General features: G+C 62.0%; 24 protein-coding genes and 2 long non-coding RNA genes across 78 annotated transcripts; 14 read left to right on the forward strand and 12 right to left on the reverse strand.

The window, feature by feature from the left end:
- Window positions 1-3,788: 3,788 nt before the first annotated feature.
- On the reverse strand, window positions 3,789-9,754 carry LCN8 (lipocalin 8). Its single transcript, XM_006177833.2, has 7 exons — window positions 8,554-9,754; window positions 7,349-7,479; window positions 6,819-6,889; window positions 6,417-6,521; window positions 6,245-6,334; window positions 6,121-6,146; window positions 3,789-5,676 (listed from the first exon to the last, which is right to left on the reverse strand). Exons 1-7 carry the CDS (start codon window positions 8,635-8,637, stop codon window positions 5,665-5,667), a joined length of 519 nt encoding a protein of 172 aa, XP_006177895.2. The 5' UTR covers window positions 8,638-9,754; the 3' UTR covers window positions 3,789-5,664.
- A 239-nt stretch (window positions 9,755-9,993) lies between these two features.
- Window positions 9,994-33,267, reverse strand: LCN15 (lipocalin 15). Of its 5 annotated transcripts, XM_032478937.1 has the most exons (9): window positions 32,808-33,267; window positions 16,828-16,896; window positions 15,926-15,988; window positions 14,073-14,263; window positions 13,922-13,992; window positions 13,491-13,740; window positions 12,815-12,916; window positions 12,355-12,421; window positions 9,994-10,887 (listed from the first exon to the last, which is right to left on the reverse strand). In XM_032478937.1, exons 1-9 carry the CDS (start codon window positions 32,949-32,951, stop codon window positions 10,777-10,779), a joined length of 1,068 nt encoding a protein of 355 aa, XP_032334828.1. In that variant the 5' UTR covers window positions 32,952-33,267; the 3' UTR covers window positions 9,994-10,776. The 5 variants fall into 5 exon arrangements, with proteins under 5 accessions (XP_032334828.1, XP_032334830.1, XP_032334829.1 ...); XM_032478939.1 differs by lacking the exons at window positions 15,926-15,988; window positions 16,828-16,896 and having other exon boundaries at window positions 14,073-14,212; XM_032478938.1 differs by lacking the exons at window positions 15,926-15,988; window positions 16,828-16,896; window positions 32,808-33,267 and adding an exon at window positions 14,580-15,914 and having other exon boundaries at window positions 10,430-10,887.
- LOC102510421 (transmembrane protein 141) lies at window positions 19,187-31,965 on the forward strand. 12 transcript variants are annotated; one of them, XM_032478926.1, is made up of 17 exons: window positions 20,073-20,146; window positions 20,375-20,441; window positions 21,002-21,109; window positions 21,519-22,559; window positions 24,793-24,914; window positions 25,343-25,420; window positions 25,621-25,788; window positions 25,969-26,073; window positions 27,752-27,874; window positions 28,576-28,701; window positions 28,818-28,872; window positions 29,405-29,505; window positions 30,100-30,260; window positions 30,485-30,653; window positions 30,736-30,846; window positions 30,918-31,014; window positions 31,709-31,910. In XM_032478926.1, exons 4-17 carry the CDS (start codon window positions 22,121-22,123, stop codon window positions 31,825-31,827), a joined length of 1,974 nt encoding a protein of 657 aa, XP_032334817.1. In that variant the 5' UTR covers window positions 20,073-20,146; window positions 20,375-20,441; window positions 21,002-21,109; window positions 21,519-22,120; the 3' UTR covers window positions 31,828-31,910. The 12 variants fall into 12 exon arrangements, 11 of the variants coding, with proteins under 11 accessions (XP_032334814.1, XP_032334816.1, XP_032334822.1 ...); XM_032478924.1 differs by having other exon boundaries at window positions 25,219-25,788; XM_032478923.1 differs by lacking the exons at window positions 21,002-21,109; window positions 21,519-22,559 and adding an exon at window positions 20,641-20,724 and having other exon boundaries at window positions 19,187-20,146; window positions 25,343-25,788.
- RABL6 (RAB, member RAS oncogene family like 6) lies at window positions 32,271-54,070 on the forward strand. 3 transcript variants are annotated; one of them, XM_032478921.1, is made up of 15 exons: window positions 32,272-32,628; window positions 40,778-40,912; window positions 42,393-42,440; window positions 43,008-43,060; window positions 43,832-43,923; window positions 45,808-45,948; window positions 46,464-46,569; window positions 47,996-48,099; window positions 49,809-50,128; window positions 50,352-50,502; window positions 51,469-51,684; window positions 51,757-51,994; window positions 52,320-52,491; window positions 53,232-53,290; window positions 53,402-53,751. In XM_032478921.1, exons 1-15 carry the CDS (start codon window positions 32,499-32,501, stop codon window positions 53,594-53,596), a joined length of 2,160 nt encoding a protein of 719 aa, XP_032334812.1. In that variant the 5' UTR covers window positions 32,272-32,498; the 3' UTR covers window positions 53,597-53,751. The 3 variants fall into 3 exon arrangements, with proteins under 3 accessions (XP_032334811.1, XP_032334813.1, XP_032334812.1); XM_032478920.1 differs by lacking the exon at window positions 52,320-52,491 and having other exon boundaries at window positions 32,271-32,628; window positions 53,402-54,070; XM_032478922.1 differs by lacking the exons at window positions 53,232-53,290; window positions 53,402-53,751 and adding an exon at window positions 52,820-53,209 and having other exon boundaries at window positions 32,271-32,628.
- Window positions 54,071-54,089: 19 nt separating this feature from the next.
- On the forward strand, window positions 54,090-62,041 carry AJM1 (apical junction component 1 homolog). Of its 4 annotated transcripts, none has more exons than XM_032478915.1 (3): window positions 54,090-55,512; window positions 57,115-57,275; window positions 57,351-62,041. In XM_032478915.1, exon 3 carries the CDS (start codon window positions 57,403-57,405, stop codon window positions 60,328-60,330), a length of 2,928 nt encoding a protein of 975 aa, XP_032334806.1. In that variant the 5' UTR covers window positions 54,090-55,512; window positions 57,115-57,275; window positions 57,351-57,402; the 3' UTR covers window positions 60,331-62,041. The 4 variants fall into 4 exon arrangements, with proteins under 4 accessions (XP_032334806.1, XP_032334808.1, XP_032334809.1 ...); XM_032478917.1 differs by having other exon boundaries at window positions 57,118-57,275; XM_032478918.1 differs by having other exon boundaries at window positions 57,192-57,275.
- Window positions 62,042-62,613: 572 nt separating this feature from the next.
- Window positions 62,614-64,086, forward strand: PHPT1 (phosphohistidine phosphatase 1). Its single transcript, XM_032478941.1, has 3 exons — window positions 62,614-62,830; window positions 63,139-63,263; window positions 63,821-64,086. Exons 1-3 carry the CDS (start codon window positions 62,671-62,673, stop codon window positions 63,911-63,913), a joined length of 378 nt encoding a protein of 125 aa, XP_032334832.1. The 5' UTR covers window positions 62,614-62,670; the 3' UTR covers window positions 63,914-64,086.
- Window positions 64,087-65,007: 921 nt separating this feature from the next.
- On the forward strand, window positions 65,008-73,692 carry MAMDC4 (MAM domain containing 4). Its single transcript, XM_032478914.1, has 28 exons — window positions 65,008-66,303; window positions 66,378-66,551; window positions 66,633-66,758; window positions 66,916-67,046; window positions 67,130-67,214; window positions 67,371-67,496; window positions 67,700-67,837; window positions 67,931-68,019; window positions 68,108-68,281; window positions 68,531-68,615; window positions 68,691-68,870; window positions 68,991-69,119; window positions 69,272-69,403; window positions 69,495-69,619; window positions 69,702-69,813; window positions 69,963-70,079; window positions 70,208-70,342; window positions 70,484-70,620; window positions 70,693-70,915; window positions 71,004-71,138; window positions 71,277-71,395; window positions 71,479-71,569; window positions 71,737-71,883; window positions 72,064-72,198; window positions 72,285-72,412; window positions 72,510-72,618; window positions 73,177-73,352; window positions 73,500-73,692. Exons 1-28 carry the CDS (start codon window positions 65,847-65,849, stop codon window positions 73,539-73,541), a joined length of 3,957 nt encoding a protein of 1,318 aa, XP_032334805.1. The 5' UTR covers window positions 65,008-65,846; the 3' UTR covers window positions 73,542-73,692.
- A 1,123-nt stretch (window positions 73,693-74,815) lies between these two features.
- Window positions 74,816-78,464, reverse strand: EDF1 (endothelial differentiation related factor 1). The gene is made up of 5 exons (XM_032478940.1): window positions 78,286-78,464; window positions 76,744-76,795; window positions 76,179-76,339; window positions 75,784-75,877; window positions 74,816-75,268 (listed from the first exon to the last, which is right to left on the reverse strand). The coding sequence occupies exons 1-5, from the start codon at window positions 78,361-78,363 to the stop codon at window positions 75,207-75,209; spliced, it is 447 nt and encodes a 148-aa protein (XP_032334831.1). The 5' UTR covers window positions 78,364-78,464; the 3' UTR covers window positions 74,816-75,206.
- A 3,239-nt stretch (window positions 78,465-81,703) lies between these two features.
- On the reverse strand, window positions 81,704-90,445 carry LOC116663329. Of its 2 annotated transcripts, XR_004319597.1 has the most exons (4): window positions 86,686-90,445; window positions 86,198-86,265; window positions 85,522-85,845; window positions 81,704-82,173 (listed from the first exon to the last, which is right to left on the reverse strand). It is a non-coding gene; the product is annotated as an uncharacterized LOC116663329 (long non-coding RNA). The 2 variants fall into 2 exon arrangements; XR_004319598.1 differs by lacking the exon at window positions 86,198-86,265.
- A 219-nt stretch (window positions 90,446-90,664) lies between these two features.
- TRAF2 (TNF receptor associated factor 2) lies at window positions 90,665-110,577 on the forward strand. 3 transcript variants are annotated; one of them, XM_032478934.1, is made up of 11 exons: window positions 90,665-90,742; window positions 97,600-97,816; window positions 98,341-98,419; window positions 98,629-98,727; window positions 102,184-102,345; window positions 103,229-103,303; window positions 104,929-105,003; window positions 106,359-106,706; window positions 107,200-107,377; window positions 108,479-108,627; window positions 109,240-110,577. In XM_032478934.1, the coding sequence occupies exons 2-11, from the start codon at window positions 97,629-97,631 to the stop codon at window positions 109,456-109,458; spliced, it is 1,572 nt and encodes a 523-aa protein (XP_032334825.1). In that variant the 5' UTR covers window positions 90,665-90,742; window positions 97,600-97,628; the 3' UTR covers window positions 109,459-110,577. The 3 variants fall into 3 exon arrangements, with proteins under 3 accessions (XP_032334825.1, XP_032334826.1, XP_032334827.1); XM_032478936.1 differs by lacking the exon at window positions 90,665-90,742 and adding an exon at window positions 95,739-95,820; XM_032478935.1 differs by lacking the exons at window positions 102,184-102,345; window positions 103,229-103,303.
- Window positions 110,578-118,733: 8,156 nt separating this feature from the next.
- Window positions 118,734-122,984, reverse strand: FBXW5 (F-box and WD repeat domain containing 5). Of its 3 annotated transcripts, none has more exons than XM_032478942.1 (9): window positions 122,852-122,984; window positions 121,625-121,840; window positions 121,313-121,470; window positions 120,983-121,157; window positions 120,683-120,831; window positions 120,176-120,593; window positions 119,860-120,007; window positions 119,580-119,792; window positions 118,734-119,505 (listed from the first exon to the last, which is right to left on the reverse strand). In XM_032478942.1, exons 2-9 carry the CDS (start codon window positions 121,815-121,817, stop codon window positions 119,262-119,264), a joined length of 1,698 nt encoding a protein of 565 aa, XP_032334833.1. In that variant the 5' UTR covers window positions 121,818-121,840; window positions 122,852-122,984; the 3' UTR covers window positions 118,734-119,261. The 3 variants fall into 3 exon arrangements, with proteins under 3 accessions (XP_032334833.1, XP_032334834.1, XP_032334835.1); XM_032478943.1 differs by lacking the exon at window positions 122,852-122,984 and adding an exon at window positions 122,386-122,773; XM_032478944.1 differs by lacking the exons at window positions 121,313-121,470; window positions 122,852-122,984 and having other exon boundaries at window positions 121,625-121,755.
- Window positions 122,985-123,141: 157 nt separating this feature from the next.
- On the forward strand, window positions 123,142-125,176 carry C8G (complement C8 gamma chain). Of its 3 annotated transcripts, none has more exons than XR_004319599.1 (8): window positions 123,142-123,485; window positions 123,648-123,820; window positions 123,896-124,032; window positions 124,210-124,280; window positions 124,359-124,466; window positions 124,658-124,791; window positions 124,874-124,912; window positions 124,999-125,176. XR_004319599.1 is itself a non-coding variant. In XM_032478946.1 (8 exons), exons 1-8 carry the CDS (start codon window positions 123,368-123,370, stop codon window positions 125,010-125,012), a joined length of 708 nt encoding a protein of 235 aa, XP_032334837.1. In that variant the 5' UTR covers window positions 123,142-123,367; the 3' UTR covers window positions 125,013-125,176. The 3 variants fall into 3 exon arrangements, 2 of the variants coding, with proteins under 2 accessions (XP_032334837.1, XP_032334836.1); XM_032478946.1 differs by having other exon boundaries at window positions 123,950-124,032; window positions 124,690-124,791; XM_032478945.1 differs by having other exon boundaries at window positions 123,174-123,485; window positions 124,690-124,791.
- Window positions 125,177-129,446: 4,270 nt separating this feature from the next.
- LCN12 (lipocalin 12) lies at window positions 129,447-133,459 on the forward strand. Its single transcript, XM_032479146.1, has 6 exons — window positions 129,447-129,560; window positions 129,950-130,086; window positions 131,549-131,628; window positions 131,708-131,824; window positions 131,955-132,056; window positions 132,805-133,459. Exons 1-6 carry the CDS (start codon window positions 129,447-129,449, stop codon window positions 132,831-132,833), a joined length of 579 nt encoding a protein of 192 aa, XP_032335037.1. The 3' UTR covers window positions 132,834-133,459.
- A 2,472-nt stretch (window positions 133,460-135,931) lies between these two features.
- LOC116663331 lies at window positions 135,932-143,557 on the forward strand. Its single transcript, XR_004319601.1, has 6 exons — window positions 135,932-137,299; window positions 137,883-138,063; window positions 139,961-140,171; window positions 140,705-140,858; window positions 141,033-142,182; window positions 142,439-143,557. It is a non-coding gene; the product is annotated as an uncharacterized LOC116663331 (long non-coding RNA).
- Window positions 143,558-148,828: 5,271 nt separating this feature from the next.
- PTGDS (prostaglandin D2 synthase) lies at window positions 148,829-152,188 on the forward strand. Its single transcript, XM_014551298.2, has 7 exons — window positions 148,829-149,037; window positions 149,788-149,927; window positions 150,013-150,089; window positions 150,711-150,827; window positions 150,968-151,069; window positions 151,657-151,682; window positions 152,046-152,188. The coding sequence occupies exons 1-6, from the start codon at window positions 148,924-148,926 to the stop codon at window positions 151,680-151,682; spliced, it is 576 nt and encodes a 191-aa protein (XP_014406784.1). The 5' UTR covers window positions 148,829-148,923; the 3' UTR covers window positions 152,046-152,188.
- Window positions 152,189-152,321: 133 nt separating this feature from the next.
- Window positions 152,322-155,750, forward strand: LCNL1 (lipocalin like 1). Of its 4 annotated transcripts, none has more exons than XM_032478948.1 (5): window positions 152,322-153,020; window positions 153,742-153,881; window positions 154,394-154,467; window positions 154,599-154,709; window positions 154,972-155,265. In XM_032478948.1, exons 2-5 carry the CDS (start codon window positions 153,811-153,813, stop codon window positions 155,163-155,165), a joined length of 450 nt encoding a protein of 149 aa, XP_032334839.1. In that variant the 5' UTR covers window positions 152,322-153,020; window positions 153,742-153,810; the 3' UTR covers window positions 155,166-155,265. The 4 variants fall into 4 exon arrangements, with proteins under 4 accessions (XP_032334839.1, XP_032334840.1, XP_014406775.1 ...); XM_014551289.2 differs by lacking the exons at window positions 152,322-153,020; window positions 153,742-153,881 and adding exons at window positions 155,331-155,353; window positions 155,597-155,750 and having other exon boundaries at window positions 154,100-154,467; window positions 154,972-155,073; XM_032478949.1 differs by lacking the exon at window positions 152,322-153,020 and having other exon boundaries at window positions 153,577-153,881; window positions 154,972-155,266.
- Window positions 155,751-161,386: 5,636 nt separating this feature from the next.
- Window positions 161,387-162,975, forward strand: PAXX (PAXX non-homologous end joining factor). Of its 2 annotated transcripts, XM_032478957.1 has the most exons (7): window positions 161,388-161,575; window positions 161,661-161,721; window positions 161,963-162,012; window positions 162,093-162,283; window positions 162,360-162,431; window positions 162,604-162,688; window positions 162,787-162,975. In XM_032478957.1, the coding sequence occupies exons 1-7, from the start codon at window positions 161,448-161,450 to the stop codon at window positions 162,824-162,826; spliced, it is 627 nt and encodes a 208-aa protein (XP_032334848.1). In that variant the 5' UTR covers window positions 161,388-161,447; the 3' UTR covers window positions 162,827-162,975. The 2 variants fall into 2 exon arrangements, with proteins under 2 accessions (XP_032334849.1, XP_032334848.1); XM_032478958.1 differs by lacking the exon at window positions 161,963-162,012 and having other exon boundaries at window positions 161,387-161,575; window positions 162,133-162,283.
- Window positions 162,976-163,609: 634 nt separating this feature from the next.
- On the reverse strand, window positions 163,610-165,665 carry CLIC3 (chloride intracellular channel 3). Of its 2 annotated transcripts, none has more exons than XM_032478956.1 (6): window positions 165,522-165,665; window positions 164,612-164,721; window positions 164,410-164,535; window positions 164,170-164,276; window positions 163,912-164,087; window positions 163,610-163,809 (listed from the first exon to the last, which is right to left on the reverse strand). In XM_032478956.1, exons 1-6 carry the CDS (start codon window positions 165,555-165,557, stop codon window positions 163,675-163,677), a joined length of 690 nt encoding a protein of 229 aa, XP_032334847.1. In that variant the 5' UTR covers window positions 165,558-165,665; the 3' UTR covers window positions 163,610-163,674. The 2 variants fall into 2 exon arrangements, with proteins under 2 accessions (XP_032334847.1, XP_006172780.1); XM_006172718.3 differs by having other exon boundaries at window positions 163,610-163,833.
- A 2,611-nt stretch (window positions 165,666-168,276) lies between these two features.
- On the reverse strand, window positions 168,277-188,086 carry ABCA2 (ATP binding cassette subfamily A member 2). Of its 6 annotated transcripts, none has more exons than XM_032478952.1 (49): window positions 187,925-188,086; window positions 184,132-184,225; window positions 183,771-183,773; window positions 182,949-183,060; window positions 182,702-182,865; window positions 182,280-182,407; window positions 182,010-182,120; window positions 181,494-181,712; window positions 180,792-181,159; window positions 180,441-180,600; window positions 179,461-179,589; window positions 179,195-179,362; window positions 179,028-179,124; window positions 178,703-178,876; window positions 178,532-178,634; window positions 178,336-178,450; window positions 177,842-178,032; window positions 177,592-177,742; window positions 177,315-177,519; window positions 177,036-177,200; window positions 176,765-176,945; window positions 176,448-176,660; window positions 176,162-176,358; window positions 175,895-176,077; window positions 175,546-175,730; window positions 175,034-175,154; window positions 174,524-174,760; window positions 174,236-174,442; window positions 173,892-173,994; window positions 173,470-173,789; window positions 173,186-173,399; window positions 172,989-173,094; window positions 172,780-172,891; window positions 172,644-172,704; window positions 172,389-172,563; window positions 172,130-172,245; window positions 171,903-172,050; window positions 171,696-171,819; window positions 171,428-171,560; window positions 171,170-171,287; window positions 170,915-171,093; window positions 170,702-170,837; window positions 170,491-170,625; window positions 170,265-170,368; window positions 170,089-170,181; window positions 169,887-169,989; window positions 169,673-169,810; window positions 169,394-169,600; window positions 168,277-169,007 (listed from the first exon to the last, which is right to left on the reverse strand). In XM_032478952.1, the coding sequence occupies exons 1-49, from the start codon at window positions 187,988-187,990 to the stop codon at window positions 168,972-168,974; spliced, it is 7,308 nt and encodes a 2,435-aa protein (XP_032334843.1). In that variant the 5' UTR covers window positions 187,991-188,086; the 3' UTR covers window positions 168,277-168,971. The 6 variants fall into 6 exon arrangements, with proteins under 6 accessions (XP_032334843.1, XP_032334841.1, XP_032334844.1 ...); XM_032478950.1 differs by having other exon boundaries at window positions 170,696-170,837; window positions 187,925-188,085; XM_032478953.1 differs by lacking the exon at window positions 172,389-172,563 and having other exon boundaries at window positions 170,696-170,837; window positions 172,780-172,841.
- A 1,914-nt stretch (window positions 188,087-190,000) lies between these two features.
- Window positions 190,001-192,769, reverse strand: FUT7 (fucosyltransferase 7). Of its 4 annotated transcripts, none has more exons than XM_032478961.1 (3): window positions 192,340-192,769; window positions 191,644-191,727; window positions 190,001-191,552 (listed from the first exon to the last, which is right to left on the reverse strand). In XM_032478961.1, the coding sequence occupies exons 2-3, from the start codon at window positions 191,654-191,656 to the stop codon at window positions 190,537-190,539; spliced, it is 1,029 nt and encodes a 342-aa protein (XP_032334852.1). In that variant the 5' UTR covers window positions 191,657-191,727; window positions 192,340-192,769; the 3' UTR covers window positions 190,001-190,536. The 4 variants fall into 4 exon arrangements, with proteins under 4 accessions (XP_032334852.1, XP_006183525.2, XP_032334851.1 ...); XM_006183463.3 differs by lacking the exon at window positions 192,340-192,769 and adding an exon at window positions 192,203-192,332; XM_032478960.1 differs by lacking the exon at window positions 192,340-192,769 and adding an exon at window positions 192,190-192,305.
- Window positions 192,770-197,097: 4,328 nt separating this feature from the next.
- NPDC1 (neural proliferation, differentiation and control 1) lies at window positions 197,098-202,870 on the reverse strand. 4 transcript variants are annotated; one of them, XM_032478963.1, is made up of 9 exons: window positions 202,527-202,868; window positions 199,600-199,749; window positions 198,321-198,449; window positions 198,065-198,232; window positions 197,928-197,994; window positions 197,759-197,843; window positions 197,599-197,681; window positions 197,348-197,444; window positions 197,098-197,262 (listed from the first exon to the last, which is right to left on the reverse strand). In XM_032478963.1, exons 1-9 carry the CDS (start codon window positions 202,636-202,638, stop codon window positions 197,194-197,196), a joined length of 960 nt encoding a protein of 319 aa, XP_032334854.1. In that variant the 5' UTR covers window positions 202,639-202,868; the 3' UTR covers window positions 197,098-197,193. The 4 variants fall into 4 exon arrangements, with proteins under 4 accessions (XP_032334854.1, XP_032334855.1, XP_032334857.1 ...); XM_032478964.1 differs by having other exon boundaries at window positions 197,599-197,678; window positions 202,527-202,867; XM_032478966.1 differs by lacking the exon at window positions 198,321-198,449 and having other exon boundaries at window positions 202,527-202,870.
- A 1,540-nt stretch (window positions 202,871-204,410) lies between these two features.
- On the reverse strand, window positions 204,411-210,695 carry ENTPD2 (ectonucleoside triphosphate diphosphohydrolase 2). Its single transcript, XM_032478962.1, has 9 exons — window positions 210,026-210,695; window positions 208,516-208,633; window positions 207,759-207,909; window positions 207,423-207,582; window positions 207,116-207,343; window positions 206,430-206,684; window positions 206,227-206,346; window positions 205,193-205,327; window positions 204,411-205,057 (listed from the first exon to the last, which is right to left on the reverse strand). The coding sequence occupies exons 1-9, from the start codon at window positions 210,140-210,142 to the stop codon at window positions 204,854-204,856; spliced, it is 1,488 nt and encodes a 495-aa protein (XP_032334853.1). The 5' UTR covers window positions 210,143-210,695; the 3' UTR covers window positions 204,411-204,853.
- Window positions 210,696-219,849: 9,154 nt separating this feature from the next.
- SAPCD2 (suppressor APC domain containing 2) lies at window positions 219,850-228,028 on the reverse strand. Of its 5 annotated transcripts, XM_032478967.1 has the most exons (6): window positions 227,061-228,021; window positions 224,322-224,434; window positions 223,623-223,769; window positions 223,195-223,302; window positions 222,950-223,087; window positions 219,850-222,827 (listed from the first exon to the last, which is right to left on the reverse strand). In XM_032478967.1, exons 1-6 carry the CDS (start codon window positions 227,827-227,829, stop codon window positions 222,699-222,701), a joined length of 1,404 nt encoding a protein of 467 aa, XP_032334858.1. In that variant the 5' UTR covers window positions 227,830-228,021; the 3' UTR covers window positions 219,850-222,698. The 5 variants fall into 5 exon arrangements, with proteins under 5 accessions (XP_032334858.1, XP_032334861.1, XP_032334859.1 ...); XM_032478970.1 differs by lacking the exon at window positions 222,950-223,087 and having other exon boundaries at window positions 227,061-228,027; XM_032478968.1 differs by lacking the exon at window positions 223,195-223,302 and having other exon boundaries at window positions 222,950-223,135; window positions 227,061-228,025.
- A 3,940-nt stretch (window positions 228,029-231,968) lies between these two features.
- UAP1L1 (UDP-N-acetylglucosamine pyrophosphorylase 1 like 1) lies at window positions 231,969-243,418 on the forward strand. 3 transcript variants are annotated; one of them, XM_032478978.1, is made up of 9 exons: window positions 231,971-232,331; window positions 233,007-233,211; window positions 233,434-233,609; window positions 233,923-234,095; window positions 234,236-234,429; window positions 234,821-234,961; window positions 235,511-235,696; window positions 236,306-236,372; window positions 236,848-239,631. In XM_032478978.1, the coding sequence occupies exons 1-9, from the start codon at window positions 232,043-232,045 to the stop codon at window positions 236,929-236,931; spliced, it is 1,515 nt and encodes a 504-aa protein (XP_032334869.1). In that variant the 5' UTR covers window positions 231,971-232,042; the 3' UTR covers window positions 236,932-239,631. The 3 variants fall into 3 exon arrangements, with proteins under 3 accessions (XP_032334868.1, XP_032334867.1, XP_032334869.1); XM_032478977.1 differs by lacking the exons at window positions 236,306-236,372; window positions 236,848-239,631 and adding an exon at window positions 243,080-243,418 and having other exon boundaries at window positions 231,969-232,331; XM_032478976.1 differs by having other exon boundaries at window positions 231,970-232,331; window positions 236,306-239,631.
- A 183-nt stretch (window positions 243,419-243,601) lies between these two features.
- On the forward strand, window positions 243,602-254,715 carry MAN1B1 (mannosidase alpha class 1B member 1). 3 transcript variants are annotated; one of them, XM_032478973.1, is made up of 13 exons: window positions 243,602-243,868; window positions 244,324-244,432; window positions 245,097-245,209; window positions 246,843-246,979; window positions 247,241-247,350; window positions 247,925-248,110; window positions 248,812-248,960; window positions 249,315-249,503; window positions 251,481-251,671; window positions 252,105-252,225; window positions 252,748-252,945; window positions 253,027-253,158; window positions 253,835-254,715. In XM_032478973.1, exons 1-13 carry the CDS (start codon window positions 243,755-243,757, stop codon window positions 254,036-254,038), a joined length of 1,953 nt encoding a protein of 650 aa, XP_032334864.1. In that variant the 5' UTR covers window positions 243,602-243,754; the 3' UTR covers window positions 254,039-254,715. The 3 variants fall into 3 exon arrangements, with proteins under 3 accessions (XP_032334864.1, XP_032334866.1, XP_032334865.1); XM_032478975.1 differs by having other exon boundaries at window positions 249,351-249,503; XM_032478974.1 differs by having other exon boundaries at window positions 246,846-246,979.
- Window positions 254,716-255,472: 757 nt separating this feature from the next.
- Window positions 255,473-259,223, reverse strand: DPP7 (dipeptidyl peptidase 7). Of its 2 annotated transcripts, none has more exons than XM_032478980.1 (13): window positions 259,069-259,223; window positions 258,885-258,998; window positions 258,658-258,797; window positions 258,405-258,568; window positions 258,025-258,160; window positions 257,873-257,954; window positions 257,608-257,774; window positions 257,351-257,411; window positions 256,822-256,940; window positions 256,569-256,693; window positions 256,349-256,413; window positions 255,961-256,031; window positions 255,473-255,853 (listed from the first exon to the last, which is right to left on the reverse strand). In XM_032478980.1, the coding sequence occupies exons 1-13, from the start codon at window positions 259,154-259,156 to the stop codon at window positions 255,731-255,733; spliced, it is 1,455 nt and encodes a 484-aa protein (XP_032334871.1). In that variant the 5' UTR covers window positions 259,157-259,223; the 3' UTR covers window positions 255,473-255,730. The 2 variants fall into 2 exon arrangements, with proteins under 2 accessions (XP_032334871.1, XP_032334870.1); XM_032478979.1 differs by having other exon boundaries at window positions 256,569-256,725.
- Between the last annotated feature and the right edge of the window lie 471 nt (window positions 259,224-259,694).

Here is a 259,694-nt window from a genome sequence, read left to right on the forward strand (position 1 = left end):
GGGGGCGGGCCCTGGGGAGGGGGTGCCGAGCCCCTTCTACGTTCCTACTCCATGCCTTCCCTGATGCTCCACCCTTCCCTCCACCTGGAAGATTCCAGAACAAGCATCCTGCTCGGAGCCGCACCATCTCCTCTCCTCCCCTCCCCGGCGGGGAGCCAACACCCCCTCGCTCAGGCTGGGGGTGCCAGAGACCCTGCTCCCCATGGGCGGCAGCCGGCCAAGGTCAAGTCTGAGGAGAGGCAGAGAACAAAGAGTTCTTCCAGAAGCCACAGTTCTGCGTATCTTTTGTTTTAATCATTAAAAATACCAAAAGTGCCCCCCACAAATTTTCTGAGCACTCCCACCCCCTCCCACCCACTCTTCTGCTCGGCTGGCCGTGGCCTCCGGCCCCCACCGCAGCCGGCACCGGGCCCGGAATGCCCTGTTCTTTCCGCCCCTAGACCCGCTCACTCTCCGGGCAGCCTCACCCTGCTGCCCCCACCTCAGCTGGCAGGGCCCTGGCCACGTCCCCAGGGCCGCCTGGAGCGGAGGACAGAGGGCTGGGCAGGATCTGTCCGAGGCCCCGAAACCCAAAGGGAAGCAGCTGGCAGGGTCCTCCTGGGGGTGGGCGACCCTGCAAACCACACCTCCCAGCCCCCTCTGCTGGTCGGCCCCCCGGAGCTCTGGCAGGGCTTGGAAGGCGAGGAAAAGGGCAGACACCGGTCCCGCCAGGCCTTGCTCCCCAGGAGGGGCCTCCGACAAGCCAGCACCCCGCCCTGCTGAGGAGGTGAGCCACGCGGGAAAGGTGACAAAGGTGGGCTCGCAGGCCACAGACTTGCCGCGAAGCCTTCCGCTGCCTCGCGCCCGAGAGCCGCAGCCTGAGCTCGGGCTGGGACAGTCCCTGGTGCGAAGGGACAGTGAAAGGAAAGCATGGCCCAGAAGTCACATGAGCCTTTCCCACTGTTTTTGTGAGTTCAGTTTCCTGAGGAAGAACACTTGGGAGACAAAGACAAGGCGCGCGAGAAGCAGCAGAAAGGACGGATGCTGGAAGCGGACCCGCCGAGGCTTCCTGCGCTGCAGCCAGGCAGGCTGCCGGCCCGCGGGAATCGTGCAGCAAAAACCCACAGACTGTGGCGTATACACAACGGACATTTACTTCTCACAGTCCTGGACGCTGGACGCGCAAGAGCAGGGAGCCAGCCTGGCCACGTGAGGTCTTCTGGGTCGAGACTCCTTGCTGTGTCCTCGCGTGGGGGAGGGGGAGGGGGAGGGAGCTCCGGGGTTGCTTTTGTAAGGGGCCTCGGGACTGCATCTCCTGCCCGAGGCCCCACCTCCCAACCCATCGCATCAGGGGTTGGGATGTCAGCTCCTGACGTTGGCGGGGGCGCGGGGGGGGGGGGGGACACAGACGTTCAGACCACAGGATAGACTGAGCACAGCTAGGACCGCTCTGCTTAACCAGGTGAGACCCACGTCTGAAATTGTACTGTAGTTTTGTAACACTCTAAACTATAAAAACTATAAAAAGCAGCGTAGGGGAGGGTCTAGCTCAGTGGTGGAGTGCGTGCCTCGCCTGCCGAAGGTCCTGGGTTTAACCCCAGTACCTCTGTTTTAAAAAATAGACGAATAAATGAAGCTAAAAGTACCCCCCCTTCATTAACAAACAAAAAAGGAAAAAATAAAGTTAAAAAGGAAACAAACAACAAGGTGGTGTAGATAAAGGACATCTGCGTGACCTAAGGTAGTGACCATTATTAAAGCAAATTCTCTGCACAATCTTCCAAAAAGGGAAAAAGCGACCACACAAACCATGAATAGAAACCTCACACTTTCTGTAAAAACACGAAAGGCCACCAGAGGTCGCTCTCAAGCCCCCGTCTCGAGACTCCACGGACAATTGCGAAGGGAGATGGAACCCGCAGGGGCGAGGGGAGGCAGGCGAGCCCCAAAGTCTGAGCTGAAACAGACCCCGGAGGAAATTTGCTCTGACCGCAGAATTGCCACAAGGACACGGATGGACGGGGTGCGGCCGGCAGGACGGGGCGCTGGCGCAGGACGGGGCGCGGGCGGCAGGACGGGGTGCGGGCGGCAGGACGGGGCGCGGGGCGGCCAGGACGGGGCGCGGGCGGCAGGACGGGGCGGGGCGGCAGGACGGGGCGCGGGGCGGCAGGACGGGGCGCGGGCGCAGGACGGGGCGCGGGCGGCCGGACGGGGCGCGGGCCGGCAGGAGGGGGCGCGGGCCGGCCGGACGGGGCGCGGGCGGCAGGACGGGGCGCGGGCCGGCAGGAGGGGGCGCGGGCCGGCAGGAGGGGGCGCAGCCGGCCGGACGGGGCGCGGGCCGCAGGGGGCGCGGGCGGCAGGACGGGCGCGGGCGGCAGCCTGGGGAAGGCAGCACTTCCGGGAGAGGGGAGACTTGGCAAGCGCCCGGGGGCCTTTCCAGCCTGCGGATAGGGAGTTTAAAACCGCCTATGAACGTGGGGTCCGTCAAGGCAGAGCGGAGCAAACTTCACACACACACCAGCGGCTAAAACTGCCACCCACTGAAGGGCATTTTCTGCACTCCCTTTAGTGGATGCACAAGGACTGGGATCTTGTTAGGAGCCAGAAGTGCCAGCCCCGTCTGGGACACGAACACACTTAAGCAGTCTTACACTTGGCTGCTAGAAGAAGAAACCAAAACAAGAGTAAAAACAGGCCATCGGTGGGAAATCCCACCATGGGGAGGGCGGGGAGGCGTGGAAAACAAGAAAACTGAATTAAATAGGCTACAGGTTTGAAAGGCATTAAAAGAACGTCTTGAAAGTTTTTTTTTTAAGTAACTAAGCAGAAATGAGCAAAAAGAGGGAAAAATTGAATAAGAGCTGATTGGGCTCAGGAAACAAATTGAATTTTGGAATTCACTGAAAAAGAAAAATTCTTCCGAGTTTCCAGGCAAAATGATCAGGTTTCCAGACGCTCACTGCTAGATGTGAAGCAGATAAACAACGAGAGCCTCCAGAGAGCATAGAGAACTACACTCTATATCTCATAATAAACTGTAGTGAAAAAGAATATGGAAAAGTATGCATGTGTGTAACTGAATCACGTTGCTGTACACCAGAAATTAACACAACATTGTCAGTCAACTATACTTCAGTTTAAAAATTTACAAAAAGAAAAAAAAATCAAGTTTCTTTCAAGGGTGAGAGAAATTAACTGAGTCAAACTTTCAAGAGCAAAATACGAGGCAAAGCCAGCAGAGATCGCTAATAGCAGCAGAAGTGCGCCCGCCGCTCTCAGCAAGGCCGGGCTAACGCCCCCTGCAGGCGAGGACGAAGAAGGCCTGAGAAACCAGAAGGCGGGGGAGGGTACAGCTCAGCGGCAGAGCCTGCGCTTAGCCTGCCCAAGGTCCTCGGTTCGATTCCCAGTACCTCCATAAAAAATAAAATAAAAATTAATTTTAAAATACATAAGAGAAACCTAATTACTCCCCCCACCAAAAAAGAAAAAAAAAACCACGAGGCGGATCTTGAGGGTTTACATTTGATTGTACACCTTGACAGCAGGCAGTGACACGTGCACAAAATGGATTGGCCACAAAGAAGTGTCAGTAAACTCCATGAAGTAGAAGGTACAACAAACAGCCTCCTTTGACCCCAATACAGCAAAGTTCGGGGGTTTTTTTAATGTCTATTTTATTTTTTAAAAAATACTCTTGGATGAAAGGAAAAATACAAACTGAAATGACAGAATCCCTTTAAAATAAACACAGCAGAGGGGAGAGTGTATAGCTCAGGGGTAGAGTGGGTGCCCAAGGTCCTGGGTTCAATCCCTGGTACCTCCATCAAAATAAATAAGTAAGTAAAAACCTAATTACCTCCCCCCAAAACAAAATTAAAAATAAATAAAAGAAAAGAAACATAATAAAAACGCCATACACAACGGGGCCAGGGACCGTCACCGCCTTAAACGCTCCCACCACTAGAAATGGAAGAATGAACATAAATGCCTTAAATTCCCCACTCAAGCAGCCAGACAGGGAGCAACGAAGTAAAGCACAGGAAATCAGGAGGGAGGCCGTAAAAGTGGGAAGTAACAGAGAACGGAGGACAGCAGGCGTCATCAGCGAACCAAGGGCCTCGCCCGTGGGAAAACTGACGGAATTTTTCTGTTAATTTACAGAATTATTAACAGAACTGTTACTGTTATTTTAAAGAATAAAAGAATTTACTAACAAATAAGGAAACACTGAGGAGACCACAGATCCGTGAAGTAAGAAATGACAAAAGGGAGGGAAATGATCTCTGGGACAGAAGGAAAAAAAAGTTTCATCAACAGAAGGTACCTGGCTGACCTCTGAGCAGATAACTTTGAAGTCCTGGATGAACTGGGTAATTTTACAGGGAAATTCAGTTTGCCAGAATTTACCCTATTAGACCGATAGGTAGGAAGGGGGAGAGAGAGAGTGGATGCACAAATAAGTAGTTGGGTGAATTGGTTATCTGGAGTCAGGGCCTAAAAGAGGAGCCACGCTTAGGCGAGGTCAGGAGGCCAGGTCTGGGCCGGGGACGCTGGCGCCCGCGGACGAGGAAGGACATCTGTGCGCAGAGGAGACGCGGCAGGGGGGCCACCATCCACAAGCTGGGAGGAGAAACCCTGCCGGAAACCCTGACCTGCAGCCTCCAGAAACATGGCAACATTAACTGGCTTGGGTTTATTTTGCAGGCTGTGTTGCAGCCCCCTGAGCAGGATTCCCAGGGCCTTCCCTCGGGAAGCCCAGCTGAGGGAGGTGGCCTTGGCAGGACGGACCTGGGGGAAGTTCCAGGTGTCCCCCAAACACCTCTGATGTGTCAGAAGGCACCCTCCAAACATCTCTTCTGTGGGTCTTTGGGGACTCGGTTCAGGATTTGCTCAGGCGAGTCCTGGGCAGGCGCTCCCCTCGGGGCTGGTCCTTCCTCCTGCAGGCCTTTCTGACGGCTGGCAGGGTGCCTGAGGGTCCCAGTCCCCCAGCTTGCACACGGGTAGGGGGCTGTGCTCAGAACCTCAGTGCTGACCCCCCAGGTTGTCTGCCCTGACCCAGACACCCTTTCTGCCCTCCAGTCCCAGCCGATGGAAGAAAACGGAGTGAGCACACAGCCACAGTGCAGGTCGGGGGTGAGAGAGTGCAGGGTGGGCCTGGACGCTCAGTAGGGCTGGGCTGACCAGCAGGGGGCGGGAGGGGCGGCCACGGCCCAGGGCCTTGGGCCCAGTGCCCGTGGGTTTGAGTTTGGGGCAACAGGAAGCCACGGGAGAAGGTAGACAGGCGCCAATGTGGCCACTTTCACTGGCAGGACCTCTGCTCAAGGCACCCTGGCCTGGGGCTGCCTGGAAAGAGACTAGGGTGAGGATGATGGTGGGGTCCCCGCGTGGGGCAGCCTGGCCCACAGGCTTTCAGAAGGGCAGGGCCAGGTGGAAAGGGAAGGGAGCCAGCCTGGATTGGGACCCACACCACCCAAGAGTCAGGTTTGGTGCCATTTCTAGGGCGGTCACAGAAAACACGCCCCAACCACCCCCACCCGGCACTCTTTGCGCCCCAGGAAAGACGCGGGGCCATGGGGTCGGCAGTCGGCTTTATTCGGAGCAGGTGCAGGCGGCCCCCCAGGGCAGGGTGGCCAGGGGAGGCTGGGTGGGCGGGGCTCCGAGCATCCTGGCTGGGGCGGGGCTTCTCTAGATCAGCTCCTGGACACAGAAGGGCGGAGCCTCAGGGCACTACCTGGCCCCCAAGCCCCCCACCACCGAGAGGCAGCGGTTGGGGCCACAGCCAGGAGTGGGTGTCCCGGCTGCACGGCCTGGGCCTGTCTCTCTACCTGCAAAGCAGGATAACAGCCCCAACCCCTCGGGACCATTGAGACAGAGGGGGCCCTCCAGCTGGTGGGCTAGGCTAGCACAGTGAGGGGCCCGGGGAGCCCGAGACAGGGCCCACAGTGCCCTGCTGGACGGAAGCGGAGGACAAGGGCCAGCCTCCTCCCTCCCCGCCCAGCCCTGCCCTCACGCCCCAGCTGCCAGTGTCCCCTCCTGGCCGCCTGTCACCAGCCTGGAGGCCCAGGATCTAGAGCGAGCCAGGGCCCCCATCAGGCGGGGACTCAGGCCGAGGGCTCAGCACAGACCTGGGCGCAGGCTCACCTCCTTCAGGAGCTTGGCACACCTCCCTGTGGGACAGGACAGCGTGAGGGGCTGTGGGGTGGGTGCCCGGGCCCCACCAGTGGGGTCCCTAGCCCAGTGCCCACCCCAAAGGCCCGGGACTTACCGTACCGGGCCACCAGGTACAGCCCCGTGTCTGCTGTCAGCTCCCGGAACCTCCAGAAGCCTGGCTCATACTCGCCCTCAAGGCTCCGAGCTGTGGGGGGCACAGGGGCCTGAGCCAGGTGGTCCCCAGGAGGGCAGCAGCAGCCCAGCCCCCCACCCCAGGGGGAACTTACTGAAATACTTCAGCACGTGGAATTCTTTGCCCTGCCAGTGAAGGGACACCCTCAGGATGGCGTACTGCTCGTAGTCTGTGTCTATGACGTGGATCTCCCTGTGGCCTGGGGGAGGAAGCAGGAGGGACAGACATGGGCAGACAGGCCCCTTCTCGGGCTTGGCAGACCTCGGCGGCCAGGGTCTGCAGGGCCTGACCCCACGCTCTCGCCACCCCGTGCCCAGCCCCTCCTGTGATGCCAGGGTGGAGAAAGGAGGACTAGAGCGACCCCAGAAGGCTGCCCCGGGGGCTGGGGGAGATGGGTGTCTGGGGCACGAGGAGGCGCGCAGGGGGCAGCGCAGGGAGCGGCGAGGCCGTGTGCAGGGCCAGAGGGTGGTAACCACAACCAGGAAACGGCTCTTACCAGGGAAAACAAATTTCCCCGAAACGTCTATTTCTGAGCTCACTATTTCTTCAGTCTCACAGCTGCCTGAGCTGGAAGGCAGTAGAAGGGCTCATTATGAAAACGCCAGCCTGCGTTCCTTCTGCCGGGCGCACTCCCGGCGGTGGCGGGAGGGGGACCGTGTCTTTGGGAAGGGCTCTGGCAGCGTGTCTGTCCCCAGGAGAGCCTGGAGCAGGATGAGGAGGGCAAAGGTACAGGCTGGGACCATGCCAGCCTCTCACCCAAGGGCTCCGTGACCTCCAGAGAACCAGCTACCACTAAGTCCACTTTCCTTTCTTGTAAACTGACGGGGTTTCATCAAGACTGTCCTTTCTTTTGGAGAAGATGGAGGTGGAGGAGCAGATCTACAGCTGGCAGCTCTGGGAGCCTGGGGGTCTGGAGCACCAAGTGACAACAATGACCACATTCACGGCTGCTCCGGGAACCGGCCACATGTGCCTGCCCCCACCACTCCACCCCCACGGAGCCCCCAGGAGCCTCCGGCTGCTTACCTGTTATATGCGACCTTTACAGTCAGCTCCTCCCCACTCAAGGTCAGGAACAAGGCCTCCAGCCTCTTAGGGGTCTTCAGTGCCAGGTTTTGGCTGGAGGCCACACCAACTTCCCTCCAGAATCCTGCAATCTAAAGAAAGAAGCCGGAGCCAAGCCCGTCTCGGGCAGCCAGACAGAGACCCCATCCCTGGGCCTCAAAGAGGCAGACCCTCCCCTGGCCCTGGACCCCCCAGGCCAGGAGCTGGCAGGCTCTGAAAGGTCAGCGGACGGCCGCAAGGCTCGGTAGCAAACAGCACGTTGTCGGCCTTCGGAGGGGCCTCTTCCGGCCGTCAGACAGCCGGGCCGACAGGGCGCGCCCCTCCCTGAGCAGCCCTGTCTGCAGCTGCCACGGGGCCGGCCCCAGTCCCCAAGCAGACCCAGTCCCTGCTGCTGCCGGGCCTTGGGGACAGGACTGCAGCGGCAGTGGTGGTGGGAGCCTGAGAGAGGGCAGCAGGAGAGGGCCAGCCGAACGCGAAACGCGCCCGGGAGCAGCGGCCAGCAGCCCCGCCCCCAGGGAGGAGGCCCCGCTCTGCCCGGTCACGTGCGGATGGGGCTCCTGCCTCCAAAAACTGACCCCCCACAGAGCCCAGCACGTCCATCCAAATTTTTTGGAAACTGATCATTTTTGCAAAAGAAATGAACCTGTGTCCCAACACCCGTCGCCTCTGAGGCTGCCGACGTGTCCGGGCCCCGTAGCCGGCAGGCCCGGCAAAGAAGCAACTGGGTGGAAACCAAAGCCCCCAGCCAAGGGCTCCACACCTGGAAAGCCTCCAGTTCCCACGGCGTGCGGGGTCGGAGGGCGCAGGAGGCTCCCACCCGCCCAGGAGCAGGAGGTGGCCGTGCTGAGCCCCACGCCCTGGAGACCCTGCAGGGCCTGCTGGCTTGGCCGAGGATGTAAGCCTGCCCCCAGGAGGCCCTGAAGAGGGTGCTGCCCCTGCCCGTCCGTGGGCACTCGCCTCACACCCACTCACCAGGAGAGGAGACCCCCGGCAGGGCTGAACTCAGAGCCTCAGCCACCTGCCCTTGCAGGGCCGCCCTGGGTGGGGCCTGGGGCCCCAGCGTAGCTACCCCGGCATCCCTGGGAGTGGAGGGACAGGGCACCAGAGCAGCTGGACGCTTGGGCCCCTCCCTGCCCATCCTCCCCAAGCCAAGAAAGACAAGCCACCTTCTGCAGGTCCAGGTCCTGCGTGGTCATCTCCACCTGCACCAGGGTGATGGCCAGGATGGCGCTCAGCAGCCCGGCCTCCATGGAGGGTCTGTGCTCCAGGCTCCTGTGCCCTCCCAGGTCTCTGGGTTTATATTGAGAGGGAGAGTTGGCGTGTTGCACAATGCCCTGAGAGTGTCCTCAGCAAACTTGGCCTCCGACCACACAGGGGGCGAGCATCCTGGCCCCGGATACCCACAGCCTCGGAGTGGGGGGTGTGGTCTGGACCAGAGCAGCCGGCATCACCACCTTCCTGGCCTGGAGACAATGGTGGACAGTGCAGCCTAAGAGCAGGACCAGGCCGCCCACACCCACACGGCAGCACAGGACCACATCTCCAACCCGAGGAGGGGCTGCAGAACTTGGGTGAGAAGGATGTTCCTTGCAGAGGGAGCAGCGTGTGAAAGGCACAGCGGCCTGGTGGGAGCGCAGGGCCCACAGGAGGCAGCGGTGGGGTCGAGCCAGTCCTCTGCAGGCACCAGGGGACTGCCAGCTGTTCCGTCTCCTTCCTGCACCTGCGTCCTCTCCCACTGTGATGGTAGCCACCCTCCCCGTGCCAAGCCCCACAGTGCACAGTGAGATGAGGCCCACAGCCCAGAAGGCCCTGCCTTGCTCGCGCTCCAGGGGCGGGGGGCCACCAGCATCCCCTCTTCCCATCCGGGCTCCGGACCCCCACCCCTACCGAGCTTTTGATCCCAGACTCAGAACCAGAGGATGAGCAGGTCGAGGTGAAGCTGGAGTCAGTTTTCCTGGGCACAAGCCCCGGCGCTTCTACAGCGTAGCCCAGGCGAGCTGCCCTGCCTCAGCTTCCCTGTCGCTAACGGTCATGAGGCAGACTGGCAGGTGCCAGGTGGCCAAGAGGGGCCCAAGGCAACTCCTACCCAGATCAGCATCCCTGGTCCTTGGCCGGCAGGGGGAAGCCTTCCACCTTCAAGGCCAGAAAAGCCCACCCTGCGATGGCTCCATGCTTGGTCAGCTAAAGGGGACCGGCCACCTTGATCTGGATGTAAGACTGCCTTCCAACAAAGGCCGTCAGGTTGGGGTCAAGCGAGGATAGGGCAGCCCAGAGACCAAGGGGACCATTCAAAGGGCAGGAGCAGTAGGGAGCCCCAGGGAGGCTGAGCACTGGCTGACCCCAGCCCCAGTCTGACCCCAGCCCCAGTCTGACCCCAGAACCAGTCTGACCCCAGCCCCTGTCTGACCCCAGCCCCCGTAAGACCCCAGCCCCCATCTGACCCCAGCCCCTGTCTGACCCCAGCCCCCATCTGACCCTGGAACCAGTCTGACCCCAGCCCTGGGCTGATGGGCCAGGGCTCCCCAGGGACAGGAGAGGGAGGGCAGGAAGCGTGGGGGGACACCCCGTGTCTGGGGTGACCAGGGCCAGGATGAGGACACACGAACTCAGGGCTAGTGGCTCCTGGCTCCGGCCCTGCCAGGGCTGCAGGACATCCATGAGTGATGAAGCAGGACCTCCAGCACCTTCCTGCCCCGCCCCACCCCACGCTTGGCCCTTTGAAGTATGTATGCTGGACAGAACCTGGATGCTCAGAGGTCTACCAGGCGTGGCGCCAGGGACCAGAGGAGCCACCAGAGCAGTGGGCCCCAGGGGAGGGCTCTTCCGGCCCACACCTCATCAAGGGTCCGCACAGAGCCCAGACCCTGGAGTCTGACTCCCAGGCCTGAACCCCAGCCCAGCCCCTCACTGGGCAAGTTCAAGGTCAAGGCGACACTGGTAGTAACAGGGAAACCTCAAGAAGCCCTACCCAGCAGGGCCCCTGCCGCTCTGCCTCCGGCCCCCATGGCCGGGCTCTGTGCACCCAGCAGCCCCCCTGCCGCTCTGCCTCCGGCCCCCATGGCCAGGCTCTGTGCACCCAGCAGAGCACCAGCAGGGGGCAGGTCTCCACGGGGCACCTCGGTATCCTCACAGGTGCTGTGAACCCCTGGGGGCGGGGCTGATGGGCACCCGACAGTCTGTGGGTACAGCCCTCACAGACGGCACACTTGGTGGAGGCCTCCTGCCCCCCGAGAAGCCAGAGTCCTGTCCTCAGCTCCTGAGCCTCTCACCTCAGTGTCTCCCCAGGAGCCCGGGTCAAGGCGGGGCCCACTGTGCCCCCCGAGGGCCACTCCAAAGAGGCGGGGAGTCTCGAAACTGCAGATTCTGTTTATTGGGTAGAAGGGGGAGCCCTAAGGAGATGTCCCATGGAGAATGGGGGTCGGGGAGGTACAGGGCCAGGAGGGTCGTGAGTCTGGACAACTCGGGAGTTGGGGCGCCAAGGCCTGCTGCTCCAGCTCAACCTGCACAGACAGGAAAGGTGTGTTCACTTCTCAGACACACTTGCTGCAGCAGGGTGTCCCACCCCACTTACTCATCGCCCAGAAGGCCAGTCCCAGCACCAGCGCTGCCCTTTCCCTGGGGTCCTGGGACCCCAAACACACTTCCCAGGGCCTCGTTCACCCCCAGCTGGTGGTGAGGGGGCTGGCGTGGAGGGAAAGCCCCAGCAGAGCCACTAAACCACGACAAAACCCACAGACTCAGCACCTGACGGGGGGCACCTGTCTCCCAAAGTTGCTTTTTCTTTTTTAAGCTAAGCCTGAGGGGTGGGGCCCAGAGCAGGAAGACAGGGCTCCCACTCTCCACAGTTAGAACCTTCCTGGGGACGACGGGACACGATCCCCGAGCCCCTCCCCTCCCACCCGTGAGGTCTCTAAAACAAGCACACAATTGGCAGGAGACAGTGCCGGGGTCCGGGCACCATCGCGGACGCCCATGAGCAGCTGCGGCAGCCCCCGGGTCCCAGCACAGCGCGGGGCACACCCAGGCCAGCCAGGGAAGGCTGAGGGACGCCACCTGCCGGCCACGCGGGAAGCCCCACGGAGCAAACACCCAACCAGACACACGTGACCATCACATGGTGTCTGTTATTTATCCATTTATGTAGGTTCCCAAGTTCTTCACGATGAACTTGGGTGATGGTTTTCTGGTGTCTACTTTGGGTAAATGTGTCCCACCCAAGAGCCCACCTGCATCCGTGTCCCAAGGGCTCCCGGGGACCCAGCCCTGTGACAGCAGCAAACAAGAAGAAGGCGGTTCCCACCTCATGGGACCCTGAGGGAGAGGATGAGCACCCAGGGATCCCCAGGCCAGGCCTCGTGCCCAGGGACACAGAATGTACAGGATTGGATGTGTCCCCAAAATTCAAGTCCACTTGGAACTCTGAATATGACCTTATTTGGAAACAGGGGTTTTTGCAAAGATGTAATTAGTTAAGGATCTCGAGATGAGGTACCCCTGGATTTAGGGTGGGCCCCACACCCAAAGACTGGTGTCCTTATAAGAGGGAAACCCGGCTGTGTGGCAGTGGAGGTGGAGATAGGGGGCGCCCACAGGCCTAGGATCACCAGCACCAGAAGCTGGAGGAGGCATGGATGCTCCCCTGCGGACTCCAGAAGGAACCAGGCTGCCCACCCTTGACTTTGGACCTCTGGCCTCCAGACTGTGAGAGTAAACTTCTGCTGTGTTAAGACCCCAGTTTGTGATCATTTGTTATGCAGCCTTAGGTAATCAGGAGAGGCTCCCTGGAAGAGGTGATGTGCGAGGTGAGGCCTGAAGCACAAAAGTGAGTGTCCAAGCAGAACCATGGATGCTAGGGGGTGGGGATCTGCACCTGCAGACCTCGGGAGGTGAGAGGGCAGGGGACGTGGTGAGAAGCAGGCCAAGAGGCGCCCTGGAGAACCAGAGGGAGGAATGACCCTGTCCCTCACCTGGGAAGAGCCAAGGTGGGTCTCCAGCAATGTCATGGTGCATCCTTGCCCCCGGGGGAGCACGCATCTGTAGAAAGATAGGTGGTCCGTGAGAGGCTGAGCTTGCTGGGACTGCCCACCGCTTCCTACCATCCCCAGCCCCCCAGAGGGTGGGGCTGAAAAATTCTCCCGCCCTGGCTGCCCAAAACCTGTCCCTTTTGTGTGATGAGGGGAAGAGAGGGGTGTGAAGAAAAGTAGCTGGGGGGACCGCCAACCCACCCTCAGAAGAGAAAACCATCTGGTGCCTCCCCTTCCCAGAACTAGGGGGGGGGAGCTGAGGCGGGGCTTGGCAGAGGGCGGGGGAGGTGGGCGTGGCTTTGGGCAGAGGGCGGGGTGGTGGGCGTGGTGTGGCAGAGGGGTGTGGCTGGATGGGCGGGCCTTGACTGAGGTGTGGGTGGGTGGGCGGGGCTTGGCAGGGTACCTGACTTGGGCAGCGTGACCCTCATGGCATCGGGGAGCCCCACGGTCAGGTAGAAGTCCTGGAAGGCCTTCATGGCCTGGGGACTCGCTTCCTGGGTCCGGCCTGGGGCGGTGCAGGGGCCCCTGTGAATCCCCGTGGCTCACAGAGGTGAGAGAGAAAAGGGGCTGGGGGTCTCCCGGCCTCACTACACTTTCTTAAAGGCTGACAACAGGTCTGCCACCCGCAGTTGGGCAGGTTGAGGACTGCATGAAAGTGTCCGCCGGGCTGAGGCACCAGTGGGGGCTGGAAGCTGCCCAGTGGGGCCCCTTTTGTAATTCATGCAAGGGCATCTGGGAGGTTGGGGTGGCCCAGATGGCCTCTGGGACCATGTTTCCCGGGGCCCCACCCCCTTCAGGCATCATTACCTGCAGCTCCTAAAGCCAGCCTCCAGCTTTCACCCCAGCCTCTCCCCTTGCGGACCACTTTCCAGCTCACCTGGCCAAGCCCCCCAGAAATTAAAGCAAAACAGGACCTCAGCCCCAGCTCAGGGTGTCAGACAGTAAGTCGGGCAGGGGAGGGTGGGTTCCCAGCCAGAGAGGGGTATGAGCTTTGGCCTGAGTGCCCAGCCTTCAGAGGCACCTCCCGTCAACCCCTACCCACCCAAAGCACTTTGGGGTCCCGCCACCCTGTCCCAGACCTGGTCTCTGCGGGGCCCAGACTTGGGAGTGTGTGATGAGGCGGGGCAGGGGAGGAGGTGGGGGCAGGTCCTGAAGGTGAGGCCCTGGTAGGGGGTGATGGGGGCTCCATGGGGATGGTGGGCAGCTGGGGATCCTCACTGTAGAGCTGCACCATGGTGCTGAAGGCCCCCTCCAGCTCCTTGTAGATGTAGACCACAGCGAAGGAGCTGTAGTCCATCTCCACGATGCGCACATCCAGGTAGCCCAAAGCTGCAGAGGAGGTGCTGGTCATGGAGAAGGGCAAGGGGCCAACCCTGACCCACACCAGCCTCTGCTTCAGGGAGGGAATGAGGAAGGGGAGGGGCAGGAGATGGAGGGGTTTTGTGGGAGGGTCCCGGGCAAAAGGACAGTCCTGTGTCGCCCCCAGGAGAAGGGGATGCAGGGAACATACCCGGGACTCGGAAGTGCCCTTGGGAGCCTGTCCTCAGGTACTCAGCATCCACCTGGTTACAGCCATCAGCCCTGGGGGCGCACAGCCCATGCTCACTCTCGGCCCCGCCCACCCCACCCACCCTGGCTGCGGCCGCACCCAGAGGGCTCACCCGGGGAACTCCATGTGGACGCTGAGGTTGCCCTCCTCTGTGGCGTTGATCTCCCTGGTGGACATCAGCAGGTGGTCCTTCTTGCCCCAGAAGACCTTGCAGTCAGAGACCATGGAGACCACATACCAGAGGCCTGAGAACTGCAGGACAGCTCGGTGACAGGCAGGCTGGACCCTCCTGGCCCCGGGACCCTGGGGCACAATGCCAGGTGGCCGGGGGTCTCCAGAGTGTCCATCTCTTGGGTCTGAGCCCCTGTTCTACCACTCGCCTGGGACAGGTCCCATGGCCATTGTGAGCTTCAGTTGTGCCAACTGGGAAGTGGGTCAGTAATCACAGACCAGGTTGTTTCAGGATTAAGTGGAGAGGGAATCTAAAGGGCTTCCTGGCCCCAGGCACAGAGCAAGTGCTCCGAGGAGGCAGCAGCTACTATCGCCATGTGGTCACTGTTGTCTCCAGCAGAGACTTAGCCCACACCCCACCCACGGCACAGCACGGGGCCTCCAGTACCTTTTTGGCATCAAAATCTGGCTGCAGCAGGACCTCGGCCTGAGCAGCAGACACCTGGAGCAGCGCCAGGACACAACTCAGCAGAGCAGCCCTCATCCACATGCCCATCCTCTGGCCCATGGTCCCGAGTCCACGCGAACCCCGCCGACCTGGCTTTATAGCACCGCCCTCCAGCTGGGCTCAGCCACGAGCAGGCTGGGGCGCGGAAGGCACCTTGGCTCCACCAACCCCAGCGCCTCTTTGTCCATTGTTTGGCACAATCGCTCAAGTGTCTCCACAGGCCCCAGGGGTCACTTCCTGGAGGGCTCTCACCTGACTCACACTGTGCGCACCTCCGTCCACCTGCAGCCTGGCTGAGGCGGGGCCCCGGGGCCCTCGGGGTGCTGCTGGGAAGCAGTCCCCCAGAGCCCCGCCCCTCACCTCCCTACACAGGAGTGGACCCACCATTGGCCAGGCCTCTGGACCTTGTCTCAGGGCAGAGCCTGGGCCAATTCAGTTGTGACAGAGGTGATGTCAGAGACCTGGGCATCCTACACTGCAGACCCCCGGCTGGGCCTCCCACAAGCCCACATGGAGGGTGGGGCCAGGCTGCCACTCAGGGCAGATTATGGTCTCGTGGCCACCTTATCACTGGTTGCATAAGCGTGTGGGCCAGAGTGTTGCCAGGGAGGCGCCAAGGGCTGGTGGAGGCTCAGGCTGGCAAGACCTCTCCAGGTGACCTCTCCTGTCCACTCCAACAGGGCACCACAGGGACACTATCTGTGGAGCAGTGTGTGACCTCGGGGCACACTCCAGGCAGAGGTGGGGGTCCCCAGCCCCAAGGCCAGCTCTGGGCTCTGGTGTGGAAGTGGGCACAGGGTCAGAGGAAGACTCCAACCCCAGAGGGCGGGGCAGAGCTGAGGGCGCCCGCCTGCCGCCTCCACTCGGTCTTGGGAGGCGCCAGCTCTCAACCAGGTCCCCGAGTCATTGGATAGAATGCCACGAAAGCCTTTTGATGAGAACATTTACAAACTGCACATTTGATAAAGGACTTAAGCCCTCAATCTATAGAGAACTCTCATGACACAATAAAAAAAAAAACACTAAAAAAAAAACAGGCTAAAGATTTGAAAAGATTTGCAGGTGGAAAATAAACTCATGCAGAGAGAGAGGCTCGCAGGCATTGCGGGGAAACGCAGACTGAAACTGCGCCGAGATGTCACTGCACACCAGCAGGACGGGGACTCCATTTCTAACCCGAGACTGTCCCTGCCAGGGTGGGGAGAACCCCGCCAAATGGTCCGACAGGTTCCTATGAAGGCAAACACTTACCACATGGCTGGACTGTCACACACCCAGGAACTTACCCGGGAGAAATGAAACATACACTGACCCGCCTGTGGCTGGTCCGGGGACCTTCCTGACAATCCCTGAGAAACGGAAATGACCAAATGCCGTTCAGGAGGGGACGGATGAACCACTCAGTGCTCCCCGTGTGATGAGACCTTCTGAAAGGCGAAAACACCGACTCGCACGTCACAACTCGGATGGCACCCCAAATGCGTTACACTGAGTGAGAGAAGCCGGTCTGTAAGGCCTGCAGACTTGGTTCCTTTCCTTGGGTGTTCCAGAACAGGCAAACCCGCGGGGACGGAGAGCTGTCCCACATTGCCTGGGACGTGGAGGGAGGGGCTGAGGACAAATTGGCCCGTGGAGACTTCTGGGGTGATGGACTGTGCCAGTTACAGGACTGTCTGTGCTCATCTAAACTTTGATGTGCGGATCCGCACATCAAAGAGGGTGAATGCTACTGTATGTAAACTATGCCCCAATTTTTTAAAAGTGTATGTATAGCTACAATATATGTGTTTACATACACTATATAAACTCTTTCCCCATGTGCCACCTCTTGGGATGAGGGACAGGGAGGCCAAAAGGACCACCAAGTCCACAGGCGACACACCCAAGGCTCCCAGGGAAGAGTGGGGCAGAGTGCGGTGCAGGACAGAGACTGGACCTCCAACCACAGGATTACTGGGAGAGAGCAAGCAAAGGCCAAGGGATGGGTCACCGTGGCCTGCAGATCCCCTGAGGATCCTCAGAGGTGCGGGGCAGCACCTACCTTGCAGAGAACACACCCAACACCAGAATTTGCCCAGCCTTGGTCAGGGGACTCTCCACCAGAAGTCTGGGGTGTCTGACCATCTCCTGGCCTCCCACTCCCCCCTCATCCCCCAAATCCACTCTCCACGCAGTGACCCACACAAACCTTGTACAGCATAAATCTTCCACGCCCCGATTGAAATCCTCCTGTGTCATCGTGGCACCCAGCGCAAACCTGCACCAGACCACCACGTGCATCAGCCAGGCCTCCGGCCTGCACCCTCCGGCCCAGCAGCCCTCCAGGTCCCTCCCAGCACCCCCACTGGAGCTGCCTGCTCCCTGGGCTCCGTCTCGCCTCGGCCTCCCCCAAGCAACGTCCCCCAAACCCCCGTCTTCTGTCTCCTGGCCGCTTTAGCGTAATCCAAACGCTCTCCCGTGTCTGTTGTCTGCTCTGCCCGCATGCACTGCACACTCCGTGACAGCAGGAGCTGGACCAGCCTGTTGCTGGCCTATTGGCATCTGTTCCCCTGGCCCAGAGAGGGGGCCTGGCATTGGAGGGGCTCGTTAATATCTGGGAATGAAGTCGCTTTAACCAGCAGGTCTACTAAACTGGGACCTTCCCAGCACATCACCACATTTGCTTCAAAGAAGAGGCTTCCCTCTTCCATAGGGGTTTGGGGAACGTCTTCCCATGAAAGAGAGAAGCAACAGTGACAAAAGGGCGTTCAGGCCTGGTCCAGACACCTCAGGAGGGAAAGCGGTCTGGCCAGATGTCCTCTGCTCCAGTTCCGGGAAATCTTAAGCTGATAAACAGCGGTCTGTAGATGGTTTACATGAGAAGCCAAATACTATTATTATCTAAGCATCAGCCAAAGGTGGGAAGTTACAGCCAGTCAGTCCCAATGCTCCCGCACTCAGACAGCACGGGGCCCCAGTAGGTGTCTCAGCCGGTTTCTCCCAGTGACGTCAGCAGTAAACAGCTCCTTAAGCCACTTGGTGGTGATACTTTGAAAGACACCCACTCCAACAAGTAGCGCCCCTCTTTCACTTCGGGTTCAAGGGAACCAGTCGCACCACGCCGCAGCACCAACAGTGACTTCTGATCGCACTGCCCCTGGTGAGGTTGCCCCGCGCCTCCGGCCCACCCAGAGGGGCCCGGGATCTCTTCTCCAGCGCTCTGGGAAGGAGCAGGTGCTGGGAACGGCTGTTCCATCACCCCACGTCTCCACCCATCGCGCTGTGCCTCCCCCATCACCCCACACCTCCCCGTCAGCCCCTTGCTCCGGGAATGAACGTCCCAGCCAGCGCCCCCATTGACGGGGGGGCGTGCGTTTTACTTTAGGAGCACCTGCACCACTTTAATTTCTGTGTGGAACATATGTTATTTTCATTAACAAGCAATAAGCAATTTTTCTTTCAGGAAAGCAATTTTAACTGCCATCCTGACCTCCCCATTGGGCTCCAGATTCACACATCCCACTCTCCTGTCTCCAGACATCTCAGATCCAACAGAGTCCAAAGCACCTCCTGGTGCCACCCGCCAGCACCAGCTGCCCTCCGCGCCCACTGCTGTGCCCACCTGTGCTCAGGGCGAGCACCTGTGTTGCTGGTGGATGCAACCGGTGTTCCAGGTTCTTGTTCCATCCCAGAAAGAATTCAGAGACAAGAAGTAGTGGTTAAAAAAGTAAAGTGAGAATTTATTAAAGGATGGACGGTACACTCTCAAGGGGAGAGGGGGCAGGCTCAGGTGAGCAGCTGCCTTGTGTTTCTCTGGCAAGTTGGTTACCCAGGGTGTAAAAATGAATGGGTGGAATATTCATTGGGGAGGGAAGGGCTTGGGGTCATATTCCCTGATTATCATCCCAACTCCACCTTCCCAAAGAGAGAAGTGATCTTTGTCCTTATTTAGTCTGGATCAGAAGCGTCCTGGTGTCAGTGCTTGATGGGGACTTCTAATCTGCAAGGCTAACATTTTTGAAATGAGGGCATAATGAGCAAAAGGTTACATTTGGATACTGGAAGCTGCTGCCTTTTCTCACCTTTCTTTTTCGGTCTCCAGGCCACTTATCACCCGAAAAGGTGTGACCACTTATCAGCCCAGAGGTTCCTGCTTTTCTTTCTCTGCCCAGGGACCCCGGTGCTTGCATGATGTGTGGTTCCCTGCACTTGGCCTGTGCCCCTCCTTTCTGCCCATTCCTGCCATTTGGCCTACATCCCCCTTTCTCTATCACATCCAGCTCTCTGCCTGCTCTAACACCTGGCGGCCAGCCTGGGGCCCCTTCCTTTCTCACCGGCACCTCTAACCCAATGCCAAGGCCTGTAAGTGCAGCCTCCACACACACGCCAACAGCACCCCTGCACCATGACAGCACCCTGAACCCCAGCAATATCTCTGCCTGATCCATGGCTGAAACACAATTTTTCCGTAACAGAGGCACGGGCGATTGAACCCAGGACCTTGTGCACATCAAGCACACACTCTACCACTGAGCTGTAGCCTGCCCCCGAAACACTTTCTAAACCTCAGCAGATGCATTCCTGGAAGGCCGGACCCCTACCAGGCAGGACAGCCAGAGGTCCGTGGAGCTGAGACTCCTGCGTGGATCCACCAGTGCCTTCCCACCGCAATCAGAGCAACTGGAGGTCCCACCAGGGTACAGGACACAGCAGGCTGTGGCTCGTGACCTGATCTTGTAGCCCGCCCCTTGCCTGCTGCCCTCAGATCCAGCCACCACGGCCTCCTGAAGTTCATGCAAATAGGCCACTGAGTCCCACACAGCAGCTCACGTTTGAGGGTTCTCCCTGAGGGCCTCCCGAGGGGCGCGGGGGCGCGCGTGCACACGCACACGGTGCCGGGCCCCTCTGTATCCCCCTCCCCGTTCCGTTTCCCGATCTCCTCCCAGGTCTGTCTTCCTCTCTGCTTTACGAGGGCTAGGCCTCTGACTCCTCCGTGGGACCGCCAGCTCCTAGCGCAGAACTGGCACCAAGTATGCACTTACACTATTTTGGAATGAACTTGCTAAATCACCTGTGGCTGCACCACTATCCCGTGGTCGTTTCCCACAGACGTAATTCCTTAAGCAAAGCCCCTCCCCGACAAATACTAACATACTCATTATGCCTCTCAGAGCTCGGAAATGAGGCGGGTAACCCAAGCCGGGCCCGCGGGGAGGAGCGCGCGCCCGCAGCCTCGCCCGCCCGCGCCTGGCGCCCGCTTTCTCGCCGCCGCCTCCTCGCCTATCGTCACAGAGTCGGGGCGGGGAGGGCGCGGCCAGCCCCGCCCCTCTCCACCCGGCCCCGCCCCTCTCCGTCCGGCCCCGCCTCCCGTCCTGCGCAGGCCCGCCCGCCAGGCCCCGCCCCTCTCCATCCGGCCCCGCCCCGCCCCCGGTCCTGCGCAGGCCCGCCAGCAGGCTCCCGGCGCCCCGCCAGCAATGGTGAACCTAGGCCTGTCCCGGGTGGACGACGCCGTGGCCAACAAGCACCCGGTGAGAAGGCCAGCCTGGGACGCGGGCCCCGGAATACAGAAGCTGACTTGAGCGGGGCGGGGGCCTCGGTGGGAGTGCTGTCATTAGGGCAGGGGGCATAGAGTGGGGATCCTCTTGTGATGGAGATGGCCTCACGATGAGTGTGGTCCCCTCCCCCACGGCCAAGTGTGCCCAGAGGAGGGACAGGAGGGGCGGGTAACTGAGCCTTCAACCCTTCCCCCATCCCAGGGCCTGGGGGAGTATGCCGCGTGCCAGTCGAACGCCTTCATGAAGGGCATTTTCACCTTTGTCACAGGTAGGCTGGGTCAGGTGTCCTGGGCGGTGAAGAGACCTCACCCTCCTGTCTCACCCTGACTTCCCAGCAGGTGGCGCCAGGTCGCCAGCCTGCAGGTGCCGGGAGCCTGGCAGGTGCTGCGGGCACTCAGGCTGCGCCCAGGGGTCCTCTGGCCAGCCCCGATGAGGGGCTGGCTGATGGGGACCATGGCTCTTGGCAGGCACCGGCGCGACCTTCGGCCTGCAGCTGCTCGTTCAGAGGAAGTGTGCATACCCCTTTCAGTGGAACGTGCTGGTAGCCGTGGGTGGGTACTCCAGGGCTGGTGCTGGGAGCCCTGAAATGCACTCCAGTTGCTGCTGGCTCTTCAGCAGAAGTGGGTTCCCACTAGGGTCAGGGGTGGGGGCTGTGGTTCTGGGAGTCTCTGCCTCTTGGGATGGGGCTCCAGTTGTCAGTAGGAGCCCTGCTGGACCCCCCCACCACCACCACCTCCGCCCAGAAGCCTATGCCCAGGGTCCCTTTCCCTGAGAAGTACGGAGGCCCAGGCGCCCCCCGCCCACTGGCCCCTGCCCTCCCCCCACCAGTCGCAGGCTCAGTGGCCAGCTACTGGGTAACCAGAGTGGAGACACAAAAATGCAGCAACCTCTGGCTCTTCCTGGAGACCGGGCAGCTCCCCAAAGACATGGGTACAGGTGAGAGTCCTGGGGATAGTGGGAAGTGGAACTGAAGCTGCAGTGCCCAGAGTTTTAGGCAGGCAAGCCTGGGCCCGAGGCCTGTCATGACATGGGGATGGAGGTGGGGTGGGAGGGAGAGGGCCCGTAGCAGACAGACTTTCCAGAGCCCTGCGTGCAGGAGGAAGACTCAGGTGGGGTTGGGTGGCCCTGGAATGAGGAGTGCAGGGTGAGGAATGAGGGTACCCCAAGAAGAGTGGCCAGATTAAGAGGCCCTGCATCAGACACCAAGCTGATTGATCTCAGGCCGGACCTCCACTGCCTGCATCCTTCTTGTTCCAGGCCTCAGTTTTTTCCCCAGTAAAATGGGCATAGGAACCGGGAGCAGATTTGGGGTGTGGTTCTAGCTGTCTCCCTTTGCCTCTTACAGGTCAGCACAGATAGGAGTGCTCCATCCGGGGCACAGAAGGCCTGGGGCTGGAGAGTTCTAGAACACAGCCCTCAGGGCGTCTGCACCCCAGGCGGGCCCTCCCCCCACCAAGTGTCCCCTGCACACGTGCATGGCCAGGTCTGTCAAAGCTGGGCCGGCTGCTTCTGCCCAGCCTGAGCAGCCCAGGAGGTCAGACCAGGAGGCACTGTCCAGCGAGAAACATGGCGGGCACAGAGCGGTAGAGGATCAGGCCTGGCTCATGCAGACTTGGCGGCAGCAGCTCTGGGGCGTGTGTTGGAGGGGACTTCTGCACCCACTGCTGCCCACACTCCCTTTCTGGCCCCTGTGTGCCCCTCAGTCCAATGTGACAGCTGCTGCTGGGGTCTGTGGGGCTAATAAATGCCTTGCGCTTTTCCCTACCTGAGTTCTGAAGCATTTGGGAAATGAGTCAGAGCTTTAAGATAAGAGATAAATGTCAGCTCAGTACCATATTGCTGACTGGAGGAGGTGCCAGGGCAGTTCCTCACTGGGAACCCCAGAATTAGACACCCCTATAGGACCACCGAGGCCTCTCCATAGGGGGGTCTGCGGCACAACTTGGCATGGAGGAGCAGAGCAGACGGTGCGCAGCCAGTCAGCGCCTGGCTCTTGGGGGACAAGGGACAGGAAGTGGCTGTGCCCACCTGCCTATCATTCTAAACACATCTCTCGGACTAAATCTCTTCTCTCCAGGGAAGGAGAAAGTGAGGGCTGTAGGGGGCCAGAGCCAGCTTACTGGAGCTCTGTCCTCATGGAGAAAGGCTCCTGAGTGGGCAAGGCCGCCCAGCTCACCCACCCCCACCAGAGGAAAAGGCGGAGATGATATAAAACCTGGGCGAAACTTCGTCCTTTACAGTGGGCTTCCAGTAGCACTGAAGGCACACAACCCAGGGCCACACCGCTCCAGCCCCGGCTCAGCCCCTGCTCTTCTCAGCCTAGCCGGTCATCAAGTGAACGTTTACTGGGCATCTGCTGTGCGCCAGGGAATCTGTTCATGGGGAGGTAAAATGACAGGGTGCCCAAGGTAACCGTGGCATAAGCAAGCTAGAGCCTTAGTTTTCTTTCATGTAAAAGTCCAAGTGGGTGGTCTAGGGCTAATAGGGGTCAGGGACCTGGGCTCCTTTTAGTCTGTCCCATGCTGTAACGGCCTCCATTCCAAACCCACCTCGTGGTCCCAGGGCAGCTTTGCCGGCTCCAAACATTGCGTCTCCATCCCTGTCCACGGGAAGGAGGAAGGGAGTGGAGGAGAGCAGTTAACTCACCGCTTCCACTTCCACACCACTGGCTAGAACTCAGCCCACCTAGAAGAGCAGCCTTGCTCTGGGCAGCCATGCGCCCCACTAGAATTCAGGGGTTCTATATCTGAGGAAAGGAGAACCAGTATTAGACAGCTCGGCCTCACGCCCCGGGAGAACGGAGCTGGGGGCAGCAAGGGAGCAGACCACGCCCACGGCAGGCCCTCTGACCCCTGCTAAGACCCGGGCTCCAAGGGAGGGCAGAGGGTGAGCTTGGAATTTCAGACGGGACTGGTTCTTTTTAAAGACGGACAGTGGCCAGAAAGGTAAAGGGCCAGGAATGCACACGGGTGAAGACCATGATTACGGATGAACTGGGTTCCCCCCTCCCATATTCAGTCTGCAGCCCTAACCCCCCCCCCGGTTCTCAGAATATGACTGTATTTGGGGACTGGGCCTTTAAAGCGGTGACTGAGTTAGAATGACGGTGGCCCTGACCAGTCTGACCGGTGTGCTTACGAGAGGAGGAGATCAGGACAGACGTACCGAGGAAAGACCCATGAGGACGCAGGGAGCAGCGGCCGTCTACAAGCCCAGGGAGAGGCCCCTGGACAAACCAGCCTGCTGACCCTTGACCTCAGACTCCCAGCCTCCAGGGTCGAGCGAGCGCACAGCTCTGCTGTTGAAGCTGCCAGTCTGTGGTGCTTTGTTATGCGAGTTGGAAAAAGTAACCCATCCAGGGTGCACCCCCAGAATGCAAGCTGGCCAAGGCTTGGGCCACAGGGCTGTAAGGGAAGCCTGAGCTGGAGTTGCAGAGGGAGGGGACTGACCCCTCCCGGAGTAAGTGACATCTAAAGCTAGGCCCAGGAATTCCCCAGGGAAGTGGAGATGGAGCAGGTATGGTCAGGAGGAGATGGGGGAGTGAGGGCTGAGGCTGGGGGGGTCTCGTGACCCCTAGGTCACCAGGGTGTGGAGTTTGAAGTTAGGCTGTGGCAGGGCGATGGAGACCCCACAGGCAGTGAGAGGTCAGAGGTCTTAGGCAGCTCAGTGGAGGACAGCCTGGGAGTATGGAGGAGGGGAGGGTGCAGGGGGGCTGGTGTGGGGTGCAGTGTCAAACCACCACAAATCACCTCCCTTGACCAAGGCAGTGCTCCTGAGCAGAGAGCAGCCACAAGGCTCAAGCTTCCAGGGGATGACCCCAAGGCTGGCTGGGGCCAGAGGGTGGGGTTGTCAGCATGGGCTGGGAATTCTTGGGTTCCCTGGGCATGCGGAACCTTGGCCCCCATCACAATGGGCCGAGATTCCGGGGACAATCTGAACTGCGGTTCTGCTGAGCAGGCCCAGCATAGAGGGCGGGAGGCGCAGAGGGCCCCTGGAGGACCCTGAGGGCCACCATGAAGGTTCCCAGTGAGGCAGATACGGAGGAGCAGATCCAGGAGCTGAAGACCATCACTCGGCTCCAGGGTGAGGCTGTCGCTGGGATGGCCCAGGGGGCTCAGGGGCTCCTGAGTGCAGGACTTTCAGTCTTAACACAGGGACAGTCCAGGGCATCTGGGCTAGTGGCCACTCTACTGCTCAAACCCAAACATAGCTGGGGAAGGAATCAAAGAGCCCGGGCACGCATTGGGCAGGGAGAGAGGAGAAGCTGGGGGCTTCCAGATTTGTGAGCTTAGTGGGCCCAAAGCCAGGGGGACAGGAGGGGAGCCACCTGCTTCCGCGGCAGGAGGGTCTGGAAGGGGTTGCTGGACTGCCTGTCCCTGGCCTCTGCCCCGCCCTCCCACTGCCCAGCACTGCCGTCCACTGAGAGCCGTCCAGATGTGCACTGCTGGGCAGTGAAGCCTCGTGGGGATACAGGGTAGGAGGAAGGAGCATGGCCCTGGAGGCAGCAAGTTCATGCCCCCACCTCAGGCCTCCTGGATGCCCAGCCTCCTCCCACCGGGGAACTGCGGCCAGGACCCCGGCCCACATCCTGGGTGTCCTGGCCCTCCACCCACCCACAGAGCAATGTCGGGCACTGCAGATCCAGGCGGTGAAGGAGAAGACGGTCAAGAACAAGGCGATGCTGGCTCTCCTGCGCGGCAACATCCGCCGCGGGGCCCAAGACTGGGCTTTGGCCAAGAAGGTGAACAACGGCGCCCCCTGCCTGCTGCCTCTTGGGGCCGGGCGCGCCCGGGCGCGCGCACACACGTAGACAGCGGGCACCTCCTCTCCTTTCTCCACTTTCTGAAGCCGCGGGGTGGGAGAGACAGTCTCCCCACCCCCACGTCAGAGGGCAGGGCCAGGTGCCTGACTGGGGCCCCTTTCCTGGGGTACCCCTGCAGCAGCCATGCAGGGGACACCGGGACCCTCTTCTCCGGACCCCCATCACATCCAAGCAGGGGTGGCCCAGATGCAGTCCTGTAGCGCTTTGCCTCTTGTGGCCCCAGGAGCTGGGGTCTTGCTGCTGGGCTAGCACAGGGCAGAAGAAGCCCGAGGAGAATGCCTGGAGGGGCTGGCAGCCTGGGGGAGGCAGAGGGGCCGGGCCCCCAGCTCAGCAGCTGCGCTCCGCAGTACGACCAGCGGACCATCTCCCAGGCCTGCGGGAAGGACGTGCCCATGAGGCTGGGGCACAGCCGCTGCACCATGGAGGTAAGGGAGCAGGAGGGACCCCTCAGCTCCGCTTGGCCAGTGCACCCCCAACTGCGTTGTGGAGCCGGTGGGGAGCAGAGCGAGTTCCCAGCGCCAGGGTCCCTGTGGGGTCGCCACAGTTCCCTCCCCGTCCACCTGGCTCCAGAAGGGGTCCATGGCCCCCGCGCACCCACGCGTGGACCGTGCCCTCCGCGACCCAGGTGGCACGGGAGAAACTGCGCAAGTACGTCTTCGACCGCGTGAATGTGCACAACGTGCTGATCCACCTGGTGCGGAGGCGCGGAGAGAAGCTGGAGAGCATGCAGCTGGAGCTGGCCAGCCTGCAGAGCCAGCCCGACGCCACTAAGGAGGAGCTGCGCATGCTGCAGGTGCCGGCGGGGAGCGGGGCGGGGCCCTGGAGAGGCAGGGCTCGGGGGTGGGGCCCTGGTGGGCGGGGTTCCGCGGGAGGGGCAGGGCCCCCCCAAGAAAACCCAGCCCCGTCCCCGCCGGCCTCGCCTCCAGGTGGCCTGTCTCCAAGCACTCTCAGTGTGCCCTCCCGCCACCCCCAGGTCATCCGCCAGCTGGAGAACAACATAGAAAAGACAATGGTCAAGATCACCACGAGCCAGAACGTCCAGCTGCTGTACGTGGACCTGCTGGATCACCTGAAAAGAGTGAGCCCCCGCATCCCGCCGCCGAGAGCTGCACGCCGGCCCCAGGGAGATCGGCTGGCCGGGAGGGCTGGGACTTTCAGGCCCCCGCCTGAGCGCAAAGCTGGGCTCTCACCGGCGGCGGGGCCCTGCGGGGCATGCCGACCCCGTGCGTCTCTCCTCCAGGCCAGGTGACCCCTAGAGAGACAGATCCCTACTCTGGGCGCCAGCTCAGCAGCGGCATCTTGTAGGTGGAAAGCATTCTCTCAAGAACTTGTTATTTGCTGCTCCAACAAGGCATATCATGTGCTACATCAGAATTGTCTGGGTTTTCTTGCATGTATTTGAAGGTTTAGTGTTGTTCTTACTCTGCCCCATCCTTTTTCACTGGCTGGCTTCTAGGGGCAGGAGCTGGGTCCTGCACCCTCAAAAAGTCCCTAACATCTTCCAGAGCAAGCCGCCTCTGAGCAGGCCAGTAACCATGGATTGCTGCCCACTTCTTCCAAGCCAGCCAGCCTGCTCCCTGCAGAAGGGGCCAGGGGAGGCCCCCAGGGGCTGTGAGCCCTGGTGTGGGGGGAGACCCCTTCACCGGAGGCCCCCCCCCCGGGCCCCCACACAGCAGAGCATAGGCACCTGCCACAGGCCAGGTGCCAGTGGATAGAGAGGACAGGCGGACAGGAGGGCTGGAGGGCGGGTGCCAGGGTGCTGAGAGGGGCAATTTGGCGGGGGGGGGGTGTGCAAGGAGAGTGAGGGAAGCCCCCCAGACTCCTTCCCGAGGCTCGGGGAGGGGGAGCCCTGGAGAGGCGAATGGGCACACAGCTCTTCCCGGCTGGGGTCACGTCCCCCAAATCCTGCCTGCAGCCCCATGAGCCCAGCAGCACACAGCCTCCTCCTCCAGGCTGCCCCTCTTGCCTTGAAGCCCTGGTCCTGAAGGCTCACCCAGCAGCCCTGCCCACCTCTCCTTCCTGGGCCCACTCCTCCTCAGAACTTTCCCACTCCAACTGCACTCTGGGCTCCAGCCCATCTCTCACGTGGATGCATTATGTTCCCCCCGTGGTACCTTTTTATCTTTTCAAAACATATGCTTAAAAAAAAAACTCCTGTGGTCATCTGCATTTAAAAAAACAGTGAAGATTCTAGTTGTAGATATTAACAACAAAGTGCCAACAGCCAAGATACCGTGGATATTTGTGAACCTGACCATATGCTAAATGCATGATTATACCTTCTAAATCCACGTTGAGAGCAACCTTCTGAAAGAGTCATTATTACCGTCTTACACTTGGGGAAACTCAGAGAGGTTAAGTGGCTTTCCCAAGGTCCCACAGCTAGCTGGTCAGGTCAGCCTTGGTCTTGAGCCCTGAGTCTCTGACCCCTCTGCTTCACTTCAGATAGCAGCCAGCCTCCTTGGGTTTCAGTGTCACCTCTGACACAGTGGGACATCCTATCACCACTTCTTCAGAAGTGTCTCTGGGCTCTGACCCTGGGCAGTGAGAGTCCACCAGGAAGATGCTGTCTTCCCTCCCAAAACACTTCCTTTCATCTGTTCTGTGCCCGGCTGGGGCCAGAGGCCATACTTGTCCCCTGGGCTTGCACAGTTTAGTCTAGGGTGAGGGGTAGGGAGCAGGTGTGGTCTACTCTGCAGGGGTGAGAACTGGGGAGTGGCGAGGGAAGCCCACCAGCCCTTGCCCCTCTGACACAGAAGCTGGCAGGATACCCCACAGAGCTGGACAAGCTGCAGAATCTCGTGGGTGACTACTGCTCGGAACTGTCAGATATGACAGTCATGTCCCAAGATGCCATGATGATTACAGATGAGGTCAAGGTGAGCTCAGGTCCCAGGACTGGGGGGCCCTGCAAGGGCTATCTCTCAAACCTGTCTGGCCCAGTGTCCATTGGGACACCCCCATCCCCACACCACCTGAACTTACTGGAGGAATCCAGCCACTGCCAGGCCAGTCTGCTCTGCTCACACCATAAACCTGGACAGAGGGGGTCCTGCCAGGCACAGAAGCCGTGAGGTAGACGTAGGAGGCAGAGAATTAGCCTGGTCCAAGCAGGCTCTGGAGGTTGGAGGTTGGACAGCACAGTCTTGGAAGGTAACAGAGCCAGATGGAGGTGTGAGGGGCTGGAGCCTGTGAGCCCGTGTGGGCCCACAGGTGGTGGGGCTGAGATGTAGCTCCCTAACCTGGAGCCCTGGGAGGAGATGGAGGGGAGGTGGAATCAGATTCGTGCTCCCAAATGGGTGCACTCTGGCTGCAAGACACCTCTGTGGGGCATGTCCCAGATGGTCCCTGACCTGTGGCTGCCACCCGAGTGACCCCAGGTGGAGGAGTGTAACAGAAGGGAAGGCACCACGGCGGAAAGCAAGGGGGATGGTGAAGGCGGCAGGCGGTGCGGTTTCGGAAGAAGGGCATGGCCAGCAGTGCTCTTCCCAAACCCAGGAAGATGAGGATGAAAGTGACACTGGATTAGCACCCCGGGGGGGCCTTCGTGGGACAGCCCCCTCCTTTCCTGTGTCCCCAGATGAACATGAGGCAAGGGGAGGCCACCTTCATTGAAGAGCGCCGGGCGCGGGAGAACCGCCTGAACCAGCAGAAGAAGCTGATCGACAAGATTCACACCAAGGAGACCAGCGAGAAGTACCGCTGGGTGAGTCGGGCTGGGAGGCGCAGCCCTCCACGACCCCAGCCCAGCCCCGCCCCGAGGGAAACGGGGTGCGCCCCCAGCAGGGGGCGCTGCTCACCACCTCTTCCCCCTTCCATCAGGGCCAGCGGGACTTGGACTTCCCCTCCAATCTGATGGGTCCGGAAACTCCGAAAGGTAAGCCCTCCACTCCTGCCGCCCCAGCCAGGGTCCCGAGAGGTCAGATCACCACGAGGCTAGGTGTAGCCTGCAGTGGCCAGGGTGAGGGACACAGGAGAGTGCCAGCAGCCACAGCGCACACTTCAAGGACTGCTACCAGCTTTGGGCTCTCAGCCGCGCGTGGCTGAGTCCCCAGCTTCTCAGCTGCAAAACGCACTTCACAGTGTCCCTGGCACCCCAGGGCCTGCTATACAGTGGCTCCTCAGAAAAGATGAGTTGTGTCCCCTGGTCCCCTGAGCCACCTCTGAGAAGTGCCACTAAGCCCCCCTGAGCCAGGCTGCTCCTGGCCGTCTCTGGACGGAGCTACCCTGGGGCATCCTTCAAGGGCTGGGTGAGGAGGGAGCCAGTTAAGGTTCAGGCAACTCTGATGGGATGGGTACCCAGCTCTTGGGTGGCCTCCCCTGACAACACATGGGGGCATGCAACGGCCTCGCACAAAGCCCCACACCACTCCTTTGTGCTGGCCGTTCTTCCCCTCGGCTCTGCCCAGTGAAGAGAAGAGAGACTTCCAAGGCTGATATCGAATACCAGACGGATGTGTCCGCTTTGGTGGAGAAAGTCAAGACTGCTGTGCGGTGCTCCCACCTCTGGGTACTGCTCTCTGGCACTCCCAGGGTATGGGCGGAAGAGCTGGGCCAGGGTCTGCAGGCCCCTTTTGCATGAAACTGACACACAAAGTAGCGGCCCCCACAGCTCAGAGTAGAGGGCACTCCCGGGACACGGCTGGCAAACCCAAGCCACGTCCCAGGAGCTGCACAGAGCCTGTCGGAACTTGAGGATCAAACACTGAGAACATGGCCTCCACCTACCCAAACCAACAGCATCATAATGATCAGCTGTCTCTCCACCTGCCCCCCTTTTATTTTAATCCGACCTGGGTTTATTATTAGTAAGCCTTGAGCTTCTGTCCATGGTCCTGACATAAGCTTGTCCACCTTAGACAAGTGACTTAAAGCCACACAGTGTCTCAGCGGTGGTCTCTGTCTCTTCCTTGGGGTAACTGCCCCCTCTGCCTGTCATGAGGGTTACATGCAATGCCACACACACGGAGGGCTTCACCCGATGGCTGTCCTCACAGGCCCTCAGCGCCCGGCCACAGTCAAAATTACCGACCACTAGGAGGGACCCAGAAGAACCAGCTCCCTCCTGGCTCACATCTGCTCCTCTCCCCACTGGCCCCACCAGGACATTGCCGGCCGGTTCCTGGCTCAGCAGAACATGGAGGAGAACCTGGAACTGCAGATGGAGGACTGTGAGGAGAGACGGGCACAGCTGGAGGCCTTGATGAAGAAGCTGGAGGTGGAGGAGGCAATGCTGAAGTTCCACCAGATGCCCAGCTCCGTCAGGTACCCAGCAGGCCCCTGCTTCCCACTGGGCTGGCACCAGGCTGGGAGCTGAGCATCCCCACTGCATGGGGCCTGAGAGTGCTCTGCAGATGGGCTGTGGAGGTGCAGCAAGGGGCCCTATGTGCCCGCATCTCAGCTCTTGAGCCCAGATTTAGCACAGCACCCAGCTCAGGACCCCGCTGTCCTGCCCTCGGCCCAGCACCTCCTTCCCTCGTCCTCAACAGCTTCAAGTCTGTTGAGAAGAAAGTGAAGGACATGCTGAAGGAGGAGGAAAACAGGCTGCAGCAGGCCCGCGCCAACATGACCAGGAGCCAGAAGCTGCTGCTGATCATCCAGACCGGCATCGACAACCTCTACATCCGCCTGATCGGCATCCCCGTGCCCACGGCCCCGGTAGCAGCCAAATGGGGAGGAGCCGCGGCACACAGGGTCCCTGGGAAGGGTCAGAGGGAGACGGTTGCTCTCTCGGCTACAGAAGGAAGCAGAGGTCTCCAACACCCTGGATGTGTACAGCAAGCTGGCGTATTGTGAGGGGAAGCTCCTGGACCTGGCTGACAGAGTGCAGATGCTATCCCGGACTGAGGAGGTAGCCCTGGGCTGGGGGCTGCCCACACATCCCACATGCCCTTGGAGCTGACTGTCCCCCGTGCCCTGCAGGTCAACACGAAGGTGAGGGACGCCCTGGAGTCCTCAACTCTGAAAGAGAAGCAGAACACCAGGATCAGCTTTGAGGACCTGGAGGAGGATGTCATAGGTACCGGCCAGGGAGAGCTGGGGACCAGGCTGCCCAGCAGCCAGAAGGGGTTGGGGGGTGAGGTGGCAGGTCTGAGCTGTGCGGTGGGGCGGGGGGAGCGAGGGATGGCACTCACTCCGTCTGACCAGGGCAGCCAGGAGGGACAGTGGGGGCTAAAGGGATGGAGAGGGTGTGTCAGTTGTACCCACAGGATTTTAATTTATGGAAGTGACTTAGTGAGACTATTGCTGTTGAAATAATTTACCACCTTTCCTGACACAGTGGGGCACCAGTGCCAGTCCACAGGCAGGGGGAGGCATAGGTCAGGGCCCTTACTGGGGCCTCTGTGGGAAGGGCCAGGCAGGGCAGGGTACACAGCTTAAGTGCCAGCCGTTCAAATAATTCTGGCAGGTTTGGGGGCATCGGGGCTGTCCCCCGTTGTGTGGTACCTTTCCCCGGGTGACTTGGGCTTGGTGTGTGGGTTAGAGGTGGTCGGAGGTGGACACTGGATGGGTTGGGTGAGTCCTGGGCTGTGACTCTCCCGGGTGTACGAGACCCCAAAGGCCAGAGAGTCAGGGACACGGAAAGTACGAAATACACATCGTTAGTACAATGGCCGCGTGATGAAGGGACGCCGGTGCAGCCCAGGCTCTGGGAACCCAGACGGAGCAGAGGGGCTACGGGCGTGGCTACCCTCCCCCGCCCTCCCTTGCAGAGACCTTCCAGTTCGCCGACGTGGACCACAGCTACGTGCCCTCGCGGGCCGAGATCAAGAGGCAGGCCCGGCGGCTGATCGAAGGGAGGCTCAAGGTGGCCAAGAAGAAGAAAAAGTGACAGGAAGAGGAGGAACTCGCCCCGCCCCCACACCCCGCCCCCCAGCTGGCATTGGTTACACAAATAAACATTTTTTTCAGGACTGCGGGGCACCTGGGGGAACGCAGATGTGGGGGATCACGTTGGGAACTCGTGGGTTGTTCGATGTGGATGGGCCCGGGGGTTGAGCGGTGAGGATGAGTAGGGTCTGGGGAGGGATGCGGATGGGGCTCTGGGCTGAGCTGAAACCCGGGAGGCAGCTCGGAAGGCGGGACAGCAGAGTCCGCGGCCCCGCGCCGCACCGCGCCGCATATGGGCTCACCTTGGCGAGCGCCGCCCTCCCGTGGCCCTCGCGACGCCCCGTATCCACACGCCCCGAGCCTGCTTCCGACCACGCTGTCCTGCGCATGCGCACCTCCCGGCGCGCGCAGCACCACTGTGGTCCTCGCGGCGCCCCGTAGGTGCGCGCCCGCCGAGTCGGCGCTAAGATGGCGGCGCTGACGGAGGGAGAGTGGCCGCGCCAGGAGCCGCGGGAGCCGGAGAAGAGCCGCCGCGGCTGAGCCCCCGAGCCGCCCCCAGGCAGGCTCCCGGTCGCCGGACCCGGGACATGGTGCGGTCCGCGCCGTGCCGCCGCCGCCGCCGCTACCGCTGAGCTCGCGGGCCGCGCCGGGCTCGGACGTGGGAGCGGGAAGATGTTTTCCGCGCTCAAGAAGCTTGTGGGGTCGGAGCAGGCTCCGGGCCGCGACAAGAACATCCCCGCAGGGCTGCAGTCTATGAACCAGGCGCTGCAGAGGCGCTTCGCCAAGGGGGTGCAGTACAACAGTGAGTGGCACGGGACAGTGGGGCGGGGGCGGGAGGGCGCCGTCCCGCGGGGTCCGCGGGCCGGGGCCGCGTCGCCTGGGACTGGCGGAAACCGGGTCGCGCCCAGCCCGGGAAGCGCTGGGGGCCTCGTCGCGCCCCGAGGGCCTCGCGGTCTGTGTTCAGATGTGCTGAGCGCTTACCTGTGCCGGGCAGGTTGCGGGCGCCCCAGGGGCGTTCATCTGGGGTCGGGAGGTGATGCTGGCCGGAGACGAGGTCCTAGAGGACTCCAGGGCCGGAGGGTGGGCGCCTTGGCCCGCAGCGCTCCCCTCTGACCTGTGGGTCATCCCGGAGGAATGCTGGCACGATAGGAAATTCGTGCGATCACTCTGCACAGTCAGATTTCGTCCAGGAGGTTTGTGTTGCGTCTGCGGTACCCCGATTGGCCTCGGTGACCTCGTCTAAGAGGGATTCTTACATAATGTGGGGAGAGCTGTGTGGTCTGTGACACCTCTTGAGTGGGTGGTGGGGCTCTCCGTCCGTGAACTGGGTGGTCACGCGCAGGAGCGGAGGACTCCGCCGACTCCGGTGGTTTGAGGTGTGGGATTTTTCTCTGTGGACTTCATGTTCAGTTTGGAGAGGGAATGTCGGCGACGCCACACGTTCTTGTCCCCTCCCCCCCCTTAAAGAAGCATTTGTAGGGTCTATATTTAGGAAAGCTCCAGAACGCACGGGGATCCTTACTTCTTGTTGTAGAGACTTTTCTTCTGCGTGAGGGAGGAGTCATTACCAGATGCCCAGAGAGCCCGGGGACGTTTCCAGTCCCCTGTTATAAATTATGTAAATTGTGTAGTTCCTAGACGCTGACTGTCCTCTTGACCTCTTTGAAGTTTTTGCATCTTGCTGGCTCTTTGCTAGCAGTATATAAAGATTTTATGTTGTTCTTGGCTTTTAAATTATTTTTCTCTTAAGTATTTCCATACATTGCTACAAGATATTGGACATTCCCCCACTCTTTGCCACTTCAGTGGTGGGAGGCTTCCAGTCTCTGTGATGTTGTATTTCGGTTAACAGTGTAGCATATTAAGAAACTGACTGGAAAGACTTTGGGTTTAAAAGAAAGATTGTTTTACATGTATTCTACCCAATTTTGTATGTATTTGTCTCAGATTCAAAGAAGGGAATAATAACTCAAAATACTCATTTACACAAATCTTTAGAATCTACATTTGGTTCTTTTATTTAGTTTTATTACTTATGGTATTATTTTAAAATTTCAATTCTAGTCCTTTGGAAATTAGATCTGGAAAATGTTCACCTTCTGAAAAACACTCCCTGGTGAGCACACTCACTAGTCCTGAGTTGGGGGAGTAAAAAGTAGAGACAGCATGGGAGTCATTCTGGAGAAGAAATCCGCCTCAGGCAGCTGACGGGCAGGTTCTGATCTTGGGGAACAAAGTGAGTGGAAGGTGGTGCAGGTGAGCGGACCTGAGAGCTGGACCTGCATTCCATTTTAGGGCGATGTTGGCCCTGTACTTGGCTAATACGCAACTCTGAAACTTTTTTATTTCTTCTATTAGTCAGTAAAATAAAACTTTTCTAGTATTTGATTTCCAAGATATCTTCCTTAGGGGACCACAGTAGCAATATGACCATTGTAGATTGAGGATTTTTACGGGTACAAGTTGATGATTACCAGGTGTGTTATTTGTCCCTGAGCAGATGAGTCATTCTCTCTTCTGCTGCTGTGATGAGAAGTGATGCCTGTGACACGCAGAGTCCCAGCGTTCACTTCAAACTGATAATCAAAACCTGCATGGAACGTTGGACCACATTCTTGATATGGAAGTCCTCCGCACGTGGAGCGCAAGAATGCTGTCTGAGCTGGTCAGCTCCTGCTGTTTGACCCACTTGTGTTTGGTGCAGAGACGGAGCACCGGTCAGTCTTGTGGATTTCATCCAGACTGCCCTTGCTCACGACTGCATCCTTATCAAGAAAGCCTCCAGGCATTGGGACAGCTGAGTCCTGGCTAGTCAGATTTCAGTGCTAGAACTTAAAATGGGGTTAGACACTTCCTTACCGAGAAACCTTTGAAAGGTTGGTTTCAGGGTAAGAGCTTTTTCTTTGGAAATAAACAGTTTGGCAGATTACTTGACCTGCCCAGCAAGGCCGATTTGCAAATTCCCGAGCCTTTGCTGCCCATGATCTGCCACATTTTCCTTTATAGGTTTTCCTTCCCTAGTGTTCATTTATTTAGCAAATATTTATTGAGTGTCCATCAGTGATGAGTGTTCATCTGTGAGAAAGCAGGCAGTCTCCGCCTTGTGAAGCTTGCATTCCGGGAAGGCGGACAGGAGGCACTAAACATGACGTGTATGGAACCAGATAACCTGTCTGAGGGCCGAGAAGTAGCGCCGGGTTGGGGTTGGGTTGGGGCCCACCTTGCCGTCCTGGGGACTTTGTGAACCAGAACCTTAGAGGGCCCTGAGCAACTGCCGTGTTGCAGGGAGGTGGGGTGGGGTGGGGTGGGGTGGGGTGGGGGGAGACGCACTGGAGTGGGCCCTCTGGGAGTCGAGCGACCCCTGCTGGTGGCCCGATGAAAGGGCACCTTTGGGATTTATATTGTGTCTCCTGCAGCGTGATTGCATCATTTGTATCCAAGATAAAACAAATGTGGGGGGGTGGTATGAAAATATTTTTTAAAGATTCCCTATTTTATTGGAAACGTGTGGGAATGTGAGTGAATTACTATCGGGTCAGGGGGCAGGAAAGATGGTGAGGTTTTGTAGTAGATCCTGGTGTCTTCTGCACTGTGGCTTCACTTTGAAAGAAAAGACATAGGATAGAGGCAGAGAGTTAATCTGTTCAGTAAAACAGCTAGTTTGCCACTTGTTTCTTAAGTAAAGGTCGTCTTATCACTTCGTGGGTGAATCTGGTTTTCCACTGCATCACTTATTTAGTTAATTTGAGCCGGTGTCTAAGGTTCTGAGATTGATTTGACTTTTTAACTTAAAAGTAGAGTCTGATTACTTTTTTAATGGGTGAAATCAGATTATTTTATTTATTTCTGGCATTTTAGCATTTCTTCTGATTAACTTTATTGAGTTATAGTCAGTTTACAATGTTGTGTCAACTTTTGGTGTACAGCACAATGCTCCAGTCATACATGAATATACATATATTCATTTTCATATTCTTTTTCACCCTGATTGTCTTTTTTGAAGAATAAATTTCAAATTTTAAAAGGATTTCAGGTGAAGAGAAGCAAATATATGTTAAAACTGGTCAAGATACAAAAGAAGGAAACTGTTCTCAGATTACATCAATACTCTGAACAGACAAGTTGTGTTTGAAAAAGAGCCAAAGGGAGCCTCCGAAAATGGAAAAGCGGGGTCACTAAAGCAAAAAGCTATCAGGCAGGCGAAGCTGCACGACACCCAGCGGGAGAGGGAGGTGGTGCCCCAGAGGGAGATGCGTGGCCTGGCATGAGGCAGGTCCTGGCTCACCTGCGATCTGTTTCGGAAGGAAAGCATCGCTAGGATGGAGAAGGGTGGTTACTGGAGAAATGAAAACTGAGTCTTTTCTGTAGATTACGAAGTACAGGAAACTCCATGGAGTCCAAGTCTGGGGTTTTACAGCTTCCAGAGCTGAACACATCATTGGGATTTCAGAACATCAAAATGAAAAAGAAGCAACCAGAGCAAACAGACTGCCTTCAGAGGGACAGCCGGGAACCTGAGCGCACAGCTGACAGCCACAGTGGTGGAAATGTTCCTGCGGGAAGGTCCCGGTCAGCCTGGAAATCTGCACCAAGTAGGCAGTTACTCCAGAGGGAGCAGCATGAATCCCAGCTCCACCCTAAAGTGGGTGGCTCCCGTGCAGAGGCTCCCGCGGAAGTAAACCTGGAGGACGTGCTCCACTCAGACGGACGTGGGGCTCTGGGGTAGAGGAGGCTGACAGGGTGCAGGTCAGCACGGAAACAGGTACGTAAGTCTCGGTCACAGTGGCCACGTGACAGTGACCGGTGTGGGTGTGGAAGGAGAAGCCAGAACACTCACAGTCAGCACCCAGCCCAGCTGGAGCTGACCAGCGGACAGGCGTCCGCCACCAGTCCTTGTGCTAGTGCAGTGGAGGATGGAGACATTTATTAAGATTACTGTTCAGAGAATAGGAATGATTGCAGATCTGCCAAAGAAATACCAGGTGGGAAAAGGCACTGAAAAAAAGCTTGCCCAATGAGAAAGAAGGCAGGAAGGTGGGGGCGGCAGTGACTAGAAATGATAACACGCACTGGGGCTGGGTTCCCTGCCTCTGTCCGCCCCCACCACCCCCGGTGCCCATGAACAAGCAGACTCACCGGGTGAGAGAGAGAAGAGAGAGTCTGCGGGGAGACCTGTGTCTGGCTGCGCAGTGCGCAAGCAGCCCAGCCAGCACGACACCGTCAGAGGGCTGGAAGCAGGGCTGTGGAGGCAAAGCAGGAGGGAAGGTCAGCCACAAGGAGGCTGCCCCCCGTGTACAGTCCCTTAGCTGGAGCCGTGGTGGCGTTGAGCAGCCGGCGGGGCCAGCGTGAGAAGGGTCAGCGGCGCCTCAGTGAAGAAGCAGACACCTGCTCCCCCCAAAACCAGAGAGCTCCTGAGAACCAGCGATCTCAACAGACACCTAAGAGGATGTCCCCTAAAGGCCACGGTCTGCGGCCTCAGCGAGTAATGTTGGATATGAAAAACAAAAAGAGGCAGCGGTTTGGGGGAAACTTAAAAATATTTTAAGTAATTTACAGGTCAAAGAAGTATTTGTAATTCAGTGATAATGAATGCCCCACATACTCGTGGTGGTCACTGACTTGGGAATACAGCTTGAAAACGTACGAGAAGAACAGGAGAATCCCCAATAAAGTCAAAGGAAGGAAATGGCAAAGAGAGAAGCAGCAGCAGGTGGGTTTTAGAAAGAACCAGCAGAACACACGGGGTGTGCACACGGCTAAGGAAGGACGCAGGCCTCTGCGGAGGTCAGTTAGAAAGACAAAGCAGGTATCATGGATGCTGAAGAGTACACAGCCACGCTACAAAGTTTTAGAACATAAAATGTTACAAATGACTTTGTGCCAGTAAGTTGAAAACTCAGGACAGCATCCTAGAGACTGACCCAACGAGAAGCAGAGAGTCTGGGGAGGCCCGCCCGCCCTTCGGAGAGCAGAGCGCTGAGCCGGTGCCGTGGGCAGAGGCGCTGCGCGTCCATTGCGGTAACTGTCAATGTCAGAGCAAGGACCGGACAGCTGGAGAGTGACTGCCTCTCGCCTGTGATCGTGGGTGTGAGTGCCTGGCAGGGCATCAGGAAACGGATCTGGACTAGAATGTCAGTAGTAACTAGCTATCATGCTGGGACAGGCAGGACCACCCCAGACACGAGGACTGTTTACCAGAAGATACGTAAGACTTACCAGTGGGTTAAGGAGAAAAGCATGATCTCAGTGGGGATAAGGCAGAGACCTCATAAAATTCAACTCATCCGTGATTTACAAAAAAACAGAAAAGAAAGAAAACGAGAAAAGCCCACTTCTTAGCAAAGTAGGAACAGCAGAAGGAGATGTCTACCCGTTCGAGGGCATCTCCCACAGCCCGCACCTGTATGTAGTGAGAGACGCCAGGGGCGCTCCTTTTACAGTCCTGGCCAAGATAGAGCCTCCGCACTTTCACTGAAGTCCGTGTCTGTGTGTGGAGCTCCACCCCCACACACATAAATAAAAAGTACAGGGGGAGAGGCAGACAGAAAGCCTCTCCTTGCTTTATAAAATTAACACGAAATCAGGAATGCCAGTTTCTTTTTGTCAGGATGCTTTTATGTGCAGAAAACAACACTAGACTAGCCCTGGCTTTTCCCGCAGCAGCCAGCTTCTGTTTCAGGCAGTACGAGCAAGCCGGTAACCTGAGCAGCCCTGCTTCTAGAAACATTTTTGAAGGTCTGAATAAAACATGCAGAAAAACATTAATACGTCACTCAGTTCTTGAGCTTGGTTGACTTTAAAGCAGAGGAAGTGGGAGCTGGGAGGGAAGCGGCTCTGAGGCTGCCTTCTCCTGGAGGGCACCTGCCAGACCCTGGGGGTCGGGGTGGGCGTCCAGTGGGAAAGCCCCGCTCACAGCTGGGCCCCCGAGCACTGGGAGTGACCTCCAGGTTGGTTTGCCCCAAAAGCATCTCTGAGGCCCCCAAATCAAGTGGAGACTCTCCTCACGGCATTCCCAGGTTCCCGGCTGGTGGTGGTCCGAATCTCCTCAAAGAGGGCCGAGGATAAAGCTCTCAGGGAGTGGGGTGAGTGGGGGCGACGGGCCGGCCGGCCGGCCTCTGGCCCAGGCCTCTGAGGACTTCAGGCTTCACAGGGTGCGAAGTCAGTGCATTTGATGTATTTAAAGAAACAAGAGGTTTGAAAGTGTAAGCAGGAATCTAAAGACTACACAAAAAGACGAAGTAACTTGGAAAGTAAACAGACCTGCCTCCCAGAAGCTCCGAGAAGATAAGAAACCGCAGCAGGAAATAGGAAGCCGGCGCTAAGAAGCAGGCAAGGTCCAGCTCCACGGACACAGGGGGCGCCCCGGCCGGCTCTTAGGAAGACGTGGAGGCTGACATGCTGGGTTTGTCCCCCTCGCTCGGCCTGGCCAGTGGTCTCCTGGGGATGTGGGGGCCTGCCCCGGCAGGGCTGGGCTGCAGGCAGCCTGTCTGTCTATCCTGGCTCCTGCCGGGACCCCGTGCGCGCCGAGCACCCCCTGCAGGCCAGCTCGGTGCCCGCTCGGACCCAGGTCATTCCCAGAGCTGCGTTTCCATCAGGGACACGTCTGGACTCTTCTCCTAGGTCATGTCTGGCCCCTGGCCAGACTCAGGGCCAGGCTGCCTGTGACCTTGAGAACAGAGGCCAGTTGTGCCCTCTCTGGCGGCATGATAAAGAGGGTGGGAGAGGGGCGTCCCTGAGATTGGACCAGAGAGGTTTAAAGTTTGACAACTGACACGCCTTGCTGACTGGAGCGGGGTTTCCGGGGACGCAGAGCCAGGTGGGCAGGTTCCTAGAAGTGTCCCTGAGAACAGAGGGGCCTTGAAATAGGAGCTGGGCAGTGGCCGGAGCGGGGAGGAGCAGCTTGGCCAGGTCAGGTGCCAGGACAGCCGGCCCAGGCAGGAGCACCGTCGACTGTCTGCTCGGCCTGCTCGGCTGCTCAGGGAGCTCCGGCCCGATCCAAGCTCCCCGACCAAGCTCTTTGCGTCTGCTGGAGGTCCAGAAGCCCCTCCTGCTCACCACGGGCTGCTCGTCTCGCTGACGGGGACACCATCCATACCTGTTCTTGGGCCAGGACCTCAGAGTCATTGCTGACCCCATCTCCCTCCCCTGAGGTCCACCCTCCACCAAAGGCTGTCAGCTCCTCTCCCACCGCTCCCCTGCCGGTGGGCTCTGCATGGCACTAGCCGCCCATCATCCTTCCAGAACACTCTTCTGCTGAACCCCGTGCCTTCTCACTGAGGCAGCGGGAAGTCCCCTCCTGCAGGGCCTCAAGACCTGGCCCCTGTGCTCCCATCCCCACTTGTCCCACTGGCACGGTGTGGGCCCTTCCCGACCTGCTCCGTCCTCGCGCACACGCAGCTGCCTACGGGCTGGTTCTCGCCGGTTCTCGCCGTACTCACGCCCCACACGCAGGCGGCCGCTCCTAAAGACTTGATGAGCCAGCACAGGAGGGTGCAGGCTTCTCACTGCCACCCCACGTGTGGTCTCCACCCCGCGCGTGGTCTCCAGGAGCCCGGCATTCTGCACATTCGTGTGCTTCAAGTGCCAGGGCTGTGGGGAAGTAGGTTAAGAGCAGACCGTAAGAACCAAGGGTGCTGCGGTGGTGACCCCCGCCTGCGCCTGAGAGCCCCAGGCCCCCGGGGCGCCGGCCCTGGGAAGACTGCTTTCCTGTGGGTGCAGAGTCCTCTGGTGGTCAGACCACCTGCCTGGGGAGAAGTGCCTCAGGGGCCGGGGAGGGAGGGTGGGGCCAGGCCTTCCCGCCCCGAGCCCTGACAGCCTTGTCCCCTGGTGGGGGGGGGCTCGCAGCCAGCCCGCCCTCACCAGCTCCCCGGCCAGCCCGCCACTCAGGCCGCCGTCTGTGCGCAGGAGCTCTTTGGTCTGATTTGTTTCCCTGATCTGTCCTGTTCCCCCAGTGAAGATTGTGATCCGAGGAGACAGGAACACGGGCAAGACTGCGCTGTGGCACCGGCTGCAGGGCAAGAAGTTCGTGGAGGAGTACATCCCCACGCAGGAGATCCAGGTCACCAGCATCCACTGGAACTACAAAAGTGAGGGCGGGGCGCTGCGGGGGCAGGCACTTCCCAGGAGGCCGCGCGGGCACAGTGCCCCGGCTTGGGGTGGGGGGTGCCTTCCTGCCATCGCCTCCCCTCACCTAGTGTTGTCATGGAAACACTGCACACACGTGGGAGTCCCCTCTGCCATGGAGACTCAGTCCCTTGGGGAGCTGGGCCATTGGGCCCACTCATCCTGGAGACCTTGGAAAGGCAGACACTCCTGGGTTAACACACGAGGTGTCCTGGGGGGGACCCCTCTGGGCGGGGACACACCCCTGCTGCAGTCTGCTTACCGGGCCCCAGGGAAGCAGAAGGGGCTCCTTGCCCTTGAGGCCCAGCTCTTGGCTTCAGTTGTGAAGTGCCCGACCCTGCAGGGTCCTGGAGGTGGTTTGTTTGCAAGATCGCTTTGCGGCCTCCCGGTGGTAGCCCGGTGGGCCGGAACTTGCACTCCTCTGACCATGTGGCACCCTTGTGGGAAGCAGAGAAGCCACTTTGCATGTTTAAGAATCATAAAAGCAAAAGGCCTTTGAGCCATTTTAAACATTCCTTTCCATTAAAAAAACTAGCCAGTGGGCCGCCAGCAGGACACTTGGGGCCTTTGTGGGAGTCTGACTCCCTCTTAGTGACGTCCAGTGCGTCCCAGGACAGCAGCGTGGACTCAGCATCGCCCTGCCTGCCAGCTGCACAGAAGCAGCTCCCCACGTCGTCCCTTCCCCTGCGGAATCCTCGGGGTGGGGAGTGAGCCAACTGTCCCTGTGCTTGGCTCACTGCTTGGAGGTGTGGCACAGGCCTGAACCCCAGACTAGCCGTTCAGAGTCGGCTCCTCTGGCCCTCAGCTCCCATGGAGCAGAGAACACTGCCTCGGGAGAGGTGCAGTGGTCACTGCATGACTGGGAAACAACCATGGACATGGCCTCTCCATAAAAGCGAAAGGTGGGCCTGCAAGGGCCTGTCCCAAGCCAGCTCCACTTGGCCTTGGCCTCCAAAGGATTCTGGTAGAAGCGTGATGCAGGACCCACACCTGGAGAGTCTGGCTCTCCCTGCTGATCGCCCGACCTCCCTCACAATGAAGCCGAGGCCGGTCATGGACATGGAGTGGAGCTGGGAGGGCAGTCAGCCCCAATAACATCCACTGCAGCGCCAAGGGCTCGCACCCCCGGTGGGCCTGCGGAGGCCTGGGTTCTGGGTGCAGACCCCTCCTGGCTGTGTGGGCCTGGCTGGGGGCAGGCCTCCGGGACATGGGGACAGTGTCAGCTGAGGGCGGGCCAAGATCCTTCACTGAGACCTGAGCAAAAGCCCAGGGAGGAGCCAGGCCCCACTGCACTGCAGGGAGGGGCGTCCTGGGCAGGCGGGGGCGCGCCCCTAGGGGCGGTGCAGGGTGGGGGCGGCGACATCCGCACCGCCCCTGGGAGCCCGTCTTCGTGAAGCAGATGCTCGCGCTGGGAGCTGACCTTACTCTTTCCCCTTATTTCAGCCACCGACGACATCGTGAAAGTTGAAGTCTGGGATGTCGTTGACAAAGGTAAGTTGCGTCTTCTTGTTAACGTGCTTTTCTCTGTTGTGCTGCTGTTGTTCCGTGAGAGGCACGCTGTCCGCCCTCGTCCGCCTGTCCTCCTCATAGGTCGGCTTTTTCATAAACTCCTGTTTGTTTGGGTGTTTGTCTTGGCGTGCTGTCTCTCCGGGACTCGCAGGGTGACACAGCCCTTCCTCCTCACTCAGCACCTGAGACGAAGGGAGGGATGGTGATGGCGCTGGGTTCTTACCCCCAAGCCGAGCTCGTCCATCCTGGGCACCAGCTCAGGGGCCCTCCACGGCCTCGAAGGCTGGGCAGGGCTGGCCCAGGGCGGGGTCCTTGTCAGTCTGGGAAGGAAGCACTGCATCTGAATGGGGGCGGCTGGAACTGTGTGGGAGGCCTCCCGGGGCAGGCTGCGTCCTGCCTCCCGTGGGGCTGCTGCTGTGCGGGCTGAGAAGGCGCAGCTCCGGGGCTCCAGCGCTGCTGAGCGAGGCGTCTGCTGGAGGGGGGGCTGCCCCCCACTCAGGCATTCCTTGCCCAGCACTTCCACCCCATAACTTGGTCTCTTTTCTTAAGGAAAATGCAAAAAGCGAGGCGACGGCTTGAAGATGGAGAATGACCCCCAGGAGGTAAGCAGTGTCTGTTCCCATGTGGCCCACAATGGTGGGGGTGGGGGTGAGCCGGCCCCGCTCTTCAGACCCCTCCGCCTGCCGGCCTGGCCCTCCCGGGGTCCCCACTGGTGCTGGTGGACTCGGGGCCACCTTGTGCTGCCCGTGTCGTGTTGCAGGGTGCCTGGGTTGAGCTGCTGCCACACGTGCCAGACGCCGCACGGAGTTGGGGTGACTGAGAGGTATTTAGGCGAACTGGCCGAATTTTGTGTCCATGTTACAGTGGCCTCGGCCCTTCAAAGCACAGGCCCTGCCTTCAGGTGTGGCTCCGGCAAGGTGCTCCTTGTGGCTGCCACTGCTTCCTGCCCGTCTGGGGGGCTTTCTCTCGGTCTCCAAGGACCCTTCTCTCCTGTCCACGGGCAGGCTCCCGCTTAGGGCAGGAAGGTTCAGTGGCCCCTGGCCCTTTTTGGGCATGTGTTTCCATTGCCCCTAGCCCTGCAGCCGCCCCAGCGTGCCTGCTCCGGCATGTGCACCCATGGTGGAGAGTCTGCAAGCCCTGAGGGCAGGGTGCTACCAGCCTCGGTGGCGCAGGGACCCCAGGGAGAGGGCAGGCACAGTGTGTTCTCCACGCTAGACGATGTTGCGTTTACATTTTTCTTTTTTTCCAAAATGAAACTAACTGTTGTCTTTTCAGTTATCAGAGCCCTGTTCAGCCTTTTCCAGGAGACAGGGTGCTCACCCGAGGGGCCCAGCCTGGAGCACCGTCTCATGCCTGGTCCCCCCTGTCCCCAGGCAGAGTCCGAGATGGCCCTGGACGCCGAGTTCCTGGACGTGTACAAGAACTGCAGCGGGGTGGTCATGATGTTCGACATCACCAAGCAGTGGTGAGGCCCGGCTCCCGGCACCACGCCGCCTGCTAGGCCCACGGTGGTGGTTGTGCCGGCGTCAGTGATGGTGCACAGGGCTTCTGGAGGGCCAGCCACGGGCAGTGCCTGCTGGCCGTCCGGCCGCACAGAACCCCGGCCTGGAGGTCCCGGCATCTCAGCATGTGTATCTGGGGCCAGGTCGGGGTGTCCACATCTGTGCCGCAGGCCGGGGTGGGTGAGGCCCTCGCCTTCCATGGCCCTGCAGCCCTTCCTGCAAACACTGTCTAAAATGTGGCATCAGCAAGTGGCTCCCATGAGTTGGGGGTTCCCAAGACCCCCATGCTCTTGGACTTGCCAGCAGGACACACGTATGTCCATCGCGGTGGAGGCTGCAGAGCAGGGTCAGCAGGCGAGCGGTGCGGGCGGATGTGCAGACAGCCTCGCCGGCGCCCAGGGTCCTCTCCATCGAGCGCTGAGTCACGTGGCTGGAGACCCGCTGCCCGGGCCCGGGCCCCCTACTCCCAGACCAGCCAAGGGCCAGCCTTGTGGACCAGCCTTCCTGGGACAGCAGTCTCAGGCCTGCACACCACCGAAAATGGGAGTCCTGAAGGATGCTGAGGGCGGAGCCCACGGCTTGTTCTGGGAGTGGCCAGCGAAGTTTGCTTGAGTTGTATTACTGTTACTGCTTGGGTCACCGGTGCTCACAGGAAAACCCATCCTGTCACCAGAAACTACTGCGGGGGCTAGCCAGGCTCTCTTCTGGGTGTCGCTCTGACACTGAGCTGTAACCACGCACGCCTTTGTTCAGGATGCATTCACGCCTCCGCTGGGCTGGTAGATCTCCTGCACACTCACACGCCAGCCCTAGGGTTCCCGTCAGGGGCTCAGGTCCCAGGGATCTGTCACAGCTGCGCCAGCCTCGGCCACAGCCCACGGGGCCCCACACCCGCCCTCCCGCCTGCAGGGACGCGCAGTGGACTGCCCACCAGCACACCTGGGAGGCCTCTGGGAGGCTGGACCACCTGGAGTAGGAGGGTGGGGCCTGGCGAGCTCACACCTGTGAGAAGCAGCAGTCCCGCCTCCTCGGCTCCCACGGGGGGTGGGGATGGGCAGGGCTGTTCCTAGGTGGAGTCTGGCCTGGGCACTGTTAGTGGTCATGTCAGCCTCATGTCCCTGTAGCCTCGGCTAGACGAGCTGTGAGCCGAAGGCCAGAAGGACCCCATGGGGAGAGCGGGACCACGTGTGCCTGTGAGGCCCAGGGGCTGGTGTCCAGTGGGCAGGTGGTCCTGGGCTGGGGGCTGGGCAGCTTCTTGGATCCCAGGACCCTGGACACCCGGTACTCAGCTCTGATGAGGTGGGAGGCGGTGCAGACATGGTCTAGAGCCCCGTCACTCAGAAGGAAAGCAGGGGGGACGCCACCGACGCAGCCATTGGCACAGCAGCTGGTGTCTGAGTGCACCTAACGGCAGGGGCAGGAGACTCCCCCAGGACGGGTGGCAGACACGCTCGGCCCTTCTGAGGGTAGTAAAGCACTGCGTGTGAATAGGAGGAAACTCAGGCTGCAGACGCAGCGCTGCTGTATCCGGCTCTCCCACACGCTCATGCCGATGGGGAGACAGGTGTGAGCCCCACACCCACTGAGAGCAGAGCCCTGGGCTGTAGAGACAGATCGAGGGAGGACATGTGTCGGGAGGCAGAACCTAAGGCTGTTTTGTGGGATGTGGTGGCGGGAGGATCTGCAGGGTCCAAGAGCACCCACTGGGTGGTCCCCTGATTCTCACACGGGAGGGTGCTGGTGGGGTGCTGATCCGGGCGCCCACGCACTTCCCCAAGGCTGTGGGGGTGGGCGGGGGTCTCAGGCCAAAGCTAAGGCTCGTCTTCCCCCCACATGCGCCTCCTGAGGACCTTCAACTACATCCTCCGGGAGCTTCCTAAAGTGCCGACGCACGTGCCGGTGTGCGTGCTGGGCAACTACCGCGACATGGGCGAGCACCGGGTCATCCTGCCCAACGACGTGCGTGACCTCATCGACCACCTGGACAGGTGGGTGCCCGGCTGCGCAGCCTGTCTGCCTGGGCACTCCCGCCTGGGCCCTCCTCTGCCTCGAGCCCTGGCCCCGCCCAGCTGCACAACCCCGTGACCCCGGCCCTCTGACCCACCCCCAGCTTCCCTGCGCTACCCACACCCGGCCCTCCGGTCCATGCTGGCAGGACCCGTGGAGGCTGGAGAGGCCCAGGCTGAGATGGAGGGTGTGGTGGTAAGCTCAGGGAGGGGGCGCCAAGCTGGAGGGAGGGCAGGGCGGGGGTTGGGTACTGGCTTCCCCGCACTGAGCAGCCCCAGGTGCCAGGCGGAGCGGCCTCCCTCCATGCCTCAGGCTAGAGCCAGGGTCAGGCGTGGCGCAGCGGAGTCCTGCTGGGGCGGATGGGGGCACATCAGCCCAGTCCCGGCATCACCTGGTGGGCGCCAGCTGACGGGAGCGCCTGCAGGAGACAGCCCGGCCTGCGTGCGGTGCTGGCCCTGCCACCCTGTCCCTGTGTCTTTGTCCTCTTGGCAAACAGGCCTCCGGGTTCCTCTTACTTCCGCTACGCCGAGTCGTCCATGAAGAACAGTTTCGGCCTCAAGTACCTGCACAGGTTCTTCAACATCCCGTTCCTGCAGCTTCAGGTGCGCCCGCCTGCGGGGCCGGCCGGTGCGGCGTGGCATGAGGGGGTGGGGCCACCAGTTAGGGCCCTGCCAGGCTGGCCGGAGACCTAGACCAGCACAAGGGGACACGGGTCCTTAAATGTCCTTCTCGGTCTGAGGACCGTTGACCTGGACCAGTGGGCACTGTGACCCCTCGCCTCTGCGCTGACCCCTGCCTGGGAGCTTCACTGGCCCCTGCGCCAGTCCATCTTCACCGCAGATGTGTGCGCAGCCCCAGCACAGGGCCCGTCTGATCCCCCTTGTGGCCGGGCCACTGTGTCCCCTGCTGTGGATCTGGCCCCAGTCTGGCAGGAGCAGAAGCAATGAGCTCGAGAAGTCTCTCCTTCCACCTGGTCTGCAGCTTTCTGTTGTTTTAGTGGCTCTTTTGTTTTGGAGTGGTCTTAGACTGACAGGAAGGCTGCAGAGAAGGACAGGATTCTTGGGCCCTGGCTCGGTTCCCCCTAGTCTCAGGGTCTCATGTTTCCACGGTGCTTCCGTCAAGACCACAGAACTGAGGTTGGTGGGCCCTCTCACCGGCCCTCTGCGCTGGGCTGTGACAGCCCTGAGACGTGCCTGACTCAGGGTCTGTCTGGTCTTAGGTGGGTGATGGGATTTCAGGCACAAGACCACAGACCAACTGCCCTGCTTGTCACAAGCGGGGACACGTGTCACCCACACAGCTAGTCACTGGGGTGTTGACCTAGGGCCCTCCTACAGCCACAGTGGTTTCTGTCCTTTCTCCAGGACACAGAGCCCACTCGGGGGCACAGCCACTTCTCCTTTCCTCTTGTCCTCTTGGAGAGACGTGGGGCGGCGGGCGTTTTCAGTGCATCCGGATCTCGCAGACATGTGCCGCACCCTCCACCCAGTCTTTCCCTTGGGACCCTGGGTGTCCCTCTGCATTGCTCTAAGGATCCCTTTAACTTTTTATCCAAGTCCAACGTGCACAGAGATCGCAAGGAAAGCCCCCCCGGTGTGGGTGCGGGGCGGCGACCGACAGCCCCTCGCATCGCAGGTGGGACCTCAGGACGTCCCACTGTTGAAAGCTGTGCTGAGGCGCACGTGAGGTCTGAGCCCCAAAGCTGAGGCGTATGCGCACCCCGGCTGGTCCCGGAGACGCAGGAAGGCAGTTTTCAGCAAGCACCGGGGCCTCTTAAACCTCAGGGGCACCTGTGTGACCAGGGCGCTGTCCCTGGGCGGTCTGCTCACAGCACATCTGCCCTTGGAGCCCCACGGAGTGGCCGGGGCGTCATGCTGGCCGCCTGGGCAACACAGGGAGCTCCCAACTCTTGCGGCTCAGCTCCATGAGCCCTTGTTGGTCATTGGCTGGCTGAATGGGGCCACAAGGCTGAAGGGGCAGCCCTCCGTGGTGACGTTCCCTGCTCAGGGGTCTGCTTACTTCCTGCAGCGGGAGACGCTGCTGCGGCAGCTGGAGACAAACCAGCTGGACATCGACGCCACGCTGGAGGAGCTGTCGGTGCAGCAGGAGACGGAGGACCAGAACTACGACATGTACGTCGGCCCCAGGGGCCTGCCCTTGGAGGTTAGACCTGCAGGCAGGGCTCTGCCGGAAAGGTGGCAAGTGTGCCCTGGGGGCCAGGCTGGAGGTCCTGAGCCTGGGTCTGTGCCTAGCCGGAGAGCAGTGGGAATGCCGCCCAGCCCGGGTAGCTCCCTCCGTTGGGATGAGTCGTGCTGCTTAAAGAGATCCGGTTGTTTCAGCCTTGGATGTGGCCTCCACCCCATGGGAGGGGAGGGGGTGAGGGTGGCCCTTGCTGTGCGCCCTGCCTGCAGCCCTTCCTTGAGAAGCAGATCCTGGGCTCCTGCTGACTCTCCCTGAGGCTGGGGGCAGGGCAGACCCCCAGGTCCCGCTACCCCTGCCCACCGAGCGCTTTGCTGCCGTGATTGGGTGTAACTGGGGCACAGTGAGACCCTCAGGCCACCAGAAACAGTTTTGCAGCCGCTGCCCCCAGGTAGCCACCTGGCTGGGGGTGGGGGTGCGGGCACGGGGGCCCGATGCAGACACTGACACTCCGATTGCCTGCCTCCAACCGTCCTCTGTCCAGACCAGCCTCGCCTGCTGGCCACCCAGCATGTGGTGTGGGGAGCCGCTGACCCAAGCCGTATGTCCACCCGAGGCCCCAGCAAGGCCAGCTGCCCTGACATTTTCCAGCCGAGGCCTCATCCCTAGTTTGACCGCAGTTCCCCGGACTGACGCCAGTGTAGAGACCTCCAGGACCTTGGGAGGGAGCTAAACCTCTGGTCTTTGGCAGGAGGGAGGGAGGGAGGGCGCGTTGTCCTGGCTGTGCCTGCACACTTCCAGCAGGACGCCCGGAGCAGGTGGCAGCCCGTCTGTGCTGCAGCTCCTAGCAGAAGCACTCACTTCTAGGGGGAAGTTATAACCCCGAACTACCGTTAAAAACAGGTGTTTCCTTTGTTCTGTTGAATTACCTAGATGTCAGAGCTGAGGGTGGGGGGCAAGCTGCTTCCCCACCTGTGCTCCTGGCCTGGGGCCCAGCCAGGCAGGGCCTTCGGGTCTCCCCAGAGCCAGCTTCAGCTGTTGGTTCTGGAACAGCGAGAGAGGGAGTGGCAGGAGTCACTCTGGGGGAGGGTGTTTTCAGGATGGCCCTGGCGGGGTACCAGGTCTCTGCCTGAGACCTTGGACACCTGGTGCCACTGAGCACAGTGGTCCCTGGGGAGATGGCAGGGACCTCTAGAGGCTCGCCTGCCCATAGCCAGCCTCCAGGGGCTAGGCCATTGGAAGAAAGCAGTGCTGTTGGGGACTCGGCAGGGGTGTCGCCATGATCCGCACTTACAAGGTCTCCATCCCAGAACTTGTTTGAAAGCTCCCCTCAGGCCTAGGTAACAAATGGGGGCAAAGCCTGCCGCACACACGCACACCTCCCCTCTCCCCTCCCAGGACACCCTTTCTTCGTGTTGCCAGTGCCTGTGCCTAAAGAGCAGCCAGGACACCCAGCCGGTCTGCGTGTGCACGGTCACCCCAGCCTGGGGTGCCCCAGGGCTTGCCCTGGGGCTTGTTCTCGGCCAGCCTGTGCTGGGAAACCTTGAAAGGCAGGCAGAGGCCTCTGGTTGTGGGGAGGGGCTCTGAGCCTGAGGGCGGGGACCTCATCACCATCAGCACCCTAACAGAAGCCTCCGAGGAGCCGCAGAGGAAGAGATGCAGGGAAGGCGGCTTTCTCACCCCTTGCCCTGTTTCCCCTCAGCTTCCTTGAGATGATGGAGGCACGCAGCCGTGGCCATGTGTCCCCGCTAGCCACCAACGGGCAGAGCCCGTCCTCGGGCTCCCAGTCCCCTGTGGTGCCTCCAAGCGCAGTGTCCACGGGGAGCTCCAGTCCCAGCACGCCCCAGCCGGCACCACAGCCGCCCATCCACGCCCCCTCGGCCTGCCCGTCACCCCCATCCCCCTCGGAGGCCCCACTGCCCCCCGCACACCCCGTGGCCCCCGCCCCACCTCCACGGCGCAGCATTATCTCGCGGCTGTTTGGGACCACGCCAGCCGCCGAGGCAGCCCCTCTGCCCCCAGGTAGGCCCTGGGAGCAGCCCTGGGAGGTGAGTGCAGGCATCCCAGGTGGGGAGCGGCACTGTGTCCCTGGTCCCAGAGCCTTCGCGGACTGGGAAAGGGTCCCCCTTCTTCCTCCTGGGTGAGCAGCCCCACACCACCCTGCTCATGGCCCAGCCCTGTGAGCTCCCCCTGGGACCGCCCGGCTTCGGTGGGCACTGAGCGAGTGCTGGTGTCTGGTCCACAGAGCCAGTCCCAGCTGCGGAGGCCCCAGCAAGAGTCCAGAACGTGGAGGATTTTATTCCTGAAGATGGCCTTGACCGCAGCTTCCTGGAGGACACAGGCCCCCCGAAGGACGAGAAGAAAGCGGGAGCCAAGGCCCCACCAGACAGTGACAGGTCAGGGCAGGGCCTCGGCTGCGGGCCCTGCTGCCTTTCCTGGTGTTGGACAAGCAGAGTGGGCAGGCGCCCCGCAGCCCAGCGCTGCCTCCGGGCCTTGGGAGCAAAAGCAGGGCTAGGGGAGTTGGGGAGCTGAGGGAAGGCTTGGGCGGGGGACACCAGCTGGCCCAGGACTGCTGGCCATGGGCCGGGCCTCGAGGTTCTATGAGCCTGACGCCTGCAAGGGGGGCAGGGATCCCAGCCACAGTCTGACTGCAGTTCAGAGAACATCAGGCCAGCCCAGGACACAGCAGTCTCATCGCAGCTCCTGGGCGTGGGGACTCGGTCCCGCTGCCTGTGGGCTGCCTGTCAGCACTCTTCCCCCCCCTCCCCGCCGAGGTCTCAGGCTGCTGCCACTTGAGAGCCTGGCAAGGTGAGAGCAGGAGCCCCGGGGCCAGGTTTTCTCTCCAGGCGGTGGCCAGTCAGGGCGGGAGAGAGCCTTAGGCCTGGAGTCTGGTGTCAGTTCCTGGGCCTGCTGGCCCCCCGCCTGCACACTCTCCCTGCATAGCCAGGCCCCGGTCAGCCCTGCTCCGCGCATCCCCACCCTCACCGTCTCTCTAGAGATGCACTGTGCTCCTCCCCTAGAGCCCGTCACCACCTGTGGGGCCCACACCCTTCACCCCACCACCTTGCAGGATGGCACCCACTTCAGATGTCCACAGTGCCCAGTGGGTGTCTCTGTCCCTCTCCTTGGCCCCACTTTGTGCCTCCTCCCCCACTCACCTCTGTGCTGCAGCTCTGCTGCTGCAATGCGGGGGGGTCCATCCCCAGGACCACCCTCAAATGGGGTCCCCCTTCGCTGTGACCAGATGAACGTGAGCACCCAGGGCGGAGGCAGCCCCACATTTGGTGCCAGAGGTGCCAGAGGTCAGGATAGGCATTCTGTCACCTCCTCGTGACCTCTGCCCACCCTGCCTTCCTTTGCAGCGATGAGGAGGCCCCAGGCGGAAACCCCATGGTAGCAGGTTTCCAGGATGACGTGGACCTTGAAGACCAGCCCCCAGGCAGGCTCCAGCCGCCCATGGGCTCCCTCCCTAGGGAACACATTGCTCTGTCCAGTGAGGAGGAAGCAGAGGAGGAGGCAGGGCACCCCAAGGCCACTGTGCTGGCCCCCAAGAAGTGCTCTGAGCCAGAGACCAAGCCGTAAGTTGGGGATCAGGCAAGGGGCGCCCTGGGGGCAGAGGGCTGGGCTCGTGACCCCCGTTTGTCCCGCAGGTCCTCCACCAAGGCTTCGAGGCCACACAGGGGCACAGCTCCCGGGGCTGCAGAGCCCCGCTGGCCAGGTGGCACCGAAGCCCCCACCGAGGGTACCTCCCAAGGGCGCGAGGAGGGGAAGGACCAGCAGGTGGCATCGTCAGAGAGTGACCCTGAAGGGCCCATCGCCGCCCAGATGCTGTCCTTCGTCATGGATGACCCTGACTTTGAGAGCGACTCAGATGCCCAGCGGAGAGTGGTGAGGACCGACCTTGGTGCCCACTGCCTCAAAGCCCAGGAAAAGTGCCGGGGGTCAGAAAGTGAAAGTATGAGAATGCAGTGGGGGTCTCGCAGAGCTAAAGCTGAAGTCAGCCTGTGTGACCCCAGAGGGGCTCTGTATGCCAGGCCAAGCCTATCATCTTGGCGTCGCCATGGTGTCATAGCCGCCACTCTCAGGCCATCATCACTCTAGACGGGTTCATGACGGTGCTCGGCACCTGCTGGAGAAACAAGGGGGCTGCCCTGAGGGGTCCAGAGACAGCTGCTGGGGGCATGGCGGCCAACCTGCCTGCTCCTCCTTTCAGGGTGAGTTCCCAGTGCGAGAGGACCTCTCAGATGTGACGGACGAGGAAGGCATCCCTGCCCAGCCACCCCTGCCCCTAAAGGCCCCCGTCCCCTCCTTCAGACTGAAGAATGACTCAGATCTCTTCGGGTTGGGGCTGGAGGAGACAGGCCCCAAGGAGAGCAGCGAGGAAGGTAGCCGGGGCGGGACACTTGCCCTCCTCCCTCCCTCCCCATCCTGCTGCGGGGGGCGCATTGCTTACCCCTTACCTGTCCCGTAGTGCCTGGGGCCCCAGAGCACAGGAGCGAGGCCAGAAGCCCCGTCCCAGGCTCTCCTCAGTCCTGCCTGGGGTCCAGCTGTATTCAGATGACATCCCAGACTTTCGGGGTCACAAGGCTGCAGGCCAGGACCAGGCTGAAAGATGGGCAGCTGGGGGCTGCTGTCGTAGTGGCCCTGCAGGAGGCATTTGGGGGTATAGGCAGTGCTGCCACAAGCTGGCTGAGAGCCCCTCTGTGCCCTCAGGCCGGGCCTGCGTTTGTGGCCCTCCGTGGAAGAAGCTGGCGTGGTCTCCAGGCCTGATGAGCACATGTGGCTTGTGTGGCCCTGGCCAGCTCCACGGCTCCCTGGCCCCACCCCCGCCTCCACCTTGGGCTGCTTGAGCCCAGCAGTGTCACCTGGAGCATGTACTGGAACTTCCTCGTCCCCGTGATGGAGAGAAGGGGACCTTCCCAGGCTTGTCCTGGTGCTGAAGTGCCTGCCTGTCTTCAGGAGGGGCCCCGCGGCCTTTGTAGCCCCACCCAGGCCTGGGGCAGAGGCCTCTGCCGGCCTGCCCACTGCAGGCTGGAGCCCAGGCCTCCCATCCCACACCAGTCCGGAGGCCTGGGGGGGACCTGGCTTCCCACACGGGGAGCTGACATCGCTCTTACCCGTGCAGATAAGGAGGGCAAGCCTCCCTCGAAGGAGAAGAAGAAGAAGAAGAAGAAGAGCAGAGAGGTACCTGCGCTCCCCCGAGCCCTCGCCGGCGACGCCCGGCAGCGTGGGGTGCAGGGCCGGCCGTCTCCCCGACGCCCGCGTGACTCTGCGGTGTGCCCCTCCCACCACCAGGAGGAAGAAAAGGCCGCCAAGAAGAAGAGCAAGCACAAGAGGAGCAAGGACAAGTCGGAGGGCGGGGAGGAGCGGCGGCGGCGGCGGCGGCCGCGGGGCCCGGAGAGGACGGCGGTGGACGAGCTGGAGGCCTTCCTGGGGGGCGGAGCCCCGGGCAGCCACCTGCGCGGGGGCGGCGACTACGAGGAGCTCTAGGCCTGGCCGCCTGGGGCGACACGCCCACTCCGTGTGTGCTGGGGGCGCTGGGCCTGCCTGCTCTGCGGGCAGCTGGCCCCCAGCGCTTCTCAGGGACGGGACTGAGGCCAGGGAGGCCTGCGAGGCTGTTTACAGGGGTGGGGCGCTGTCCTCGTCACCCGCCCACCCCTGCTTGCCGCCGCCGGCCGCACACGCTCACCCAGGCCTGCTGCATGCGGGTGGCCTCCGCTTGCTGCTGTGGCTCGGCCAGGGCTGCAGACCAGCAGCACCCCCGGACCCTCAGGGCACCTGCGTGCAGACACTGAGCAGCGCTGGCGCCTTTCCTGGGGGAGGGTCTTCCCGGAACCGGTGTCCAGCTTTGCACCTGCCCCTGAGCTTGGGCACATGCACAGGCCGAGCTGGGAGCCCCTCCACACTCGTTTCCTTCCATTCTCCTTCAACACTCGGACCATAAAGCTCTCCTGTTTCACTGCGCGTCTGTGTGTGCTCCCTGCTGCTGGGGCCCCGCCTGCGTGGGAGGTCCGCTGCCCCTAGCCCCAGGCACGTGGGTAGCCAGGAAGGCCCTTGAGCTCCCTGCCTTGGGGCCACAGAACCCTCTTCTCTGAGGGGTGACTATCCTCGCGGGTAGGAGGCCTTAAGCAGTCCAGTCCCCTCACATGCCATATGCCATCCAGCCTGGCCCAGCCCTCTGAGGCCAGGTGGGCGACCCTGCTCTGCTGGCCTCTGGCAGGGCCTACCCTGTCCCAGCCACCTCTCTGCTCCTACCTGACACCCAGTCCAGCAGGCACCCCCCCCCCCAGCTGCCAGCAGGGCCCTACCCCACCCCCCCATCCATAGGTGCTGTGAGAACTACCCCCCCAGGGCAGGCTGACTTCCAGCAGGGCCGAGAGATGGGCTGGTGGCCAGGCCTCCACCCCCACGTCCCGGAAGCCTCCCCTTCCCTAATTCCTGTGCCTAGAGAGCCCACACTGGGGGCAGCAGGGTGGCAGTCAGTGGGCAGGTGCTAGGGGTCAGGCACCACACTGATACCTAGGGCACTCCCTTTAGTCCACAGCCTGTGAAGTCGACTATCCTTGTCCCCCCCCCCCCCCCCCCCCCCCCCCGGTGTGGCGACCAGACCGACCGGAAATGAACTTACCAGGCCGCTCATCTAATGGGCCTCCCGTGCTCTGGTCTCGCCCTTTGGAGCCTCCCTGCCCAGCTAGTGTCTTCTGGCTCAGCACCTTGTTTGGGAGGGGACTGGAGGAAGGGAGTTGCTATGCAGTTTGAGTGAGCCACGTGCAGACCGGCCGGACGTTGGATGCAGGGAGCGCAGAAGTGTGCCCTTGCTCGCGAGAAGCTGAGCATCCTGGGGACAGGTGGCTGCTGGCATGCAGGCCGGGCCCGTCTGGCCCGTTACCTGGGGAGTGTTTGGCACTTCCAACACTGAAGCACAGAGGCCAGCAGGGCGGGAAGCGGCCCATCTGCTCCTGCCTGGGCTGAGCCCAGGCGTGAATTCCGGGAGCGTTCCCGCAACGCGAGTCGGGGTTTGGTCCTCCTCCAAGGCTGGCCAGGCCGCCAGCTGCCCTGGAGCAGGTGTCTTGGAGGTGGGGGCTGGTAGGACAGGTCGGGTGCTCCCTGGACACAGGTCCCCCTAGTTACACCTAGGCCTGCACCTTGTGCGTGAAAAGAGCCTGTCACCCAGCGCGCAGCACAGCCCGAACCTGCCGCCAGCGGGCCACACGGGTCAGGCCCACGGCGCGGCCCCTTTAAGTGCAGTCCTGCCGGCCGCCATCGGGGGCAGCACCGAGCGGCCCGGCGGCCTCGCGCCGCTGCCTCGAAGCTTCTGCCGGTGCCGGGGACGCGGCGAAGTGGGGGACGGCGGAGCGCGCGCCGGCCTGAGCAGCCCACCGGGCGCGGTGGGGAGCACCGCCCAGGTAAGGGGTCCGGGGCAGTTGCCCATCGCATCCTTCGCGGGTGGGGCACCCGCAGGGATGCGGGTGCTGCCCCGAGAGGACGCGGGCAGGTCTGCACCCGGGCTCTCCCGGAGCCAGGGACGGCCTGCGCGGCAGGGAAGGCCACCCGCGGGGCTCATTAGGCCCAGGACCCCGGCGGGGGTGGACCTTCCCATCCCATCCCCACGGGAAGGGGTGTCGCCCAGTCTAGCTCCTCACTGCAGCAGCATCAAGGCCGGGCTGTCACCTCCCTGGGGCGGAGCCTCAAGCCCTGTCATCCAGCCCCCAATTCCGGCCTGGCTTTGAGCTTAGGATGGAAGTGGGTGGGAGGGTGATGGTCCTGGGAACCAGGAATAGTTGAGGGGATAGGCTGGGAACTGGGATGGGGACAGACACTGGGCCAGGGTGGCCCTGACTGGGCAGGGCAGCCCTGCCAGCAGGAAGCCCCTTGCACACCTGGGACACAGAGGATCATCCAGACCAGAGGTCCTGCCAGCTGAGGGTCCAGCTCTCCGCTTTCCCCATCTCACCCTGGAGCATGCTCCCCCCGACGGTGGGAGGGGCAGGGGACCCTGCTTCCACTGACTGAGCCCCCCTCCCCAGCCTCTCCAGGCTCCTGGCATCACAGAGAAGCTGGTGGTCCAAGTCTGAATGTGAGCCTGGCTGGGAGGGGCGGATCCGAGCCCAGCCCGCAGGCGGGGGCGTGGAACCTCAGGTTTCCATGGAGCCTTCCCGAGCTTCTGTGGGGAGGGCCTTCCTGGGAATCAGGGGTGGGCTGCGGGGGCTTTACCCGCCCACTGCCCTGCTTCCCCTGCTGGCAGACTCCTGGCCTGGTGCACTGCTCAGGGAACCAGGGGCAGCCTTGAGCTCCGGCTCACACACCCCCACGTGGTCCTACAGCCGGGTTCTGGTTTCCAGCTGTAGTGCACCGGCTGCAAAGCTGAGAGGGTCTCTCCTTGGGGTTTCTCATGATAGCCCCAAAGACCTTGGTGGATTTCAACCACCCCAAGATAAGTCAGAGAATGTTTCTGCAAATGAAAGGGGGGCATGAGGGCCCAGGTATGATCTTTGGATGCATTCTGGCCTGGGCCACATGGAGAGCTGAGAGTGGGGCAGGCAAGTCTGTGAGCTTAGATGCCATGTCTGGACCTGATGGGGCCACCTCAGGGCCCCCTGGGGCCTCAGTACTGGGGCTTGACACAGTGTGGGAAAGGATTCCATGACCAGCCTGGTCAGCAGGTAGAGGGGAGGCTCGGGTGACTGAGCAGAGCTGATAAGGGTAGAGCCTGGGGCTGCCCTCAGACTGCACCATTGGAGGGAGGGCTCGCTCTGCACTGAGTGCCAGGAGGGGGCTTCGGTCACCTACAGGCTTTATGGAGCCAACACCTATAAAGAAATCTGTAAAGGTCCCAAATGAGCAGTCATTCCAGCTGTGGGCACCACAGTGGTGGTCCTAGGACCACACTCCCACTCTTCCTCCCAGAAAGAGGTCTACCTACACCTGCCCAGTGGTCACTAGTGGGTGCAGGAGCTTGGGAACCACTGCAGTGACATCCCCTTTCTGGCTGACCTGCCTCATCCCAGCAGAAACTGGCCCAGAAAGGATGGTCTGGATACGGGGGCAGGATCTGAGTGGCTGGACAGCTGGGTTCCTCCTGCAGGTGCTTCTGACGCCAGCATGGAACAAGCGCCTGAGGCCTCGGCCAGGGCCCGGCACCAGGGCTGCCCTGCCCACTGTGCCCCAGGTAAGCCTGGCCAGCGCTGGGGGTTAGCAGGGCCTGGGCTGCAGAGGGGCTGCCCTGACCCGCGTCTCCCCCCAGGGCGAAAGCCCCAAAAGGCTGAGTGAGCTGCAGCCTGGAGACCTCTTTAAAGATGACCCGCACGGACCCGCCGGACCTGCTGGTGTCTACCGTGTACCAGGACATCAAGGTGGCGGCCCCAGGGCCCGTGTCGCGGCGCCCGCCATGTGAGCGTTCCATGGCTCGGCCTGCTGCGCCCGTGCCTTTCAACAAGCGCCATTGCCGCAGTTTCGATTTCCTGGAGGCGCTGGACGGGGCGGCCATGGAGGCCCGCCCAGAGCCGCCACCCCCGGAGCCTGCCGCACCACGAGCCCGGTCCCGCGACAGCGAACCCCGGCGCCGCGCCCGCTCCAAAAGCGCACCCCGCGCGCCGCCGGGCTTGGCGCCCGCGCCTGCCTCGCCGCCCGTGCTGCCGCGCCGAGGCCGGGAGGCGCAGCGGGCACCACGAGCAGAGGCGTCACCCCACCGGGAGCCCGCGTACCCCGCGCTGCGCGCACTCGCCAACGAGCTGCACCCCATCAAGCTGCAGCCGCAGCGGGGCGGCCCCGGCCGCATGGCGCCCCTCTGCGCCGCCACCAACCGCTGCGCGCCGGCCGAGCCACCCGCAGGGCCCGCCCCCCACGTCCGCTGCCGCCTAGACGTCAAGCCCGACGACGCGGTGCTTCAGCACGCTGCCCGGGGCTCGCGGCCCTGCGCGCCCGCCGAGACCGCGCCCTGGCCCCGCGCCGCGCCGCAGCTCCACGGCCTCACCGTGCCCGGGCCTCGCCACGTGGCGCTGTCTCGCACCCCGACTCCCAGTGACTCTTACTGCGCCGACCCCCGGGCGCTGTACTGCGACGGGCCCCTTCCTGGGCCCCGGGACTATTCGGAGCGCCGGAGTCTGCCCTTCACCACCCCGCCGGGCCCCACCCAATTCTTCTACACAGAGGAACCCGAGGGCCACCCTGGTGGCTTCGTGGCCAGCCCTGGACCTTCTTTCGACAGCTACTACCCCAGGCCCTTTCTGTCCGAAGAGCCGCCAGGACCCAGTCCAAGACGCGGGGGCGGCTACTATGCGGGGGACGTTCGCACCTTCCCGGTCCAGGAACCACCCTCCCGTTCCTACTACGGGGAGGCCCCCCGAGCCTACGGCCCACCCTGCGGCCCCCGCTATGCCCCGGAGGAGACCCGGGCCCACTCCACCGCCCGCCCCTTTTACACAGAGGACTTCGGGCGGTACCGTAATCGAGACGCTCTGGCGAGAACTTACCCACACCCGCGCGGCAGCCCCGCCTGGGGCGACCGGGGCCCGCGGCCTTACCGCACCCTGCAGGTGGCGCCTCCCCTAGACCCCGGCCCGTTGCTCGCCTCGTGGCACGGCGGCCCCGGCACCAGCCCACCCCGGCTGGCCACCGACAGCCGCCACTACTCGCGCTCCTGGGACAACATCCTGGCGCCCGGGCCGCGCCGCGAAGACCCCCTGGGCCGCGGCCGCAGCTACGAGAACCTGCTGGCGCGCGAGGCACGGGAGCCGCGGGGTGCATCACCCGAAGGCCGGCGCCCGCCCGTCGTCGTGAACCTGTCCACCTCGCCCAGACGCTACGCAGCGCTGTCGCTGTCCGAGACGTCGCTGTCGGAGAAGGGCCGAATAGGCGAGGGCCAGGGCCGAAACTGGTACGTCACGCCGGAGATCACCATCACCGACAACGACCTACGCGCAGCCGAACGTCCGACTGCCAGGAGCTGGGAGCTGCCCGGGAGCCGCCCGCGGCAGCCTCCGCCCGCCGCCCCCGACGGCCCCACCTCTGGCCGCCAGCGCAGCCTCGAACAGCTGGACGAGCTCATCACTGACCTGGTTATCGACTCGCGGCCCCCGGCCGGCCAAGCACCCGAGCCCGCGGCTGACGGCCTGGGCCGACAGCTGCACCGCCTGCTAGACTCGCGGCCCTCGGGCCCTGGGGTCCCTGTACTGGCGCCACGCTCCCCACCTGCGTCGGCCGGCAGCACTGAGGAGCCCGCGGGCCTGGGGCAGGCGGCCGACGCGTCCCCGGAGCCCAGCGCCGACGAGGACGACCTGATGACGTGCTCCAACGCGCGATGCGGGCGCACCGAGACCATGTTCAACGCCTGCCTCTACTTCAAGTCCTGCCACAGCTGCTACACGTACTACTGCTCGCGCCTGTGCCGACGCGAGGACTGGGACGCGCACAAGGCGCGCTGCGTGTACGGACGCGTGGGCAGCGTGTGCCGCCACGTGCTGCAGTTCTGCCGCGACAGCGGCCCAGTGCACCGCGCCTTCTCGCGCATCGCGCGTGTTGGCTTCTTGTCGCGGGGCCGCGGCGTGCTCTTCCTGGGCTTCCCGAGCCCTGGCTCTGCAGACAATTTCCTGCGCTTCGGCCTCGAGGGGCTGCTTCTGTCACCCACCTACCTATCGCTGCGCGAGCTGGCCACGCACGCAGCGCCACTGGGCAGCTATGCGCGCGAGCTGGCGGCCGCCGGGCGCCTCTACGAGCCGGCCGAGTGCTTCCTGCTTAGCGTGTCGGTGGCCGTGGGACCTGGAGCTGCGCCACCCGGCGCCCCTGCCCGGCCCGCGCCCGCCCCGCGCAGTCCCGGACCCACGGTACGCAAGTTCGCCAAAGTGGCGCTGGCGGCCGGCAGCCCAGCGCGGCCGCCTCCAGCACGGGGCCGCGAGCCCGACATGGAGACGTTGATCTTGACGCCGCCGCCCGGCACGGCAGGCCTGGACCAGGACGGCGAGGCGGGCCGGCGAGCACGAGAGGTAGCCTTCATCCACATCCAGCGCGAGCTGCGGCTGCGCGGCGTCTTCCTGCGCCACGAGTTCCCGCGCGTCTATGAGCAGCTCTGCGAATTCGTCGAAGCCAACCGGCGCTTCACGCCCACCACCATCTACCCCACTGACCGTCGCACCGGCCGCCCCTTCATGTGCATGATCATGGCTGCCTCCGAGCCGCGCGCGCTTGACTGGGTGGCCAGTGCCAACCTGTTGGATGACATCATGTGAACCCGGGGGCGCGTCCTGGCCCTGCCCAGTCCACCCAGAGCCCACCCTGAACCCCATCCAGTCCACCTGAGCCCCGCCCAGTCCACCTAGGGCCCACCCACCTAACCCCACCCAGTCCATCCCGAACCCTGCCCCTGCCACGCCTTGAGTCCCCCAGGCCCCGCCCAGCTTTCCGCAAGCTCCGCCCATGTCCCGCCCCTTTGCGTTCTCCACAGGCCCCGCCTTTCCCTCCCCGCCCTCGCCTATTATTCCGCACCCCTCCAAGCCTCGCCCAGCTCCTTTCTCCCCAAGCTCGCCCTCGGGCCTCCCCAGAGGCCGGTCCTCGGCCGCTTGGTGCTTCCCGCTGGGAGGTGGGGTGGGTCTGAGGACCGCTCCGCCCCTTCACGCAGAAGGGTCACTACTGCAGACCCCACCGCACACATCCGGTTCGTCCGTCCCCTGTCCATCTGCAGGGCCTCCCTGGAACCTTCCCAACCCTGGCTCGCCCTGGTCCAGGAGCCCGTGTTGACCAAAGCCTAATCCCGTCCCTTTAAACTCACCCTCCCACCCGCCTCCCGTGGTCTGGAATGCGTCCTGCTCAGAGGCCTTTCCTCTCTAGAGGACACCCTGATTGGGCTCCGTGTGTCCGCGTCACGAGTATGCTCCAGCCTGGTGGGCCGGGCCGGCGTGTAACTGCGCGGTTTGTTTCTCCCGGCCCCCGCTGTGCCAGACCTTGAGCACGCACATTGACGGCGCTACCCTTCCTGCTGCAGGGTTTGGGGCTAGAGGCAGTGAAGGGGTACTCGGCATGGGAGGGTCTTCAGCCAAGGCACAAGACACGCCGCCAGAAGGAAGGGGTTCCTGGGCGGGGGAAGCACAGGTTATGTGTAGGGGCGCCGGCCAGTGCTGAGACCTGGTTGGGCGAGCAAACGGCAGCGCAGGCCGTAACCTCACAGGGAGACAGGAAGCAGGTGAAGGATGGATGAGCGGGAGGGGCTGAGGAAGCCGTCCAGGAGAGCCCCTATTCTCTGGAGTACAGAGGACAGAAGAGGAGGGGCGTTCCCAGTTTGGAACCGGGAGGAGGAAGCGTAGATGGGAATAGGTGAGGGAGCGAGCTAGTCCGCCAGGGCGGTGGTCCATCCGGAGAGATGGGGGCATGATTGCACAAACACCCCCGTGCTCGCGCCCGCGCGATCTGGCCGCGCTCCGTGGTGAGGGCTGGACACGCGAGGCTTGCAGCCCAGTTCTGGTTCCCTGGAGCGCAAGTTCCGGTGTCCCTCGTATCCCGCCCTCCCCCGGGGTGCGCTCCAAATATGGTTAGTGACCTGCAGAGGGGGTGAGGCCAGGCGCCCGCCAGGGCCCTCCTGTAGCCCACAAACCTCCATCGGGGCCAAGTGGGGCATCAATTAAATTTAATTGCGGACGTCCCCCCAATCCCCTGCCTCCTTTCCCGGTCCTCGCCCCCGACTGTGCACCCGTGCCCATCTCCCCTCATGCCTTCCCCAACACGCCCGCGCGCCTGCCTCGGCTCCGCGCATTTGCACAGGCCAACGTGCCCCGCTTGCCCCACCCGCCTTCGCGGCCTCCCAAATTTGGCCGCTGCGCCCCCTCGCCCCTGGGCCTCGGCCTTCCTCCCCACGCCTGAGGGCCGGCGGTCCAGGAAGGATCCTGGACCGGGATTATTTCCAGAGGGCGAGCGCTTTCGAACCAAGGAAAATAGAACTCGAATGTAGCCAATGCTGCCTCGTTCATTGTGCAGAGTGGGTGGGATGCAGGATGCAGTGCTTCGGAAACGGGGGAGACCATGTAATAATGGGGGAGAGACAGGGGAGATCTTCGGACACAATGGGGGAAGGGGGAGGGAGGAAAGTCATAGGACAGCATGGGGGTGCGGGGGAGAGCGAGGCACTCGGACACAGCGCGGGGGCCCGGGAGGGAGGCCATGGGACAGCGTGAGGGGTATGGGAAGGGAGGCCTTCGGTTACGGTAGAGGGAACCAGGGCCGGCGCGCGTTCCCTCGGGCGTCACGGGCCGCCGAGCCCCCTCCAAAGGGGCCTGTCATCCGCTCCCGACCCCACTGGGAAAGAACTTTAACTCGGTTGCATTGAACCATCACCTACTCCTGCTGCCACGTTCTCCTTTAAATAGGGCCGGCAAGGTGCTGGGCTGCAAAGAGCTGGGTTGCGATTGGCCAGTCTGTGCTGCGCGTTGGCGGCACGATTGGCTGAGGCGCTGGGCCCGGGCAGCATGTCCCTACGGGATTGGTTACGAGCTTCGAGGCTCCGCCCTCCACGCTGACGTGCACCCCGGGGTCGCGATGGGAAGGGCCACAGGCCTCAGGGGCGGGCGCCCTCCGGGAATATGGCGGCGACGGGCCTCGCCCAGATCCCCGACGTGGACATCGATTCGGACGGCGTCTTCAAGTACGTCCTGATTCGAGTCCACGCAGTGTCGCCCTCCGGGGCCCCGGCCGGGGAGAGCAAAGAGATCGTGCGCGGCTACAAGTGGGCTGAGTACCACGGTGAGGGCGAGGCTGAGGGCCAGGGGGCGGGGTCTCCTGCGTCTGTGGGCGGGGCTGAGGGGCGTGACGGGAGGTGATCCTGTACCCCGTCTCATCCCGTGCTGGCCGCGGCGAGGCGGAGTCCTGGAGGCGAGGGGCTGCTGTGGCCCGACCCCTCCCTCCTAGGCCCAGCCCCCCTTCCCTGGCGCACCCCCTCCTCCCTTTCCTCCCGTCCCAGAGGGGCTCCTTCCTTGGGGAGGGAGCTGCTCAGAGCCGGGCTCCAGACCTCCTCAGCATCGGCGCGTGCTGAGCCGCCCTCCCTATCTCAGCCGACATCTACGACAAGGTATCAGGCGAGATGCAGAAGAAGGGCTACGACTGCGAGTGCCTGGGGGGCGGGCGCATCTCCCACCAGAGCCAGGACAAGAAGATCCACGTGTACGGCTACTCCATGGTGAGCCCGCAGCCCCCGGGTGGGCCGAGGGGCCCAGTCCTGGTCTGGAGACCTGGCCCTCTGAGCTGCCTGACCCGGGGTGCTCGGTGTTCTCTGGCGCTTCTCAGCTGCAGAACCCTCCATCCAGGGCCTGTAGCTCCCCCATTTCCTATGTGGCGTGCCACGGGGAACACGTGTGGTGGAAGGGAGGCCACTGCCTGGCCCCCTCCCAGCCATGGCAGGCTGTGTGCTGTTCCCGCCCCAGAAGGCCTGGTTGAGCTGTCTTCCTCCAGTTCCGTGAGGCAGTCAGTGTTGGGGTGAAACTCAGAGGCCGCACCCTCTCCCTTCCCCAAGCCACCAGCAGATACATGGGCACTCACATGGCCTTTCTCGGCCCCTAGAGTGGTCTGTACCTCGGGCTAAAGGGCTCTCCCTCAAGATCTGTTCTTGGTTTCCCCAAGAGAGCTCCCTGGGGTGGTTGGGGGGATCACAGCCCCCTCCCGAGCTGGCTCCTGGTGTCCCTGCGGACTGGGTACCCAGAGCCAGGATGGGGCTGTAAGAGCCACCTTCTCCCTCAGGGTTATGGCCGCGCCCAGCACTCCATCTCCACTGAGAAGATCAAAGCCAGGTACCCCGACTACAACGTCACCTGGGCCGACGACGGCTATTGAGGCCCACCGGAGGCCTGCCGCCTCCAGGATCCTCTCAGAACTCTGCCCTCGAGGCCCCTCCCAAGGAGCTGGACTGCAGCCCCTGGCATTTTGCCACCCTGGCTAGGCCTTGGTGCCCGGGATTACCTCTCCAGGGAACATTAAAAGCATTGTCACCTCTGCTGGTCCCCAGATGGTGTGTGTCTTGGTTTTTCTGTTCCTAGGTTAGCTCTGAACTCCTGACGAGAGTAGGTGGGTAGCTGAGAGCCAGAAGCAGCCTTGGGGGCACAGGTCACTCCTGGCTGCTCCTTACCTGGCTCCACCTCTGGGCCCAGGGAGGAGCAGTGCACACTCAGCCCTTTGGGGTCTGATAAGGGGCCCCTGGGTTGCTGCCCCCGTTTATGGCCTGATTGCTGTTCCATGCACCTGCTCTCCCCAAGGACATCTGGGAGGAGGCCTGATGAGCCCTTACGCAAGGAGCTAGGGCCGAGTCCCTTGGGGCGGCAAGGCGGGGGCCCATCCCAATGTGTGGGGAGCGCAGGCACCAGCACCACCGTCCTGGCTGCCTCATGTCAGCATCCACGTGTGGTCTGCCCACTGAGGTCACAAGTGAAGTGGTGCACGACCTCTGGATTCCCAGATCAGGTCCCGTGGCCCCTACCCTGGAGTCACAGGCTCCCGCTCAGAATGAACAGGCAGGACTGCAGACTTGGAGCTGGAACTCCCAGGACCCCGTTCCCCTTTTCCTGGCTGTGAGGAGTAGAGGTGGCATGCGGGGAGGGCAGGGACAGGCACGGCTGTCCCTGTGGCTCACCATGAGCTTTGGTCCCCTTGCTGAGGCTGCGATCACATTGTGCCAGCCTCCTGTGAGCTCCCAGGGGCTTTGTAGTGGCCTCTCCAGACAGGCACTCTTGTGACCACATTTTACAGATGAAGAAACCGAGGCTCAGGTGAGATGAGCTCACTTGGCCACACGGTGGTAAACTGTGGACAGAGCCTGGCTCTAAACCCTCTGGGGTCTGTGCCACAAGGCCCAGAGCCCCTGGGCTTCTCTGGACACTGTGCCTGGCAGTGCCTGGCCCTCGCTGCTCAGGACACTTGCTGATGAATAAACAGTCATCACTTGCGAGTGAGCAAGACTGTGTGAGTTACAGAGGAGGAGGATGTCCCTGGTTGCTAGGGCCGCCCCCTCCCCAAGCAGGGACCTCAGGGGCCAGGTGTGGGGTTTGCATGAGCTGCGTTCCTCCTGGCAGCCTGGGCAGAGCTGAGTTGAACTCCCAGGAGGTGTCGGGACACCTGTGCCACTCGGTGCTGCCTCAAGTGGGGCCTCTCCACCAGAGCTGTGCAGCCGTGAGCACGATGTCCAGGACCTGACCTTTGACCTAAAGGAGCCAGGCAGGTGGGAGCCTACCTGGGCCGGGGCCCCCTCTGGAGGCGTTTACAGCTGGATGTTCACCCTCGTGGGCACAGGGTGGGGCCGGGCCAGGGGCCGCAGGGACAGAAAGGGGCTGAGCCTCGCTCTCCAGTTAGAGCAGTCGGCCTGTGGGGCCTCTGGCCCATAACCAGGCGAAGTCCCTGCGAGGCTGGCCGGCATCCACACTGCCTCTCGGCCTGGCTCTCGGGCCTGACCATGCCTCTGCCCAGCCATCTCCTGCCCGCCCTGGTCCTGCTCCTGGGTGAGTTGTGGGGCCTGGCTCCTGAAACAGGAATGTTTGGGGGCTCCAGTAGCGGGCCTGTTAGGGGCGGAGGGTGCAGGCCCTGGATGACCTGCCTCAGGGGACGCACAGCGCGCCCTCGGAGTCCTAGAGATTGCCCCGCTGGGGAAGGGGCAAAAGTTCTGCTCTCGCTGGCCTCGACTTCCACCCAGGCTCCACGCTGAGAGGGCCCTGAAAGCAGACCCTCGTCTGCCACTCTTGACCAGGATGGAGCCTGAGGGGGCCTGGGCTGCCCGCTGATGCGGCCGCTTGCCAGGGGCACCCTGCCGACAGCCCCTCCGCTTCCTGGCTGGGCCCCAGTTCCCTTCCCCAGGTCCCTCGTGAGCCTGTATACCTTTACCCTGACACGCAGGCAGCCTTTCCAGGGCCAGATGCCCTCAGCTTGGCCCTGTCAGGGACCCTCAAGTGGCAGCTCTCTCTGGGTCCCAGCCCCCTTCCTGCATGACCTCCTGGCCTGGACCCCAAAGGAAGGTGACCAATGTCCTGATATGCCTGAGCCTGGGGTTTCTGGGCCATGGAACCATCCAGAGCAAACTGGGATTTGGGGTCACTGTGCCCCAGGCCACCTGGTTGCCTCTCTGTTGGCAGCAGGGTCCCCAGGCTGGGCGTGGGTCCCCAACCACTGCAGGCCCCCCCGGGAGGCTGTGTGCAACTTCGTGTGTGACTGCAGGGGCTGCCCGGACGAGGCCCAGTGCGGTGAGCCAGGGCCGGGCGGGGAGCAGGTGGGGCCAGCCCTCACAGGCACCCCGCCTGACCTCCTGCCCTCCCAGGGTACTACGGGGCCTTGCCCACCCTGGACGCCCCCTTCGCCTGCAACTTTGAGCAGGATTCCTGTGGCTGGAGGGACATCAGCACCTCGGGCTACAGCTGGCTCCGTGACAGGGCAGGGGCCGCGCTGGAGGGGCCGGGGCCGCTCGCAGACCACACTCTCGGCACTGACCTGGGTGAGGCCCCGGGCGGGTCTCTGTGCCACCCCCGCCTCTCTTTGCTTCCTGCCCTGTCCTCTGATCTCTTGGCCTGGCCAGGCTGGTACATGGCTGTCGGCACACACCGCGGGAAAGAGGCTTCCACTGCATCCCTGCGCTCCCCGGTCCTGCACCAGGCAGCCCCCACCTGTGAGCTGAGGCTCTGGTACCACACAGCTGCTGGAGGTGCGCGCCCAGGACCTTGAGACCTGGGGTGTCCTGAGGGGAGGGGCGAGAAGAGGAAGGGGAGCTGCTACAGAGACAGGAGGGCACCCCCAGGACGAGCAGGGGGAGGCACCAGGGGCCTAAGCTGCCCCAGGACCGCCCCCCACCCCCCACGCAGATGTGGCTGAGCTGAGGCTGGAGCTGACCCACAGCACCGAGACGCTGACCCTGTGGCAGAGCTCAGGGCCCTGGGTTCCAGGCTGGCAGGAGCTGGTGGTGGCCACTGGCCGCATCCTGGGTGACTTCAGGGTGAGATGGGGGATGGTCTGGGTGGCGGGGGCAGCGGGGAGCATCTGAGCTCTGACTTACATCCCAAGGACCTCACTCTTCAGGTCACCTTCTCTGCCACTCGAAATGCCACACACAGGGGCACTGTGGCCTTGGACGACGTGGCCTTCTGGCGCTGTGGGCTGCCCAGTAAGGCCCCTTTGCCGTGGGCCCGTACCTGGGGGGCAGTGGGTTAGCAGGAGTCCCTCAGCTGCTCACTCCTTGCTCGTTTGATCTTGACCCCCTCCCCTGGCTGCGCCACCCCGGCCTCGCTCCCCAGTGACAGTTACCCCTCCCTTCTCCTAGCCCCTGAGGCACGCTGCCCCCTGGGGCACTACCATTGCCAGAACAAGGCCTGTGTGGAGCCCCACCAGCTGTGCGATGGGGAGGACAACTGCGGGGACCATTCCGATGAGGACACAGCCATCTGCAGTGAGCCGGGGCTGGCGGGCTGTGGTCATTCAGAGAACACCGGAGTGGGGTTGTCCCTTGGCACGGTCCTTCTCGGGGGTGAGGTAGCTGGTGTCCACCTGGAGCCGGGGCCATAGCACTGGGGGGCCATCAGCACAGACCTGGGGAAGGTGGGGCCCGGGGAGGAGGCCCTGATCTTCGGCCTGAGCCCCGCCCCCCACTAGGCAATCACACGGCCACCGATTTTGAGACCGGCCTAGGCCTGTGGAACCACTTGGAGGGCTGGGCCCGGAACCACAGCACAGGCGGCTCCCAGTGCCCCACCTGGCCGCACCGCGACCACAGCCGGAACAGTGCTCAGGGTGAGGCCCCCCAGGGACGCCAGCTGCCACCCTGGCCACAACTGGCCACAGCACCCACCTGGCCAACCCGGCCCATGCCCGCTTTCTCCTTAGGCTCCTTCCTGGTCTCCGTGGCTGAGCCCAGTGCCCCCGCCGTTCTCTCCAGCCCTGAGTTCAAAGCTTCTGCCCCCGACAACTGCTCAGTGAGACGGGTCAGGGGAAGCAGGGCCGCCCATCCTGACTGCCCAGGCCCTGGAGAATCTCCCCTAACTCTACTTGCGCCCCTCCCAGCTCGTCTTCTATTACTATCTGCATGGATCCAAGGCCGGCTGCCTCCAGGTGTTCCTGCAGACTCAGAGCCCCGGCGCCCCCCAGGCCCCCGTCCTGCTGCGCAGGCACCACGGGGAGCTGGGGGCCGCCTGGGTCCGAGACCGCGTTGACATCCAGAGCGAGCACCCCTTTCGGGTGAGGCTGGCGGGGGCGGTATTGGGGGAGAGGTGGGAAGGCCCGGGGCCCCCTCGGGGAGCAGGGGAAGGGGGCCCAGGGAGTCCAAGCAGGAAGACAGGCTTGTGTGTGTGTGAGCAGGTCGAGGGCTGGGGTGGGGATGGCAGGGGGCATCCAGAGATAAGCAAGCCGCAGGGAGAGGGCTCGAGGGAGCAGACCTCGGGATGATAGAGGGGAGCTGGGGCACCCATGAGCCGCCTCTGCCCTCAGATCCTCCTGGCCGGGCAGACGGGCCTGGGGGGTGTCATAGGCCTGGACGACCTCATCCTGTCGGCCGGCTGCAAACCAGTCCCAGGTGAGCCTTTTGACTGCCCTCTGTCCTCAGGAGAAGTACCCCCAAGCCCCTCCAACCCCTGTTCTGCCCCCACAGAGGTGTCTGGCCCACCTCCTGGGCTCTGGGCCCCAGGTCCCTGGCCCCAGCCGTCCAGCCTGCAGCTCTGGAATTTCTGCGAGCCAGGATATCTCTTTTGTGGGGACCTGTGTGTCCCCCCAGAGCAGCTGTGTGACTTCCAGCAGCAATGCCTTGGGGGCGAGGACGAGCAGGACTGTGGTAAGGGGCGGAACTGGCGTGGGGACAGGGGAAGCCCTGACCTCCCTTCCTCCAGACCCTCCCCGCTGCCAGCGGGGCGGGGGCCCAAGCCTGTTAGCACCAACGGCTGCTGTGTTGCAGGCACCACGGACTTCGAGTCCCCCATGGCCGGGGGCTGGGAGGACGCCAGCGTGGGGCGGCTGCAGTGGGCACGTCTCCCGGCCCAGGAGAGCAGGGTCCCTGGCACCGGTGCCGCCAGGGCTACTGCTGGTGAGGCCCAAGTCTCCTGCCCCAGGCAGCCCGGAGCCTGCCTTTGAACTGCACCCCCAGGGGGGTCCCCCATTCTGACTCCTCACTAGGGAAGTTCTCTGAGTTGGGGGTCCCCAGAAGGAATCAGCCCTGAGCGGCTCTGTCTTCCCCAGGACACTTCCTGTCCTTGCAGATGGCCTGGGGGCAGCTGGGAGCGGAGGCACGGGTCCTCACACCCACCCTGGGCCCCTCCGGCCCCCGCTGTGAACTCCACTTGGCTTACTATTTTCAGAGTCACCCCCAAGGTACCGCTGTCTCTCCTGGCCCTCTGCCTAGCCCTGGGGCGGGTGAGGGCGGGTGAGGGCGGGCGGCCCACCCACAGTGACCCCTCACCAGGCTTCCTGGAGCTGGTCGTGGTGGAGGGCAGCAGCCGCGAGCTGGTGTGGCAGGCCCCGGGCAGCGGCACCGGCGGCTGGAAGGTGGACAAGGTCCTGCTTGGGGCTCGTCGCCGGCCCTTCAGGGTGAGGAGGGCAGCCTGGGTGGGGGGGCACACAGAGGCAGTCCTGACATAACAGCCCCGATCCCTTGTGCCCCTCCACGAAGCTGGAGTTTGTAGGGCTGGTGGACTTGGACAGCCCTGGCCAGCAGGGCGCCGCAGTGGACGACGTGACCTTGACAGGCTGCAGTCCCACGGCGGCCACCGAGAAAGACACAGGTCATTCCCTCTGCGCCCAGTCCCCCTCCCTTTTGAGGGATCCCGCCTCAGAGCCCCCACTCCAGGAGCAAGTCTCTCCCACCCTCTCGGGAATCAGGAGGGGCCCGGAGGTGGGGCGGGGCATGCTGACCCTGCTGCCCCACCCCCAGAGGTCTCCTGTAACTTTGAACGGGACACGTGCGCCTGGTACACAGGCCACTTCACCGACGCCCACTGGCGCCGGGTTGAGAGCTGTGGCCCTAGGTACGACCACACCACAGGCCAAGGTAAGATGGGGTACCCAGACTTGGGGGACAGCTCTCCCAACTCAGAGGGCACCCCCAGACTCAGGCGCAGAGGGCTCACTCACACTGGGCCAAGCCTCTCTGCAGCTCCTCCCACGTCCCTTCTGCAGGGTACTTCATGCTCCTAGACCCCATAGACCCTCCAGCCCAGGGCCCCGCTGCCCACCTCCTCACCCAGCCCCAGGTGCCTGCAGCCACCCAGGAGTGTGTTTCTTTCTGGTACCACCTCTACGGGCCCCAGATCGGTGAGAGCCTGAGCTGGGCGGGGCCTCGGTGGAGGCCCGTGGGGGTCCCGAGTTCTGCCTCTTGACTGCTCAGGAGCTCTGGAGGGGTGAGAAGCAACCAGGAGTTGGGGTCTGGTCCCCTCCAAACACCCTTCCCTCTAGGGACACTGCGCCTGGCGATGAGGCGAGAAGGGGAGGCAGAATTGCACCTGTGGTCACGGTCCGGCACCCACGGCAACCGCTGGCACGAGGCCTGGGTCACCCTCCACCACCTGCAGGATTCCGGCATCAAATACCAAGTGAGGCCCGGTGCCAGGCGGGGGTGGACAGGCCGAGGCCCCAGCTGGCTGACCCCCTCCACCCCCACCCAGCTGCTGTTCGAGGGCCTCCGGGACGGGTACCACGGCACCATGGCACTGGACGACGTGGCTGTGCGGCCTGGGCCCTGCTGGGCCCCCAGGCACTGCTCCTTCGAGGACTCGGCCTGTGGCTTCTCCACGGGGGGCTGGGGCCTCTGGATTCGCCAGACCAATGCCACGGGCCCTACCGCCTGTGGCCCCCGTGTTGACCACACCACAGAGACACCTCAGGGTGCTGGCAGGGGTGGGGTGGTGAGGAGGTGGGCAGAGGGGTGGGAGGAGGGGCAGGGATGGCCGGCTGACCCTGGCACCCCCCCAGGGACACTACATGGTGGTGGACATGAGCCCGCAGGCACTGCCCCGTGGCCGCATGGCCTCCCTGACCTCAGAGGAGCACAGACCCCTGGCCCGGCCAGCCTGCCTGACCTTCTGGTACCACCTGAGCCTCAGTAACCCAGGTAAGGGGCTACTGGGAGCAGGGCCACAGGGTCCCCACAGGTCCCTGTGCCAAGGCCACTTGGGAGCCCACAAGGCAGGGCCCTGAGCGGCCAGTCTCCCCCACCACCTCTGACCTGGTCTGGCTGCTCGGGTGCCAGGCACCCTACAGGTCTACGTGGACGCAGCTGGAAGGAGTCAGGTGCTCCACATCAGCAGTCATGGAGGGTTTGCCTGGCGTCTGGGCAGCGTGGATGTGCGGGCCGAGCAGGCCTGGAGGGTGAGAGTGGTGGGGGTCTTCCTCACCCCAGGGCTGTCCAGTCCAGACCAAGTGTGAGCCAGCCCTGCCCTGTGCCTGCCCAGGTGGTGTTTGAGGCCGTGGCCGCCGGCGTGGAGCATGCCTACATCGCGCTGGACGACCTGCTCCTTCAGGACGGGCCCTGCCCTCGGCCAGGTGGGCGCCCCGTGGGTGGCCTGGCCCTGTGACCTGCTTGGCTTCTGGGTAGCACCAGTTCCATGCCAACCCCCAGCCGCCTGGTCTGACCTCTACCCCAGCAGTGGTGGTGCCCCAGGGACGGAGGGAAGTGGGGCAACAGTCCTTACTGCCCAGGTCCCCTGCAGCTTCCTGCGACTTCGAGGCTGGTCTGTGTGGCTGGAGTCATCTGCCCCGGCCCGGCCTGGGTGGGTACAGCTGGGACTGGAGCAGTGGGGCCACACCCTCCCGCTACCCCCAGCCCGCCGTGGACCATACCCTGGGCACAGAGGCAGGTGGGTCTGAGTTGGGAAGGGACCCCGGAACCACACACACCCAGAGGCACACATCCCACCCTAACCTGGGCCAGCCAGGCCAGCCCGGCCCCGATCCCAACAGGATCAGAGGCTGAAGGTCTAAGGGCCGGCTCCATCTGGTCAGCTGGGCACGCTACCCTTGCCCTCTCTTGTTCCTAGGCCACTTTGCTCTCTTTGAAACCAGCGTGCTGGGCCCTGGGGGCCGAGCAGCCTGGCTGCGCAGCCAGCCACTGCCCGCCACTCAGGCCTCCTGCCTCCGCTTCTGGTACCACATGGGCTTCCCTGAGCACTTCTGTGAGTCGGGCCAGCAGTGCCTGGGCAGTGGGAGGGCTGGGGCCAGGCCAGGTCAGGGGCCTGATGCAACCTGGCCCCACTCTCAGACAAAGGCGAGCTGCGGGTCCTGCTGAGTAGCGCCCGGGGTCAGCTGGCCGTGTGGGGCACTGGTGGGCGCCAGCGGCACCAGTGGCTGGAAGGCCAGGTGGAGGTGGCCAGTGCCGAGGAGTTCCAGGTGAGGCCAGACTGCCCAGAGCCAGGTGCTTGCGGCGGGCCCGGGCGGGGCCATCCTCCTCCGCAGGCCCACACAGCCCCTCCTCCCTCCTGGTCAGATTGTGTTTGAAGCCACCCTGGGTGGCCAGCCAGCCCGGGGGCCCATTGCCCTGGACGACGTCGAGTTTCTGGCAGGGCAGCGCTGCCAGCTGCCTGCACCCAGCCAGGGTAAGCACCGTGCAGGCTGGCCGGCCCCGCTCTGGGTCTGGCCTCCTCTGGCCTGGAGGGTCGTGGCCGCTGGCAGCCCTGCTCTTGGCCCAGGAGACCAGGACCTTGCAGTGTCCCCTCCCTCAGCTGCTGTGCCCTACCCCAGGGCTGGGCGGTCCCTCGTCCCTGGTCCCTGAGGAGCCACATCAGCTAGCGGTGCCCCCTCCCTGGCCTCTTCACTCCGCGCTCCCGCTCCCAGAGTGGGGCCGGGCCCTGGAGGCGGTGCCCGGGCAGGCCAGAGACCACAGCCAGCCTCTTCACAGAGCGCTCGCTGGTGGCTGCCGCCTCGTGAGGAAGAGGGCGTTAGCCTGGGGCTATGATCCCCCAGGTCTGCAGACGGCAGCCGCCTGCTGGCCGGGGCCCAGTTACAGCCGGGAGCCATCTGTCGGCATGAGCGGCACCCCCTCTAGCGGGTGAACCTGAAGCCCTCGGAGACTATGGGGACGGCTGTGCTTGCCCTTGGCTGTGGGGCTGACAGGGAGGGCTCGAATTCCGGGTCACATGCCCTGCGGCCCGCAGGGGACATGGCAGTGGCCACATCAGTGCCAGCCGTGGTCGGCGGCACCGTCTTGCTCCTCATGCTCCTGCTGCTGCTTGGACTCGTGGGACGGCGCTGGCTGTGGAAGGGGCACTGCCTCTCCAGGCGCAAGGCGGAGGCCGAGGCCCCGGGCTTCGACAACATTCTCTTCAGTGCGGTAGGAGCTGAGTCCGCTGAGCCCTGCACTTGGCTTGATGGCTGGGCAGTGAATGGGACCCCTCCTGGCCCACCCACCCAACCAGGGCCGGCCCATGTGCAGGGCCGCTCCCACCAGCAGTCATGAAGTTCCTCTCCCTCCTTCTAGGACCACGTCACCCTGCCAGCATCGGTCACCAATGACCAGTAGATCACCCAGAGAAGACCCCAGCTCCTCACCTGTGTTCCTCACCTCCCCAGGACCCTGGCCCCAGGACCAACACTTGCCCCTCCCCCAGGACACGCTGACCCCTGTGTCCATCACCCTCCACAGACTGCCCCCACAGGCCTGGGTTTGGTCCTTACCCCAACAATAAACGCCCTGGCCCACGAGGGGATGCCCTGCTGGCCAGCAGGGTCGAGGTTTGTGTGTCCTACTCTGCCCATCTGCAGGAAGGGGGGATCCTCAGACTCAACCCAACCTGCCCCAGAGGATGCGCATGGGGGCGCCTCCTGCGTGTCTCAGTGACTTAGTTGACAGGAAACAGGCCACATGACACAGGGCCAGGGGCTACAGACACTAGGAGGCCGATGCAGTGGGACCCTGAGAAGCCACTGCCCCAGGCCAGGCAAGCCTCAGCCCAACCTTGTGGGAATCTGATCCAGGGCCCATCAGAGCCCCTGCCTCACTAGGCGATTCTGCATCTGATTTAGGACAGAGGGAAACCCCCACGGGTGCAGGCGATGGGCTGATGAACAAGTCCAAGGTGGGGAGATGCCCTGATGTGTCCACTGTCCCATAGTAAGGGTTCCCCTGTCCAGAGCCCCAGAGGTTCCCATGTTCACCCTTCCATCATCAAGATCCCCGTGTCCAGCATCTCACAGTAAGGGTTTAAGCTGTCCCCAGAATCGGTCTCAAAGCAGAGGTCACTAAGTGTCCCCATGATGCCCCTGAGCAGGTCACTGGTAGGCAAAGCTGAGGTTCCTGCCCTCCTGGCTTCCCAGGGCCTGAGGACAAAGGTGACCCCCTAGACGTGTCTCAAGGTCCCCACCCACACACCAGCCTCTAATAAAATGGAGTCCCGAGTCTTTCTAACCCAAAGAAGGTCCCAGGCTCTGATCTTCCGTGCCAGAGTTTGACACACCCCACCTGGGTCTGGAAGGCCCTATGGGGAATGGCTGTCCTGGGGGAGAGTGGCGGCCCATGGCCTAGTGCCCCCTCCAGCCCAGGGGATCCACCTTGCCACTACGGCCCCTGGGTTCTGCAGGGGAGGACAGAGGCCTGGTGCCAAGAGGCTGACCTTCGCCCACTAACGGCCCCTGCAGACGGGACGGGGACCAGAGCCCGCACAGTGCCTTCACACCCCGTGGCCCTCCACCTGCCATGGCATCTCACGGTATCAGCCCTTCGCCACGCTGTGGGCCAAAGGCGGGGTTGCTAAAGGTGCGACAGAAGAGACTGGACAGCACGACGCACCACCAGCAGGAAGGGCGACAAACGTTTATTCGTTTCTCTAAGGGCCGGGCTGGAGACACAGCTCCTCTCCCAGACGGCCAGGCCGCCCGCCCGCCCCCGGTGAGGCGGTCCCCCTCAGGGCTCCCTGGGAGCCACGCGCAGCTGGGCGGACACGGGGGAGAGGAAGGCGGCGCTCCGCACCCCGTTTGAGGGACGGGGGCAGGGAGGAAAAAACCAGGAGAAGCAAACACTTTGCAAAGTTTTGTTTGTTAGTCTGACAGCAGGTTTGGGGAGGGGTCCCGGGCAGGGCTGACGCCCTGCGTTCCACTTGGCCACGTGGAGAGACCCGCGCCAGCTGGTGGCGGTCAGGGAACCAGCCAGGCGAGGTCAGCCGGACGCACTGACTTCGAGGCTTTGTGTTCATTTCGCCCTCGGCCCCTTCTCGATGGGCTTCCCGACGTCCTTCCCCCGGAGCTTGAGGCCTGAAAGACCAGCAGCCCACTGAGCGCCACGGCGCCCACTCGCGTTTCGAGGACCCCGGCCACAGCCCCGGGAGCGGCAGCGGGCACCCTCACCACCTCTGAGCGCCAGCTCCCTGCCTCCTTTGGGGGGGGGGGTGGGGGCAAGGCAGGAGGGAGGAACACGCCCCACTCTGCCCCGACTGGGCCCTCAGCCCCCACACACCTAGTCTTCATGTCGAGTTTTTAAGAGCACGCGCCTCCCCATCCTTGAGGTGAAAGGCGAAACCCTTTCCCAGAACCAGGCCTCCTCGCTCGGGGAGCCTGGGGGCATGGGGAGCGAAATGCGACCGCAGCCAATACCCGAGAGTTCGAGCCTGCGGCGCAGAGAATGGGGAAAGAGCCCAGACACTACTCACTTGTGAGAGTTTTCTTAAATTTCTGGAGAATTCCGGGGCCCAGGGGCCTTCCTGTGCCCGTCCTCACCAGCCCCACCCAGGTCAGCGTGCCTGGCCAGCGAAGGCCGGCAGGGCACTCACCGATGGCTCTCTCGATCTTGCCCAGGACCTGATTGTTAGGGATGGCCCGGCCGCTCTCATAGTCCGCGATGACCTGCGGCTTCTCGTTGATTTTCTAAAGAGAACATGTACTTTGCACATGTCAGTTCAAAGAGATGCTGGGAGGCCCAGACATACCCAGGTGGGACGCCTTGGACACCACGTTCCTGCGCTGACAGCAGCTCTCGGAGGCTCAGGGTCTCAGAGCCACGACACATGCAAGAGGAAGTTACAGCTAACACCCGTAGCTTCCCCAGAGCCTTCAGGGCCCCCGAAAGCCCCCTAAGTCCCCAGACGAGCAGGGCTCACGCCTCGGGTGCCTTCTGAAGGCCGTCCTCCCGCCTGCCTGATCCTGGGTCGGGGGGCCGCACGCTCACCGTCGCCAGGTCTTTCTGGGTCAGCCCCTTGCTCTGCCGGCCCTGCTGGATCACCTTGCCCACCTCCAGGGTCACCCGGTCGTGGTGCAGCTCCTCCGTCTCCCGATCCAGCTTGGCCGTGTTCTTGGTGATCGAATGCTGTTTGTTCTGGCCAGCGGCCCCTGGACCGGCATGAGGCAAGACCAGAGGAGAGGGTTTGTGACAAACCCAAACAAGAGCCACTGCAGACGAGGAACCAGGCCCAGCAGGTGCCCGTACCCAGGGTGACGAGCTGAGCCACTGCAGACAGGGAGCACCCAGGGAGACAAGCTGAGCCAGGCCACCCTGTATCAGCACCTTCACAGACCTAAGAATGTGGAGTCCAGAATTTCCTCCTAGTCTTGGGAAGTCCCCCCAACCTATGCCAACCACAGCTGCTCTGATGAGATCCAAGACACCTCCCAGCTCTGCAGCGGCCTCAGCTGCCAGCGGCCGTCCCGACACCCCTGGGGGCGCCAGGCAGGCACCTGTAGATACTAGCCCCAGCGGCACCCCCGGCTCTGCGAGTGGAAACACAAGTACCTACATTTCTTGGACGTCTCCACATCTTCTCCTCGTCTCTGAGCCGCTAAGATGGCCTAGGAAATTAGGAGATTTTTTTGGTCAAAATTAGCTTTGGTAGTACCTGGCAAATGCCAATCCAGGCTGCTGTCAGTCAGTCAGCACACTGCTAACGCCTCGTGTTTTGTGAGCCCAGGCAGTCAGGCTCGGAGCTCAACCCCTTAAGCGCTGAGGTACCTGGGGCTTTTTCAAGGACTGACAAGCAACACTGGGTTTAGACCAAAGCTTGCTATATAAATCCCTGTACAACCAAATAACCAGGCAACTCTCAATAAACTGCTGCTAAGGGAAACGAAGAGCTCACCTCTGCTGTTGAGAAAGCCGTGCTAATAGATTCCTTTTAGAAACCCACACTTAAAATAGATTTGTATCTCTACTAGACTCCACTGCAAAAACAGGAAGGAACATCGAGTGAGGACCTAGTTTGGCCTTCCTCAGTCATTCCGGCTCATAATAAAAGATGGCGCATCGCACAACACCTGCAGGCCCCGCCCCAAACATCACCAAAGACAGTGATACCCCTCCATCCACAGTTGCCGAATGTTAACGCAACGCATTTCCTGAAACCTCTGACACCTCCGCAAAGTTACTGTGGGATGTTTTGTTCTAAGTATCACATGTTCACAGGTGCCTTCTAGAACTGTTCACGACTCCTAGCTTGTGGCTATTAAGTTTTCTTTGGGAAAGAAAAAAAAAAGGAGAGTGAATTTGGTTTTGACCAATTGACCAATTGACCAATTGACCAATTGCTAAGTCCAGGGCAGGTCAATGAATGCTGGTCACCAGGGCCGAAGCTAGTCATGGCCCAGAAGTGTCTAGGGCTGACCCAACGCGGCCTGAGAGAAAAAACAAGCAGAGGTCCCTCGTGACTGAACTGCCCTTCACCCCCTTACACTGACTCACAGATGAACCTTGGATGGGTTAGCCAGACTGGGAACCCTCTGTCCCAAGTACCTCTCAGTGCATGCTGGCTACCCTTGCGAGATGGGAACACAAGGTCCACCTGCCTGCTGCGTCTCTAGGCCACCCCAGCCTAGGCCAGGAGCTCCCGACAGCCAGCAGCGTGCCACATCGGACTCCCAGGCACCCCACAAAGAGAGTAAGGCGGCCCTGGGGCAGGGTGCCGGCCGACACTGCCCCTGTCCTATCCCTTCTCTGGCCCCACCACGGATCTCCACCCCGAGGTCCTCCCCTGCCAAAGTCGCCCCGCTTCCCCTCCCTTCCCAATGTCCCTGTCCCCACTAAGAGGTCGAGGGCCTCAAGGGCCTCGGGACCCTGCCTGGTATCATTAGCCCGAAGACCGCCTCGACCCTTCCACCCCCACCCCGCTCCGCTCCCTGCCACCAGCTCGGGCCCCGTCTCTCACCGCTGCCCCGGCCCCCGCCCCTGGCGCCTCTCCGCTCCCGTCCCGGTCCTCGACTCCGGTCCCCACTCCCCGCCCCCGGCCCCCCGTCAGCCCCGCCCGCCCGGCCGCTCCTGGGTCCCGAGGCCCGCGCTGCACCCGCACCTGCTTGGACTTGGCCTGGGCGGCCGTGGGGCCCTTTTTGCGAAGCACCGTCACCGTGTCCCAGTCACTCTCAGCCATGGCGGGCAGGCGGGGCGGGCGGGGGGGGCGGTCCGACCGGCGGCTCCGAGGCAGCTGCTCGAGACCCGGCGACGCGACGTCCCCTCGTAGCTCGGGCGCTTCCGGCGTCAGAGCCGACCCGCCCCTCAGCCCATTGGCCCGCGGTACGGGGGCGGGCACTTCCCGCGGCTCGGACCAATCCAAGCTCTGGTCGTCCGAGGGAACGCCGCGGGTGCGCGACGTGGGGCGGGAGACGTCGGGGCTAGGGCACGCGGCCACTAGGGGGCGCTGAAGGGGCGCTGGGGTACAGGCGGGGGATTGCGGGTGCTGGGCGGTGCTGAGGGGGCCGGGGGGCCTGGCGGGGACGAGGGGGTACTGAGGGGGCGAAGAGGGGCCTGGGGGTACTGAGGGGGCGAAGAGGGGGACTGGGGGCCTGGGGGGACGAGAGGACTGAGGGGGCGAAGAGGGGCCTGGGGGGACGAGGGTACTGTGGGGGCGAAGAGGGGGACGGGGGGCCTGGGGGGACGAGGGGGTATGAGGGGGCGGAGGGGGATGGGGGGCCTGAGGGGACGAGGGGGTACTGAGGGGGCGAAGAGGGGCCTGGGGGGACGAGGGGATACTGAGGGGACGAAGGGGGGACGGGGGGCCTGGGGGGACGAGGGGGTACTGAGGGGGCGAAGAGGGGGACGGGGGGTTCTGGGGGGACGAGGGGGTATGAGGGGGCGAAGAGGGGGACGAAGGGGTGGGGATTCCGCTGGCGGAGAAGTGAGAGGACGTGGGAGTGGGACCAGGGGAACCCGGTTGCGGGGGCAGCGCAGCAAAGGAAGGTCCTCCTAACGAGGTGGGGGCTCAGGACGTGGGGAGGGGCACTGGGAGGGGAAGGAGGAATTCGAGTAGGGGGTGCTGTGCACCGGGGAGGAGGGGGCTCAGGGAGAGGGAGGGAGACTGGCCCCCACACCTGGCATCCGGGCCGCCCCTGTGGAGATGGGGATCACCACCCCTCGGCCCCGCCACGCGCACGCCAAGTGGGTGCACAAACTGGAAGCAGAGAAAAGGTGGCTGTGTTGATTTTTCTGTAGGTGAAATCAGTTTCTGTTTCATGCTTTTTTTTTTTGTCACCCTCACGAAATTCAAAGTTCTGTTTCTCTGGAGTTGTGCTCAGGTGATGCCAAGATGGTGGGGGCAGGGGTGGATGCAGGTTTGGTGGGGCCTAAATAAAGCACATGTAATATGTGGAGGACAAAGGAAATAAAATTATAAAAACAAAATTGCTTACAGAAAATAATATTCTTGTATAACATTTTGAAAAGTATATACATAATGATAAAATAATGTACTATGACGTATACATAATATGTTAATGTTATTTAAAATAACTAATATTTTAGTTATTTTATAATTTATTTAGTGAAAAAATAAGTCAGTAAATTATGAATTTTTGAAAACTGACATGCCACATCACAAAATTCGGAGGATATTTCCATGAATCAATGGATGCATCTCTAGTGCTTTTGCTGACATTTTTGGCTATGTTCTCATTGAATGCCACATCGTGACTTTGCAGAATTGCATTATAGAAACAACAGAAAGACAATTCAGACGTTTCTCCAACGTGTTTGATCCGATGTGTATCTGTTCCTTAATGCTGACGTTGATTTGGGTAATACTTGAGGCTTCACATAGATGTGCTCACTGTGGCATTCCTACAGGTTTACGCTCCACAACACAGGAATTCTGAAAATGTGTCGACTTTAATAATGTAATAGCCTGTTACCTTAGCAGCAAAAGCAAGTTTATTTGGGTATAGCAGAGAAATTACAGTTCAGGATCTATGAACTATGGGGGAGTCACAGTCAAACCCAGGGAACATGGAGGAGGAACTTGCTTTTATAGGGCAAAGGGGGAGTGGGGAGGGGTTGTGATAACCAGAATCCATTGGAGGAGTTGGGGTGGGGGTCCAAATTATGGAGGCTTCCCACTGTTAGGGCCGCTGAGGCCTCTGATGGGCTGGGCCGTCCTGGGGAAAAGAAGAGGGAAGCTTCCTTCTTCTTCCTGGATGGTGAGTAGAGGCGCCCTCCTGTGGGAGACAGGCGGAGATCGGGGTGATTGATGTGCCTGGTGATGCGTGAGTGCCCTTTACCCGCCTGATGTTTGGAGTGTCCTGACTCATACTTTAGCTGAGGTTTCTGTCATTCATTCCACTTTTTCCGCTTTTGATCAGAGCATCGCTGATTAAGAGTCAGGATCTCTGCATGATAGTGGTTTCTCCCTCGGTGCCAGGAAGGACCTTCCCCTGTGCACTTGGAAAGTACACAAGTGAGAGACCTCACGCACCTGCACTTGAGTAACAATCAAAGGTATAGGGAGCGCTCTCAGGGGTCCCGTGTTAAAAGTCCGTGGTTAGTCAGGGCTGTAAGCGCTGGAAATTACCTCAAGGTGCTGAGCTAGCATCATCTTATTAGGCCTGTCATTCTTATAAAGGTTTGACAAACTTAACAAATACCAGACCAGAGTTAAAACAACATAATAAACCCAGTTTGCAACGTGGTTCTAAGCCAGGAGCCAGAGATGAAGGTGTCCAGCTGAACAGCCAGTGGGTTGTCGGGTGGTGTTTGCTGTGGCCAGTGTGCTTGCCCTTTAGTGTATGTAACTGAGTCTCTGCTTCCCCAGAGGCATCTAACCACTTGCAGCAAGACGAGTTTACGATTGCAGACACCTCTCAGCAAGCAGGTGATCACAGGCTGCGTGGTTACCCAAAACCACGGTGGCCAGAATGTGGAGTGACAGTCGCCCAGCTGAAACTGCGTGGGCTCCAGGGTCAGCTGGCTCTCTCAGGCTCCTGATCCCTGGTTCGCTGGTGCTCACTCCCACCCGTGGGGGGAAAGCTGTCCCTACAGAGGCAAAGCCAGAACTGCTTATGCCTCCTAGAAGTTCTCGCTCAAGGCAGTTATAAAGGGTTAATGGGACGGATCCATATGAGGCTTCTGTTCAGTGATGTAGGGAGAACGGGATAGTGAATATGGCGGGGCACACTGCCCTGTGCTCTCCGGCCAGCAAGGCAACAGGTTGCCCAAACATAAGGGCCACTCACAGACCTTCCACACATGGAAGTGTGACGGGGGGTGTACGCACATAAAGCCCCCACACGAGTGATGGTACCTGCAGATTCCTTCATTGGCATAGAGGTGCCGGCATCACTTGGCAAGCCTCAAACTTTAGTGTGTTACTGTCAACTTTAATAATATAATACCAGTTATTTTATCAACAAAAGCAAATTTATTTGGGAACAGCAAAGGAATTGCAATTCAGGATATGAGAATGATGGTAGATAAAAAGCAAATCCAGAGAACAAGGAGTGAGAACTTGCTTTATTATAGGGAAAAGGGGTAGTTGGGAAGGGCTGTGACAACCAAAGAGCCCATTGGAGAGTTTGGGGTCCCAGAGTATGGAGGCTTCCCATTGGTTGGGCCGCTGAGGTCTGTGATTAGCTGGGCCATCCTGGGGCAGAGGGACATTTCCTTCCTCCTCCTGGACAGTAAGTAGAGGCACCTTCCTGTGGGGAATGTAGGCAGAGATCGCTTTATTGACATGCATGCCCCCTACGGGCCTGTTCAGACTCCAACTTTGGCTGAGGTTTCCGTAATTAATAACACATTCTATCCCAGTGTCTGGAGAACTGAGTCCTCTGCTGACAGTTCTGCAGTCTCCCTTCTGGTTCATAGGACAAACCTTGTTTCTCCTTCTCTCCTGCATACTTCCAGTTCCAGGTGCTGTGAGGTGGGTAGTTGGTAGCCATAGAAGACATATCTGCCCCAGGACAGGCCAGCAAGACTGTGAACAGAGTGAAAATATCCCATAAGCCCCAAGTAAATGCATCCCAACTCACGCTCGTCTTGGTAGGGTCCCAAAAATGCCTGCGGTCACTGCAATGGACCCCAAAGAATGTGAAGGAGGAACCTGCCTGGAAAGAGGCATTAAATACATTTGTAGTATTGTGAAACTATCACCATCATCCATCTCCAGAACTCTTCATCTTGTAAAACTGAAACTGTCCCAATGAAACACTGCCTACTCATTCCCCCCTCTCCCCAGCCCTTGGTACCCATCATTCTCCTTTCTGTCTCTATGACTTTAACTATTCTAGAAACCTCATGTAAGTGGAACCCTACAACATTTGTCCTTTTGTGTCTGGCTTATTTCACTCAGCATAATGTCCTCAAGGCTCATCCACATCAGAACATCCTTCCTTTTCAAGGCTGAATAATATTCAATTGCACGTATGTAACACATTCTGCTTACACATCCATCCACTGATGAACACTTGGATTGCTTCAACGTTTAGCTATTGTGGATAGTATTGCTGTGAACATGGATGTACATATACCTCTTCAAGACCTTAATTTCAATTATTTAGATACATTCCCAGAAGCAGAACTGTTGTATCATATGGAAATTCTATTTTTAACTTTTTGAGGAACTGCCACACTTATTTTTGAAAGATTTATTTTGTAGATGTCATCCCACTGTCTTCTGACTTCCATTGCTTCCAATGATAAATCAGTCATCATTCATATCCACCTGTATCATTGTCCCCTGCACGTAATGTGACATGTTCTCTGGCTGCTTTCAAGATTTTCTCCTTTTTTGAGGGGTTGGGGTTTCCTATTATGAACCTAAGTGTGCATATTTATTCTGCTTGGGTTTGCTGAGCTTCTTGGATCTATATATGAATATTTTTCATCAAATTGGGAAAATTTTTACTAGCATTCATTTTTATTTTGCTGTTCCATTCTCTTCATTTTCTTCTTCTGAAACTCCAATTAAGGTATGTATGTAATTCTGCTTGTTATTTCTCACAGTTCTGTTTTTCAGTCTTTATTCCGTTTTTCAGATTGGATAATTTCTTTGGTTCTGTCCTCAGGATTCCTCATCCTAGTTTCTGCCATCTCCAATATGATATTAAACCCAAACAGAGTTTTCATCTCAGACACCATACCCAGGCTCCATCTCCAGTGTGGAAGGTGTCACAGGTCTGACACCTCCAGACAGACACTTTCTGAAAAGAAATCCTTTTGGGATGAGAGCAGGAGTAACCCACTAAGGTTTGCCTTTGGGAAGAGCCCTTTGGCCACAGTGTGGAGGATGGGGTTGTGAATATGGGGTCGAGGCTTTGCTCGGGGGAGCATGGGCAGTAAACTGGACTGACCAGGACAGAGGGAGTGGGCAGGGAGGGGTGAACACCCTGTGGAAGCTAATGACGTCATGTTGGATCAACAGACCAACATGCTACTTGTCACTGATAACTTAAAAGTTGTTGGCTACATCCTTTGTCAGGATTTTGATGAGTATTGTTCACAGCAAATCCACATAATACACTACGATTCGACTCTATTTCCTTTCCCTTATCACATTTTCCTTGTGTTGACTAGTGTCTCTAATTTGGGGGGTTAGCTGCATGTTTACTGCTTCCTTTTTATTTGATTGGGACCCAGACTGTCGGTCAGAGGTGTAAATCTCCTCTCCACCCCTCAGGTGACTGGCCAGCCCTGTGTTTCCCCGGCCTCACCCTCTGCAGCCTGTTCTCCCTAACCAAGCCAGGGTGGGCTTCCAGACCACGAGTGCATGGGAGGAAATTTTTTTGAGACACTGCAAGTTTGAAAATATCTTTACCCCATCCTCAGTCTGATTGACAGTTTGAGCAACAAGTTATAGGTTGGAACATGAACATGTTTTCTCTTAGAATTTCAATGGTGTGTCCCATTGTCTTCTAGTTTCCGTGTTCCTGTTGAGAGGTCCCCTGTCTCATGTTGTTTGTCCTTTACATAAGCTCTGCTGTGTGCTCTTGCTTCTCTCTCCCCCCTCCCACTGTCTCTGTCTCTTCCTCCCTCCCCTCTCCCTCCCTCCCTCTTTCTCCTCCCCATCGCCCCTCAGGAGGTTTTTGTTTCTTCTGTTTGCTCTCCTTTCTCTGTGACCTCAGAGTGATGGCCTTGGTGTGTTTCCCCGCCATGTGCTCCACGATCTAGACCTCAGAAATTTGGATACTAACACCTTTCAGCTTCCTGGTGCTATTTCCTCAGTAACTTCCTCCCTTCATTGTTTGTTTTCACTTTCTGGAATTCGTGTAACTAAGATCTTAGAATTCCTCCTGGGGCTATGACTATCCTTATCTTTTCTATTTTTAACTCCTTTCATTTCTGCTCCACTTTTGGGAGATTTCCTCAACTTACAACCTTTTCACTGACTTTTTTCTTTAATCTGAATCACATATTTGATTTGTAAGTGCTCCCTGTTACATTCTGGATGTCCCTTCTGTGGCACCGGGCTTCACAAGGGCCTGTTTCATGTGTTCCCCTCTCTGTTCCTCTGAGGTTACCAAGTTAAGTTCTTGTCATGTTTTCTTCAAGCACCTACATCATCCTTCCCCTCCTGTCATCAGTTTTGGTCTCCCTCTTTCACTCAACTGTCCTGACCCTTGGCTGGCTGTCTTGTCCAAGAGGGTGGTCCTTGGGGGGAGCTGGGGGCCTTGTTTGTTGGTTTTCTTTTTTAATTTTTTAAAATTTAATTTTACTGCTGGAGGTAATGTGGATTTTTACTTACTTTAATGGAGGTACTGGGGATTGAACCCAGGACCTCCTGCGTGCCAAGCATGTACTCTACCACTTGAGCTGTCCCCTCCCTGTAGCTGGGAGCCTTGTGTGCAGAGTAGGCCTTCCCAGGGTGAGCTCTTCTTTGGGGCAATCAGGGTGGGACAGAGCCATCTGAGGGTCCCAAAGAGCAACATCTGGCCAACCATTTCCTGCTTAGCTAGGTGGCAGCCATGGGGAAGAACTGAGTCTTGTGTCCTTTGGACCCATCACCTCCTGCCTTCCATAGCAGTGAGAAGGGGGAAGTTGCCTGGCAATATGGGCTGGTAGGGGATCTGTAGTCCAGCTGTCCTTACACAGGGTTTGGCCCCTCCCTGCAGCCCAGCCTGGGCCCCTGGGTTTGCACAGAGCCAGGGCAGCTAACCTATGATGATCATCCTCATTCTGTGACCCAAAGGGTAGACCTTACATGATGCAGTTAACCACGGTTCATTTAGCAATCCTGAATGCTGTCAGTGATAAAATACTCCTTCTCAAAATGTCTCCTGTCAGCCCCTGGCATCAGCACGCTCTGGATAGCAGGCCTTTCACACACCTTGTATCCCATGTGGAAATCAGCTACACCCTATGTTTCAGGGGGACGTTCCTAACATTTGAGTGCAGCGTGTACTTCAGACCCTGGTGGAGCTCTGTGCTCCTGCACTTCAAGCAAAGCAGATGATGTCAGCATGGCCACTACACTCGAGTTACTTCAATTCCATTATTCTTTACAGCTACTTGTAGTTTTTCACTTGAATTTACAATTTTCCACAGGCGAGATGTCTCAGAGGCACTAGGATCGGCTTCGACCAAAGACACCGACAGAATCACAGTCTCTTGGATGTACTGGGAAGTGGAGGTTCTTCCTAACTTTGTGCACCTGTGGTTTTGAGTGAAAAAAAATTACCAACAGTTTATTAAGGTTAATAGAAAGTATTCTTTGGTCAACTACAAGTGACAATAGATGGACAAATATGGCTGAACTGTCTACTGAACGAGACAAGAAAAAGACCAATTGTGACAAAAGTCATTGTCAGATTTGTAGACACTAAGGCTCAAAGCCAGGAACTGGTCAATAGTTCTATTCATTACTGTGGAAAAGGGGAAGTTGGTAAGTATTGCCCTTGTTTTTGAAAAAGTACGCGAACGTAGCGCAAGTTCTGCTTCATCACTTTCCCCGTTCTTGTACTGTTTATTGGGTGTATTTACTCTTTCCTCTCCTGATTACGTACACGAAGTTCAGCACAAGAACTTGCTTTTCTTTCCAGGCCATTGTCCTCGTCACTGAGTATACTTGGTCCTACGGAGAAAGGGGTTTAGAAAATCCATCTGGCACCCTCTGGTCATCAGTGAGGACTGGAAAGGCCAGGTAGGTGGCAGGAGAGGGCAGTGGTTGTGGTCCAGGAGGGCCAGGGGCTGGACCGGCCAGTGGAGGAGGCCACCAACTTCTCAAGCGCACTGGCAGTGACTTCCTTTAGGTGCAGAAGGCAGAACCACCTAGACTGAGCCAGGCACAGGGCCTTTGCAAATGGCGGGGGTGGGGTGGGGGTGCAGCTGGAGAAGGTGGGGCTGCCAGGGATGGGCCAGGGGTCTGGGGAAGCAAGGAAGGATGGTTGGCAGGTGGCAGAACGAGGTTCCAGTTTGGCTGAAGGATGCTGGGTCCTGGACAGGTGGGAGCCCCACTGAGGAGGGTGGCAGTAGTGTGGCGGGGATTACCTACCTGCTGCGGGGTGAGTGCGGGGAGATCCTCGGAGGACTACCCCGGGCCTCCCAGACACGGGCCTTGGATTTCGGCTGAGTGATTCACTTGCTGGGTCCGAGTGTGAGGAGGGCCATCTTACGGTTTGCGGGTTCGAAGTGAGGCGGTGGAGCGAGGTGCCCACGGGGAGCCGGTGCGCGGTGTCTGGGCGCGGGGAGGTCCGGCAGCGAGTCAGGGGGCCAGGGCGGCAGTTCTGGGTGCGGCCGGCAGAGGGCGCGCGCGGACCCGCCGCTGCTACCCTCCAGGGACCCACATCGGGGGGAGGAGGACACAAGTGCACAGGCCACCACGGGGCGTGGGGGAGGGGGCCCACTTAACTCAGGGCTAACGAGAGAGACCGTCTCTATCCCGAGGCCCTAAGATCTGCCGAGGATCCAGGCTGTGCCCAGCGCCTGGGGAGGGAGGGAGCTGGTCCGGGTGAGAAACTGGTGCAAAGACCCTGGGGCCAGGTCAGCCCCGCGATCAGAGGCCTGGGATGGCCAGGGCAGCCTAGGCACCTGCAATGCTGCCTGCGATGTTGTCCTTCAGGCCTTGGGCTCTGTGTGTGGGGTGGCATCAGTTTTCTGAGATTGGCGGAAGGGAGGTGGGTGTTGAGTGGGGAATCTTGGCAGAGCTTGTCCTTCGACCAAGATGTGAGATGACCTTTACCCTCTTCTTGGTAGTTTTCTGTGTTTTCCAGAGCTTCTGAAATGTCCTTCTGTAGCTGAAAACCAAATGTTTTTGAATCAGTGGTTTTAAAACCTGTGGGATGAGGTACAGGGACCACACCCCACTCCCTGCCCCCTACACTTTTTTATTACTTTTTTCTGCGTGCTTCCCAAGTCTGGAAGAACACAAGTGAACGGGAAAACCATCCTTTTCCACCTTTGCTTGCAGAGAATGCCGCGGTGTGCACATGCTGGCTGCCACCAGGCTCTCTTCCCCAGTGCGGTCTACGGTCTGTATTAGGGCCTGGGCAACGGTGGGCTCACATTGCTGGGGGGCAGGGGCCCTGGTCCTGGAGTGCTGGCTGCTGCCTCCACCCGTGTCTTTCTCCTTTTCTTGGGGATTGCCCTGAGGGAGGGACGGCGCTGGCTGTGCACTTCCAGGAGGGGAGTGGGGGAGCCCCACAGGGCTGGTGTGGGTGCAGGGGAATTCTGGGCAGGGCTTGAGGCCAGCCTTTCTGGAAATGGGTCCATCAGGTGACTACAGTGAGAATGAAACTGGGTTCTTTCAGAAGCTGTGGCCCAGGCTTGACCTTCAAATGTCTAAAAAACGAGAAAAGAAGCAGGAACGAATTCTTAGGATGGGAAGCAGATTGTCCTGGGAGGCTGGCTCTGCCCAGTGCCAGCCTCTGTTCTGGGGACAGCACTGACCATAACAGGGCATCCCATGGCCGGGGTCCACATCAGCCTTTCCACCTCCTGGCCCTGTGTGCTCTTCTCCCAAAGGCCTGAGTAAAGGACACAAGGTGAGGGTGTCCAGGGGACTGGCCACGCTGTGGGGAGTGGAGGTGCCACTAGCATTCAGAAGTGTCTTGGACTGAGCCAATGACCTGAGGAAGGAAAGCCAAGGGGGCAGGGAAGGCCGCCTGGGGCGTGGGAGAGGGGCCTTGGGGCAACACCCGCCCCGGGTGTCTGCATACCTACGGGCAGCTGATGGGGCCTCTCTCTCGGCTGGACGAGCCCGTGGGCAGCCGGCGCCCACCGCAGCACCCACCGGGACCAGCAGCCAGGCCCACGCCTCTCTCCGGGGGGCACCGAGGTGCAGGACAGAGGCACCAGGCCTGAAATGTCATGCCCTCTGCCCCTGACACCCCAGCCCTCAGGGAGCAGGAGGAGGACGCCCGACTCTCCAGGTCTGCCTGGGGCTGTCCCGGCCACCTCCTCAGCCCCTCCCCACACGGCTGCCTCAGCAGGCTGAGTTTTGCTTTCTTTTTGGCAGGAAGGAACCTGAGTGGGAATCCCCTGAATCACAGACAACCAGAGTGAGTCATCCCTTTCCAGCCTGCCAGGACTGAGGTGTCACCCTCCCGCACTGGCGGGCGGGGTGAGTTGGCCACTTCTCAATCAGCAGCCCCTCCCTGCCGAGGCTCCCTGTCCCGTTCTCAACTCTGCAGGCCTGTTGTCAGAATCTCTCTCTCACACACTCACACACAAAATGCATGCGTGAAAATCCTCTGTAAGTGGCAGTCTGGAACTCGTGGGAGCACTTTAATGCTGGACGCACGGGCAGGTGTTTGGGGAATGGCTTAGCCTGTCAGTGCTAAGGGCTGCAGGCAGCTGCCTTCCCAGGAAGCAAGGTCTTTGTCCAGGAAATCTCTTCTGGATGCAGAGTGGGGCTGAGGTGGCCCTGAGCCCAGCACTCCCGCACGGTCCCCGATGCTGAAAGGGTGAGTGAGTTCTGACCCTCCCCAGGGAGTCACTGCAAAAGGCAGGCGAAGCCTTCTTGTTTTTGCCCTGAAGAAGGAGGGGTGCAGTGCTGCAGGTGACCCTCTCTGCAGCAAGAACCATTTCCTTCTGGGATGCTGGTGGGTTCACAGGATGGCCTTGGCCTCCCAGGCCCTGGGGGGAGAAACTCCTTACACCTGAGAGCGCGCTTAGCTGTGGGGCTGGAGGGAAGCCACGTGGAACCTGTAGGAGGGGACAGAGGCCAGGCAGGGGGTTTTCCACAGCTGCTCATGGCAAACTCAATCCCTCAGTTCATGGAACCTGTATTGGACGCAGGGTAGCCTCGCTGCTGTATCCCAGGGCCGGGGGAGTTTGGGACGGGGGATTTCCGACTCCAAACCAAGGAGGGATTTCGCAGTGTGCTGTGAGCTCTGCTGGCCAAAGTACGGATGGTTTAAACGTGTAACTTCAAAGCCTGCCTGGTATGGGTTCCTCGGTCCCTGAAAAGTTCGCGTGGCTTCAGATGATCCCCGAGGTCCGGTGCCCAGTGTGCTATGTGACCTGGGTAAGGAATCTTGCCTCTCTGAGCCTGTTTCCTTTTCTGCAAAGTGAGGAGAGCCGTCCACATTGCTGGGTGCTGGCATGAGAGGAGACGCTGTCCTCAGGTATTCAGAAAGCCCATGTTCACCGGTAGAGTGTCCATTTTGTCCAGACTCTCCTTTAGCAGATAAGGAAGCGGCCCCTCCTCTGGTCACATGCTTAGCAGCAGTGGTGGGGTCAACACTCTGCCCTCCTGGAGCTGCCCCCGCTTTTCTGGCCAAGACCACCGCCTCGTTTCTAGATGTTTCCGTGTGTTTCCAAGTGCCATACGTTGTGCATTTTTAGTTTCGTTTGGTGGTAAAATTGTCACGATATGAAAGTCACCATTTAAACCATTTTAAAGCGTGTAAAATTCAGTGTCATTTGTACGTTCGCAACGTCAGGCAACCATCACCACTCTCTAGTTCCAGAACGTTTCACTACCCTGGAAGGAGACCTCACACGCCTTCATAGCCTTTAGGTGAGCAGCGTCTCTGTGCTTTTTCTCATGAATGTAACGCACATGGGGGCCCAGCTCCGCGCCGGGCGCCGCGCAAACTGCCCTTGGTCTCGGGCTGACCCTCCCCCGGAAGCGAGAAGCAATCAGGATCTTGCTGCAAGAAGCCTGGAAACCCGGGAGCCCGGCAGGCAGGAAGCTACACCACTCCCGGCGCGCTTTGCTCGGAAATAGCCGGAGGGGCAACTTAAGTACCCACGCCGCGGTAGCCCTGACCAATCGGCGCTCGCTGCGGCTCCTGCGCGCTTCTGGTAGGCTCTTGTGTCAGTCCGTTAGAAGTGCGGGCTCGAGATGGGAGGGGCGGGGAAGAAATCTGACCAGTCGGTGCCCGCTATGGCTTCCTGCGCGCACTTGGTAGGCTTTTGTGTCAGTCCGTCAGGAGGGCGGGCCCGAGGCAGGGGCGGGGGAGAAATCTGGCCAACCGGCGCCCGCTGCGGCTCCCTGCGCGCTCCTGGTAGGTCCGTGCGTCAGTCCGTCAGGCGAGTTCAGGGGCGGGCCGGCGGCAGCGGCGGCGGCGGGCGGGCGAGTAGTTCCGGGCGCGCGGCGACCGTTGGTGAGTCTGGACGCTGGGGTCGGGTCGGGTCCGGTCGGGTCGGATCGCGAGTCGCGGTCGCTGGTCAGGGTAGAGGGGTGGGGGCGGCGGGGCGCGCGGCGCCGGGATGCAGGGCGAGGGCACGGCCGCCGCCGTCGCCGCCGCCCGCGGGCCCGAGGGGATTTCTCGGAGCCGGAAACTGAAAGTCGGAGCGGGGCCGGCGCCGGAAAGTTCGCGAACGGCCGGGGCGTCCACGGCGTCCCGGGCCGGGGTCCGCGCGGTCCCCGCCCGCCGCCCGCTGCCCGCGCGGAGCTTCGGCTGCAGTCCGCGGCCCCCACGCCTTCCTGCCGCGGGGGGCCTCCCCACCCGCTCGGGGTTGGACGGGCTCCCGGGCGGCCTGCCCTCGGGCTCGCCGGTTGTCCCTCTGCGCCCGGGGACTCGCCCGCGCCCACCCTGCAGTTCCCGGCCGCGGCCCCGAGCCGGTGGGGTGGACGTCGGGGGGCCTGTCCGGCCTCTTTCGCGCGGGGGAGCCTGCGAGCGGGGCTGGGGCCGCCGCCCTTTATGTCCGTGGGAGCTGGGTGCCTGTTCGATGCTGGACAGGAGCCCCGAGGTGGATGCGGAGGGGAAGATGAGGACACTGGTCGGAGCACCCGTGCCTCCGGGATCCGGAGAGTTGGCAGCTGCCCGGAGGGATGGAGCCGGGAATGGGGCAACTCAGAAGGCTACTCTGCGGTCGGGGGGCCAGAGGCTCTCTGGAGGCACGGCGACTCATGATGGGCCGGGACAGCGGAGACCCGGGACAGCTGCGCTTGTGACAGCAGACGCTGCCCCCGGCCTCGAGTCCAGCAGAGCAGGGGGGCGTGCCAGGCCTGACTCCCAGCCCACAGCAGAGGCGCGCAGGCCACGCCTGGCCCTGCGTGACTCAGGGGCCACATGTCATCGGCCAGGACTGCAATGTTTAAGGACTCACAGTTCCTGGCTTTAGGTGGAGGTCCCAGCCAATCCGAAATTGCTGCTTGAGTCTTGGTTTTTTTTCCTTCAACAGTTTTATTGCAGTCTAATGTACATACCGCAAAGTTCACTTTTGTTTGAATTTCAAACAAAAAAAAATTGTAAGAATCGCTTTTTTGAAATCTTTTCTAAGGAGCAGAAGCTCCCTGAGCACTCAGCAGCAGTGTCGTCACACAATTGAGCAGCCGCCCCCTCTGCCTCCAGCCCTCAGCCTGCCCCCCCCACCTCCGTCCCCTCCCCTCCGTCTCTGCCTCCTGCATAGCCCAGTCCGCTGAGGCTGCGGCTCCCAGAGGCAGGAGCTGGGAGCTGGGCCTCTGTGCCCTCTGGCCCTTTTGCCTGAAAGAGCCCTGCAAGCGCCTCCTAAAACACCGGGGTTGCGCGCGCCACATGCCCTTCCAGGGTCGCCCTGTGGCCTAGGTCTCTGCCACCTGAGGCTGCGTTGTGCCGTGTGGCCCTGGTGCATGGGCTGCATGGGGAGTCGTGCAACCTCGGTCTCCCCAGCTCCACACGTGACCAATGGCAGGGGCCTGGAAACATCTGTGCGGAGCGGCAGGTAGAGTGAAGGTCACGTGTGTGCCTCACTGGATCGCCCGCTCTGGGGAGACAGACAGGAATGTCGTTCCTCTGGGACCTGAAGGAACAGGTTGTTGCAGCAGTGGTTGTAACCTGCGGACCAGAGCACGGTCCAGGAAGAAAAGGCCTCTTGACTTTGCTTTGAGAGTCAGGTTTGGGCCCCTTCCTGGCAGTGGAAAATGCGAGCCCCCACCCCACCAGCATGGTCAGTGCCCCAGCAGGGACTGATCGCAGCAGCCTGACAGGTGGGTTTCCTGGCGGGATGGTGAGCGCACACGAGCAGGGGAGGAAGGTCCAGAGGAGAAAACCCGGAAAAATGACCCACGGGTCCCACGGGCCATGCCAAGAATGGGGTGCATGCTTTGTGTCTGTCCTGTGCTTGAGCCTGTCCTCCCCAAACACCTGCGCTGTGTGTCCACAGGGAGGGCATGTCACTGTACCACCGAGGGGCTGAGCCTTGGGGGTAGGGGCAGAGGCACGTTCAGGAGAAGCTGCCCCCTGGGTCTGGGCTGAGATGTGCCAGCTCTGAGCAGGGTTAGTAGAGTGGAGACCAAGCCCCTTCAGGTCCCCGCAGGTGTTGGAGATGGCATTTGGGGCAGGTGTTGTGGACTTCTGTGATTTGGGGAGGCGAATACGCAGCAGGGGTTGGGGGATGAGGCGGAGGGATGGGGTGCCTCAGGTGTGGGCTCCATGTCTGGGGCGCCCTGCTTGGAGTGGGGCGGGGCAGAAGGGCCAGACAGATGGTGTGGGAGTCAGTGGACGGTGGGAGCCCAGGGAGCAGAGGGCACTCCCGCAGCCCTGCCCAGGCCTGGGCCCCTCCTCCCCGCCCTCCCACTCCTGCCTCCAGGCCTGCAGTGCCCGGTACCAAGGAGAGCGGGGTTGGGGGTGCCCTCACAGGAGGAGGGCTGGCATGGCTCCGTCTTAGCAAGGGCTGTCTCAGGAGGCCTTGCCCAGCGCGGAGACCCCAGGTGGAGCTGGGGATGGCAGAGCAGCCTGGAAGCCTTGAGGCCTGAGGGAGGAACCTGGGTCCTGGTCACGTATTGAGGGGCCTCAGCAGACCCCTGTGGTGAGCCAGCTCACGGTGGCAGTGACCAGGGCCCGACAGGGCATCAAGCTGCAGATGCTTGTGGAGGGCAGAGCCGATGGGCTTCCTGACTGGGTCGTGGTGGGCACGAGGCGAGGTGGAGGCCTCGCGCTCGCTTACCTTCTCCCTGTTGCTAGCCCAGCTTTTAATGAGAGAAGCTGAATACGCTGACAGCTTCCGGAACCAGGCACCAGGCGCTGGCACTGTCAGAAAGGGGACGGCCAGGCGGGAACAGGTGCTGGCATTACTGGGTAGCAGACCGCGTGCTGCCCCGTGTTGTCGCACCGGCCTTACCTGAGCTCCAGACGGCGCGGGCCAAAGCAGGAGTTCGGTGCCCAAGTGGGCCTCCAGGCCTCGGGGCCCACGCACGGCCGGGCGGCACGCGGGGGTTGTGACAGTGCTACCTCCCCTTCTGAGGATTAGTCGCCGATGCCCACGCACCAGGTTAAGAACGCTGGTGCCCCGCTGCCCGGTGGCCTCTGGCTCAGTCTTGGTCTCGATGATTTCCTGCAGGGACGGCCCTTCCCCCAGGTCCTCCGGCCCTGCACCCAGGTGGGGTCTCGGCTTGTGAAGGGGGCCTGCAGCCAAGGAAACGGCAGAGTGGCAGTGGGGTGCTGGGCACCCCCACTCTCCTGGGGGGCGGAGGCGGGAGCTAGCTCCAGCCCCCCCTGGGGCAGGTCTTCTGTGTGAAAACCTGTGTTTGAAGTTGCCCTGCCGTTGTTAACGCTATGAGGCAGGGTTACTCTGGATAAACATGTACCGTTTGCCATACGTAGGGATTTCACCATCTTTTTTGACTCTCCAGGAATAGAAAGTCCATCTTTTTCTTGTTGAAATGAGGTGTATGTGCAGCAGGGCGTGCACATCCTGAGCGTGTGGCCGGTGCCCTCCTGTCTCCGCACACGGTCATCCCAGCACCCTGGAAGGTCCCTCACCAACTTTGACCCTTCTCAGTGGAAAACTCCTGTTTGTCTACTCACGTTTCTGACTCCAAATGTCTTTTCACACCAAGCAGTTCTCCATTTCTTGGTGGACACCAACTGGGTGTCCTCCAGTTTAATTCAGTTCTGGTACTGGCCACCGGAGTTAGCACAGACCCCTCATGTGGAGGACTTGGTCCCACAAGACTGCCCTACCCACCTGAGGTGCCAAAGGCAGGACCTCCCATACTTCTGACCAACTGGCCACAAGTTGAGGGCTTCCGTGACCCCTCCTGTGGTTCAGTAATTTGCTGGAAGGGTTCACAGAACTTAAAGGAGTCCTGAGTAACAGCCAGATGAAGAGACACAGGGGCAGGTGTGGGGAAGGGCGCAGCCTCCATGGCCCTCCAGCCCCCACCCTCCCAGCACCTCAGCGTGGTCATCCCAGGCGCTGCTGTGCAGGCCCCATCGTTTAGGGGCTTGTGGGGGCCCCACCATGAAGGCACAACTGATTAAATCACCAGCGATGAAGTCGCTCTGTCTCTCCTCCCCACTGGAGATAGGGGTGGCGGTGAGAGGGGCTCCTGGTCCCCACCCCTCGGGAAGTCCCGGAGCTCAGGTGCTCGGTGTCGGGAGCCAGGAAGAAGACCACGTGTGTCCCGTGTCACACGCCACACCCCGAGCAGCTGCTGCCCCGGCTTCCGCTGTCTTAGACTCACTTTGCCTGTCCCCATACCTCACATATCAGACTGACTGGGCCAATCATCGTTCGTATTTAGTAGAAATGCCATTTTGACAAAGTGTGAGCTGTATAAAGTTAGTGCGTTCGCATCTGGAGCCCGTTGGGGAGTGAGTCAGGTGTGAGGTCGGGGCCGGGCCGTGGGAGCACTTGTTCACGCACCCAGGCGGGTCTCTGTGAGTGGCTGGAGTCCGTATTTTTTACCATCTCAGCTGAGGGTCAGAATTTAGAAAATAAACTGAAGCTTGGAAGGGCCAGTAGGGGGTTTTAGTTCCAGACTGGAGGCTCGGAGCATCTGACCCTCCCCGTCTGTTCCCCTGAGCATGAAGGACAGCCACAGCCCTGTGTCATCTCGGGGGTGGACGTGTGTGGGCCCCATGGAGGTTCAGAGAGGACCAGAGGCTCACTGTGTCTTCCGCAATTTCGGTGGGCAGCAACGCTTTTGAGCCTCTGTGATGTTTTTCATCACAATTGTTAGGGCTGAAGTGTTTTTATGAGTGTGACTTGAATAAAACGTTCAAGGATTGAAACACTGAGACCTCCCAGGGTATGGCAGGGGCACCGGCGGGCTCTCAGCATCTGACCGCCCTCCAGCCCCGCCACAGAGCCCCGCTGTGTGTGTGGGGGAGCCTTTCCGCTTTTCATCGCTCCAGAAGGAGATCACTTTTGTGGTTCTTTTATGTCCAACAGGAGTAAATTTCAATGGATTAATAAAATGGGCTCAGTGTGCGGCAGAAGCTGTGGTCCATCAGCCAAAAAGTGCTTCTCCCAGGTCAGCCCCCTTCAGGCGGGAAGTCGGGGTGGGACAAGAACGTCTCCCCACACATCTGCTGGGAACTGTTTTTGAAACTGCCTGACAAGTGTCCCCCTGATCCTCGCACCGTGTGAGGTTCATTTTTTATTTTGCCTTCTAGCCCTGCCCGTGTAAACAGGGCTGCAGTCAGAATGCTTTGCGCTTTGTTTTCATTGTATTTAACATTTTATAACAGTTTCCACTTAAAGGAGGTGGCTTTTTTTTTAAGCTAGTGGTACGTAAATAAAAACCTCCCTCTCGTGTAGTTCAGAACCGTGGTTTTTAAACCACTTCATGGTTCATGAAGCCAACTTAGGATGATCAGAACAAAAGATGACAGGAACGTGGGTGGCCCTCACGCAGGCGGGAGTGCCTGCAGGGACCGGAGTTCCCAGGCACAGCCCGGCCGGGAGCTCGCACTGGCCGGCACACTGAGCGCGTCGCTGAGCTCTCAGGACTTTCTGTTCACACCTCCACCGAAAGGTCTTAATGTTGGCACCTTGTAGTGCTCACGCTCACACGTCCTGCGGGCTTGCAGGGATGGAGTCCCGAGTTGTCCAAGGGGTGGATGCATCCCAGGGACCACGTGCACGCACGTGTGAGGAGAGTGCGGGAGAGCAGACAGGTGTGCCCGCCGCGGGCAACCTGGGCACATGGCCCCTCTGTGGGGCGGCTGGACGCAAGGCTGTGGGTTGTGCAAACGCCCTGCACGTTGTGGATGCCCTCAGAGTCAGGCCTCGTACGTGGCAGACCCCACAGCTGTCAAAGCAGCCGGGCTCTGGTGCGCCGTCTGCGCTGTCCCGGGGTCAGGGCCGTTTGGGACAGTACACACGGCCTCCTGCGTGTCGTCGCTGCCCAGGCAGACAGACCCCTGTCCCCTTCATTCCTTCCTGGCTTGAGCGTGCACAGATCCCTGAGCAGACGTGTGGGGTGTCCCGGGGTGCCCTCCAGAGTGTCTCTGAGGTGACTGTTTTGCATTGGGGGCTGCTAGGCGCTCGTCCTTTTTCCAGGGTCAGTGGGTACAGTTTCTTTAACTTTTTTGGGGGGAGGGTCAGGCTTATTTGTCTTTCCAGTGTATCTTTAATGGAGGTGCTGGGGGTAGAACCCAGGACCTTGTGCGTGCTAAGCACGCGCTCTACTGCTGAGCTTTACCCATCTTTCGCTTTTCAAGATTGTGGGTGAAGAACAAGTCTCTGAACCCGCTCCCCCCACTCCCCAGCCCAGTTACCTTGCCTTGGGGCCTTTTCAGGGCCTGGTGGATGGCAGAGGGTGGCTCTGAAGTGAGAGTGACACTGGCTGCGGGGATGGGTGAGGAGCAGTGGCAGGAAGCAGGCTGTGCCCCTGATCTCAGGGCTGCCAGGTGGGAAAGGGAAGGTCCTGCCAGGCCAGTGTGTTGCTCACTGAGTGGCCTCTGGGACAGACAGGTGCAGGGATCCCGGACTGTGACCGCAGTCAGGGGCAGGCTCATGCCGAGTCTGCGGGTCATGGCAGGCTGGCTGGGGCACAGAGGCCCGGGCTGGACGGCCTTGAGCGCAGCCCGCCGGTCCCAGGGCTGCGGTAGGCGTGTGGGTGCCTGCTTCGCAACGCAGGCAGGCCGCCCCGGCTGCGCCTTGCTTCCTGGACTTGTAGCGGGAGGTTGGACTAGCTCTGCAGAGCGTCGGCCTGATGGCCCAGACCCCCATCCAGGCAGGGTTCCCGGAGGGCTCTCTGGAGCCAGCACCCACGGGCCCTGCGGTGACACGCTGTCCTCTCCCATAGGGCTTGGCGGTTCGCGGGCCGCGGCGCTCATGGCTGCAGCCAGCGTGACCCCTCCCGGCTCCCTCGACCTGCTGCAGCCTGGCTTCTCAAAGGCCCTCCTGGGGACCAGGCTGGAGGACAAGTACCTGTGCTCGGCCTGCAAGAACGTCCTGCGCAGGCCCTTCCAGGCGCAGTGCGGCCACCGCTACTGCTCCTGCTGCCTGACCAGCATCCTGAGGTAGGCGGCGCTGCGGGTGGGCAGATGGGGGCCATGTGGGCGGCCTGCTCCGGGGGTGGGGCGTGATGAGGCATCTTGTGAAAGTCAGTTTCCCTGCTCCTTGTTTTGTTTTTAATTAAAAAAATTTTTTGTTGGAGGGAGGTAATTAGGTTTATTTACTTATTCTTAGAGGAGGCACTGGGGATTGAACCCAGGACCTTATGCATGCGAAGCACCTGCTCTGCCACTTGAGCTGTACCCTCCCCCCTCCTCATTTTTAACATGGGAATGGACAGTGTGAGGTGCCCTGTGACTCCTGCTCCCATTGTGCTAGCCGTGTGAGTCCCCAAGTCCCCCAGAGGGCCCGCCTGGCGAGTGGCCGCCGAAGGGCTGGGAGGTGGGCCCTGGCCCGGTCCTGGGCCTCCGCCTCCGCGGGGCACCCAGACAGAGGGAGAGCTCCGCGCTCACTGTCTGCCGGTGGCCAATGAGCCCCGATCCGTAGAGGGCTCGCGCCGGGCCTCACAGCGGGACCGCCCCCCCCCCAGCTCCGGGCCCCAGAACTGCGCTGCCTGCGTGCACGAGGGCATATACGAGGACGGCGTCTCTATCCTGGAGAGCAGCTCGGTGAGTGCGCTGGCGGCGGTGGGCTGGGCAGAGCGCTCGCCTTTCCCTGAGTAGTGCTAACGGCAGAGCGAAGTGGCTGGGGCGACTGTGGGCTCCGGAAGGTCGCGTGGAGAGGCAACCCAGTCCAGCCCGAAGGCTGGTGGGGTGGGGTGAAGGGTGGGCGACGGGGGACAGGGAGGAGGCTGACCTGCAGGGACGCTCTCCCCCAGGCCTTCCCAGACAATGCCGCCCGCAGGGAGGTGGAGAGCCTGCCGGCCGTCTGTCCCAGCGACGGCTGCACCTGGAAGGGGACCCTGAAAGAATACGAGGTAGGGGCCGCCCTGCGCCCACTGGCCTCCTGGGGCTGCCCCCTCCCCCAGAGCCATCTGATGTCGTGGAAGAGGGTGCAGGTCCCCTTAGACCCTGGAGCCGACCCCGTGGGGCTGGGCGGTGTGGCCTGGGGCGCAGTACTCCCCACTCCAAGTCGCTTCGTGGCGTCGGGGCAGGGAGGGCAGCGTGGGCCGGGCCCTGGCGTGGGCCCTGAGATCGCCGTTTGCCTTCGGGAAACTAGCTTTCTCGCTGGTAGGATTTTGTGTGGTCTTCAGACGAGGGCTTTCCTCTCTTGGATGGTGTTGACGCTGGAAGGTGCAGAAGTGACCTGCACACCATCCTGCGGTCACAGGAAGGTGCCCCTGGCCAGCGACGGGCAGTGGCTGCTGTGCGTTCTCATGGGACTTGTCCCCCTGCCAGGTGAGGCTGCCTGGCCCCTGTGTCAGCACCCGGGCACTTCTGCGTGATTGGCTTCCGGCGGCTGGACCGTGGGCATGGAGGCCGCGAGATGCCAGAGCCTGCTTGGGAGGCTGGCCGCTGGCTCTTCTGATGAACAAGTGCCTTTTAAAAGTGACATCCCCAAGGTGCTTGTGCACAAGTGTCCCCAGCAGCACTGTTCCCAGTAGCCGAGTGCCCACCAGCTGGGGACAGGATGAACGAGACGTGGGCTGATCACTCTGTGGAACCGTATTCAGTCTTGAAAAGGAAGGAGCTCACAGGCTGCAGTGAGGACGGACCTGGAGGACGTCATGCTGAGTGAAGGGGGCCTGACACAGAAGGACCGGTCTTGTGGGGTCCACCCCTGTGAGGGTCGTAGAGGAGTCAAACCCATGGAGACAGGAAGTGGAGTGGGGCCCTTACAGTGGGGAGGCTTCCTTGCCGTCCAGTGCAGCCCCGGTTGGCAAGGCTGGCAGGGCTGTTTGTGTGGGACCCCAGCTCTCCTGCGCCCAGAGCTGTCGCAGTCACGGAGAAGGCTCCCTGCCATGGGGTGGGCACTGGCCTGTGACTGAGTCCTGACCCCGGGGGAGGGCCTGTGGGTCTGCAGTTGGGGTCCTGGTTCCTGGCAGGTGTCTCCCTTTGCGCTCCCAGCGCATGCACTGAGTGTCCCTTGTTCCCTTGACCACCTCGACTCTCAGCTGCATTTTGGCTGGAGAACCTGAGGCTGTGTCTGGGAGGAGCCTCTGTGGGCTGGATGGGAACCTGTGCTTTCCTCTGATAGGCGCTGGGGCCTGGAAGCGGAGCAGTTCTGGGCTCCCACGCCTTTTCCATTCCCTTCCTGGGAGCGGGGCGTCTGAGTCCGTGGACAGAGGCCTTGATGGCCCAGGGGCCACTGTACTGCCCAGGGGCAGGCAGGTGACGTTGAACGGAGGGCGGACCCGGGGTAGGGTCTTTCATGGGAGGGTAGGGAGCCCCTCAGGCTGTCAAGGGGACTGAAAGACCCCTGGGGATGGGTGGGGTGACCCCCCCCCCGATTCCTCCAGCATTCCTGCCGCCTCCAGGCTGGTGGTGCAAGTGGTGGCTCTGTGGTTCTTGGGGGGGGGGTGCAGGCACGCGGGCTGGAAAGTCCCTGGCTGCGCCTGAGCTCAGGAAAGTCCCTGGGAGGGCGCTCTGGTCACGTGGGGGCGGCACTGCTCCGGCTGCCGCAGCCCCTGATGTGTTGATAAACCTCTCCCGGCTGTAAAGGTCACCGGCTGGGGTGAGAGTGGCCACCTTGCCATGACGGTGGCCCCACTCTCAGCTCTGAGCTGGCACGTTCATCCTTTGGGTTGCTCATAACGGGCGGTGCTGGGAAAGGCTGGTGCTGGGGCCGAGCTGTTGAAAGTGTGGAAAGATGGGGAAAATCCTGCTTAGTCTTTGAATAAGTTTTTCCTCTGCAGTGATGTCTAGTGTTTCTAAGAACTCGGTGATTAAAAACTCCAGTTCAGTTAAAGGTTGTTTGTGGAGAACCTGCCCGGTCGTCATAGCAGCCCCAGGGCTGCTCTTCTGGGAGAGAGGAGCCAGGCTGCAGTGGAAGGAGCAGCAGGGGGACAGGGCCTCTCTTCCGGGCTTCAGGGCTTCAGGGGTGGTGGCCTGGCTGGCCGGGAGGGATGGAGGAAGGGAGGGCCAGGTTACGGGGAATCGCAGCTGCAGGATGAGCAGAGTCGGGTGCTGGGTCCCCCACACGTCCCAGGGAACCAGAGTTAAAATGCTTAGACATTTAGTTTGAACTCTGGTTGAATAAACACTGATGTCTCTGCTCTGAGCGACCTGGCGGGAGTGGGAGCTGAGGGGCTCATCCTGCCCCGTGTCCAAACCCGGGGCAACCGGAGCGTTCTGGGTGTCAGATGCGCAGTGGGTGAACGTGAGCGGTGCGGGCCGGGTGGTTGGGGTGGCCCACGCGCCTCACTTTCCAGTCTTTGTTCAGCTGCCCGCCGCTCACCCGCCAGCGCCTTCGTATGCTTTAATCAGGTCCCGGTAGCCAAGTATCGTTTTTGCTCCACAAGCCATGGCCATTTTTGAGACTCCTCTCTGGTTCGCATTGGTATCTGTTACGTACTTAGTGTGGCCAGGCCAGAGCCCTGTCTGCTGGGAGATTGTGGGTGCCCTGGGGCTCCAGGGAGGCTGTGCTCAGGCTGAGTGTTGGTGGGGTCCCAGGGGCCAGGCCACAAACAGACCTTCGTCTCCTGTTCCTCCCTCTCCGCCGCGCCCTCTGTTTCCGGAGGGTTGTAGAGCTTTGGTCCCCTCGCTCCCCGGCCCTTGGCTCCCACGTATCCAGGCCCCACCCTTTCTCACCTCCTAGCCCGCCACCTCCCACCTTCCCCGCTCATGCGCTGGCCGCTCAGGGCCGCAGAAGCAGCGCATTGCCAGCTCTGGGCAGTGAAGCAGCAGCCACGGATGTGGCTGCATTCGGATCTAGGTCTGTATCCCTGACTCGCAAGCTGAGCCTCCCAAGCTGAGCATCAGCCCGTGGCTGGGAGGAGTCAACACCCTCGCGCTCCTCCCTCCCAGGCCTTGCCCGACCGTCCCAGAGAGCCCCAGGCTTGGGACCCTGCCTCCTGAGGTGTGCCCTGCCCGCCTCAGCTCCAGGAGGGCTGGGTTCCCCCTGGCTCAGCACTCTCAACCTGGCGTGGGGACCCGGGGCTCCTTAGCTTCCTTCTGCTTCTCACTGCGGCCCCCACGGTGTCACTCCTCTGCCCTCTGTCCACTTAGAACCTGCTCCCTCTGCTCTCGCCTCTGCAGCTCGTCCCCACCCTCTGGTGGCCCCTTCACTGTCCCCTGTGTCCTGTGGGTGGGGTGCACCCAAGTGGATGTGGCCCTGATCCCTGACCCAGAGCGGGGGTACTGGAGTGGGGGCGGCACGTGGCTGACCGGGGACCCGCAGTCCAGCACCGAGGACGAACCTGGGGCCTCGCAGGCGCAGCGGTGGCCTGAGTCCTGCGTGCGCTCTGTCAATGCCTTGCTCCTTTTGTTGCCAGAGCTGCCATGAGGGCCACTGCCCATTCATGCTGACCGAGTGCCCAGCGTGCAAGGGCCTGGTCCGCCTCGGCGAGAAGGAGCAGCACCTGGAGCACGAGTGTCCAGAGAGGAGCCTCACCTGCAGGCACTGCAGGGCGCCCTGCTGCTCGGCTGACGTGAGGGTGAGGGCCAGGGGCCTCGGCCTGCCCCCGGGGGAGCTGGGTCGGGCCGAGGGCAGGGCCAGCCGCTCTCCGAGGCTGTCGGTGTTGGAGGAGCTCTCGCGCAGTGGGTGGCAGCACAAGGCCATGCCACCCACATCACCCTTTCTCGCTCATGCCGCCTTCGCCACGTGCCTGGCTGCCTCGGGCCTCCCTCGGCTCACACAGAACCAGCCCCAGACGCGAGGCTTCATCCGAAAACTCTTCAGAGTGTGTTTCTCAGGCGTTGTGGGTGGGGTGTACATCCGTGGAGCTGTCACATGTTACTGTCGCGCCTGGAATTTCACGTGCTTCCTGAGGTGGCGGGCTCACATGGTGCCCACGTTTTTGGCATCTGTCCGTTGACTTGGTGCATCAGGACCCAGACACCCACTGCTCCCCCACTGTCTGCAGATCTCCATCTTCAGTGGTTCCCCGTGGGTGTCTTTTTTTCCTTTTCTTTTATCTGTTGAAGAAGCTGGGTCATTCTGCACTTGGCCAGTTGGGTCCCGAGGTGTCTTTTACACCCGTGAAGCATCAGATCTGGTGAGAGCTGGGCCCAGCCCATCAGGGAGCCCGCCCTGTGCACCTCATGAGGCCCCTCCTGGAGACCTTGGCTGCTCAGGTGCCCCCACCACTGACACTGTGCCTCCTGAGGTTCCTTCCTCAGGCCGGGCTGGCGCTCCCCGTCTGCCTGGCTCCACTGTGCGAGAGTGGAGCGGCAAGGTCCCAGGGCCCTGCCAGATGAGGGGATGCCCTCAACCTGCAGCCCCCCGGTGCCAAGCCGTCTCAGAGCACCGGGGATGGGTGCTGGCCCTCGCGTCACACGGCCTGCTCGGGCTCCGACACACCCACGCGTCTCTTGCAGGCTCACCACCAGGTCTGCCCCAAGTTCCCCTTGACCTGCGATGGCTGCGGCAAGAAGAAGATCTCGCGTGAGAGAGTGAGTGGCCCCTGCAGACCCATGGGCACCTACAGGATGGCCCACGGCTCCAGCAGTTTGGGGGGAGGTGTCATAGGCGTCACCCGTGGGTGAAAGAAGGGGCCGAGCTGGGGAGAGGGGGTGGTGGCAGGGTTCCCCTCGCCTCTTCCTGCCCCCACCCCCTCGCCTGGCACCGCCTCCCTCCTGAAATGCTTGGCCTCGGGAGCTGGAGTCTGGGCCCTGCCAAGTTTGTACGCGCGCGTGCGTGTGTGTGTGTGTGTGTGTGTGTGTGTGTGTGTAGCCGTTGGTGCTGCAGGACGTCCATCTGTGATGGTGGCGTGGGGCGCATCTAGCGTCCTGCTGGGTGATAGCTTCACGGGCATGGCCCCTGCGTCACTCTTGACTCTCCAGGAGTTCATTCCGTGGTGACCGGTGTCCCTCCAGCCCTTCGCGCTCTGGGAGGACGTTCCTCATGCAGCCTGTTTGAAGCCCAGCCCAGCGGCCTTTTCTCAGGAGAGGCAGCTGTCAGCATCCAATGAAGCTCGTTTCTTTCCTTTTGTTTTGAGCTCTTAAGATTGCTCCTTAAAGAGTAATTGTCGGGTAGGTTGTTAGATGGTTACAGCCCTCCACGGTGAAGAGTAGGAAGAGGGCGCGTCTGAGCAGTCGGGGAGGCGCGTGGCCCGAGTGGAGCTCGGGGCTCCAGGACCCGCGCGTCGGCAGGGAGACGCCGTGCCTGACGCCCCGCGGGCCCCCGCACACGGGCGTGCCTGCGTCCAGGCTGGGCTCCGGGGGCGTTGCGCAAGGTGTGCCTGTGACTGAGGGCTTTCTGGCCTCAATTTCATCCGTCTTTCCCACCGGGACCCGTTCGTGCCCCTGCCTGCTTGTTGGCATGGCTCCCGGCCTCTTTTTTCTCTCTGCTTGGAGCTCTGTGTGTGTCAGGGGTTCAGCCTTGTATTTTACTGAGTGGTATTTTTGCTTCGTTTCTGTTTTGTTATGGGGAACTGTTCAAGATTTTTTTCACTGATTTTGGATTTTGACCCAGAGTTGAGCCTGTCTTTCCTGCGAGTATAGGTCTGATTTTCTCACATTTCAGGTCCTTGGCGGGTAGAGGCCAGTGGCTGCTCGTCCGCTTCCCCCTACTTCTGACAGTGTCAGTCTGTCTGTCTGCACTGGCCGTGGTGTGACTGGGTCAGAGCCAAGTGTCCGTGCGGCTGGCTGCCATCTGGGTCTCGTGTTCTGCTCTGTTGGTCTTGGTGTCGTGGGCCAGCAGGCCCGTGATGGGTGTCTGCCCCCGCGTCACGCCGCTCCTCGTGCCGGGCTTGGTTGGAGGCCCAGGTGGCGGCCCCAGGGCCCCAGGGCGTCAAACTCACCTGTGAGGGATGAGACACAGGTTACTCTCTGGGACAGGCACGGGACAGGGTCTTCAAGGGCATTTGAAATGGCCCATGTGTGGGAGGCTCTCAGTCTGCAGATGCCTGGGCTGTCAGCCCGCTTCGAACCACACACGCGCACCCAAGCAGGTGCATGTATGTTACATGCACGAGCGTGTGCTCGTGCACCGCTGCTTTGGGAACAGGTGGTTGGGTTTCAGGAGGGGTGAGTGACTGGAACAGAGAAGTAATGGCGGTTGACATCAGGCCCTTTAGTTTCAGGACCACGTCAGGACATGTGGCAAATGCCGGGTCCCATGCAGATTCCACGCTATTGGCTGCCCCGAGATGGTGAGTCTGGTTCTGGTGGGGCTCTTAGGGCTGGGTGGGTGCTGAGTTGGTCCCCTGGGAGCTCCCGGTTCCTGAGCAGAGGTTGGCAGACATGACCACATCCTCCTGGACACAGTCTTCACTCCACCCCCAGCCTGGCTCTCGGGTGGGTTCTGTCCACTCATCCTCCAGGTGGTCCAGGTGGCCTCTGGTGCCCGGCTTGGCCACCTCAGCTGCAGAGGACGCCCAGCACACCGTGCGCCTCCCTGAGGTCTAGTGATGCCCTCCTCTGCCCAGTCCTCCCGCCTCCCTCAAGAGAGCTCCTTAGCTCACCCAGCTGCTCCAGCCAGAAGCCCATTGGTCGTTCTGGACCCTTCCCCTGTGTGTCCCACGTCACGTTCAGTCTGCCTGCAGACAGGTCCCAGACCCTCCTGGCCCACTGCCTCACCTCTGGCCTGCGTGGCCTTCCTGCGTGGTCTGTCCCGGCTGTCTCTGTCCTCGCTCCTCTGCCGGTCCCCAGCCTGGTCGTCCTCCAGGGCACTGACCTTCCCAGGGCCTTGACCCGCCTCCCGAGTGCATGCTCACCAGGCAGCCGCCTGTCCACCTGGCCCTTGCCCTCCTTCCCTGGACTGTTCCTCGCCCCCGAGGGCTGCCTAGAAAGACTGGCACATGGCCTCTGCCCCAGCAATACCCCAGTGGCGTTTCCAGTGCCAGCAGTCCTGGCGGTGTTGTCACTTGGTGACCTGACACTTGGCTACAGTGTCTTGCTTTGTTTTCTCTGCGGATGGTAAATATGGCCAGTGCCCCTCCTTTCCCTTGGTCTGTGTTTGACCTCCTGCTTCTGGGCATCGCGGTGCTAGTCACGTGTCCGGTCCCACGGAGGGCAGGTCATGGACCTTGTTGACCCACCTTCCACGTCAGCGTCCAGTGGTCCCAGGTGGTCCCAGATGCTCTGGGCACTTTGCCTTTTGAGGTTCCTTACTTTCTTCCTTCAGATTTTCTGAGAGTCTCTGACTTTTTCAGACTTGTTGTGGAGGCTTAGAAGAGACTGGGCTGCCAAGTCAGATCTGCACAACAAGGACTGTTTGAGGAAGATGTGTTTCACCCCCTCCCCCCCCGCCCCCAGCCGTGGGCAGCTTTTGTAATGGCACGTTCCTCCCTGTCACCTGGAGTGTCAGGAGGTTTGCTTTCCAAACACGATTGAGTTCAGGGACACGCGAGATGCTGGCAGGTAGACGTGCTGGAGAAGTCACTCCCCGTATCATCCTCGCTTTCTGGGTGCTTGGTCCCTGCTGAGGGCCACGCCCCCTCGGGGGTCCCTGGGTCAGGGCTGAACGCAGCACAGTGTCGCGAGCCTCTCCGTCCTGCCTCCCCAGGTGGAGGGCGAACAGCAGCAGGAGCATGAGGCGCAGCATCTCCGCGAGCACCTGGCCATGCTGCTGGGCGCCCTCCTGGAGGCCGGGCCCCGCCCCGGAAATGGCCGCCCCCTCCTCGGCCAGGGCGAGCCGGGTGGCTGGGACGCCATCACGCTGGGCCCGGGGATGGGGCTCTCCGCGGCCGCAGAGCTACTGCAGAGGTGCGAGGCCCTGGAGCGTAAGACGGCCACCTTTGAGAACATTGTCTGCGTGCTGAACCGGGAGGTGGAGAGGGTGGCCGTGACCGCCGAGGCCTGTGGCCGGCAGCACCGGCTGGACCAGGACCGGATCGAAGCCCTGAGTAACAAGGTTTGTGCACAGGGGCGGGGGGCGCTTGCCTGCGGTGCCCGGGCCCCATCAGGCAGGTGCCTGGGCTCGGGGTTTCAGAGCAGCGCCTGGATTTCCAGCACGCTCTCCGCGCTCTGCTGTGCCTCCTGTGTCTGAGCGGAGCCCCTCTCTGAGCCCCGTTCCCTGAGGGACCCGACTCGGGCCTAGACGGGCTGCCAGTGGAGCCTCTTCTCCAACCTGGGGGCAGATGTAGCCGTGGGAATGTGCCTTGTGCTTTGTGTGGGTCCTGTGAGCGAGTTTCCTTGTGAGGTTGAGGGTCTTGTGGGTGTGGAGCTGATCTGAGAGAAACTGAACCGGGGGAAGGCTGGGGCGCTGGGAGAGGCCCTCCCTTCCTTTGGCAGACTAGGGGGGAGGTGGGGGCACCCACACTCCTGCGAGACAGGAGGTGGTCTCCGTGGAGGCCCCGTCTGGCCCGGTGCCCAGCAGGCATGTCCTAACGGCCCTGGTGCCACAGGTGCAGCAGCTCGAGAGGAGCATTGGCCTGAAGGACCTGGCGATGGCCGACCTGGAGCAGAAGGTCCACGAGATGGAGGCGTCCACCTTCGATGGAGTGTTCATCTGGAAGATCTCTGACTTCGCCAGGAAGCGCCAGGAAGCTGTGGCGGGCCGCACGCCTGCTATCTTCTCCCCAGGTGCCATTCTGGAACTTGTCCCCCCACGCTGGGTGCCCCGGGCACCGTGTCCCCCAGGCTAGAGTCTGCCTCCTGCTGAGGCCAGGAGCAGGTGCGCCTCTGAGAGGGTGAGGGGTGACAAGTCCCCCAGGCCGGGCCCTCCCAGCGAGCCGGCCTCCCCTCAGCGCCCCCCGGCTGTGGGGCCACAGGCGGAGTGATGGGGACCAGAAGGAGGACAGCTGGGCGAGGCTCACGTGCTGCCGTTTCTCAGCCTCTCTCGTCCCTGACTGTCGGGGGCGCTCGGGGGGGTTTCCTCTGGGCAGTTCTGCAGAAGGGGCCCCTGCCTTCCTGCAAGTCCCTCCCCCGGCGCCCCCAGTGAGGCCCTCACTGTGTGCACGGCGGCCGTCTGGCCGTTGTCTTCCCTGCTCAGCCCTCTCCGGTGATGGACCCCGCAGTCGGTGGGCTGTGCACACATGCCCTTCATTCTAGTGAACCTGCTGTTGGAGTCGCGTGTCCCTAGTCTGGCTGAGCAGGTGCAGGCGCTCCTCCTGTTTGACTTGATGGGGCAGGAAGGGAGGGTCCGGGTGGGCAGGGGCCTCTACTTTGGCAGAGGCTGCCTGGCCTGGCCTGCCTGGCACATCTCAGGCGCGAACTTGGGCTTCAGGGCCCCGAGGGGAGGTGGGCTGCGGAGGTGCCGCAGGAAAGCAGTCAGAAATGCGGTCTGCAGGCCGCCTGCCCGCGGGGTCGTGTCTTGTTACTTAAGAGACAGCTGTCATGGTGTCTGGCAGTTGCTTCTCTCCGCACCCTGTTGGATGTCCGGTGTGTCTGGGCCGGGCCTGGGCCGACATGGCCCCTTTGCCCAGAGCCCCAGCCGGTGGTGCTGACCTGCAATCCTGGTGGCCCCGCAGCTCTGGCTCGCAGCTGACAGCACGGCCAGCGTGGCAGATAGGCAGGGGTCTTAAAGTGCTGCTGCTGATCGTGACTTTTCTTTACGAAAGAAACTTGTTTTCACTAGCAACTAACTTTGCACACCTTGAGGGAAAAGGCCCCTTCCATGTGTGCCCGGGGCGGTGGTGGGCAGGCCAAGCCTGCAGGCAGGGCTCACCGGTGCCTCCCCCGCAGCCTTCTACACGAGCAGGTACGGCTACAAGATGTGCCTGCGCGCCTACCTGAACGGGGACGGCACGGGGCGCGGGACGCACCTGTCTCTCTTCTTCGTGTTGATGAAGGGCCCCAACGACGCTCTCCTGCGGTGGCCCTTCAACCAGAAGGTGCGTGAGGCTGGGGGAACCTGGGAGGCCCTCAGGGTGGCAGGTGTGGGGCAGGCACCCAGGCTCCGGAGTCACCACGGTGGAGGGCTAGGGCGGCACTCGTTTCTCCGGCCACACTGCCAGGCCGGCCACCGGCCTCACAGCCATCAGGACCAGCAGTCAGAAGTGCCCCCCGGAGACTGTTTCAAAGGAGGGAGCCGTTACCTGGGGGCGCAGCCGTATCCCTTGGAAAGCGGAGCCACTGGGGTGGGGGCTGGTGCTCCAGGGACCAGGGCAGCCGGACGCTGTGACATTGCAGAGCGCGAGCCGAACCCCGCCTCTCCCTGAGGAGTGCTGCCCAGGGGGTGGTTGGGGGGCGGCTGTGTGAGCCCTTTGGTGAGAGAACATCCATTAGTCGGGTGTTGTTAAGAAAAAGCACAGGTGGACGCAGGGCTGTGGTGCTGGGTGTCAGCTTGGGTCCCTGGCGTCAGCGCACAGAAAGCACTAGAACGGGCGCAGGTTGCCGGACAGGGGCTGACGCCGTGGTCCCAGCGCGCAGCAGCCGAGGGGCTTCCTGGCGTGCGGGCCAGCTGGGGCTCACGGGTGCTGTCCCTCTGGGTGCTGTCCTCCCAGGTCACTCTGATGCTGCTCGACCAGAACAACCGGGAGCACGTGATCGATGCCTTCAGGCCCGACGTGACCTCGTCCTCTTTCCAGAGGCCGGTCAGTGACATGAACATCGCTAGCGGCTGCCCGCTCTTCTGCCCCGTCTCCAAGATGGAGGCCAAGAGCTCCTACGTGCGTGACGACGCCATCTTCATCAAGGCCATCGTGGACCTGACGGGGCTGTAGCCACTTCCCCTGCTCGGGGCCATGGCTCAGGAAGGGGCCAATGCGCTGGGCCCGCGCCTCACTGTGGGCGGGCGCCCGCCGAGTTCACGTCCTCCTGGGAAGGGGCTGCCTCCCGGGAGAGGGCCCAGCCCCGGGCTGCGGGAGGCGGGCCGAGGGCCAGCGTGCGCCTCCGGCGGGCGGTCAGTGCGGGCGCTCAGTGCGCTTGGGGTGCCGCAGGGGCGGCCAGAGCCGGTGAGCGGAGGGAAGTGGGCAGCCCCCCGGCCACAGTGAGGGGCCTGTGGAGAGAGGGACAGTCTCAGGCCTGGCTGCCAACCAGGCCAGGCCACCATGGGGGAGGGCGCCCCGAGTCCTCGGCCCGGCGGCACACGGGGCCACATTCAGCCCCGCCAGGCGTGGAGAAGGCGTCACTAAAACCCTGAAATCCCTGTGGTGAGTGGTGTCTGGTTGGCTCTGGCCTGGGCGGTGGGGACCCTGGCAGGGCCACCTGGCTTCCTGCCCTCCACACCCCGCTGTGTTTCCCCAGCTCCCTGAGCAGTGACGTGGGTTCCCAGACGCTCCACACTCGCTCCTGCGGGCCTTGGTGAAGTCGGCCTTCTCTCTCTGGAGTGCTGTTCGCTGGGCGCGCTTCATCCCTCAGGCCCTCCTAGGGGCTGTCTTTGCAGCAGGGCCATGTGTGCGCCCCCCATTTTGGCCTGCCCGTCCCTTCATGCGGGGACCCCCTGGGCCTAGGAGAACGGCCAGTGGCTTCAGCTGCATTTGGGGACCTGACGAGTGCTGCTGCTCCAGGACAGGGAGCCCCTGACTTGCAGGCAGCGCCCTGACCTCAGAGGCTCTGCTGGGCCCGGGCTGGGGTCTTGGCAGGGGGTGTGGGGCGGGTGCAGCTCCACTCAGGTGCTGGCCAGCAGCTGTCCCCACTGGTCACACTGGTGACCAGGAGGGAGTGACTCCAGAGGCTGGGGTCTTCCCCTCAACGTCAGTCACTTCTCTGTTTTGAGGAGTTAGGCGTAGAAGTGCATGGAGAACGGTGAAAAAGCTCCGTGTGTCCACCTCCCAGAACTAACAGACGTGCACATTTTGAATTATGTACGTATTTTAATTAAAAAGAAATGTTGCAGGAAAGTTGAAGTCCTTTCACCCCCTTTCCGTTGTCTCAGCTAAGCTGCCCACGGCACCGTCCTCACAGGGTTCTGAGCTGTAATTTTTGTTTCTGTACGTTTTGGCGGGCACTCGTAAGACGTGTGTATCTTGTGAGCCAACTGGGTCTCATACACCGAGTTCCCTGCAGGCAGCTCCCCCTCCACTTTGTAAAGCCTGGCATGTTGGCATCCGGCTTGTCACCTCCCTCCATGTCCCCACCCCAGCACAGACCTCCCTGAGGCTGCCTGCTCCCCCGGGACCCCTGTGGGGGCGGGTCCCGTGCGCCTCCTGGTGGAGTCCCCACTGTTCCCGGGACCTGGGCCTGGAGCGTGTCTTGAACTGTGTGGACGTGTGTGCAGAGGTGGGAGCCTCGTACCATCGGTGCTGGGCCCTCTCCTTTGTCAACAGTGCTGCTGCCGACCGCGTGTTCCAGAAATCCTAACCTTCCCCAGGCTTGAAAAACACTGTTCTGATGGTTTTAAAGTTTTGTTTTTAACGTCCTGGGTTTTTACATTGGAAATTTATTTGTGTAATGGTGTTTGTGCACACGTGTGTATATGTATATATGTATACATATAGATGCATGTATTTTCCATTAGGTCAGTCCAGGTTAGACCAAGGAGATGAGTGAGTTTTTTTCCTTACCCTTAAAATGAAACCACAGTGAAGTGAGAGGAGTAGCAAGGTGCTCACCCGCGGAGGGGCTGGCGGGGGCGGCGCCAGGAGGGAGGCTCGGGGACTGCAGGCAGTGGGGGGTCCTCCATCTAGGGGGCTCACAGAGGCATCGTGATGCGCAGGAGGGCAGGGTCAGGGTTCGGAAGGAGGGAGCAGAGTCCACCCGGATCTGCAGGGGCCACCCCTCTCCCCTCACTGGGAGCTGCCATGGGGACACATCCACAGGGAAACCAGGGACCCAGGGAAAAGGGGTGCTCAGTTGGGCAACCAGGAGCAGGCCTGGTATGGCACCTGGCCCAGCCCAGGGAGCAGCAGGCCCTGCTCACCTCCAGACGTTCACATAGCTGGATGCATCCAGCCTGCCTTTTACATCTGAGTTCTCGGAGCATCAAGGTTTCAAGATTCCGCAGCTTGAACGATGGTCCGTTGTACGGATGGACCGCATTCCATCCACACACGGTAATGGACTGGAGCGTGGTCCCCCCTCCGGTGTCACATGCAGGTCTTAGTGTGGACAGCGGTGCCTCCCCTGGAAACTGCTGGAGGAGCACCCACCCCGTTATCTCCCAGAGTGGTGGCACCCCCTGCCTCTCCCCCTGGGGCACGATCTTTCATTTACGCCTTCATTGGACCACCTACTCCCTTGTCTTCCCCATGTGGTTGCTAGAATCTTAGTTCCGTCTCATCTCTTCAATGCACAAAATAATTACCTAAAAACACCCAGTAGAGGTCACAGCTTCGTGTGTGCTGTTTGACCTAAGCTGACCTGTGTCCGTGGAGGTTCCTCGTCTGGAGAAAGGATACTGCCTTCCTGTGACTGTGGGTGTCTTTATTTTACCCTTGCTTCTGATACTGATTATCTGGGTTTAGAATTCTGGGTTGATGGTTTTTTACCCCAGCACTTTGAATCTGCAGATCCAGTGTCATCTGGGCCTGTTGCAGATGAAACGTCTGCTGCTAGTTTGTTACCCTTCTTACGAGTAAAATGTGTTTTCTCCCTAAGAGCTTTTAAATATTATTACAGAGTAGAACTGGTTTACGATGTTCTTGGGGTGCAGCTCTGAGTTTTAACACGTATAGGTTGACATCAGCACTGCCCTGACCAGAACACGGCATCTCCACCATCTGTCTAGATGCTGTCCCTTTGGTCCCCCACCTATGACCCCATGGTGACAACCTGTTCTCCGTCACTGCAGTTCTGTCTTTCCAAGGACGTTGTACAGATGGAGTCGTAGTGTGAAACCTCTGAGACTGGCTTCTTCCGCTCAGCCGAACGCCTCTGGGGTCCAACGTGATGTCACCAGAATTCTGGTCCTCCTCGGCTGCGCGGCATCCCATGGTGCGGACAGGCCACGGGCAGTCCGTCTGCACACCTGCTGGAGGGTAGCAAGGACTTCCCAGGCGTCTGCAGGTGCAATCAGAGCCGCTGTGAGACTCAGCTCTGTTGTCGCCGGGCCTGGGCTCGCTTGCCTTCCCCGCGGGCTGCTGGCTCATGCAGTCAGTGTAGTTTAAAGGCATAAGAACCTGTGGTCTGAATGTGTGCGCATCTTCCAAATTCACGTGCTGAAACCTAACCCCCAAGGGGATGGCGGATGGAGGGGAGGCCTTCGGGAGGTGACGAGATTGTGAGGGCAGAGCCTCGGGATGGGGCGAGTACCCCCAAAGCGGGGCCGCAGAAGCCCCTTTCTTCCCCACAGGGACCTGGTGCCTAGTCTGCAACCCTACCAGGCCGGCTCCCGCTCGCAGCCTCAGTTCTCAGTTCAGCCTCCAGAACTGCGAGGAAGAAATGTCTGTTGTTTGTAAGCCACTAGGTCTGTGGCGTTTTGTTATGCAGCTTGAGCTGGCTGAGGCAACAGCTGCACCCTCCCGTTCTCACCAGTGCAAGTCTTGGTCCCAGTTGCTCCCATGTCCGTGAGCACATGCTGCCGTCTGGGTTTTATTTGCACTGGTTCTGATCTGCGTTTCCTTGATGTCTAATGATGGTGAACATCTTTGGTGAAATGTCTGTGTCTTTTACTCATTTTTAAGTCTTTTTTTTATGAAGTCCTGTTTTACCAACTTTTTCTAACACAGATTATGCTTTTAGTGTCATGTCTGAGAGTTCTTTGCCTAACACCAGATTACGACGGGTTTCCAGGGTGTCTCACAGAAGTGTGCACTGTTTTACATTTATGCTTCGATCTATGCCACATTTTGAGTTGGTTCTTGTGTAAGGTGCGAGGTTTAAGTCTGGGTTCACATTTCTTGCATGTGGATGAGTACCTGTTGTAGGACCACACCTTCCATTGTAGCCTCTCTTTCCTCTTGCCTTGTTTCTGTACATCTGTACAGAAATGCTAAGTCACCGCATTTGTGTGGTCTGTCATTCCATTAATCTGTGCACCTGTTCCTTTTCCAGCACCACTCTGTCTTGAGGAGTATGTGTTACAGGATCAACTCAATTGGTGTGATTCCTCCAACTTTATTCTTGCCTTTCAGAATTGTTTCAGCTGTTTTTGTTTCTTTGCCAATAGGTATAAATTTTAGAATCATCTTATCAGAATCTATGTAAAAAGAAAACTTGCTAGGATTTTGGTTGGAACTGCATTGACTCTGTAGATGAATTTAGGGAAAATTGACACAATGTTGAGTCTTCCAATCCCAGAACATAATTGGTCTCCATTTAGATCTCTGGATTCTTTTGTAAATCATCACTTTGTAGGACTCGACACACGTGTCCTACACGTGTTTCGTTAGGTTTAGACCGAAGCATTTCTTTTTCGAGCTACTGTCAAGTGGGGTTGTTTTTTAAATTTTGGCTTCCAATCATGTGTTCCTATTGTTTAGAAACACAATTGACTTTTGTGTGCTGTCTTTATATCCTGCATGGTTGAAAACGCACTGTTTCTGGAAGGTGGTTGGATTTATGTGTATAGATTTGGGGGCATTTTATGCATCAACAATCTGATTATCTGTGAAGGGGCAGTTTCATTTCCTTTTTCCCAGTCCCTGTGCCTTTCATTCCTCTCATCTGCCTTTTCCCTCTGGCTCACCCCTCCTCCCAGCCTGAACAGGTGAGACCGAGGTCCCGCCTTGTTCGCGGGCTTGGGGAAGGCATCCTCTTCCACCACTGAGTACAATGCTACCTATAGATTTTTTGTCAGTGGCATTTATCAGGTTGAGTAAGTTCCTTCTACTCCTTGTTTGCTGAGTTTTTATCATGACCAGATGCTCTCCCACCTGCGTTTACTGCATCAGGTGACATGTCCAAGTGGCTTTTCTCCTATGCTGTTTCTGCTGTTGATAAGCTGGCTGCACTGATCGAGCTCCAAATATTGAACCAGCCTTGCATTCCTGGGGTAGACCCCGCTTGGGTGTGGTGTGCTGTTCATTTTGCACATTGCTGATTTGGTTTAGTAGCATCTTGTGGAGCACGTCACAGCTCTGTCTGTGAGGGGTATTTGTCTATATTTCTTTTTTGTAGCCTTTGCCTGGCTTTGGTGTGGGGGTTATGCTGGTCTTAAATAAAAGGAGTCTGGAAGTGTTGACATGTTTGCTGAGGCTTGTTTTGTGACACAGGCTGTGGCGGATGTCCCACGTGAACTTGAAAAGAACGTGTATTCTGTTGCCAAGCGGACTGTGAACGCGCCAGTTATATTCAGCTGGTTGGTAACTGTTGTGGGTTGAACCGTATGCCCCCCACCCTAAAAGGATATGTTGAAGTCCTACCTCACAGTTACTCAGACCATGAGTTTAATTTGGAAACAGGGTCCTTACAGAGGTCATCAAGTTAAAATGAGGTCATTAGGGGGTGTCCTAAAAAGGGGAAGTGTAGACACAGACATGCCCTGAGGGAAGATGATGTGAGGAGACTCGGGGAGGGGACGGCCCTGTGGAGACAAGTCAAGGAGCACCAAAGATTGCCAGCAAACCACCAGAGTCTGGGGAGAGACAAGGAAGGGTCTCGCCCTGGAAAGTGTGGCCCTGCCAGCACCCTCACCTTGGACTTCCGGCCTCCAAACTATGAAACGAGAAATCCTGCTGTGTTCAGCTCCCAGTCAGTGGTGCTTCGTTGCGGCAGCCGTGGACACCAACACGGAGGGTGTCAGTTCCTGTGCATCCTGAGGCCTGTTCGTCTGCTGGGTTCATCTCCCGCTGAGAGAGGAGCGCTTAGTCTCCGCCTGCACCGTGGACGTGTCTCATTCCTCCTCTCGGTTCTGCCGCTGTCCGCTTCGTGTGATTGAGGCCCTGTAGCGAGGCGCACAGACAATGAGGCTGGTTCTCTCTTCCTGGGGAGGGTGCCCTTGTGCCATCGCGTGGTGCCCCTCTTTGCACAGGGAGAAACTTCCTGAAATGTGCTTTGACATCAACATGGCCAGTCCTGCTGGTTCTTACTGGTGCTTTTGTGGCGTAAGGTTCCCCACCCTTTACTCTTAACCAACCTGTGTTACATTGGAGTCAGTTTCCGATGGCATGGTTGGACTGCACGGGTTGTTTTGTTTTGTTTTGCTTTACTTTGACAATAACAGAACTATTGATATGCTGGATGTAATTTTACCATTTTGTGTTTGTTTTCTGTTGGTTCCGTCTCTGGTTTTGTTCCTCCATTTCCTGCCTATAATGTTGTAGAATTATTTGAATGTTTTTTAGTATTCAATTTTAGTCTATCTGTTGTGCCTCTGACTCTGCAGTTTTGGTGGTTGTCCTAAGGGTCATAGCATACTCCGTTTTTGACAGTTGACTTGGAACGAGTATTCTTCTCTTAACTGGGACGTAGAGACCTTCCACCCCTGGACCCCTTCTTGCCCCCCCATGTCGCTGTGCGTGCTGTCAGCGTCACCAGACGATGTCGTAGCCGACTTCCCCTCAGCCGCAGACACATCCAAAGGACGGAGTCCATTAACCGTCTGTGCCGCGGTTCCCTCATGGCGACGTTCAGCGTTTTCTCCTGACACCATTTCCTTCCTGTCAGAAGAGCCTGCACTGGCAGTTCTACTAAAGCAGGTGGTTTTCACTGAACACAGAATTCTGGGCTGACAGCCTGTCCTGTTCCCCGGCGTTTAAAACATCTTGTGCTGCTTCCTGTGGCCTCCATGGCTGCTGATGAGAAGCCTGCGGTCGCCCACGCCGCTGCTCCCTTGGGGCCTAGGTGTGATTTCTCACTGCTTCGTGACTCTTCGTCTCAGTGTTCAGCAGTTTGGCGCGACGTGTCTGGGTGTGGGTGTCTTTGGGTTTGTCCTGTGTTAGGTTTGCTTGGCTTCTTAAACCTGTAGGTTTATGTCTTTCACTGTATTTGGAGAAGTTTTCAGCCATTATTTCTTCAAAGCTCTTCCTCCTCTCCAGCTCCAGTGACACAAACGTTAGAACTTTACTTTTGTCCCACAGGTCCTCGCGGCACTGATTTTTTCTTTAGATATCCGTTTTTCTCTTGGTACTGGTTGGAGAATTTCAGTTGTTCCATCTTTAGTCAAGTTCACTGACTCCTCTGAGGTCTCCATTCTGCTACTGAGTCAATTAGTGAGTTTTAAGTTTTGGTTATTTTAATTTTTGTTTCTTTGCTGAGATGTTTACATCTTAAAATCCATTGCAAAGTGTGTGTGATTGCCTGTCCCAGCAGTGTGTAATGGCTACCAGAGTCTCAGACAACCTGGCGGCCCTCGGCACCTGCTCAGCGTCCTTTCTCTGGAGCTGGACTTTTCAGTTCTTTGCGTGCTAGTTAAGTACCTGTGGGGTATATTCTGCAGCTCTGAGTGTGACTTCATCAGATCTGGGTCTGGTTGAAATCCTGTGGAGAAGATTGATGCCTTTGCTTCACAGGCCCTGGGTCTGGTTAGGCTCAGGCCCACGTTCACTGCCATCTGTGGGCCGGACCGAGTGTCAGCCCAGGCCCCAGAGCTGTGCCCTGCATGTGCATGGCCCAGTTCCCAGGCTGGGACTCAGATGCTGCTCTGCAGAGGCTCTCAGAGCCTGGGGTCTGACCTGCAGCCCGAGGGGAATCCTGGGTGCTCATGACCACTTTGTGGGCTGTTCCCCAGGCTGCTGCCTCTGGTCTAGGTGCCGGCATTGCGTCTGGGCCTCAGCCCGAGGCCTGGCTCTTGCTACCCTCCTCTGTGTTGCGCCCGTCCTTGGTCCGGTCACACCTGGGTCCATGCAGCAGGAGAGCCGAGAGCAAAGGGACAGGGGCTCTTGGACTCACAGCAGTCCCGCACAGCAAGCAAGGCTCCTGTGCGTCCCCGCAGCCCCAGGGGATCAGCTGGCACTAAAGAACGGGGCAGAACAAAGCTGGGGCCCTTCCTCACTCGCTCAGCTTCACGAGGCTGCTCCCGGGTGCTCACTTCCATGCTGACGGCTGCATTGGGCTCAGCCCAGGTACCGGGGTGAGTGCCTGCAGGAGGTGCCGCCTCTGCTGCCACTCCTGACCCACCTGCTGCAGCGCCCTTCGCCTCTGCCCTTTGGCTACACCATGGGAGGCACGGAGCCCCGTGTCTGCTCCACCTCACCTGCACCCCGAGCCCCCGCTCAGAGCTCTGAGGCTTCTCGGTCTCCATGTTGGGAAGCAGGCTCACATCCGCACTGAGCGTGTGGTTCCCCTCCTCGGTCAGACCTCAGCACACGCGTTCTGGGGTCTGTCTTCACACACTCAGGCCCGCGTCCACACATCTGCCTGCTCCCCCTCCTTCCTCCTGCCCGTTTCCGACAACGTATCTGCTTCTTCCTCCCTTCTGCTTCCCCGTTGTCACATGAGGCAGGTCTGGGCCAGCCCTCTCCCCGTGCATGCAGCTAATTTTGATCACTCTACATGTTCTCCGTTGGTTCCTTTTTAATTTTTCAATTTCTACGTGTTCTTGATTCCTGTTCCCCTGATTTTGTTTTAGAGACTTCTGTAGGTTTCCTCGTTGGCTTTACAGACACATCTTAAGTCTCTTCCAGAAATCGTGCTACCTTGCAGCTCCTCCGGAGCACGGTTGCACCTGGGGGCTTGCTGGCTCCTGTCCATGGTTCCAGGCGTGTCCTGGGCAGAGTGCTCCAGCTCCACTGCTGTTGCGCCCCCAGCTTCCCCCTTTCCCTGTTCTCACCTATCTGCTGGTTCTAAGACAAACCCAGGGGCCTGGGGCTCCAGCCTCGGTGTGTGGCCTGTGCTGGTGGCCAGCTTCTCTGGGCACTTTGCCCTCCTGTCCTCACCGGGTGGACACAGCCCCTCCTGCTTCCCCCACCTGGCCCCTCCCGGCCCGCTGCTTGTTGCCTAGACTTGCCAGGTTGAGTGTCCCTTTGTGTCCCCCTGCTGGCAGGGTGTGCACGGTGTGGCGGACGTGCTCAGGGGCCTCTGCACTCGGGTCCTCTTCTCCTCAGAGGCGGTGGGAGCAGCAGCTGGGAACACACTCGAGTCAGGACAGCTCCAGCGCGGCCTCGGGCATCCCGCCTCCTGTCTAGCAGGCAGGATGAGAGCCCACGGGCCCTCCCTGCACAGAGACTGGACGGCCATGTGCTGTTGCCAACTGTTTATTCAGACCCTGAATACGTGACCAGTGACATGCATGTCCCCTGGGCCCACTGTAGCCTGCCCTGCACCTCGACCCTGCTTGCTGGACAGTTCCCAGAGGAGGGAACCTGGGCCGCCTGGGCCACATTTGGCCCAGCAAACACCACCAGGGCCCTGCGGGGCGGCTGGGCATGTCATACTGGAACATGTCATACTGACCGTCCCGGGCCCGGGCCCAGGCCCAGGGGAAGGGAGTGGGTGAAGGGCAGAGGCCCCCAGTGTCTTGTGCGCCCCAAGCCAGCCAGGAGACAGCCTGGCTGCCCAGCACGAGCATCACAGCGGTGGGAGAGGGTATGCATGTGCGAGCGTGGCGGGGGCCGGGCCGTCCCCTCCCTGCGGCCCTGCTAAACCCCCCTTCCTAAGGCATTACTGCTGCAAGTTTCTCTGCCCCCCAGTGTGGTTGGGGCAGCAGCCCAGAGCCCGGCAAAGGGCCACGGGCCTCTGTCGTGTCCTCGGTGGGTCCCAGTGCCCCTCAGCGCCGCTGGCTGGCAAACCAGGAGAAGAAGGGGCGTGGGCGGGGGCGCCGGGCCTGATGGACACGCACAGCGCGCGGTGAGCGCCAGGCCTTGATGGTGGCATCGTCGCTGGCTGTCAGCAGGAGCTCCTGCTCCTGGGGGCTGAAGACCACCGAGTTGACCACATCCTGGTGCCGCAGCTTGGCCAGGCAGATGTTGTAGTGGCGGTCCCAGATGTAGCCGTGCCGGTCCTCCGCCCCACTGCAGGACAGCCTGGGATGAGCCCCGCCAGGCACCCCGAGGCCCACCCCTCCCCCGCCCCGCCCCGCCCGGACCTGGCCACGAAGTCCCTGCTGACGTCCAGGAAGATGAAGAAGCACTCGTCGTTGGGTGTGTAGGCGCGGTGGGCACGCAAGGCCCGCTTCACCTCCCGCATGGTCTTGAGGTCGAACACCAGCAGGTCGATCTCCTCCGCAATGGGCGGCGGCTGCATGGGGTCAGCCACCACCGAGCCGCTGGGCCAGGCACGGCTGTTCACATACAGGTACCTGCGAGGGGCACGCCGCTCAGTACGCACCCCTGGACACCCCGCCCGGGACTCTGCTGGGGGCCCACCTGTTGTCGGGGGACAGGCCCATGCCGATGATGTGTCCGTGCACGTCAATGACGTGGTCCAGCGCATCGAAGAAGGCGTCGGAGCCCCGCCCCTCACCCAGCACAGGTCCCGCCGTGGTCATCTGGTGCGGCAGGATCTGCTTGATGCCTGCAGGACAGCCGGGGAAGGCGGCCCTCAGCCCAGGCAGAACCTGGGTGCCTGGGGGCACTGCCTGCCCTGTGGGCCCCGGACCCAGGAAGCTGAACCAGGGCTGGGCCTCTGCCCATAAACTGCCAGCACCCCTGCCCAGGGCAGCCTCACCCCGGGGCCCCTCACCGATCTGGTGCGGCGAGTAGGTGAGGCAGCCAGTGGTGAAGATGAGAAGTTTGTTTCTGGCGTCGGCTGTGCTGGGCTCAGGGGGCTTGGTGCGGCCCTGGGCCAGCAGCTCTGCCACCTTAGTCTCCAGCATGCGCTCCGACAGCTGGGGCTGTGCCCGGCCCTCCAGGAGGCCGTCCAGGAGGCGCCGCAAGCCCTTGGCGCCGGCTGGGCCTGGGCTGGCCTCCTCCTCTTCACCGTCACTGCCCAGGTCGAAGACGCGGCCCGGGGCATTGTCAGGGGCGCCGGCGTCCAGCAGGAGGTCAGGGCTGTCGAAGCGGCTGCAGTCGGCCACCATGACGGTGCGGATGGTGCTGGCATTGAGGTTCTGGATCTTGAAGAGCCGCTTCACCACGTTCACGTTCTCAGACTCCACGTCCTGGAGTGGGGAGCGCAGGGGTGGGAATGGGCTAGGTAGGGGATGGGTGGGTGGGGGCTGTCGCGACCGAAGGGCCCGCCCATGCGCACCTGGAAGGCGTTGTTGAGCCAGAGCACCGAGCAGGACGTGATGTCCCCAATGCGGTGTAGGTTGCCCGAGATCAAGCTGGTGTCGGTGAGCCAACAGCCGAACACGTCGTAGGGCTTGTTGCGCACGCGAGACAGCAGGGCGAAGGTGTCTGGCGGGAGCAGCTAGATGCGGCAGGGTTGTCTGCGCGGAGGGGTGGGACCAGGGCGTGGCCGGGGTGGGAGGAGCAGAGACGGGAGAGGGTGGGACCGGGAGGGGCGGGGCCTTCCCGGAGGGCCACCCCGCCCCAGGCCCCCTCTCACCTAGGCTGATGACTGCGATCTCGCCAGAGGAGGAGTTGTGGGGCCCTAGGAACACCCCCGATGCCAGCAGCAGCGAGTCGTCCTGGTTGAACTGGGAGAACTGGGTGTAGCTCCAGTTGTAGGGCCTCATGTCTGCGCTGTGCAGCAGCGAGATCGTCAGGTCGTTGTTCCAGATCTGCGTGGAGGGGCCGAGTCAGGGGGCACCTGGGCCCCTCTCCTGGCCGGCTCAGCCAAGCCGGTGCCCAGAAACCGCCATCGGGCGGGGGCTTCTTGTCCCTGGCTGTCACCCCTGGCCTGGCCTCTCTCCCCACCGGGTCGGGCTGCCCTCACCTTCACAGTACAGTCCTTGGAGCAGGAAGCGAATTGGTAGCCCGAGTGGGAGAAGCTGAGGTGCAGGACCTGGTCAGTGTGCTCCCTGAGAGTCTGCACCTCCACGCACGGCACCGTGTCGTAGAGCCGCCGGAACTCCTCGTACCAGGACGTGGCCGCTGTTGGGGGGGGGGGTCACCCTGATGCCTTGACAGAGAGGGGGCCAGCCCTGCCCCTCAGCCTCCCTACCAGGCCCTGGCTTGGAAGCCCGGTCTGGCTATCCCAGACCAGCGTGAGGACCAATGGGCTTCGGGGCCGAGTGCAAGTGCTGACCTGGGTGTCGGGGCACGTCGCGGGCCACCTGGTAGTAGCGGTAGAACTGCTCCCTCCACAAGAACTCGTCCCGGGACACGGCCTGCCATTGGCGGCACACCAGACCAGCGGCCAGCACGTCAGCTGGGCCCAAGCTCAGGAAGATCTGGTAAACGAGGCTGTCGGGGAGCAGGGGCGTGCCCCCCTCGTCCATCGTGACATTCTGCCCAGGCGGTCCTGAAACGCATGCACGGTCCCCTTAGCCACCAGTCAGACCAGAGAGGACACTGGCCTCTAGACCCACAGAAAGATGCAGGGGCCAGAGGTGAGCTGAGGCCTCCCAGGGGGGCTCCTCCCACCCCACCAACTGCCCTGCTGGGAATTCCACTGGACTGAGCATGTGCGGCGGACCAGCTGGCACTACCCGTCTGGCCAAGGATCCAAGAGCTTCACCAAGGCCCCCTGGACAGCCGTGCTCCTCAGACCCCACACTCCTGAGCACCCCTGCAAGGCCCAGTGATTCCCTGGAATAGGCAGCAGACACCTCTCAGAACTCCCAGACCTCCTCTGGCCTGAGATGGAGCATGCGGCAGAACACTGGGGACCCCAGACCCACCCTCACCCCAAAAGACCCTTCCCCCAGGGGGACAGGCTCTCTGAGTGAGGCCCTCTGACCTCCCCCAACAGGGTCCTAGGGAGACATCTGGCAGCCAGGGCTGGTGACCGCTCCGAGGTCAAGAAACGAAGGGTCAGTGACCCCCCGCGCACCCTGTCACTCTGACCTTGCTGTCCCAGGCTTCGGAGCTGTCAGCATGGGACAGAGGTCCTTCCGAGAAGAGACTTGGGGCTGGCAGGACGAGGGCCAGCCCGCCCGCCCTAGAAGCCACCAGGGACACCAGCCGGTCCTGGTCGGCCCTGTGGCCTAGGGGATCCCGGCCAGGCAGGCAGGGGGCCAGCGCAGCCACAGCCAGGAGAGCTGGGGGCGGGGCTGGAGCGGGACCGCCCAGCGCCCCCTCCCACCCTCCTTCCGAGGGGCTGCCGGGGGCGGGGCCTCGGCTCAGCTCCCCCTGTCCCGGCGCCGACTGCCTCTGCGACTCATTCATTAGTCGAGGGCGCGGCTGGGGTCGAAGGCCGAGGGGCTGGGCCGGCCGGGCCGGGGATGGGGCCGGGTGACGACGCTTCCCGGGGCCGGGGTGCCGGGGTCCGAACACAGCCCGTGACGACGCTCCCCAGGCCAGGCCCACTCACCGCGGCCGCCTCCGCCCCGCTCCGCTGCCCCCGCCCCGGCGCCCGGGCTCGGCCCGCAGACCCGCTTCCGCCCCCGGTCGCCGCTCCGGCCGCCGCGTCTCTATGATGGAGGCCGCCAGGCCAACGCCACGAGCCCCGGGGCATCGATCGCTGCGGAGGGCCGAGCCCGGCAGCCCGAGTCAGCTGTTACTGCGCCTGCGCTTCAGGCGCCGCGACCCAGGCGGCGCTTCTTAGTGCGCCTGTGCGTGCTCGGTCTCATCCGGAACAGCGCCCCTGGCGGCCGGGAGAGGCGGCGGCCGGCGCCCGGGCCCGTGGGCGGGGCTTACGGGCGAGGCTCATGAGCTCGGTTAGGGTTAGGGTTAGGGTCAGACGCGGCTCAAGACCCGGCTCGGGCAGTTCCCAGTGTTGCGCTCTGAGCAAATGGCTTGAAGAACTCGGGTTCTTCGCTATGAGGATAAGACCAGTTCCTACCTCAAGGGGCTGTTTGCAGTTGAGGGGAAATAACCGTGCAAAGGGATGAGCTCCAGCCACAGTGGAAGTCAGGTGGGACTTGTGGAAGCAGAGCCAGAGGACAGCTCGGACTTTGTACACAGGACGTGGCGTCAGGGCCCTGCCGGGAGGTGCTGGATCAAGGGTGAGGCTGAGTTCATGAGGAGGCGGGGTGGGGTGGGGGGGGACCCTGGCCCAGGGCACGGGTTTGGGGAGGGGGAAGGACAGTCATAGACTTCCTGGGCTGGGCTGGTGGGTGGCACCAGACAGTGGACTCTGACCTGGGACTTGACCATTCTGCCCTGAGCCTCCCCCAATCCTGTCACTGTTGCTGCCGTCGCCATGCTGGCTGCCAGGACTGCAACCCTCTTGACTCTGCTCCTGGCCACCAGCTCCCTGGGCCAGAGGGCTCAGAGACCCCCTAGGCCCCCCTCCTCCATCAGCACCATTCAGCCCAAGGCCAACTTCAATGCTCAGCAGGTAGAGTTGGGAGGAGGTGGGGGGTCGGAGCTTTGCAGCCCCCATCCCCACCTGCTCTCATGGCCTGTCCTCCAGTTTGCAGGGACGTGGCTCCTTGTGGCCGTGGCCTCCTCGTGTCGTTTTCTGCAGGAGCAGGGCCACCGGGCTGAGGCCACCACACTGCACGTGGCTCCTCAGGGTGCAGCCATGGCCGTCAGCACCTTCCGAAAGCTGTGAGTCCCGGCACGGACCCTGACCCCACCCAGCCCCCGACTCCCGTCTCAGTCCCTTGCCCCACCCCAGCCCTTAGCCCTGCCCCCGTTGTGGTCTGGACCAGTGTCCCAAGAGGTCCTGCCCAGTTTGGGGACCCCAAGCCTGCCGTGCCTCCTCCCAACCCCCACCTCTCCCAGGGATGGGATTTGCTGGCAGGTGCGTCAGCTCTACGGAGACACAGGGCTCCCAGGTCGCTTTCTGCTCCAAGGTGAGGAGGCAAGACCAGCCGGGGATGAGGGTGCGGGGCTGGGGAAGGGGCTGACGTGGCTGACCCAGCTCCGCCTAGCCCGAGGGGCCCGAGGGGCGGTGGACGTGGTCGTCGGGGAGACGGACTACGGGTCCTTCGCCATCCTGTACCTGGAGCGGGCACGGCAGCTGTCGGTGAAGCTGTATGGTACGTCCACGCAGGAACCGGGCCTGCACACACCCAGGGCCACCCAGGTGGAGCTGGGCAAGCCCAGCTGGACACACGGCCCCTCCTCCGACTTCCCCTGCCTGAGATGGGGACAGAGAGGGGACCGGGAGGGGCGGGGGTCACAGCCCCAGGCACACAGCCCAGCGCCCAGAGGGCCCTGCCCCCACCAGCCAGCAGGTGCCAGGAGCCCTGTGTTCCGCAGCCCGCTCGCTCCCCGTAAGGGATTCAGTCCTGAGCATGTTTGAGCAGCGGGTCCAGGGGGCCAACCTGACCGAGGACCACATCCTGTTCTTCCCCAAGTACGGTGAGTGTCCCGGCCCCTGGTGGTCTGCCTTGCCCCCTCGTGTCTCGCCTCTGCCACTTCTGACCCCTGCCCCGGCCCCCAGGTTTCTGTGAGGCTGCTGACCAGTTCCACACCCTGGATGGTGAGTGGGCAGCGCCGGCTGGGTGGCGAGGTGAGGGGCGGGCACCCTGCGGCTCCCTCACTAGCTGAGTCTCATCTCTGCTGCAGAAGTGAGGAGGTGAGGCCGGGCAGCAGCCACGCCCCGAGAGAGAGCCAAGATTCTGGAGGTGGGGGCACCCACTGCCCCCCTCTCTGAGCGGGGGACTCTCCCATCTGCCCCCAAAGCTGCCCCTCACCCCTGCCAGGAGCTCAGGGCGCTGCCTTCATTAAACACCATTAGCCTTGGGCCCTGACTTCTTACTGTGCTGGACCCCGCCAGGGCCGCTGCTCACCCAGTCATCTCCTGGACACGTGGGGCTGCTTCCCCGGTGGCCCAGGAGGGGCAGCGGCTCATTCTCCTGGACAGGAGCCCTCCAGGGAGGTAGGCAGGGTAGAGCCTAGAGTGTCTGGTGCCCTGCCCTGCTGGGCCCCGGTGTCCCCTCTTCCATCGACCCTGCCCCCCCAACCCTGGTGTCCCCTCCTCCGTCGGCCCCTCACTATGGCCGCCCCTGCCCTTCTCTGCTCCCTGACTCTGAACACCCCTGCCCTGCTGGCCTCTCTGGGCTGCCCTGAGCTGGCCCAGACCTGAGTGCACCCCTGTCCAGACACTCTGGCCTTTTCTGGAAGGATGTGTGGCCCCCCACAGAGGTCCTTCTGGCCTCCTACTGACCCCTGAGCTCCTCCCTCCTGGGAGGCAGGAGCCCTGTGGCCTGAGGCAGGATGGGCCGCTAGGGAGGGGCAGGCGATTTCAAGGGGGCAGGCAGGGAGACCCCCCTCCCAGTTCCTGGACTCGGTGCCTGGGTCTGGGGCGAGCTGGCAGGAGGGTGGGAGGCTGAGCTGCCCCTCACAGCCGCCCCAGGGGCTGGCGGGGCCAGACAGCATGGGACTGGCCTGGGAGCAGGACTGACCCCTGCCCCGCGCTGAGTCCATTCCTGGCATTGGGCAGCCGGGTGCCCCTAGGGGAGATCATGAGGGCAGGCAGGCCACAAAGAGAGGTGGGGGGTCTGTACCCCAACCTGAGGAAGCAGGCCTGCCTATCTCACCTGCCACGATTGGGGTGAGCACAGGGGCTCTGGGTGCACAGGGGAGGGACCCCTGAACAGACTGAGTGCCCCTCAGGAGCCCACAGCCAGCATCTGTCCTAGGTCATCAGCCAGGAGGGACCACAAGATGATCTCTGATCTGTAGAGACTTTTCTGGAATGACGGAGCTCCAAGGCCCAGGGAGAGGCAGGCAGGGGCTGGAAATGAGGGAAGGGGTCCTCACCTGCCAAAGGCGGCCTGGAGGGGTCCCTCCAAGTGACTCCAGACTGTCAAGAGGAGGTGTGGGCTTGGGGACAGGGACACTCCCCCAGGCAGACTGGGTGGCCCTTCCACACACCAAGGTCCCAGCCAATTTGCCTGTCCCTGGCCAAGGGTCCCCCTAGGGTAGAGAAAAGGCCAGAGGGTCAGATCTACCACTGCAAACACCTGAAGGCTGAGAGTCAGCGGCCCAGGGGCGGGAGCACAGAACAGATCACTCTGGGGGCCAACTGTACCCCTCTCTCCAGAGTCCCCCCAGGGGCTCCCACAGGCAGGGACAGCTGCCGGAGACTGTGGGGAGGGAAGTGCTCTGGCATCCTGTCCCCTACTGGTGAGAGCCCGTCCAGACGCACCTCCCCGGGTTGAGCAGCTGAGGGCGTCCGAGGTCCTCCAATCCCTCGGGAGCCTGCTGGGCCTGTGCCCTGACAGGTCCAAGGACCCCACCACCGTTCCCAGGGGGAGGCTGGCTTTCTCTCCCCCGCCAGCCTCCCCCGCCCCTGCCCGCCCAGGCCTGAACCGAGAATCAGGCCCACATGGTGGCCGCCAGTTGGCCAACCAGCAGTGTCCCCTGGGGCACTGCGGGTGACCGTGCCTGGCACACTGCTTGCAGGAGCACTGTGTGCACACCCCTCCCCACGCCAGCCTCCCTCCAGAGAACTTGGGGGAGGGGGAGGGCAAATGGCGGCCCCCAGGCTGGGGCCAGAATAGGGCTGGAGGGTCAGGGAGCTGGTAACTGGCTGGGCCAAAGCTCGGTCTGGGAAATGGCCCCAGGCCACCCCGTCTGGGGACCCTAGCTCAGCGTCCATCTGATGAGTGTTCCTGAAGTGCCCCACTGCACGCCAGGTCCTGGGCATACGGATGGGCAGTTCTCTTCCCTGGGGGCCTGAAGTCCAGGCCTTGCCACTCTGACCTCTGGTGAGGCTGAGGGGGCACCAGGGCTGGACCCCCACCCCAGCCCCCATTTTGTCCCCTCCAGCAGCTTCCCCCCTGGGCTAGGGGGAGGACCAGGCCACCCCAGGTGATGATAACAGAGCAGAGGGGACCACTGCCTGGTCCCTGGAGACCAGGGTCAGAGGCCCCTGGTCCCCCCTGCCTGCCCACCTGCCCTCCTCATCCACTGACCCAGTCCAGACTGGAAGGAGCCCACAGTGAGTAGGGACCGCTCCTGACACCCTACTGGGCTGTGCCCACCCAGTGTCCCTCAGCACTGGACTCCCAGAAGGGCAGAGAGGTTGGGCTCTGGGAAGCAGGGAAGGCAGGGACCCCACAGAGCAGAGCTGGAGGCCACAGGGCACTTGCGTCTCACGGGCCGGGCTGAGAGCTGACGGTGCCCCAGAGAGCCCCCCGCACGCCTGGCCCCGTGCCTCCTGGGCAGAAACGAGGCCTCTGTTCTGCGGTGTGGGTGGTTTCAGGCCGCGGGCGAGGCTCGTCAGATCCCCACTCTCGGGGCCTCTGGGGAAGCAGGGTCTGTCCAGCAGGGCCGAGTGGCCACAGAGCAGCCCCGCCTGCCCTCCCAGGCCTCCCAGTCGGCTCCTTACCCGGGTGGGGGGCGGCGGGTACGGAGTGCTACCATCATGATGTGTTTTATTTGCACATAAACGTTTAATGAGCCCTAGATGAGTTTTCAAAAACTAGGTGAAACAGTTGTAGCTCTAGGTGAGTCGTTTTTATGGAAAAATGTACTAATTGATTTTTGCCTTTTAATTATAATAGGTGGTTTTTAATACTTTAGAAGAAAACATGCCTTTAAAAATCTATGGAAGGTCCTACTCTGCTGGGCCCACACCAGGGTGGAAGCACTGGGGCTGGTGGAGCAGGGGAGGGAGCAGGGGGCCGGGGTGGGGAGCCCAGGCCTAGGGCACCTGATGTCCAACATAGGGCGTCCCTGGCCTCCACTGCTGCATGCACTTTGTGCCAAGGCCTGTGCTGACCAGGGAAGGCCAGGTCGTCACGGGGCCCTGGCAGGGTGGGGGTACTTGGGGAGGGGCCGCTGTCCCATGCTGACACTCTGAGCTCCAAACTTCCCCAGAGCACCCTGTGGACAAGGCAGTGTCGGGAAGGCAGCAGCCTCCAGCCAGGCTGGTGCACCCCAGCCCGGGTGTCCCGGCACAGAGGGCTGGTTTCGGTGGGTCCTTGGAAAGGTTTAGGGTCAGGCGGGGATCGCTGGGGTGGGGTTGGTGCCTGCAGCGGGGAGGTGGAGGCCAGGCACTCGGAGGTCTGGGAGGGAGCTGCTGCCCCAGCTTCTGCCCGAGACTAAGGGGTCTTTTTGGAAGGTCATGGAAAACCACCCAGATGTTTGCAGCTTCTCCCCCAGGGAGTTCAAGGAATGGGGATTGGCTCCCCAGACCCCCACCCAGGCTGGACGAGCCCCCCAAGCCGCCCCAGGCCCAGGGCGGGGGGAGGTGGCCGAGGACACACTCCCTGGTCAGGTGCAGGCCCTTCCCGCTGTTGTGGGGCCCACGCACACGCCCGGCGGCCCGAGGGAGGGCAGGCTGTGCTCTTTCCTCCGGGGTGGCTGGGGCGGGCCACATGCCCAGAGCATGCCCCCCTCCTCCCCGACTGCCCTCCAGCCCCTAGGACCAGCGTGTGGGTGCCCACCCCCTCTAGGCTGGGCTTCCCTGGCCCTTGCCCTCCCCCTGGCATGACTGCGGAACCCCTGACCCAGCTCTTCCCCCAACTTGGTTTTGGAGGTGTGCAGAACAGCGTGGGGGCTGGCAGGTCCAGGCTCTGCACTGTGTTCCCATAGCACGAACGCCGCGGCCCTGACCCCTGGGGACTGGGATAGGTCGTGCTTCCTGTTGCGCCAGGAGCATCCTGTTCTGCATGCACAGTGGCAGGGGTGCAGCGGGGGTAGGGCTGGGTGGGGGAGGCGCTGCCAGCCTCAGACCCCCAGGAAGGGGGCCAGTGGGGTGCAGAGCTGGTGGGGGGTCTCAGAAATCAGAGTGCAAGGCTCAGGGACCTCCCTGGGGGCTGCTGGACCCCCTCCCCAGGCTGAGACCCAGAGGCCCCCAGCTTTGATGGGCTGGATCTGAGGTGGGCCCCGCCCCTGCCTAGCCCAGTCCCAGGCCCTCTGCGCCCACCTCTCCTGCCTGCCCTGAGGCAGAGGGTGAAGGGGGCCCGCCTCCGGTGGGGGGTGCCTGCCAGGCAGGCACATAAAGAGATGAGTCTGAGCCAGCAGCACCGGCGGCCACTTCTCTTGCCTCTGTCCTGGCTGGGATGGGGCCCTGGTGTGCCCTGTGGGTGCTGCTGGCCCTGCTGAGAGACCTGAGGGGCCTGACCGCGGACCAGGCACTCAGCAGCTCAGTCCTGCAGAGCTTCCAAGCAGCTCAGGTCAGGAGCTGGTCGGGAGGGGGGTGCAGCTGGCCGGGGTCCAAGTGCAGGGAGAGAGGAGGACCATGCCCGCCAGGGGAGTCCAGCCTAGCCAGTCCTGCTCTCGGCACCCCTACCCTGACCTCCAACAGAAGGGGACCCTAGAGAGACCTTCCAGGGCCCGCCACTCCCTCTGTAATCCCTGCCAGTCCCTGTGAGGTGGGGACATCTCAGTCCCTCTGCACACATGGGAACCTGAGGCTCAGAGCAGCCAGCCATGGGCCAGGATCACCACCCCCTGCCAGACCCAAGGCGTCCTGCCCACGGGAGCGGGGTGGGCCCAGCCGGAGCCGTTGCCTGGGGAGGGGCCCTGGGGGCTCCTGGGCTCCACCACCCCCAGCCTCCTGCAGTTCCAGGGGCTGTGGTTCGTTCTCGGCCTGGCAGGCAGCACCCACAGGACTGTGGACAGGTCCCTGCTGAGCCCTTTCACAGCAACGTTCGAGCTGCGTGAAGACAGCCGCCTTGAAGTGTCGTACGCCATGATCCGGTGAGTGAGGGCGCTGGGCCTGTGCCCCTAGAAGCCAATGGCTCTGTGACTCGGGCCCACCCTGGGTCTGGGCCACATTCTCCCCAGGCCTTCCTCCTAATGTGACTTCCAGCATGGGCTGCTAATGACCCAGTCCAGCTCTGGGGGTGTACACAAACAAGGGCAGGCACTTACTAGATTACAGACTCGGAAGAGCCCGCGGGCTAATGGATTTCAGGTACAGCTGGATCCAGGAGCTCAACGCTGTGATCCAGGCCCCATCACCCCCTCTTTCTCCTTCTCTTAGCTTGGCCTGCCCTAGATTTCTGTTCGAGCAGGTTCTCACCTCACAGGGGTAAGACAGTGGCTGACCCTGCTGTCCTTCTCAGGGTCCCAATTCCAGAAAAGAGGGAACATCCAAGCCGGCCGGCTGGTGGTATCTGATTGGCTCTTCTTGAGCCGTGTGCTGCTCCAGGACCATCTGGGGTGACAGGCGCTCTGGTGGTCTGGCTGGGATGCCCCGTTGAGGGGAAGTGGGGAGCCTTGATGGGCAACTCTGGGAGCCCCTGGAGGGCGGTGCAGCCCTCCTGGGGGGAGCTGATGCTGCGAGGGCCCCTCCCCTGGCAGCCCCTCCTGCAGGCTCCGTGGCCTTGCTTGCTCACTTGCCAGAGACCCCTTTGCTTAGGGCTGTTTGGTTCCAAGTAGCATGAAACCGTAAGCCTAAGCAAGGCGGTCTGTCCGCCAGGGGCAGCTCCTGAGGCCAAGAATGGGACTCAGTGCAGCCTCTGAGGGACAGCACCCAGCCCCTGCGCTGGCCCGCCGCCGGCCCTCAGAGCCTCGTGTGGGCTCAGCCGCGGCGGACCCCCGCCTGGGCGTCTCGGAGGCTGATTAGGTGGGGAGAGAGGGACCCGGGGCAGAAGCAGCCTCGGAAGCCTTGTGGGCAGCCCCAGTGCTCCCCCACCGGCAGGCCAGGCGGCGTGGCCCAGTTGCTTCTCAGGCAAGTGCATTCACCTGGCCCTTCACTGGGGACTGAGGAGAGGGAGGGAGGGAGGCCAGGCCCAGCTCCGCCCTCTCGCTCCCCCCACCCTGCCCGAAGCCCAGGGCTGCTGGCTGGGGTGCTGGCCCCCAGCTCTCCTTCAGGGCCCCTTGCCGCCCAGAAGTCTGCTTCTCCTCCGAGCACACTTCAGGTCCTGCTCCAGGCTAGGGAGTGGTCCACAGGGTGGGGGGGCTGGACTGAGGCTGCACAGGGGAGAGCTCGCCCCCAACTCTTCCAGGAGGGGGCGGTCCAGACACCTGACAGACCAGGGCGGAGACACCCCTCCAGGGAGAGGCAAAGTCCCCAGCCGGCCAGGCCCTGCTCAGGGCTCAAGACCAGGGGCTCCCCTGGTGAGCCGGCCTGGGCAGCCCCTGTGAAAGGGGACGACGCTGGTGGCCCAGCCAGGCTCTGGAACCTTCCTCCTCTGCCTCTCCCCCACCCCGACAGGGGCCGTCGCTGTGTGACCTGGTCTTATGTACTGATTTCGGGGACCCAGCCTGGGAAGTTCTCAGTGGACAACAGCGGAGGTGAGGCGGCGGGCAGAGGGGAGGACAGCCTGGGGGTGCTGGTGGGAGGACCCTGACTCTGTGGCCCTGACGCCCCCAGTGCCCGGGGGAGACCCAGAGGAGGTCCAGGTGTACGACACCGACTACACCACGTTTGCCCTAGTGCTCTCCAGGAGACAGTCCGGTGACCAGGGGATCCTCAGGATCTACCTGCTGTGTGAGCCCCTCGCCCTGCAGCCATGGTGGAGAAGGGGGGTGAAGGAGGGGGGCACCTCAGGGCAGGGGCCACCCGCCACTCACTACCCACCCTAGTGGCTGAAGGCCACGCCTTGTTCCTTGGGCCCCAGGCAGGATGTGGGCCATACAGACTGAGGTGCTAGACAAATTCGTCTGCCTGGTCAGAGCGCAGGGCCTCTCGGATAACAACATTGTCTTCCCGGACTTGACAGGTAGCCGGCTCCCGGGGTGCGCTGGGGGCCTGGACTGAAAGTGGGCGTCTGCCCTTGGGCCCCCGAAGCCCTGCGGTGGCCCTGTGGTGGGGGGGCCACAACCTGCACTCGAGGTCACATGTGGGGTCCCAGCACCCCCAAGTGTTCAGCCTGAGCCCGAACTAGGCTACATGACTCCTTGGTCTTCCCCCCACCACCCAGGCCCCAACCTAGGCCACCCCCTCCTCACTCCAGGAGCATTTCCCACTGTGTTTCTTGCCTCTGGCCCTTTGCACGTGCACAAGAACAGGCACATCCACTGACAGGCATGTGCACAAAACACGTACAGATGCACACACAGAGACGTGCAGAGCCTACACACAAGCATATGCCACGCACACACGCGTGTGCACAGGGAGAGAGGCACTCCGGCGCACACAGGCTCCCAAGCATGCACACTGCACACCCATGGTGCCCAGGTCTGCAGTGAGTCTGGGGACCCGAGGTGGTGGTGGGGCGCTTCCTGAGGAGCCCAGGCTGGGGGCAGGACAGCGCCCTGGGGTGCATGTCCCTCAGCCCCACCCTTCCCCTTCCCCTTCCCCTGACGGGACTGCAGGCTTCCTTCCTCCCTCCCTCCTGCCCCTCCTCCTCTTCGTGTGTGTGTGTGTGTGTGTGTGTGTGTGTGTGTGTCTCAGTCTCCCTTCTGGCTCCGCCCCCTCTCTCCCTCCAACCCCACCCCTCCGTCCTGAGGCTCTGTCTCTCCCCGCAGACTGGTCACTCCACCCAGATGCCTGTTGAAGGATGAGGTGCTTCCTCCCCCAGCCAGGTGCTGCCTCACTGTCCCGTGTGAAATAAACACGCCGGGTTGGGATCCAGGAGTATGAACAACAGTACTCGTGGGGTGGGCGAGCGGCGCAGGTGGGGACCCTCGGCTCCAGGGGCCAGGACTGCCTCTGGGCACCCACGCCCGTCCCCAGCCCGCCAGTGCCGGCCTCACACCCGCTGGGGCTGCACATGCGAGCGGGTGTCTCTGCATGTTGTGCGGAGCTGCACCAGGTCGTGCCCAGAGCAACCCCTCACCCTCCCCGACCCCCTGCTGGGTGACTCCGCAGACCCTGGGGCCCCGGCACACAGGGAGGACCCCACGCAGGTGCCCCAGCCTGGGGAGGGGGGAGGGGCTTCCTGCCAGTGGGGATGTGGGGACAAGTGGCCCACGTCTGACCCCCCCCCCCGGCTGTAAGGGCGCTTCAGGAGCAGAGAGCTACAAGCCGGGACACTGCGTCCAAGCACGCACGGACTGCAGCCTACCTGCCCTCCCCTCCTGAGCCTCCCAGACCCCAGGGAGGAGCAGGGAGCACCCAGAGCCCCCGTGGAAATGGCCTCACCAGAGGGCAGAGGGCCTCCAGGGAGACCCCTGCTTGGTGCCTGACCTTCACCTCCAGGAATCTACCCTCCAGAGGTGTCCGGGGCAGGGGCTGTTTAAAACCCCTCAGAAGACAGACCTCCCCGTGTCCCCTTGGCGGTGGAGCCTGGTTCCACAGGCACGTCGCCTGGGCAGGTTGGGCCAGAAACCAGGCAGATCCTGGAACGGGAAGCTGGCCCCGCCGGCCCCAACAGAATCACCCCAGCGACAGACCCGAGGGGCGCCAGGCGCGGCCCCTGCCGCCTTCAGGCCACGAGCTAGCGTGTCCGAGCCCCCAGGGCACAGGCTGCCGAGGCACGGGTTGCGTGGCCGTCGCCCTGTCTCATGCTCCGAGTGGCGCCTGTCACAGAGGAGGCTGTGGACACCAACCCGTGGATAACTGCAGGGGATGCATGGTAGAATGGACGGGTGGCTGTAGGGGGACGGAAGGGTGGAGGTAGGGGTGAAGGTGTCTTGACCTAAGGAGCGTGTGGTTAGGGGTCCTTCCTGCCTGCACGAGCCAGGGATTGGCCACTCTGCTGCGGGGGCCGGCAGCTGGGTTGTAGCCCAGGGGTCTCCAAGGCCATGGTCTCGCTCCCGCCTCGCTCGCTCCTTGGTCCTTCCCTCCCTGACCCATGGTATGCCTGTGGGCAGAGCTCATCCTGAGAGTCAGGTCCGAGCCCTCACCAGCCCAGGGCCTGGGCCAGGCAGGGGACAGCAGCTTGGGGTGGGGTCTGGATGCAGGACCAAGCAGAGAAGAGGACGGGCCCCTCCCTGCCCCAACCACGTGAGTGGGACCTCACAGGCCACATTCTCCCCCTTAACCCTGCACAGACCTGCAGGAGAGGGTCTTCAGCTCCCTCCACAGATGGGGAAACAGGTTCAGGAATGCTGACCGCTTGGCAGGGTCACTGGACCCCTGGCCTCCCCAGAGTGCCGGGTCTGTGGTTCATGCTCAGCCCAGCAGGAAGCACGGACTCAGCTCCACGGTGCGGCTCCCTGTGTGCAGGCGGGAGCCGTCTCCTCTTGAACCTGGGGCTGCACCCTCGGGTGGTGGCCGGCTCCCTAGACACAGGCACAAGCAGAGTGAGACACCTGGGTCACAGGGCTGCTGGTTCCCCCCCAGCAGAGGGAGGGAGGAACCACAGACCCATTTCAAGGGGCTTCAGCTGCCATGTGTGTCACCATAGGAGGACAGAGGTGCCTCCTTTAAAAGTTGGAAGTACAGTGCCTGACTCAAAGACTCAGGCCTGTGGGCAGAGGGGACGGGTCCCCACCCTTCCCTGACAGGTAGCCCTGGGGACCCTGTAGAATGTCCCTGACCCCCTGCCCTCCTGCCTGGCCCTGTCCTCCAAGAGCAGGGCCTTTCCCAGAGAGGGTGTGGGGTGATTGGTGGCCCCCAGCCCAGCAGGTCCAGATGGCCCCGACTTTGGCCAAAGTCAAGGCGTAGCCCTGCAGGGTCAGTATAGCCGCCCCCGCCCCCACCCCTGCTGGCCTGAGGGCTGTCACAGCTGTCCTGCTGGCCTGCTGCCCGGGACACCCACCTCGGCCCATCCCACTGCAGCCTCTCTCTGAGCCTGGCCGGACGGTCCCCCTCATGCTCTGGGTGGTGTGGTTACCAGCCTGTCCCCAGGCTGGGTCAGCATCACCTGAAACCCTACCTTCCGCCTTTTCCATGAGCAGAAACCCTGGAAAGTCAAAATGGCGGGGGCCTGGGGCCAAAGACACAGGTGGGTCCAGCCAGCTCTGGACACAGACTCACCAGCACCTGAACCTTTAGAGGCCAGAAGACCTGCAACCCCCAGGTGGGCTCAGCCCCTCACTTCTCTCAGTAATCCATCCCTGCAGTCAGGATGTGTGGCAGCTGTGTGACAGGCAGGGACCTAGGTGGGCGAGGGCCCCAGGCGGCACCCCCCACAACGGGGTGCTGACGCAGCTGGCTTGGGCTGGGTGGACGCGCGGGCACAGTCTGAGTAGCAGCCGTGACGTTGCTGGGCCAGTGCAGTTCCATTTTCTTCTGCATCTCCCGGGTCCCTGAGGGCGGTGAGATGGAGGGGAGGACAGAGCTGCATCTGGATGGACAGTGACTGCCCTGGCAAGAGAGACCTCCCGGGGCCCTGGGGGACCATTTCAGGGAGAGCAGCCCCCATGAGGGAGAGAGGGCCCTTGAGGTCTGGGACCCTTTGTGGCCCCATGTCTGCATCTGAGCTGGCTGGGGCTTGACTGCGTGGTGGGGACAGGCCAGAGCAGCCAGAGGCCACAGTGGTGGGAGGGCAGCTGCGGGACCGTGGGAGCTCAGAGAGAGTGGGGACGTGGTCTCTGGCCACCGCAGAGCCATCTCAAGGATAGCCCTGAGACGGCGCCGTGTGGTCGGGCCACCTGGACGGAGCCCACCGCTGGGTCCGCAGGGCCTGCACGTGAGCTAGGACTCTGTGATGGATGCAGAGCTGCCAGCTGTGCCACCCAAGACAGCCTTGTAGGGATGGTCCTGTGCTGGTGACCCCAGCCGATCTGGAGTGTCCACCTTTCTTCCGTCTTTCCCTGCCCTCCGTGTACGGGGGGCCAGTTTCGGATTTCATCGGAACTCCAGAGGGTGTGGGCCAACACCACACCATGATGTTACTCAGCCAGAAACAGGAAGGAAATTCTGACACTCGATGACACTCTTGAGGGAAAGAAGCCAGACACCAAAGGCTGCCCGTTGTGAGACTCCATTCATATGAAATGTCCAGAGGAGGCAAATCTAGAGACAGAAAGTGGGTCAGTGGTTTCCAGGGGCTGGCGGTGGGGGGCAGTTGGGAGCCCCTGAAAAACTGAAGGCTGGGGGCTGGTCTCTGGCAAGACAGGGTGAGGTTAGAGGGAGGCCATGTCCAGCCCCACCCTCAACCCCCAGGGAAGGAGGAGCTGGGTGAGCGAACCACCAAAGGTTAAGGGAAGAAACCCGGGAAGGAGGGAGGGGAGGGGGAGAGGAGGGAGGGGTTCAAGCAGCCACCGGCCCAGACGGAAGCCTGAGGTGACTGAAGCGGAGGCCAGACGCTCATGGGGTCACACTGACACCCTCAAGTGGAATATTTAGACAAACTAGGGAAGTTCTGAAACAAAGCAAAACACGTAATAAGCTGGCACAAGAGGGCAGAGAAGTTGGCGGAGGATGGGAGACGGAAGCCCACCGTCGCTGCACCTGCCGGCGCGGGCCCCCCCGGGGGTGCGTCGGGAGGTGCCCGGGGTGCCCACTGGGGCCACAGGACAGCCGTCTGTGGGACGCGCCCGCCGGGCGTCCCCGATGAGCAGGGCAGGACCAGGAGGGGAGGAGGGCACGCGGGAGCGTGCCACGAAGCCCCTCCTCCCACTGTGCGCCTCCAGCCCCCACATTGACTAACATCCTGCCGGGCAGCAGAGAAGATCTGTCCGCAGGGTGTGGCTCCCAAACACGAAGGGCAGCAGAGGGCAGATCTGGGCCGGGAGTTACTAACGCGATGCCGGGCGCGCCTGCCCCTTGGGCGGCACACCGCCCTCGCGCTCGCTCCCTTCCCCGCGCTCGCGAACTGCCCGACAGGATGGGGAATCGGTGACTCCCCCCAACGGGGGGTCCCTCCTACAGGCGAGGGAGGGGCGCACCCTTCTCCCGGCACGGGCGCCGCGCGCCGTCCCCGCCCCATCCCGCGGTCGCCGGGCCACTCCCTTCTCACAGCCAGCCGCAGTCCTGCTGAAGGTTCCGCTTCCAAAATTCAAAGCTGTGACGTTCATCTCAGCGGCACGTGCACGCAGCAGGCGTGGGAAGAAGGAAGGGGAGCCCAAAGACGCTGGCGCGGCCCAGGAGCCGGGGTTCTCCCCGTGGACCGACCCCCGTCTTAACTCCCAGGTGCCTGAGCCTCCCAGAGGCCTTCCGTTTGGGGGCTGTGGTCCTGTAGGCGTGGGAGGCCCGCGTGGCCCTCCGGGGAGCCCCCTGCAGCCACAGCGCCCCCCCCCGGTTCTGCGCAGACACCCGGTTTCCTTCCCGGTTGGGACCGGTCACTTCAGCCAGTAGGAGAATCCCTCTTTCTGCTCGTCAATTGGGGGCATGACAGCCCCAGATGGCCTGCCGGGGGCTGCCACATTCTCTAATTCAGTTACTGTGTCCCCTGGTGGGGGCCGAGCTGAACATTGTCGGGACAGGAAGTAGCCCACGGGATGTGTTAGTGAGAAAGGCCCCCAGACCCCTGGTTCTGTACCCCAGCTGGCACTGGGGGAGCGGGCGCCACATGCATGTTCACAAGCATGTGCATGTTCTGGGGTTGAGAGCGTCCCTGCATCCTCTGAGACGGAAGCGCTCCTTCTGGGCGCTGCCCCCGCTGTCACCGTCATCGATCCTCATGAAGCCAGTCCACGGTTCCAGGGACTGGGCGCACATGAGGACAGGGCTGTCCAAGGCAGGAACCCACCCTGCGTACTTCCTTTCTGTGCAGAACGCCAGGATGTGGTGGCATCCTGTGGGCCACGATGGTGACGTGGGCCCGCCCAGCGCAGCCTGCCCATCAGACTCGGTGGGCGAGTGTCAGAAAGGGGCCAGGAGGCAGGCACCCAGCTCCACTCCTCCCACATGTCGCCCTCCCCACCCGGTGACCAGGCAGCCAGGCTAAGCACAAGGTCGGTGTGGGAGGCCTGGGTGGCGGGGACAGGGGCCTCGTGGGAAGCCCTGGCCCCTTCCATCCTGTCTCAGGCCTCGCAGGGATGGGGGCCGTGCTGGGACAATGTGGAGGGCAGACCAGGCAGGGCTTGTCCTGATATGTTGGCCTGTGAGGGTGGCACTGGGACCCGGGAGGGCTGCTGGCTGGAGCCATGTGGCTGGCCCCCACTGTGGGCCCTGAGCCATGGCCTCAGGCCCTGTGGGCAGCCAGATCGCGTCTCTTTATCTTGGCCTGAGATCTTCCACCACCATCTGGGCCTGCTGGGCCCAGGCCCAGCCCCCTGGGGGCTTCCAGAGCTGACTCTGCTTGTTTTCTGGCAAAGGAAGGGAGGGGGCAGGTGGGCTGGGGGTACCAAGTGGTCGGCCAGGGGGGCCGGACCTGTGGGTGCAGAGCTGGGCTGGAGCCCCTCCCACCCCCGGCCTTGGCCTCTGCCCTCCTCTGGGTCCTGAGGCCTCGCCCACTCTGGCCCCTGGGGAAGCACCTTTTCCCTGCAGGCCACTCAGAGGGTGATGCCGGCCACCCTGACATCCAGCCCCGGGACAGTGCGGGCTGAGCTGCGGCCACCGGGCACCTCGGCCTCCCAAGCCTTCTCCAGCAAGCCCACCAGCCAGGGAAGACTGGCCATGATGGCCCTGGGGTGCCCGGGGGCTGGTCAGAAAGGGCCTGGTGGGCTGATTGCTCAGGAGTCCCCCATGGGCCGCCAACATACACACACACACCGTGGTGACACAGGGACCCTGCGGAGGATGGTGCCACATGGTTGGGGACCCCACGTGCAGCCCGGGGCCACCCCAGTCCAGAGTGACAGGGTGTGGGGAAGTCCCTCTGTTCACCTGGGGCATGGGGAGGCCTGCGAGATCTGTCCTCCCAGCCTCCAGGGAACCTCTGCTGGGAAGAGAGAGGGGGCGAGGCTTGTGTGTAGAGGGGGCTTGGTGAGGGGGCAGGGCACCCCCCAGGGGCCATGGGGCAGGTTCCCAGGGACAGGGGCCAGGTGAGGCCTTCAGGGCCAATCTGAGCCTGACAAGGGGGCCCCTACCAAGCTGCTCACCTCTGCAGGCCCTCTGACCTGGCCAGGGAGGCAGGTGGGAGGGTGGGACCCCAGCAGTGAGGTGGCTGACAGGCCAGGCTCCCCCTGCCCCAGGTAAGCTGACCAGTTCTTAGGAGGGAGGGACAGGTCCTAGCAGGTGAAGAGGCCCACCGCCAGTCCAGCAGGCAGAGCCTTTCTGACCAGCCCCCGCGCACCCCAGGGCCATCATGGCCAGTCTTCCCTGGCTGGTGGGCTTGCTGGAGGAGGCTTGGGAGGCCGAGGTGCCCGGTGGCCACAGCTCAGCCCGCACTGTCCCGGGGCTGGATGTCAGAGTGTCCAGCATCACCTGCCACCGATGGCTGACAGTGAGGAAAGGGCACCGGGAGGGGCTCCCCCCCGGGCGACCATCCTGGGACCACCTCTGGTGTCCTCCAGGCAGAGAGGACACGGGAGTGGGCTCAAGGGGAGGGGCTAGGGGAGGGAGGGTTGCGGGGCCTGGTCACCGTGGAACCAGCCCAGGGAACAAGAGGCCTGGGGACTGCAGGACCACGGGGAGGGTCTGACCGCCCACCCCCCTTCCCTGGTGAGCAAGTCACAGCTCCCAGGCTTTTGGGGTGGGAGGGGGACCCTGAAACACAGTCTCCACCGTGTTCAGGCGCACACGCGCACACGCACGCCTCTGCTCTGAGACACACTGTCTCTTGTGCCTGTTCAGAAAGCTCTCCCCGCGGGGCAGGGCGGGGCGGGCAGGCCGCACCGGGGAGGGGGTGCTCCAGTGGAAAGCTACTTTGTTTTGAAGGAAGTGATTTTATTTCTTGGGTTTGTGCAGATTGACTGGGAGCTGGGTTTTTCCAGTTTTATCAGCTGCTGGAACTCAGGGACCCTGGACTGCAGATATCCCCTGAAGTGACAGCACTCCAGCCGGATGCCCGGCTCTGAGCCCAGGGGAGGGCCAGGCTGGACGGCACAGCCGCCCTGGATCTGGGCCGGGAGGCCAGCGGACGGCTGGGGCTGCCCTGGAAGCGACCCCGCTCCGGCAGGTCCGACACGCCTGGTCTAAGTACCCCCACCCCAACCTTCCCCACGTCTCTGAGACCTGCTCCAGGTCTCACCTCCCAGAAAGCCCTCAGGGGCTCTGGGGCGCCAGTGCCCTGGGTGCCCCCAAGTCCCACAGAACCGTGGGAATAGGACCCTGGAGAGTGTCATTCACAGCGTCCTGGGCCCTCCTCGCCAGGGTGGAGTGGGCATGGTGCCCCAGTACCTGGAGCTGCCCCCGCCCAGAACCAACCAGGGGTGCCCGAGAGGCCCTCCTAGAGCCATCTGGAGACAGCTGTGACAAAGCCCTGGGGGCTGGTGCGGGGCGTGCGCAGTGTGTGGCCCCTTCTCACCGTCCAGTGCTGGTTTTGCAGATCAGGATGCTGGGACCCCTGACCCCGTCAGGCCTGTTTATTCCTGGGGATGGGAAGGGGCACAGGGAAGTGGGGACACCCCACTCCCACACCTCCCTGCCTGGCGGCAGGAGGAGCCACGCCACCCACCCACAGGCACCTGATGTGTGACAATCTGGTCGTAGGGAGACAGCCTCGAATGGAGGGTGGAGGAGACACACACAGGAAGCCCCGTCTGGCCCCCAGACCCACTGCAGACTCAGGTAGCCCTGAGCGAGGAACAGAGTGGTCATGAGCCCAAGCACGAGGGCGTGTGCAAGCATGGGCGCAGGTGTGCAGGTGTGTGTGCGCATGCTTGTGTGTGTCCCCAGGAAGGGGGCTCATGGGCCATCCCTGGGTAGGGGATGGGGACTGACAAGGACTTGGTTCCGAGCCTGGGAGAAGGGAAGGAAGGACCAGCCCCCAAACCCTGCAGCCTGAGTCTGAGCCAAGATGAGGGCCTCCCTCTGCTAGGGCTCAGCGAAGCGCGTGAAGCTGCCATCACCCTTGCTTGGCGACGGTGGTCCTAAAGCTGTGGTCCGTGTTCAGCTGGTCCCCGCACCCATCCAAGGAGGAGGCGGCTGAGGCTGCCTTGCAGACCCTGACTTGTGAGCCACCAGACAGCTGTCCCCGCAGCATGGGATGTGTCCGCCTCTGCCCAGTGGAAGGGATCTGGTGCTCCACCCGCTGCACTGTCTGGCAGAGCCCCTGCCCTGCGTCTGACCTGCCTCCGTAGGACAGCTGCCCGCAGCCCTCACACCACCTTCCCGAATCCAGCAGGGACCCTGGTCCACGGCCCCACCCAGCTCAGCCCTGCCTGATGCCCAGAGGACCTCAGGGCCGCGTCACCAGCTGCGGCCGAGCTGGACGGAGCCCTGAGCCTGGGCCTTGGCCTTGTGAACTCAGCCCCAGAACTCCTGCTCACTTCTCAGCCCCTCCCCTCCTGACCTGCCCCAGCGCCATCCTCCGGTCCCGGTCCCGCCTCATTTAGAGCTGAGCAAGGACCTCAGCCTCCCTCCCCCACGGCCAGGCGAAGTCCCAGGCGCAGCAGTCCCCTTCGTCTCTCCTCTCTGCAGCCTCTAAGAATCTGATTCCTGTGGCGGGGCCCTGGGACCCCAGGCACAGGCCTCCAGCCGCCCTTTCCTCCCCCAGTTCGGCCACCATCTGTGACCTCAGCCCTTTCCTGACTTCAAGCCTGGGCTTACAACCACCCCGAGGACCTCACTCGGCCCGCTTTCTCCCTTCTGCCCCTGCCTCAGGCCAAGGCAGCCCCAGCCCGCTGCAGCTCCTCCCCTCCTGGACCCCAGCGCCCCGACCCTTTCTCGAGACGTCCCTCTCTAACCCGGGGGACCCCGCCAAGTATCTCAACTGTGTGCCACCAAGGCAGTCCTTTGCTGGGCCCCCTTTCCAGGTGTCCTCCACGGTGGCCTGCCACTAACCCACCCCTATCTCTGCCCAGTGTGGGGGCCCCGCTGGCCACTGGGCAGGGGAAGGGTCTGCAGATCTCCCAGCATGGCCAAGATCTCCAGCACCAATTGCCGGGGGCCAGGATGCGCCCTTGGAAGGTCTGATACCTGGGAGCCACAGAGCTCTGACCGAGAGGAAGCTGACCCTCATGTGGAAGGTGAGGGAGGGTCATCCGGGCTCCTGCTTGGCCTCTGGGCCTGCGTGGTGGCTGGACTGTGGGTGATGTGGGGAGGCTGGCCACAGAAGATGGTGGACAAGGAGTCATCTCCAGGCTCCAGAACCAGAGGCTGTCAGACTGGGTCCTTCCCTTCCTCCCAGAGAGGAGTCCTGGCCCCTCGTGGGCCCCCATCATCCCTGCCCGTCCCCGGTGAGGCTCTGCTCACGTGCACTCCTCTCACACATGCGGTGTTCAGGCTGGAATGTCGGCAGCCGTCGGGAGGAGATGGCCTGTGTCTCAGCTTCGGGGCTCGGGACCGTGAGAAGGCCATCCAGAACCAGAGGACAGGCCACGGCCAGGGTGGACGCGGACCTGTGCGGCGCCCAGTGGGGCCTGTGGCCGTTGTGTCTGGGCGGCGGGTGAGCTTCTCCCTTTCCGGTGGACAGTGGGGCCTCGTGTCAGCCGGCAACTCGGCCACTCGGAACTCAGGCTCCGATTCCCGGCCTTCTGGGTGGTTGGCAGCAGGCGCAAGGCTAAGTCTGGACAAGAGACTCGCAGTGACATTTGCACTTTTGCAGATGCCTTCTGAGAGAGGGGCTCCCCTCGCCCCTGGCCTTGGTGCTGCCAGGGACAGCCCCGAGCCAGCCACGTGGGGCAGAGGCCGCACACAGTGTTGACACAGCCGGTAGGAGGGTCCGTGAGCCATGAAGCCCCACGTGGGCCCTGGCTGCCGCCACTGGACTTTCACGTCAGAGAGAAACAGGGTCACTAGGCTGCGTGTAGGGACAACGGTGAGCTGTCTGCAGTCTACCCTGGGGCTCGGCTGGCACGCCGTGCAGGCCGCAAAGCCCTGCCGTCCGCAGCCCGCCAGCTGGACACGCAGGGCCGCCGGGCGGTGCGCTTCAGCCCAAATCCACGGCCTGGGAGTCAGGGGCCAGATCGGGGCCCATCAGAGTTGGAAAGTCCAAGAACCAGGAGCACCGGTGTCCTAGGGCGCGGCGGGGTGGGGAGCGGCTTGGCCCCGCAGAGGGACCTCATGCTGCTGCCACCTTTCTGTTCTATTTGGGCCGTCGAGGGGCCGGACCAGGCCGCCCACACCACATGCCAGGGTCTCCCAGGGACGCCCTCCCAGACACACCAGAAATGAGGGGCTGCTGCCCCCTGGGTGCCCTTAACCCAGGCAAGAGGTCATGTGAAGTCAGCCAGCGCCTTGGCTGTGGGGGAAGCACCCCCGCACTTGGGAGCCTGTGGGAAGCCTGAGCCATTTGAGGGGACCCTCAGGAGGAGGAAACAGTGGGGAAAGGGGGCCTCCGAGGCCACGCCCGCTGTCAGCCAGGCACTTGCTGGGGGCGGGCGGGCCGAGCCCCCAGCCCCTGCCCGGGGGGGGGGGGGCTGCAGCTGCTCCACGCACCTGTGAGAAGTTCTGGTTCTGCCAACACAGGCTGAGCTCTGGGCAGGATGGGGTCGCTTCAGACCGTGCCGACCTGGGAGAGGACAGGCCCCGGCCAAAGGGAGGTGCCGGACCCTCCAGCCTGCACCCTCCCCACCTGCCCGTCACCTCTCTGGCGGGTCCCATGCTTCAGAGCTCATTCTGTGCATCATGGGGAGGGTCTCTGTGGGTGTGGGAGCTTTGCCTCCTCCCAGGGTCCAGGCCACCAAGCCCTGAAACCAGAAACTCCCATGTCCCCCCCAGGCCCCTAAGAACTGCTCAGCCGAGACAGCGGTCACGCCAAGGTCTCTCTGGGGGACTCCCCAGCTGGTCCAGCCTCACCCAGGGGCACCCATTTCAGGACTAGGAGAGTAGAGGGTGGGGGCCTCTGTTGCCCGCAGAGGTGCTGGGGTTGGGGCAGGAGAGAAGACACTGACCTGCGGCTGCCCAGGCCTAGGAGCAGGGCTGGGGCTGCAGAACAGGGTCAGTGTTCGGCCAGCCGGGCACAGACAGTCTCTGTCCTCCTTGTCCCTCCCTGCCCTCCCTTTCCACCGCCACCCATGTGCCCTGGGACCAGAGGACAGCTCAGCCATCTTCCAGCGGGTCTGTGCCCGCCGGACCAGAGCAGGCGGGGGCAGGTTTCAGGGCAGCAGCCCAGCTGGGCACATGGGCCTTTGGCTCTGGGGCCTGCTGTGACGGCCCCCAGACATGGGCCATGACCCCCCAGATCCAGCTGGGAGCTCCCACCAGCAGGAGGCTCTGGTGTCCGGCATGGGGTGCAGACTGCTCCAACAGTGGGTGCAGGGGCACATGAGTGCCAGGAGGCCAGACCAGGGGACCTCCCGGGAGCTGGCTGTCTCGGCAGCTAGGCAGGGGGGCATGAGGGCAGGCTTGGGCTAGTGGCATGGAATAGGGGACCGAGGGGGGGACAGCTTGTCAGATGGGGGAGGCCGGGGTAGGGGAGGGTCACCCTTGAGGACAGAGAAAACTCATAGGGGCCCATCTGTGTGACCGAGGGAGGGGACAGGCCCGTGGGATTTGTGCTGGAGGGCTGGGGAGGGACAACTCGTGAGGTGAGAGATTAAAATTACAAACACAAAATTAGGTTCAGGGCCTCAGAAGAGCCCAAGCAGGTGAGAGAAGGCTGTGACTCTGGGCACCAAGGACCTGAAACAGGGCTGCCGGCCAGAGCCGGGACTCTCCACAGCCCCATCTGCCCCCGACCCAGGGGCCTCTCCATCTCTGCCCAAACCTCTGGGCCCCCGCACTTGGGCCCTATCCTCTCCCACCTGGGTCCGCCCGCCCTGGGCCACCCACTCCTCACTCCAGGAGCGTTTCTCCCTTAGCCCTGTGTTCCCTGCCTCCAGCCCTTTGCATGTGCATAACCACAGGCACACCAGCTGGCAGGCATGTGCACAAAACACGTACAGATGCTCACACACACAGACGTGCAGAGCCCACACACAAGCGTATGCCACACACACCCCACTCACACGCACATGTGCACTCGGGTGCACACATGCCACAAGCACACGCACTGCACACCCACGGTGCCCAGTTGCCTGGGTCTGCGATGAGTTTGGGGGTCAGGGGCGTGAGGTGGGGGGTGCTTCCCGAGGAGCCTGGGCTGGGGGCAGTGGTGGTGCAGACAGGCCCTGTCCCTGCTGCCCAGCACTCTGTCCTCACAGTGCGACCCTGAGGCCTGGGGGGGCGGAGTGAGGCTGGGGAGCTGGGGGCGTCCCAGGGCCCATGCTGGGACCCACCAAGGTGGCAGGAGGCAGTCTGAGGTCCGGCCCCTTCCTTGCCCTGCTACACCCTCTCGCTCTCCCCCCTCCTCTGGGGACTGTCTCCCCTTCCTTCTCTCACTCCAGCTCCCCCCACCCACCGTCTGCCTGGCCTCCCCGACTCTCAGATGGCCCAGGTCAGCCCCCTCTCCTGAGATGGTGGCCTTGTCCCTCCGGAGCCCAGCCTGGCCCCTGGCTGACCCCATCCTCACAGCCTGTCAGGGCCTTCCTTGTGTCCTGTCCCCCGAGGCCACATCTGTTCCCACAACCCTCCCCCACCAGAAATAACACTTGGTGCCAGGAGAAGCCAGCGTGACCGCCAGACACCACATGGGGTGGACAGGGGCTGTGGGGCAGACTGGGGGTGGCTTCCAGAGCACCGGGGTGCCAGGCCCAGGCGGGGAGCCCAGCGTCCGCTCTGACGTTTGTCCTCACTAAGGGAGGCCTGGGCACTCTCCTGGCCTGGCCTGGGCTCTCAGGACCAACAGAGCCAGACCCGTCCTCACACACGGGCCACAGAGGCCGGCTACCAGCCTGGGGAGCAGAGAGCAGCGGGTGACCCAGCTGGGCCCCCCGGGGTGCCAGGACACAGACTGTGGCCAAGGGCCCCCTGCCCAGCCCCACAGGATCCAGCACCTCACCGGCTAGGCGCCCACTTTGCTCAGAGCTGTGGCCCCCACCCCCCGGGGTCACCTCTGGGCCCAAGTGAAAGGCAGGAGTGCCCACCACAGGGCACCTTAGGCCAGGGACCAAGGGCCCTGGGCCCAGGGTGGACCAGGAGATGCTGCAGACCCTCGGGCCAGCCTGACATGGTCAGTTCACAGGGGCGAGCAAACTTCCCGAATAAGGAGACTCCTCTGGGCCCTGGGTAGGCAGACCCACAGGAAACAGTCTTGGCTTCGGGGTGTTTCAGAGAAGCTGCCCCGACCCCCACTTTGGACCCTGGTGGCCCACCAGGGAGCACAGCCACGCTGGCCCCACTCTCTACTCTCTGCTCTCCACCTGGCTGCCTCAGGCCAGCCCCGGAGGTTGGACCCATCCAGGAGCCTGGGGAGGGGGGCAGGGAAGGAGGATGAGGCCTTCGGTGATTTTCCAGAATATTCTGTCTTAACAGCTTTTAGGTGACCGAGGGCACCACCCTTCCACTTCAAATCTGCTGGTTGGCGAGCCACCAGCCAATCTCCCCAGCGTCTCCACGGATGGGGTGAGCCCTGGGCTTTCCGGCCCTTCTGGAGGGCGGGGGACAGGGCCTGCGGGGGTAGGGTGGGGTGGGGTCCAGTGTGGCTGCCCCTGGCCATCAACTCAGAACCGCTTCCCACAGGGTGCAAGGAGCTGATGGCCAAACAACAAGTAAGTGAGGTCCACGAGGTCCCTGTGAGTCGCCCATTCGAGGCCAGCGGACACACCGTCAGCCACGGGTCAACGAGATGCCACCAGGGGCTGGGAAAGCCTCGGCCCTGGAGGGCCAGCCACCTCTGGGGGACACTGCGTGGAGACTGGGACCCGTCACTGCCCGCCAAGGGCGAGATCAAGCCCGAGCCTCCGACCTGCCAGGCCAGAAGCAGGGGAGGCACCCGTGACCTCCTTGCATCCCCGGGCCCACGATGCCCTCCTGCCCCTGCCCTCCCAGCCGATGCCCGTCCTCGCCCTCAGGCCTGGCCCAGGGCTCCAGGCAGGCTGCGGCCTCGGCCCGGACTGACCGCTGAGCAACCACCTCCGTGGCTCACGTGTTCACGGGCCCACAGATGGCCTGGGCTGGCTGCGTCCAGAGCCGTCCAGGTGCCACGGAGGGCTGGGAGGGGGACGGCCAGGGCAGAGCGGAGAGGGTCTCAGGCCTACCTGTGGCCCCTCCCCGGTACCACTGCATTCCTTATGCCCGACCCACCCCAGCCCCTCTCAGGTGCCCTGTCTCTCTCGGCCATCCGGCTCATCCTGGCCTCTGCCTGGGACACCAACCGACCCCCGCCAGCCCCAGCAGCAGTGAGAAAGCAGGAGGCGCTCTGCATGGCACTGCTCACCCAGGGCCTCCCCCAGGCAGCCCCACCATGCTGATGGAGCCCCGGGCTGCCTCCCAAAGCAATGCGAGTCTGTGCTTCCCAGTGCCTTGGCCATGGGGAGGGGGACAAAGGGCAGTATCTGCCGGCCTCACATCCCAACCAGGGGTGGAGGCCACAGCCCCACAGTAGGGGTCCAGCCAGGGCCAGAAAGCCCATGGGGGCTGAGACAAGGGCAACCCAGCTTCACCAGGACCCCTGTGGGCCTGGTGCCCACCATCCTGCCCCCACTAGGTGGGTGGCAGTGCCCACGTTGGTCCCATTCAGGGAGCTGACCTGACCCCACGCCTCCCCTTTGATTCTTTCCGGACAGCCTTGGGGCCATTCCAAAGCCAGAGGCCAGAGCTGCCAAGGATCCAGCTTCCGGGCAGAAGGTGCCAGGCACTGGGATGGGAGCCTGTACCCTGCGGTGGGCTGGGCCTGTGTGTGGGGCTGACCAGCCCCCGCCTCCCCACTCGCCACAGCTGCATCCCCTTTGTGTCTGCACCACGGCCTCATCTCCCCCAGCCCCACCCACTGTTGCTCAGAGCTGATGACCCCACTCTGTCCTGTGCTGAGGCCCTGGCTGGTCTGGGGAGGCCTTGGGCAGGACCAGAGGGATGGGTGACTTGCCAGATTTGAACCAAGCCCAGGACCTCAGAGACAGCCTGCCAACCCAGGGAGGCCTCCGGAGGGAGGTGGAGTTCCCTGCAAGGTGGGCAGGTTTCTCAAGCCCTCTGCTGGGGGAGGCACCAGCCTCAGCGCCCCAGGCACTAGGGCAGGCTGAGTCCCTCAGGTCGCTGCCAGGCCAGACTCGTGGGCGGACCGGTGCCACTGAGGATGCTCCGCGGGAGGAAGGGCCTTGCTCGAGGCCCCGGCCAGAGCTTCGACAGCTGGCTGTGTGGCAACCTGGCCCTTGGTCTCCATTTTGGGGGCAGATTTGACTTCTTTGCCTTGGTCCAAGTTTCCCGACACCCCCCGGGGCCTGCTGGGCTTTTCAGAACCAAACTCATACAGTGCAAGTGGGGCCCCGAGTCCCCTCTCAGGGTCACCAGGCTTGGAGACGGGACAATGGTCAGGCTTGTGAGAAGGGGGCTTCCAGACCTGGAGGGAAGTGGCCAGAGGCCCCAGAGGCAAGGCCTCGCCCAGGCACTTGCCCCTGTCCCCATCGGGGCTCCTGGGGTGGGTCTTTCTGGGACTGGAGAAGGGACTAACCACACAGGGGCCTCTGCCTGCCCGCCCCTCACTCAGCCCTGCGTGGCAGGGCCCAGGCCTGCCTGATCAGTGCCTCTTACATAAGCAGCCCGGTGGGGGGCGAGGCTGCGGCTGGGCTCAGCTGCCCTGTCCTCCCCCAGCATCACGAGCTTCCAGTGGGCTGTCCTTGTGCCTTCGGTGGAGGCCAAGCCCAGCCCATAAATAGGGGTCTCCCCGGTGGCTTCTGCTCCTCCGGCCCGTCTCCCTCACTCTGCCTGCACTCCTGCTCAGCTCGGGGAGAATGGCCACTCAGAGCACTCTGTGGACGGGGCTGGTCCTGCTGGGGGTCCTGGGGGCCCTGCAGATCCCTACCCAGGCCCAGGTCTCCCTGCAGCCCAACTTCCAAGAGGAGAAGGTGAGGGGCTCTTTGCCTGGTCCCCAAGGCGAGACAGTGCCCTGTGGGACGGGATGCTCTCTGGACCCCAGTTGTCTTCAGGGGAAGAGGGGAGCTGAACAGAAGGAGGGTTGGGCAGACAGGAGGAGGCTGACGGCGAGAGGCCCCTCCCTGGGGCAATTCGCCAACCAGGATATCGGAGCCCGGTATCCCCAACTGGCAGGGAAGCACCTGTGTCCACTTGGCACACGCAGACACGCGGGACACTGCGTGCAGGTCATCCCTGACCCAACGCAGTTAGCCCATTGAGCTCACAACGCCCAGGGGAAACAGGCACATGTTCCACACTGGGGTCCTAGGAGGCACCTCCGTGCGCCAGCGCGCAGACGGGAGCATGGGGTGGCCACAGAAACACGAGAGCGCGCGCACGCGCGTGTACACACACACACACACACACACACACACACACACACAGCCGGCGGCGCACTCACGCTCGGGGGGGGGGGGGGGGGGGCGGGGGGGGGCTGCGCGGGAGCACTTCCGAGCGAATCTTCAGCCCCGCGCCCAGCTCCGACCCCTCCGGGGATGGCCTCGGCGCCCCCCCCTCTCCCCGCCGCCAGCTCCACCCGCAGGCGAGGCGGGACTGGGCGGGGGGCGGGGCCGCGAGGCGGGGGCGGGGCAGGGCTGGAGACCCGAGTTGGAGGAAAGGGGCGCCCACCCCCATGGGTCCCAGAGGGTCCTGGCAGACCCGGATGGGGTCGTTCGCTGCAGTTCCTGGGACGCTGGTTCACCGCGGGCCTCGCCTCCAACGCAAGCTGGTTCCTGGAAAAGAAGGCGATGCTGTCCATGTGCAAGTCTGTGGTGGTCCGGGCGGCAGATGGTGGCCTCAACCTCACCTCTACCTTCCTCAGGTGGGCGGTAGGGCTTCTGGGGCCAAGGGCTCCCCACCCACCCCCTGAACACTGACCCCTGACCCCGAGGGTGATCTGCCCACAGAAAAGACCAGTGTGAGACCCGGACTCTGCTGCTGCGTCCTGCAGACCCCCCAGGCTGCTACAGCTACGTCAGTCCCCGTGAGTAGGGCCCCTCCCGGACCCCAGGGTCCAGCCAGGAGTGACACTTGCTGGCTGGGGACTCTGTGCAAACCCCCTACCCAAAAGTGCATGGGATAGGATGATGGCTGCTCCACCGGGGTTAGCCTGGTCTGGATCTGCCCCAGGCTGTTCCTGCCAGGCCCCTCTCTGCTCCATGATGGACTGTCCCCAGAGGTCTGCGGCCCCACCTCTGCTGGCCAGGCGAAGTACACGCAGGCAGCCCCCCATCGGTCCCCTCACACCTCCCACTGTTCCTTGCCCTGGGACCCCAGCCGGGCCCTCCTCACTCACTGGGAGAGAACCTCTCCTCTTCCCCTTTCGGCTGCGGGCCTTGTGGTTGTACCATGAACTCCTCATTTCCTGAGCCTGCGTGTTTGTTGGCACCCCAGGACTTCTGGTTTGGGGTCACTGGACCCCACAGAGCTGAAGAGCTGTGCAGGCAGGAAGCAGTGGGTGGGCGCCTGCCCTGGTGAGTGGATGGAAAGGCAGCCAGACAGACAGAAGGAGGAGCACACAGCAGGCTCACGAAGGGCGCCCCTGCCCCAGCGGAGCTTTGGGGCAGGGTCCCTGGCCGACCAGGGTTGTTTCTTGGGTTCGCAGACTGGGGCAACAACCACGAGGTGTCGGTGGTGGAGACCGATTACGACGTGTACGCACTGCTCTACACTGAGGGTGTTAAAGGCCTGGCCCAGGACTTCCGCATGGCCACCCTCTACAGTATGTGACCCCACGCCAGGCCCACGGTGTGGACTGAGGCCCCATCTGAGAGGGGCGTCTGGGGGCTCCCCAAGCCGCAGGGCGGGGGAAGAGCCAAGATCTCCCCGGATGGAGGCCAGCGGCTTCTCCTCCCACCCCAGGCCGCACCCAGGCCCCGAGTGCCCAGGTAAAGGAGAAATTCAGCACCTTCGCCAAGGCCCAGGGCTTCACAGAGGACAGCATTGTCTTCCTGCCGAAGGCTGGTAAGGGGGCCCTAATCTGACAGGGAGGGGATTAAGGTCAGATTGGAGGCAGACAGACGGTCTCCTGATTCAAGGGAGGCTGAAGGGTGAGGTTCGTCCGGCCAGACCGCCCATTGACCGGTACACGGTCTCCAGAGTGGGGGCATTCTGTCCTCACCGCGTGACCTTGGCCTGCAGCCCCTGGGCCGGGCCCAGAAAGATACTCCTCCAGGAAACCCCCCCTCCCTGGGTTTACCAGGCTCCCACTGTGTGCCAGCCCTGGCTCATCCTCCAGGACACGCAGGCCCCCAGCCTGGTGGGGGGCAGGCACAAGGAACAGAGCCTGCGGAGTGGGGTGCCCGGGGCACACAGAGACACCAACCACCCTGGGCCTCAGTGCCCACAGCCTCCCTGGGGCAGGCAGCCTGCTCTGGCCCAGGTGGGACAGAACCCACTCCTTCTTTGGAGAAGCAAGGCCTAGGACGGGGTGGGAACGTGATGGAGTGGGAGTCAACCAGTGCTGCGGGGGCTGGGAGGGCGGCAGCCCTGGCAGAAAGTGGCCCTGGCCTAGGGCACTGACCACCATCCCCCGGCTCCTTTCTTGGCAGACAAGTGCATGGGGGAGCATGCATAGGTGAGTGTGATCGTGCAGACTGGCTTCACCCAGTGGTGCCCCCAATCACTCACTCAGTCATTCAGCATTCACCCACCAACAGCCACCCACCTGCCAGGAGAGGGTGGTCCCAGGCAGACGGGGGCTGGTGCAAGGAGGAGGAGGCTCCGCTGGGGTTCAGGGAGGTCCCTGGGGGTGGAAGGAGCTGGTGGCTGGGACAGGAAAGGGGTGGGGGAGATGGAGGGGAGATCAGAGGCTGGTGCCCTTCACCCAGAGACATGGTGGGGAGCCCCTTTCGGCCTGACACCGGAAGGAGTCTGGGGACCCTGGGGCCGGGAGAGGTGGTGTTTTCTGTCCCACCGACAGGTCCTGCTCTCTTGGCAGGTGACCTCAGCCTCGGCACCTGGCCACCCTGTCCTGATGGCTCTTCCCTCCAATACCCTGAGACACTACCCCGGCTCCTTCCACCGCTGCCTCTGCCCCTCAGCTTCATCCCAGCTCTGAGAATAAACTCCGGAAGCAACTCAGTGGCCTGGCTCCCGCCTGTCTGTCCTTCAGCCCTTACTCCCAGCTGGCTCTGGCCAACTCCCCGGGGAGCCGAGCACCCCCTCTTGCTTTGGGCCTGGGTCTCCCTTCACCTGGGAGGCTGGTTCTAGCTGACACCCACGAGGGGCGGGCAGGGGCCCGCTAACTTTGCTCCCGGTGGGGTGGAGGAGTGGGGCTGGGTCAGCAGCCAGGACAGCTGAGGTCGTGTCCATCCCCACCCCACCCCTCCTGGGGCTCTGATCTCAGCGGGGCCATCCAGCCCCGCCCCCTCAAGCTGCAGCTCAGGCTGGGCTGGCTTGGAGCTGGCGCCTGGTCAGCAGCTAACCCTAGGCAGGGCCCACAGCCTGCCCCCGGCCCCCAGCCAGGAGAGGGGTGAGGCCTCGGGGAGTGTTTGAAGGTGTGGAACTAGTGCACTCAGACTGGCAGGGGTAAGGGCGTGGGGGAGGTAGCTGGAGTGCCCGTGACCCCCAGACTTGGACATGCTGGAGACAGGCCACCCTCACCTCCCCTCTGGCTCTCTGAGATCCCCAAGCCTCTGGCCTGGGCTTCAAGAGCACGCAGCCCTGCCCTCTCGCCAGGCCTCTGGCACCAAAGCTGACCCAGTGCCCCGGGGCGCGGTCTCCCCCCACCAGCCCTGCCCTTGACCTCCTACAATCCCCCAGATTCCCGGATGGAGTGGCCGTTCTCAGGCGCCTGTCCCGGGCCCTCCTGGCTCACAATGTGCAGTGCTCCCTGCAGCCCGCCCACCAGGCCCCCAGCCAGGCTGACTTCAGCCAGGCCCTGCAGATGCACCAGGGGTTGTGAGGCTCAAAGGTGAGGGAGAGTTTCTGGGAAGGCTTCCTGGAAGAAGGGGCCTGGGGTCCTGCCTGAGCTGAGGGCTGGGGGCCACATCTGGCCAGAACTTACCTCCCCTTGCTTTGGGACATCTGGTGGCCCCTCCCTAGGAGGAAACACTGGGGATGGGTGGAGCCAGGTGGAGGGAGCTGGGCCAGCTGCTGCAGGGTGTAACCTGGCCAGGAGCCTATTGCAGTGGGCTCTGTCCCAGGCCAGCAGGCCAGCGCCTCAGGGCACCTTGGGGGCATAAAAGTGCAGTGGGAGAGGCAACCCCAACTCTCCTGCCCTGCTCGGCGCCCGTGCAGTCTAGGAGAGCCATGATGCTGCAGACACTGTTGATGGGCTTGGCCCTTGCCCTGCACGGGGTGTCCCCCAGCTGGGCCCAGGTCCCCATCCAGGCCAACTTCGATGCCAGCCAGGTGTGCCCAGCATCGCTGGTCCGAAGGGCCTGGCGGCCTCGCCCTCCCCAGACCTTCTCTGATCCGAGCTTGACTCAAGTCTGGGGGACAGGGAGAGAGCCCCCATCCATCTGCTCATCCAACTTCAGGCGGGGGTGTGCTGGGTAGGACTGCAGGCCCCAGGGTCGTGCCTGCCACTCCTCAGGCCGCAAGCCGGGTGCGTGGTAGCTGTTCCTCGTTTCCGGGTCAGGGTTGAGGTGGCACAGGGGCTGCCCTCAGCTCCCCCCGTAACCCCCCTGCAGTTCCAGGGCACCTTGTACGTGGTTGGGGTGGTGTCCGACGACCAGGGCTTCCTCGACTCCAAGGATAACATGAAGATGCCTGTGGCCTTGGTGACCCTCTTGGCCAACGGCGACCTGCACCTCAAGTTTGGGTACCCCACGTAAGTGACCCATGAGCCTCACTTCACACGGGGCCTTAGATGCGGCCAATGTGAGGCCAGCTGGGAGCCAGCAGGAACCAGAGGTGTCCGGGACACATCAAGGCCTCAAGCCAGGCCCCAGCCGGCACCAGGGGGCAGGGGCCGTTGAAACAGCGGCAGCATCTGGCCTGCTCCCCAAGGGGGCCCGTCTGAGGTGGACGCTCTGCCTGAGACCTGGGTGTGGAGGAACGGTGTCCTTGTGCCTGAGTGTGTGTGTGTGTGTGTGTGTAGGGGGGACCGGGAGACCTCCTAGACGCCACATCCTCTGGCCGTGTCCCCTCACCTGGAAGAAAGCCACAAAGCACCTACGAGTGCTAAGTGTGGATGGGGGGACAAGGGGACCCTGGTGCAGGCGGGACACCGGCCCTCTACACGAGCTGGTTGGCAGCACCTAAGTGGCAGCCGTCTGCACCATGGTCAGGCAGCATCCTCAGGGGGCTCCTGCTCAGGCTGCTGGGGGTCCTCCCTCCCAGGCCAGATGGCAGGTGCCAGAAGATGGAGGAGACCTTGACCAGGGGTGCTGTGGACGGGCAGTTCAGCAACGCGGGTGAGGCGGGGCAGCACAGGGGCCGGGGTGCGCAGCAGGCAGGGCTGGCCGCTGGGGAGGCGGCCTGGGGGGCTTCCTGGCAGCTGGGCCGGCATCCTGTGCAGCCAGCTCAGCAGGCCCTCCCCCCTCAGCCATGGAGCAGGCTGACGTCCGGGTGGTGTCCACCGACTACGAGCACTTTGCTGTGTTGTACTTGGAGACGCAGAAGGGGGGCGCTAGGAACGTCTGGCTGCAGCTCTACGGTGGGTGGCCCCGGGGGAGCAGCCCTGACACCCCCTACACCTCCACCAGGCACAGGCCTCTCCTCCAGGGGCCACGTGTGAGGTCTGGTCTGGAGTGTCACCAGTGTGTACTTCCCAGCAAGTTCTGACTCTGGCAGGTGGAACCACCATCTCCGGTGCCTCCTTGGGACCCTTTCCCACCTAGTCCCTCCTCCTCGCCCCTCCCTCCATCCCCCCCACCCCCGGCCCTGTCCCCTGGCTCACTGGCCCTCCCTGCCCTCAGCCCGGGCCCCAGAGCTGTTTCCTGAAGGTGCCCAGAAGATGCAGCAGCTGGCACCCCAAGTGGGCCTGAACCCGAGCCAGGGTGCCCTGCTGCCCAAGTCAGGTGAGCGACATCCCGAAGCGGCTCAGGGCTGCAGGCGGTGGAAGACCCCAGACCCAGCCTGGGAGGGCCAGGCCCAAGGCTCACTCCGCTGAGCCCAGACTCAGCACAGGAGTCCTGGGGCAGCCCTGGCCTGTCTGGGCCTGGGGTGGGGGGTGGGCGGTGCCCCCACAGGGGGTCACAGGAAGAGGGTGTGGCTATTCAGGGGAGGGCCCGGGGCCTCCTCCAGGTGGTTCCTCAGGCCCCACTCTTCTCCACAGACCAGTGTGCGGGCGCCTTCTAGGTGAGTTCCCGGGGGCTGCCTGGACACCCCTCCTAAGACCACAGTGCCTGGCGCCCTGCTGACCCAGGGAGGCCCCTCCTGCCCAGAGGGCTGCGCTATGGGGGTCTTGTGAGCAGGGGTGGGGATTGTCCCATAGAATCAAGCTGGGACACGAGCAGCGGTGGGGAGGGACAGAGTGGGGCCCCCTGAGGCTGGGCCCGGGGAGGGCAGGAGGAGGTGAGAGGATGCCGCCCACCCCAACAGGTGCCACTCAGTTTCCAGTGAGGGCTGCAGCCATGGAGTGTGAGCGGGGAGGAGGCCATGATGTCAGCTGCTCCGTGTACCCGACCCTCCTCACAATAAACTCCTCTCCACCCCCACCCTTCCAGCACAATAAACAATACCTCTAAAAGCCAAAGCTGTGCGTTTCTTGGGAGTAAGGGCAGGAATGGGGGGAGGGGCAGAGGAGCCAAGTGGACTGGGGTAGAGGTGCCCCAGGGCCTGCAGCCCCCGGGCCTGGGACCGGCCCTCCCCAAGAGGGACAGTGCAGGTCTCTGGCTCCAACCCCAACTCCCAAGGGCAGCGCTTGCACGACTGGGTCCCGGGGCCAGGCAGGCCTTAGGCCTGGCTCTGTGGGAGGCAGGCTCCTTGGGCTGCTGGACAAGGGCCGGCTGGGGCTTCCCTGGGTCCCCTGCAGACCCCGGCCCTGGGACTCCAGTTGCTGTCCTTGCTCCGCAGCACAGACCTCTGCGCAGCCATGGGAGAGCGCGCGGTGCCGGACCGACGCCAAGTGCGCAGCTGGGCTCCAGTGGGGGACAGACCTCTCTGCCTCGCGGGTCCCCCCAAACCCCAACCTGATGGGTGTCGGGGCCACTTCCGTCCGCGGGTGGCCTTCCAGCACCCCTTCTTTCTGACTCCCTCCTGCAAGGCGGAGCTCTGTCCTGCCGTCGTGTCTGTGAGGGAAAAACCGCTGTCCTTTCCCGAAGCCCTGAAGCGCTGGAGGGTAAAATGGCGTCTGTAACGTGACTAGTTCAGAAAGATACACCACCAGGCGACAGCGCGTCGGAACGCTGACCGCCGCTCCATCTGGGTGATGGCTTGTGACGCCAGCACTTCTGCTCTTCAGCCGCTTAGACGTTTTCCATTAAAATACAGCCCTGTCCTGCCAGACACGATCTGGGCCCTTCTGAGTGAAGAGCCCCCACAGCCCGGGAGCCCCGGACAGCCCTTCCACGCCTGCACCCAACGCCTGGGGCCCGCCGCTGCCTCTGCTGCCCAGCCCACCTGCGAGCTCCGGCCTCCCGTGGACACCACCGGGGCGGGGACCTGGCCGGTCTGCCCCTGCCTGCAGCCTGACACCAGTCTGGGCTGACACCCCTCCTATCCTCCCACCTAGACCAGCGTCTGCAGAGAGAGGCTGGTGATAAGTCAGCTGATCTACTGAGTGACGGACCTATCAGTCACTGATTCACTGGTTGTCATTTGGCTTCCACGTGGACCGAGAGAAGAAGGGGTGGAAAGTGCCACGGTGGCAACAGGAGAGATTCAAGGCAGAGAGAGGGGAGACCTGCACAGGCAGTTTCTCCGGCAGGCTCCCAGCCCCCGACATCCCCCACTGACCGTTCCCTCCCAGGTCCCCTGGGAAAGATCCGGAGTGAGGAGACGCAGTTTACACTTCATGACCTCATGGACACCATTCATTCCGAGGGAGGGTCTGTTGGAGGGGCAACCCCCGCAGAGCCCCTGTGGACCCAGGAAGGGTCAACCCCTTGGCACCTGCAGATCAGCCCAGGATCATCTTGTCCTGCACTCCCTGCTCCGGCCACACGAGGGCAGCCCTCAGCCTGTTCTCCACCCTGCAGCCCAGGGATGTGTGTGCAAGGTCAGCTGCTGCCCTCCTCTGCTCACAGCTGACCCAGTGGACCCCATCTCACTGAGAGTAAAGGCCAAAGTCCCTCCGATCGGCCCTCGTCTGATCCCACCACTGTTATTGCAAAGAACCAGGACGTTGGAAAAAAGACTGTCCCAAGCTTAAGCACTCCAGGTCCCTTCAGCCCTCTAACCAGCCTTTCCGATGTCCTCCTAACCCCCACGGACGGGGTTCCAAGGAACTGTAAATGCTCCTCCCAAGCTCTCTCTGTCTCTTTTTTCCCCTAAACCGTCTCTTTTCTTTTTTCCAATCCTCCCTCTTAGTCAGCTCTGATTGGTTATTGATTATTTCCATTGACAATTGGAATAGAAAAGAGTTCTCTATGCACTAAACTGAGGACTGCACCCCAGAAGACACAGATGCAAGAAACACTTGAACTGTGTTCACTGGGCTACAAAGGAAGGGAGGCTTACACAGGTAAAAACTGCAGAGTTATAGAAGTTGTTTGTCAAGAATTAAAATCAGAGCTGGCAAGAAGTAAGGGTGCTTATTAAGCAAGAATTGGTTGGGGCCCAAAATGCATAGTTTCAAGGAGAGACCTTGAGACCATATGGTAACTGGTGACAGATGCTGGCAGATACCATTCTGAGAATGGCTGGTGGTGTCCTTGACTCTCATATAGTTCAGAAAATTCAAGTTCTCAGTGATGTTGGAACTGTCTGAAACCACTTCCACAGTGATCGCCTGGCTGCACCCTGGATACCTGAACCACAGTTTTATATCTTGTCAGAACAATGAGCAAACATCAGACATGAGAGGGGCACATGTCTTCACAGTCTCAGAACAGACAGATCAGCACATGCACAACAAGGCAGCAGGACCTTGGTATCTGGGAAAGGATTCTCACCTGCGAAGGACATTGGCGTCATTGGACAGGGGAAGGATATTTATCCCTGTCTTCGAAGTGGACATTCTAAACAACCTGGTGATGCTTCCTCCTCCTTTTTCCTCTTTTGGTTAAAGCAGATACACAATCTATGTTTGACATAGACAGGCTGTTCTAGTTAGCATAAAGTTGAAGTCAAATCATGCATAATTCAGAATGACTTCCCCATAATTCAATATGTGAAAATCTTTTTCATCAACTGTATCTTCCCAAAGTGCTTTTTCATTCTTTCAGCTGTGAGTGTGCACTTGCTGTTCTAAGACACAGACTTCAGATGGGAAATTCCTGAGAGATCTCCCTCCTACTCCTCCTTGTTACTCGAATGTGACCTCAGTAGGTTTCCAGCCCATGCACTTTCCGAACTTCCACGTGGGACACGACACCCAGGAAAGGTCTTTCCTGGCATAGGGAGAGAAAAAGTCACTGAACCCAGGAAAGACATGACTGCTGATCAGCAATGCTTGCAGAGTAAGATCTTGAGCAAAGCAGGGGAAATGTGAAAATTAAGAGACGGAAACCTCATTTAAAACGGAGTCAGGAGGCCAGAAAGGGGAGCTCTCACATCTACTGCTCAGCCTCAGTTTCAGACTCAACAGGAAGAAGGTTGCTACTTACTACCCAGCAGGAGGAAGGGAGATTTTCTCCCTGCCCGGCAACAGCCCAGCCAACGAGAGACCATCACAGCTCAGCCAGTGAAAAGCCACTACACCTCCAACTCCCAGTTTCCTCCAACAGACTCTTTGTTTAGATCAGCCCCTCCCAACTCCCCTTTCCCCTCTATAAAAGAGTTTCTTCTTTGTTTTCCAGATTTCCTGTGGTTCGCCATAGATCATGTCCTGAATTGAAATTCTTTGCTGTTCCCCAATGAACATTTTGCTGGCAAAATAATTGGGTATGTTATTGTTTTAGGTCAACACATACAAGGTAACATTCACAAGTTCCAGGGATTGGGACTGACATCTTTAGGGGTCATTATGCAGCCTACCGCATTTTACCTAGAAACAATCTCCCAGGTCCTGAGCACGTGCTGAAGGCTGGTGACTCCACGCTGACATCTCTGGACTTGACCCTTCCTCTAGATTAGAGTCTGTGTACACAACAGCGCCATCAGACATACAGCCACATCAGGAGCTCGCATGACGGAGAGTCCCCCATGTCCTCTCCGATCCTGCTTCAGCCCAGTTATCTCAGGGAGGGCATTTCCACTCTCCCTATATGCAAGTGTCATCTGTGACCCCTCCCTCCCCTCCCCCCTACTATTCTCCCTGACCCCCTCCCCTCCACCCCTGCAGCCCTTGGTCCCCTCTCTTCATGGCACTCAACATGCTTTGTACACATAAATCAGAAGTGCCACTCCCCACCCCACTGCTGCTTAAACCCTCCAACGGCTCCCCACTCTGCACTCATTCTTTCATGATATTTATTGCATATCTCTATGTGCCAGGCACTGTTTAAACACTAGGATACAATGGCAAATAAAACAGAAAGAAAGCCCTGTCTTTGAGGACCTCATGGGAGAAATGGGCAATAAACAGGATAAATGTTTATTTAGATGTATTAGTCACCTATTGCTGAAAAACAAATTACCCCAAAAGTCAATGGCTTAAAAAGATAAGCGTGTATTGTTCCCAATTTGTGAAGGCTAGGCGTCTGGTCCTGGGTGCTCTGGGCCCTCTGGCAGAAGATCTCTCATGAGGCTGCAGTCAAGCTACTGCCTGGGGCTGCATTCTTATCAGAAGGCTCAGCTGCAAGGGAGGCAGTGCTCTAGCTCCCTCACTGGTGGTGGCCAGGCCTCGGTCCCGTATCACATGAATGTGGTGGCCAGGCCTCAGTCCCGCATCACATGGATGTGGTGGCCAGGCCTCGGTCCTGCATCACATGGATGTCTCCACGGGGCCGCCTCATGTCATGGTGAGCAATCCCAGAGAAAGAACGAGGTGACAGCCCATCACTTCTGCCATATTCTATTGCCTAGAAGCCAGTTATTCGATCCAGCCCATGCTCGGGGGAGGGATACACAAAGGTGTAAACACAGGAGGCAGACATGTTTGGGGGCCATCTTAGAGGCTGCTGTCACATGTACATGAGAGTGTACTTTATACAGTGACAAGTTGGAAAACAAATAAAAAGAAGAGGAGAGGGGACCTGAGATGCTGATCAGGGCGTTGAAATCATATATAAGGCAATAGCGAAGACTTCCTTGAGAAGGTGATTTTTGAATAAAGGTCTGAATGAAGTGAGTGAGTCTGGAGAAAGGGCGTGCCAGGCAGAGACAACAGCATATGCAAAGGTCCTGGGGGCAGGAGCCTCCTGGGGGTGAGGGGAGAACTGAGGGTTGTGAAATAGGAGAAAGTAGGAGATTAGGCAGGCTGGGCTGCAGGCATATTTGAAATACATTAGCTTAGCTTACAAACCCACCTGCCGCCTCTTTATGGCCACAGTGTGGTCACCCTGGCCTTCTGCAAAGCCCTGAGCATAACTGTTCTGTGTCCGCTGTGGCGCTTCTGTAGTGACTGCCCCCCCCCCCCCGCCTGGTACACCCTCTCCTGGTGTGCTCCGTCCCTCTCTTCTTCCAGGTCACAGCTCAAACGGCACTTGGCACTACCCGAGAATTTCATGTTTCGCTTGTTCATTTGTCCATCCCATAAGCTCTCACAAGCTTCAGGAGATCAGAGACCTTGTCTGCTGATCACGGTGAGCTCAAGGCCTGGGACAACACGAGGCAGAGACGAGGTGCTGGGTGAACATTGTGGGATGGATGCACGAGTGGCAGAAGCCTTTTAAACCGGTTACCGTAATTCATTCACTTTTGTACTTTGACTTGTTACAGCTGATGTTAGGAAGCTGGTTGCAGAGGCCGGGGGAAGCCGCGGGGACCGCACGGGGGTCAAAGCAGGCTGAGACCTGAGCGGTTAGGGGAACCGGGCACTCAGCGGGGACATACCCTGCGGGCATGCAGCAGGGTACGGCCCGAAGAGGCCACCAAGTGGGCGTGGGGCTCAGACGCCCGGACTGCGCTGCGCAGCCCTTGTCACGCGGGAACACAGCTCGGGACTGGCCAGCCCCGGAGCCCCGCCCCGCGCCAGGCCCCGCCCCATCAGCGCAGGCCCCGCCCCATGAGGAGGCCCAGCTAGCCCCGCCCCGCGCAGGCCCCGTGGGAGCCTCTCGGCTCTGTCCCACCTCGCTCCCAAGTCCGCCCACTGGCGCAGGCCCCGCCCCCGCTCCGGAAGGCATCCGCCTGCGCAGGCGCCCTAGGCCCGGAGCCGTGTGCATCGCATCCCTCCGGCCGGCGAAGTGTCATGGTGTCGCCGCCGCCGCTGTCGCCGCCGCTCTGCACGCTGCCGCCCGGCCCTGGGCCCCCGCGCTTCGTGTGCTACTGCGAGGGGGAGGGAAGCGGGGCCGGGGACCGTGGGGCCTTCAACTTCTAGTGAGTAGAGGGGACCGTAGGCCTGTGAGCGGCGCGGGCAGCTCTGCAGGCGGTCCCGCCTGACAGTTCCCCCCGCCTCCACCAGTGTGACAGACGCCGCGGAGCTTTGGAGCACCTGCTTCACGCCGGACAGCCTGGCGGCCCTGGTGGGTAACGGGACTCCTGGGCGGCCGGTAGCCCCCAGCACCCAACACCTGCAGGGCGGACCACCTGTGGGATCGAAGGGGGCAGTCTGGGATTCCCTGGAAGGGTCTGGGCACCCTTCCCACGGCTCTGTAGCTGTGGTCCTAAGATTGGTCACAGGCACATCCGGGTGGGGCAGGTTTGGGGTGTTCCCAGTGGTTCTAGGGTCTCAGGCACCTGGTGACCAGTCCCTGTGTCCTGTAGAAAGCCCGTTTTGGCCTGAGTGCGGCTGAAGACATCACCTCGCGGTTCAGGTGAGCCCCTGAGAAGGGAGGAGGGGTGGGTGGGGAGCGAGTGAGTGTGGCCACAGCACTCAGCCACCCTCCTTTCCCAGGGCAGCCTGTGAGCAGCAAGCTGTGGCTCTCACCCTGCAGGAGGACGGAGCATCCCTGACCCTGTCAGGGGGACCCTCGGTGCTGGGCTTTGACCTCTCCAAGGTGCCAGGCCCAGAGGCAGCCTCCAGGTTGCAGGCACTGACACTGGGCCTGGCAGAGCGTGTGTGCAGCCTGGAGCGGCGGCTGGCAGGTAGGATGGAGGGTGGGCATCTCACACCCTCACTGGGGTCCACCTGCCCCTGCCTCCATTCCGGCTTTTCCCGCAGCTGCTGCGGGGGAGACAGCCACCAGCCCCAGGAAGAGCTCCCGGCCAGCGGGGCCTCAGCTCTTCTTACCAGGTGAGGCCTGTCACCTATGACTTGGGGTGGCACTGTGCTCATTCCTCTGTGGCTCAGTTTCCCCAGAACAAGCCTCAAGCTCCAGAGGAAGGATCTGCCTATATGGAAAAGGGGTTGTGGCCCTGGGATTCTGCTGGACTTAGGTGCTCCCCCTCATCCTGTTTCCCCCCAGACCCGGATCCTCAGAGAAGTGGCCCTGGACCTGGGGTCAAGAGGCGGTGTCCAGGAGAGTCTCTCATCAACCCCGGCTTCAAGAGGTACCCACCCACTCACCCCTCCCTCCTGCGCCGAGTCCAGCCCCAGACCCTGCCCGTCCCTCCACAACCCTATAGTGTCATCCTCTCTTCTCTCTCAGTAAGAAACCAGCTGGTGGTGTAGACTTCGATGACCCCTGAAGGTGCAGCACAAAGTCTGACCCTGCCTGTGAGGGGAGGGGCAGCCTCAAAGACCCTGCCACCTGCACCTGCCCATCCTGCTGCCCAGCAGGAACAAACCTGCTCCTCGAGCCCCTTTTCCATCAAATAAACATCTTTCTCTGGCAGAAGTCATGGCCATGCTCTGGCTCCTGGGGGCTGGCTCCAGGAGAGGGCGCAGGGACCCCCCCCCCCCCGCCACTGCCTGTGAGCTGGGCACTGGGCCGCAGAAGGTAAACAGATGCATCAGACTTCGAGCTCCCAGGTGGAGTTGCCTGAGCTCTCCCGCCCTGCCCAGCTGTCCTGCCTGGCCAGCCCAGGAGCTGACAGGGCTGTGCAAGGCAGGGCCAGGGTTCTGCCAGGGTGGAACTCTTCCCACCCCACCGGGCACAGGGGCCTACGCCTCAGTGATGCAGACCCCCACGAGGAACACAGTAGATCTTGCAGGAGATGGGAGTGGCCTGCATGCCACCTGGGGCGGAGCAGAGGAATGTGGGCCCGCCTGTCCTCTGGCCTGGAGCCCTGAGTTGCCCAGATCAGGCTCTGCTCCCCACCCTCCTCGGCCATCCTTCCACCCTGCCCTGGCCTGACTGGTTTGGGAGCCCAGTCCAGTCCCACCATCCCTGACGAGTAGAGGGATGGCCCCGCCCACCTGGCTCTCCGCCAATCCTTCCGGGCTGTCCTCTGGAGCTGAGACTCACAGTGGGAGCTTAGAGGTGGCAGAAATCGGGGGGTCCCGGTCCTTCGGATGTGCGGACACACTCACTGAGGCAGAGATGCCTTTATGGGGCTGCAGACGAGTGGGCGGGGTGGCGGGGGAGGCGGGGACGCTAGCGAGGGCGCACGGCGGGCCGGTAGGCCGCCAAGATCTCTGCGCTGTGCGGACACGTGTACTTGAACTCCTTCTCCTGCAGGGCGCTGTCCAGGTAGCGGCGGAGCCCGCGCAGCTCATCCGGGATGGGCGCCTGGCGGAAGTGCGCGCACACCGTCTACGGGCGCAGGGCGCGGTCAGGGTCTCCTCCAGGGTCTGTCCTGGCCCACCCCGCCCCTCCCGGCCCGGTGCTCACGTTGACGACGTGCAGCTTGGGCAGCAGGCCGCAGTCGGCCAGCGTGAGCTGATCGCCGTCTAGGAAGCGGCGGCGCGACTCGCGCAGCTTCGGCTCCCGTACCAGTTCGTGCTCCAGGGGCGCGCGCAGGTAGCTGTCCAGCTTGGCGAGGGCGCGCAGCAGCTGCTGGTACAGGGCTGGGGGCGGGGGAGCGGCACGGTGAGGACCCGGCCGGGGGCCACTCCCCTCACCCTCGCCACGCCTCCGGGCCCTCCTCACCATCATCCTGGGCGGGCACTGGGTTCTTGATGTAGGCGGAGAATTTGTGAAAGACGTCGTTGCCCGCCGCGATGGACTCCCGGTATCTGGGCGCCAGGCTGGGGAATCTGCAGGTGGAGGGGATTCGGGTCAGGCCTTGGCCGCGCGCTGCAGGCCCACTGTGTCCTTCCTGGGCTCTGTCCTGGAAGTGTCCTTCCTGAGGGCCCCATCTTTGTCCCTCCCACTGGTCCGGGTCCTCACTCAGGTGGGCCTAGCGTCTCCTCCAGAAACTCCTCGATCTGCAGCGTGTCCGTTTTGGCGTCACCGTCATAGAGCAGGATGGGCAGCTGCGAGCCAGGGGCGAAGTCCTTCAGCACATCTGGGGACCTGTGGGCACAAGGCAGGGAGGGAAGCGGCTGGCCCGGGGAGGGCAGAGGCCAGGGAGGGTCCTGGGCAGGCTTACCTGCGGGTGTCCACGGTGGTGAGGGTGAAGGGCACGCCCTTGAGAAGCAGGATCATGAAAAGCCTCTGACAAGAAGGGCAGTGTCCCACGCTTTCGCCGTCCTCGCTTGCCTGGAGGGGTGGAGTAGAGGGGCGTCGGGGAGGGAGCAGACCCTGGAATCCTGCCACCAGGCTGGGTGGGACCTGGCCTCCAACTGCCAAGAGGCTGGCACGGTGCCAGGGCCCCAGCTCAATCCAGCACAGCCTTGACAAGTGGCCGCTGAGGGCCCTTGACTTGGTCCCTGGGAGGTAGGGAGGGTGCAGAGATGCTGAGGGCCCGAAGACTGGGTGAGGGCACAGGGGTGAGGGGTGTGGAGCAGGACCCTGGTTCTGGGGCCTGGCCCCTTGACCCTTATCTACAGAGGCTGGGCCCCTGGGCACCAGGCCCTGCAGGCTGGTGGCAGGGTGGGGTGGGCCAAGTGAGTTGTTTTTTGAGTGATTCATTCTGCCAAACTGGGCATCCTGCTGCCCTGGGCCCTGAGGGTGGGAGGAGGCCAGGCCCTGGCATCCCCCACACCGGGATCCACAGATCTGGGCCTCAGTGAGGCTGCCTGGCCCAGGTCCCTTCTGTGCCTCAACCCCAGCCTCACCTGGGCCTGGGCCACTGGCTCCCTGCTTGGCACATCCCTACTAAGGGGTTTTTTCTCCAGGAGGGCTGGGCAGGGCCCAGGAGTCAAGAGGAAATTGGGCTGGGGCCACCCCCAACCCTTCCCCCCGCTTTGCTGCCCCCACCTTAAGCAGCCTCGGTGGGACAGCCTGAGCCCACCGCAGGGGAATTAGTGCAGACGCTGTCCCAGAGACCCACCCGCGCCTCAGCCTGCCCGCAGAGAACCCCTTTCCCCAGCCCTCCCCCAGCCCAGCCAGCCCAGCACCTTGACAAACAGCTGGAGCTTGGCCGTCTCAGCCATGGTGGGGACTGCGGCAGCAAGGCCTGGGCGGGGACCTGGGGAGCTCTTTAAGGTTCCCTGAGCGCCCCGCCCTCCACAGCCCAGGGCCCCGCCCTGTGGAGACACCTAGGCGGCGGGAACATAAGGGTGTGACCATGAGGGGAGCTGAGTGCTGGGAGCTGGACCTGAGGGCCTCTGTGTTGGGGTGAGGGGGGCAGGGGTGGAGGATGAGAGCAGTGGGCTGCTAGTCAGGGAAAGCGGGCTGCCTGCCTGGGACAGGGGGCAGCCTTGGATCAGGACCACCCCTGCCATGAGCCTAGCAGCCCTCCTGGCAGTGGACACCCTGCTGTCTGTCAGGGCGCCCAGCCCGGAAAGCCAAGGAGTGGGCAGGAGAAGTGAACAGCCTGGCCACAGCCTGTTACCCCATCGCCCACCAGGGCATCACAAGTGACAAGCCGCTTGGAAGGGACTCCCCCTCCCACCTCCTGAGCTCGGACAGAGCGCCACTCCCGCGGGGCGGGGCCACGTTCCAAGCTGCCCGCGGAGGACGGGCCGGCTCAGGCGTCTTTACCCAGACGGCCCCACACCCCGCCCCTCCCTCGTGGGCTCGGGGCTGGCTTCTCTCTGCTCTCAACCTTTGAAGGAAGAACCCCAAGGGGGTTGGGAGAGGTGGTTAGAAGCTACAGTCTTCTGACCCAGAGAGACTGCCAGCCAGCCCCCAGTCGCCCTGGACTAGAAGGAAAAGCCCAGGGGTGGTTGGGGGAGTTGGTGCCCCACAGGTGTGCCCCTGCCAGTCCCTGCAGGGGCCACACTCCCAGCTTCCCACACCAGGGCTCAGCTTCGGTGGGAGGGGCCTCAGGGAGGGGCAGCGAGGCCCTGGGCCGCGGAGGCCCAGCGCCGCCTGGCGGCAGCACGTGGGACCTGCAGGAGCCTTCCTCTCCAAGCCCAGGTCTCCTGCCTGGCCGCCTCTCCTGGAACCCAGCACTGGTCAGGGCTCCTGGCTCAGGCTACCCTTCCAGCCTGGGGCTGACCTCGACATACTACAGAGCTCAGCGCCCGGCTCCCCTCTGGGGCCTGGACCTCCCCTCCACCTGCCTCTGTCCCAGCACCAGGGGGCTGCTGCTCCACAACCGGGGGGGAGGGGTCACCCCAGCTGCTTCCTGCTTCCCTGGCACACACGATGCCTCCCCTCCTCACCTGCGCCCATTCATCAGATGTCCTGTGTCTAAAACCCCCTTACAAGTCGTAAGGAAAATGGCGAAATGGACACGTGAGCAGGTGGTTCCCAAGAAAGGAAATAAAACACACCCACAGAATACACAAGTGTTTCACTGCACTTACTTCAGGGACAAAGCAGAACAAGACAGTTTGTGGTCACAACAGCCAGAAATATAGCAACCATATTCTGGGAAGCACATTCCTGGGGGTGAGTATCACCAGGTAATCAGCAGCCATCACCTCGAAGTCCCCATAAGTACACGAGGGACCAATAAACAGGTTCACCATCCCCCTGGGTGTGGGACAGTCCTGGCGTGTCCGCAGCAGAGGATGGAGGAGGTGGGTCTGGTTAGCCTGAGGGTCAGTGGTGTTATGGGCTGAACTGTGTCCCTTCTCCCAACCCAATTCATATGTTGAAGTCCTAGCCCCCAGCCCCCAACACCTCAGAGTATGACCATATTTGGAGATGGGGTTTTTACAGAGGTAATCAAGATGAGAACATTAAGATGGGCCCTAAGCCAATATACCCATGTTCTTATAAAAGGGAGATTTTGACACGGACACACTGAGTGGAGGCAGAGATGGGTGTGGCACTCGTTCAAGCCAAGGGCTCCAAAGACGGCCCAGGGGAGGGTACAGCTCAGTGGTAGAGCACGTGCTTAACATGTACGAGGTCCTGGGTTCTATCACCAGCACCTCCACAAAAAAATAAATAAACCTAACCCTTACCCCTGTCCCCCACAAAAAAATGAAGATGGCCAGAAAACCACCGGGAGGAACCAGCCTGCCCACACCTTGGCCTCGGCCCTCTGGCCTCCGGACTGCGAGAGTGAACATCTGCTGTTTCAGCCCCTGGTTTGTGCGCTGTGTTACAGGGGCCCTAGCAGGTCAGCCGAAGCGGGCTGAAGCGGGAGGGAGAAGCCAGCAAGTTGCAAACACTGTGTCAGTTACGGTCACTCCGAGTTCCTGCTTGTGTCTGAGCACAGGTGGGAGCGACCGCCTGCAGGATGACCTCTGACACACGCACACACATGCCATCTGTGCTCCTTCCGCCTGCATGGTTTGAAATTTCTACCGTATCTTTAAAATGTTTCTGAAGACATGAGAACAAACTCAGGGTCACCAGCCTTTACCGGGCTGCTCGACTGCTCAGGCTGTCTCTAGCTCTCCCTGCCATCCCCACCACGTCCACACAGCAGCCCTGAAGCAGGCCCCCGAGGGTGGCCTGACCCCTCCCTCCACTGTCCCTGCGGGGCAGCCGTGGCCCAAGGTCCCAGGGGCTGCTGGCCTCATCCTTGTCCCTGCGTGGGACTCTTCTGTCCTGAACCCCTGCCTGCAGGTCCTCCCCAGCGGCATCTCCCCGACTCTGTTCTGAAGAGAGGCGGGGGGGGAGCCCACCCTTTCTCTGGGCTGACCTGGCGCCTGTGCGGCAGGGGCTGTAGCCGTGGCATTGAGCACGCCCGTCTTCGTCCCACACCAAGCCCCACACACGCAGGCTCGCGTGGGCTTTCATGTTTATTTATTTAAAACAAACACCTATGCCCTACGCACAGGTCCGGCTCCTGGGTGGGCAGGCAGGGGGCCAAGCTGGGCGGAAGAGCGATGGCAGCTGGAGGGGGAGGGAGGGGGTCCGACCCCTGGCCTGGCCGGTGGGGCTGGCTTCTCCGTTCCTGCCACCCAGGCCGCCACCCGATGGCAGCCTCCTCCCCGGACCTCGATGGTGGCCTTCCTGCAGAAAAGCAGGGTGAGGGAGCCTCTTCCTAACAAAATAAATAGGCGCTTTGGGTGGGACCTCACCCACACCCACCCTCAGCCCCAGGCCAGCAGCTGCCGCCACCCAAATTTGGCTGTAAGAGAAGAGCCGGTTCAGGAGCCAGGCCGGCCGGGGGCAGGTTGGGCAGAACCTGGCAGCCTGGGTCACCCCAGTGGCCCCTGGGGTGGTGGACAGAGCTGGGCAGGGGTGGAGGCCAGGGGCCGGCCAGACCCCCAGGCATTAAGGCAGAGCAGGGTGAGGGAGAGCACAGCCCAGGGCCGGGCCAGCCTTTGGCACAATGCGGGGAGGGCGGCACAGCGGCCAAGAGCAGGCGGAGCCTGAGGCCCTTGGTCCTGGACCTCCTGCTCCAGGGCCTGGCAGGTGGGCACTGGGGGCATAGGGTGGGACCTCGGCCACCGCCTGACTTCTGTTCCCAAGGTCCGTCATCCATCCAGCTCCTGTGGTCAGCAGAGCGTGTCTGTGTTGAAGGAGAGCTGGGCCTGGTGGACAGCAGACAGGCCTGGCTTGGGACGTCTGACACCCTCCCCCCAGAACTGGGCCTGCCGCTGGCTCACCCCACTCCAGACCTGAGCTTTCTCAGTGGTGGGCACCCCACGTGGCCCCTCTGCTAGTCTGGTGGCTGCTGTCCCCAGGCTCTGCTCCCTACACCTCTGCTCAGTGTTGTGGTGTCTGGGGTGGGGCTGTCCCCTCTGCCTGTGCCCACGCCTCCCATGTCCATTCTGGTCCTGAACATCAGGTGGGTCCCTCTGTCCCCTGGAGCTCGGGACAGCAGGGGCCCCAGGGCCACTCCCCTCCAGCCCCTCCAACATCCAGAGCCTGAGCCCTGAGGCCTGCCCAGCTGCCTGACCCGCCAGACCCCGCTCACCCGCTCCTCCTCGAAGCTAATGAGGCCCTCGTCCTCCGTGTCCAGGTCCTCGGGCTCATCAGCCACGAGTGCCCGCAGCTCGGTGGGGGTGGGTCGGGGCCGGAGCAGGCTGAGTAGGCGGCCCAGGGGGGACTGCAGGGCTGAGGGCGGCTCTGTCTCCTGCTGCTCTAGGTTGTCGCTCTGCTTCTTGGCAAAGTTCACGAACACCTGGTGGGCGTGGGCAGGTGGGTGGGCGGGGCCGGCCCAGCGGAGCCCCGGAGCCCCGCCCCCGGCACTCACGTTGTCCAGGGTGGTCTGGCTGACCGAGTAGTCCTGGATGCCCAGCACGCCCGCCACCTGCTCCATCTTGCTGAACACTTGTGCCAGCGAGATGTGCTCCGACTTGAGCTGGTACTGCACCTTCGTGTGGTGCCGCTCCTGTGGGGCACAGGGGTCAGAGGCCGCTCGGGCAGTGGCGCCCCCCACCGCGCCCCAGCCCCAGGGGCCCCCCCACCTTGAGCACAGCCTCAGGGAAGTTCCTGTTGAAGAACCGCACCACGTCCTTCACGTTCTGGCTACTCTTGGTCCTCACTGTGATCATGTAGCCGTCCCCGAACCTGCGGGACAGGCCCATGGCCCAAGCACCAGCCGCAGGGAGTCCGGCCTCCCCCCGCCGCAGCCCCCACAGCCCGCCCCCGCGCAGCACCACTGCTCACCGGTTCTTCAGGTGCTGGATGCTGCCCAGACAGCGCAGGCGCCCATTCACCATGATGGCCAGCCGTGTGCACAGAGCCTCGCACTCCTCCATGCTGCGGGCAGAGACACGCTGGCTGGCACAGACAGAGGGGGGCACTGGGGGCGTTGGGGAGGAGAAGGCCGGGGGAGTGTGCACCTGTGAGACGTCAGCACCACCGAGCGCCCCGTCTTGATGAGGTCCAAAATGAGGTTCCAGAGGAAGCGCCGGGCCTTGGGGTCCATGCCTGTGGTGGGCTCATCCTGGGGGTGGTGCCAGGCTCAGCTGCTGTACCCCATTCACCCCAGCTGGCCCCACCCTCTGCTTCCAGGCTCACCGGGAAGATGAAGGTGGGGTAGCGGACCCCCATCCCACCCCAGCTCACCAGGAAGATGAAGGCGGGGTACCCGATGAGGGCAATGGCTGTGGACAGTTTGCGCTTGTTGCCTCCGCTGTAGGTGCCGGCAGGCTTGTCAGCATACTTGGTCAGCTCCAGCTTCTCCAGGGCCCACGTCACCACCTGGGAGCGAGAGCGGATGTCAGGGGCCCACCCTCTACAGCAGCCCCCTCCCCCGAGGGGCAGCCCTCACCCGGGCCTCGTCCTTCCAGGGGACACCCCGGAGCCGCGTGTACAGCTGCAGGTGCTCCCGGGCCGTGAGCTCGTCAAACAGGGCGTCAAACTGTGGGCAGTACCCGAGGCTCTGCTGCACCTGGAGCAGCTCCTTGAGCACGCTGGGGACACAGAGCCGTCAGCCCCGTCGCCGCGGTCTCCGCGGTCGCCCGGCCCCCGAGCCCCCGCCCGCCTGCACCTGTGCCCATTGACGAAGGCCTCGCCCCCTGTTGTGCTCTCGTCACCCGTCAACATCTTGAAGGTGCTGGTCTTGCCCGCGCCATTGACGCCCAGGAGGCCAAAGCACTCGCCAGGACGCACACCTAGACACAGGCGGTCCACTGCCAGGATGCGGCCGATCTTCCGCGACTTGTACACCTGGCAGAGGTGAGGGGGCAGCTGGCTCAGCGGGGCGTGTCCACCTGGGCCCCGCCCCACCAGGGCCGGGCCCCACCTTGGTCAGGTTCTCAATTTTGACCATGTCGTTGTCAGCATCCCCCCGCAGCACACGCTGCCGCTCGCTGGCCACGTCCACGTCATCCTCCACGGGCTTCGTCGACACTGGCATGCGCCTGGGGGGACAGGGTGGGCAGTGCCCGGCTGGATCACCCCGCATTGTCCCGTGCTCCCCCACTCACCGTGGCCACGGTAGGAAGGTGGGCAGTGCCAGGCCCCCCGCCCTGCACCGTCCGTCCAGGACGCCCCCACTCACTGTGGCTGCCGCAGAAAGTTATACTGACACACGATGGTGAGGAGGAAGCCCACGAAGCCCTCGACTGTCATGGCCACCAACCCCCTGGTGACAATGTCCCACTCGAACGGGGACTTCATCTTGTCGAACTGGCCTGTGGGGCAGCTGGCTGAGGGCCGTGCCCGGGGCCTCGGGAGCCCCTCCTCGGCCCATGCCTGGAGCTCCCTGGTCTCCCTCGGCCCCCTGTCCAGGGGCGCTGGCTCTCCCCCCTCCACCCGCCCGGCCTCACCGATCTTGGCGTAGTACTCGTTGATGTACTCGTTGTAGGCCATCTCCATGAGCCCGTGGCCCAGGTTGTAGTTGGGGAAGATGAGGAAGCAGCTTTTCAGGTAACTGTTGACAACCTTCAGGTCCTGGAGGGTCCCGGGGGGTCATGGCACAGCCTCAGCCCCACCGTCCCGCTGCCCACCGCCTGGCCGCCCCCCACCTGGCCCACCTTGTCATGCTCAAAGAGCTGCAGCAGGAAGGTGGCCACAGTGGCCGTGATGCCGATGAAGAGGTTGATGACAATGAGAAACACGTAGGCTGAGCTGGGCACCTCGAACCAGAAGGAGGCCGGGTACATGATGGGGGTGATGGACCAGCTGTGGGCAGCGGGCGGGCGGTGGTCACTGGTGGCCCTAGCCTGCCCCAAGCCCATCCCCCTCGCCCGCTCCCCCTTACCCGTAGAGCAGGAAGAGGGACAGCACAGCAGGGAAGTTGGTGGGCGACGTGTAGGCCGGCAAGTCAAACACGAACAGGATGATGACGCAGCAGGTGGCCGGGACCAGGTAGTTGAGCTACCGGAGCAGGGGCGGCAGGTGAGGGGCTGGGGGGTGTGGGGGAGAAGCTTGGGGGCAGGCAGGGGTGAGGGGCCCGGGGGCAGGACTGGGGGGCCCGGCAGGGGACAGGGGATGGGACGGCCAGGGCTCCAGGGGCACACCATGTCCCACACGTAGTTGGCCAGCCAGTAGACGACAGGATTGCAGCCGCTGACGAACTGCAGGTGCTTGGCCTTGGTGGACTTCTCGGCCACCAGAAAGACCACGAAGCTGGCCGGCACGAAGGACATGGCCACGATGATGAAGATGGCGATGACTACATCTGTGCCCTGCAGCCTGGGGGCAAGGTGGCCCTCAGCCCTGCCCGCACGCAGTCCCGCAGTGGTGCCCCGCCCCCTCCCACCCCCTGCACGTACAGGTAATCCAGAGAGAGGCTGGCACTCGTCTTGTTCATGGGGTGGTTGGTGACGGTGATGCCTGCAGCACAGCAGAGAGCAGCCTCAGGGGCCTGCTCTGCGCGCAGCCCAGCCCACCCCGGCCGCCCCAGCTCACCATAGGCCGCAGGGTTGCCCTTGCTCTTGGGTAGATTGGCACGCAGAATGGCGTTGTTGAGGCTGTTGAGGTAGGTGGGCATGCTGTGGTAACCCTTGTTGTTGTAGAAAACCTGACGGGGGCACAGAGAGACCCCAAAGCCCGGTGGGTCCCTGCAGACCGTGGGCGAGGGCCGGACGCTGCAGGGCCCGGGACCGAGTGGTGCTCACCTGGGCTGCTCGGCGCACCGCGATCTTCCGCACCATGGCTGGGGCCCGGGCGCCAAACGAGGCTGGGATGGACTTCTGGACATTGCCAAAGGTGATGGCCCCATACCTGGGCAGCAAGTCAAGGAGTGGTGAGGTCAGGCGGGTGCAGGCTGTCTGCTCCTTGTCCATGGCCAGTGCGCCCCTCCCACCTGGCTCACCGGTGCAGCCGGAAGCGGTCAGAAGTAAAGAGTAGGTACTCAGAGACGTTGTGGCCGGTGATGTCTGTGAGGATGTCGCCCGTGACCACTCGCATCTGGGGTGGGCGTCCGCCCACACCACCAGGGCAGGAGAAGCCAGTGCCCTGCCCAGAGCAGGTGCAGCGGACAGGCTCCCGCACCAGGTGTGGCAGGGAGGGTGCGGACGTCCAGTTCTCTGCGGGCACAGCAGGCAGTCAGCCCAGCCCACACTGCCCCAGGCCCCGTGCAACCCCACGATCCAGTACCTGGCCCGGAGGTGGGTGGCAGGGAGGCGTTCCAAGCCTGCAGCAGGTCCTCGTCCAAGGACACAGGGGAGTCAGAAGGTGCGGGCGAGGGTGGGGGTGGCACGAAGTTGGACAGCGGCAGCCCCTGCGTGAAGGACTCCAGGCACATGCTGTCGAAGAACCGTGCGGCCAGCAGGCGCGACTCGCCACTGCTCAGGTTCAGTGTGGGCCCCAGGGAGCCGTTGGCTGGAGACTTCAGCACACAGGTGGCGCCCACACCCGACGGCAGCCGGAACGTGCTCACCAGCTGCTGTGGGCTGGCATCAGGGGACAGCCGCAACCTGGGAAACCCCAGAATGAGTCTAGGTTGGGGGACGGTGCCCACCACTCCCAGCTCTCACACTGGCCCCCATCCCCAATGGCTGTCTGTCTGGCGGCCTCACCGGTCCTCCTGGCGCTCCTCGTTGGCATAGGGGATGAAGTTGCCGCGGGGCTGGGTGTAGTTGTGGTACTGGGAGGGCGACAGCACCAGTGGGGGCAGGTCACCTGGCAGGGTGCACGGGCAAGCCTGAGCAGGTTGTGCCTGCCAGCAACCCCCAGGCCTGGGTTCCCTCTCTCCCGTACCCAGAGGGCCCAAGCCTGGGGTCTGGACCCAAGGAAGGCATGAAGCCCGGGGTGTGCCTGCCAGGCTCAGGTGCAGTGCCCAGGCCCGGAGCAAGTGTGGGCCCCCCAGGTGGCTCAGGAGCAGGACGGAGCCACGCCCCGAAGCCAGGCCAGGCAGCCGTACCGATCTCTGGGACAGAGAGAGCCACAGTCATAGCCACGCAGACAAAGAAGGCGGGGAGCAGGATCTGAGAGGACAGCGCCTTGGAGTTGCGTCGGGCGCAGTGGAAGCGCTTCACCAAGAGCCCGTGGAACTGGCGCACCTTCAGCCACCAGCCCTCCAGCTTGCGGCTGCCCTGGCCGACCCGTGTGAGGGCCTCCGCTTCGGCCTCTGCACAGGGAGGTAGGGGCTGAGCAGGTGACCCCACACCACCCTCCAGGACACTCCCGGCCCCACCCAGCTGCCCCCCACCTTGCAAGCTGACATTGTCAGGGTCCTGCAAGTTGTCGAAGAGGGGACGGTAGTCGCCGTACACATCGGTGTAGCCGGCTCCCTCGTCACCGCGGGCAGAGCCCACCGAGGACGCGGACTGCAGCGATGCCTGTGACTGGGCCAGCTCTGCGCTCTGGGCCAGGTTGCTGGCGTGAGCCTCCCCGGACATCGAGTCCTCAGCCCCAGGCAGCACATCTTTCCTGGACTCTTTCACATCTGCAATGGCAGAGGGGCCAGGGAAGGCAGGAGAGGGGCTCAGGGCTGCCGGCCCCCAGCAGGCCTGCCTGGGACCCCAGCCCCCACACTCGCCCACCCACCCAGGACCCTAGCCCCAGACTGACCCTGGGAGGTCCTGGCTCCTTGTTGCCACCTAAGACCCTTGGTGCCCAGAGATAGGGGAAGAGTGAGCAGCCCCAGACCCAAGTTCAGGCCTGGGGGAGTGGGGAAGGTTGAGAAGGGCAGGGCTGATCCGCAGCTCCGGGACCTCACCTGCCTCACTGTTCTCCAGAGACTGGTCCTCCTCTGACACCTTAAGGAACACCTCCTCCAGTGTCGAGTCCATCAGCCCAAAACTGCTCAGGTGCAGTTCATCCAGACTGCGCTCTAGGTGCTAGAGAGAGCTGGGTGAGGCCCACCCCAGCGTGGGCCGCAGGGCGGGTGGTGCCTGCCTCCTCTGCAGCCCCGCCCCACCCCACGGGCCCGCCTCCCTGGCCCCGCCCCTGAGCACTGCCCAGCCCCGCCTTCCTCCAACCCCACCTCTTCTGCTGAACACACCTCCTCTGCAGCCCTGCCTCTGCCATGAGCCCGGCCCCCGAAGCCTACCCCAGCCCTGTCTCCTCCACCAGCCCCACCTCCCCTCAAACCCCACATCCCTCCACGGACCCCGCCCCCTAACCAACCCCGCCTCCCCTGCCGCCTCCACCTCCTGCACTGGCCCTCCCCGGAGCCCCACCCCCTCCTCTGGTCCCACCTCCTCCACCAGCTCAGCCCCACCCTCACACCTGAAAGAGGCGCTCAAAGGCCCCCTTCTTGGCCGCCTCGCTGGGCAGGATGTAGGAGAGCTCAGTGCTCGTGTCCGAGACCAGCAGGCAGGAGGCCACGTGTTTGCGGATGAATTGGGAAACCTGAGGCTCGGAGCAGCTGCTCAGCTGGGCCTGACCTGGGGGGCTGGCTGTCAGACCCGGCTCTAGGAGGGAAGAGGAGCAGGGAGGGCTTCACTCAGGGGCGGGGGGAGAGGGGGAGCCAGGCCCAGCCAGCATCCTGGGCCTCACGGGGCCACGGTGAGAGCTCAGGCCCTCAACCTCATGGGTGTGAGGAAGGGATCTGGGGGCAGGCCGCCTCAGCACAGACCTTGGGGGTCCCCGGGTTCGGCAGGCTGCTTGACCAGCGTGAGGCGGTAGCCGTCCCCGTAGGCACCCTTGAGAAAGAGTGGGGAGCCGCAGCACTTGAGCTTCCCGTGGGAGATGATGGCGATGCGGTCCCCAAGCAAGTCGGCCTCGTCCATGTGGTGGGTGGACAGGAGGATGGTGCGCCCTGCGGCAGGCCGAGGCGGGGGTCAGGGGGCAGCTGGGCGGGGCCGGGCAGGGGCCGCACACACCCACCTAGCGACCTGCTCACCTGGCTTATACTTCAGGATGAGGTCCCAGATGGCGCGGCGCGCATAGGGATCCACGCCGGCTGTAGGCTCATCCAGGATGATGGCACGGGAGCCGCCCACGAAGGCGATGGCCACAGACAGCTTGCGCTTCATGCCACCGGACAGTGTCTGCACCAGCGAGTGCCTCTTGTTGGAGAGCTCCAGGTCTTCGATCATCCTGAGGGGGGTACAGCAGGGCCTAGGACCGGGCCTGTGGGGAGCCGGGGCCTCGGCTGCAGCCTCTGGTCCCGCCCGAGCCCCACCCACTTGTCCATCTCCTTGCGGATCTCCTCCTGGGCCATGCTCTTGAGCCTGGAGTAGAACCAGAGGTGCTCCTCCACCGTGAGGCGGTCGAAGAGCACGTTGTGCTGAGGGCACATGCCCAGGTTCTTCCGGATCTCGTCCATCTCCGTGCGGATGTCATGCCCGTAGATGGTGGCCGAGCCCGACGTCGGCGGGAACAGGCCAGTGAGGATGGACCTGGGCGGGTCGGCAGGGTCAGGGCCCCCACCTCCTGCAGGGAGCCCTCCCGACCGCCCGTGCAGTCAGGAACTCGGGGTGGGTCCCCGCACCCCGACACTCACATGGTGGTGGTCTTGCCGGCCCCGTTGTGGCCCAGGAAGGACACCACCTGGTTCTCGTAGAGGTTCAGGCTCAGCTTGTTCAAGGCCAGCTTCTTGTCATTCTTGTAGACCTTGGTGAGCTTGTCCACGCAGACCACCAGCGGCAGGTGGGTGGGCTCCTCTTCCATGCCCCGAGTCTCCTCTGCACCAGGGCCGAGGGTCAGCGCCGGGGCCACCCCAGGCCCCTGAGACGCAGCAACTGCCCCAGCCACCACCCTGGCGCCTGCCTCACCCAAGCGCCGGCTCTCCATGGCGCAGGCCTGGTCCTCTTCCATGACGCTGAGGCGGGGGGCGCGAGCCCACGGCCAGCTCCACTCCCATGCCTCCGCCCGCCCGCTGCCCAGCCAGTAGGACTTTTGCAGCGGGAAGTACCAGGGCCGCGGCAGCCCGTACATGCCTGCGGGGTCGAAGGGGAGGCTGACCCAGCGCCCGGGGTCGCTGTCTACCTGAGGCCACGCGCCCCTCCCCCTAGAGACAGCCTCCTCCCCCTCTCCCTCCAAGGACTCGGTACCTGGGTGCACCGCCTCAATGTACCATGTGAGCACACCATAGACAGCTGCGTCAACCATCAGCATGGTGACAGCCAGGAGCAGGTTGAAGTCGTCCCCTTCCACAGGTGACTGGCTGAACGTGTGCCACTGAATGCCCACGCCTGCCACCTCGTACAGGGCGAAGTACTTGGAGCCCAGGCCAAAGGCCGTCGTGGACATCAGGGACTGAGGAGACAGCAGTGTCAGGGGGGAGAGGAGGCTGGACTCCACCTCAACCCCCACCACCATGACCCTCACCGCGATGCACTTCTCGAAGGCGGTGATCTTATCGTGGGCCACCTCCTCGCGGATTGCCACGTACATGTAGGGCACATAGCTCAGGAAGTAGATGATGCCGCCGCAGGCCGAGGCCAGCTTGGCCTTGGAGTACAGCACGGACACCAGGAAGCTGGGGGCAGGCAGGGCCACGGGCCATCAGCCACACCTGAATCTCGGCCCCATGCGTGAAGCCCATACTCCAGCCTGCTGCCAGCCATACAGCACTCACCAGAACATGATGGTGGCCACAGCGTAGACGGCCAGGAAGAGCCAGATGATGAGCACATGGCTGTGCATGAGGACCTGGCCATACTTGAGGATGGCAGTGAGCGCCGTCACCGAGATGGAGAGCTGCACAAAGCCCGTGATGAACCAGGCCACCCAGTGCACCGCGTTGTTCAGGCCCATGGTCTTCATCACCTGTGGGCAGTGGGCAGGCAGCGGGCATGGGGCCTTGAGACAGCGTCCCCAGGAAGGAACGCCCTGCCCAGCCCCACCAGCCCAGGGCCAGGGAGGGAAGTTGCCCCCCACCTCCATTCCTCCCCCACCTCTAACATTTGTAACTCTATCCCCCCTTTCCCCCACCTCCATCCTTCCCCCTCCTCTACTCCTCCATCTCTCGCTCCTTCCTCCATCCCTTCCCCCTTCCATCTCCCCATCTCTCTCCTTTCCCCCTCCTCCATCTCCCCCCTCCACCCCCCCTCCTCTGCTCCAACCCCCCACCTCCTTCAGCCGGTGCTCCTTCTCTGCCACAATGTGCTGGATGGTCATGGCTACAGAGTAGACCCAGGAAATCACCATGCAGAGCGGCATCATGTGCTCGATGACGAACAGAAAGCTGGGGAGAGGGAGGGGAGGGGCGTGAGGGTGGGGCTCGCTGCCTGCCTATGGCGCCCTGCCCTCGGCCGCCCCCACTCACTCGTCCCGCGTGTAGCAGGGATACGGGAACATCTGCACATAGTTGCCCGGCTCCACCACGTGGTGCCCCACGAAGGTGTCGATGATGGCGCGCTCCATCATATCTGCGATGGGGGGCAGCGGTCAGCGGCGGCCACGCCCCGCCCCCCGCGGCCCCAGGGCCGGCCCTCACCCTGGATCCAGACGAAGCCGTACAGGAAGTAGAAGCGGCCGCCGGTGTTGGGCCCCGGCCGCCAGTAGGCCCGGCGGATCTCGTTGGTTTTCTCGGTGAAGCTGGAATTCTGGCGGATCTTGTAGTGCACGTGGGGCGGCAGGGAGCCGTCCTTGCGGGTCTGGAAGATCACGCCTGGCACAGGAGGGGCGGGGCCGGGGAAGGGGCGGGGTGAGGGGGCGGGATCGAGGAGTGGCCGGTAAAGGGGTGCGGGTCATGCAGGGACTGGGGGAGGGGAGAGGCGAAGGAGCAGGGCTCGGGGAGCTGCCCAGGGGCCCCGGCTCACTGGCAAACACGGTGACGTTGTCCTGGTAGGCCTGGTTCAGGGTGTAGTTGACAATGCTCTCCTCGTCAGGAAAACCCTTGAAGATGTCCACGCTCACCTGGGGGAGGGGGGGGTCATTAGAGCTGACCCTGGGAACCTGAGAAGCCCCTCCGGGCTCGCCCACCCACCTTGGACATGAACTGGATCCAGCCGCAGGCCGCATTGTCGATGGTGTCCAGCTGCTGCAGGAGGACCGAGCCGTTGGGCAGCGAGAAGTTGTCCTGGCGCAGGGCAGGCGGCAGCTCCTCTGGTGACAGGCTCAGAGCTTCGGGGTGCAGCCGCAGCTCTGTCACATACTGGGGATGGGAGGCCAGCTCAGCGGGTGGCCTGGGCCAGCCACCCCCAGGACAGAGAGGGCTCCCTGCCACCCCCGCCAGCCCAGCCCCCTCGGCACCTGCTGCAGCCAGCGCAGGTGCTGCTGCAGCCTGCCCTGCTCCAGGTAGCTGCGGATCTCCGCCGAGATGTTGAGCCAGAGCTGGGCGTAGTGAGTCACATTGCCAACAAGGGCAAAGGTCTCATTGGCCTGCAGAGGGTGAGGACAGAGCAAGGGGCTCATGGAAAGACCCCAGCCATCGAGGGGGTTCTCACTCCTTGCCTGCCCCCATGGCCGGATCCAGCCACCAGCCAGGCCCCAACAACAACCAGTCTTGCTCTGGCCAGGCTGCCACGGGGAAGCTCCAAGCCCTCCCCCTCCAGGCCTCTCTTCAGCGCCTCCCCCAGAATTCCCTGTGCCCTGGCTCTCCGGGCAGCATGGCCTCCGGTTCCCCCCACCTCACCAGCTGTGCCTTCCCTGCTCCTTCGTGGGATGCCTCCAAGCGTCCCTTCAGCAACCCCTGTCCCTCATCTTCCCTGTGCTCATTCTAGGGTCCCCTCCACGGCCCCTCCCCTTCCTGGGCCGCTTCCAGCCCTAGTTTCCGCTTGTTCCAGATAGGACCTCTACCCTGGGGTGGCCACAGACATCTCGCCCTCAGCAGGCCCCAAACCACTTGGCTACCCCGCCCAAATGTCGCCCACTGGTTGCTGCTCTAGATGGTTTCCGCGTGTGGCCCCTCCTCCATCCTCACCAGCGCTGCCCAACCCTGACCATGCCCAGCCAGATCAGGACCCTGCCCCACACCAGCCGTCCAGTGCATCCCCAGGGCAGCCCCCAAGTGCCCCTGTACCTTGAACCCCCCCCCACAGGTCCCCCCCACTCAGAGCCAAGTTGGAGCTGGAGGGCCAGGGCTGCACTCCTCCCATGCCAATTCTACCGACGCCCCCACCACCTCTGCTCGGGGGTCCCTGGCCTGCAGAACCCTCTGCCCAGCTCCTCCAGCTCCTGCCCCAGGGGACAAGTGCAGCCTGAGCACTCAAGGCAGCAGTAGACTGGTGCACCTTGAGGATGACACGATCTGCTTCGGAGCCAGCTGGCGCGTATAGGATCTTCGGGTTGCTGGTCATCAGGTGCACAAGGAGGCCCAGGTTGCGCTGCTCCTTGCTCGTGAAGCCCAGGGAGCTCATGTTGCCCCTCCGCAGCGCCTCAGGCTCGATGGTGCTGGGGTGGGCAGATGAGACCTCAGGGTGGGGGCGGGGCGTCGGCAGGGGGCGGGGCTTCCGAGTGCGCGCGGGTGATTGACGCGGAGCAGGCCGTGCAGCAGCACCAGGGAGGGGGCATCCGCGCCAAGCCTCGGGGTCAGGCCTGGCCCCTACCTGTCTTCCTCACCCACCCCCCTGCCAACCACCTACCGGTTGTTGCCACACAGGATGGGCTGCAGGCCCGCCCAGAGCTGCACGAAGGCAGAGCACTGGCCCTGCAGAGTGTCCCCGGAGGCCGGGGCTGCAGCGGACGGGGTACCCTCCTCCGCGGTGGTGTTGGGGCCCACGCCCGCCCCAGCCCCAGTGCCATTGGCCGCCCCACCAGGGCTGCCGCCTGGGGGCACCGGAGTCCGGCCGGTGCAGGCGCCCTGAGGCAGCAGCAGGGCCAGGGCCGAGAGGACGTCCACGTCCTGCAGAACTTTCTGGGCATCCAGCAGGTCCTCCAGCAGCGCCTGCAGCCGCCGTGGGGGTGGTGGCTGCTGCTGGGAGGCGGAGCCGTTGGGGGCATCCAGGTCCAGCTGAGGAGAAATGGGGCCAGTGGGGAAACGCAGGCTCAGGGAAGGGACCAGGATCTGGGGCTGATCTGCAGCTGGGTGCTGAGGTCGGGGGCAGAACATGGAGGACACCAGCAGGGGACACAGGCTGAGAGGAAGGGAACAGCCTGCGGGTGAGGGGAGCCCCAGCTGGGGGCTGGGTGACACAGACTGGGACCAAGGCATGGAGCAGGGCAGGGGCACAAGGCACCCCCATGCAGAGCCTGGGCCCAGGAGTCCCCTGTGATGCCAAGGAGCCCCAGCACCTCCTCCAGCCCAGGCAGCTGATCCGAGGGCCAGCTGGCAGGCAGGGCCTAACCTGCTGGGCGATCTTGGGCACATCCAGCTGGTTCCGGAGCTCTGCAGCCAGCTCAGAAAAGCGCCGGGCACGCGCTGCAGCCTGCCCACTGCAGACAGTGTCCCGGTAGCCCTGCAGCGCTGTCTGCTGACCCTGGGGCACAGTGAGGATCCGGCCTAGCTCCCTGGAGCCAGGCGAGCACGTGAGCTGCTCCAGGAGGGTGGGGGCCAACAGCAGCTCCTGGGGGCAGGGGCAGGGGACAGCTGAGAAGGAGCCCCGATGGAGAGAAAACCAGGGGCCTGGCCTGAGGTGACCTCAGGCCTTCCCTTCCCCACCCACTGTGCCAGGCCTGAAACCACCCAGGTTGTGCATTGTGGGGTAGGGTGTAAGAATGGACACACATCACCATCCTGCCTGCTCCCTCCCCATGCCAGCCACAGACTCCCAGGGACCCTCCCTCACCTCCAAGGGGATCCCTTTCTTCACCCACCCAGGAGCACGCAGCACGTCTCCCACCCCACTGCAAGTCCCCCTCACCTCCATCTGGAATAGCGGGTTGCTACCCTTGTGGCTCCAGGGCTTCTGATTCCTGGGGAGGCCTGACCCCACATCCAGGGCAGGTGAAGGGCCAAAAACCAGACGATAGACCTGGAGTGTGAGGGGGCCATGGTCAGGCCGATGGCTCTAGAGCCCCACATGCCCCCACCCCCACTCCTGCAACCGGGGGAGGGCAGAGCAGCGTGGCCAGGGCTGGCAGCCACAGCAAGAGCAGACACAGGCTCGTGGCTGATGCCCGCCCCGTCTCACCTCGGGCAGGTCCACCTGGGCAACCAGGAAAGCCTGGGCTGTGCTGTTAGGCAGCGACAGGTTCTGCGTCAGGAAGCGCCAGAGCTCCCTCGGGTCCCTGGCCACCGAGTCCAGAGAGAAGGAGGACACTGGACAGGCAGAAAGACAGGGCTGAAGGCCAGCCCTGCCCGGGGCCGAAGCACCCCAGACAGACTCAGAGCTGTGCCCAGGACACCACAGCTCAGCCCCTGGGGCCACTGGTTGGGCCACACCCGGAGCACTTGTGCCCTGGGAACTCAGGGCAATGGGTCAGAGGGCGGGGCCTGAGGCACAGACACAGGCCCGTGGCAGGAAGTGACCGAGGCAGGGCACGAACCCAGCTGACGGCAGAGCTCGGGCACAGCCCCCCAGCGCTGGCTCCGCCCCACCTGCCTGAGGCGCACCTGAAGGTCTGCTCAAGCGGCTCTCCCAGGCGTCCGGGCCCGAGCTGAGGGCCTCCAGGTGCCGGCGCAGCGCCTCGAGCTCCGAGCCCAGGCTGGGCCTCGCCGGGTCAAATAGGTTGCCTTCCTCTACCACGCGGCTGAGGCGCTCCAGCAGCTGTGTGACCCTGCACCACCACCGGATGTCACCCGCAGGTCACCAGGCCTGGGCTGGGGGGAGGGGCAGCAGGGGTCCCCAGGGGACACTCACGTGGAGTTGGCGTACTGAAGGAAGCCAAACTCATCCCGCTGGCCATCTGGGCACAGTGACTGCATCACGGGCAGGATGCCGGCGGAGGTGAGGGGGGCTGCCGTGTAGAAGGCTGAAGGGCGGTGGGGGACAGGGCAGGTGAGAGGGCCCAGGGCAGGGGGAGAAAGGAATCAAGAAAGGGAAGGGAGACAGAGGCCAAGAAGAGAGATTTAGAGAAAGTCAGGAAGGGAAAGCAGCTTCAGGCAGCAGACAGGAAACAGAGGGCTGAGAGTTCTAGTGCAAATGACCTCAGCAGGTCAGAGGTCAAAGGGCATCTCGCCATCCCTACCCCACAACTCCTAGAGCATCCCCCTTCCCTCAGCCAGCCAAGGCCAAAATGCCCTGACACTTCCCCAAAGAATCTGGCTGTGGCACTGCCCACAGAGCCCAGGGGAGCACTGGGGCCCCTACCAGGCAGCGACCTCTGACCTCTCTGGCCAGCTGGTTAGTGGATGGAATGCAGGAGCCCACAAGGATCTGAGGGGAGAGCAGCAGGGCCCCCCTTGCCAGGCAACCCTACAGAGAGGGAGACACCTGGGATCTGGACCTGGGGGCCCCTGTGGTCTGGGTGGCTCCATCCTTCACCAGCCACCACCCCATCCCCCACCAAGAGCCAGCTGCTCCTGAGAGCGGGCAGGGGCCTCTGCGAGACCGGCTGGCCAGGAAAGGCTGTTAATGCAAGCGATGGGGTGGGAGGGGGGCTCAAGCCGCAACAGGGGGCGCCGCAGGGCCGTCCTGTGGCTGCCGCCTGGGCCAGCAAGGAGGAGGCGGCCGCTCACTTACAGACTGCATGCAGGCCGAGGAGGAGGAGGAGGAGGAGGAGGAGGAGGAGGACAAGAGACCGTGCGGGGGAGGGGCAAAACAGAACAGAGGAGAGCAGTGAGAAACTGGTGCCTCGGTCACTCTCGGCCACCACGGCGGACCACATCCTCCAGTCCAGCCAGGAGGCACGGCCAGGGACCATGAGGGGGAACAGGCACGCGGACTCAACGGGGAGGAGCCGTGGGAGCTGGTTCCCACCGATGCGGCCATGTGCACACAGGACATGCGCGCGTGGGTGATGCAGTGAGGGCTGCCTGCCCTGCCCCGCCCACCCCGCTGGAACCTGGTCCCTGGTCCCCCTCCCCCACCAAAGGACCCTCACCTTCCTTTACAGAGATGGTTGGTTTCTTCTGCCGAAGCCCCAGCAGGATGAAGAAGAGGACCAGAGGGATGAAAATCTCGAAAGCCAAGACCCACTGGAAAGGGAAGGCTGAGTGAGGCCGCCTGCCCAGGGCTGGACAGGACAAACTCAAACACTCCTCTCCCTACCAGACAGACACCCTCCCTGCAGGGCCGGCCCAGCCCAGCCCCTACGTGCTCCCTCAGGGAGGAGAAGGTCAACCCAGGCCCTCCAGGGCCACAGACATCACAGCCCCTTCCTTCCTGGACCCCGTGAAAGAGTGAGAGGGTCAGTGTTGTCTGACTTAAGCGAACCAGGTCTCCCACCTCCCAGCCCAGGTTCTGCCGGCCACACTGAAGGCCAACAGGGACAAATCAGCCAGCTTGTGGTCCACTCTGACCGTGCATCTGCCCAGCTCGCCTTCTCCTCTCCCACCTGCAGGGCTGCCTGGGCAAGATCTTGGAGGCAGTCTCTGACGGGCCTGCAGCTCTCACACCACCCGCCCTGCAGGGTCAGCCCTCCTCCCTACCTCTACAGCAACATTACACCCCATGCAAGGGCTCACAGAGATGAGGTCTGGTGGTGGAGGAGGCGTGGCTTTAGCCCAGGGCCCTGAGCCTCTGGGAAGACCTGGGCAGCAGTCTGACAACCCCAAGTCCCGAGGTACAGGCACCTCCTTCCGCCCTGGCCCCTCTTCCCCACCCCTGGTGGCTCTGGTGGGCACAGGGGCCGTTGCCTGCCCGGGGTCTCTGCTCAGGGTTTTCAGGACGGCTCCTGCCACTCCAGCCTGGGCACCAGCCTTCACCCTGGTGGGCCCTGCTCTGAGCAGGGCAGAAATGCCAGGGGCCCAGGGGTCCAGCCTTCCCTCTGTCTCCCTGGAAAACGGAAGGACTTCACCATTCTTGCCCCCACCTCTCCTACCTCAGGGAGGGAGCAGAGGAAGGAGGAGGAGCTCAGGCCAGCTGCTCTTTCGGGGAGCCCCCTGCCCAACCCAAGGGCACACCCTGACCCCTGCCCCCACCTGGCTCTTCTCGGAGGCACTAGGGTTCCTTCATCCTCACCCCCACCCCAAAACAGACTTCAGAGCCCCCACCCAGAGGCGCTCCCTCTGGCCCCGGGTCCCTTGGGGTGGGGCAGCTGCTGTGTTTACTGTGCTTTGACAATAGTGCTCTGTGGTCTGGAACACCCCGTTGTGTGTCTGCGCCCCACACCCGGCCCAGCCTGTGCCAGCCTCCACCCCCGCCCTGAGCCAGGATCCAGCCCAGGGCTAGCCAAGAAGGCCTCATGGGCACCCACAGGCCTGGGACAGGCACACGCCACACGCACGCACACACTGAGCGAGGGGGGCTGTGTGCGAGCAGTGATGCGGGAGGCCGGGGTCACGGCCGCCGTGGTGCCGGCCTCACCCACCTCAGCCCTGCCACCGGGCACCTCCACCACGTAACTGCGGCAGTAGGCCATGGCTGCCTCCTTATTGCTATAGCAACAGCGGCGCACGAGCTGCCAGGAGGAGGCGAGGCCTGCTTGGCGGGCAGGCGGCTGGCTGGGCAGCTGGCCAGAGGGGCATCTGGTTACGGCAGGCGGCGGGGGTTCAGCCCCACCTGAGCGCCCCACCCAGCACCCTGCAAGGTGATCAAATCCCTGTCCCTTGAGATCAGCCCAGTGCCCCATGTTGTTGCACTCCAGGCCCCCTCCTGCTGTGTCAGGGGGAAAAGGTGAGGCCTGAGGATGAAGGTGCTGCGTCCTGCTTGCCGACAGTGATCTGGTCCCTCCCCCAGGAGCAGCCTGTGGCCCCAGGTGAGACCATGTCCAGCTAAGAGGTCACAGGTTAAACTCACAGATGAAGACACCGAGGCGCAGAGCTTGGGAGGAGGGAGCAAGCAGGCACAGAGCCCCTGGGTTCCGACCCTGTAGACCAAGCTTCCCTGGGCGACCCCACCCCTCCCCAGTGAGGCACACAGCAGGCAGGGCAAAGCCTCTGCTAGCGGAGCCCAGGCTCCAACTCTGAAGCCCAAGACCCTCCCAGAAAAGGAGGGGTCCGGCAGGAGTGTGCCCAACATCTAGCCAGCCCTGGTCCCACTGCGTGAGCCCAGCAAGACCCCAGCCACCCTGGAGGGAGAATTTCTGGTTTGCTGTGGCCACACAGGCACATGGCATGGCCAATCTCTGAGAGTGCCACGGGGCAGAGGCACAGGATGGTTCTGGAGGAAGTCCAGCTTAGCATGCAGGGGCTACTCCTGGGTGGAGGTCAATGGGCACCACCTCCTACTGGCTTGCCAGGTACCCACAAGCCATTGTTCCCTCCCCAGATCCTTGGGGTCCCCAGTGGATGCTGGGGCCATCATTCTGGCCTCTGCTCCCAGCCCCTGGGGGTCCTTCCTGCCAAGAACTCTGGGACTGATACTAATGCATGCCCACATCCCCATCCCCCTTCCTCCCAGGAGCCCCACCCTGCTGACCCAAAACCTGAGGTGGGCGAAGCTTTACCAGAGGCTACCTGGGGCTGCAGGCCGGATCAGCAGGACCCGGCGCCAGCCAGCCTCAGGTGCCCTGAGCAGGGAGTGTACTCAGCCCTGGCTCCCTGCCAGGGCCAGGTGCCTCGGGGAATCCTGCCAGGCCATGGTGATGATGGCCACCTGCCCCTCTGCAGCCTTGGGTTTCCCATCATGCACTTGGAAGCCCTTCTCAAGGAGGGACCTGGCAGCAACCGGTTGGCCCAAGGGGTCCCAGGGTGGGACAGGAGCTGCCTAAACCTCAGATGGGCAAGAGGATGCCTCCTCTTCAGGCTCCATCTCCAGACCCCAACCTGCTCTGGGCCCTATCCTGGAAAATCCCCAGGCCGGTTCAGGAACCCGAGATGCCTAGGGCTCTCTGGTGCATGTGCTGCTGCCAGTTGGGCGGGCCAGCAGGAGATGACCCTGCCCTTCCCAGGGCCAGAGCAGTGATGGCCAGCCTGATGACATCCACGCCATGCCAGCCCTGCCTGTCACCAGGGCGTCTGTCCCTGCTAGCTGCTGTGCCCTGCACCCTCAGGCCCCTGGTGCCCCTGGCACAGGGCAGAGAGCAGGGGAGCCTGGTGGTCACAGCTCCAAACAGCAGGCCCCTGTTCCCAAAGGAACTGAGTAGGGGAGACCAGAGAGTGGATCAGCTTCAGGGAGGATCACCCCAAAGGACAAAAGAGTGAAGGGACTCAGGGTGGCCGAGGCTGGGCACAGCAAGGACGTTGCTGGTGGTGAGAGAGCATGAGCTAGGGCCAGTGGGTGTGCGGGAGGGGGGAGGAGGAGGAGGAGGAGAGGTGCCTGCCCAAGGACAGACGGGTGGTGCAGGGAGGAAAGGGACATGGTCCCTGCAGGGGTGCCAGGAGGGCTGGGTCCGGAGACCACAGAGCTTCTGAGATGGACCCCCAGCCAGCCCTCTGCCCCGGGAAGCAGGGCCTCTGGCGACCCCAGGGTCCCGCAGCCGCCCACCCCGCACCCCCACCCCCGCAGCTGGCCCGGGAGAGCGCGTTGCGGAGGGCGCTCGCTCCGTGACTCAGCCGAGCACCACGAATGTCAGCGGACGCAAGCGGCGGGCTGCTCACTGCCGAGCCCCCTCCCCGGAGGCCCGCGAGCTGGCAGGGACGGGGGAGGGGGCAGGCGGGGAGGGGGCCGCCGCCCGCCCGGGGTCTGCGCGCGCCCGGCCGGGCTCGCCGCACGTGCGCGCGGGGAGCGCGCCGCCGGCCCCGGTGCACGCAGCCTCTCGCTCCCGCAGGCCTGCGGCGCGCCGGGTCGCTCACCGGGCTCCGGCGCTTCAGCGTCACATTCTTCCAGAGCAGCAGCTGCAGCTGGTGCAGGAAGCCCATGGCGGGGCCGCGCTCCGGCAGCCTCCGCGCCGCGGCCCGCTCTCCTGCGCGCCCCGCCGCCCGCCGCCCGCCGCGCCACTCGGCATCGCCTGCACGGGGCGGGGTCTCGGGCGTCCAGGACCGGCTCGGAGCTGGCTCCGCCCCGGCGGCCGCGGCGACAGCCGCTCGCACCCGCCCCCTGCCCGCTCCCGGCCCGCGCCGCCTCCGCTTAAAGGGGCCGCGCGGTGCTCGCCTCCCCCAGCCACGCCTGACCCGCGCCAGTCCCGCCCGGGCCGTTCCTGGAGCTCTACTCTGCCACGGGAGGCTTTGTGGCCGCCCCCATGTCACTAGGCGTTGAAGTGACGTGCCCAAGAGCCCACATCTAAACCGAGACCTCCGACCCACCCCCTTTCCAGGGCGCTTATCTCCCAGGAACACCGGGCCTGAGTGCAGCACTCCACCCCCTTGAAATCCTCCCGCAGAGGCGCCTCAAGTTGGTCACTGGTCCCCAGGGCTCCCTGAGGGGAAGCTTGGCCCCTTCCAGGTCACCACCTCTCCTGCCCTCCTTGCAGAAGCACTGATGGCAGGGATTTTCATCTGGACCTAAGAGCAAGGTCCCAGTCCCCAGGGCCACTTCAGGGCTGGATGGGGGCGGCCACTCACACTTGAGGAGGGAGTGCTCCCCTTGGATGGAGATTCCACCTGTGCTGGGCGGGCACTGCTCTCAAGGCTTGAAGAGTCAACTTTCCTGCTCAGCTGGGTGTAAACTGACCAGCACCCCTTGGTGGGGGGAGAAGAGCTGCAAGTGAACCCCTGGAAGAGTTTCCTGTGTTCCTTGTGAATATGCCACTTGGTGACCAAGTGGCAGGATGGCCTGGCTGGCCTTGGTGGGTGCTCCAGCTTCCCAGCACAGGGAGGAAGGGAAAGGACCCAGGGAACTGCCTCCTGCAGGCCAGAGAGGCCGGGTGCTGGGGAGACTGAGGACGCCACCCCCGATGTGAGTGGCTCAGTTTCTTCCTATATACGAGGAGGATTCTCGCCTCTGCACAAGGAGTTTGGGGTCCAGTGAATTCCGCAGAGGTAGTTTGGTGCCTGCTGGAGCAATGCGGCTGCACAGACCCAGGTCCGGTCTGAGCCAGGCTGGGGGGTTGCAAGGTCCATTCCCAAGGTGGCTAGCAGAGGGCAGGCAAGCCCCTGCCGGAGCGCCCACCTAATGGGTGGTTCTGATGGCTCCTCCCAGCCTCAGTTTCCCCCCTTGTGAGTGGGAGGGTCACACCGAGTGACGTCCAGTGTCTGGGGCATAATAAGGGCTCACCCTAAACTGAATAGCAGACCTGGGGACCCGCAGCTCCCCACCCGCTCCCAGCTGCCCTTTGCTGTGGGAGGAGGGACAGCCGGGGAGGAGGAGTGGGGCAAAATCCCCATCCACCCCACCCCGAAGCCTAAGGACACTTCCTTCTCCCCAGTAAGTCCCCGGGCCGGAAGTCACTGGTGGGCCTTTCCCACAAGCCACTGCCAAGGGGAGGGCAGCTTCCTGCCTCCACTGTCGCCCACCCAACCTGGGGCAGGGACGAGTCCGTTGTTGGGGCCCTGTCAGCACCACCCAGAAGCTCACCACCAGCCTCCCTCTCCTCCCCGCCCCACAGCGCCCCCTAAGGGCTCCCCTGGCTGTGGGAGCAACCTTGGTGCCCCCTCGATGCCCACGCAACCACCAGCCACTTGTCAGAGGGAACCCCACATCAGAAACCAGAACTTGTCATACCCCGGACGCCCCTGCAGCATGAGAATGAAACCCCAAGGCCTTCGAGATGGGCACCTTTGACCACCCCACCAGGTTTCTGACCTCAGCCACTGCTTTCCACCCACTTTGGCCTTTCAGGGGCAGGGAAGGTTCTCTGCTGCGGTGCCATTTGATGGGGGTGAATGAGTAGGCAGCGGGAGCTCAGGGGCCTGGGGTGGAGCGGGCAGGGTCAGGGCAGGACTGAGGCCCGTGTGGCCAGGGAGGCCGGGGGAGGCAGACTCGACACATGCCGCTCTTGTGCTTTGTTTCTTTATTGATGGGTGCCCTATCCCCAAGGGCACTTCGGCTGCAAAAACCCCTACGAGCAGGTTGGCCATCTTGGGTGTGGGCCACACAGGTCTGCACACCAAGCTCCAGCCTGCACATTCCAGACATGGGGACCCCAGCTCCGAGGGCCCTTCCCCCAGCCTCTCTCAGCTCTGTGTCTGAGGATAGCCTTGACCCACCCACGATGTGAGCAAGGTGGAGAGGGAGGGCCCCAGCAGCCCCTCATGTTTGGTCAACCTCAGCAACACGCACCCCCATTCCTCCCTCCCTGCCCCTAAACACTGACTCCGATGCCCATGGGCCCCCTCCTACCCACAGCCTGCCCAGACTAGCCTGCTCCTCCATTACCCTTGCTTCCTGGCTCCCGACTCCAGCCTCCAAGTTAGCCTGATGTTTGCCGAGAAGCCCGGATGCCAGTGGTTTGATTTCAACACCCAGCCTTCCACCCACATTGCCAGCTACCCAGCCACCCACCCGTGCCTCCTCCAGCGGGCAGAGCTCAGGCCTGGAACCAGCCCTTGAGGTCCTGGTAGACCTGGCCGCGGGGCAGGTGTGGGTAGCGGGCGCAGATGGTGCAGAAGCGCTCCCTCCAGTCGCGGAACAGCCGCAACTGAAGCCGGTCTCGCCAGGCAAAGTAGCGCCGATAGTAGCTCTGGTTCATGCCGGTGAGGAAGGCGGCCAGCTCTCGGGCTGAGCTGAAGTCGTCCACATGCACAAAGGCGTCAGGCGGGGCAAAAGCCTCATAGGTGGCCCTTGAGGGCCCCAGCACCACAGGCACGGTGCCGGCTGCCAGCGCATTGTGCCAGAACTTCTCAGTGATGTAGTCTCGGTGCTGGGAGTTCTCGAAGGACAGGTAGAAGAGGTAGCGGGCCACGGTGGGCAGCAGGCAGTCGGCGCACAGTGGCTGCCGATTGGCGCGGCCGAACACATCCACCCGCATGTGAGGTGCCAGCTGCCGGTACAGCTGCACACGCCGCTGCCGCTCCTGGAAGTTGCTGACCACCCAGGCGGCCACCCCATTCTTGGCCGGCAGCGGGGGTGCAGGCCCTTCACGGGGCTCCAGGCGGCCGTAGGGCACGAAGATGTCGGAGTCTCGCCGGTAGCTCAGCACCCAGTTGAAGATGCCACGGAGGCGGTCGAGGCCGTGGGTGTGGCTGGGTGATTCCATAGAGGCCCACACCCAGGGCTGCCCAGGGGGCCGATCAGCCAGGGGCAGGCGGGCCTGCCGGGTCTGCAGCTCTCGGTGGTGGAAGACCACAGCGTCGGCACTGGCCAGCAGGCTGCGGTCGGCGGTCAGGCGGCAGTGGGCCACCCCGTAGCTGGTGCAGGTGTTGCTGGGCAGCTCTGGGGGCTGCTTGGCGAAGGGCCAGTGCCAGATGAGGATGGTGAGCGTGGGCCGGGGCGCCGGAGCGGCCCCAGGGGTGGACTGGAGCAGCCACAGCAGCCACAGGGCTGCGAGAAGGGCTGCGCTGGCCAGGGCTCCCACACCCCGAAGGCTCCGAGCGGGGCTGAGCCCTGCACAAGACACAGAAGAGAGGATCGCTCCCTGGGCTCCCCACGGGCCCCATCCTCCCAGCCCAGGCCTCCCTAAAGACCAGACACTCACCGGTATTACGCATCGACAGCTCCCAGATCAGTCACCCAGGAGGCCAAGGTTTTCAAATCACAGCCGCCTCTGCGCGGGGATGCCCTAAAATCACAGCTCTGCTCCTGCACTCGCCCTACCTGGAAACGCCCTCCTTTCATCTGCCCAGGACGGGCGAGGGAAACCGGGGTGCCTTCCTGCCCCGCCCTGCCCCGCCCTGGAGGTGAGGACCTTTGGCATCAACTGCCTTCCTCATCCTGCCTCCCCCTCTAGTCCTGTCTGCTGAGGGTGGCGGGGGCAGGAGGGGCGCCCAGCCGGGGTTCAGCACCATTTCCCCTACCCCTGCGGGTCCCTGGAAAGGCCTGGCGATGGCGGGAGGCAGGAGGAGAGGGCCCGCTCAGCCCCGGGGAAGGGGAAGCCATCCTGAGTGGAGAGGACCCCTCCCCAGAAGGGTGACCCAGACATGGAGGACCCAGCCGCCGCCCGCCACCCAGGCCCAGGTGCTCCAAAAGAAGCTACCCGAGCCCAGGCCAGCACCACCTCCCCCCACGCGGTGTCATCACCCACTTCCCCTGCGCACCGCCCGCTTAGCTCTGCCACGGGCTCCCAGACCCTCTGGCCGCAGATGTGCTGTGTTCAGCTCTTTGCCGGGAGCCTGAGGTTTCTCCCGCTGCTTCTCGTCGGGCCTCCTCCCCCCACCCCTGCGCCTCTCGGCACCTTGTCCCGGAACCCAGGTTCCCAGAGAGCGGTTCTGTCGCGGGGTCCTAGGGGTGCCTGCGCACACAAGGCCGCAGCACGTGCCCACAGTGGGCGGACGCCAGGCTGGGCCTGGCCTCGGACAAGCCGCGGCGTTGCTCTACCTCCCCTACCCGAGGACACACGTCTGCAGAAGCCCCAGGCTGGGGGTGGGCCTGGGTCCCGGCCAGGCTCCGAAGAGCTGCAGGAACTTGGGGGCTCCAGACTCTTCTTCCAGGGCCCACAGCCCAGGCTGGGGGTGGGGGCAGGGAGGGGGCTTTCCAGGCTGGAAAGGGAAGGAGTCGTTGTGTCCCTGATGTGGGCGGGCAAGAGGCTGGTACCTTCTCCAGGAAAAGGAAGGCTAAAGCCCAGAGGCCTTCTCCTCCCCCACCCTCCAGTCAGCCCCGGGGGCCCAGACTTGGAGGTCCAGTTCCTTCCCCTTTCACTCTGGTTCCTCTGAGTTGGACATGTGGCAAGTCAGTACAATCTGACAGCCCTGAGCTCCGGCCGGCATCCATCGGCTTCACCCCAGCCGGACATGGCAGGGCGAGGCCCAGCCCTCGTGCTGGTGTCCCAGAGGCCTCAGGCCAGTCGGCTTCTTGGAGGCTGAGGGCTGGGCGTCAGGGAAACAGCCAGGAACGGTTGGCCAGGTCTGCCGCCCAGGCCACCCCAGGGTCTCCGTCACCCTACAGGCCCTGTCCTGCTCCACTCTTGGGCTCCAGGGCTGCTGGCCTCCTCCAGCTCCTGCCCCCAAGTAAGGACAGACAGCCTTGAGGGCAGGAGCCGGGGAGCTGGTCGCAGATAGAGGCACATCTGGCTGGGAGCAGGTGGGGGTGGGATGTGGCCCCTTTGAGGCTCCCCAGCCCCTGCATAACCCCCGAGCTGAGAGCTGAGCTGCGGCTAGGTTTTGCGCAACCTTGAGGAGGGGAGTGGGGCCGTGGGATCTGTCGGAAACCAGCTGGTGGACCCAAGGTGTGGGTGTGGCAGCCGGGCCTGGCCCCCCGCCGGCCAGCACCAGGCCCCGACCTGAATGTGCAGCAGAGCCAGCCCTGCCCTCCCAGCCCCCAGCACGCGTGGAGATGGCTGCAGCAGCCTGGGCCTTTGGCATCGCCCCGAGGAGCCCACCTTTCCTCCCTGCGGCGGGCACCCTGCGGGCAGTGGGGGCAGGCGGAAGGAGCCTATCCTGCCGCTGCCCGCCAGCGACCAGGTTCCTGGCCGCCAGAGCCCCTGCCCTTCCTGTTTGCAGTGCCAGGCCTCACCCACACCCACAGCCTGCTCCCTTCCTGGGTGGACCTGAACGAGCCCCCCCCACCCCTTGCTCTGGGTTTGCTGCTCCCCAGGGCCCCTCACAAATCTGCCAACTTGGGTTGGCAGCCAGGGGCCCTTGTCATGGGAACCCGCTGCCCGGGAAATGGGCCTCCATGGTTTGGCCCAGAAATGGGTCAGAACGAGAGGCTTTCAGAGGAAAAAGAAGACGGTGAGTCAAAAGGAAAGTGGGGCCTCCTCCTGCTAGCTCAGCCCTGGGCCTCAGGGTTCCTGGGACACCAGTGGGCACCATTCAACCCCAGCTTCACAACCTGCGAGCATCTCAGAACCAGGAGCGTGCCGCCACTCCTGGACCTGCTCCAGGGCCAGCCTCCCTGTGGGGCCAATTGAAGAAGCCGCAGTCTGAGGGCCATGCCCGGACAGAGGGTTCCCAGCCTGTCCCAGGGTCCCTGCTGCCCACCCCCTAGAGCCCCAGGGAAGAGGATCCCCCTTTCAGGGGCCCCTGCAAAGAGACAGGGCCCGCGGGACTCGGGCAGGGAAGGAAGGGCAGGGGTCTGGCATCCTCCCTCAGCCCACGTGCCTGGCACAAGGCCCTGAATAGCTGGATCCCCCTGCTCCTCACCTGGCTTTCATGACGTCCATTGACTCCAGGTGAGCTCAGCCAGCCAGCCCCTGCTTCTGTCCGAACTCCCACAACCCATCTTCCTTTCACAGGCCCTGGGAGGCAGCGGGCTGTCCTGGGTGGGAGCTGCTGTGCCCAGCCCTGCCCCAGGTCCCCTGCCCGTGAGCACCTTCCTGGGTGATTTCACCCCTGCCCTCTGGCCGGACACCACCCAGAGCCCCGAGTCCTGAGCCCACTGGAGACTTCCACAGGCCTGGCCTCTGCAGCCCCCAACCCCTGCCTGGTTCTCACCAGAGGGAGGCCATTGCTGGGGGGCCTCATGGCACATCTGTGCCTCCGCTTCTTAGAAAGCCCCCCAGCCTGGTGTCCTCCCGAGCACAGTGACAGAGGGTAGCACCCCACCAGCTCATCATTGACCCTGGGGGTGAGACCATGCTTGGTACAGACTGTGCGGGGTGGCCACCCCACCCCAGGAGCCTAGGAAATGAAAACCTCCCCAGCTGCAGACCCCAGGAGGAGATGCCCGCCCACTGCTGTTCGGACGAGCCCTCCTGCCAGCCTGGGTGGCCGGGCTGGTCCAGGATTCCAAATCCCCAGCCTACAACCCGCCCCTAAGGGCATCCCGACAGAGGAGCTGGTATCCGAGTGGAATAGTGTCTGGGGTGAGGCAGATCCAGGTGTGGGGCACAGGCACCCGGAGGAGGCTCCCGCAGGGCCGGGAGCTCTCCCTGGGTGGGATGTGGACTGGGCAGGAAGGGAGGCAGGGATGGAGGGGCTGGCTGGCCTCTAGGTGCCCCTGAGGAAGCTGAAGGCTGCCGCCTGCTGTCACTGCCCTCATGCTGCCCCTCAGCTGGGGTTCCCTGGGCCACCTGCTGGCCTCTGTACACCCACCTTCCCCCAGGGGCTCCCTGAATCCCCGCCTCACCCTCTTGGTGAGAATAAAGGGTGCTCTGGCTCCCTCTGCTGCCTTCCCTCCCACTCCTGCAGGAGCCGGTTGCTTGGGATCACAGCCACCAGGGGGCCTTCTGGGCAAGTGCCTGGACTCTCTGCTCAGGCCAACACTTGGGGCCGACAGGTGGACAGCTAGGCTCTGACCCTCTCTCCCTAAGGCGGCACTCTGGGGCTGGGTGCCCCCCACCCCTGAAGCCCCAGGTGCCATCGTCCAGAAGGAGGTGGGTGTCAACTGGGGCACCGGCCCTCCCAACCCCGCCCGGCGCTGCCCAAGTCAGGCCAGCAGGAGTTGGGAAAAACAAGTGCCATGACCCCAGGGACTGACCCCAGAGCTCCAGGAGAACCCCCGGCTCTGGATCTGCAGGGCCCGGCCAGCGACAGATTGGCCTGGGTGCCTGCCTGCCTCTGCCCTTGGGGAAGGCCTTAATCTCCCCACACCCCAGCTTTCTTCATGGTCATCTCTCCTAATGACACAGATTAAATGAAGATGGACATGCGGCCCCTATCACCCTGCCCTCATCCCACGCAGGTTCCCAGCTCCCTGCGCTCACCATCCTCCATCTGGCGCACCAGTGCACCAAAGGGAAACTGAGGCGCCCCGCTGAGGGCCAGCCTAAGGCCACAGCCAGGCAGTTGGGGTCTGGGGGGACTCTCCAGCCTGGGTGGGCTTCAGCTACAGACACGTACTGCTTTAGGACAAGCCATGAGCTCTAAGCAGACCCAACCCCTTTCCCCAAGTCTGCCCCCATCATCTCTCCTCAGGGTCCCATTTGTCCCAAATGGCTTTGTCCTCCCCATTCAGGGCCACCCCTGTCCATCCAGGAGCCTGAGGTCCAGCCATCTCTGGACTCCCTACCCCCAGGAACCACTAAGGGGCTTCTGAACCCAACCCATCCCTCCTCCACAGCCTTGGTGGAAAGACAGGTCTAACCTTCTTAGCCTGTCCGCATCAGGCCCTGCCACTCCCTGGACCCCGGAAATCCCTCTCCCCAGCCCAGTCTTGGCAATCTGACCACCAAGTTGGGTCACCACTCTGGGCCTTCAGCTGAAGATCCCCCTCCCCCTGCCTCCTTGCTCCTTGGTGGGGGGTTGGGGCAGATCAAGACCCAGCTCCTGGCACTCAGGGCCCATGCCACCTCTTTGCCCTCACCTGGCACCCCTATTCTACTTGCTTGTATGCAGCCTGGGCCCCCCCTCCTGGCACATCCCTTCCCCGACATACTCTGGCAGGGCCCAGGAGCCTGTGTGGGCCCCATAACACACCCACAACCAAGGCCTGCAGCCTGTTCCTTCCTGTCTTCTGGCCCAGGTGGACGCAGGGCAGGGATGAAGGCTGTGGGTGCCCATGGCCAGGTGTCTGCAGATGCCTGCTCCCAGCCCTTTCTATCAGACCCAGGATGGGGTCTTTGAGAGAGGAACAGGAGCATCAACTCCAAACTGGCCTGGCCCTGCGCTGCACTCCTCCCCTCCCCTGGGGTGGAAGTGTTGGTGGGGGGAGACCTGGATGAGAAGTTTGGGGGTGGTCCTGCCTCTGTGCAAAAATAAAGCCTCTCTCCCAGTGGACGGTGACAGAGTCTTCCCAATCAGGGGACAGAGATTCCCCCCTCTCTGGGGGTATGGGAGGAAGCCAGAGACCCCCACTCCACGGTCCTTCCACCAGGGCCCCAAATTGAGGGGGAGGGCAGTCTCCAGCACACCCAGGCAAAGTCTGGAAATGTACTTCAGTTGGCTTGTCTCAGGGATTCCCAATCCATGCCTGGTCTCTAGGGTTCTCCACCCCTTGATTGGGGGTCCAGACTCCAGGGCACAGGAGCAAGGAGGACACAGGGTCCCTGGCCGCAGGGGGAGTCTCCCCTTCAAGGGGCTACCAGCTACCCAGCCCCCAGCCACCAGCACACAAGTGTCAGAAGAGGGTCTCTTTAATGGGAAACGCCAGGCCCTGCCCCTCCCCACCAGTGGGCAGCATGTCCGTGAGAGGGTGGGTATCCGCCTTTGGGTCACTGCAGCGGGGGTGCAGACAGCGAGGCATGGTCGAACAGTGGGTTCCGAACCTCCATCTCTCCCGTCTGTGAACGCTGGCGTTAGGTGGGTCCAGGGCAGCGGAGGGCCCCTACCTGGTTAGGCCCCCCCTCCCCCACCCGCAGCACTCACCGGGGCCAGGCCTGGGCACTCGTATACAGTGAAGTCGCCGTCTTCGTTCTCCTCGTCGGAGGAGACAGACTCCAACTCCTTGGGCGGCTCTTTATGCCTGGGTAGGGACAGGATGGCTGGGTCCTCCCACACGCTCCAGGTGCCAGTGGCCCAGGATAGCAGGCAGCAGGCCTGGGGTGGGCGTGGCCGGGACTGGGGGCGGGGCCCCGGCGGGGATTGGGGTGTGGGCCGGATTGGGTGGGGCTTCTCACCGCTCCAGGCACCGCATCTGCTGCCTCTGGTGCTGGTAGTGGTACATCTCCGCGCTGTGAGCCAGCCGCTGGTCCCCGGGCTGCTGAAGGAGTCGGGAGGGAGAGTCAGGCCCAGTGGCAGCAGGGCGGGGGCGCGCGCAGCATGGCAGGGGTCACGCACCGAGATTCTGGGCGTTGCGGGGGAGCCCGGTGCCTGTGGGGCCGTGTAGTCTGCCTTCTGGGTCAGGCGGATGTCCCTCTGCAGCCTGTGGGGAGTGGAGAGATCTGCAGCCTGAGGCCTGCAGGGTCACCGCCCGCCTGCCCTCAGTCCAGCCCGGGCCGGCACTCACCTACACCAGCAGAGAGCCGCCATGGCCAGCGCGGCCACGCCCACCATGGAGAACGCCAAGATCAGCGCTGCAGGGAGGGGACACGGTGAGGGTGGCCTTCTAGGCAGGACCCTGCCTCCCTGACTGCCCAGACCTACCGAGGGCGAGGCCATCACCGTGCCGTGGCTCCAGTGGGGACATGTGCACCGACCCAGATGACACCATGGAGCCCAGGGAGGTGCGGGGTGTGGGCGACGAGGCTCCCGGAGTGGAGGAGAGGCCCAGGTCGGGGCCCCGGCCATGCTCTGAGAGCCCCAGGGTGGCAGCTGCCAAGAGAAGGCAAATCAGAACAGCAAGACCAGGCTGGGGCTGGGGGGAGCGGGGAGATGGGCAGGGGGTGGGACAGGGTCTCACCAGCCTCCAGGAGCTGCTGTCGCCCGAGGGGTGGGGCCATGAGCCTGGAGTGCCCTGCCTCCTTCTGGGCTAGCTCCTGGGCCAGGAAGTCAATCTCATCTTCCAGTCTGGGCTGGGGCAAGCCCTCCCCTGGGGAGGGCAAGGGGCCATCAGGTGGAGAGGCCCCCAGCCCTTTCCTGGCAACAGCAGCTATGGGTGGCTTTCCAAGAGGGAGAAGGGGGAAGCCCATCCAGGGGCCAGCCACTGGCCCAGGCCTCCTTCCTGCAGGCCCCTCCCAGGCACCAAAACACCAGGTACCTGCCTGCATCTCCTGGCCATCCCGGTTGCCATGGTGACAACTGAATGATGCAGCATTCCCAGGAAGGTGGGCAGAGGGCAGGGGTGCTCAGGGGATGTGCAAAGGCCAGGAAGAGAAGGACAGGGGTGCCCCATACCCCACCCATGACCCACAGAAGGGTGGGCAGAGCCCTGGAACCAAATATCACCCAGCCCACCACCTCCTCTGCCAGGAGGGGCAGGACTCCTCAGGGAATGGGGAGAGGCCCCATTCTCTATCCCCCACCTCTGCCAGGTCACCAGGAGGAAGGGAGAGCAGCTGTCAGGGCAGGGCTGGTGGCTGGGCCTCCCTGACCCTGCCGTGGGCTGCATGGTTCAGACAGAGGCTCCAAGTAGACACCCTCGCTCAGCATCCAAGGAGCAGAGCATGTGCCTTCTTCAGCAGGCCTCCACCCAACTCGCTGCAGGAGCCTCCTCCTCCAGGAGGGCCCTCCCTCCCCACCGGATGCTTCGGCCCCCACAGCAGCCCTTTGTAATGCCCATCACACCTGAAGTCACTCAGCCTCTGGCTGGAACCATCCCGACAGACTCGGCTCAGGTCAGAGGGCAGGGCCCCACCAGTGCAATCAAGCAGACAGGACGAGCAAGCAGTGGAGAGAGGAACGCTGGGCAAAGAGCAGGGGTGGCCCGGGGTGGGGGGGGCAAAGTAGGGGGTTTGGGGCCAACCCTGTGGAGACCCAGGCCTGGGAGCTCTGACCCTGCCTCCCTCAGGGTCAGCTCAGCACTTCCCACCGGATACCTCTCACCCTGGGAGGGGCTGTGTGGCCCAGGCCTCGGCCTACCACCCGGCTCTGGGCTAGTGCCACATGGAAGGATCAGCAGGCTGCTCGGAGGGTGACGTGAGAGTCCCTGGCACCGCACAAAGCTCAGGAGACCTGGGAGCTGAGGATGGGGGTGAATGTATCAGGTAGGGGAGGGAGGAAGGATGCCTGCTTTCCCGTACCCGGAGGCTGGCGCTGTCTCCTGGGCACACAGAGCCCCTGCGGATCCTCCCGGAAGGGCTGAAGGCAGGGCCCACAGACGTGCGCACCCGGGGGGCACCGTGCCCGCCTCTTCAGGGCACAGTCCAGGCTCCCAGGACAGGTGGCGACATCTGGGAAGGAAGCAGAGGCAGAGCAGGGTCACGGCCCTGCCTGACTCAGCCCCTGCCTGACTCAGCCCCTGCCCAGAAGCAGGACTGTCCTGGCCATCCCAACCCCTCCCCACAGACCTGGAAGAGCCTGGCTCCGGCCATTGTTCTGGGCAGGCCTTTCCTCCCAAATGCCAGGGATCAGAACCAGGAAGACAAACAGTCCTAACACATATCGGAACTCCTCCTGCCCCACCCACTCCCCAGAGTCCACTTTCCAGGCCTGAGCCAGCTTTCTGCACAGAAACTGTCCCTTACTGTCCAGACAGCACTGGGCTCTCCAGGGCAGGGCCACACAGCCCTCCAGTCCCGCCTCCGGTCTCAACGTGTCCCGGAGCCAGCTCCATACCCTCTGACCAGACTGGGAGCCCCAGAGGGTGGGGCCCAGATCTCTCTGGCTCAGAGGCAGCAAAGGATTCTCTCCTCTCCCTGCATAACAGGGTCGCCTCCCATTTCAGAGCTGTACGCAAATACCTCATCATGACGTCCTACAGCCCCAGGGAGCCATGCTGGAAGATGGCACAGAACAGGTGCCCAACAGTCCCCTCCACGTCTAACCTCCAGCTTGTCCATAGGGCACAGCGGAGCTGCTGGGGTGGGGGAAAGCTGGGATGGAGTGGGCCAGTCTCACTTGCTTTGGAAACAGAAACTGGGCTGGGGTCATTCCTGCAGACACCACTGCCAGGACTGGGGAGTGCCTGAGACTACAGGCCAGGCCCAGGTCCTAATTTGGGGCCCAGACTACAGTGTCCTGTACACATGGCCTTGCACTGGCCGTCCCCACCTTGGCTTCCTCTCTGGATGCAGAAGGTGAACTGCCTTGAGGCTAGGGAGTATCTCAAGGCCTCGGACACTGGCCCTAGTCAGGGACAGCAGAGCCAGTGGGATACCCAGCAGAACTGTCAATCCTGTTTGGGGAGGTTGGGATGGGGGTGTCTCTGGAGGACCAGGACCACTCTTCTCAGCCCAGCTCCCACTGCAGGATGACATGGGGCATCAGGGAATGCTGGCTCTGTCCTTCTTCAGACCTTGACCAGGCTGGCTTGGTTTCCTTGGTAACCTGATACTCAGCCTCCTGGCGGTAGGCATCTCTTTGAGGAAGTTCCATCAGCTCCGACAGCAGGCAGGGAGGTGGGCAGAGGCTCCCATACCCGGGACTCCCCCTCCTGCACAACCTGGGTCAGTGAGCTGGGCCTGGGGCTTGGGCTAGTTAAACTTTGAGCCTGTGCCAGCAGGTCCATCTGGACGTCACCCACCAGCTGGGCCCTTGGGGAACCAGGCAGTCCCGGCCCCTGGTGCCAAGAACCCAGAGCGCGCCAGGCCAAGGGTAGGAAACTGATGCCCAAAGCTGACTCTGGGTTCTGGGTTCCAGGGGTCTCCCTCTACTCCGAGTCCCCCAACCCAGGAGCACATGGCTGCTTGTTTAGTCCTGGGAAGGCCCCCACTCCAGCCTCAGCGTGCAGGAGGAGGTCTCGGGAACAATGGCAGCTGGAGAGTGACTGGCACGCTGCCCAGCATCTGGGCAAGTACACAGCTGATGAGCAGCTGGGGTGGCACCTACCTACCCCAGAAGCTCAGCACAGGGACTGCAGTCCATTTCCTCGGGAGGCCCCACCCTGCATGCCTGGGAGCCAGGCCATCAGCAGGCAGCCTCCAGCCATGCTCTGGCCCTCAGGCTTCCTCAGGAGCCTCCCCTAGTCATTCTAGGCCCCTGTCCAGGGGTGCTATGCCCAGGAGGAGGCTGGCCCTGCTCGGGTCTCTTGAGGCCACACACACACACCACCGCCTAGGTTAGCATCCGAGCGGCACCACATACTGGTCACTTATCTTCTCTGTGCCTCAGTTTACTCATCTGTAAAATGGGCTAAGAATAGCTCCTCTTCTACAGGGATGCCAGGAGACATGATTGAAGGTATGGGCACAGAGTCTCCCAGTGCAGCCTCCGGGGCCAGACGCGTTTTGGATTCTGGGCTCCTGCAGACCTTTGATTCTCAGTGCCCATCTGAAGCAGGGAGAGTCTGCCAGGACCCTGGGCTCATCCCTCTCTGCCTGAGGCCACCCTGGCGGGTACCCCCCAAACCCCAGCATAGAAGACAGAATAGAGGGTCCCTCCAGGGCGAGGGTGAGGGATGAAGCAATGAGGCTGGAGGTGCGTCCTCTGATTCCAGAACAAGACCCTAAGCCTGGGACAAGCTGTCAACCGCCCACGGAAACTTCAGACAACACCATGGCAGCAAAGCAAGGGACCCAAGGCACCGGGACAGGCAGACCAGCACTATGACTCCGACTCCAGGACAGACACGGCGGTAAGGCCGGCAGGCGCCCAGGGCCAGGCCCGCATCCGCAGCTCCAGAGACGCGCACACACAGAAACGCCCATGGGACGGACTCCAGGCCTCCAGCCCTCCTGAGACACTGATTCACACAGGCTCAAGGACCCAGACAAAGACAAGAAGCGAATGAACTTCAGGCTTGCCGCCAAGAACCCGAGAGAAGCCCCATCCAGAGGATCCTTTCGGCGGTCCCGCGCCGCGCCCTCCCCGCCGGGCCTGTTTACCCAACCCGGGCGAGGCGGAGCCAGCGCGGTGGCTCGCGGGCTGGGCCTAAGGGACCTGCAGGGCCTCCGAGGCCCGGGCGAGGGCGGCGGCGGGGAGGGTGCCGGCGGCGCCGCGCGGCCCGATCCCCGCTCGGCGACCCCCGTTTCCGGGGCGCCCCGCGGCGCGCGCCTAGCCGCTCGCTCACCCGGGCGGCCGGCGGCCGCACCGCGGAAGGCCGCGCCGAGGACGAGGCCGGAAAGCAGCAGCCGCAGCAGCCGCAGGTGCCGCGGGGAGGGCGGAGGGACAGGCGTCGCCATCCTTCAGCGCCGCCGCCGGGGCAGCATGGCACCGCGCCGCCCGGGGCTCTGCGCGGGCTCTGGGCGCCGCGTCGGGGGAGGCGAGGGAGGCGGCGGCGGCGGCGGAGGAGGGGGCGGAGGAGGAAGAGGAGGCGGAGGCCGAGGAGGCGGAGGAGGAGGAAAAGAGGCGGCTGTGGAGCTGACGCTGCGGCAAAGGATCCGGGATGGAGGCGAGGCGGCTAGAGGCGCGCGTGCCCGGAGTGCGCCTGCGCGCTCCACCTGCGGGGGCGGGACGGCGTCGTCAGGCTGCGCCCCCTCCCCCCCTCCAGTTCAGATCTCCTCAACCCACCTACTCAGGCCTCCGGGTGCTTCAGCCTCTGCGGCCTCTGCAGTCGGGGGCCTTCTCTAGGCTAGGGATGCGCTGGGAATGGGCTTCGCCGGGGTACGCTTCCCTCGGGCCCCTTGTGTCTCGGGCTGCTACCCTCCCACCCCTGGAGCAGAGGACCGGCCTGGGCCTGGAGGCGCATTCTCCCAGGAACAGAGGGACACCGGCGCATACAGATGGACAGGCGCACAGGGATGCACAAGTGTGCCCAAGACCCACCGGGCACTCAGAGACACCCGGGAAAAGCAAACAACACGCACAGAACTAGGCCAGAGCCGTTGGCCAGTACAGTTGGAGTGGGGCGGCCGCTGTCAGCGAGGCCACCAGGGGGCAAGAGTGACCCGGAGCTGCTGCTGACAGCCAGCTGGGAGCTGTCCACGGTGCCCAGATGATAGCCTTTTAGCTCTGGAGTGCCCCACTACAGCAAGCACTGGGATGAACCTCCTTCCGCCCGACCTGCTGCCTCCTGAGAGCACACCCACCTAGAAGCCTCCCAGGCTCACGTCATTGAGAGAAGTGCGGGCCCCCATAGCCCTCTGCTTGCTCTCAGCCCTTTGTGTCTCAGAACTCCAAAGATGGGGCTGGCTGCCCTCAGATTTGTGAAATGACTCAGAAGCCGGCATAAGTGTGTGTGTGTGTGTGTGTGTGTGTGTGTCTCTGTGGGGTGGGGGGGGGCGGTGATGAGCAAAACTAAGACTGCCATCCTCTCCCACAAGGCACTGACCAGACAGAAATAGTGTCTGAGCTCACTTCCCAGAAAGGGGTGGTGGTGGGGAGATGCAGCCAAGACCACGCTTTCCCACGCTGGAGAAAACAGAGCTTAGGGCGAGGGGCGGGGGCAGAAACAGCAGATGGGGGCTGGCTGATGTCTCTTGGGGAAGCAGAAAACAGCAGCCAGGCAGGAGGTGAGCGCTGTCTGGTGTGATTGTGCAGCTTGGCTCTAGAGCCATGCCCTTTGCAGGGTTCATCCCTCTGAGCAATGATACTCTGATCTCAACATCACCCCCCACCTCTGGTTGAGGGTTTGCCCTCTTCCCCAGTGTCTTGGGCACTGTCTGCATCCTAGGCACTCGCCTTGCCCATTAACTCCCCTGTCTGCCACCTCCACCCCAGGCCAACTCTAGCCCAGGCCCAGCCTCCAGTCTGGCCCAGGTCCCTGATGCAGACCTGCCCGTGCTCCAGAGAACTCAGGGGACTCAGGGACTCTCTCTGTGCCAGCCAGCTGGCAGCTACTCCAGGCCGCAGTGGTGGGGCAAGGGACTGGAGTCGGCACCACCCCAGGTATGGGCCTGGAGAGGAAGTGGAAACAGCCCAGGCCCACCCTTGGGACCAGAAGGGGCCCTGTGTGGTCAGCACAGCTGTAGGGAGGGAGGGCAGGTAACAGCAGAGAGGCCCCACCCCACGAACATTCTCTCCATTGCTCTATGAAAAACTTTTTATTACAAAAGTTTTACAAATAGGCACTGGGCTGATTCCCAGCCTGGGGGCTCTGACTCCCCCTAATACCAAAGACTGGAGGTGGGGGGCACCCTGAGGACCCTGATTATCAGAATAAAGTCTCCACTCCCCTAACACCCAACCCTGTAGTCACAGGTTGAGGGCTGAGGGATGTCTGAATCCCTCACCCCCAGAAAGAGGAGTAGGAGCACGAGGCCTTGAGGGGAAGCCAAGGCTGGAGTGGGCAGGAGGTGACAGTAGTCACCCATCCTAACCCCCTGTGGGCGTGGGCTCTAAAGTCGTGCTCCCAGGCTGCATTAGGCACAGAGATGTTGCAGGTGGGGTGGGGTGAGGGACGGGGTGATCTGGGGATGGGGGGCGTTGGGGGCTGGGGCAGTTGCCCCCAGCCTGCCCTTAGATGACACTTGGCGACTTAGCAGAGCGCGCCTGGCGCAGCAGAAGGACGAACGCGGCCAGGAGCATGGCAGCGAAAAGCAGGAGGAGGACGACCCAGGAGCTGAAGTCTGTCCCCTTGCGCAGCCCGGGCGGGTCGGCGGGGATCAGGTTAGTCAGGTTCAGCATGTAGCCAAGCGCCCAACCGACCGCAGTGTCCCCGGCCTGCGGGAGAGAGGCGCGGTCTCAGTCTCTGCGCAGCTCGGGAGGCCGCGCCCCGCGCCGGGTCCCGCCCCCTGCGCCCGGCCCCGCCCCCGCGCGCAGGCCCCGCCCCCCGCCCACCTGCTCGCCGGCTCCCACCTTCTTCTGGAAGGTCACGCCTCCGAAGGTGCGCTCGTCGAAGCGGTAGCCTCGGCTCAGCAGCTGCTGCACAAACATGGCTCCGGCACAGTAGTCCGGCAGGCGGGCCCTCTCCCCGGGCGCTCGAGCCAGCAGCTGGGATGCAGGTGGGAGACTGTTGGGCCGGCAACCACCGGGAGGTCTCTGCCCCACCAGGGCGGGAGACCCCATTGCAGGCCCCAGAAAGAACGAGGCTGAGGGGGCCACCCCCAGACAAGGCTGTCCCCTTGGGAAAGAACAGTGTGACTTCTGGATGGCAGCAAGCACCTGTGCCTGGGAGGTAGACCTCCAGGGTGGCCACGCAGGGAGAAGAGGGCTGCAGCAGCTTTGGCACATGGTCAGGGGAACAGGAGAAGCTCCAGGCTTGAGCCCCAGCCCCTGGGCTTGCCCCCTGCCCCCCACTTCCCACCATGTCCAAGTCTGCCTGAGACTAGACACAGAGAGGCCAGGAGGGGGCCTCCGTCACCACCTGACACTTGAGTGTTTTCTCCTAGAGTCTCCTTATCCTCCAGGTGCTCAAACCCCTCCATCTTACTTCACCTGGGACCACTGTGGCTCAGTGGCAGAAGCCAGAAACCTGGGAGCTGTTTTCAATTCCTCACTCACCCACCCCTAAACCCTGCCAGTTCTACCTGTTAAGTCTCCCTGGTGTCCTTCTACTTCTCCCCTGGTTGGCTGTTCTCCCCTGCCCTGCCCACTCCATGCTACCTGCTGCCACAGGGCCTTTGCACTGCCTATTCCCTCTGCCCTCCAGATCTCGGTTCTAGGGTCAGGCCTCAGGGAGGCTTCTGCAACCCCATCTCATCTGGCTCCTGGCCTCCCTGCAGTATCCTGGTCATGTTTCAAGTCTGATCAGCAGCATTTCCCCCACTGCAGTGGGCACTCTGAGAGGCCTGGGGCTCCCTCTACTTGTAGAGCAAACAAATGACTGGGAGGCACGACACTGGCTGGTGGAGCCCCTGTGCAGCCCTGGAGGAGCGAGGAGCTGGCCTCACCTCACTCCATGTCTGGTTGCAGACGGTGACCACAGCTGCCTCGAGCTGCTGCAGGGTTGCCACCGGCAGCCTCATCACAGTCCTCAGGAAATCCACTGTGTAGAAGAAAGCGGAGAAGGCCTGCGAGGGGGTCACAGTCACACACTGATCGGGACCCAGGCCCTTCAGGGCACTGGCCCCCCCACAGCCACCCCCAGACTCACGATAAAGTTCCCAGCCACAGGGGGCTGGAAGATGCCGTTGAAGGAGCATCTAGAGAAGCGGCAGGAGGAGAAGTTAAAGAGCTGGGAGATGAGGCCACGGCACAGGGCAGGGTCGCTTCTCCCTGACAGGCTGATCCTGGCGCTGCTGTTGAAGGTCTGGGGCCGCTGGGCCGCAGTGCATGGTGACTCGTACACGTCCCGGAGCAGCACGTGAGTGGAATAGCCCCTCGGCCAGCAGGGGTGGAAGCCATGGGCCTGGGGAAATGACAACGGTGTGTGTGGTACTACCCCCACTCCAGAGCGCGGCCCACCACCCCAACCTGAGGGCCAAGTGGGACTTCCCCAGAGGACCAGCCTGATGAATCTCCCACTTTGTTAACATCTCTTCTGAGCTTAGGAGCAGTCCTTGGCTCCCCATTGCTTGCTGGACCAAAACCTAACCTCCTCTGCCACGCACTCTGCCCCTCTGAGATCCGCCCTGGCCCTCCTTTCTCCCCAGCCGGGCACTCACCAGGCTCACCCCAGGGCCTTTGCCCGTGCCAGAACCCTGCCCACTTGTCCCGCCAGCTGATGGAAGCCCAGCTTTGCTTCCCGCCACCTAGAGAAGCCCCCACAGCATGGCTGCAGTTCAGGCTCCGCTCTGGCCCTCGGCCCCAGCTCCGGGAGAACACAGTGTGCAGGGGTACCTGGAGCGCACTGGCCAGCAGCCTCCGGAGCACCTGGTCGCGGCCATAGCAGAGGAAGCTGTGGGTGTAGACGCGGTAGAGCTGGCCGTAGAGCCGCAGCTGGACCTCGCTGGTTGGATCCTCAATGGGGCTGGCTGTCTCGAAGGTGATCTGTGTGGAGGCTCCTCCCAGGTCCATAGCCCCCAGCGTCCCCTTCCTTGGCCGGAACCACCGGCCCACCCAGCCATACTGTGGGAAGCAGAGGTTGGGGTCAGCCAATGGGTGGGTGCCACACCCCCTGGCTCGTGGGACTGGCCACCAGGCCCACCTTGATGAAGTTCTCCAGCAGGTAGTTGGCAGTCACCCAGCCAAACACCCCCTCATCCTGGCCCGAGAGGATGCGGGCACCACGGAAGTCAAAGGGGTACTGGGTCAGCGTCTGCGTCACGGCCGCGAGCACGTTGGCTGAAGCCTCTGGACTAGTCAGGCTGTGACACCAGGAGGACTCTGAAGGGTAACCCCCTGGTATCTGCCCAGCCAGCCGAGGGGGTCCCAGCCCAGGGTGGCTGCTGGGGGTGTGCGGGACCCATCCCATGAGGGGACCACCCCACGCAGGAAGCTGTCATGGGGCCCTGGGGACAGGAGGCAGGGGATGGACACTCACTTCAGTAGGCGCATACCAGCCGTGGCTCCCAGGTAGAGGGGTGTGCCTGAGTGTCTCTCCTTGGGCACATCCTGAAGCGCCTGGTCCAGGCATTCAACAAGACTCTGGCCAGCCCCAGGAGGGTTGTCCGCATAGCTAGAGATGCCCCCGCCTAGAGGGAGACAGCAGGACGAGCTTAAGCCTGATGGGCAGCCCCCAGGTGGGCCACAGGCCAGCAGGCAGGCAAGGGCTCATGCTCCCAAACCAGGGGGCAGCTTAGACATAACCTTCCCAACTTAAGTCCTCAGAGACGCTCTGTGTTTGGAGACAAAGGTGCCTGCCCGTGTGCCACCCACAGTCTCTGAGCTGCCACCTGCTCAGTGGATGTGCACACAGGTGCCAGGACAAAGCACTGGGCATTGTCAGCCCAACCTAACCTCCCCAGGGGCCTGTGTGGGTGTGCCCACCAGCTCCTCAGAGCCCCTCCTATTCCACCTGGGACACAGAGGCCAGTCTTGGGCCAAGCAAGGCCCAAACCTTCCAGCTGTTACTTGGGGCTTCCTTTCTGGGAACTATCCACAGCCCCTCCAAGGCCCAGGGTCTCAGCCTCCCTTTTGGGGGCTCCTGCAGCCCCTGCCTGGAATGGGCCCCACCTGGCATCAAGCAGGGAGGCCTGATGGTTCGGCTCTGCAAAGGCCAAGGCCAGAGAGGGTTCTTGACACCCTGCAGCACGTGGGCATCCAGGCCAGGGGCTGCCTGGTGTTTGGGGGACCCTTACCGTGTACATCACAGGAGCTGTGCTGACCCACGATGCCCGTGTCATTCTCCTTGTCCGCCGGCCACTTGTAGATGAACATGGATGTGTGGGAAGAGCCAGCATCCAGGACGATGCCATACTAGGGGTGGGGTGGAGGTCAGCCTCGGGAGTGGGGTGGGGCCCTGAAGGCCATGCCCTTTGGCTCTCCCAGATCTCCACCACCCACCCTTGCTCCACCCTACGTCGAGGTTGGAAGTTTCAGAATGAAGTTCTGAGCCTCAGAGAAAGCCAGGGGGAGAATGCGAGCAGAGGTAGATGGCCATGTGCCTCCTACCCTCCAACGGCAGGAGCCTTCCTAGCAAGGGCGAACTGAGGGACCGCCCTTGGAACCTTGCCTCTGGGGGCATGGGGTCCTCAGGCTGGAAGAGAGAAGCCAGCTGCAGGAAGACATCCCCTCCAGCCTACTCTTCCTTCCTCCTCTGTCCCCATCTCTTTGACTTCAGCCCAGCCTGAGGATGTGGAAGCAGGGACCCCTGGGGAAGGCTGGACTGAGGCTGAGCATGGGCCTCTGATTGTCAGGGTGCCCTCTCCCTGGGCGTCAAAGGCAGGGCCAGAGAGAGCTCAATCCCAAAGAGCTGAAGGTCACTGCGTGGGTCTTCCTTGCAGGTTGGGCGAGTCCAGCACCCAGCTTGCAAGAGCCACGTTCTAGTGCCTGCCTCCCAAGTTGTGGATTCCAACAGGGGGGGCTGGGCTGGAGAGCATGGCACCCTGAGCGCCAGAGAGAGACACCTCCAGTTGTCTCCCGGAAGCAAGGAAGTCCAGCAGCAGCAGGCCAGCTCAGCCACCCCACCCCACCCGGTAGTCACCCTTGGCTACACAGTGCCCACCCCTGCGACCTCCATCCTGAGCTCCTAGTTGGAGCACCCCACAAAGCAAGCCACCCGCCAGCGCAATAGAGAGTTAAGGGAACTCGGGCTCCAGGACGCCCAGTCTGGCGGGGATGGGTTTGGGGGTGAGTGGAGAATTGGGCCCAGCCGACCCGGATCCCTTTAGGACCAGCCAGGGCTGCCCCTGCACTGTCGGAGCCACCAGAGAGGTGGTGGTGGTGGTGGGGTGTCCCTGGGTCTGTCGCACCCCATCTGGGAAAACCCCGAGCCGAGGCCTCTTTGGAGGCTGAACCCGGCTGGGCGCGCGAGTCGGGGGCGGCGGTCTGGGGCGCCCCAGGGAGCGGAGAGACGCGCCTTGGCGGCCGCGCCCTGACAGGCTCCGCAGCGGGCGCGGCGAGCCGGGAGTTCCTCAGACTTCGGCCTCCAGCACCACGTCCCCCAGAAGCGCCGCCGCAGCGCTGGGGACCGGGGCCCCGAGAGCGGCAGGGGGACCCGGGACCCCATCCCACCCGGCCGGGAGCTGAACGCGCGGGGCCAGGGCCGCCACGCTGGGGCAGCCTGGCCCTGCTCCGATCCGAGCCTCTCCCGCCCGGCGCCCCGGCCTGAGCCCGCAGCTCCGGATCCCCGGGCGCTCGAGCGTGCACCTTGAGGGCGGGCGGCTCCCGGACGTCGCGGGTGGGGACGCACAGCAGCAGGAGGCCGAGGAGGCCGGTCGCAGCCAGCAGCAGCGGCGGCAGCAGCGACAGCACCTTCCGGGCCATGGGCGGCGCGGAAGTACCGGGCGTTCACAGCGGGGCGGCGGGGAGCCGGGAAGCCGAGGTCCTGGGGCCGCGGGGTAGGCGCCCGGGGCGGGGCGTGGAGCGCCCGGGTCCACGGCTGCCACGCCCACCGGAGGGAAGGCCCGGCCCGCCCCGGCCCGCCCCGCCCCCGCACCCCGGAGCTCAGGTGAGAGACCGCGCTGCAGAGTCTCCCGCACTGCGCCTCCCAGCGCCCCGGTTGCAGACACGGCGCCCTGGGGCCATCTCCCACCTCCCTCCTTCCTGCCCGCTCAGCCCCAGAGGTTCTTCCCTTCCGACCAGCCGCCTGACCGCTAGTGCTTGCCCCCAGGGTCTGCCTGTGGGCGCTCCAGAGTCCCACTCCCGCAGGACCCAGAGAACCCCCAGCACTCCCCAGCAGTCCCGGCGGCCGTTGGGCTTGGCGGCAGGAGGCCCGGCATGGGCTGGCTCTGAGGCAGGCTTGTTCCGAGGGTCATTCTACAGGAGGGCCCGGCTTTTTCCTGGCCTGGTCCTGAAGGATGGAGGCGCCACCAGATACAAGACCCCGACGTGGGCTCCTGCTTGGTCCCTGCCGTGCCCTCCCCGCAGGAAAGGGCCAACCAGCCTGTGGCGCTGACCCAGCCCTGGGCTGCATTGGTCAAGCCCCCAAGACACTGAGCCGGTCCAGGCTGGGCCTGCCCTGGAGGAGCTGAGAGCCCAAAGCTGAGTACGGAGCAGTGTGAAGCCAGATCTCCTTCACACGGCCAAGGTGACAGGTGAGGAAACAGGCAGAGAGGAACCGATGGCCACAGTCAAACCAAGCCCAGAAACCAGAGAACCAAGCTCAGGTAGGCCCAGCCCCTACCTCCTGGCTCAAGGCCAGAGCCATTGCTGCTGCCCCCTTGGCCTAGGGGCCCAGAAGCCTGGACTGGGGAGGTCAGGGGCTTCCCAAGGAGGGAACAGGAGGAGGGTCCTCTGCACAGAAGGCCTCATCCTGGAGAGGAGGGAGAGGGTCCCCCAGGCCAGGCTTGTTGGCACACAGGTTCCCCACCCCCGGCCTGCACAATGGGGTTAGCAAGGGCTCAGCTGGCCTGAGACCTCAGCTCTGCCCTTCTACCCCATGGAATGTCCAGCTTTTATGCTCTGAACCCCCAGTACCCTGCATGCCACCCTGGCCAGAGTTCACCCCCATTATGTGCAAAATGGAAATCCCAGCAGCAGTAGCCATGTGGCAGGACCACCCAGGAGTGCCAGCGCCTGGGGGTGGGGCGATGGGGGACCTGAAGGGCAGCCTTTGATGGGCACAGGGTCTGGGCAATGCCCTGGCCAGCTGGAACCAGCAGGGACAATTGGGATGGCTGGGATGGCTGCCCAGGCTGAGGGTCTGGTGTCACAGGCCCAGCAAAGGAGCCTTTCTTCCAGCTCAAGACCCCGGCGGGAAGGATGGGAGCCCCGGGAGGTCGCTCAGCCTCCCCAGCCCCGCCTGGCTGGACCCCAGCAGAGTCCCTGGGTGCGGCCAGCACAGGGCTCTGGGCCCCAGTTTCCCGTCAGCACTCCTCCCCCTCCCCCAGTCTCTTTCTTCACCCTGGAAAGTTCAGAGGAGGGAGAGGCATGCAGTCTAGGCTGAGAAGTAAGAGACAAAGGCAGCCCAGAGGGAGCCAAGCTCAGGAAAGGGCAGCAGACCAGACGCTGGTGCTGCCGGCCCGGTCCTGCCCCCACCATACCCCACTAGGCCCAAGCAGAGTCACCGATGTATTGGGCTGTGCTTGGACAGAGCCCCTCCAGGCCTGAGAGGAGGAGGTCGGGGAACGGAAGCTTGGACCCTGCGCTTGTGCTCAGACGAGAGTCCAGATTAGCCTGGGAGGAGGAGAAAGGAGGCAGGGGACAAGGAACAGCCATGGCCAAGGCTGAGAGTGAGTCCTCTCCCGGAGACACCAGGGCAGGAACGCCTCTCTTGGCCCAGAGACATCCTCCAGATGGGGCCTGGAAGGCGGGCTGAGGGGCAGGCAACGAGGAGGCCCTGGCTGGAGCCAACCGGGCTGGAGGGGGCTCTGGCTGGGCAGCCCCGGGCCGCTGGCATCAGGGAACCTCACTAAGGGTTCGGATCCAGATGTGCTGCACATGGGTTGGCCCTGGCTCCAGGCAGAAGAAGGCGGCTGCAGAGAGGTGCCAGGAGAGTTCTCTGGGAAAGGGGTTCTCAGAGCCCTCCTCCCTCCGACCCCCCAGAATCCAGACTTCTCAGGGAGGGGAAGCTGCTCCTGCCTGAGTCTCCCCATTGGAAGCCACAGTGTCTTGAAACACCTTGCTGGTAAAGCTCCTTCACTCACTGCTCCCTTTCTATATGTGCTCGTTAAGTCATTCAACAAACACTTGCTGAGTATCTCCTGTGAGCCAGAGACACCCCAGGTTCCAGGCATTCACGGTGAGTGTGCGGTGCTCTTGGACTCCACGGTGTGTGGGAGGGCACCCTCCACCTGCCCAGGGGAGAGCATCAGTGTGTTTCTGAATCACACATTGTGCTGTTTTCCTGGTTTTTTGTTTAATGTACTGGACATACTGTTCTGACACTTGCTTCTTTCACTCACGTTATATTTTTGAGAGTCATCATGTTGACCTGTGAAGCTGTGGACGGTTCACTCTGCTGCTGTGTTGTTTTCTGGTGTGAGTGTTACAAAGCTCACATTTCATCTGTGAGCGTGTCGGGGGTCCCGGCTTCAGGCTGTTTTCACCAAGATTCTGCCATGCACATTTGCACATTGGCAAGTTTCTCTGGGGGTGGGGGGTATCCTAGCAACTGGGGACCACAGAGCGTGTGTATTCAGCTTCATGGGCAAATACAGTACCACTTTTGGAATCCTGGAGCCACCTGGCGGTGTCAGGGGCATGCATCACCATTCTGGTTGCTCCACATTGTAGCCGACATGTGGTATTGTGCAACTCTTGGATTTTGGGGAAGCTGGTGAGAAAAATCTTATTGAGTTTTTAATGGTGTTTTCTCTGTTACTAAGAAATGGAGTCTTTCTTATATTCTGTGAAGCATCTGTTCAAATCTTTAGTTCATTCTTTAGGGATTATTTATCTTTTCTTTGTTGATTTGCAGGAATTTTTTTTCTTTTTTCCTTCCTTCCTTCCTTCCTTCCTTCCTTCCTTGTCTCCCTCTTTCCTTCCTATCTCTCTTCCTTCCTTTCCCTGTGCTATACAATAGGACCTTGTTGTTCATTCTGTATCTGGTAATTTGTATCTGCTAGCTCCAAATTCTCAATGTATCCCTCCCTACCCCTTTCCCCTGTGATAATCATAAATTTGTTCTCTATGTCTGTGAATCTGTCTCTGCTTTGTATATACATTCGTGTCTTTTTTTTTTTTGGATTCCACATATAAGTGATAGCATGTGATATTTATCTTTCTCTGTCCGGTTTACTTCACTTAGTATGACGATCTCCAGGTCCATCCATGTTGCTGCAAGTGGCATTATTTTATTCTTTTTTGTGGCTGAGTAGTATTCGTGTGTGTGTGTGTGTGTGTGTGTGTGTGTGTGTGTCACATCTTCTTTATCCAGTCATCTGTCCTTGAGCATTTAGGTTGTTTCCATGTCTTGGCTATTGTAAATACTGTTGCTGTGAACTTGGGGGGGGGTGCTTGTATCTTTTTGGATTAGAGTTTTCTCCAGATATGTGCCCAGGAGTGGGATTGCTGAGTCATGGGGTAAGTCTATTTTTAGTTTTCTTTCTTTTTAAAAAAAAAGTTTTTAAATGGGGGTACTGGGGATTGAACCCAGGACCTCCTGTATGCTAAGTGTGTGCTCTACCATTGAGCTATTTCCCTCCCCACCTCTGTTTTTAGTTTTTTGAGGAATCTCCATACTGTTTTCCACAGTGGCTGCACCAATTTACGTTCCCACCAGCAGTGTGGGAGGCTCCCTTTGCTCCCACCCTCTCCAGTATTTATCGTCTGTGGACTGATTTGCATTTCTCTGATAATTATCAATGCTGAGCATTTTTTTCATGTGCTTATTGGCCATCTGGATGTCTTCACTGGAGAAATCTGACTTGCAGGAATTCTTCATGTATGCTCTGGGTGTGAATCTTTTGCAGTGAAATCGTGGAAGCTCTCAGTTGGTCTGCATGTTTCTGTTTTCTGCTCTGTGCTTTGCTCCTTTGGGGTCTGGGGTGAGGAACCTACCACGAGGGGCTTTTCAACTTCACATGGGTTGGCATAACCTTGTTTAAAATGTCTGGTGAGTATCTGTTTAATTTCTGCAGCATAGGTTGCTATTTACTTATTTTAACATTCCCAACATCATTTTACTTCTGCCTTATCGCTTCTATTCATCACTAATCTAGCCAGATACTTCTGTACTTCATAGTTTTTTCCACCAAGTTTTTGCCTTTATTGATGTTTTCTATAATGTACGTTTGTTTTCAATTTTAGCAGTTTCTGTCCTAATCTTTATTATTCTTATTAAATATAATTTTGTGTGAGCAGAAGTTTTTGTGTCTATTTTGCTTGGCTGTTCCCAGCATCAAGAAAAGTGTCAGGCAGTCCCACTCCTGGGCATAACTCTGGAAAAGAAAAGCTAATTCGAAAAGATACATGCAGCCCAGTGTTCATAGCTGTGCTACATACAGTAGCAAAGACATGGAAGCAACGTAAATGTCCATCGACAGATGACTGGATAAAGAAGTTGTGGCGTATATATGCAATGGAATACTACTCAGCCATAAAAAAGAATAAGATAATGCCATTTGCAGCAACATCGTTGGACCTGGAGATTGTCATACTAAGTGAAGTAAGTCAAAGAAAGACAAATATATGATGTAATTTATATGTGGAATCTTAAAAAATGATACAAATGAATTTATTTTTCAAAACAGAGACTCACAGACATAGAAAACAAACTTACAGTTACCAAAGGGGAAAGAGGGGAGAGGGATACATTAGACGTTTGGAATTAGCAGATACAAACTACTATATACAGAATAGGTGAAAAACAGAAGGACTTACTGTAGAGCACAGGGAAGTATAGTCAGTATCTTGTAATAACCTATAATGGAAAAGAATCTGAAAAAGAATACATATGTGTGTGTGTGTGTGTGTGTATATCTGAATCACTTTGCCCTACACCTGAAACTAATACAACATTGTAGAGCAAATGAACTTTAATAAAAATGTATTAAGGAGGGAGGGTGAGCTCAGGCACTAGGGCACAGGCTTAGCGTCCATGAGGGTCTGGGTTCAATCCCCATCACCTCTTCTAGAAACAAATAAACCTCCCCCTCAAAAAGAAATAAAATAATTTGTAAAAGTTTAAAAATAAATATAAAGGTATATTAATACATTAATTAATTAATTAACCAATTAATTAAAAAGAAAATGTCAGGTATATATATACTAAATACAATATTTTAATATAATTTATTATAATTCCTTTATCTATATTATTTGTATTTATTCTGCTGTTTCTTTTTCCAGCTTCTGCAGTTCAATACGTAAGGCATCACTTACGAGCCTTTCATCTTTCCTAATGCATCTGAGTAGAAGTCTCCCTCTGGTCTCTGCTTTTCATGCATGCCCTTTTTGTTTTCATTTAGGTTTTTTTTTTCATTTCCACTGTGATTTCTGATTCGAGACATGAATTGTTTAGAAGTGGGTGTGTTTTAACATCCAGAAGTCTGGGCTTTTTTCACGTACGTGCACTGTGGTTACATCACGTGGTCTGCATGCACCCAATCTTCTGAGATTTGTTGGATTGGCTTTTTCGCCTGTTATGTGGTCATAAATAGTTAGAGATGTTCCCTGTGTGCTTTAGAAGAGTGTTCTCCAGTTAGCGAGTGCATTGGTCTGGGTTTGTCCAGCAGATCAACATTATTGATAACATTCAAATCTACGGTAGCCTGTGAATTATTGAGAGATGTATTAAAATTCCTCACTGTGGTGGTGGGTTTGTCATTTTCTGTTTATAGTTCTGACAAGTCTTGCCTACGTATGTGTATATATTTGTGTGTGTGTGTGTGTGTGTATAAACCTGTGGTACAGTAGCCAACCCAGGAAACTGACCCTGGTACAGTCTGAAGAGCTTCTGCTTCACCAGATTATGTGCACTCGTGTGTGTGTGTGTGTAGCACTCTGCAGTTTCACCATAAGCGTAGCCTCATGTAACCTCCACCACAGCCAAGAAACAATTGACCCACCCCCCATGGACTCCTCACGCTACCACTTTCGGCCACACTCGCATTTTCCGTCTCTGTAGTCGTGTTCTCTCACAGCTGGCACATACGTGGGTCCTGCAAAATGTATCCTCTTGGGATCAGCCGTCATCACCGAGCACAACTGCCCTGTGGTTCGTCCACGTTGTCGTGTGTTCCAAGAGGGCCTTCCTTCGGGTCACTGAATCGTACCCTGTGGTGTGGGTGGACCGTGGTTTCTTCAAACCATCACCCACAGCAGGAAGGACGTTTGAGTAGTTTCCAGCTTGGGGCTGTTAGCAGTGAAGCTGCCATGAACACTCATGTACATGTTCCTGCATGAAAATCAGTCTTTGTTTCTCTGGGATACATGCCCAAGTCTGCAATCACTGCCAGGTATGATACAGTAATCAGGGTGCTCCAGAGGGAGGAAGGAGAGCCAACAGGAATGTGTCCACTTGAGGGGGAAGCAGAGAGGGAGCAAAGTCTATTTATTTCAAGGAATTGGCTCAGGCAGCTGTGGGAGCTGGCAAATCTGAAGTCTGCAAAGCAGGTCAGCAGGTGGAACCCAGGGAGGACTTGGTGTAGCACTGTCGAGTCCAAAGGCAGTTTGCAAGCAGACTTCCTTCCTTTCGTGGGAAATCTTTTCTCTTAAGGCCTTTGCCTGATTGGACATGGCTCACCCATCCATGAAGAGCAATCTGCTTTACTCAAAGCCTACTGATGTAAACATTAATCATGTCTACAACATACTTTCAAAGCAGCATCTTGACAAGCATTTGACCAAAGGACCGGCTCCATAACCTAGCTGTGAAATTGACACATGAAATTAACCCTCACACACAGTAAGTCTTAGTTTGAAAAGGAATTATTCCTCAAAAAAACTAAAAACAGAGTTACCATATGATCCAGCAATCTTGGGCATATATCTATAGAGAACTCTAATTTGAAAAGATACATTCTCTCCAGTGTTCACAGCAGCACTATTTACAATGGCAAAGACATGGAAGCAACCTAAATGTCCATCAACAGATGACTGGATAAAGAAGTTGTAGTATATTTATAAAATGGAGTACTAATCAGCCATAAAAAGTAAAATAATGCCATTGGCAGCAACATGGATGGACCCGGAGACTGTCATTCTAAGTGAAGTAAGCCAGAAAGAGAAAGAAAAATACCATATGATATCACTCTTATGTGCAAGTAAAAAAGGAAAAAGAAAAAGAGGACACTAATGAACTCATCTACGAAACAGAAACAGACTCAGACGTAGTAAAAAATCTTATGGTTACTGGGGGAAAGGGGGTGGGAAGAGATTTGCAAATACTAACTACTATATATAAAAATAGATAGAAAACAGATTTCTTCTGTACAGCACAGGGAACACTATTCAATATCTTGTAACAACCTTTAATGAAAAAGAATTTGAAAATATACATGACTGGGACATTGTGTGCTGCACACCAGAAATTGACACATTGTAACTGACTGTACTTCAATTAAAAAAAAAAAGGAATTACCAAATTATTTTACAGAGGGGTTGTATCATTGGACATTCCCCCGATAACGTGTGAGAAATCCAGTTTCTCCACATTCTCACCAGCGTACGGTGTGATCAGATCTTCATCTCAGCTACTCTGATTGAGGTATAGCTACTCCCACTGCAGTTTTAGTTTGCATTTTTCTAATGGCGAATGATACTGAACATTTTTGCATGTGCTATACGCCATCTGTATATCTCCCTTGGTGAAATGTCTGCATATCCTTGTGAATTTTAACGTGTTATTGGGTGATTACAACTTTAGGGTTCTTATATCTTCCCCATAAATACAACTTTTTATGATGAGGTGTTTATTCCATTCGTCACGAGTAACGTCTCTTCCCTTAGCATCTGTTTTGTTTTGTATTACAGCTTCTCTAGCTTTTTGTTGCTGCTGTTGTTATATTTTACGTGTCTCTTAAAACAGCTGATACCTGGAGGGAGGGTATAGCTTAGCTGTAGAGCGCATGCCTAGCATGCATGAGGTCCTGGGTTCAATCCCCAGTACCTCCATTAAAAAAATAATAATAAATAAGTATTAAATAAGTAAATAAATAAACCTAATTACCTCCCCACAAAAAATGCAATTTAAAAAAGGCAGCAATTAAAAAACTAGCTTATACCTGAATTTCTCAAAATCCAATCTGATGACTCACTAGAGTTTAATCAAGTCACATATATTGTGGTTACGAATGTATTTCTTCAACTTTATTACGTGTTTTCTGATTTTCTTTCTTTTTAAGTTGAACTTCTTTTCCTTTCTCCCCCATGTCCCTGCCCCGCCCTTCTCTGGAAGGTGTGTGCTGGATAGCGGTAATTTGGCCTGGTTCTCCTGGTTGTTTTAACACACACAGTGAAACAGAAAGTTAGTGTCTTTTCCCTCCTGAGGAGCAGCTGAAGTGCTTTAGAATGCCTCAGCTCCGCACACTCCGCCCAACGTGCATACCATTATCGACACTGTTTAGGTTCTATCCTGCCCAGCCCTGTGAGCATCATCATTATCATTATTTTTACCAAGGAGACGAGAAACTGAGACATTCTGCCAACAGCCCAGTGGATGTGCCATCTCGGAAGTACGTCCTCCAGCCCTGGTCAGCCTTGGAGGGGACCGTGGGCGCAGCAGACGGTCTTCACCGCAGCCTCACGAGACCCCAAGCCCATCTGGTTCCCGCAGAAATGGCAAGAAAATAGGTGTTGCTTTAAGCCACCAAGTTTTAAGCTGACGTATTCTGCAGCGATGGGTCACTAATTCATCCCGGGCTGTGATTCCTTCTAGAATTTTGCCTTCTCTCTGAAGTCCTTCCTCCGGAGTTGCCTTTAGTCAAGTTCTGTTGGTTGGAAACTCTCAACGTCAGTTTGTTTGAACCTGCTTTTATTTCGCCCTCACTCTTGAAAGACAGTGTCTCTGGGCGCGGGCTTCGGGGTTAGTTGCAAGGCTGTCTCGGCCACTGAAGGCGTTTCACCCGCTCTGGCCTCTGATGTCACTGTGGCGGCTCCCTTATAGGCACCTGGCTTTCCGTCTCCAATTCTTTAACAGTCTGGTAAGAGAAAGTGGGTGTTTCTTTTTATTTGTCCTGCCTGGGAACCACGGGAATTCCTGGATCTGAGAATTGATTTTTTTTTCAGACAATTCCGGAAAAATTGAAGCCAGTTTAACTTCATGTATTGTCCCTCCTTCAGGAAATCCATCCAAACAGCCCTTTCCCTCTGTCTTTCCCGCCCTCCTCCTCCCTCACCTGCCCATGCCCTGTCCCTCTGGGCCGTGTTCGGGATCATTTCTGAAGTGCTGTCTCGCAAGTCCTTAAGTCTCTTATTAGTGGTGCTGAAATTTCCCACATGAAGTCCATTTTACTTTTAAATTTCACTTACTAACTATATATTTTTAAATTTCTAATTCTATTTGATTCCTTTTCATATTAATTGATCACTTTTCTAGAATAAAAGATCGGATTTTTTCTTAACGGAATAAGAAACTGTAAAGGCTCGTCCTTGTTCATGTTTTCAAGGATGTCTTTTATTCAGTTGTACAAAACAATTACTTTATATCCTCTGTCTGATTATTCCAACATCCGACATGGCTTCAGAGTCTGTTGTTCCTGCTGGCTTTCATGGTAGATCCTTTCCTTGTGGTGTCTGTGGAAAGGATTTTAACCTGGAGATGCTCATCCTCCTGGAGCTCAGTCGACAGGAAATCCTTGAGGCCTGGCAGAGCTGCATTGCTCTGGAGCAGAGATGCTCAGCCAAGGCTGACTTTGCCCTACCGCCATGCCTGGGCATTGGCAACACCCCGAGACATTTTGGTCATTCAGAGCTGAGAGAGAGAGAGAGAGAGAGAGTGTGTGTGTGTGTGTGTGTGTGTGTGTGTGTGTGTGTTGCTGGCATCTAGTGGACAGAGGCTGGGGACGCTGCTAACCATCCCACAGTGCACAGACTACTCCCTCAACTCACCTGGCCCCAAACGTCCCCCACGTGCAGCTAGAAACACTGCTGTAGCGAGGATGTGTTGTGCTTCTGTCGGCCACCTGGCCTTGCCAACCTGGGACAACTTACTGTTCTCCCCTTGAGGTCTCCGGGGCCACACAGGCAGCCTAGATTTCAGGCTGCAGGCAGAGGGTGCACTTCCCGCCCTGCGCAGAGTGCCAACGCCACGAGCAGCCTCTCCCTGAGTCTCAGGTTTATTCCACCTGAGGCTGCAGGCTCCACTTTCAGTGGGAGGTCTACTGAAGACAGTCGCCCCGAGCAGACACTGCGTCCTGGCCACCTCGGCCACTTGCCCAAGGTTGCTGCCTTTGCTGTTTTGGGCTCTGCAGGCTCATTCACCCTGCATCTGTGCTGGAGGGCTGGGCAGGAGCCAGCCAGGTATAGCCAGGAGCAGTGCTCCAGGACAGGGACAACACGTGCAAAGCCCAGAGGTGGGAGGGCCTGGCTGCCTGCAGGGCTGCAGGGTGGGGGCCGTGGAGGCTGAACCCTGCTTGGGGCCTGGGTCTGCCTTGAGTCCTGAGGGGGTGAATGAGGGGTGAGGAGCAGGGAAGGGAGCCATTTTCAGTTCTGGAATTGACAAGGGCTGTGTTGGGAGCACGTGCAGGCAGAGGGACTCCCCGTGCCAGTGGGGGGACTGGTCATGGGATGGAAGTGGGGAGCGATCCAAGAATCAGGACTGGATGGCCTCAGGAAGGTCCTGGTGGGCAAGCGCCAGCTGGATAGCCTGATGGAGGGCGGACCTCTCCTCAGTGGGCACCGGTCTAGCCCTGCACCACAAGTCTGCTTGGGAGCTGGAGGCCAGGTCTGGTCTTTCAGGACCAGCTCCCTTTCCTGCCTCCCATCCCAGGGAACCTGCCCAAGAGGTCTAGGTCAAAGGGCGCATGATCCCCAGGAGTACCCACCCCTTTCCTCGGAGAAGGGCTGGGCCTGACTGGGGACAAGCGTCCATCCCCCGCCAGCCCTGAACGCTGTGGGGAGCAGCTCCAGCCAGGTTGCTGCTGGCCTGGCACAGAGCGGCTGCCTTGCACCCTGGACCCCTCCTCCATGGTCAGCCCGCCCTCCGGGGCCATGGGAGGCCATGCACACAACCTCTCCAGTCCCCAGGTCCCCAAACATGCCCACACCATATCCAGGACTCTCGACCACTCAGCCTGTCTGTAATGTCATTGTGTCCTTGGCTTGAGGGGGGCGGCGGTGGAGGTGCTGTTAGCAGGCCCAGCTGAGCAGGGCGTCCCCCCTAGAGCAGGCCTGGCGCTGGGCACAGGGAATGACTCCTGATGGGACCAGCAGCCAGCCTCTTCCTATGTCCTGTGGGTCCCTTTCCTGGGGCCCAGAGCCAAGGCCAAGCTGGGGGTGGCAGGGTGGAGGGGGTGGCAGGTCCCGCACTTGGGGAACCTTGAATCTGGTCGCTAGGGAGGTCCTGCTCAGCCCAAGAGGCCCCTTGAGGCGTGTCTGGGGGGCCCAGGCTGACACACTTTCTGGAGACAGCGTCCGGCCCATGGAGGGGCACACTTGAGCCTGCCTGGTGACCATAGCCCGCCCTGGCCAGCTCACCTGGCAAGCCCAAGGCTCTGCACCTGGGTCACAGATTGCTCAGTGGTCTTGGCCAGGAGGGATGACAGCTAACCCAAGTTTGTTTAGCATTCGAGGTCTGTAGGGAGGCGCAATCAGGCCAAACTTGGTCCAGGCACGATCCAGAACACCACCCCTGGGGGCTCCCCTGGAACTGGATGCAAGTAGAACCCCTCTTAGAGGCTACCCTCCATCTGCTCCTGGCTGAGGGACAGACCCTTAGTTTTTAGGGAAGGAAGATGCTCTTGGGCCCCCGGAGCCAATCACCTGCTGGGCCCCCTACTGCAGGCCCCATCTGAGACACCACCGTGGGGGCGTTAGGGCCACAGTGACCGGTGCGTGTAGCGCTCTCTGCTGGCCGCTCTTGGAAGTGCAGCCTAATGTGACGAGTGCGTTTTACTGGAGACTCCAGGTGGGAGGGGAGACAGGCCCTCTGAAAACACCTGGGCAGGTGCCCAGGATTGCCTGAGATCAGGTAAACATGAGGGGGGTGCCACTGTCCACTGACAGTGACAGTAGCAGCTTCAGGCTGTGCTGGCACGATGGAGTTCCACCCCAGGTCAGCCCCCCTCCCCTGATGACCAGGATGGAGTCAGTTCTGGGCGCTGGGGTTGGGGGAGGCCTGAGGAAGGCCCTGGGGCAGCCTAGGTTGGAAGGGAGGAGGGAGGGTGGTGTCCAGGCTGGCCAGGTGCCTTCAGCCTGAGAGGTGGGGCTCAAGGAAGTGCCTGCCCGGGGCTGAGGGCCAGGCCAGGCTGCAAGGCCCCGTGTCGGGGCTGGTGCCCGGCTAGATGAATGTGGAGTCCAGAGGCCCAGCATCCTGCTGGCTAAGGGCGCGAGCCTCAAACAGCTGCTTGATAAGGGCAGACTTCTCCTGCTCCAGCTGCGTGATGCGTTCGCTCTTGTCCGTCACCTCCTGGCGGGGGGGGGGGGGGCAGTCAGGGCCTGCTGGGCCTCAGCACCGCCCTGTGCCCCTCTGCCCCGTGCCCCTCCCTGCCCCGTGCCCCTCCCTGCCCCGTGCCCCTCCCTGCCCCTCACCTGGGTGAGGAGCCTGTTCTGCTCTTTCAGGATGAGGACAGCCTGCTGCTGCCGCTGCCGCCGCCGGCCTAGGGCGGAGGGCGAGGCGGGGGCCAGGGCGGGGCACGGGGCCCCCGAGGAGGAGGACGAGGGCAGGGCCTGCAGAAGGGCACCGTCAGGCAGGCCTGGCATGCCCTGGCACAGCCTCTAGGACAAGGAGGAGGGGTGGCACAGAGCTGGTGCCAGCTGGTCTGGGGGACGCTCACCCTGCCAGCACAGGCCGCAGCCAGCAGATCCCCCAGGCACCGGGCCACCTCCTGGACCTTGGGCAGCAGCCGCCCCAGCAGGCGGGGACTCCCCTCAGCCCCAAAGTCCTGAGAGGAAAGCAGGGGCAGAGTGGTCAGAGGACAGGCCCAGCCTGGCATCAGCCCAGTGCCTCGGGGTGTGGGGGGGTCCCCACAGGTGAAGTCAGTGCTCAGAGCCAAAGGAGCCCAGGCATGTTGCAAGAGGGGAGTATCACGGGGGGAGGGTCCCCGTATCCTGGGAAGAGGGACAGCCCCTGTGCTCTGGAGTAGGGCAGCCTTACGCCATCCCCCCCAGGTGCCTGGGTTTAGGTGGGTGATCGCTGTGTGTGTTGGGGGGGGGTCACCCGCCTGGGGATGGGGGCAGCCTAGCCCTGGGCAGCATCACTCACAGCGCTGGCCCTGCTTTGGCCCAGGCGACGCTGGCGCTCCTGCACACGCTGCAGCTGCTGCTGGTACCACTCGCGGCCCCGCGCCATCATCTCCAGACCCTGCAGCAGCACCTCCTGCTCCTGCTCCAGCTCCTTCATCTGCTTCAGCTGCCACACACAGGGATGCACACATACCCATGAACACACCCGGGGGCAAGCCCGCCTCTGCCCGTGTGTTCGCAAGGAGCCAGTCCACGCAGGTGCAGGTCCACCAACCTGGGTGCACACACCTGGACACGGGTGAGCCCTCGTGCTTCTGCATTGAGGAGCATTGCCCCACTCTTCCTCCCGGGGTTCTGGGCCTTCCTCAGCCCCTCCATGCCGGCTTCCCCAGGGGACCCTTCCTCTCTTTATGGCCAGTGGACAGCACTCAGCTGGAGCTGGCCTAACTTGGCAGGGAAGCAGGCAGTGCTGGGGAGGGGACCCAGCCTTCTCTCTAAAGGACTTCTTGACCTGACCCTGGGCCATCCCTCAAGTGAATTCCAACTAGGATGGGGAGAGATGCTTGGAACTGACTGATGTTCCCACCACAGGCTCCCCCAGAACCTAGCTGCCCCTTCTCAGGCAGAGGTGTGCTCCAGGAGACCAACGGTGGGGGCCAAGTCCAACCCCAGGCAAGATGGAGAGTCCCCCAGACCCCCCCCCCGGGCCCCTACTCACCAGGTCACAGTCCACACCATTGGTGATGGTGTGTCTCCGACGTTCCCCTCGGGCACGGGGGGCCCACCGGGCATCCCCCGTACCTAGCTCCCTGGCCCTGCAGACCACTGCACCTGCAGCAGAGAGGTGAAGGCCTAGCTCGCCTCCAGGCCTGCTTAGTTGAGCTCAACTTCCCCCACCCCCCAAAGCCTGACTTCCAGGTCCATCTTAGACCCACCCCCCCAGCCGTCCTGGCAATGCAGAGCCAGGTGTCCAGGCCTGCAGGCCACTGGGATCATCAGCAAGTCAAGGCTTCTGCTGGGCCCCTCCCCATCTCAGTTGGACCCAGGGTCTTGGGGCACCGGCCTAGCCCCGACCCCCTTTGCCTGTGCCTGGCTGGGGTCTGGTCCTCCCTTGATCCCCACAAGCTCCCCTTGCACCTGCCTTGGGGAGGGCCAGGCGGCACGTTTGCACACACACCGCATGTGCCTCAGATGTGAGCTCCCTGAGGGCAGGGGCTTCATCTGGCTCATGCCTGCACCCCCAGGGCCCCGGATCCATCAGGTACACCTCAGGGGCTAGAGGCTGCCGGAACAGAGTGGGGGATGAAGCGGCCTCTGGTCTCCACTCCTGTCTCCTATATGCACTGGCACTTTAAGGATGACCACAGGTTGTGCAGGAAAAAGGTGGGGCGTGGGTGGCAGGGACCTGATTTTTCCCAGGGAGGTGAGCGTGCTGTAAAGTGAGTCCCTGTATGTGGGCAGCAGCAGCCCGGTCAGCGGGTAGCTGAGGAGCTCCTGCAGTATACACGCCTACTTGCAGAGCTGGCTGGGGGCCAGAAAGCCAGGTGCTTCTCAGTGCGGGCCTCCTGGAGGGCCAGACAGCTTCCTTGGGGGTGGAGGAGTACGTGCAGGGCTTCCCAGGCGGGGAGGAGTGGGGTGCAGGTGTGGAGGAGGGCGCCCTCCCCTGGTTCCCTAGCTCTGCACCCCGCCTGGCCACGGCAGTAGAGGATGCAAGAAGAGGTACAGGCATGCCCCCCAGGGACACCTCCAAAGGGCTGGCACGGGGGCCATGTGGGCCCCCGTGCCAGCCCTGGCAGACGGGCTCCAGGCAGGCTCAGAGTTTACCTTCCAAACTGCTGCGCTTGCGGGGCAAGCAGAGAAGGCACAGCAGAGGGAGTGGGGAGAGGACACCCCAGAACAGCTCGGCTAGTCTGCACTATCATCTGGAGGGCAACTCCAGAGGTCCCAGATGACAGCATGCTGGACGCCCAGCTAGATAACCAGCAAGCAGAGGCAGCCCTGCCGCTGTCTGGGTCTGAGCAAGCAGCCTATGCCTACGGGGCTCAGGCCAGCCTGGGGTGCACAAGGAAGGAGGGCCTGAGAGGCTGTGGGGGGCTGGCTCTCTGAGCTCCAGGCTTGGCACCCGAAGAGTATGTCATGCCCCTTGTCTGTGCCTCTGCCTCTGGAAGGTGACAGCAAGAGCCCTGGCCTGACCCTCCAGAGGGACTGGCATGAACACTACCCCGTGGTGGGCACTGTCCACATGCCTCACCCTGTACTGGAACTTAGAGGGCTGCAGTAACTAACCTAGTGCCACACAGGGCACCAGGACAGAGCAAGGCTGGGCCACAGGCCAGGGGCCTCCAAGCCTCAGTCCTGTGGATGATTTCCAACTGTGTGCAGTCACGTGGATGGCACCGTGCACTCAGGGCCAGCCACACCCAGAATCCTGCCCAACACATACACACACCATGGGGACAGGGAAGTTGGGCAATGAAGAGCCAGGATGGAGGAGCTCCAGCCTGGGGTGAGCGGCTCGATAAGTTCACCAGGGAGGCTGGGGGCTGCTGAAGCTCCAACTGGCAGTCATGGGGCTGGGGAATATGTCCAAGGCTGGGCAGGGTGTCCAGCGAGGCTGGCAGAGAGGTGGGCAACACAACAAGGGCTGGCAGCTGCCCCGGGGGAAGGCCTGCACCTGGCGGGCACGCGCACAGGCTGAATGGGCTGAGGGGCCCAGCTCCCGCCCCCGGCCATAATGCAGGTCTTGTTCCCAAGGCAGTCTCTAGGGGACAAACAGGACCATTCAGCGATCTCCTGTTCCTGCCAACTGGACCGGAAGCCAGGCCATCCCCAGGGACTGTGGTCGGTCCCTCCCAGGTATCAGAGGCACCATGGCTCCAGGCCTGGAGACCACCCACCCCTTTGTCCTTCCTGGCAACCCGGTCAGGTCTTCCTGGACCACCTCTAGCAGCTTCTGCCTGCCCTGGCCTCACAGCGGGGCAGTGGGCCCAGGCCTCTGGGCAGAACTGTCAAACTGAACAAGGACCCAAAAAGGCAACAAGGGCCCTTCTCCACAGTCTGGGACCCTCCTCCTATACCAGCAGGGGAGTCTAAGTCACCAGAGATGAGCCCAAGGGCCCAGGTGTCCCCAGGTGTGGGCAGGTATTAGTGGTGGACAGCTTCCTCATACCAGGCAGGTTCCCCAGTATCCAGCTCAGATTTGGCACTGAGTGGCTTCCTGATGGGGTTTGCCGAGTCGCCCATCAGCCCCTTTACCCGCGTCCCTGAGCACACAGGGATGGAAACGTTTTCTCTTTCCCTCCAGGCCGCAAGGTGCTTTCCAGGCTCACAAGCCCACGAAGAGCTGCTGGCCCTCATCCCACGGTGGGAGATGCTCAGGCAGTACCGCTCGGGCTCGGGCCTCAGGCGCCGGCCAGGAGAAGTTACGAGGCGGGTCCGGGGACCGCCCGGCACTCACCAGCGTCCGTGCTCGGGCTCCGCTCTAGCGCCGCGCCCTGGGGCCTCTCGGGCTCCGCGGGGTTGGGCACCGCCTCGGCCGGGCCACACATCTTCTCTAGGCTCCGGGCCGCACCTCCGGGACCTGCCGGCGTGGGGCGCGCGCCCAGGGGCAGGGGCTTCCTCTCCAAGACAGTCCGTGGCTCGTCGGCCGGCGCGAACACCAGGCGCTGGGGCGGCGGCGGCGGCGGCGGCGGCGGCTGGCCCCCAGGCCGTGCCGGGCAGCCTCCCCGGGCGGGGGCGCGCGCCGGAGCCCGCGTGCCGCCGTCGGCGCTCAGCAGCGAGGTGCGCAGGCCGGCCACGAAGCGCTCGAAGGTCAGGTAGCCGCTGGCCGGGGCCACCTGGCGCAGGCCCTCCAGCACACCACGGGGCAGCTCGCGCGCGTCGGTGCCCTGCCAGCGGGACTCAATCTCGCGCAGGTGCACGAAGCCGCGCCGCCGGTCGTCCAGGATGTCGAACAGGGTGCGCAGGCTCTGCAGGAAGGCGCGCGGCAGCCCCTCCGTGCCGGGCGCGGGTGCTGGGTGCGGCCCGCGGCCCGGCTCGGCCCTTGCGGCTCCGGCCATGGGCGCCCGCCGGCAGGGCTCGGTCCTCGGCCAGCCCGGGGATGGTCCCCGCGTGGCCGAAGACCTGTCCGCGCCGCCCGACGGCGGGCCCGGCGGCTCGCAACCCGCCGCGACAATAGCTGCGACTTTTTGAATGGGCCTCCTCGTGGCGTCAGCGCTCATTAGCATTCGCGGCGGCCATTGGCCCAGGCTGGCTAATCTCCTCTCCGATTGGCTGAGAGGCCGCCAGCCCGGTTTGATTTTCGGGCTGAGGGACCCGCGCCTTGCGCGCTCCCGCCGTGCCGGGAGGGGCCCGGGGCGCGCGGAGGCTCGGCTGGCAGGGGGCGGGGCCTCCCAACTCTGCCTCCCTCCCGACCTTGCAGGTGGGCGAGGGAGCCCCGAGAGTCCTCCTCATAGTCCCCTACTCCCGCCACGCCGGCCCTCCCGCGGCGGCTCAGCCCTCGCTGGGTTTGGCCGCCCAGCCACCTCTCCGAAGGGCGGGGCCAGGCGCCCTGCAGAAGACCTGTCCCCAGGTGGCCTCGTGGGATAAGGATGGGGAGCACCGCCCTCAAGGGACCCACCTTCCCCTTCTAGCTCCCCTGGGCAGTCTTCACTGAGGGTCCCCCGGAACAAGCACCGCCAATCCTGGGGCTCCTTTCTCTTGTGCCAGGGGGATCCCAAGAGGACTGTGGGCTCCAGCCAGCTGGGCGCTTCCCCTCACAGAGGCTTCTCTGTCCCCACTGCTGCTAGCTCCTCCTCTGGCCCCTGGGGATAGCCTGGCCTTTCCTGCCGGCTGCAGGACAAAGCCACTTTTCCTTTGTCCCCAGATCCCCGTCTGATGACCAGTTCCTTCTGCCCCCGAGGTCCTCTGGTCTGGCCCCTTTCTCTGGCTGGACACGTCCTCCAGATGCTCGCCTGGCTCTATGGCCTCCTCAGGCAGGCCAGGCAGCCCTGTGTCCTCCCCTTCACTGCCCCTGATTCATTTCTAGCCAGGATCTAGTCACTCTGTCTGGTTAGTCTGGGAAGGGCCAGGGCTTAGCCTGCAGTCCAGCACTGGGAGCCCCCCATCAGGACCGACTGATGCAACCCTCCTGAAGACAGGGAGGTGCCCAAGACACTGTCTGCCTGGAACCCCTGCCTTCACCGTAGCCTGTCCTCCAGGCCTTGCCCTGCTCCTTACCCTCCCCTGACGTCTTTGCAGACAGCTCATGCTTCTGGCACCTTGCCACTGAATGTTGCGCATGTGTTACCTGCTGATTTAGAAGCAGACTGTCCACCTTCCAGGATAAAACAGCAAAGAGTTGCCAAATACCTCCTCCAGAGAGGCTCCTGTCACAAGGTACGGGATCCACCCTCTGGCTGACCTGCCGACCTGGGCCTCTGTGTCCTTGGGCCCCAAGGTACTGGTTTGCGTCTCAGGCTGTAAGGGCAGCTGCACTGGCCAGGGAGTGTCCTGGGCCCACTTCTCCCCTGGGGTTATCCCTCAAAGTGAGAGTTCTTTTGGTATGGAACTTGGAGGGCACATAGAAAGCTGTAAGCCTGGAGTCACCCCAGGGAGCCCTGCCCAGCTCTGCCTTCCTCTTTAGTGGCAGGACCAGCCAAAGTTCCAGGACAGCATTCAAGCCTTTTGTCCTGTAGTTCATCTCCCCCTCCCTCTCTGCTTCCAGCACCCACCCCAGGCCCCTATCCTTAGGGTCCCAGGATTCCCTTACCTTTGGGCCTTTGCTCATGGTGGCTTTCCTACCAGGAAGACCCTTCCTGTTTGCTCCTGGCTGATCCCTGTGCTCTTTGGGAGCAGGGCCTGGCCCACAGTGGTGCTCAGTGGATAGCTGGCACATGGGAAGCCATCCTGGGGGTCACAGCAGAAACAGCAACTTTGTGTGGGACACCAAAGCAGGGTGAGGCCTGTGGGATGGGCAGGCCTGGGGACAAGTCTGTGGGGGTCAGTGTGGGTGTGGGGGCCAGCGGCTGGCAGCGAACGACGATGCTACAGCTCAGGACCGCGTGGCCCACGGCACCCAGGCTCGGCCAGGGCCCCCGAGAGCCTGAGCCCACTATGCAGAGGAAACAAGGTCTTCTCAAGGCATCTGGAGCTGAGGGGAAGGGTTGTCATTGAAGGAATGGAGACCGGAGGTCGGCTTGGTCTGTGGATTTTCCCATGGCCCCTGGTGAGACACTGGAGGAAGGTACAGAAGGAACTGGAGTCCATGCATGCTCTGGGCATGGTGCCAAGGCGAGGCCCCTGTGTCTTTCTGATCCTGATCTCCTCCTTCCACACTGCTTCCAGCCTGGCCCAGCATGCTCCCACCTGCAGCTTTCAGCTTTGCTGCCAACCCTTGGGGCGGGGTTCCTGGAGCCCCAGGCCATGTGGGTCCTCTGCAGCCCCTGTACTTTTTGAGGTACTCATCGCAGTTGTAATTTTCACTGTGCTAGCCCAGAGTCCTTGGAGTGGGCAGGGCTGCTGGGCCCCTCTGTCCTCTGCTCAGCACTGGGCGTGGACCAAAGGATGGGCAACTGCCTCCCAGCCCCGAGTCCTGTCCCAGGGCTCTCTGGTCTCCACTCCTGCAATGACAACCAGGAACTAATGCTGCTCTCCTGAACCCTATGGATGAGGCCCTAGGACAAAGAAAGGGTGACTTCTTGGCCACAAGTCTGCCCTTGGCAGGTGGTCCAAGAAGTTGCTACCCACCTCTGTCTCACTAGTACTCCCGCCCATCTGTGCCCCTGCCTACCCAGGTGGGTCAGCTCCGTTTTTCGTGGCCTTGCAGGTGCCTTGGACTACACAGCCTCAATTGTCCAGACCCTTCTGATCTCAGCTCCACCCCCACCTTGAGTTGGGATTTAGGGGTTACCCCAAGATGGACCCCAAGTTCATGTTGTGGGCACAGGTGCAGGGGCAATAAGAATTCCCATGGACTCTGGCCTGGCATATGGAGCCCTCTCTGCTCCCTGGTTCTCTGCCTCCCACCCACACCCCCACCTCCAACATGCGCCAGACCACCTATAACTGCCAGACTATTGGAGCAGAACGTCCACTCATTCAGCACGTGCTCTCAAACACTTGGATGGCCCAGTCACTGTGCTATGTGTGGGACCCAACACATTCATTACATTAACAAACATTTTCTGAGTGCCTACTGTGTGCTAGGCATTGCTCTAAAGTGATGGGGTGGAGCAGTGAGCCGAAAAACGTCCAGCTCTCGTGGAGTTTACTTCTCAAGGGGAAGTCAGGAAGCAGAGAATGGAGAAAAGCAGGAAGGAGCAGAAAAGGATGAGAGGGTCTCCCCACAGTAAGACCTGTGAGGAGACATCTGGCAAAGTGGGGCAGGAAGTCACGTGACTTTGTGTGGACGAGCCATCCAGGTAGGGGAGACAGCAAATGCAAAGGCCCTGAGGCAGGCCTACTTCTTTCAGGGTCCATGAGAACTATAGCAGGCCTCTAGCCTGCTGTAAAGCTCTGCCTCCTCACCCAGGACCGGTTTGTGCAGGGGGTGGGGATCTATGGGCAGAAGCTGCTGGCAAGGAGACACAATTGTCTTAACAGGGGTTAGCTGGAACAGGCTGGGGGACATCTCACTTCTCATTCTGGCTCTTAGAGCACCACCTGAACTTGTTTTAAAACAAGTTCATGTATTACTTCTAGACTTAATAAAGTTAGTTTCTAAAAGGAAGTTTTGTCTCCATGTGGCTGAAGCTACTCTCATATTTTTCACAAGGAAGCTTATAAACAGCAAGGTATTTAAAACCCAATAGCTACAATTACAAGGCAAGGGAGGAGCAGCCCCTGCATGGTTGGGTTCTGGTCACAGGGCAACGGGAAGGAGGAGGCGTGTGAAGTAGGCAGCCCCTCGGGATGCAGTGTGGCCTTCTGGGGGCTTTGGTGATATCCAGACTTCCCGCCCTGCTGACGGTGTGGCTCTCTCCTTCCCAGCTCAGCCCAGCCCTGAGCCTACTGGCCTCTTCACTGAGCCCCTGGACTGTTGTCCCTGGTGCTAGGAGTCTTGGTAAATGCAAACGTGGCCACGGGCAGGGACAGACCCTAACCCCCTCGGGTGCCCTGCCCTTCAGGGCTGGGAGCCGGGGTTGGGGTCATTAGAACTGCAGTCAGCCCTCCAGCGCCTGAGCGGGCAGGGGCGGGGCCCGGAGTGGCCTCCGGGGGAGGAAGAGAGGAGGGGACTCAGGGGGCGGGGCCGGGGCGAAGTCGGGGCGGAAGAGAGGCGGGTGGGTGGGGGATCCTTGACCTGGCCGGGGCGGGCCGGGGCGGGCAGGGGCGGGGTTAAGGCGGGGCGCCCTGGGCCCGCCCACGCTGGGCTCGGCACCGCCCTCTGAGTCCCGTGACACTGGTCGGAGCGCTCCGGTCACGAGTGCCAGCGAGGCCGGCGGCGGCAGCGGCGGCGGCGACATGGCTTCAGAGCGGGACATTCGCGCCCGGCTGCAGCGCGCCGGCCAAGAGCACCTCCTGCGCTTCTGCGCCGAACTGGCTCCCGGGCCGCGCGCCGCGCTGCTGGCCCAGTTGGAACCGCTGGAGCCCGAGGCGCTGGGCGAGCACTGCCGGCGCGCGGCTGCCGCCCGCGCGCACCCCTCTGGCCCTCCACCCGAGCTGGCCGCACGCCTACGGCCTCTGCCTCCCGAGCGCATGGGCACCGCGAGCGGGGGCGACCCCCAGTCGCGGCGGCTCTGGGAAGAGGAAGGTAGGCTGGGTGGGGCGGGGCGGGGATCCAGGCGGCGGGCGCTCTTGGCCTGAAGGGGGCCTCGCCCGCAGAGCGGGGCGAGAGGAGAAGTTGTACTTGGTAAAGTTTAGCTTGCCTTCGTGAAAGTGCCAACCCTTTTCATACGTACCAGCTCGCAACTGGGGTATGATATGAGCCTTGAGCGCTGCCAAGCTGGCAGCCGCCCCCTGGCCGCATTCCCTGGGGAGAATGCTTTGTGCATGAGCACATCTGGGTGGCCAGCTGCCCAGCCCACATATTGACAGCAGGGGACCTCTCGGACACTTGCACACGCTCCTTTTCGCGCCCGGCACAGGTGCACTCTAGCTTCTTGGCCTGGATGTGAGGCAGTTATTCCTGGAGGGGAGACTTCCCAGGGCCCCAGCTGTACCCTTCTGGCCAGGCTGACCCAGTGTTTCTTCTGAAGGACCCAGGTTGGCAATGAACCCAGGAGGACGTTGTCAGAACCTCAGCAGGGTCAGGGCAAGGTTAGGTGTGGATGAGGCTGTGGCCCAGATCAGAATGTTACCTGGAAATTTGTCTTCTGTGTCTGTCAGACATCTCATAGTCCCAGGCACAAGCTTGATTTGCTCTGAAATGAAGGGGCGGTTGTGTGGTGGGTTCCAGGCACCCCCTCATGGTACCCCATGCCCCCAGGTTTCCACCAGATCGCCCTGAACAAGGTGGCCGTGCTGCTGCTGGCTGGTGGGCAGGGCACTCGCCTGGGCGTGACCTACCCCAAGGGCATGTATCAGGTGGGGCTGCCCAGCCAGAAGACCCTGTATCAGCTGCAGGCAGAACGGATTCGGAGGGTGGAGCAGCTGGCTGGCGAACGCTGTGGGACCCGCTGCACAGTGCCCTGGTGTGCCCTCTCTGCCTTACCTTGGCCCCAGAGTGACCTGCCCCACGTAGCCCCAGTCCTGCCCCCACGATGACTTGAACCCCAACCCCTGACAGCCCAGTGCCCACCCAGACAGAGGCCTGACCGCTGCCCTAAGACTGGGCCCTGATGCCAGCCCCATCTAATCGGGGGGCCAGACCCCCCGAAAGGCAGACTAACCCTGACCCTTGCCTCTGCTTGCAGGTACATCATGACCAGTGAGTTCACGCTTGGGCCCACGGCCGAGTTCTTCAAGGAGCATGACTTCTTCCACCTGGACCCCAACAACGTGGTCATGTTTGAGCAGCGCATGCTGCCTGCTGTGACCTTCGATGGCAGGGCCATCTTGGAGCGGAAAGACAAGGTTGCCATGGCCCCAGGTACGCCCCATCCCTGAGGCAGGGAGGGTACGCCTGGAATGTGAAGCTAGCTAGGGGTCAGGAGACCCCGGATGGAGGCCAGAATATGCTGCCCCGAGGATGTGTGGTCCTGAGCGAGTGGCTTCCCCTCTCTGGGCCTTGATGCCAGTCTGTCACATGGAACAACCACAGGGCCACTTCGATAGTGACAGAGAGCTACCTCAGGCACAAGGTCCAGCCCCGAGGGGCCTCCCCTGCCTCTCGCATGCCCTCAACTAGCTGGCTGAGGCCTGGCTGGAAGCCTCGCAAGGCCCATCCCTTTCTCCCTCCGCAGATGGCAACGGGGGCCTGTACTGCGCGCTGGCGGACCACCAGATTTTAGAGGACATGGAGCGGCGAGGAGTGGAGTTTGTGCACGTGTACTGTGTGGATAACATCCTGGTGCGGCTGGCCGACCCGGTCTTCATCGGCTTCTGTGTCCTGCGCGGCGCAGACTGTGGCGCCAAGGTGAGTCTGCACGCCTCCCCGCCTTGCTCCGCCCCCTTCCCCATGCGTCTCACTTCAGCCCCGCCCCTTGCCCCCGCCCTCCTCCCAGCCCACCTTGCGCCGCCCCAGTCAGCCATCCCAGCCCATCCCATGGGCCGCAGGTGGTGGAAAAAGCGTACCCCGAGGAGCCGGTGGGCGTGGTGTGCCAGGTGGACGGCGTCCCCCAGGTGGTGGAGTACAGCGAGATCAGCCCTGAGACCGCGCGGCTTCGTGCGCCGGGTGGGGGCCTGCTCTACAACGCAGGCAATATCTGCAACCACTTCTTCACCCGAGACTTCCTCCAGAGGGTCACCAGGTGTGCGCGGCAGGGAGCTGTGGGTGCTGGCCAGCCAGGCCACAGGGATTGGGGCAGACCTGATCTGGGTGGGGCTGTGGATTGAGGTGGAGAAAGGGGCTTGAGTTTCAGCAAGCAGGAGGCACCAGAGTTGGCCTGGCCCTCCTCCGGTGGAGTGGCTGTTGCCCACCCCATGGCTTTGCGGTTGCCTCTGCACTTGGGCAGGGATGTGGCGGATGGTGCCTGGCTCTCATGTGAGGTTGCAGGAGACTGTCTTACCCTCCCAGCGACGTGGCTTGGCCCCCACTGCTCTGTGCTGGGTGTGTCCACTTGCCCACCTGCCCCAGCTCCAGGGGGCTCCAGAGTGTCCTGTCTGAACTGCGTCTTTCCTCCCTTGTCCTCTTGTCCCCAGGGAGTTCGAGCCCTTGCTGAAGCCACACGTGGCTGTGAAAAAGGTCCCCTACGTGGACGAGGAGGGGAATCCAGTAAAGCCGCTCAAGCCAAATGGAATAAAGATGGAGAAGTTCGTGTTTGATGTGCTGCCGTTTGCCAGGTTAGCGAAGTCCTTTGCTTTTTCCTTTTTCCCTTCTTGTCCCAGTGGTGGCTTCTGAGACCCAGCCTGGCAGGGAAGTGGAGGCTGAGGGCTTCACAGTAGGGGGCTGGGGGGTGCAGGTGGGTCTCAGGGAGAGAAGGCCAGAGGAAAGGCATTGGGGGTGTGAGCATAGGGACCATCTGGGGCAGCCAGAGCCCTTTAGGTTGTGCATTTTGGGAGACACCTGTGTCCCCTGCTGAACCCACCATCTGCTCCTGGCCTGGGGCTCAAAGCTGTTTCCAGGTGGGGTTGCTGGGGGCTCCCAGGATATTTGGTCCTCCCTGTGGGGTCCCGGGTTCTGGCTGGTGGGAAGGGGAGCGAAGGGAGGACTTCAGGTAGCTCTGGGGGGCTCAGGAACAAAGACTCATGCAGTGCCTGTGGGGCCCTCCCTGGCCTGCTGCCCACAAAACAGCCCCCCACTTCGTCACTGTAACCTGGTCTGGCCCTCAGTTGCCCAGGACCAGGGCCTGTGGGCCAGGACATTGAGTCCTCAGCTATTTTCCCCACCAGGAACTTTGTGGCCTTTCAAGTGCTGCGGGAGGAGGAGTTCTCCCCACTGAAGAATGCAGATTCGGCCGACAGGGACAACCCCTCCACGGCCCGGCGAGCCCTGCTTGCTCAGCACTACCGGTGGGCCCTGCAGGCGGGAGCCCGTTTCCTGGGTCCACATGGAGCCCAGCTCCCAGAGCAGCCAAGGTGAGCGGGACAAGGGAGTCAGGGTGTTACAGCCCCGGTGCCCTGCTGGCTCTGCCGCTGTCTAAGCTGGGGTGGGGGCTTCTGCCCAGCACCGCACCAAGTGCCGGGGCCGTGTGCCCAGCCTGGCCGTGGTGCCTGCCCCTGCGGCCTTTTGGCCCAGCCCTCTGAAGTCTGCTCAGGGCCCTGGGGTAAGTGGGGACCGCACCCTCCCCTGCTTATTCAGAAGTTTTTTGAAGCCGAGACCCAGCCCCGACAAACAGAAAGCAGTGGGCAGATCTCCTTTCAGGGCTGGGAAAGAAAAGGCCCTTAGGTGTCCACCTCCCCAGTTGTCCACGGCCACCACCTAACCTGGCTGCACAGGCTCTGGGATGCCTGCGGGGGGTGGAGGGGTGTTTTCCAGCCCAAAGCAGGGCCTATTTCTCAGGTGAGGCAGTGCCCAGGGCTCTGGTGTCCAGAGAAAAAGGAGATTGCCGAGACAGGGCAGAGTGTGTGGTGGACAGCCTGCTGGGCCAGGCAGGGGCTGGGCCGGCTCCTGTGGTGGGTGGTGCTGGGGCGGGTGGTGCCGGGGTGCGCATCCCAGCACAGATGCTGACAGGCGGGCTCCCGCAGCCTGCCCAGCAGCGGAGAACCTGCAGCCGTCTGTGAGATCTCGCCCTTGGTGTCGTACTCTGGAGAGGTGAGAGCCACCCGGCCTGTCTGGGTCTTCTGGGGTGGGGCTTGCGTGATCAGAGGAGGGCCAGGGCGAGGAGGGTGCCGGGGGGAAGACATAGCTCTGCGCTGGTTGACCGGTGGGGTAAGTAGTCCCTCAGCTTGCGGAGGACTTTCCAGGATGTGGGGCGTGGTGAGGTGTCCAGAGGCCTGGGAGGGTTGGGAGAACAAGCAGGCCGGTCTGCGGCTGGGGCGGCCAGCTGGGCTTCCGTGGGAGCCCCACTGGGCGGGCAGCGCCGCGTCTTCCCTTCTCTGGTAAGTCCTGGCCGGAGCTTGTGGGAGGGCTTATGCTGGCCTGAGGTCTCGGGGAGGCATCCAACTCCTGTTCCTGGGAGCCTCTCTGGCCCTGTCCCTCACTGGCTCCAGACTGAATTGGAACCCCACCCCCCACCCCGGGGCCAAAAGAGGTGGACACTTGGATGTCATGACTTGCTTGTTTCCAGGGTCTGGAGGTGTATCTGCAAGGCCGGGAGTTCAGGTCCCCGTTCATCCTGGACGAGAACCAGGCCAGGGCACTGCAGCCCTGACTCGCTCCTGGCCCTGCCAGCCCCGGGTCCCCACGGGTGAGGACGCATCCCCAGCCAGGGCTCTGGGTGGGAAAGCAGGCTGCCAGGCGTTTCCGGCCTGCGGAACGTGGAGCACAGAGGGAAGCGTGCTGGTCTCCTCCACGACACTGGGGACTCTCCCATCACTGGGTCCCCTGGACACAAGCGACTCTGCCCTGCTGTGGGCCAGCACGGGCTCTCCAGCTTCCCTCCTGGCCATGGGGTCTGAGGGACTCAGGACCTCGGACAGTGGGGCTCAAAGGAGGCTAGGGTGAGCTCTGGGGGAGGAGTGCCTGGACAGAATGGTGGTGGCTCCTCGGCCCCACACCCAGACCCCGTGGTGAGGAGCACTAGCCACCCCGAGCTCTTCTGCAGACAGAGGAGGGGGATGACGTCTTTCCCTCCAGGGTGCCGTGTTTGAAGGGGCTGTCCCTCCCTCCCTGGCAGCTGAACTTGGGGGTCGTGGCCCAGCCCTGTCCCCGCCCAGCTGAGGCCGGCAGCAGCAGGCGTCCGATCATCCCAGTGAAGGGCCAGCTGCACCATGGGAGTTTGCTCCCCAGGAGCTGGGCCTGCGCACTGGAGACAGTTCTCTCGATTTCTGCTATCCAAGGCCTCAGCCCCTTGGTCTCTCTTCTGCAGCCGGTTTAGGCTGCTGGGTTGGTGCTCCCCCAGGAACCAGTGGGACCAATACTGGTGGCCTCCTGTTGGGGCTGATTAACAGGAGTTGAACCAGGAGGGCAGTGCCACCCTTTGCCCAGCATGCCTGTCGCTCTGACAGATTTTGGTGCTCATGCCCCCCCCCCGTGTTGGGGGTTGGGAAGGGGAAACAGCCTCCACATTCGGGGCCGGGGCGCCCTTGCTGCAGCGCTGCAGCCCGGCTGAGGCCGGGAGACACCAGCTGACCCTGGACCCTCGCCCCTCCCTGGCTTTGCTGCTCTGGAGAGCAACACAGTGGCACCTACCTCTTCCTCCTGATGTGATGAGTGTCACAAAACATGTCGCTGCTTGGCAGAGGCTGCCTGCCCGCTCCCCGCTCCACCTCAGCGCACGGCCCACGTGGAGCCATGGCTTCCCCAGGGAAGGGTGTTATCCAGGGGTGGGTTCAGATGCAACGGTCCCTCCAGTAGCCTGGAGCGGACGGTGGCTGCGTCCACACATCCCATCCTGGGCGTGACGGTGGGGTCAGGGCCCTGCCCAAAGCCCAGGGGACGACACTGCCCCACCCAGGCCCTGCTGGGCTTCTCAGACTCAGAATTGAGCCCCGTGCCTTAGTGCCCTCCCGGCTGCTCCACAGGCGAGCAGAGGGCCTGGGCAGAGGAGGGTCCCTTGGGCAGAGGCCGTGGTGCTGGGTACCGCCCCAGTCCCAGTGGGACACCCGGGCAAGCTCTTTTCTACACAGGTAGAGATAGTTGGGTAAGCTATTGAAACAGCTTGCTTTTGGAAAAACTTTATTTTCAAGTCAGTAAACTTTTTATTGTATCTTTACATAGAGTCTCAAACAGCACAGCGAGGTCCAGGGCACCCTTCCCCGAGTTCCCATAATGTTTGCAACCTATGTGGTTGGAGGATGCCGCGAGGCAGGAGACATTGGTAGAGCTGAGCCATTTGTCGCAGGTGTGGCTCCCTGTGCCCACTCTGCATTCAAGACGCAGCAAGGTCAGTTGGTGCCATCACCACAAAGACCTCCCTCCTGCCTCCCTCGTAACCACACCCCACACCACCTCTCACCCAGACAACTGCTAATAAAATAACTGAGTTTTGAGAGACTGCCAAACTTGGTTTTCCACAGTGTGGGGGGCTCCCAGTAAACCCCAGGTACAGTGATTGATCCCTGGCCTGGCAAGTGCAGTTTCTGACCAGCACACGTGGTGGGAACAGTGCAGGGTGTTCACAGGTCTGCCTCCATCCAGGGCTGCAGCCTGCTGGGGGCCCTTTGGGGACGAGAGCCCACACACTGAGCTGAAGCTGCTCTGGGCTGCCCCTTGCCCCGTAGTCCCGTCCAGCTCTGCCCAGGCTCTCAGGGGAGCCTGAGACAACCTAGTGAGTCAGGCACCCTGGGGGCCGGCCCAGAACCTGCCCCTTGAGCCAGGGCTCCAGGGATGGGCTCCTGCGCCCCCAGCTTTGAGAGCCCGTGACTCATCCTCCTGCACTGTGTCCTCCAGATGCCACCATGTCCCTGACAAGGGGTTGTGCAGGGAGGGGTGCCTGAGGGTCTTGTTGGAACTGCCAGCAGAGCTGTGAGTGGGGTAAGACCTACAGAGACCTCAGGGACGGCCCTGAGAAAGGAAGGGGCAGGAGGGAAGGAAGGCCTTTCTGGAGCAGGTTCAGACAAGCCAAGGAGCTGAGCGGGAGGCGCAGGCACCGAGGAGCTCCCGTAACACCCAGGAATGTCATGGACAGGACTGCAGGAAGCAGTGGGCTCACCCACTGGGGAGCATCAGGGGGCGTCCCGGAGCCTGCTATCCTCAGGACGCCCCAAAGGGGGAGCCCACACAACCGCTCCCTCACTCCCTCCACGGCAGCAGCACCTGTGCCCCGCCGCCTCCAGCGGACTTTCCCGCAGGCCAGACGTCCCCCGTTTCTCCATAACGTTCCTGTTCTTTGCTCCCTGGACCTGCCTATGCTTTGCACGTCCTGAGTTCCAGTTCCTGTTACTCCCAAATAAACTTTCTGCTGGCAGAATAAGTGGCTATCTCATTCAGGCTGACGCCACGTGGTGTCCGGAAGTGGGGTCTGAAGGAGCCCCCGCCTCTGCTCCCCGAGCCCTTCCCGCTCATCTGGCAGGCCTGCCCTGGGTTCGAGCCCTCGCTCTGGCTGAGCGCTCCAGCTTTGGGGGCATGGTTTCCTTTTTGCTGCGTGTGCAGAGGCCTCATCCCTGTGCTGAGTGCGTGTCTGATCTCCCTGGTGGAAGTGCGCTGGAATTTGGGTAAAAACTCCTTTGGAACTGGGTTTCTAGGATTTTTTTTTTTTCTCGAGAAAACCTCTGAGAAGTGGGGTCCCAGTTGCCCACATGCTCTAAGGGTGGCCCCAGGGGCACCAGCTGGTTTCATGCTGAAAAACTGGTCCCTTAACCGAAAATAATTCAGAACACCAGTGGCCACCACAGGGAACTCTGGGCCTCCCCAAGCTTGTTTCTTTCAGAACCGAATCAGAAAGCTGCGGCCCTGAGCCTACACAGACTGAAGGGGGTGCTCACTTTTCTCTCTGATGGAACTGCTGGGGGTGGGGCCCAGGGCCTCCCGCACGCTCAGCACGCGCTCTGCCGCCGTGCTGCTACCCTCCCCACCCGCGATGCTTATTTTTCGGTACCTGAGGCGTCTAAAGTGGCCTCTTTGCGAAATACCGCTCCTAAACTGACGCCAATAAACAAAGGACGAAGTGGCTTCTGAGCCCCCCTCCCCTCCTCCTGTGGCCCGAGCACCACCTTCCCTGCCCCTCTGCCCACGCTCGCCCCCTCTGTGCCCCCCACGCGCTCCTTCTAACCCCCTTGCTGACCTCCCCCTTTTCTCCAAACCTCTCTTCGCTTCCCCCTCCCCTGAGCTTAGTAAGACCCGCCCATCTGGGGGTCCAAACGCTAAATTCTTAGTTTTTACGTTCCCTAAGTTAAATTAAGTTGAGTTGCAAGCCACAGTCCAAGACTTCCCAAAGGTAACTCAGGACACCCACAGGTTTGCTGAAGAATTTAACATTATTCCATCTTACCAACCTGGCTTCTCAGATTTGTATCAGTCCTCATCACTGTCGGTGAAGGTTGGGCCCAACATTGCATGACTTGCCAGATGGGGAAATCCTGGAAGGGATTTGGAAAAACAGCCCCTGACTGTTGACAGGAGGCCCGAGGACGTGCCGGAGATCTTTACCGAACAATTTCAAACGTCTTTCCTAAGCCTGCTGACAGGGACGCACACTGTCGGGATTGCAGGGGAAGACTGACACGCCTGACCACGGCTGTCAGAGCCAACTTCAGGTTGTCTTGAAAGAGAACTCCAGGTTTCCTTGGGAGGCTGAACCCACTCAGGTAGACTTCAGCTCTCTCTGTTCACTGACAGACAGAATGGGGATCTGTCCCTTCTGGTTAAAAGGGCCAGGACGGAATGGGAATATTCCAGATTTAGTTAGTTTAGCCGGGCAACTCACCTGTACCCTAGAGAATTCAGCCAAAAGACCTCTGAAACCCTCAACTCCCAACAGCAGCAAATGGAAGCCCCCAAACAGAAACAAAACTCTCCTGGTTTCTGCTACTATTGCCGAAGAAGCCAGAACACTGCAGAACAGACCGTCACAGGCCTGAGAGCTTCAGGGGCCTCAGCCTCTCCCCAGCCTTCCCAGCGCTGTCCAAACCCTCTCTCACAGGGCTCGTCCCATCCCTCCCTCAGCAGCTCAGAGAGACCCCTCTCCGGACGGGGAATGAGTCTCTCTCTTACTGACACCAAGGACCACACTTTCAGTGCTCAGCTCCCTGCAAAAAAGCAGCCCCTGCCTCGGAGAACAAATACGGTCCAAATAGTAGGGTCTCCGTGAACCCTAACAGGGCCCTGTCCCAGAACCTGTTCCCTCTGGTATAGGCCCTTTGAGAGATATCCACCCTTTCCTCCTTAGCTTCTCTGCCCCATTCAAGATGTCTTAGAAAATAGCGTGCTGGAATTTTTCATACCAAAGAGGGAAGTAATTCTAGAATTTGACGGTAACAATCAGAATGGCCAGCCAGCTGAACTAAGTGACCCTCTGCCATCTCTGCTCTGCTCTGTCTCCGACGGCCCTGGCGCTCACTGACCATCTGTTCCTACTGAACCGGCTACCATGCTCCTCAGGGGCAAAATCCACAGTGATTCTCCCATCAAGATTCAAGTAGGTCCCTCATAACCTCTCCCCGGAACTAATCCCCTAAAAGTAAAGAAGCCCTTCAAGATATAAAGCCCATAGGAGGATTACAAGGCCCAGGGCCTCATTACCCCTGGCACCAGTCCCTGCAATACTCCTATTCAACCTGTGAGAAAGCCTAGTGGCCTCAGATGGAGGTTTTTCCAGGATCTCCAAGCAACAGTCAGCACTGCTACCCCCTGACACCCCGTTCTTAACACCCACATTCTACAAGCAACCCTTCCTACTGAAAGCAAAAACGTCCCCATAACTGATCTGTGCAGTGCGCACTTTAGGACTCCAGCTGAGGCTGCCGCCCAGGATCTTCTGGCCTTCACCTGGGAAAGATGACAGTGCATCTGGACAGGAATGCCCCAGGTTTTGCAGAAAATCCCTCCTACTTCCCACAAACCTTGAGCTCTGATTAGGATGATGAGAAGTTTTCGCAGGCTCAAATTTGTTACAACGTACAGTTGACCTTTGGGCAGCACGGGTTTGAAGTGTGCAGGTCCACGTAGAGGCGGTTTCCTTTTTCAGTAAATACTACGGTACTGCTGCTTGAATCCACAGATTTGGGACTGCAGATGCACAGAGGTGATTGTAAACTTATACGTGGATTTCGACTGTGTGTTGGGGGGCGCCCTGAACCCCCACATCATTCAAGGGCCAACTGTATAGATGATTTGCTTCCCAGCTCCCCCTCTCAAACCTCTTCCTAAGAAAGCAGCACCCACCTGTAAGGGCTTTTGGCCTTGAAGGGACGTAAAGGCGCCAAGGGCCGCAATTAGGCAACGTTGGGATTGCTATTTAGGGCACAGGATCTTGAAACAAGGACGATGTTTGCATCCAGGTGGGTTTCAAGACATCTGAACTTCCCCAAACCGAAAACTAAGCCCCAGTTACGAGACTTTTTTAGGGCTAGCTGGCTACTATCGAAATAACTCACTTCCTTTTTTTCAGGTACAAACGAATTTTCCTCCCCGTTGTTTCTACTCACTTGCCTGTAGTTTTTCCATTGCGTGCTTATCCCAAATTGTAATTCTCTGCTATAACTGAAGGGGCCCATTTTTCTGGTAAAATAACTGGCTCTTTTACTGTTAAAGCCAACACCTCCAATGAACTTTCCTACAAAGCAGCGCCTCCCAAATTCCCTTTTTTCTCTGTAGAGTAACATTCCTCTCCTGGGTCGCTGGACTTCCTATTGTTTGCTATAGTTTTCAAGTCTTTACTCGCCTCCTCATTTTGCTAAACTGGGTACTTTATTTTTCAGGCCGATAGGTCCAATGGATGAAAACGCCCAGAGCCGCCCTGCCCTCCGCTGCAGCTGGACTGGTCCTCCCGCTGAGCCGCCCCACTGCCCCCGTCTCCCTAGGGCACTGCCGGGAACCCTCCTCGAATCCACCTGGTGGGGCGCGGGGTCGAGCCCGGGATCCGTGTGCGCAGGAACTCCCTGCTAACGCTGCGGGGAGGTGGGACACCTGCCTGCGGTCTCCGCAACCCCGAGAAGGCACGGCCGATCCTCCTCGCCCAGAGGCACTCAAGGGAGCCGGGCCGTGGGCGCAAGTGGGCGCAACGACTGGGACCGAGTAAGACGGGAACCAGCGGAACCCCTCCCACCGTGCAGCCAAGGAAGCACTGCTGACGGACGTGCGCAGGCGCGGGCAGCGAGCGACGGCGGCAGTGACGTCACCGCGCACTGACGGAGGCGCGCGTACGCACGCGCGGCCGTGGAGCCGCACGCAGGGGCGGGGACGACGGGCGCAGGCGCGAAAGGACTACGAAGGCGCGGCGAAGGCGCATTGGCGGCGCGGCGCGCAGGGCAGGGAGCTGACGGAGCTGCGATGGCCGGTCGCGGGAGTCGGACTGGTGGACCTGCGGGACACGCTCAGAGCGCGGAGTCCTGACGCCGCAGGCGGGCGGGGAGCCGCGGGCCTCCGCCGCTACCATGTATCCGCCGCCGCCGCCTCCGGCGCCGCAGCGGGACTTCATCTCAGTGACGCTGATTCCGAGCCGAGGCTACGACGGCAGCAAAGGCTGGCGACGCCGCTCGTGCTGGCGGGTGAGCGTGGGCCCCGCGCGTCCGGGAGGGAAGCCGGCCAGAGCCGCAGGGGCCGGGATGCGCGGGCGGGCGGAGCTTGGGGGCCTCGGGGTGCGGAGGCGCGGGACGCGAGTCCCGCTGTCCCGGGTCTCGGGCTGCGGGACGGAGGCCCAGCACATCTCGGCAGAGGCAAGGCCCGCCCGGCCTGAGCCGGGACACGAGAGTTGCCCGTCTTTAATGCCCATGCGTGGGGCGGAAGCGCTTCCGACGTGTGTTTTCGTTCGCATCGCGCCACCAGTGCCGTGTGTCAGCTGCAGTGTGGTCCCTGCTGAGACGGAGCTTCCCCCAGTTCAAAACCAACAGGGCTCCTCACTGGACCTTCTGAATTCCTCCTCGTCCTCACGGAGTTTGTCACAGTTGAGGTTTCCCGTTGTGTTACTGTCGGTAAACAGTGTCGTTCTCTGCCCGTCTCTCAGAAATGGAAGCAGCTGTCCAGGTTTCAGCGGAACGCCATCCTCTTCCTGCTGGCCTTTCTGATGCTCTGTGGCCTCCTGACCTACGTCAGCACGTCTGACCAGTGGCCAGGTACCCGCGGCACCCTCCTGACAGGACAGCTGAGGGGGCTGGGGGTGACTAGGCAGTAGCGCAGCGACCTCGCAGCTGCAGGAGGGGGACCTCACAGACTGGCAGGAAATGGAAATGGAGAGACAGGCCGAGAGCGTCCCCAGCACCTGGCTGCAACGTGGGGGTCACTTTGAGGCCGGCTGGCTGTTTCCCAGGCGTCTGGTTAAGCGCTGGCACCTGCTCCTCCGTCTCACGGTGAGATGCAGGTCCTGAGGGTTCCGGGAACGACCTCACGCGTGCTGCCGGGCGCTGGGGACGGAGCGGGCAGGGTGCCGGCACACACGCGGAGGACCCCTCCCGAGCTCCTCTGAACTTGCTCTGGAGGAGGAAAACTAAAGGCCCTGTGGGTGCTCGAGCAGACTGCCCGCTTGCCACCATCCATACGTGCTGAGACCGAAACTGCGAGGGGAGTGTTGTGTGCTGTGGGGTGGGCGTCGGGACCGCCAGGCGCTTTGGGAAAGGTTGGATTCCCTTTGGCCATTCTTGGTTTCCTTTGGCGCCTCTTCTGAGGTCCCCCACGTCCTTGTGCAGGGAGTAACACGTGTGTGGACGTTGTCCTCGGCGTGCTCTGAACCTCCTGCAGGCCTCGTGGCGGATTTGAGATAAAACAGGTTCTCTTGTTCAGCCGAGAACAGGTCGGCGGAAGGGCAGAGGATGAGACCAGCAAACCCACCGGTCCTGCCAGCCCCTCAGAAAGCAGACGCTCACCCAGAAACCTTCCCGGGGCTCTCACCGCAGGTACTTTGAATGCACTGTGTGTGGAGTTGTAAGCGGGTCCGTTCCGGAAGCACTTCAGAACAGTACGTGCTGTTTCAGGCAGACTGGGGAGAACTCTTTTTCTCCCGTCTGTTGCAGGCTTTAACCTCACCCTCCTTGCTCAGGGCTGGTCGGACAAGTGGTAGCAGGGAAAGGAGGAGGGATGTTCTTTGCTCGTCTTACTTGCACACCTGCCGGGCCGGACCCCGGCAGGGTGTGAACAAAACCCATCCCTTCTCTCTGGGAGGTCCTGGCCCAGGCTGTGCCCGGACGGAGGTGTGGGGGCCCCGAGGGTCAGAGTTGCGTCCTGGGATACAGGTTTGGGAGTGCTCAGGTGCAGGGGTGCGTGGCGTCCACAAAGGCTGGAGGAAAGGGCCAGGCCTAGCTCTGCGGCAGCTCCACGCGTGCATTGCAGGGTGTGGAGACTAGAGGGCATCAAGGTCAGCCAGAGAGCCAGGGAAGGACCCCTCCAAAGGCAGGTGGCTCGGGGGCTGGCCTTGGAGAACTGGGAGCTGTGCACCTGGGGAGCCTCCCCTGCTGGCTGGGTGCCGGGGCCGCCAGGAGGGGATCCGGGCCAGGTGCTGGCTCACACCCTGCAGGGCTGCCCTGGGGAGAGCCAGGAGGCCGCTCTCCCGTGTCTGGCGTGAGGGCCTGTGGAAAAGGCCAGATTTCTCCCCTCGAGAGCCCACATGCATTCTGTCCCTCCTGCGGCCGCGCTCTCGCACGCTGACCTTCACGGTCGTGTGAAAGCACAAGGTGGCGCGTTTCCCCAACTGAAAGACACACGTCCACACCTCGATGTCCATGAGCCGGGCGCTGGTGTCCAGGAGGGGCGTGGACGTGACGGGGTGAGTGTGTGCTTCTTCCCTGGCCCAAGTCCCCTTGGGCACGCTGGGCTTCTGGAGGCCACCTTCTTAGACCTTCTGTCGCCCGGACCCCAGCACTCGTCCAGGCCTACTTTGGCCGCAGTGCTTTGTCTCGGCCAGGCCCCCTTCTCTTGGCCCAGGGGCCCCAGCTCCTGGGGTTTGAATCTTTGCAAGGAAGATGTCTTCACAGACCCTCTCCCGAGGCTGCCACAGATCCCGAAGAGCAAGGGTTTTCCGCTCACAAGCAGGCGATCCTCTCTCCCCGGAGCAGTGGCCGAGCACACCCACTGGTGGGGACTGGCTGCGCCAGGATGGGGGCTGCTCCCCGCACGGCGCTTTGCCACTGCCCGGCCACCCCGCCACAGCACTCCGAGGACCAAGCTGGGGAGCCCCAGACGCAGGCCAGCGACAGCATTCTCTGCGGCTCCGCCCGTGGGGACACGGTGGTTCTACCCCTTCTTGGCCACCCTTAGGGTCTGACGCCTGTAAACGTCCAGGCCAGGGCTGGCCCGCTGTCCCGGGCTGTCCTCGCCCGTCGGCAAAGCTTCCGTCCGGGTACCCAGAGCTCCCCGCAAATCTGCACATCGCAGGAGAAGTGAAAAGACCTTCCCCTGGGACAGCACAGCCGCACAGCCGGCCCACGGCACTCCGCGCGGCGGGGTCTGGCCGCAGAGAGCGCCCCCGGGGGAAAAGGACAGCAGCTCCTTGGCAGGTGCGCCCTTTCAGGAGTGACTCTTGTTTTTGTCCAGAAGCTTCCAAGGCATTTCCGACGGGGACCACCCAACCTGCAGATCAGAGCCCCCGACAGAACTTTCAAGGACAGGGGGCAGGATGAGGCCGAGAGGAGGGCAGAGGCGGTGGACGAAAAGGGGCAGAGAACCATCAGGTACGCGGGCAGACGGGTCTGAACGTGAGCAACCAGGAGGCTGGCCTCTTTGCTGTTTGCTTTTCTGAAAAACAGGGAGAACCCGCGTGACGTCTGCCGTGTGTTCTCCTTTGAGGCAGACAGTCTGCGCCCGGTGAGGCAGGGCCCCGCCTCCTCGCGGTCCTGCCGCGTGGAGGGCACGTGGGAGCCTGAGTTGGGCAGCGACCGCGGGGCATTTGCCCCCTTGAGCTGCTCTGAATGCTTTTCCTTCTCTCCTCCTAGCTGGAGGGGAGCAGTGATGGAGCCAGAGCAGGGCAGCGAGCTCCCTTCTAGGAAGGCAGAGGGCCCCCCCAGGCCTTCCCCGCAGGCCCTCGGGATTCAGAACCCGCCAGGTAAGGTCCCGCCTGCGCCCTCCCTGGCCTCACCTGGGCATCTGGACAGAGGTGGGGTGTGGACACGCAGAGGCGCCGCGGGGCGGGCGGTGCAGCGCCTGCTGTGCCTCCGGGCGCTGCTCAGCCTGGGACACCCGGGGGGCCCGGCGTCGGGGGCCAGGCACGCACTAGAGCGCTAGTGAGGACACGTGGGTCCTGGACGGTCTGTCATCCCGCGTCCAGCCCTGCAGCCATGGGAGGGATGCTCTCAGGTGTTCTCGTCCGGGTCACCGGCACCTGTCACGTTGGACGTCCTCACAGCCACTTCGCGCAGCACAGCTGCCTTGCTTCCAGGGCTTCGGTTACCTTTGCTCCCTGAGTGTCCCGGCGCCCCGGAGGGTCACCCCTGCCAGGCCCCTGGTGCAGGTGGACGGCCGGGCTTGGCGGCCAGGTCCGGCACTGAGCGTCCTGGCCTTCACTGCGGTCCCCTGCTTCCTGTGGCCTGGACAGTGTCCCCCCATCTGCGTCGCTCGCTGTGGGACCAGAGCAGCTGGTCTCAGTGCTGACTGGTCCTCACAGCCGGCTTACCCCCCAGCATCCCCCAAGGAGCGCCAGAAGGCCGTGATCGACGCCTTCCGCCACGCGTGGGCCGGGTACCGCAAGTTCGCCTGGGGCCACGACGAGCTGAGGCCCGTGTCCAGGTCCTTCAGTGAGTGGTTCGGCCTCGGCCTCACGCTGATCGACGCCCTGGACACCATGTGGATCTTGGGTCTGAAGAAAGGTATCTCTCCTGTCTACCGTGCAGCCAGGTCCCCGTGGGTGACCCTCGGGCCGTGGGCCAGCCTTGCCCAGGAGATCTAAGTGGCGCTCTTCCCTTCTGGACCGCACATCCCCCCTTCCTGGGTGCCAGGAGTGGACGTGCTGGCCATGGGCAATTCCTTTGTCCCCTTACGTCCAGGCGTCCAGGGCTGGCTCAGGACAGGTGTCCCTTCTGGCCCCTGGAGGGCCAAATGTGGGCCCTGGATGTTTCTGTTGCATCGGAGGGGCCTTGTGGTTCGGGGGGTGACCCGTGACCCGACGCAGCCACTGGCGCCCCTAGTCTTCCCCGACACCGCTATTATGCCACAGGGATTGGGTTACATGAAGATAATGTGTTTCTAGCTGTTTCTCTACTGGCACCTTAAAGCTGTTCTAAGGTTTCCGACTGGGCTGAAGACTGCCTGCCACGTGGTGACTCCTGTGGTCCCGTGTAGCTTGGCCTTAGAGTGACGAGCACGTGCCCCCACGTGCAGGGGCTTCCCAGCTGTGTGCTGCCTCCCTTCTGTCTGCAGAACTAAGGCCTCGGGGCCTCTGCACTAGGAGTGATGTTGAGACCCTGCAGGGAAAGGCAGACACGGGAATGCATGTAGAACCAGAGGCCGTGGTCAGGGGGGCGCTGGGACTATGATTGCCTTCCTGTGCCTCTTCTGTTTCATGTGTTAGAATTTGAAGAAGCCAGGAAGTGGGTGTCCAAGAAGTTAGAGTTTCAGAAAAACGTGGACGTCAACCTGTTTGAGAGCACAATCCGGATCCTGGGGGGGCTCCTGAGCGCCTTCCACCTGTCAGGGGACGTCCTCTTCCTGCAGAAGGCTGTGAGTGTCCCAGCACCAGGTCGGCTGTCTCCCTGGGGAGTGCGAATCTCGAGTGTTCTGCAGTCATTCCTTCCCTCAAGGGTTGGGGGCTGTTTCAGCTCCATCTCCTCCAGTGCGTGGAGCCAGTCTCTGTGCTCGGGCCTGAGCTGGAGCAGCCCTGCCTGTCCCCTGCTGCCTGCAGGCAGCCTCCCTCAGAGCAGTTTTGCTGCCATTGAGTGCTGGGGCCGGGTGAAGCCAGCAAACTCAACGTCCCTCTGCTCAGTTGGATGGAGCGGGTGATGGGTCAGTGTGGTAGTGTGGAGACGGGGCCACCGTGTGTAGGAGTTGCTGACTCAGCGCTGTGTTGTGCGTCAGGAGGATTTTGGAAATCGGCTAATGCCTGCGTTCCAGACACCGTCCAAGATCCCGTACTCCGATGTAAACATTGGCACTGGCGCTGCGCATCCTCCCCGGTGGACCTCTGACAGCACGGTGGCCGAGGTGACAAGCATTCAGCTGGAGTTTCGAGAGCTCTCTCGTCTCACGGGAGTTAAGAAGTTTCAGGTATGGAGGGAGCGCTGAGTCTCTCGCTGGAGCAGGTTTTGTGCGGGAGGCGCCGTGGCTCATGGAAGCCCGTGCAGGCTCGCAGGGACGTGGATTCTGGCCCCTAAGACCACTGTTGTTTGGTTGTTGGCCACCCCCTGCTGCGTTTGTTTTTTCTGGAGAGTCCCGTTTTCTCGTTGCTACCAGGTGCGTAGGCCTGAGGGCGCTGACTGGGGGTGAGTCCTCTGCCCGGCCCTGTGTTTGTACTGTCCTGTTTGTGTCCTTAGGGCCCTGACAGCGCTGGGGGCTTGTCACGCAGTGCTCTGCGTGGCCCTGTGTCCACCTGCAGCCTGTGCGGGGGCCGCCTCTGTCGTGGCTGCCCTCTCTGGGCTGTGTGTCCGGACACCAGTTGTTTGTAGCCGCTTCTGTGCGGATGGCAGCTGGAGCAGACCCTGGGTACACGTCCGTGCTGGGAGGGTGGCCGGGATCAGCTCCTCCGATGGGGCGCTCTGCTGTTGACAGGCTGCGCTTGTGGAAGAGGCATGGCGGGTCCACCTATGTTGTTTGTAATGTGTCAAGTGTGTTGAGCAGTTTGTGTTTGTCCCACGTTGGAAGGGCCTCTTCTCTTGAGGGTTAACCTTCAGCAAGTGTGTGTCCTCTAAATTTGACCTGTGTTCCATCAGCTTTTTTTTTTTTTTTTTTTGGGGGGGGAAACTGAGACACAGTTTAGACAGCAGGAAGTCGTGACTTTCCTTTGCAGGTCGCAGTGCACTCATACTTCGCGGCCAACACCATCATCTCCGGCCAGGCCAGGCCAGGCCCCAGGGGGAGCCCGGACTCTGTGACTGTCCCCCTGGGCCCTTCCTCAGCCCCTGCCCGCCACACTCGGCTCCTCCCTGTAGACGTTGCCCCTCTGAACAGCAAACGTTAAGCCCGACCCCGGCCCGCCTGTCTGGTCCGTCAGTCGGCGTGCTTTCACGGGTGTGGTGCCTCTCGGGCCCTTCCCTCCGTGACGCCAGGCAGGGCCTCTTCAGTCTTTTCCTGTTACTGAGCTCGTGACTTCCTTGCCACTTGGGTCAGTGAGAACAGTTTCCTGTCCGCAGTTCCCTCCCTGCACGGAGCTTCTGTTTTTCTCCAGCCAGCCAGCACTGTTTTTTCTGTCGTTAAGGTAAACCTCGTGAGGGGTGTGTGATGGTGTCTCCTTTTGGATTTAACCCTTATCACGAGCAGCGGTGCCTCTTCGGTTTAGTTGGCGGCCTCTGTGTGTTTTTGTGTAGAACGGCGTTCTCAGGTCCCTTTCCCGTGGTCGGACTGAGCTTGCCATCTTCTCTTGCGCTGTGGGTGTGCTAACACTTGTCAGGAGATGCCCGCCCCGCACCCGCATGCTGCCGGGCTTTGGCTGTTGCTGGGGATCAAAAAGGCATCAGGCAGCCCCCACCCCGCTCCCCAGAGAATTGTCTGAATTGGTGTGGGGGTGTGTGTCGGGTGGAGACCAGGAATCACCCCTGCAGGGTCCTGAGGACTGTGATAAAATGTGCACAGAGCTGTGGCAGCACAGACACACGGTGCTGCCCAGGCTAGACAGGTGACCTCAGAGGAGCCCGGGCTGCTTAGGTGTTGAAGGGTGAATAGGAGTTCACCAGGTGGATGAGGGCTCCGAGGCGGTCAGTGTCTTCGGCAGCAACCCAGGGGCCAGAGCAGGTGTGCCTGCCCACCCCGTGGGAAGCAGGAGCCTGTGGCTGTCCTGGGCAGGTGGTCCCGCCGAGCCTGGCTGTGGTCTTCAGACCCCGGCCCCTGCGGCGGGGCCGAGACCTGTTGAGAGGACACACTCAGCCCCGTCGCCTCGGAGGGCGCAGACCTGCCTGCCCTGCGGGGTGCATCCTTCTTCAGAGGCCCCGCCTGGGTGTCCATGGAGGAGGGATCAGCCACCAGGGGCAGAGCGCACGCAGCCCCCTGCGACTGCCCGGTCCTCAGCCGCACCTCCCCTTGTCTGCCCAGGAGGCCGCGGAGGAGGTGACGAGGCACATCCACTCCCTTTCGGGGAAGAAGGACGGGCTGGTGCCCATGTTCATCAATACGCACAGCGGCCTCTTCACCCACCTGGGCGTGTTCACCTTGGGCGCCAGGGCCGACAGCTACTACGAGTACCTGCTGAAGCAGTGGATCCAGGGCGGGAAGAAGGAGCCGCAGTGAGGCCTGCTTTCTGCCTCGGGCGGGTCCCCAGGTCCCAGGTCCCCCGCTCCCGGGCCCCTCCCTGGCCCGGCCTGTCTGCAGGGGGTGGGCGTGGCCGGCCCCCGCGGTCCAGGCTCAGCAGGCCCGCGGCTCTGCCCGGCGGTGCCCGGAGCAAGGCAGCCAGGCACCTGTGGGCCTCGTCACGCGCATTTTCACTCTCACGTGAAATTCAGGCTTCCCCGGACAGCCGTGGAGCAGCTGTCCCACAGTGTGCAGAGGGCAGATACAGCCTCCTTCGGGAGCTGGACTCGCCTCAGGCTCAAGCCCGGGGGTGATGCGCCCCGGAATCGGGGGTGGGGGCCGCATTCCCCAGAGCTGGGTGGGCTCGTCGGGTCCCAGGGGCCGTGCACCCACCTGGCGTGCGCACACACGACCTGCTGGTCCCCACAGGCTGCTGGAGGACTACCTCGAAGCTGTGGAGGGAATCAAGAGGCACCTGCTGCGCAGGTCCGAGCCAATGAAGCTCACCTTCGTGGGGGAGCTCACCCACGGCCGCTTCAGCGCCAAGATGGTGAGCGGGAGGGCGGTCCAGGGGGTCCAGTCTGGGGGGCTTCGGGCCCCTTCCTCTGTCCTTGACGTATCAAGGCTCCAAGAGTCTGGATGTTAGAGGGAACCACGCACTTCTGACTGCGGAGTGTGAGCTGTCACAGGGGGACGTGGGCTACCCGGCCTGGGCTGTCCTGTGACGGCCTGGGAGCTGAGGTCTGTGGGGTGCCAGGCCGCCTTCCCCAGAGCCCTCTTCTCCCAGCAGGGCCCTCCCTCTCCCCCAGGGGGTCCAGCTCCCCCACCTCCTGCAGCCTGTGCTCCATCGGCGTTTGGGGCAGGGAGCGGGGGGAGACCCGGGAGGCGGGGGTCCTTCCGGCTGCTTCTCCCCTGCCCACTGTTTGCCCCAGGTGCTCTGCCACCATGTATGTCACACGCACCCAGGCCTGCTGCCTCATGGGGACGTGGGTGGCCTGAGATGGCGCTGGACCCAGTGTGGAGTCCATGTGGCTGCAGGCTCCCCGGTGGTGAGGAGACCCTCTGATTTCAGGACCACCTGGTGTGCTTCCTGCCAGGGACGCTGGCTCTGGGCGCCCACCACGGCCTGCCCGCCGACCACATGGAGCTGGCCCGGGCACTCATGGACACCTGCTATCAGATGAACCGTCAGATGGAGACGGGGCTGAGCCCCGAGATCGTGCACTTCAACCTGTCCCCGCAGCCGGCCCGGAAGGACGTGCTGGTGAAGGTGGGCCAGGCCGGGGCGCGCTCGGGCCGTGGCGCGGCGTGGCGTGGCCGGGGCTCACCCAAAGCGCGTGCTCCTCCCCAGGCGGCCGACAGACACAACCTGCTGCGGCCCGAGACGGTGGAGAGCTTGTTCTACCTGTACCGCTTCACGGGCGACCGCAAGTACCAGGACTGGGGCTGGGACATCCTGCAGAGCTTCAACACCTACACGAGGGTGAGCCCCTGGCCACCTGCCTGGGGCTAGGGGGGCCGGCCAGGCTCGCTGTGGCCTCCAGGGGACCACACCCTGGCCAGGAGGGCCCGGCTGCCCGGCACGTCCCTCGAGGCCCAGGGTGCACACGACCCAGGGGCAGGGGGCCAGCATGTGTGGCGAGGGTCCCTGCAGGGGCCTGAGGTGCACGGAGCGTGTCCCTCCTGGGTCCTCTGAGTGGCCTGCACAGCACGTTTGCACCTGGGGTGACCTCTGGGCTGCTGCTCCCCAGGACGGCTGCCATGACCATGGCGCCACCCGCACTGTGCTCAGGCCCGGCCGACCGTCTCACAGGTGGGGCCACGGCTCAGAGGTCACTTGACCCTTGCCCTGTGACATGTGAGGCCGTGCAGTCTACTCCCATCACGTGACCTCAAGGCCTTTGCAAGACCTCCAAGGCCCTTTCCATCTGGTCACTTGAGGGCTGCTGGCATCCCCCAGGGGCGTCCAGAGGAACGCTGGCTGACCACCAGGGCGGCAAGTTCTCCTATGCGCCCTGGTGATCTCCCCATTCCAGTCCCTGCCCTGGGGGACTGTGTGTGCTGCGGTGGGAAGGGGCCTTCAGAGGGTGCCTCTGGCTGGCCGCCCTCGAGAGGGCCGAGCCCGCAGTCCTGATGCTGAGGCCTGGGCTCTCGTGCAGATCCCCTCGGGCGGCTACTCCTCCATCAGCAATGTGCAGGACCCCAGCAATCCCCAGCCCAGGGACAAGATGGAGAGCTTCTTTCTGGGGGAGACGCTCAAGTACCTGTACCTGCTCTTCTCTGACGACCCAAACCTGCTCAGCCTGGACACCTACGTGTTCAACACCGAGGCTCACCCCCTGCCCATCTGGGCCCCCGCCTAGGGCGGGACGACTCCCGAGTGGGCGCTGCCCACGGGCCCACACTTCCTGTCATCAGGACCCTGACCCTGACCTTGGCTGTGCCATGTCCGCCCAGCTGGCTGGACGTGCTCCAGGCCGGATTGACGGCAGCGGCCTCGTGGGCGACAGGGCCGGGACGTGTTGGGGCCCCGTAGGTGCTCGGGGTGGCCGCTGGGCCCGGCTCCTCGCCTGGTTCTCATCAGGACACCGTCAGGAACAGACAGGAGTAAATGAGCGCTGTGATTCGGGGAGGCCCTGCCCACCCGGGAGCCTTCTTCCTTCTCCTGAGAGAATCGAATTCTGACTGCATTCCTGAGGCCCGTCTGTCCTCCTCCCGGCCGTGCAAGGGCTTTGTGGGTGTCCGGGGCTACTCTGGCTCCCTGGAGCCCAGGGTGTGATCAGAGGCCGGAGCCGAGGGGACAGCCGGGTGCAGCTCAGCCTGGGGTCTCAGAGCCTGTGGACACGCCCTGACCTGAGGGTCTGGGGGCATCTGTGACCTGGGGATATGGGCTCCTGGCTGGCTGTGGTGTTTACACGTTGGACTCAGGGATCCTCCCACTGCCCTGCTCGGGCTGGAAGGGGCTGGGCAGGCAAGTCACCTGCTCCCAGGCCAGCCCAATAGATGGACTTTCAGTCGGGATAAAAGTACGTTTGTTCCATCTGGTGTCTGCTGTCTTCAAACAAGTCTTGGCTCCCTGAAAGTGCACTGTGGAAGTGATGGGCAGTAGTTGGGTCAGGCTCACTTTGGTCCACAGGTCAGCTCTGCATCTGCCAGCAGTGGCGGGACTTTGGACGTGTCGGCTGTACGGGGCAGGTGATGGCCACTGTGATGGCCACTGTGGTGCCCAGAGCAAGGACTTGGGCAAGATGCTTCAGGCCCCTGCTTGCGGCTTCCCTGCCAGGCGTGGGAGTCTCAGAGTTGTCATTCCTAGAGCCTCTGGCCCCTCAGGATCATGTACCCGGGGCGGTCCCAGTGTCACCAGGCCCAGGCCTGCCACTTGGCTTGGGGTGCCCTGGGGCTCCCAGCCTCCCCTCACTCACAGGCCCCACGTGCTATGTGCATGGAAAGTGTGTGTGGCTTGTCTCTCCAGTGGTCTCCAGTCCCGGCCCTTGTGGCTGCTTGCTGCTCACTGCAGATCCCCCCAGGCTGGGGGGGTGCCCTGTAGTCCCGGTCACCCCCTACCCCTGCCAGGCCAGGAGCCAGTCAGCACCTGTGTGGGACTCCTGACCGTGACGGTTCCCGTCCTATTGCAGGGTGCAGCCTGAGGCTGCTGAGAAGCCGACTCTCCAGCCCACGCCCAGGCTTGGCCCCAGGCAGGCAGCCTGGGAGGCAGCCAGTCTCCCCAGAGGGGCCCTGCCTTGTTAGCCGCCTGCCACAGGAAAGGCCATGTCCCCATTGCCCAAGACAGCCAGCAGTGGAGCTGAGGACTGCTTTATTCAACAGTGAGTTTAGGAGGTCACATGTCTGTGCTCAGTGTCCTGCTTTCCTGACCTGGCCGTAGCCAGGACAGGACATGCTTGCCAGGCTGCCAGTGTTCAGCTTCTCCCTCGGGCAAGGGCCTGCCCACCCTGGGCTGAGCTCTGGGTTTAGGAAGGTGGGCCATGGCTTCTCTCCCCAGACTGCTGCTCTGGGCAAGGCTTCTCTGGCCCCACTGCGGGAGCGCCCCTCAGCCTCTAGGCCCCGTGTGCTGTGCCAGTCGCCACTCTTGCCTGGCCGCCTCCACCCACTTGCCAATGAGGGTGGCCTCCAGCTTGCGCGCCTCCACCACAGATTCCGGGTCCTCTGGGTGGGGTGTTCTGAGGAGCAGGTGTGGGGGGCACTCAGCGAGACTCATACTACCCTCGCCCGTGACCAGACATCGGCCCAGGCCAGGAGCTGCGCCCCTCCCAAAGCAGGGCTGTACCTGAGGTCCAGGTGGTGTGCTCCCCCTTGGATGGTGATGGCGAGGACCGACGAGCTCAGGTTGCTCTGGATCTGTGTCAATGAAGGAGACTCATGTCAGGAGTGCAGTGTGCGCTCACCCTCAGCCCTCCCAGCATAACCTGATGGCTACACAGCCCAGCTTTCAGGGTGCACTGAGGTGGCTGTATAGCCTGGAAAAGTCCCGTTAGAAAAGAAAGGCTAAGGTTAATGAGTCAGATGCAAGGTCACCATCAGAGGTTAAGAAGAGAACCAAAACAGAGGGAGGGGAGGAAACAATGACGACCGGAACAGTACATGAAGGAGCTACAGAGCCCAGAGTGCTGGGGCCCACACGGCAGTGGGGCCGGGGGCCGCCTGGCGTGACTCACCCCGCCCCCTGCCCAGGGGTCCAGGTCGCCGTTGGAGAAGATGATGCTGCTGGCGGCTGTAAGATCTAAAAGAGCAAGGGTGGTGGGGACCAGGCGCAGCCCCCAAATCTCTGGTCCAGGGGCCAGATCAGACCCCAGCTGTATCCCAGGAGTGGGAGGGAGCAGAGCCAGCCCAGTGCAGAGGGAGGGATGCTGCCCCAACCCCCGCCTCGAGCCTCACCGCCCCCCCCGAAGCTGGTCTGCAGCCAGTCCTGCCGGGGCCACACGCCCCACGTGTCCAGGCAGTACTGCTGGCGGAGGGCCTCGGTGAACGGCAGGTCGGGGAAGATGTCTGACACGTTGTTGCTGGAAAACGTCAAGCTGATCTCAGTACAAGCCTGTGGGACACCCACACCATGGTCAAGTCGATGGGGTGGTCCATCTTACTAAGCACCCCCATACCCGGAAGTCGCAGGCCCCCAGCACCCCCATACCTGGTAGTCCCAGGCCTTGGCATTGGGACCCAAGCCACAGCCTGTGGGGTCCGCACAGGCCTGGTACTGCAGGTAGATGTCATAGCAGGGCACCAGGCCTGAGGAGTTGTACACCAGCCCTGGGGGAGAGGTGTGCTGGGGCCAGGTGCCTGGACACCCACCCTGTCCCCTTGGAGGGTTCCTGCAGGTGTTGGGAGCTCTGGGGTCCCATGGGCCCAGTGAGGAGTGGGGTGCCTGGGGTCTGGGCTATCAGCTCCTGTCCTGGCTGCTGAGGGCAGCTGGGCAGCCCACTCGATGTTCCCCCACCCAGCAGGGCGTGCCGCCCTTTGCAACTGGGGACTGCAGAGGGCCCTTGGAGCCCCGCTCCCAGGCTGGGCCAGGAAGGGAATGGCCACTTCCTCCCCAGGGGCCAAGTGGAGGCCTCTGTGTGCCCTGCCCCCATGCAGCCCTCACTGGGCCTCACTCCTCAGCCCACCACCACCGTCGGGCCCCTCACAGGGCAGCAGCCTGGGAAGGTGGGCAGACGCACCAGCCAGCTCACGGAGCCCCTTGATCCTCTGGCTTTTGCTCAGCAGCCGCTCACAGCCGACCTGGGGTTGCCAGAAGAGTGCCTCAGCCGGTGACCCCCACTTGAGACATGCAGCCCCCTCCCCAGCTCACCCTTCCCTGCTCCCAGGTGGCAGAGTAGGTGCAAGGCCCTCAAGCTGGCCAGCACTGACCACCCCTTCCCTGTCCATGGGACACTGCCTTCCCCTGATTCCAGCCAGCCGGGAGCGGGCGCCTCGCCTTGACGGGGTTGGCAGGAAGATGCCCCATGAAGTCGGTGGGGTATGGGTAGTCCATCATGGCCAGCAGGGTGAAGGCATTCCGGGCGAACCCAAAGAGCTGCAGTAGGTCCTTTGAGCCAGAGAGCAGCTGGCAGGTGCCAAACTCTTGGCTGACCGTGTCATAGTCTGGCAGGAGGGGCGGGACAAGGGCCTCTGGAGGCTGCAGGCTCTGGGTCAGGGGGTGGGGCAGGGAGGCAGGGGCCGGTGGGGGGCTGCCTCCTCACCTCCCTGTAGAAACAAGTCCTTGATCTGCTGGAAGGCATCCCGCGCGGCCTGGGCACACTCAGGACTCTGGCCCTCGAAGTCCTGGAGGAAGAGAGGGCGTGGCTGCAGGCCCTGCTGCCGGGCTGTCCAGGGGCCCCGAGCCCTCACTTACCGCTGAGACATCCCGGAAGAACTGGTAGGGGTCACCGAGGCCTGCCGCTGCGATGACAGGTGCGCTTGCCGCCAGCGCCCCCGCCACGAGGTGGGGGTACTTCATCCTCAGGTAGGCGCTGAGCATCCCCCCATAGCTGGGCGAGGGCGCAAGGTTAGCACGCCGGCCCCCAACCCGCGCAGCACCTGCCCACCGGCCCCAGGAGGGCGACCTTTCAGCCGGGACACGCCCCCTACATCCCCACTCTGCTCTCCCTTCTCAGAGCCGCCACTCCCCAACTCCTTGCCCCTGAAGGGCCCTGAAACTTCTAAGGCCCGTAGAAATTCTGGCCGAGAAAAAGCAAGCGTTTGTTCCAGGATAGAAAGGAGAGGAGGACGCACCTCCCGCCAAAGGCGATGGCGGGGGCGTCCAGGGCCCCAAGCTTCTGCCGCAGCGCCTGGAGCAGCCCTGCGAAGTCGGCCAGGGCCTGCTCCACCGTCAGCAGCTCCGTGTACCCGCGCCACGTGGACCGCTCCCCGAACGGGAGTGACTTTCCGTAGTACCGCTGCGGGCAAGCGACCGGCAGACACTGGTCCCGCGCCCCCACCGGCCCCGCGCCGCCCCCACCCCGGCCCCGCCGCGGCGGGTACCCACGTGCTCCGCAAAAACGACAAGGGCTGCCTGCTGCGCCGCCAGCTCCAAGATGAACCCTGAGTTGTTGGCGAAGGACCACACGTCCCCCTCGTTGCCCGTGTAGAAGAATATGGGCCCCTCGCCCCTTTTCCAGAACTTCTCTGTCAGGTAGAGGCAAGGGGCCGGGTGAGGTGTGGGGCGCCCCGGGTCTCACCGGTCACCAGGAACGGTCCCCAGGGTGACCTCACCTGACACTAGGAACCGCTGGAGGAAGGTCTTGTTCCCAAACCTCTCGAAGTTGAAATGGTCCAGGAGCTGCTCAAAGTAGGCCTCCCGAAAGCCAGGGTCTGCGTCTCTGTGGACTGGAGGGCAGGACGCTCAGCGGGCAGGGGACGCGCGGGTGGCAGGGGAGGCCCGCGGGTCGGCACTCACCCACGGCCTCCAGGCTGCGCAGCTCCAGCGCCAGCAGCAGGGCCAGGGCCCAGAGCAGGGCCTGCCTGGGCGGGGGGCTCACGTCCATTTTGCCCGTTTGCTTCGGGTCATGTGGGCAAGGTCACGTGACTGGCGGGACACCCTCACGTGAAGGCCTGGGCGGGGCTGTGAGCAGCGCTAGTCCTTCCTTCTCTTCCAGCTGCCCTGCTTCCAGGTCCTTAAGCCCAGGTCCTCAAGCTTCGGGCAGCCCTTGTGTCACCATGGAGACTGTCTCCATGGGGACACGTGAAGTGGGTTGAGGGTTCCAGCGGCCAAAGGGGAGGGGCGCTCCCAAGGGCAGGGCTGGGAAGGCTGCCTGCGGGGGTGGCTCTGACTGACCTTGAGGATGGTCGCGGGGTCCCTGAAAGAGGGTCAGCGGCCCTGAGAACGGAGCCCCAGCTGTCCCAGGGACAGTGAGGGCCGGTGTGGCTGCGGCAGGAGGCGGGTGGTCGGGAGACCCCCAGGCAGGAGTTAGGGCAGCTCCTGGCGGGTGAGAGGGCTAGGATGCAGGGCTGGGATCTGGGGTCCTCTCCCCTCCCCCTCGGGCTAGTCCCGTCCTGGCTCCTCAGTGAGATGGGGTCCCAGGA

This window comes from Camelus ferus, chromosome 4 (assembly GCF_009834535.1).
Source record: "Camelus ferus isolate YT-003-E chromosome 4, BCGSAC_Cfer_1.0, whole genome shotgun sequence".
Lineage (NCBI taxonomy): Eukaryota > Metazoa > Chordata > Mammalia > Artiodactyla > Camelidae > Camelus > Camelus ferus.

Bases quoted from the DNA above. Each gene is read 5' to 3' on its own strand.
- LCNL1 (XM_032478947.1), top strand. From the start codon at position 154,245: ATGGGGGGACAAGGGGACCCTGGTGCAGGCGGGACACCGGCCCTCTAC. The intron at 154,468-154,598 runs GTGAGGCGGGGC...CTCCCCCCTCAG, and splicing joins CGGGCAGTTCAGCAACGCGG to CCATGGAGCAGGCTGACGTC. The intron at 154,710-154,971 runs GTGGGTGGCCCC...CCCTGCCCTCAG, and splicing joins CGTCTGGCTGCAGCTCTACG to CCCGGGCCCCAGAGCTGTTT.
- CLIC3 (XM_006172718.3), bottom strand. From the start codon at position 165,557: ATGGCTGAGACGGCCAAGCTCCAGCTGTTTGTCAAG. The intron at 164,722-165,521 runs GTGCTGGGCTGG...CCACCCCTCCAG, and splicing joins AGCTCCAGCTGTTTGTCAAG to GCAAGCGAGGACGGCGAAAG. The intron at 164,277-164,409 runs GTGAGGACCCGG...CTCCACCTGCAG, and splicing joins GAGACGCTAGGCCCACCTGA to ATTCCCCAGCCTGGCGCCCA.
- LCN12 (XM_032479146.1), top strand. From the start codon at position 129,447: ATGGGGCCCTGGTGTGCCCTGTGGGTGCTGCTGGCCCTGCTGAGAGAC. The intron at 129,561-129,949 runs GTCAGGAGCTGG...AGCCTCCTGCAG, and splicing joins AGAGCTTCCAAGCAGCTCAG to TTCCAGGGGCTGTGGTTCGT. The intron at 132,057-132,804 runs GTAGCCGGCTCC...CTCTCCCCGCAG, and splicing joins TGTCTTCCCGGACTTGACAG to ACTGGTCACTCCACCCAGAT.
- AJM1 (XM_032478916.1), top strand. From the start codon at position 57,403: ATGACCCGCACGGACCCGCCGGACCTGCTGGTGTCTACCGTGTACCAG.
- EDF1 (XM_032478940.1), bottom strand. From the start codon at position 78,363: ATGGCTGAGAGTGACTGGGACACGGTGACGGTGCTTCGCAAAAAGGGC. The intron at 76,340-76,743 runs GTAGGTACTTGT...ATGCCGGTCCAG, and splicing joins TGTGGAGACGTCCAAGAAAT to GGGCCGCTGGCCAGAACAAA. The intron at 75,878-76,178 runs GTGAGCGTGCGG...TGTTCTCTTTAG, and splicing joins CCCAGAAAGACCTGGCGACG to AAAATCAACGAGAAGCCGCA.
- ENTPD2 (XM_032478962.1), bottom strand. From the start codon at position 210,142: ATGGCCCGGAAGGTGCTGTCGCTGCTGCCGCCGCTGCTGCTGGCTGCG. The intron at 208,634-210,025 runs GTGCACGCTCGA...CCCCACCCCTAG, and splicing joins GGGAGCCGCCCGCCCTCAAG to TATGGCATCGTCCTGGATGC. The intron at 207,910-208,515 runs GTAAGGGTCCCC...GTCTCCCTCTAG, and splicing joins CAGCTCCTGTGATGTACACG to GCGGGGGCATCTCTAGCTAT.
- LOC102510421 (XM_032478923.1), top strand. From the start codon at position 19,651: ATGCACTTACACTATTTTGGAATGAACTTGCTAAATCACCTGTGGCTG. The intron at 25,789-25,968 runs GTGCCGGCGGGG...CGCCACCCCCAG, and splicing joins AGGAGCTGCGCATGCTGCAG to GTCATCCGCCAGCTGGAGAA. The intron at 31,015-31,708 runs GTACCGGCCAGG...CCTCCCTTGCAG, and splicing joins CCTGGAGGAGGATGTCATAG to AGACCTTCCAGTTCGCCGAC.
- PTGDS (XM_014551298.2), top strand. From the start codon at position 148,924: ATGGCCACTCAGAGCACTCTGTGGACGGGGCTGGTCCTGCTGGGGGTC. The intron at 149,038-149,787 runs GTGAGGGGCTCT...CGTTCGCTGCAG, and splicing joins CCAACTTCCAAGAGGAGAAG to TTCCTGGGACGCTGGTTCAC. The intron at 150,828-150,967 runs GTATGTGACCCC...CTCCCACCCCAG, and splicing joins CCGCATGGCCACCCTCTACA to GCCGCACCCAGGCCCCGAGT.
- ABCA2 (XM_032478950.1), bottom strand. From the start codon at position 187,990: ATGGGCTTCCTGCACCAGCTGCAGCTGCTGCTCTGGAAGAATGTGACG. The intron at 179,125-179,194 runs GTGGGTGGGCGA...CCCCTCCCCCAG, and splicing joins GGATCCAGTTCATGTCCAAG to GTGAGCGTGGACATCTTCAA. The intron at 178,635-178,702 runs GTGAGGGCCGGC...CCCCCATCGCAG, and splicing joins CGGCTTCGTCTGGATCCAGG to ATATGATGGAGCGCGCCATC.
- DPP7 (XM_032478979.1), bottom strand. From the start codon at position 259,156: ATGGACGTGAGCCCCCCGCCCAGGCAGGCCCTGCTCTGGGCCCTGGCC. The intron at 258,161-258,404 runs GTGCGTCCTCCT...GCCCTCGCCCAG, and splicing joins GCCATCGCCTTTGGCGGGAG to CTATGGGGGGATGCTCAGCG. The intron at 257,955-258,024 runs GTAAGTGAGGGC...CTCTTCCTCCAG, and splicing joins TCTTCCGGGATGTCTCAGCG to GACTTCGAGGGCCAGAGTCC.
- LCN8 (XM_006177833.2), bottom strand. From the start codon at position 8,637: ATGGAGGCCGGGCTGCTGAGCGCCATCCTGGCCATCACCCTGGTGCAG. The intron at 7,480-8,553 runs GTGGCTTGTCTT...TTCTTTCTTTAG, and splicing joins AGGACCTGGACCTGCAGAAG to ATTGCAGGATTCTGGAGGGA. The intron at 6,522-6,818 runs GTAAGAGCCGTT...TTCCTCCCCCAG, and splicing joins GGGGAAATTTGTTTTCCCTG to GCCACAGGGAGATCCACGTC.
- SAPCD2 (XM_032478967.1), bottom strand. From the start codon at position 227,829: ATGCTAATGAGCGCTGACGCCACGAGGAGGCCCATTCAAAAAGTCGCA. The intron at 223,303-223,622 runs GTGAGTGATGCT...CTTTCCTCTCAG, and splicing joins GCCAAAGCAGGGCCAGCGCT to GACTTTGGGGCTGAGGGGAG. The intron at 223,088-223,194 runs GTGAGCGTCCCC...GCCCTTCTGCAG, and splicing joins CTGCGGCCTGTGCTGGCAGG to GCCCTGCCCTCGTCCTCCTC.
- MAMDC4 (XM_032478914.1), top strand. From the start codon at position 65,847: ATGCGGCCGCTTGCCAGGGGCACCCTGCCGACAGCCCCTCCGCTTCCT. The intron at 67,497-67,699 runs GTGAGCCGGGGC...GCCCCCCACTAG, and splicing joins TGAGGACACAGCCATCTGCA to GCAATCACACGGCCACCGAT. The intron at 68,616-68,690 runs GTGAGCCTTTTG...CTGCCCCCACAG, and splicing joins CGGCTGCAAACCAGTCCCAG to AGGTGTCTGGCCCACCTCCT.
- MAN1B1 (XM_032478973.1), top strand. From the start codon at position 243,755: ATGTATCCGCCGCCGCCGCCTCCGGCGCCGCAGCGGGACTTCATCTCA. The intron at 245,210-246,842 runs GTACTTTGAATG...GTTTTTGTCCAG, and splicing joins TCCCGGGGCTCTCACCGCAG to AAGCTTCCAAGGCATTTCCG. The intron at 248,961-249,314 runs GTGAGTGTCCCA...GTTGTGCGTCAG, and splicing joins TCCTCTTCCTGCAGAAGGCT to GAGGATTTTGGAAATCGGCT.
- PAXX (XM_032478957.1), top strand. From the start codon at position 161,448: ATGGTGTCGCCGCCGCCGCTGTCGCCGCCGCTCTGCACGCTGCCGCCC. The intron at 161,722-161,962 runs GTGGGTAACGGG...TGTGTCCTGTAG, and splicing joins CGGACAGCCTGGCGGCCCTG to AAAGCCCGTTTTGGCCTGAG. The intron at 162,284-162,359 runs GTAGGATGGAGG...CTTTTCCCGCAG, and splicing joins CCTGGAGCGGCGGCTGGCAG to CTGCTGCGGGGGAGACAGCC.
- LCN15 (XM_032478937.1), bottom strand. From the start codon at position 32,951: ATGACCCACAGGTCAGAGGGGAGCGCTGCGGGCCAAGGCGCCCACCCT. The intron at 13,993-14,072 runs GTGAGCCCTCTG...GTGCGCCCCCAG, and splicing joins GTCCACATGGAGTTCCCCGG to GGCTGATGGCTGTAACCAGG. The intron at 13,741-13,921 runs GTATGTTCCCTG...CCTCCTCTGCAG, and splicing joins AGGGCACTTCCGAGTCCCGG to CTTTGGGCTACCTGGATGTG.
- RABL6 (XM_032478920.1), top strand. From the start codon at position 32,499: ATGTTTTCCGCGCTCAAGAAGCTTGTGGGGTCGGAGCAGGCTCCGGGC. The intron at 50,129-50,351 runs GTAGGCCCTGGG...TCTGGTCCACAG, and splicing joins GGCAGCCCCTCTGCCCCCAG to AGCCAGTCCCAGCTGCGGAG. The intron at 50,503-51,468 runs GTCAGGGCAGGG...CTTCCTTTGCAG, and splicing joins GCCCCACCAGACAGTGACAG to CGATGAGGAGGCCCCAGGCG.
- TRAF2 (XM_032478934.1), top strand. From the start codon at position 97,629: ATGGCTGCAGCCAGCGTGACCCCTCCCGGCTCCCTCGACCTGCTGCAG. The intron at 98,728-102,183 runs GTAGGGGCCGCC...TTTTGTTGCCAG, and splicing joins GGACCCTGAAAGAATACGAG to AGCTGCCATGAGGGCCACTG. The intron at 108,628-109,239 runs GTGCGTGAGGCT...CTGTCCTCCCAG, and splicing joins GGTGGCCCTTCAACCAGAAG to GTCACTCTGATGCTGCTCGA.
- UAP1L1 (XM_032478976.1), top strand. From the start codon at position 232,043: ATGGCTTCAGAGCGGGACATTCGCGCCCGGCTGCAGCGCGCCGGCCAA. The intron at 232,332-233,006 runs GTAGGCTGGGTG...CCATGCCCCCAG, and splicing joins GCGGCTCTGGGAAGAGGAAG to GTTTCCACCAGATCGCCCTG. The intron at 234,096-234,235 runs GTGAGTCTGCAC...CATGGGCCGCAG, and splicing joins GCGCAGACTGTGGCGCCAAG to GTGGTGGAAAAAGCGTACCC.
- C8G (XM_032478945.1), top strand. From the start codon at position 123,368: ATGAGCTCCAGCCACAGTGGAAGTCAGGTGGGACTTGTGGAAGCAGAG. The intron at 124,033-124,209 runs GTGAGTCCCGGC...CACCTCTCCCAG, and splicing joins GTCAGCACCTTCCGAAAGCT to GGATGGGATTTGCTGGCAGG. The intron at 124,467-124,689 runs GTACGTCCACGC...TGTGTTCCGCAG, and splicing joins GCTGTCGGTGAAGCTGTATG to CCCGCTCGCTCCCCGTAAGG.
- FBXW5 (XM_032478942.1), bottom strand. From the start codon at position 121,817: ATGGACGAGGGGGGCACGCCCCTGCTCCCCGACAGCCTCGTTTACCAG. The intron at 120,594-120,682 runs GTGCGCATGGGC...TCCCCACTCCAG, and splicing joins GGCTCAACAACGCCTTCCAG to GACGTGGAGTCTGAGAACGT. The intron at 120,008-120,175 runs GTGAGGGGCCCC...GCTGTCCTGCAG, and splicing joins CTACTCGCCGCACCAGATCG to GCATCAAGCAGATCCTGCCG.
- NPDC1 (XM_032478963.1), bottom strand. From the start codon at position 202,638: ATGGCGACGCCTGTCCCTCCGCCCTCCCCGCGGCACCTGCGGCTGCTG. The intron at 197,445-197,598 runs GTGAGAAGCCCC...GTCCCTACCCAG, and splicing joins CAGATGCGGTGCCTGGAGCG to GCATAAAGAGCCGCCCAAGG. The intron at 197,263-197,347 runs GTGAGTGCTGCG...CAGCGTTCACAG, and splicing joins AGTGCCCAGGCCTGGCCCCG to ACGGGAGAGATGGAGGTTCG.
- PHPT1 (XM_032478941.1), top strand. From the start codon at position 62,671: ATGGCGGCGACGGGCCTCGCCCAGATCCCCGACGTGGACATCGATTCG. The intron at 62,831-63,138 runs GTGAGGGCGAGG...TCCCTATCTCAG, and splicing joins CAAGTGGGCTGAGTACCACG to CCGACATCTACGACAAGGTA. The intron at 63,264-63,820 runs GTGAGCCCGCAG...CTTCTCCCTCAG, and splicing joins ACGTGTACGGCTACTCCATG to GGTTATGGCCGCGCCCAGCA.